Source organism: Alligator mississippiensis, chromosome 3, assembly GCF_030867095.1.
Source record: "Alligator mississippiensis isolate rAllMis1 chromosome 3, rAllMis1, whole genome shotgun sequence".
Lineage (NCBI taxonomy): Eukaryota > Metazoa > Chordata > Crocodylia > Alligatoridae > Alligator > Alligator mississippiensis.
Window position 1 is genome coordinate 275,771,436 of NC_081826.1, and position 288,358 is coordinate 276,059,793.

The following is a 288,358-nucleotide window of genomic DNA, read 5'->3' on the forward strand; positions in this document are numbered from 1 at the left end:
TAACTGGAAAGTTTTCCTATTAACATAGTTAGATGGCAAATTTCTAGTACAACTTGATTCTTTCCATACAGGTTACATGTTGATCTATAAAATTGATCATTTGGATCAGTAACTGATTAAGTTAAATGTTTGTGAAGTTCACTGAGATCCTTTGAGGTGAAAGGTGAGTTATATGTAAGTAAACAAATATAAATTTCATCGTTTCATAGGCTCATAAATAACTGAGTCTTTAGTGTTTTTAAAAAAATATTCCCCAGATCAAATCTAAGTAATTCAATGTACTGTAATTCATCTTCCTTGACTTTTAGTTAAATTCAACTGGGACAAATATTTTCTTCTTTGACCTTGTACAATGGTGTAAACATATTCAGTATTTTGCAAAATGAACCATAAATTAGTTTGAAATGTGTGAGCATCAGAACACAGCTACAACCTATATCCATGCAGCAAACATGAATTTGTGGTGGGATCAAAGGTAACCCTGAACTGTGCAAGCTAACAGCAGAAGTTGCATTGGGGAAAGTGAATGTTTTTAAGCCTTCCCAGAGGCACTGGGTGTTGGCTACAGCCAAGGTTGGGGACTTTGACGGGTGTGCCAATGCAAATAGGACCAAACCTGGAGGTTCCTAGTTAGTGCGTCTTACCTCTCCACTCACAGTCAGGCTGATCAACATATTTGGGATCAGGAAGGAATTTTACCCCATGGTCAGACTGGAATGGACTGTGGGGGGTTTTGACTTCCTCTGTAGTAGGGGGTGTGGCACTCTACCTGGGACCTCTTGAGCATATATTGACAACATTTTATAGAAACAGGACACTGGCTGCTATGGTTCCCCTGCTTTGCCTGTGGCAGGTTAGGGTGTTAGGTCTTTGTTGTGTCAGGTTTGACAGTAGTCTTATGTAGAATTCAGACAATGTATTATATGGGATGGCTTGGGTAGGAATGATCCTGCTTCAGGCAGGGGGTTGGACAAGATGACCTCTGGAGTCCTTTCCAGCCCTACTTCTCTGTGATTCTGGAACAATGTAATTAAACCATAATGATAAATTATCCCACAGGTAAATTAACAGAGTTGATTGTATTTCTAAGGCAAAGTAAAGACTACATGAAGTGAATTATATATTCCAGAGAGAGATGATGAATTAAGTATTGATCCTGCATTTATTGTAAGTTCATTGTGTATTTGTTTATGTATGAGGAAGACAATAAGACCTGAAATACCAATACATGCTTGAGTATTCTCTTGGTATGCTTATAACAGAGGCATCGCTAGAAAGTGAGGCCCTTTCTATCTGGAATATGATGCAAACCAGGACTCCAGACCTGTAGTATTATGGGATATGTAGTTCAGTTTTGTTGCAGCTATGTTTGTTTGTGTGGTTTGGCATAATGGGTCTTAAATTACGATGCATGATCCACTGGTGGTCATCCACAGAGGACGTGCTATTAGTCTGACAAGAACTAGGTGGTCACTTGATGGTGATTTCCTCATTTCCAACTGCTAAGCTTGAGAAGCTAAAAACATAAGGTCTACGTGAGTATTGCTGTAGTTGCAAGAAGGAGGTATTCTAATCACAGAGGCCAAGTGGGATTTAAGCAAGGGGTGGCCAGCCACGCCATGCCCTGGGCTGGATCTGACTGTGCACAGTGCAGGTCCTTGCAGGCCAGATCCACAGGCCAAGCAACAGCTGCAGCAAGGCAAGAAGCAGCAGTGGTGGGACCAGCAGAGGAGGCGATGTGGCAAGTAGCCACAGGGCAAATTGAGCTGTGTTCCATACCTCTCACCCTGTTGCTAACCACTATGTCTAATGGGGTCCTGGGCCCCTGGATTCTGCAGCAGGCCCTCCCCCAAGTTCTCTTGTCCATTAGCAGCCTGGAAGACCAGATGGAGTGGCTCCATAAACTATATGTTTGACACCCTTGATCTAAGCAATTGAAAATGGAAAAGGAGATGGTTAATGAGCCATTCTCTCACCTAAGATCTGCCCCATGATACAAACAACTTTGAGATTATCTTAAAATATTGTAGGTTTTAAACATTCTTTTTATGATAAGTTATGTCACCTATTTTATTGTAATACGCAAGTTCATTTTTATGACTTTGGGTGCATCTACTCGAGACACTCATTGCGCATTAACCTAATAACTCTGCACAGTAGTGTGGTGGTTAAAAACCACGCTAATAGCCTACTGCACAGTGTTATTAGGCTAATGAGCAATAAGTGTCACAAAATAACCATGCGCTCATGCTACTGCACAATAACTCTAGTTACTACACATTTAGTTATTATTTCATTAAGCAAGTACTAAACTAAGTGCACAGTAACTAAGGCACTTTATAGAATGTATAGATGCGTCCTTTGGGTAGAGGACCCTAGGAAGTTGGTTCCAGATTCTGGCCACCCTAACTGTAAAATATTGCCTCGTGATCTCTAACCTAAACCTATTCTCCATCAGCTTATTACCACTGCTCCTCGTCACTCCAGGTGGTGCTGGGGAGAAAAGGGCTCTTCCTATTTGCTGATGATCTTCCCTGATGAGTTTGTAGGCAGCCACCAGGTGCCCCCTCAGCCTCCTCTTGCTGAGGCTGAACAGGCTCAGGTCCCTCAGTCTCTCCTCATAGGGCCTGTCCTGCTGCCCTCTCACCAAACAGGTGGCCCTCCTCTGAACCCTTTCCAGGCTGGCCACATCCTTTTTAAGTGCGGTGCCCAGTACTGGACACAGTACTCCAATTGTGGCCTAACCAATGTCACATTGAGGGGGAGTGTCACCTCTCTGGTCATGGGTGACCTAAACTACCCAGACATTTGCTGGGAGGAGCAGACAGCCGGGTCTGGCCGCTCACATAGGTTGGGTGGGTACCCTGTGGAGGCATCAATGCTGCAGTCACTTAATTTATTGATGAGAATGGGGTGAGAGACAGTGTCAAAGGCCTTCTTAAATTCTAGAAAGACTACGTCCACGGTGACACCATCATCCAAGGATTTAGTTACTTGGTCATAAAAGGTAATCAGATTGGTCAGGCAGGACCTGCCTTTGATGAACCCATGCTGATTGCCCCTGAGCATGATCTCCCCTGCTGACCCCCCACAGATGTGCTCCTTGATGATTCTCTCCAAGATCTACCCGAGCACCGAGGTGAGGCTTACAGGCCTATAGTTACTTGGCTCCTCCTACCTCCCTTTCTCAAAAATTGGGACCACATTAGCTAGTTTCCAATCCTTCAGCACCTGGCCAGAAGACCACGAATGCTCATACAGCCGGGCCAAGGGCTCCATGATGACCCCTGCCAGCTCCCTCAACACCTTTGGGTGGAGGACATCTGGACCTGCAGATTTTAAAATGTCCAGCCCTTCCAGAAGATCCCTAACTACATCTGCGCTGACCAAAGGCCTGACAGAGCTATCCCTGAGATTGTCCGGTCCCTGTTCAAGAAAACAGAGACAAAGAAACTGTTAAAAATATCAGCTTTCTCGTCTGGCGTAGCCACAAGATTACCATTTGAGTCTTGCAGGGGCCCTACATTGCCTGGTGCCCTCTTCTTGCTCCCAATGTACTTGAAAAAAGACTTTTTGTTGTCCTTAATCCTGGACGCTAGCCTGAGTTCCATCTCTGCCTTGGCCTTCCTAATAGCCCTCCTACACTCCCAGGCTGAAGAGGAGTACTCCTCCTTGGTAATAGCTCCTTCCTTCCACTGGTTGTATGCCCCACTTTTAGTCCTCAGGCATTCCTGAATGCCCTTGCTGAGCCAAGGGAGTTTCTGAGCACTCTTACCCCCCTTGCTTCTCTCAGGGACTGTTACCCTTTGGGCCTGGAGGATCATCCCCTTAATGTACGACCATCCCTCATGGACTCCCATCTCCTCTACCTTCTGGGCCCTCAATGCCTCCCCCACTAATCTCCGAAGTTCATTGAAGTCAGCATTTCTGAAGTCAGAGGGCTGTAAGCCCTTGACACCCTACGCTGGATAGTGAGTTCCAGCAGGTGATGATCGCTATTGCCCAGGTGGTCAAGGACCTGCAGTCCTCTCACCAGGTCATCCCCAGTGGCCAGGACCAGGTCCAGCAAGACATTACCCCTAGTGGGGCTGTGCACCTCCTGGATAAGGTGAAGGTCCTGTAATACAGCCAGGAACCTATGCGAGCGGTCAGACCTGGCTGTCTGCTTCTCCCAGCAAATGTCTGGGTAGTTTTGGCCACCCATGACTATAACATCCCGTGATCTAAGCGCCTCCATAAGCTGACCGGAGAAGTCCCGGTCCAGCTCTTCCCCCTGGTTGGGTGGTTTGTAGTAGACACCCACTGTAAGGTCCCTTTTGCCACGCTCCCCTTGTAGTTTGACACAGTGTCTCCGCCCGACCCTCCTCTAACCCAAAGCTAATCCTTGATGTTGTGAGGTGCTCTTTGACATAGAGCACGGCCCCCCCGTCCCTTTCCTCTCTGTCCTGTCACTTCTATATGGGTTGTATCCCCAAATGCCCACCACCCAGTCGTGGGTGGGGTCCCACCAGTTTTCTATGAGCCCTGTGAGTTTCTCAATGAGAAGTTCCAGCCTCTCACATTCACAGGTGAGAGTCAAAAAGTATATGTTCATTTTATATATCTATACACACACACACACACACACACACATATATATACACACACACCAATATTTCATATTGATAGATCGATCGATCAATCTATGTACAGGGGTGCTATGCAAGATACTGCATATAGACAGGGAACAAGGGTGGGTTTTAGACAGCCTGTTATAATTCTGCATGTATCATTTAGGGTGATGTAATATGTTTACTGTGACTTGAGCATCCCCAGGTGGTGCAGGCATATTCAGCCACAGAGAAACAAAGTGCTACAGAAGTAGTACATAAGGTGGATGGATGTGTTCCCAACTTTGAATTTAATATGTGGTTTTTGTAACTAAGTGTACGGTCTAATGTTACCCCTAAGTAGAGCACATATTTCTGACGTTTGAGACTCTGGCCACTCCAGGTGACGTTCAAGTGTCATTCTGCACCCTATTTCCTCAGGTGAAAGGCACAGATTTTGGTTTTGCTAGGGTTTGGTTTGAGATAATTAGGTAGGTAGTAATCTGACATGTCGTTCAGTGCTCTCTCCTTGATCTTCTCAGTGTCCTCAAAATTCTTCTGTTGTGTGGTAATGCAGAGATGTCAGCATAGATGAAACACTGATATTGAGCTGGAGGTGGCTGAGCTGATTGTTAATGTAGATGTTGAATAAAAGTGGGGCAAGCACACTACCTAGTGGTAAGCTGTCTGTTTGGGAGCACCATCTACTTTTCTGGCCACTTAGTACTACAAAGAAGTGCTGTTCTCCAAGAGGTTATGAATGGTCTGGCTTAAATCTAAGTCATCAGGCATGAGGTAGTTTATGGATCATGATGCAGTGTTAGACATTATGATATACAGCAGATAGGTCAACAAACGCTGTGTTGGTGATCAACTTCTGTTGGAAACAATCTTCAGTATGCTGTGTGAGGTTTAGTTGTTCCTGCACAAGATCAACCTGATCTAAAACCTGCTTGGTCTTGTGTAAGTTTAGAATCTACCAAGGGTGAAATTCTGTTGCAGGATTAGACGTTTGTAGAGTTTGTAGGCAATGCTGAGGAGGGAGATCAGTTTATAACTTTTTGGTGATGAAAGGTCTTTCCCTGGTTTGGGCAGAGACTCTTGCCTTCCTCCATACCGATGATATTTGTTTACTTACCATGCATGTATTGAATAGATCAAGCAGCCATTGCTTTGCAAGAGGTCCTAGGTATTGTATCATCTCAGCGAGTACATCATCTACTCCTGCTGCCTTCCCATGTTTCAGCAGGCCTATGCTGACTGTCAATTCCTCCATAGTAAATGGACAGGTTAGGTCTTTGGGTGGTTGTTTGTCAGATGGTATAATGCAGCGATGGTATTCTCCAGTGTTTCTCTATGTGAGCGCTTCCCATTGTTCAGCAGTTGTTGCAGGAAGTAAATTAAAGAAGGTCTCATGTCTTTTTTAAATTGGGATTAAGGTCTGGGGGATGCTGGTCATGCTTCCTGGGAAGATTGTGAGGTAGAAGTAGCAAGGGAAGGTGCTTTTGGAGGAGCCTACTGCCCTTGACACAGCAAGCAAGCGTCAATCATGGGTACCCAATCTGGCCCCCTACTTTGCCCTCCCGCCCCCCCCGACCCCACTCTGTGCCCTGCAACTTGGCTAGCTGGAACATGTTCTGCAGGCTGTTTGCATGGGGTTGCACATCTGGAAGTGCAAACGTTGCATCCCCAAAGATGGGAGGGGAAGTTAGTTTGGTGCCAGAACTGCCCCCCTGAGTTCAGGGGGTGGAAAGTTAGTCCACAGAACAGGAGGGTGGGGAAGGGATGCTGGAGAACTGTAACTTGGGTGGGTCATCTGTGGGGATTGACCACACAGTAATGGAACATGAGTTGAGTAACATGGATTAGAGGTAAACCTGCCCTGGAGTGGTGTAACTTTAAGTGCCTAAAGTGTGCTTAAACCTAGTTGCAGGTATTAACATGTGGACAGTCCAGGAGTTAAGAGCTCCTAAAATTAATATGCAACTAAAATTAATGTGCAGCTAGGCCTCAGCTACCTACCTCTTTCTCAGTAAATTGCATAGGAGGATTTAGTTGAGTTACACTGTCCTCTAGTGGCGCCCAAGTTTCTGTGTACTACTTTCATACAGCATAGGGATAGATTTTCTTGTGGTTAAAACAAAGGATTTTGGATATGGTTTACAGGATTAAATGTTCAAAGGCATCTACTAATCTTTTGGGTGCTTCACCTTTTGAGAGCTGCCCTGATGCACTTCAGACTAAATTTCTAGAGGTGCTGACTGAGCACCTTCATCTCCCATTGACTTCACAGAGGTGCCTGGTTCTGAAAGTCACATTGTCATCCAAAAATCATTCAAATCAGGGGTCATTTAAAATTAATTGACACTTGTGAAAATGATGCTTTTAGGTTCTACTCCCACTTCTGTCAGAAACACTCTGTGTGACCTAGTGACCTAGGTCAAAATGTTCATTCTTCAATAGGATTTCCAGACACTTGTATAGGATTTGCAGACACTTCAATAAGATTTGCAGACATCTAGATTTAAATACTGGTAGGTATTGGCATCCACATTTGGAAATAACGGCTTAAGCCTCATTATCCCTGTTTAAAAAAAGCCCTTAGTTTATTAAAAGCTACGGTGCTTGCACCACATCTCACACTTGACTCTTCACTGCCTTACATCTTGTGTAGTTATCTTTACTTGTACAAAAGATTTTAAATTTACTTTGAAATTCACTGTGCCTAATATAAATTTATTGTGCCTAATGTACCTTACTTGAATCTGGGGTAGAATTACCTCTGGAAAAATCAGAGGTAAAACTATATCAATGTTAGTGTTGTCCATAGCTATTTGCCAAGACAAGCAGACTGTTACTTGCTCCAGACAAACAATTGCTGCAAAGACTATTGCTCAAGACAAACAATTACCTGCTCGCTCCCTGCCCTCCCCCATCCCACCCAGTCTCAGCCCAGTAGCAAGGTGCTGTAATAGTTACTCTAAGCTGCTACCTATACCTGGATATCTACTTGTCTGCTTGTTCCATATATCTGTGTACAAAATCAATGTAAGTTATACCAGTAAAAATATTTTGTGTGTGGAAAGCCCTACAGCTAGTAAATTTAGAGCTAGCTAAATTATGTCTAAACTACATCTCAGAAACATCTATAACCACAGTGCAGATACTGTCTCCAAGCAGGGCTGGGAGCAGCTGAAATGGGACTTGCTAAGTCCCTGCTTGTTCCTTACCTCCCATATTCCCACCTCCCAGAGTACTAATGATGGCTCAAAAACATACCATAATGCACACCTTTTACTAACAATTTTTAAAGCATGTAGACAGACTGATTTGACCTACAAAAAAATGCATTTATTTAGTAGTGTATGTAGGCAGGGAAACTTGAGCGGTATGTAGGCCGCTCAAGTACTCGAGCATGCATACTTGAGCGGCTCTTGCCATAGCTGTCTATCCAGCATGCTCTCTCACCAAGCTAAACAAGAGGAAACAAGAAAAGGGGTATTTATTAAAATATACACATCTGTCCTTATGTGAGGAATATTGCTCAGATCCGGCTAAAGTACCGCAGCATGTATCCATGCTATTTGAGTTCTCTAGACCCTGCCAAATGGGCACCTGTAATTGGGATGGTTTTGCTCATGGCATTGAGTACTCTGGAGTTCTGGTAATGGAGAATAAATTAAGATTGAAATGATAAAATATATTGTCAGAAATTTAGTGGGACTAAGACACCTGTGTCTTTGTTCTGACATCAGTTCAGGGCTGTGGTAAGAGCTAATCAAAGGGAAAGAACTCAGGTTCGGTTCAAAAAGGAACTCAGACATCCAAATGGGTTTAAGCATTTAGGCATCTATGTCTAAGAGAGCGACTTGCAGAAATTTCACTTAACTGCTATAGCACCCAGGACCCCCAGACATCCACATTTATCCCAGAAAACCTAGGTAGGCACCTAAAATTTGACTACTGCTTGTGCCCAGAGGCACCACTACTATAGCTTAGTAGAGCATTTTGGCTCCTGTCCCAGGCCTAAGGCTATTTGGGATTCACAAATTAGGGTCTCAGGGGCATATGTACACATGCAAGCGCCACAGTGCTCAGTGCTTTGAAAAGTGCCTGGTGCTATGTTGCTTGCAGTTGCATGAGTGGCAAAATCTATGTCAGCACTGAGAAAATGGTGGTGGCACACTTTTGAACTAAAACCCATAGAAGGTGCTTTCAAAAGTACACTGCCACCATTTTCTGTGTGCTCATGTGCATTTTGCCACTTATGCAACTGCATGTGGCACAGCGCAGTGTGTATCAGCTTGTGTGTGGAGCACACTCGATTAATTGAGTCTGCTCTGAAGCAACAGATCTCCAGCTCATCGCAGGATGAAAATGTATGTGTATGTAACCCTTCTGCTGAGCACCTGTCAGCAGCAACAAGGGCCATGTTCAATTTTGGAGATGGTAAATACATTTTACCATGGCTTGAGTCCCCACCCAGTCTACCTGGGAAACGCTAAATGGGTTATTAGGGTCGATTACTAAAACCAACAACCTTTTTCTTGCAAGCAGTGTAAACAAAAAAACCAGATTTATTACAAAGCATAAAGAAAAACAGAAGTCATTACTAACTATAGTTTTAAAACACTACAATCTACAAAACAAAGTCTATAGGTGGTACCCTCTTGGAGGGGTCTTTACCCATACCCAGGCAGTCTGGGACTTGGGGCTCCCCAATGGGTAGTTCCCAGGACCAGCACCCCTATACCTGCCCTTCAGCAATGGTCTGGAAAGGGGGGCCCACACCAGAGAGTCCAGTGAGCTGCTCCATGGGTCCACTGTGCTGCAGAGAGCTGCTGGAGAGTAGGTCCTTCTGCTGCATTGCAAAGGGCCCCTTGTTGCTCCCTGAAAAAGTGTAGCGTTGATCCTCCTTTTCGCATGGCAGATTTGAGGTGTGAACTGCAGTTTTCATTAGCATAGCTCACCCCAAAGTTTTTACTACTAGTCCCAGCTCCGCTGGGGCAGGAAACTGCAAGAGAGCTCAGAGAAAAGTCAGCCAAACAGCAAAGGAGCCTGACCAGCAACCAGCACCAACTGCATGCATTGGTCAGGAATGATACAGAGCCACAAAAGCAACATGTGCCAGGCCCAGGCATACAGCGAACAAACATACAGCAGGGCCAGCAATACAGCTATGCTGAGACACAATCCCTGTAAAACAATACAAGGGGGACTTGGGCCTGTCCTGCACCCTGGCCTGAATATACAACAAATGAGTGCCAGGCCTACTTGGCTGCAGCCTGGATGTATAGTCTCAGCTACATGCTAGGCTGAGACCTAACAGCTATGAAATAACAGAAGAGGGGGAGGACAGGGACAGGCCTATTTTGTCTTGGGCCTGAACTAGAACTAGTGCCCAACCACACCGCTTGGTTGGGGCATAAACTGCAAAAGGGACAAAAGGCCATATTTCACTGGGCCTGGACTAGGCAGCAAAAAGCCAACCAGGTCTATATACCACTGAGGTCTGAATAAGCAACAGGAAGTACCAGGGCTTTACCCTGGCCCAAATCTGCCAGCCAATGTATTGCTGGGGTTCAGCCCCACACTGGTGGGCTGAAATACAGCAGTGGTAAAATAGCAAAAAGAGTCCAGGCTTATGGCTTCAGCCTGGACGTGTAGTTTCAGCTGTAACATCACGCTGAGACTCACCTCCTGGTCAGTCTCCATTAAGAAATGATACTCTGGTGGCATCATTGCACCTGAGGCCTGCATGGCCAGTAGCTGCCAGGACCCTGTTCCTGGGCAGCCTGCACTAGGGAAGGATGTGTTCATGGCATCATCCCACTTCACGGCCAAAACAGCCAGCAGGACACGTAGCTGGGGTTTCAGCGACACAGCTATGCAGAACCCAACAAAAGTTGCAAAAGCAACTAAAACATGCCAGGCTCTCAGTCCTGGCCCAGAGCACGCCAGCAAAACTGCCAGGCTCCAACCTTGGCCAGTTTGCTGCAGGGATTGATGCCCCCCCACATGGCATCATCTCATTCAAAACCCAGAAAACAAAAAGGGGAAAGAAGAGGGAGAGAACAGACGTCTCAAGCCCTTAGACAGACTTTCTCTCCCTGCCCCTGAGGCTTTCCCTTCACATTGCTTCAGTTTGTTTCACCAGTGAAGAGAGGGGTAAGTCCCCCCCACACACATGGGAAGCAGGCTTTTCTGGCTCCCAAGTCAGTGTTCAGGCTTCAGCAGCCCCTGGAGGAAGACAAGAACTCTGACCAGGTGGTCTGACCCTTAGATACCTTTTCTGACCTTGGCAGACAAGGTTCTTTGGGTGAATCTGATATCTTTTATTAGACCAACTTAAATAGTTAGGGAAAAAATTGTAGCAAGCTTTTGGGTTTAAAAACCTTTGTCAGGCTGAGGAAGTCTCTGCACTTAGTGTGTGCTCTTCCTGGATGGAAGAAACCAGAAGCTGGGCTGGTCTGCATACAAGACAGGCAGTCAGTGAAGATGTAAACTGAGGAGGCAGAGGGTGAGAGGCAGGCTGGGTGGAGCAGGGGAGGGGAGAAAAAAGGGATGAATGTAGCGGTTAAATAGTGGAGCGGTACCTGGGGAGTCAGATGTCAGGCAGGTCATAATGTGACATTGCCATCCAATGTCTATATTTAGTCCATGACTTTTTGTATCCAGGAGATTGATAAAGTGAAGTTCAGCCCCACTTTGCCCTGCTGCTTCAGGTCTTGCCCTCTAGGCCCTAGGGGGAGGGCAGCAGGGCAGGGAGCCCCGAGCCCACAGCAGGCAGCTTGCACCCACTACTGCCACATGCACAATTCTGCAGAGCGCGCGTCTGCCATATTCCCCCAGGGAGCGTGCGCAGCGGCAGGCAGCCAGCTCCACCTCCCCAGACAAGCTGCCTGAGGCTCCATCCCACTCCCTGCCAGGGCCCTGCAGCTGCACATGGCCCCAGGCCCCATGCACTGTCTGGGCTGAACAGCAGCTCAGCCCTGCCCAACTGTCTCCATCACTATGGTGGCCCTCAGTCTCTCCCCCCCACCCACTGACCTGTGGGGACCTGCTCTCTAGGCTGCCATGTACATGCACAGGTGCACATTGTGCCCCCTACCTGACTCCCTTCCTCCTATCTCCCCCCCACCCCTCCTGCCCATTGCAGGCTGGAACTTCAACAGCCTGAAAGGGGAAATCCACCATTTCCTGCATTTTCCTCCTTAAAATTAGAAAATCGGTGTTTTACTGCTGCAAATGGAAAACCCAGATCCCTGTTCATTACATAACTTTGCTGTATAAGATGTACCTTAACTTTAGACCTCCTTTTATAGGGAACATGTTTTATACAAGAGAATATACAAGAGAATATATACTATATGCAACCTAAATCCAGGATAAACCGCACTTTGGCATACTCTTTTAACATTTCTTATTAGCTGGTTTAGGAGACCCCCGTGTTCAGCATGCTGAGTGGTGTGAGTCCCAATCCTAGATTTCAAAGTCTCTCCATTTTAAAGTGGAGGAACGTTAAGTGCCGATGTCTCTTGGTGGCTCTCGCCTCCCAGTTTGCATCTTGGAAGAAATTGTCAAACGTGCTGGAGATCTTGGTAAAGAGACGTAGTTAGCCATGTTGGTCTGAAGTCAAGTAAAGACAGGGTAAATTTGCACTTTGTAAACTGATCAAAGTGAGTGTCTGTCTGGGTCCATCCGTCCACCCTACCGTTACCATCTCAAAAGCCTGGAGAAATATCACCAATGATGCCTCTGGAAAATACTCTGTATCAAAAGGGAAGGTCGCCAGCATCCTTGTTGAACCCAGTGTTCCCAGCAGTGAGTTGCCGATCCTCAAGAACCAACTTTGCTGGACTGGATGTTGTGTCTGGTTGCCTCTCAGCTCTGAAAACAAGTGCTCTACTCCAGCTTCGTTGCAGCCTAGATCTTGTGGTGGCCAGAGGAAACAGTACAAGGACACTTTGAAGGCATATGTCAAGAAAACAGATGCCGACATCAAGAGCTTGGAGAAGCTGACTGCTAACCAACTCCAATGGTGCTGCAACCTCAACCAAGCAGCAGTCTGTTTTGAGGTAAAGCATCTTGCCCTCAAAGCGGAGAAGAGAGGAGGAAGGGAAGGGGGAAGAATGGGCCTGTGGCCTACCCTCTGTGGAAAGACCTGCAACTTCTGTGGACGGACGTGTGGCTCAAGGCTTGGCTTTTTACGTTGTCTCACGACCCATCCATTAACTGTGATCATGCTCGAACTGAGGGATTGCCAAAGGTGCATATATGTTCTGGCATATAAAACACTACTCTCAGCCCTCAGAAGGTGCTGAGGGCTATCTGCTGTTATGCCAGGTGGGAGCAGGGTGCTGTCATCTTCACTGTCACTCCACAATGCCCCAAATTTCCCAGCTTCTCCTTTTGTCCTTCTCTCAGATGGTCTCTGTCAGGGTGGACACCAGCACCTGAGAACCCCAATCTTTCCTCCTGCCCCTGGCTTTCTCGCTTTCCACACAAGCTAGCCCCTGCGCTCCTGGAGCAAAGGCCGCTCCCCAGCTTTGCAGGGCCCCGAGCCAGCCCTGGCCCCGCGGTGCCTGGCAGGGGCCACCCCATCAGCTCCAGGGCCCCAGGGCAGGCACCGGCACGGGCACAGGCACGGGCACGGGCACAGCTGCCTTCGGGGCATGGGGTTGCCAACTCCGTTTGCATCTGTTCAGGGAGGTTTCATCACGTGACATAACATTAATTACAGCACACAGGATTTCCGTCAGGAAGGCAAATGCACGTGACTGACAATTTAAAAAACCCACTGGAGTGGGTTCCACATTTAAGGCTTGTTTTAAACCGAATGCCCTATCATGATCTCAGCAGTCTAGTAATTCCTGGAGACTCCAGGTATCCAGGCTTTGGTCGGATGAGTCTAGACTCAGGAGGACAAAGCACCCAGGGCTCGTGGACAGAGGTGATACCTTTTATTAGACCAAAAAAACTTTTGCAAAAATAAATTCTTTGAAATAGCAGCACGAATGACGCCACGGCACGGCTGCGGGGCCGCCGCGCTAGGCTGATGCCTCTTAGTAGGAAGGAGGAGCCGGGGCCGCGAGGGATGACGTCACCCAGCGCCCCTAGCCCCGCCTACTCGCGGGGCCGGCGCGGTGTCACCGCGTTTCCCTTCCCCCGGCCCGGCGGAGCAGATTGGGCGGCGCGCCCGGAAGTGGCGCGCGGGATAAAGCGGAAGCGGGGGGCGGGTGCGGCCTCTTTGGCGCAGGCGGCCAGGGAAGATGGTGAGTGCGCGGCGCGGCGCTGCCAATCCGCCTCCATCCGCCGCGGCCCCTGCTCGGCACGGCGCTGCCTCCCGGTCCCGCGCACCCTGGGGACCGGCTGGCCCGGGAGCCTGAAGGCGGGAGGCCTCCCGCCTGGGCTGAGTCCGCTACCTGCCGGCAGCCCCGCGGGGAGAGCCTGGGGCCGGGAGCGCCTGCGGCTGCCTCTGCTGAGCCGCCCGACGGCCTAGGGGAGGGATCCTGGCCACGGCTTTTTCCTCGCAGCCCTAAGGAGGGTGCGCTGGAAGTGCCGAGGGGGTGGGGGGAGGGGTCCGCACTGGGTAAGCTTTTGCACCCTTCAGCACTGTGCTTCTCTCGACAGAGGTGTGCTTGGGGGCTGAGACGTCTCCGGCGTGTGAACCAGAGTATTTCTAAAGCCTTAGGAAGCAGTATAAAACGTAGGGGAACTTGAAAGGGTGTAAAGAGCCGTGGGAAGCACCTCCTGAGTTTGGAAGCAGCTGCCAAACCATGGAAAGGGTGCAGGGCCTAGAGACACTGGTCAAGTCTTTGCTTTGTGAAGCAGGAGCATTTCTGTGACTTCTTTTGGTGACCTGTGTCAGGCTGTATCTTAATACTGTGCTCTTGGTTTTTCAATGCTCTGAAACGTGCTTCAGACGAAGGGAACGTCATCCTTTGGGAAGCGCCGCAATAAGACGCACACCTTGTGCCGTCGCTGTGGATCCAAGGCGTACCATCTCCAGAAGTCTACTTGTGGGAAATGCGGGTACCCTGCCAAACGCAAGAGAAAGTGTAAGTTGCTACAGGAGTTTTTGTCTGGGGGTGGGGAGGGGGGGCGGGAATAGCAGTGTTTCATCACTTATTTGTAAACAGAGCCATCTTATATTTGGGGAGGGGTAGGAGTGTGTCTTTCTCTCGGAGAAAAGCAGAATGTATGCACAAGGATCTCCATGCTGTTTGGTAGTATATTGGAGTTGTGCCTAACAGCAGCAAAAAGCTCCATATCTGGCATGGAAGAATGAGCCCTTACTCATTGTACTTGCGTACCATGGTGCGTGAAGTATACACAGTCCTCCAAATACAGCCTGTGCACCATGTCCCCCATGGGAACAATTTTTTTTGATGTGCGTATGATATGTTTGTGTGCTAGTTATTGTTCCTTTACCTTGAGAATGGTGATCCTTCAGTATCTGCAGGGTACTGTACAGCTAAATATGTAGGTTATGCAAAATTAATTAAAGTAATAAATTATGTTGCAGATAACTGGAGTGCAAAGGCTAAAAGACGCAACACCACTGGTACTGGTCGTATGAGGCACCTGAAAAAGGTCTACCGTCGATTCAGGTACATAACTGAATATTTGCTTTCAGCAAATGACTCTGTTATGTGGCATTATGTGAACTTCAAATTCCTTTTAAAAATCCATTATCCAGCTGAGCATTTAGTACTGCTTTTAATGTATCCTTGCAGTATAATCTTAAATAGTTGGTTACTTCTATGATTTAAAGGTTATTTGAGAGTTCAGATATGTTAAGATCAACAGTTTTGTTTTTATACTGAAGTGTTGGCTGAAGCTGGAGGGTTCTTTGTTTTGATTCAGATACAGGTGATGGAAGCTACAGTGGAAATAGTATTTGCTTGGAATGTAACCCAGTTTTCATTTAGTTATGAATTTGAATTAAACAATGCAATTTTACTTTTAGGCATGCAACTATAGTTTACACTTCTGGTAACTTAAGTTTTTAACTAAAGGAACCTGCCATTATTTTCTGCCACTTCTGTGAGGAAAGCAGAGCCTGTCATGATGTGAAATTATGTCTTTACTTGTGGCAGTACGTTTCCTCTGATCAGCTTATTCTTTCATCTCATACATTGCACGTTGTCAACTTCAATTCATTTGTGGGGGTGGGGGGGGGCTAGATATTCTGTTGAAAAACCTCAAAGGAATGTGCTAATAAAAGGACACTTTCATGCAACAAATTACTTTATCATTTGCTTAGCTCATTTACAGATGTGCTTATTTTGCCAGACAGGATAATAATTGGACAACCATTAAATATAAAGTTTGTGAGTTAATGACAGCAAACATGCTAGACAATGATGTAGTCTAGTCTTGTGGTGGTCAGCCTCTTGGTCTCCAAGGGCCTAATGCTGCACCTGCCTGGCCCTGTGTACTGGGATCAGGTGCCTGAACTAGTGTGCAGGGCCTGGGGCTCCTTGCAGGTCCAGAAATTTGGCAGTGGTGCCAGTGCAATCTTGCTAAATCTCTGGGCTTGTTTGGAGCCTTGCAAGACAGAAGACATGGAGCTGCAGGTTGGACCTGGCCCACGGGCTAAGGTTGAGCACCCTGGTCTAGTTAATCTGTGTTTTAGCCAGAAGTTCCATGATTTCAAAATGCTGTACCTCAAATCAGAAGCCTTTTGAAATGGATGTAAATTTTTAGGAATATAGGATGTTATTCTTAGCAGTGCAGAAAGTGCTTGTAGTGGGGTTATTGTTTACACTGATCAAAATTCAGAATAACACTTTCTAGCAAAGCAGTCATAGCATATTGCAGCATGTGCGTTTCTGCAGCTTGGAGTGTTGCACGTAAAACATTTGTTGTGCGCCTTACTCTGATAAGGCCTTTCCCTCTCCTTCCCGCCTCTACAATAAAAGTTGCTTTGCCAAAAGTGACCTTGGAGGGGACTTCTTTAGCCTTACTGTATTTCACTTTGCTTTGTTGGTATTTGGCACTATTGTTAGGATAGGTTTCTTCTACTTCCTAAAGTGAAAACTCCTTGATTTAAATCACTTCCTGGAAAAATATATCAGGGCAGGTCTTCAGCAAGAACCTTGCCTGAGTGAGCAATGCCAGTTGGAGTCCCATTATATTGAAATACATTGAAATTGACTTACTGGGAGAGAAGTGGTCTTACTGAAATATTAATGACAGCTTGTCAATGATGTTTCTCTCAAAAAATGTCTGAACATATGAGTTCAGAAGTGATTTCAACCTGTAACTGAGATAAGCTGAACCAAAAACATTGGAGCTTGAGACTTGCCCACAAATAAATAAATCCTTTCTAAAGGGTGGTAACTACTTGTTTTTGTGCATACAGGAATGGATTCCGTGAAGGAACTACACCGAAGCCCAAGAGAGCCGCTGTTGCAGCATCTAGCTCATCTTAAGGACATGTATTTGTTAAAATAAATGTTTTAAACCAGAACAATGTCAGGATATTTTTCTATACATTGTTTTTTAACTCAGTGGAATACAAAAGATTCCCAGATATGAGATTTCTGATATTGGGATAGTTCATTAAACAATATTCCATTGGGTAACTTCTCATCTGATCGTATTTTTATATTGAAAAAGACTTTCATCTGAGTACTGTAATTTTTGGTTTCAGAAGGCAAAGTATGTAGTCATTTTTTATAATTTATTTCTACTTTTTGATTAATTTAGAAACCTGCCTACCTATCAAGTCTGTATGTTTGGATTTTTCAGAGATACTGGAGCAATTGGTGCACAAGTTGTAAGTTAATTAACAGAAGCCAGTATGCGTAGTCCTAGAGTTCAGCCTGTAAATATAGAAAACTACAGTTTATTCCAAGCAGGTGTTCACTTAGCATGGAAATTGTTTAACATTCACATCCTGGCAAATTGCTTGTAGACTTTTTTCCAGAATGTTTTGTGTCATCAGTGAAATGTGTAGCTATTATTTTATGTTTGTAATCTTTGACTTGGATTCTGAAGGCTTGTGAGACTATTTAGTTTTAATGGGTTGCTTAGAGCAGGGGTCACCAACATTTTGGGCTACAGTGCCAAAATTTCATAGATTTCATAGACATTAGGGCTGAGTCCAGCCCCCTGCCCCAAGGGCAGGAAGTCAGCAGGGGTCATAGGATCCCAGCAAGATGAACATCCAAATGTATCTTGAAGGTGTTCGAAGTAGGTACTTGACTACCTCTGGCAGCAGTCTATTCCAAACCTTGGGGGCTCAGACAGTAAAGAAGTTCTTATGTCCAACCTGAAACGGTCTTGCGGGAGTTTATAATCGTTCGACCTTTTCATCCCTCGGGGCACTCTGGTGAACAGACTTTCCCCCAGATCCTGATGAGTACCCCTGATAAACTTGTAGGTGGCCACCAGATCACCCCTGAGCCTGCGCTTTTCCAGGCTGGTGTCCCATGGCTCTCAGCCTCTCCTCATAAGGTCTGTTTTCCTGACCTGATCATGCGTATGGCTCTCCTCTGGACTCTCTCAAGCTTCTCCACATCCTTTTCGAATTGTGAAGCCCAAAACTGGACGCAGTACTCCAGCTGCGGACTCACCAGGGCAGAGTGCAATGGGAGAATGACATCCTGGGATTTGCTTGAGAAGCATCTATGGATGCAAGCCAGTGTTTTGCTCGCTTTACTAGCTGCAGCATCACATTGATGGCTCATGTTCATCTTGTGGTCAATCATGACTCCCAAGTCCCTTTTGTCCGTACTGCTAGCCAGGGTAGCACTGCCGAGCCTATAAGCATGCTGCAGGGTTTTCTTCCCAAGGTGGAGAACCTTGCATTTTTCGGTGATAAACGTGCAGGTTCTCATCCGCCCATTTCCTGAGCTTGTCAAGGTCAGCCCAGATCACCCTCCTGTCCTCAGCTGTGCATGCTTTACCCCAAAGTTTGCTGTTGGTGAACTTGGCCAGTCCGCTTCTGATACCAGTGTCCACATCATTAATGAAGATGTTGAATAGTATAGGCCCAAGGACAGAGCCTTGAGGGACCCCCCTGGTCACAGCACACCATGACTATTGACTTCCATCAACCACCACCCTCTGGGTCCGACCACGGAGCCAATTCCCCAGCCAGCAGATCGTGGTGAGGCCGAGGCTGCAGTTAGCCAGTTTTGGTAAGAGGTGATCATGGAATACCAGGTCAAAAGCTTTTTTAAAGTCAAGATATACGACATCAATCTTTTCTCAAGGAAATAAGATTGGTCAAGCAAGACCTACCTGCAACAAACCTGTGCTGGCTATCCCTCAGGATGTTGCCATCGGCCAATCTGTTAAGAATAGCCTCCTTTATAATCTTTTCTAAGACCTTCCCTGGGATAGAGGTCAGGCTGATGGGCCTGTAGTTTGCTGGATCCACTTTCCTCCCTTTGAAGATAGGCACCACGTTGACCTTCCAATCTTTAGGCATTTCACCAGAGCACCAGGAGTTCTTGAAGATCTGTGCCAGGGGCTGAGCTATAATGCTTGCCAGCTTCTTGAGTACCCTGGAGTGTAAACTGTCAGGGCTGGCTGACATGAAGGTATCCAGCCTCTCAAGGTGTTCCTTCACGAGGTCAGCATTGATGGAAGGTAAGGAATCTCTCACCTGCGTCTTCCCGTCCCATAATGGGCAGGGGTATCCCATGGGACTGGTGAAAGACAGATGCAGAGTACCCATTTAGCAGGTTGGCTTTTTCCTGGGCATCGGTTGTCAGTTATCCTATCTGGTTTAGCAGGGGTCCAATGTTGCCCTTGCTTTTCCTTCAACTCCCCACATATCTAAAATCACCCCAACGCCTGCCCATGTCTTGACTTGGCATGCCAGACGTGGGGGAGCTGCAAGGGACACAATCCTTGTTGCTGGCAGTGGCTGCATGTATGATTCTGGGTGAATGGCAGGGGAGTGGCTGGGGTTTTTGCCCCAACTCCTTCCCTGCCACAGCGCTGCCACCATGGAGCTGGTTCTGGAGCTCCAGAGCCCAGCGGAGCTGTTTACAGCCTCCTAGCTGCCTGCCGTAGTCAGTCCTGGCTCTGGGCAGCTGTAACAGGTGGCTGGGAGGCTGCAAACAGCTGTGAGAGGCTCCTCAGCCCTGGCATCAGCTCCATGGCAGCTATGCATGTGCCTCCTGGCAGATGGCAGGGAAGGAACCAGGGTTCTGCTGCCCTAAGCCCCTTGGCCATGTGCCCAAAGGTGTGTGCACAGCTGCTGCAGCCATGGGACTAGTGCCAGGGCTGCAGAACCCCAAGCAGCTGTTTGCAGCTTCCTGGCTGCAGCTGGCCTGGGTTCTGTGCAATTGCTGGCAGAAGCTGCCCAGAGCCTGGGTCAGCTGTGGAGTGCTAAAGAAAATGACCTTGTGCGCCATGTTCTGGCACGTGCTAGGGTTGCTGATCCCTGGTCTAGAGTTTTTCCACTGTATTTTAGTGCGGTAATATACTGTTCAACAGTGTGTTACCACAAAATAGATTAGCTTAATTTCTTTGTTCAGAGGGTCATCATGTGTTAGGCAGAAGACATAGAATCATAAAAAATTAGGATTGGAAGGGACCTCAGGAGGTCATCTAGCCCACCCCCCTGCTCAAAGCAGGACATGTTCACCTCTGGAGAGCATGGCTAAGTCTCGTCTTCGCTACTTAACACTTTTTTTTAATCCCAACACACAATAGTGGGGCTGGGCTACCTGGATAGATGTTCTCCATAGGCAATAAAACCAGCACTGGGTTCAGAGGTATGTGAGTATGAGCCCTTAGGAGACTGCTGTCTCATGTCATCAGGCATGGAAACCACCATGTTACATCTATGGGTTACTTTGCAAATTGAGTGGTTATTTCCTGTATTGGTCTGTAGGTTGTGGGAGGGGTAGTTGAGACAGATTTAAGAGGGCTATAGGCTCTGCATCTGGCCCTCAGAAGATTAGGTCACCTAGTTGTGCATTGTTGGCAAACTTGAGAGACATAAAAGATGTTGCTGTATGGTGAGGGTTTACAGCAGTGATTGTCAGCCAGGGTGCTGCAGGACCTTGGGGTGACATACAATATTAGTACTCAGGTGTGCAAACATGATTCACAAGATAAACATTTCAAATATAAATTATAGTGGGAAAAACATTCTGACCCATGTGGACCTGTTGAGGTCTTTGCAACAGAAGAATTGTTTTGTTATTTTTCTGTAGCCAAGGAACATGTAAATGGTAAGAGATGGCCTTTTCTGAGGAATGCCTTGAGTCTAAAAAGCTTGAGAACCATTAGTTAGAGCAGTAGTTCCCAACCTCTTTTTTTTTTTTTTTTTCTACGCCCTGTTGCTGGGAGCAGAGTGCGGTGGGGGTGGGGGAGCTCCTGGCACGCAGCACCGCTTGTCTTTTCTGTATGGTGCTGCTGGCATTGCCCCTGTGACCCTCATTTGGATTGCGACCTGGGGTTGGGAACTGCTGGGTTAGAGGATTGTAGTCTATGGCAGGGATCTGACACCCTTGGGTGAGGGAGGTGAAGGAAGTTGAAAAAAGCAACTGGCGGTGTTGAAGTGATGTAGCAGTTATTGTCCAGGAAATACGCTTGAGGCAAGGATTTTTGTGGGTGGTCATCTTCTGTTGGATCAACTGCATGGTTGATAGCAATTCGATTAGCTCTTGAACTCAATGCATTCTTCAGGTTGCATTTGAAAGCTTGGAAGTCTATTCCAAGCGTGCAGTTAGTTCAGTAAAGGTTATCACCCATGGTAGTCTTCATCTGAGGAAAATATCAGTTGTTTCCCAGTGCAGTAGACCTAAAACCAAGTGTTAGTGGTTTGTGTTGCTTTTGGCTTTGTTAGAAAACAATTTTCAAAAATGCAAGGTGTTGCTTCACTTGGTGCCGCAGTAGAAGAGGATATGTGGTGGATTGAGGAAGAAACCAAGCCCTCAGAGGGATGTCTCAAATCTTGAAGCAACTAAGGGCCTGTTGCAAGGTTTTACTAGCAAGTGGACATGCATCTGGGGTAGCAGGACTTCCCCTTTCTGCTAGCAACCTTCTCCCTGAGCAACAGAAACCTGATACCAGCTGGTATCCAGTATACATAGAAAAACGCCCATGTCACAGCATTGTTTGTTAGCTCATTTGATTGTTCTGGTCATTAGGGGTGTGCGAAATGGGCCACATTCGATTTGGATTCAGATTCTGCCTGAATTGGGGACAGTGATTCGATTAGTTGATTCAGATCACTGTCCCCATCCCCGATTTGATTCGGCCAAATCCAAATCTTGAAGATTCGATGCTGATTAAGAGAATCAGTGATTCAGCCATAGACTCGGCTTTAAATGTTTTTTCTACATACCTCGAGGTACCAGTGCTGACCTGGGGGCACACACGGGAGGGCTCCCCTGTGCTCTCCAACGGACCTGGAAGTGGACCGGAGGTGTGCTGGGGACCCCCCAGCTGTGTGTGCTGGGGACTCTGTCCCAGCGTTGCAGCGTTCACGAGCTGCCTGCTACCTAGAGGTATATAGAAAAACATTTACAGCTGTGTGTATGTCCGAATCTCCAAATCTTTCTGAATCTCTCTGAATCGATTCAGAGGGCTAAGATTTGATTCAGAGAGATTAAAGGGTCTCCTGATTCGATTCCAATTTGGAGCTTCGGGCACTGAATCGGGCTAAATTGAATTGGGGACTGAAGCTTCGCACAGCCATACTGGTCATAGCTTCATACAGTCCAATACTGAAATTGGCTGGAAGCCGAGCTCAGAGCCTGCATGTCCGCTCAAACCCCTTAAAAGCAGCCTGCCACTTCTTTAAAAGGTCTGCTCCCTGCTGGCACATCTGTGCTGGATTACTCCTAGAAATTATTCTGTAAGCACCTATCCTTTTATAAGGGAGGAGCGCTGCAAAAAATTCCATGGCCCTGCATAGGGGAGGAGGGAAGGTTCTTGGAGCTTAACCTCTGCTGTGTGAAACTTCCTTGCTGTTGTAGACCTTTGTGTTGTGTTGAGCCTACCCTTGTAGCTTGCATTCTAATAGCTTTAGATTTTAGCTGTGTCACTTTTAAGGTAAGCCATGTTAGCATAAGTGAGGCTAAGAGAAATAGTGTAAACCCCCCAAAACAACCAACCCTCCGCCCCTCCCCCCCCCAACAAAAAACCTGAATCAGAGGGAAGAAAAACTACTAGGAAGACTAGGCAGTCTTAGTACACCTAATTTTTATAAAGGGACTATAGGTCAGTGTATACCACCTTGATTGGGGCAACGATAGCATCTTCTTACCATCTCAGTCAAAGTTTCTCTCAAGTCATGTTGTAAGCCTTTGTTTGAGGAAATGGATAAAGGGCTCAATGCTCTGAGGTAGGTTCCTTTGGCATCATTTGCTCCTGTTTGTAGATGTAGGCTACTTACAGATGTTAACCGCCCCCCTCATTCCCCCCCCCCCTCCCCCCGGCCTCAAAACAGCACTTTATTTTAAACTCTGTGCGCTCCTGCTCTGAGACCAGCATGTGCCCAGAAGAGGCATTGTGTTAATTGGGCCTGGTTCATGTCTTTATAGATTGGGCACTTTAGTGGGGCTTTTTTGGCATGTATATTTAATAGCTGATTGAATCCATTTTAGATAAAAGTGCCAAAAAGCACCCTGAAGCGCCCTATCTATACAGATGCTGCAGAACTGGGTCAAACTAATGCACCGCTTCTTCCAGTAAAGAACTTTTTTTTTTAACATCTGTAAGCATCTGTAGTGAAGAACTAATGCAGAAATAGGCAACCCCTGGCAGGTCCCAGCACCGCAGCAGGCACTGGGGGTGGGATCAAGAGAACACAGGCAGGAAACCTGGTATTTACTGGTTAAAAAAAAAAAAAGCAACATTTGTGATTATAACTATATTAATAAGCAGGGCATCATGCCATGTACCCCCTGCCCTGGTTTTGTTTTTCTGCCATGCTGACACTCTGGCACCTTACAAGGTAGACATTGGGTTTTTTCAGCACTCTGGCTGAAAACGTTGCCTACCCTGATCTAATGCTTCTTAGAATGTGTAGTCCCTGAGTTTGAGTAAGAGCTCCCTAACAGGCTGCCCACCTATTAGTAATTCTTAAGATTTTAAGATGTAGAGATTCTAAATTATAAGACTGTATAGTTATGCCTAGATTATAAAGTATATCTAGCTATGTTGTGTTATTTTTTTATTTGTTAGTAATATTCATAGTTGGAAATTCCAATAAGGTTTGCTTATACACTCTTTCCATTGAAGGACTCATTTTGCATGAGAGCAGGGGCTGTCAAAAGAAACCCTCTGATTTCTTAATCTACTCTAGGGATCAACACTGTTCCCTAGCAAGGTAGATGTGATCTTTTTTCAGTTTTTTTTTTTTTTTTAATTAATGATGGTACAATAATCTCTACACAGAAGAAACCTATTTTGTCTGACTTTTTTTTCAAGGACGCTAGAGATGAAATCTTTTGGTGTAATAATGCACAATTGACATAGCAGTTCTTACTTTATGTGCATTCTGATGTGCTGACTATAACATTCAATATACTGTTACAACAAGAAATGCCTGGCGGTGCTGTTCTCACTACTTCTCAGCCTTCCTGATGTGAATTACATTGCACTGTAGTATCTGCTAGGAAGAGGTGAATTAGTGTCATGATCAAACAGAAGTGTTAGAGCAGAAAATCAATAATGGTTTTAACTTAACATTGAAAGAGTGGTGAAGGGGACTTTGTGCAGTACAGCATTACAGTGGTTGGGTACTTGAACAAAAAATGCATAAGGATATAATTTATGCTTGCATAATTTGAACACACTTGAAGAGATTTTCACAATCATGGAAGCAAGTTCTGTATATGGTCAGTTGATCAGAAGTAATAAGCACTCACCTTTAAGTACAAAAGGTAGTGATGCATATCATTATTTCTACTTTTTTGATTTGTCATCATCTGCAAACCCAGTCAGATATTTAATAAAGCTCTAGCAAATGAGGAAGTGTTAATCCACAATCACAATTGTCTTGCAGCTAGTTTTTGTAGGTAATAGTGAAATACTTGAAGAAATAATTATTTTTTGGCATAAGCAGCAAGGTTTTCTTGATTTTTGTTTAATTTTAAGACTTTAAGGGCACATCTGGCAGTTTCCAAGAGGAGACTGGACAGTCATCTTGCTGGGCTCACTTGACCCCAGTTGTCTTCATGCCTTGAGTGGGGAGGCTGGACCCAATGATCTGTGGGGTCCCTTCTAGCCTCTATCTAATCTATCTATCTACACAGTGCTGTATGGTCACATTGTTATTGCGACATGCTTCCTTTTGGTAACCACCCATACAGGCAACTCCCGTTTAACACAGTTTTGCTATAGCACTCATTTAAAATATTTTCACTTAATGTTTTCACTTAGTGCTCAGAGAGTTTCGCTATAACGCTTAGTGTGGGGCTGCGGCGAAGCAGCGATGGCAGTGGCAGCAAGTGAGGAGGTGAATGACAGCCAGTGGGAGCCCAGGGTAGGGCAGCAGAAGAGCGGGGTTTGCTCTTGCATGTGGTGCTGGAATGGGTGGGGAGGAGTGGTGGCAGTGAGAAGGGGATGGGGGGAGGAGGGATGCATGACCGCAGAGCCCAGGCTGGTGCCCAGGGCCAAGGCTGGCAAGGCCCAGGGCAGGGTGGCAGGAGCCCACGGGCAGGTGGGGAAGAATGATGGTGGCAGCAAGAAGGGACAGGTGGGCAAGGGGTGCGAGTGCTAGAATTTAAAATAATTCTCCTTCCACTGCAGTGCATCAAAAAAACCCCTGTCATTTAAGAGAATGTACTGGATGTTCTGTGGAACATATATTTTGAATGGAGAAAAATAAATACATTTTGTTTCACGGCCAATGTTCCTGCTAGCACTATAATACCTAAATATTCTTAGCTAGAGGGTCTTGTTCTTCCACTCAGGGTCACACCATTAGCCATTTTGGCCTAAGTGAGGAATTTCTTCTATAGGTCATATGGGCAAGGACTGTGGGGATTTTTGCTTTCCTCTGTAACATAGGCAATGGTCCTTTTCCTGGGATCTTGAGCATGTATAAACAAACTACTTCCCCTTTGTCGTAGTGGCAGGGCATTACAAGTGTGATTGTCACCCTGATTTTTCACTTATGGTATGTTACAGTGCAGGAGCGGCCAACCTGTGGCACCAGTGTGGAAAGTGGCACAGGCAACTTCTATGGCTAGGGACAGACATTACACACAAACTGGCTTAAACTTGTAACAGAACAGATGTTCAGTGTGCATAAACCAGTTTAAAAATGGTTGAAACTGGTTTGAGATGAGCCTGGTTGAATGTAGTGTCAGATGTAACTGATTTGGCTCAAACTGGTTTATGCAATGTCTGTCCCAAGCCCCTTGCTAGTTTAAGATAAACCAGACACCCCCAGCATGCTCTCTGGGCAGGGCTCTCTGCTCCATGGCAGGGTTGGCCCCTCCCCTCTGCTCCCTGGCTGGAGCTTGGCACAGACTTGCAGGCACAGAGCATCTGCCTGGCTTCTCCCCACTAAGCAAGGTTTATTCCCTCTCCCTTCTGCCTTATGCAGACACCTCAGCGTTAGCTTAGCATTAGCTAACAGTTGGCTACTGGCTAGAGTTGGTGCTGTGGGAGATGATAGAGGCAGGCAAGCTTTTTGGAGCTAATCAACAAGCAACTTAATGTCCTTCCTTAGAAAAGCTGTTTAAGGAAAGCTCTGTTAGTTAATGGAGAAGAGGCTTTGTTTTCTTAATGAGTTGCTAAACACTGAGTTATGGGTGATAAACATTCCCTGCTGAGCAGCTCAGCATGGGGAGAATAATAAAAGCATCCTGTGGTAGCTAGGCCACACCCCGCTCAGCTCTGCCTTGTGGAAGGGAGCGCCCCCTGGCTTCTAGCCTGAGCCACTGCAGCCATGTGCCTGAATTTCTGGGATGTCTGTCTGGGTTACAAACTGATTTAGCCTAGCTAGGTTAGACTAACCTGCAAAGATTTAATCAATTCAGGCTCAGGCTTTTTGAATGTCTGTCCCTAGCCTTTGTGTGGCATTCAGCATATCAAACTGGAGACAGGCAGCACAGGGTCAGATGGGGTAGGAAGCAGAAAGGTAAATTGGGCACGGAGCACAGAGCTAGGAGCAGAAAGAGCTGCAGATTAAGCAGTGGAAGGGGATCAGAGTGGCACTTGGGGAGGGTGCAGGGCTAATCTGTGGTACTCTTGATGAAAGGTTTAATACCCTGTTAAAGAGTGTTTTGGTGTTTCAGATTGTATTTCCCCGTAGTTGTAGCTGATAGTTTGCAGGGCACTGGACTGATGGTCCAGGAGGCCCCTTACAGCCCTGTTTTTCACTTAATTAGTTTCACTTAAAATTAAATGAATACACTTATTAATTTCTATTTATGTCTTAAAATGTATACCTGAACCAAGCAGTTTCATTTAATTCTTCAAGTGCTCTCATCTGAGAAAAGGGGTGCTCCCCCCTATATAACCACTGCAGCATTACACACTAAAGGGTTATCGCATGTTAACATAAATGTTTGTATTGGAAGACTGAGTTCTAAGCACTTGGCAGAATTGGCAGATGCCTTTTGTTTATGGCTTTTTGATTGAAATGATCTTATGGAAATGCTCGTCTGACTTAACCTTAACCCAGGGAGAGAGTGAAAACTGGGAATAATGCATGCTGTCCACCACTCCATCTGATTTGTATAGGAACATGATCTGTCCTCCTAACTAGGATTTTCCAAGCTAAGACTTTCCACTATTGACTTTCCTTTCCTCTTACGTTAGAGCTCAATGCAGCAGTGGGCTGAGGTACCTATAGATTTCAGTAATACTAAAAACAAATTCAGAACCTTGAGGGACAACAGTGTAGTTGAGTGTTAAAATACTACCAAATAGGCTATTTTCCATTTTATTTATTTATACTATAGATCAAGTATTAGAGGACAGTGAAATCAATCTATTAAGGATTTAACTAATATTTTTAAAGAAATATCTAATTATGTACTTGATATTAGCTGTCCAAAAGATATTATAGACCAGTTGTTTTCAAACCAGGGGGTTCTAAGGCACTCCCTTAGAAAATGCCAGCTCTTAGTTTTCACTCATTTTTTACTGCAAAAATAATACAGCAATTTTTCTACAAAGACCACAGCAAGTTAGAATTTTTTAACACTATAGATTTTTATTTGAAATTGTTGTTTTTATTTTGTAAATCATATTTGCACACCTAACAGTGCTAACATTGCGTGGCATTTCGTAGCACCCTTGAAAGGATCTCAAAGCATCCCAGAGTGCCATTGCCTCCTGGGTGAGAATGAGAGACATCTGTCATAATAATAGGCTTATTCTGTCTGTCCAGAGCACTCTGGTCTCAGCAGCTGATCGCAATGCTTACTGAAACAACCAGAGTGCTCTGGACAGACAGAATAAGGGTGGTGTTTGTTATAGTTCCTGGGGCATTTCAAACAGCTATGCAGGCAAGTCAGAGCTAGAATGAAGCATTGGGGCAAATATTTGTGCGGGCCGGGAGCGATCCGGGCCCTTTTTCGCGCCGCGGGCTGTGGCCAGCAGCCCGGGCTCGTCGGGTCGGAGAAAGCAGGCGACACACTAGAATTAGGCACGGACGCGTAATGGTTGATTCAAGATTGTTTACTTACACCGAAGATGGTCGCGGTGTAGGCTGGACAGTTTCCCAGGCAAAGCTCCGCTTAAATCCTCGTTTGAGGACTCAGACAGTATTCGGATCACTCCCACGGAGTTGTCGAGGCTCCGTGGATCCTTTTTGCGTGCAGGGAAGAGGGATACGTCGAGGATTGCGCTCGGCAATGGGGAGAGGCAAGAAGCTGATCAGACCCCTGTTGCCTTCTTTGAATACGCTGGGTCCAATAGGCTCCGCAGCGCTTAGAGATCTTCACAAGACGTGAAGTCTCCTCCTCCTGGTGTTCGTGGAGTCCTCCAACTTGGGCGGAAACCACTCAAGCCTCTTATACGGCTAGCAAGCCAATCGCTAGCTGCTGCGTGTGAATAATTTAACTTAAGCCAATAATGGGGCTCGAATTAGAATACAAATGGCAGGAACTCCTTGCAATGTGCATTTCTTAGCTGCAAAGAAGAAATGCACACTGCAAAGAAAGCTTCAAAACGGCGGGAAAATAATTCAGTGGTGCCGAAGTACACACAAAACAAAAATCACACCCTTGGGTTGTGACAATATTTTGTGGGCTTCAGCTAGTATTTGATTATTACTACCTTGTTCTCATTGTGTTCATTAGCTCTACTATTGGGTGTTAAAAGATACCAGTTTATTTAAAACTAGCTGAAACTTACAAAACATTTGGGATTATATTTTTATTGCAAAACTATTTCTTTAAATACAGGATTTTTGGTTCTCCTTTGACTGAATACTTCAACACAATCAAAACTTCTCACCCCCTGAAAGGCTACGTAAAGCTGCCCATGTGTAAACGCAGGCTTATGAATATAAATACATATTTTGTCAAAAGTCTGACCTTGTGACTTGTTTATAGTCATAGAATAAGAGGGCCCTTATACACATGAGGAAATTGCCCCTTTTAGTGGTTTAATGGCCCTTTTTAATTGCCTATCTGCTGGCACCCCACCCAGGCAGTCCCAGGGGCACTGCTGCTGCAGAGGGAAGTACCAAGGCCCCCTGCAGCTCAGCACCTGCCAGCAGCAAACCCTCTCTGCCATGGGAGAGGTGGGCAGGCTCCGGGGGTAGGGAGACAAAAAAAGGATTGGGTCCCTCCCTCACCACTTTTTTTTGTTTTCCTTTGGCAGAGACTGCTCGCTCCGCAGCGAGGGGACCTGGCACTTAATTCTAGCTCTGACTTGCCTGCATAGCTGTTTGAAATGCCTCAGGATCTATAATAATAACACACATTCTGTCTGTTCAGAGCACACTGCTTGTTTCAGTAAGCATTGTGATTGGTTGCTGAGACAACCAATCAGTGTTCCAGACACACAGAATAAGCCTGTTTATAGATTGTGAACTTGGGAAGTACAATTTTAAAACATCAGAATTTCCTACAGAATGGAAATTCCGTTCTCCAATCAATATTAATTATATAATATTCTCCATTTAATAATAATCTATAGAATCAATTGCATCAGCAATGATACAGTCAGCAACATAATTATAATGCATGTGCCAAGCAAGTTTTCAACTTTGACTTTTAAGCATCTATATTTATCATCTTTACATTATTTTTATATTTATCATGTGGGCGCCAATGACATGGCTCGGAGTCCTCCCAGCCGGGTCATGAGGCGCTACAGGGTTTTGGGAGTGGGGCTGAAGGGGTTGGGGGTGCAGGTGGTGTTTTCCTCAATCCTTCTGGTTTCGGGCTACGGGCTGAGGAGGGAGAGGAGGATCCCAGGTAGTGAACCAAAGACCGCGGCGCTGGTGTCATCGCGAAGGCTTTGGCTTCCATGACCACAGCCCACTCTTTGGTGAGAGAGGCAGTGAGCTCCTGGGAAGGGACGACCTCCACCTCTCCACTGGGGAGGAGGCTCTTCTCATCTATACAGGCTGACCTGCTCCACTGGGCTTTAAACTAAGCCTGCTGGGGGATGGGGGGACTACCTCCACTGCTGGCCTGCTGACCAACCCTTGCAAAGCCAGTGGGCCAAGACACTTAAGGGAGCCCACCCCTGACCCAGCCCTAGAGCAAGCTGCGGGCAAGGCAAGGGCCCCCAACGGGACACTTACATGCCTGTACACCAATGCCAGGAGCTTGGGGAATAAACAGGAGGAACTTGTCCTCCTGCTTAACGCAAATAATTATGATGTCATAGAGATAATGGAGAACTGGTGGGACTCCACCCATGACTGGACCATGGGTATAGACAGCTATACCCTGTACAGGAGGGATTGAGTGGACAAAAGGAGTGGAGGTGTTGCTCTCTATGTCAAGGAGAAGTATGCCTCCCTACAAGCTGACATCGGCACCCAGGGTGGATGACTAGAGACCCTCTGGGTTAAAATCCATGGGGAACATGGCACAGGAGATACAATAGTGGGAGTCTACTACAGACCTCCCTCCCAGAATCAAGAGACTGACCAGGAGTTTGCCAGAGAATTGCCTGAGGCTGTATGCTCTCGGTCCCTGGTTGTCATGGGGGACTTCAACTACCTGGACATCTTGTGGGAAGAGCAGTCGGCCAAATTCGAACAGTTGCAAAGCTTCCTCACGTGCATGGATGAGCTCTATCTGACTCAAGAAGTCTATGGGCCAACAAGAAGCAAAGCTCTTGCTGGCAACCGGGGACAACCTAATCAGTGACCTAATGATTGAAGGGAAGCTGGATGATAGTGACCATGAGCTGATCACCTTCACCATCCGCTGAAAAGCTGTCAAGTCAGTCAGCAGTACAGAGGTCCTTGACTTCAGGAGGGCTGACTTTGACAAGGTCAGGAGACTTGTTGGTGAGGCCCTAAGGGACCACGGCCCCAAAGGGAGGGGAGTCCAGGAAGAGTGGTCACTCTTCAAGGGAGTGATCCTAGATGCACAAGCTAAGGATATTCTGTCTCAGAGGAAAGGCAGCAAGAGGGCACAGCAGCCCCCTTGGCTCTCCAGGGAACTGGCAGTCCTCCTGCATCTAAAAAGACAGATATACAAAGGATGGAGGATGGGATCCACCTCCAAGGAGGAATACTCTGCACTGGTCTGGACCTGCAGGGAGCAAACCAGGACAGCCAAGGCTGCCATGGAACTCCAACTAGCTACAAGTATCAACGACCATAAAAAGTCCTTTTTTAGATATGTGGGGAGTCGGAGGAAAAGCAAGGACAACGGTGGACCCCTGCTAAATCAAAAGGGAGAACTGACGACTGACACCCAGGAAAAAGCCAACTTGCTAAATGGGTACTTTGCGTCAGTCTTTCACAAGCCCCTTGGGACGCCCCTGCCCATTATGGGACAAGAACGCCTAAGCGAGGGTGGTTCCTTGCCCTCCATCAATGCTGACCTTGGGAAGGAACAGCTTGAGAGGCTGGACACCTTCAAGTCAGCCGGCTTTGACAATTTACACCCCAGAGTACTCAAGGAGCTGGCTAGCATCATAGCTCAGCCCCTGGCACAGATCTTCGAGAGCTCCTGGTGCTCTGGTGAAATGCCTAAAGGTTGGAAGAAGAACAATGTGGTGCCTATCTTCAAGAAAGGGAGGAAAGTGGATCCGGGAAACTACAGGCCCATCAGCCTGACCTCTATCCTGGGGAAGGTCTAAAAAAAATCAAGGAGGCCATTCTTAATGGTCTGGCTGATGGCGACACCCTGAGGGACAGCCAGCACGGGTTTGTTGCCGGTAGGTCATGCTTGACCGATCTCATTTCCTTTTACGACCAGGTGACCTATCACCTGGGCAAGGAGGAAGAGATTGACATCCTATATCTCTACTTTAAAAAGCCTTCGATCTGGTATCCCACGATCACCTCTTGGTAAAACTGGCCAACAGTGGCCTCGGGTCCACCATGATCCGCTGGCTGGGAAATTGGCTCCGGGGTTGGACCCAGAGGATGGTGGTTGACAGAAGTCAATTGTCATGGTGCCCTGTGACCAGTGGGGTCCCTCAAGGCTCTGTCCTTGGACCTATTTTGTTCAACCTCTTCATTAATGATGTGGACATTGGAGTCAGAAGCAGACTGGCCAAGTTTGCTGATGATGCCAAACTTTGGGGTAAAGCATCCACACCTGAGGACAGGGGTTAATCCAGGCTGACCTTGACAGGCTCAGCAAATGGGCGGATGAGAACCTGATGGTGTTTAACACCAAAAATGCACGGTTCTCCACCTTAGAAAGAAGAACCTGCAGCATGTCTCTAGGCTCAGCAGTGCTACGCTGACTAGCACTATGGACGAGAGGGACTAGGGGGGTCAGGATTGACCACAAGATGAACATGAGCCTGCAATGTGATGCTACAGCCAGTAAAGTGAGCAAAATGCTGGCTTGCATCCATAGATGCTTCTCAAGCAAATCCCAGGACATCATTCTCCCATTGTATTTAGCCTTGGTGAGACCGCAGCTGGAGTACTGTGTCCAGTTTTGGACTCCACAATTCGAAAAGGATGTGGAGAAGCTTGAGAGAGTCCAGAGGAGAGCCACGCGTGTGATCAGAGGTCAGGAATACAGACCTTAAGACGAGAAGCTGAAAGCCATGGGACTCTTCAGCCTGGAAAAGCGCAGGCTCGGGGTGATCTGGTGGCCACCTATAAGTTTATATAAGGGGTGTTCACCAGGACCTGTGGGAATGTTTGTCCACCAGAGTGCCCCAAAGGATGACAAGGTCGAATGGTTATAAACTCCTGCAAGACCATTATAGGCTGGACATAAGGAAGAACTTCTTTACTGTCCGAGCCCCCAAGGTCTGGAATGGCCTGCCGCCGGAGGTGGTTCAAGCACCTACTTTGAATGTCTTCAAGAGAAACCTGGATGTTTTTCTTGTTGGGATCCTATGACCCCAGCTGACTTCCTGTCCCTGGGGCAGGGGGCTGGACTCGATGATCTTCTGAGGTCCCTTCCAGCCCTAATGTCTGTGAAGTCTATGAAATCATTTTCTAAATCTTCATTGTCTATATTCAGCACACAACTTTTATGCTGGCACAAAGGCCTTTAGCTCATATAGCATATTTATTTGGGGAACTGCATCTTCTGAGGCAGTTTCTGAGGTAGCTGGGGTTTATACCTTTTATGGCTTTGTAGATAATCATTTATGTTCCTTTGACAACTTAATATAAAATGGTCCATAGCACCCAAATTTATTTTTTCCCTTTCTTTCTCAATTTCCCTGTACTTATTCAGCCCCAGACTTGGCCATTCTTATAATGACTGGCAATTTACTCCTGAAACAGTCCAATTTAAATCATTAGAAATGGCAGAATACAGAAGGTGGGAAATTGAAGCTGGGAAAAGACTTGCATATGGCATCATATGCAAAAAAAAAAAAGAGGAAGTGATGTAATATCTGGGTTCAGAACTGTGCTTCCTCCTCTTCTGCAAGCAGTGTTGATGCAATGAGTGAGTCAGCAAGGTTAAGCTAGAAAATATTATAGGATTTGGAGGAGCAAGAGATGAAATGCAGGCAGTTATTTGCGTGTTTTTTTCTTATTCCCACAAAAGAACCTGGACTGCTTGAGTTACCCCCAAGACTCCTAAAAATTGTGTAAAATTTCCCAAATGATTTTAAATGTTGAGGGAAAGGTTTGCAAGGATAATCAGATGAAAGACTGATTTTAGAGGTCTTAGTATAAAATGCAGCTAACTTGACAGGTTTATTGTATGTCAGTTTGTTTTATGCCTTAGGCTCCTAATTTGTTTCACTTTGCATTATTGTTTTATTTTCCCTCATATAATGTGTAGATGTTTATATATCTATAATGCCTTCAGCGGTTTTGCTGCCAGTTCTTTATGTGCTGTCTCAACATTTAGTGCTGTGGATAAGACTTCTCATATTTGAACTCCGGAGGAAATGCATGATCAGGAGAACCTTAGTGACTCTCTCCTGTCCCCCTTTTGGCCTTGACAACTTGTTGGTTGACCTGAAGTTTGTTTGAAGCTCACCTCTTATCTTGGATGGCTCCTAAGAGTGTAAAACAGGGAAAAGACATTATGTGATACTTACAGCTCAAATGTGGCCGAGACACAGGCTACCACACTTAATCTCCCTGGCTGCCCTTCTGTTCAAACATGGCCCTAACACTGAAATTTGACTTTAAAAAAAAGTCACTGCATCACTGTCACAGGCCAGCTAGGCTCCTGGAAAACTGTGAGTTTGACTGGATTCAGTGGCAGTGGGAGTCCCATTGCTAGGAGTGTACAACCCAGGCTTTGTATTATGTCCAAGAAGTAGCGCGTGTCCTCCTTGCGGGTTTCTATTCTAAATTGTGAGTTCCCAAGCCTCCTTGTGCAGGTGCTACCACGGAGGTGGCAGGGTAGGTTCCTGCCTTGTAGCTTGTCCAAAATGTGTTTGGTGGGGTGTGGAGTGGAGGCTACAGATACACACGCATACTTTGGGCAGGGCACTTGCTTGGTCTAAGCTGAAGTGAGCAGCAGTCAAGGAAAGCGTGGGCGGGTCGGTGGCTTTCTAATGTAATAAAAGGCTTAGTCTATGCGTCTGTCCATAATACTTCTGGTCAACTTTGCATGCGCCCCCCCCGAAGGCAGGCGGTGATTGGCTGAGCAGCCCAGGCTGCACAGGCCCAAGTTTGCGTGGCTACCGGGGAAGCTTGCTGGTGCGGAACATGCCCTGGCTGCCGAGTAGCGGGGCTTCCCCCTCCTCCCGGACTGAGGGGGGGATCACTGTAGTGGTGTCGCCTGCCCCACCAGAACAGCTGGCAGGGAGGGAGAAGCGGCGGGCAGGGAGGCGGATGCGGGCCAGGCGGACCCGGAGCAGCAAGGGGGATGAGTGGGGTCGGACCCGAAGCGGCGGGGGGAGCAGGGCACACATTTCTGTGTCCACACCACGCCATTTCTATAAAGACGCACGGCGCGCCACGTGCACCGGGCAGACTCCGACCCTGCGCCCACCCGGGCGCTGGAGCCGACTCCTCCCCCTGCGCCCCTCCCCCTGGGGCCGAGCTCGTCCGCAGCCCCCAGCCCCAATGGTCCGTCCCTGCCCCCGCGCAGGTGGACGGTTCTACACTATCCCTCCCTCCCAGCACCAAATGGTTCCTCCCGGGGGAGCGCCCAGGGCTGGAAGCACCGCGCTCACTTCCGGGTTCCGGCTCTGGGGGGCGGGCACTGCGGCTGCTGCTCCCCGCCCCTGCCCCCGCCCGCGCCGGCGCTATGCGCAGACTCGGCTCCTGGCTCAAGATGGCGGCGGCGGATAAACAGAAGCACGAGCACGGGCGGGTGAAGATTGGCCACTACATCTTGGGCGACACGCTGGGTGTCGGCACCTTCGGCAAGGTCAAGGGTGAGGCCTGGGCCGCTCGCGGGGCGGGGCGGGGCGGGGGTCGTGCTTTCCCGCCCCCCAGGTGGGGGCTGGGCCGGGCCTGTGCGGGGGGCCCGGCTCTCACTGCGACCTGGGGTCCCGGGGAGGCTGCAAGAGTGAGGTGTGCGGTGGGGGCTGGGTCCCGGCACCAGCGCCGCACGTGGGAGCGGTGCGCAGGGGGAGCTCAGGGCAGTGGGCTGCGAGGCGCTGGGTGTCGGGGACAGCTCTTGGCGCAGGGTTGATCTTTGCCCTGGGCAGGGCGGGCGTGGGTACGGGCTTCCCGCTTCAGCGTTATAGCACACAAAAGTAATACAAGAAGAGCCGGCAGGCGTCTTTAGGCGTGATATCTTTTATTAAACCAACTAAATAGCTGGGGGAAAGCTCTCTGCAAGCTTTGGGGCACAAGCCCCTTTTTCAGGCAGTGGGAGACCAGACGAGCCAAGGTTTTCTGGAGCTGGAGCAGTAGAGCACACCGGCTGTGCAAGCGGTCCCTGGGATGTTGCAAACATTTGCAGGAACCAAATGTTGAACCTAATGGTTTGTCAGTGGGTGGTTCCTCCTGTTTTATGGCAGGAAATAACCCCTCTCCGGAGGCGAAATGGCTTGATTTCACTTTCCTGAAATCAGAAGAAAACCTACTTGCTGACGACTGGCATTGCACATGCAGTTACTAGTGACTGTGCTGCACTTGCATTAACATTTTTCTGAGTTAGGCAAGGCAAATACCACATTTAATAAACATAGTCTTTGCATGTAATATTTTGAGGTTTCTTGCCACTGAAATGAGATGCTCAAAAGGCTTTTTGCATTTCGTAGTTTTGTTTGCACCAGCACTGATACTTGGCATCCATCCAAGATGGGTAGGTTTTTTCACTCTAAGTGGGAAAAATAGGAATGGAAAAGTTTTGAAGTTCTTAAGATCATGCTGAGGGTTAGTGGCAGTCATACTCCACCTCAAATAAGGCTCTAGATTGTAAATCTGCTAGACAGGTCTGTGGCATGCTTGTTAAAATAAATATGGGCCTTTTTTAAATACTAGGGGCTTCTAAGGGAAGGTTTGCTTTTTAAATTGACCACTGGACTGTTGCAGAACTGAACCATAACCCAAGCACTATTTGCTTTTCTTCTTAAACAGTCAATGTTGACTTTGGTGTGTGTGGGGGAAAATTCCAAGCATGGCTAGGGAAACAAAAAAGACATCCAGAATGTAGTGAAGTTGTGATTTAACCTTAGTATTTTTAAGATGCTTAAAGGCAAGTATATTTGGGGAGCTTCTTGCCTTGAAATAAAAAGCACAAAAAAAGCTTAGTGTACCTGCAGACATGCCTAAGAAAGATTTCCCCCAGGGTTCAGACAGCATTGTTACGATTACACAAGCGAATGAGAGTCAGCACTTCAGGTATTGCTAGCAAACCCTGTGTCTAGCTGGCAAAAAACAAACAAACAAACTGTTGTACATATTACGGTACTCCCTTGTAATTTCTGCATTGCTAAAATTGTCGCCAGTCCTTTCTATAACGTCTGGCTGGATAAAATTAAGCTTTGAAGTTTCAAGAGACATTCAGACATCGCTTTAATTACAAGTAGTTCCTTATTGCATTGACTCTTGTTGGTGATCTTTTGTCTTGGGACATCTAGTTACCAATTCTTTGTAGTTCTGTTGAGGGCATGACATTCTGTTAGCAGGACTTCTTTTTGGTTGTTCAGCACTCTTAATTACTCTTGTTGGAGGGAGTGGTTTCCCTAAGGACAGCTTAGTTTTCTTACTTGCGGGCACCTCTAAAGGGCGTTTGACTACTTTGCTAAACTGTAAAAGGGGCATTTCCTTAAGTTTTCAAGTCAGCCTCCACAGAGAGGAATGCTTTTACTTCTGAGCTTTCTGCAGTCAAGGATGGAGAAGTATAAAAGTGAAAACCTTAAATGTTAGGCAGAAGGCAAGGTAGAGTAAGACAAAGCTTAAAATTTCCTTTGGTTGATCATTGTGGTGAGACTTCTACAGGATTCAGTATTCCCCCTCTTCCCTCCCCCCCCCCCTTCCCTTTTCCTTTTACATACGTGCTAATAGGCAGGTTTGCCTCTTCAGTTTTGGCTCTGGTTCTTTCTGCCATTTTAAAAGCTTGCATCCTAAATTGTTGATGTTTCCAATTAAAGCTTGAGAGGTAAAGCCATTCTTAAATCTCTTAATTTAATATATATTAACTATAAATAATGTGTATATGTAGTCCTAAGTAGAATTTTCATTTTTTGTACATTATCTGCTAATAATTTATATTAGTAAATAATGTAGAGAGAATTAAAAATCTACATTTTTTTTTTTCCTTTATACGTAAAACCTGGAGAGAATTATTCCCTTGGCACCCAAAGTTGCACTGGATACTTTAGTCTGTGTACAATGCACACAGGTCTCTGTCACAGTGCCCTTGACAGTAAAATATTGAGACATAGTTAGTTACTCTGCCTTCTACCTGAATTAAGATCAAAATGTTTCATGTATGTTGAAAGGAATAACAAGGTAGTGTGGAACATGAGATTACTCGGCAAAGGTGTATACTTAGAATAAAAGCATGAGGGAATATTAATATGTATGAACTCTTATTAGCTCATACTTTTTTAAGGTGTTTGTATTCTGAATTTACCTTATTGACTTGTCAAAATAAGTAGATTCAAGCTAACATGTCATGAGACAACCTTCAATCTTTTTTGTTTTTTGTTTGCCAGGTAATAGTGAGGACAGGTTTTGGCACCTGTAGGCAAAATAGTTTGATTATACAGTCTGACTCTGATTAAACCTTCTTTTTTTTTCTCTCAAGTTTGGTGTTTCTGTAAGCTTGACTTAATGGTTATGGTTACTTTGATTAAACTATTGGATCTAGATTTTTCCAGTTGAAGACTAGATTATTAAGGTTAGTCAGACAGGATACATGGGTGTGGCTGGTGCTTTTTCATTTCAAACCATTAAGTCATTACTCTAGCACTTGAAAGCTTCTTGCATATTTGAGTGTCTTTTTTACCAGTGGCTATGAATTAGCTGTCCAAAGATTGCTTGCTGTCTGCTGTGACTTGGCTTGTGATGGAAGTCCAAACTTTCGAATAGAATTTCTTTGAGGCTTGTGACCTTCTTGGGGTTGCAACACTGAGTTGGGGAACTGTCACTCTAAATGTTTCAGGAATTATAACGTTCTGGGTTTCAAGTATGTAAAGTTTATTGAGATTGGGGCATTCTGGGGGTTGCTTAAGAGATTGTCCATGCCCTGAAATTAGGAGATGTGAATTAAATAAACAATTCATCCCTAAATTTTTGGTTTGGAGATAAGGAAATTTTTGCTTTCTTAAGGTTTCATGCAGCAATATATCTGCGTTTTAACTATCAATAGCGAATACAAATCTTTACACTTTCCCTATGTAGAGTTCCTTGTATTAAAATACAGGGGTGTAGGTTGTAGCCATGTTGGTCTAAGGACATAGGCAGATAAAAGATATCAGATTCACCCAAGGAACCTTATTAGACCAACCCAAATAGTTGGAAAATTAATTATTAAGCAAGCTTTTGGGTTCAAAAACCTTTCATCAGGCTAAGGAAGTTTCAGCCCACACCAGCTGCTGAAACTTCCTTAGCCTGAGGAAGGGTTTTTGAACCCGAAAGCTTGCTTAATAATTATTTTCCAACTATTTGGATTGGTCTAATAAAAGATACCAGATTCACCCAAGGAACCTTGTCTGTCCTTGTATTAAAATAGGGGCTTGACATTTTAAATAAAATTTATAGGGAATCTGATATGGTCCTTGTCCTGGAGAATTAAGACCACTCAGTCCCAAAACCTCTATGATGAGGTGAAATTTGATTTTCTTGAAAAGTGTTTTTTATATTTAAAGGAAGAAAAATCTTCTGCTACGCTATAGCAGGGGTGGGCAATTATTTTGGACAGAGGGCCACTTACTGAGTTTTGGCAAGCCATGGAGGGCTGCATGACAGGCAGCCCAGGGCAGATTAATTTTCTAAATTTTTAGGGGCCCCGTGGGCTGGATAGAATGGCTTGGCGGGCTGCATTTTGCCCACCCCTGCACTGTAGGAAAGGTGAGCATTATCTTGTGTAGTATGTCTTCAAATAAGTTGCAGGAAGATAACAGTCCTTTTTCACTCTTTTTTTTCCCCACAGAAATATGCAGTATTATGAACTGAGATCTAGCTTTGCATTCATCACAGAAACTGAATCTGAAAGAGAGCCAACAAATCTGTTAATCATGAGTCTTGGCTATTTTGCCTCTGCCAGGTGCCTTGAACTATTACTTATTGCCAAAAGTTCTTGTAATGTTTGGATTAAGGACAGAAAATAACTTTGTTAATGAGTGTAATTGGAAACCATAGCAGTCATTTGGAGTGAACCTCAGAGAAATATTAAACTACTAAGCTTTGGTGGTGGTAGTGGTCTACTATTAATACAATGGATAGCAGTCTTTTTAGAGGTTTTATAAATGGTGAATTATGGACAAAAATATCCATTACAAAAGTGGACTCTTTGAGAGAGATCTGGGTACAGAACAAATTTCTTACTGGACTACTAAATAGTACCATCCAGTGAAAGAGTAGATTGTTAGTTGGGGAAGACTGAATGGTTTCCCTTCTTATTTAAGAAACCTGGGATATGTTTTATGCCCTGAATAAATTCAGTATTGGTAACTATACTTGGAGTACTGCAGAATGCTACTTTTCTGGGTGGGTGCCTATCTAAAATATTGAGGCAGAGTGGATAAAATCAGCTTAAAACCAATTGTCTTTTTAAATAGATGATTTGAAATCAAATGTGATTTTGGCAGTGTATAATGAGTTTATTTGCATTAAATGAAAAAAATCTAGCAGCAGTTGTCTGTTAGTGTTTATAAGAAAGATTGCTGAATTCAGGGAAGTCATTGCCTATGCACATAGAACTAGAATTTGTTAAAGTGACAAACTGTGTTTTGACAGTTGTAATTTCTGAAAACACAGGATTATTTTTTTCTGCTCCATTTTTAGTGCCGGTTTCCTTTGTATTGCTCCTCCTCCCACCTCACCCACCCCAGAGTTCCAGCCTTTTAACCTTTGGCATGTGGTTTGTCTCTTCTGGGGCACCCAATGTTTGAAACATGTAACAAGATCTTGGGAACTTTGCTATCACTCTTTACTTGGGATAGTGCAAAAATATGCTGTGCTGTACTCTACTCCACATCATGCACTTGGCATACAGTACGCATGAATGAGCAATGTTTTGGGGCTTAAGTCAGTCCTGTCTTCTGTACATGACTTTTCTGAATCACCTGAGTGAATCCATCTTTCTGTCACCCACCTGCGTTTAGTGCTTTTTTGCACTCTGCATGATTTAATGACCCTTGTTTTTATAAATTGCAGTTCCATTTGTCAGCTGTTCCCTTGCATCGGGCCATCCATTGGTTAGTTAATTCCTTGGAGGCTTTAAGACCTGAAAACCTGGTCTGTCTGCCAGAGGTGCTCCCATTTGAATGGAGGTCATTAGGTTTTAAGGAATGTCCCTAAGTCTGGCATGAGAGTTCTATATTGCCTCTGTGGCTTTTACTGTAATAGAAGGCAAAGATTGCAGATAAGGCAAACCCTACATTCAAAATGAAGCAGAAGGTTCACAGTCAGTCAGAATGCATACAATAAGGGAAGAGCCTGCCTTGCACATCAATTGTTTAGAGGAATATTTGCTAAAAACAAAATGTTTTGGTGTCTTCCTTTTGACTGTGGAGTCGACCACAAAAAGAAAAAGAGCATGTGAAAAGGGCAGCTCTGTAGAGGAAAGATCTCATTACCTGAACATTCACTGAACTGATCAAAAGTGAACCAAGTAGATGCAAAATCCTATTACAGTATCTCTAGAAGGCAGGAACTGTGGAGACTAGAATCCATGTTGGAGCTGATTTTCAGATACTGATGCATTTAAGCTGTAAAAAAGTAATCAAATTACAGCAGGCAGAAAATAACACCATCAGCAAGATTTTACTGCTCTTGTAACCAAGAGAAAAAATAGGGCAGGATGGCTTCTTAGAGATAGCATCTGGTGAAGTAAGCTGTTGCCTTTAAAAGCGTGTGCTTCTTTAAAGCAGTCTAAGGCAGTGGTTCTTAACTTTTCTGGCATTGAGACACCTCTCATTGGGCTTGAAACATCACTCCATAATGTTTGTGAATTGTGGCACCAAGTTTCAGAAACTAATTTATATATTACAGTGCTTACCTTCTTGCAGTGGGGGGGTGGGCGATCAGCTAGGCAGGGACAATGAGCCTGTGCTTATCTGCTTAGTTTATCTGCATATCTCCTCACACCATGTGGCATCCTTCCAAGGCTCTGGTGGCATCCTGGTTGAGAAGCACTGTGCTAAGGTGCCACCTTCCTCTGTTGAGATGAATATGGATAACTATATCACTGACTGGGGAAAGAGAAAACATACCCAGACCAAACTGAGATATTGGTAAGCTAGGTTGATTTAAATAAGGCCATCTAATTGAGCTGTTTACTGAGCGGGAAACCCTGCTTTAAAGTAATGTTTTCCACTTGTACCCCTGTTACCTTCTAAAGAAAGGTGCGTTCTCATTGATGCATAAACACGTTAAAGCATATAGATTTGCTGTTAACTAGAACCTTTATTCTAGGTTTGGTACATCCTAGGGGAAAATAAATAAATACTTATAATTAAGATTCGAGTAGTTACAGCTTTTCACTTTAGTATTTTTATGCATTTAGTATGTCAGAAAATGCTGAATGACTTTATTGTGTGTTGACTAGGTAACTTGCTTTTACTTTAAGATGCGCTAGGTACCTGGAATAGGATGTAAAGGGGATTGTAATTTAAATGTACAAAACAACAAATAAACAAGCTTTTAAATCTTTAAAAGACTCAAGCTTCTGTCTAATTTGGAGTGCTGAACCAATCTGAGTTCATTTTAGCTGAAACGCTAAAATATTAGAAGTGCACTGATATGTCGGTCCAATCTCAGATCGGCACCGCTATAAAGAAAAATATCTGCATTGGAAATCAGCTTGATATGGATGATAAATGGCCTGTGTGTTTGCACAGCTGCAGTGCAGCACGTGGGCAGTGAGGAGAACAGCCGAGCAGCTCACAGAGCTGCATGCAGCTTGTAAACTGTTGTGGGGGAAGAGAAGGGGCGTTGGAGAGCAGATCAGGCCCCTATGGTGAGGGAGGAAGTGGGGCAGGGGCTGGGGCAAGCACTGTTCAGCAGGGGTGGGGCAGGCGTGGGATGGAGCCGTTGCTCGTCCTGTGGCGCGGGGTGGAGGGGGAGTATCTCCCACCACTGTGCGCCGCTTATCTGGTGGCTCGTGCCACTGCTCCTGCTGATGCATGTGCCCCTGGATTGGGGTGGGCTGGGGCCAGTGCTGTGTGCGCTCTTCCCAGTGGGGGCTGGGCCACGCTGCGCTCTAGGCAGGAGGCGGCGGTGCTGGGATGGGTAGTTGAGGGGCTATGGCAAATTTTTGGGTGGCTCTAGCCCCCCCTGTAGCTCGCTTCCAGCACCATCGCTGCCTGCCCCAAGCGCAGCCTAGCCCAGCCCAACCCCTGCTGGGAAGAGCCCAGCACAGCCTAGGCCCCACCCCTCTCTGCACCAGCTGGGCAGCGCATGCCCCAGCACCACTCCCTTCCTCAGCGCAGAGGCCTTGATTTACCCTCCCTACCCTACCACTACCCTTCCGTCTCCTCTTCCACCCTAACAGATTTACCAGCTGAACACTGTTCTTCAAGCTGCCAGGCTGGTATCGGTCAATATGCCTCCTTAAAAATCAGCTATCAGTATCGGCCCTAAAAATCTCTGTCTGTGCACCCCTGTAAAATATGAGTATGAAACCACTTGGATGGATTTTACGGGTGATCCTGAGGATACAAGTGTTGGGGTTAATTGGAGGAAAGCAGGCTAGATTTGCACCTTATGCTATGTCTCTGATTTAGTCTAAGCCAGAGGCCATCAATTTGTGGCATGGATGCCACAAGTGGTGCAGGCAACCTCTGTGTGGTACATGGCAGACTGGGAAGGGGACAGGTAGCACAATGGCAGATAGGGCAGGGGACAGCAATTGAAGCATCAGATCAGGCAGGGAGCAGAAAACTGAGCAGCAGATTAGGTAAGGGAAAGCATTTGGAGTGGCACTTGGGGAGGATGCAGGGCTAATTTGTGGCATGTCTGCCAAAAAGATTGGCCTTCAATGGCATAAGCTTCCTTGAGCCTGAGCTCATTTCCGCAGATGCTGTGGAAGAAAGTGCACAGGGCAGTGTATAAAATACAAAAAGGAAGAGACGGGGAAGGGGGCAGTGCTGGGAAAATTAAGTAGGCCATAAACCCATAGGGACAAAGAATCCCAAAAACTAATCTAGGTAATAGCATAAGAATCCATAGTCCCTGTTTAGATCATGCTTAATACAGTCCAGTTTGTGAATGATTTCTTGTTCTGCAGTTTCCTGTTGAAGTTCATTTTTAAAGCTTTGCTGCCTAAGAACAGCTACCCTGTGGTCAACGATGGACTATTTGGGAGGTTCAGGTGTTCTGCCATGGGCTTGTGTCTTTCTGGAACTGACATCAGATTGGTGTGTACTCATTCTTGCATGTAGAGATCGCCCTGTCTAACACGGGCAGGAGACACCTGTTGGCAGATGATGTGATCTTTGTAGAGTTGCAGGTGAATGAACCTTGGATGTTTAGAATCAGTGTTGTTTGGTCCTGGAGTCAGAGGCTGGGGTCCCAACACTTGTGATGACTACTTGCCACTAGCACTGTGCCCCTCAAAAGGTGAAACCTTTAATGCAGCACCTGATTCACTGTGCCAGACCTATGAAGCTTTACCTCCAGTTAGTCTCCCTTTCCTTCTCCCTATTCTGTCCTTTTTAATCTAAAAAAGAATTCTATATGTCATACAAGTTTTTTGTTAGAGGTTTGTGGCTTCATCATAGTTTATTTAGATGTTTAAAGGTAGTAATAGGTTTAAGCTTTAACATATTTTGAACTATATTTAATTTTTAACATGGTTGTTTAAAAATGTAACTTAAGTGATATTAAATAGAAAACTTCTTTTTAAATGATTCCTGCCCCCCTCTTTTTTTTTTTTTGTATTAATTGATAAACTTGGTGGCTCTTGGACAGGAGGAGTGCTGCTGAGGTAGTGGGGAGACAGCCTATGGCTGCAGAGGCACTACAAAAATTCAGTAGCATGGTGCTTTCAGTTGATTGCGATATGGAATTGCTGCTTGATCTACAGGGAGAGTTGGAGCTGGGTAAAGGTATGTAGCCACTTGTAGATTGTTGGAAAGATCCACAATTGTTGGAAAGCTTTAAGTAGAAGAGATTTATTTGGCTCAGGTCTGATCAGTACAGTAAAATAAAAGGCCATTAAGAAAGGATTACAGGAGGCTTTCATTTTGATAAATGGATTAAGATGAGATGAGGCCAGAAAGATTTGGAATTGTGGTCTCTCTTATAAATTACACCCTTAATTTATTCTCTTTAATCTCTGGCAAGAGGTGCTTCTGCTCCTGTTACTTAGCAGTCTTTAGATGTGAAAGAAACTAGCAGTTCTTTGGTATGATGCTACTCATGATTGCAGGACAAACCACACAAGTAGTAGGAAGATAAATGTTTAAAGTTTTATGTGAGGGCCAATTGTTTCAAGTGCAGTTAAATCAATGTGACTTGTCAAATGTAAACAGTGATTGAAAGCTTAAGTCTAGTGGAGTGGCTGATGGAGCATTAAGTAGATAACTCCCTGTGAGGGAGTGAGTAGAGAGAAACTGAAAATTTATTGATAAAAGAATGTTTTTGAAGTATGCGGAGAGCAGGCTTCCACGATGGGCCCAGAAAAGGTTAGGTAGCTAATGAAAATATAAACTTGAGATGACTTGGAGAGCCCACTCGGATCCAAAATGCCCTTTTTTCACTTGAGTATATTCCTCCTTGTATTTTAGCAACAAAATGAGGTTGCTTGCAAGACAATTCCTGGTTAAAGAGTGTATACTAGGGATAATGATGTTTTCTTGTACTTCCAGCCTGACTTACGATGCTGCACTGGAAGTACAGGATAAGAATATATAAATAACAGGATCAAAAGTAGTTGGAAGTGGTAAAACAACTTGATTTTTGTCAGGGTGCTTTCTAAATATACTTTATTGAAAAGGGTAAAATTAGGTTTATTTTCCAAAGTGCAGTGGATGAGCCTAACTTTTTCTCCCTCTCTTGCAGTTGGCAAACATGAGTTAACAGGACACAAAGTGGCAGTGAAGATTTTAAATCGACAAAAGATTCGCAGCCTTGATGTAGTAGGAAAAATCCGCCGAGAGATTCAAAATCTCAAGCTTTTTAGGCATCCTCATATAATTAAATTGTAAGTTTTTTGTTTTCACGATTGTTTAAAGAAGCAGTAAGTCTTTTGTCTCACTTTTTAATCTGGAACAGTTATTACAGACACTACTAAGCTAAATGTAAGCTTTAAAGGTAAAATATAATATATCTTATTTGAGCTGGTGTAAAATCCAACATGCATGAATTGGACTGCTGTCAAAAAAAATATATATTTTTAATTTTTTTGACAGCAGTCCAATTCGTGTATGTTAGATTTTTTTCAGTGTGCTTTCTATAGAATATCTTCAGGCAAGTAGTTTTTTTTCTGAAGGGGAGATAAACAGAGATCTAAGAAATTGCAAAATCATCAGAGGTGCTCATGTTCAGTAGCTGAGTTATATTTGCTAATATTTTTCTCCTTAACAACCTACTTGTACTCAGCTGCTACTTCATGTTCTTAAGTGGTTATTTGAAAATTATTTTCCTGTTTGTCAACTGGCAGTGAATAATTTCAGGGTTGTGAAATGAATAACTTCTCTGAGGAGGTCCAGTGTGTGTTCCACCCCCTTTCCTAGTTTCACTTCAATCAGTGAACACTGGTGCATTCCCAAATGTGGGCTTGCTCTTTGGTAGTTGCTTTGATCCTGGGATCTGTAACTTCTTTTAATAGTTGATTTGGTGTATAGAAAAATTCCTAAAAGGGCATGTCTTCACTGCAGGGTAACTCAACCTTGATTAAATTCTAGCTGTGTCATGAGCAGTCGGAATGCAATGTCATTCTCAGTCACATCCACTTGACTGTATGCATGCGGAGTGTTGCTCTCGCTCAGTGGTGATGTCACAACTTCTCATGTTATATCCTCTGGTTCTTAGCTTTGCAGTAAGCTAAGCTGTTCCAATTCTTTCCTAGTGAATTGTGGGAAAACAAACATTGGCGAGTTCAGGTTGCTTAGTTTGCATATACATTCTCTGGAGGGAGGTTTCCCAGCCCAGGTACTAGAAAGACTTCGGATCTGGCTTATACTCTAGGTTAGGCCAGCTTATTTCGCTAGATAAAGCACCATTACATTTTTGGTAAGAGGTTTTTGGCTGACAAACTGGATTAGGGACAATGTGAGAGATCCCAGATTAACTGCAGTGAAAACGGGCAGAAAAACATTCCCTCTTCATCCTTCATTATTCCTCAGTTCAAACACTGAAAACAAAAATGAAACCTAGAATATTGGTCCTATTTACTCAATGGAAGTACACAGACTTATTAAATACTTAGTTATAAGGTATAATGATTAGATTTTGTTTTCAACACTGCTCATATTCTATATTCTGTGTTGATTGTATTAATAACATGTTGTTTTCCAGGTACCAGGTCATCAGCACACCAACCGACATCTTCATGGTGATGGAATATGTTTCAGGTGGAGAACTGTTTGATTATATTTGTAAAAATGGAAGGGTAAGAGGAACTCTCAAACTTTTATAAAATTTGTTTGTTTGTTTGTTTGTTTAGAATGCCTGTCTAGTGCTTGTCCTGTTAAATAGTGGGGGGGGGAGGGAGTGTGTGTACATGCACGCACATGTTCAGATGTAGTCCTTCAGTTTAAAATTAATAGTTGTGAAGTATTCTTCTTCCCCCCCCTCCCCCATGTAGCAGGACCAGCATAATGCTCCCTGGTAGCTGTGTGGCTTCTGCTCTGCTCCAGCTCTTAGGTTATCCTTCCTGTTCCCTTCCCTGCCACTCCTTTGTTGGAGTAGTTTGAATGTGAAAAAGGAATACTGCCTCAGCATCCCTGAGCAGGGACCCGTTCTGTTTGGCCATTGGGTCTTTCCCAAACCCCGCTGTGTCCAGCCTTGTCCCTGATGCTAAATGGGCCCTCCTGGTCTGTCTGCACTCCTAGGGCACATGATGCCACGGGGCTGTTTGTAGCCTTCTTCCCTTGCAGGCATGTCCATACTTTGCAGATGTTAGCAGGTAGCTGCTCCCATGGGCACCTTGTCCCCAGTACAATGTCTGGCCTCTGCCTCTTTCCTCTAGCTGACCCCCTTAGCCTAGGCCAGCGGTTCCCAATCTGTGGTACGGGTACCACCAGTAGTATGCAGACAGCCTGTCAGTAGTATGTGTTAACAAATTTATTATAATTACTTTATATGACAAATTTGCTGGCGGTTCTTAAAATTGTATCATTTAAAATTTGATGCTGTGCAATCTGTCAGTTTGGGAACCGCTGGCCTAGGCCCACTGTGTTGTACCTGTGTCTCGCCCCTTTTCAGGCTTTGGATTGCTGGCCTGTTTCCTGTCCCACTAGGGCTCTGTGCCCCAGGCCCTAGCTTTGCCTCTCTTGGGAGCACCTGGCCCTGGTCTTACCCCTCTTGGACGCTGGCCCTAGCCTTCCCAGCCTTAACCCATGTCTGTCACCTTTCTAGGTTCAGGTTTTAACACTTCTAAGCTTCTGCTTGTCTGTTTCTTGATCCTGGACCCTAGCAGGGTTCAAAAACTTCATGTGCCCTTCTGGCACCCAAAAGTGGCCTCCTTGTTTCCCCTTCTAGCCACATCCGGTCCACCAGTAGTCTATCACCAAATAAAAAGGGACTCAACAGGTGAACTCACTTCCCTTCTGGGGCTACTTATGGTGTAGGTTCAGTCCTTTCTCTGGCAGGGACCATCCTGCCCTATCTATGGTCAAGGCTGTACTGTTCCTCCTGCATGAGGGAAAGCCTATTTGTTCCCTGGACACTGACCTTTCCAGCCATCCTGGCCTGTTAGCTGGCCGAAACACAAGGGCTGCTTGTTAGCCCCTGCCCTGCCAGCTGCCTTTGGCTGGGCCACAAAAACCCTCCTTCTAATGGCTCTCTAGTTCTCCTCCAGTAACAGGGTAAGGGTTCCCTCTCTCACTCCACTTACAAGGTTTTTTACTACATTCCCCATTCCCCCCATTCCCGGGGGATGCTGGATAACAAAATATGCCAGTTAATTGAGCAGCCTGAACAGGCATCCTTGCCTGTTCAGACTGCCACTTCTCCTGCTGCGTCTGGGGCATCGCCGCCCCTCCTGCGGGACAGGGAGGTGTGCCCTGCACAGCCTGTTATGCTCCCGGGCTGTGGGGGCTCGGCAGCACAGGCTGCTTTGCTCGGGGCTGTGGGAGCTCAGAAAAACCGGAAGTGCCATGGTAGGCACTTCCGGTTTCACTTTACCTTACCAGCCGGCATGCCGGTTAATAGAGCATGCCGGCTTGTAAGGTGCCGGTTAACAGAACTTTTAATGTAATTAGTTCTTTGATTCAGAATTTGCATCTTACCTGAACAACATGTGACACCAATATCATTGTTATAGACAAGCCTACTGATGCACTCTAACCACTCTTGCAAAATCTTCTGAAGGTTTTGGTTCATTCAGATCTGAGTCTCCTGATGTTTAGTGAAGCTCTATATACCAAATACCCTTGCTATATGAAGCAAAATATGAAATATTTGACCCCTACAAAGGTGGTAGTTCTGTATATACTTTTGAAACTGACTTGAGACCTCAAGTTTTGACTCTGACACAATGGATCACACTTTTTATAATTGATTCAAAGGATAACATTTTAAGAGCAAGTTCTATTGAAAGCGTTGTAGCTTGGGAACATTAGTACTAGGTTCTAATATTGTCTCAACCACTGAAACTGAGACCGTGGCTAGTGTCGGAGCAAAATGGCATCCAGTCTCTAAAATATTTATGCATAACTTTGTGTTCATTAACTCCGATGTACTTGCAATTGTATGAAAATGCCTTGCTGCTTCTAGAAAAATATTGGATGTATCATTTTTTTTCATTTCTTTCCTTTTTTTAGCTTGATGAGAAGGAGAGTAGACGTCTGTTCCAGCAAATCCTTTCTGGTGTGGATTATTGCCACAGACATATGGTAGTACATAGAGATCTGAAACCTGAAAATGTACTGCTTGATGCACACATGAATGCCAAGATAGCCGATTTTGGTGAGCACTTTTATTCTAAACACAGTAATGCTTTGGAGGTTATTCAAATGCTATATGTAAATGCAGAAAACATTCAGGTACTTGTATACCATGGTGATGGACATGGCAGAACAGGGGCGGGCAAAATATGGCCCACAGGCCGGATCCAGCCTGCCAGGCCATTCTAACCGACCCATGGAGCACCTAAAAAATTTAGTAAATTAATTCTTATTTGCCCTGGCTCCCTGTCAAAGGTGGCTGGAGCCAGGGGCAGTAGGACCCAGAAGGAGCCCTTGGCAGGTTTGAGCAGCCCACCCCCAGCCAGATGCCTGCTTTCCTGACCCTGCCCTGCTCCAGCACCACATGGCTGTGGCTCTGAGCTGCATCCCTGGACTGTGGAGCATGGGACTGCGCTGGTAGGGGTGTGTATGTGTGTGCGTGTGCATGTTTGGCAGGCAGAATGTGTACGTCTGCAGGCACGGGGAAGTGTGTCTGCAGGCACGGGGGAGTGCGTGTCTGCAGGCAAAGGGGTAGTGTGCCCACACACACACACACACACACACACACCCTCTCCCCATGTATGTCTGCAGGTACGGGGGCAGTGTGTGCCTGCAGAGAGAGACGCGCGCACACAGGCAGAGAGTATGTCTGTGTCTGCAGGCACAGGGGCAGAGTGTGAGTGTGCGCACGCTAATAGGGTGAGCCACAGGCACACCCCTCCATACACATGCACCTATGCCTCCCCTCGCACTGCCATACACAAACTCCAGTCACCCTCCCCCCCAGGCCCACCCACATGCCCACAGCCCCCACAAACCTATATTCACCCCCACACAATATACATGTGTAAGACTTAATTTTAAGCTATTGTGCAATCACCCTTATGTGCACTACACAAACGCATGTAAATCAGGATAAAAACATTTTTTGAAATCAAATTAATGAATGTTGTTGATGATTGCTTTTTAGAGTATACTTTGGTATGTTTCTGGTTCTGGGATGGCAAAACCCCTTGCTGAGAGGAGTACTTCTGGGGGCAGGGGGAGGGACTTCTGGTGGCAAAGGTCAGGGGTTGGGAAGTGGGACTTCTGGTCACAAGATGGTGACCAGGGGGCAGGGCACCTGCCAAGGGGCGGAGCTATCCATGTGGCTCTTGACAGCTTGCCAAAACTTGGTAATTGGCCCTCTGCCCAAAATAATTGCCCGCCCCTGTGGTAGAAGGACCTAGTAATGTATTTGTAGGAAAAAAATGCAAACATTGCTTAGTGGAGCATTCCCTTTTCCATATAAGCCATCTTTTAAGTCAAATGTCTCTTGTGACTGAATAGAAATTGACAGTTAGCCTGGCCTTGCAGAACAGTATTTCTCTTCTAGGTAAAATGCAGTACTTTAGTTACCCACAACTCCCTTTTTTTTTCTGAAGGTTGCCTAATTTCCATGCCTGTTTGTCTGCTTGTAAAAAATGCAAATGTTCTTCCGTTTGTTGTAATAATTATGTGAGGGAAGTACAGTGCGAAGGAAATTGAACATTGAATTCACGCTTATGATTCCTGAAAAAATGAAGAACAAACTTTTTAGCAATCTTGCAATCATTGTTGAATTTATCCACGGTTAGGAAGGTCATATTAGTTTGTTTGTATTGACTTGCTGTAGAGTAGCAGGAACTATAGGTGCAGAGGGACTGGAAGTTTTTCTTGGGATTGCCAGCATTAGGAATACTTCTTGCCATATAAACATAGAAAGGTATCCAGACTGCTACATAGTCGTGATATTTCTTTTGTAGGCATAGTGGATAATACCTGCCTTTGTAAAGTGCTTTGAGATCTCTGATGAAAGGTGCTAGGTAATGTTGAGTACTCCAATTATTTCAAAGGTATGATGTTCAAGTACTTTGGGGATTGGGGATCTTATTCATTCTTTCAAAGGGATTACTATACTTTATGCAGAATGTTCTTGGATGAAATGAGACTAATTACATTACAGTAAAACCAAATGTAATATTAATTCTTAGAATAGCTTTTTTACTATACATACTTGCTAGAAAGCAAGAAGAGTTGCACAGGAACTTACTCCCTACACAATAAATGGTGCAGGCTAGATAAGGCACCCTTCTACACCACATCCAATGTGCAAGAAGTATTGAAATAATTCAGTTCAGTAAGCCATTGCGAGGACGTTCAGTTCCAAAGAATTAGTTGACACCTTGCCCAGTGGGTGTTGGGAGAGAGGGTCCATCTTAATTTGTGAGACGTAGTTTCTGTAGTGTTCTGTAAAGAGTTTCCATTGAATCTTTTATGTATTCTTGTAGAAGCTATTCCTGAACTATCCCTTTATCTATCTTTTTTTAGTAAAAGTCTTTGGTAATAATTATGCTTTTGAAATTGTTTTATCCTGTTAATAAATGAAGTAGCCTCTTGGCTCTGTGACCCCCAAAATACCAATTTTACTGCATCTTGGAATGAATGTATGCTATCCGGCATTCTTAGACCATGTACATATTCTAACTCTTTAATATCAGTCTTGCCAATGTTGGGTAAAATGCATACAAAATTTGCATACTAGTATTTTAGAAAAAAAGTATGAAGTACAGTTGCTTGTAAATACTGAAATACTTATGACGGCAAACTATGTAAAAATTGTTATTCCTGTTGGCACTAGTGGCTATTTCTAAAATGTTTGCACAAAATGTTAAATAATTTTTGCTCTCTGAATTTTATCTTCTAGTATCTGCTTTTGTACACTTTCAGGTCTATCAAATATGATGTCAGATGGAGAATTTTTACGAACAAGTTGTGGTTCTCCTAACTATGCTGCACCAGAAGTAATTTCAGGAAGGTAATATTCCTTTTATTAGATAATGTATGCATGTATTCGGATCAGCGGTGCGTGGGTGAAGAACTTGCTGTTTTAATGCTAAATTAGAAAAAAAGGAAGCTAATAAATAGTTTGACAAAGTAGCCTCTGAAGTGGCCTTTGATATTCAGAAATCAGGTTTTCATAACCCTATAGGATTCTCGCGGCTCCTGAAGTGTTTGTTTCATGAAAGCTAAATTTCGGGTTGTATGTGATAGAGGTGCACTGATACATCGGTTCAATATCAGATTGGTACCATTATAAAGAAAACTGGCTGTATGGATATCAGTCCAAAGGGGCTGATTAATTTGGCCAATAAATGCCTGCGCTGCGCACAGTTGAAGCACAGCATTCAGGCAACAAGAAGCATAGCCAGCAGCATGGAGAGTTGCCTCCAGCTGTTAAGTCCAGTGTGGTAGAAGGGGAGGAGAGAGGGAAGGGGTGTGGTGGGGGGGGGGTAGATCAATGCCCCCTGTGGTGAGGGAAGGGGCAGGTGCTGCTCAGGTTGGGGGGAGGAGTGCGGAGCCATGGCTGGGGGTGGGGGGGTGGGGAGCAGCTCCTGCTGGTGCTTGCACTGTTGCGGGGGTGGCGTGTGCCCCCTTGATCTGTGCAGGGTGCGACGGGCTGCAGCCAAGACTGTGTGGGGCTCTTCTCAGTGGGGGCTGGGCTCGGAGCAGGTGCTAGTGGCACTGGGCAGATGCTGCATCCACCCCAAATTTTTCTGCTGCTCCACTCCCAGCGCTGCCAGCTGCCTGGCGCAGCCCTGGCTCAACGCCCTGCCCAGGAAGAGCCAGAGCTGCGACTGGCAGTGGTGGTGTAATTTGGGGTGGATGCAGCATCCTCCCAGTGCCTCTGGTGCCTGCTCCGACCCCAGTCCCCACTGAAAAGAGCCTCGCCCAGCCCCAATTGCAGCCTGCCCCATGTAGATCTGGGGGGCATACGCCCCACCCCTCACAAGTCACATCTCTGGCCCCCTGCCTGGCCTGGGCAGTGCCTGCACCTGGCCCCTCCCTCACCACAGGGGGCATTGATCTGACCCCACATGCCCTTTCCTTCCCCCTCCCCTTCCACCACATCAGAATTACCAGCTGGAGGCAGCTTGTATCGGTAATCAGATCAGTATTGGCCAATATACCTCCTTAAATATCAGCTATTGGCCCCAAAAGTCTCTATTTGTATACCCATAGTTCGTGGCGTCAACACCAAATCAGTGTGGTCAAAATGTACTTTAGTAAATAAGCTTTCACTTTCCAGAATTTCCAACATGGTCTATCTGATTGTTCAGTAATGAAAATTTTGGAAGTAGAAGTTTTTTGATTAATTGAGTAATTTTGATTAACTGAGTAATTTTGATTACTAAAGAATTTCAGGCAGAAGAGTGCTGTAATGTTTAATAATGGTGTGAACTTCTGCATTCTTTTAAATCCAAATATTGGTTTACTTGCACATAGGTATCTTGATCTCAAACCTAAAGTAGCAGCTGCCCTGGGCACTCAGTAGTTTCCACTTCATAGCTTTAAGAATTCTAATGCTGACTTACATTCAACAATAAGTAAATGTGACAGAGAAGCCCGGAGACTTCTCTGTTTACCTGCATGAAACCCTTAATTTCCAGTTCTGGAGATTTATCTTTTCCTATGTATCATGATATGGTAGTAAGTTTGTGAAAAATGTGCATCACTTCATTCATCTGCCTGATTTGGCAGTATGGCTTGTCCCTTCAGGCTTGTTCTGTCTGCCTTATTATTTAGGTGGCTTATTCATGGGAACTAAGAATGAGGCTGTGGACATAAGTAACTTTGTCCACATGAAGATTGCAGGTGTTGCTGCTAGGGAGTATACATTGGCTGTTAGGATGGAACTGCATGCTCTTATAGTGACACAGCTCAGTTTTTAGTTCAGTGGTCCACAACCTCTTCAGGTTGTGGGTTGGAAGAGCCAGGGGTAGATGCAGCTAGGACCCAGCTGACACTGCTGCTTCTTCCCATGGCAGCACAGCCAGAGCTTCTGTGGCCACTACTGCTGCCCACTGCTGAACTCTGAAGCTGGTGTCTGCAAGCTGGATCAAATGACTGCATCTGGCTCGCAAGCCATGTGTTACCCACCCCTGGTTTAACTGGCTAAAGTTGCGCTGAATTCTTTTGCCTTATTTAAGCTCTGTGAATGTATTGCTGTAGAAGCATGTATGTGGTAACAATAGTCCGTTCTAGTGCAATTGTTACATCTGTCTAGAACAGTGCTTCCCAAACTTTTCCTCAACATGACCCTATTCACTGATGTTGCGACCCTGTTTGAGGTCATAACCCACAGTTTGGGAACCGCTGGTCTAGAGCAGTGGTTCTCAACCATTTTTGTACCAAGACCCATTAGTAACCTTTGGCCAGTCTTGACCCAGTGCCCCTCACTCCTGACCCAGTGCCCCCAGCCTCCCAGTGCATGGGGGACAGGGGACAGGCAGCCTCTTGCAGGCTGTGGTTCCAGCCTGCAAGAGAAAAGCCACAGCTTCCCATGTTGATCCTCTTTAAAAGAGAATCTGTTTTTAAAGCTAGTTCACAACCCTTTCATATATTCTTGTGACCCACTTCTGGGTCACAACCTGTGAGTTGAGATTTCTTCATCTAGAAGATTCTGCTATGCTGTAGCACCCTCCCTTCCCGTCCACACTGAACAGGAGGATGTTACATTTCCCAGCAAGTACGTGACTAGAACTGAGTTATAGTGCTGCGTCTCAAAATTAGTTATCCTGTACTTCCATGATATTGCTTTTTTGCAGCTTATTTACACTAACTTCATGTGTGTATGTATATATATATATACTACATTCATATAAATTACTAATAGCTGACTTTTTCCAGATTGTATGCAGGTCCAGAAGTAGATATTTGGAGCAGTGGGGTTATTCTCTATGCTCTCTTGTGTGGAACCCTTCCATTTGATGATGATCATGTGCCAACGCTTTTTAAGAAGATATGTGATGGTATCTTTTATACCCCTCAGTACCTGAATCCGTCTGTGATTAGCCTTTTGAAACACATGCTGCAAGTGGATCCCATGAAGAGAGCTACAGTGAGAGATATTAGGTAAAACACTAGCTGATGTCTTATTTCAGATGCTACAGTGATGGCTCTAGGGATGTGAAAGGTTAAACAATTAATTGTTTAACTGATGAGTGCAGTGATAACTGGCTAGCTTACTAGTTATCGTTTAGCTTGGGGCTCGGGGCTGGTGCGGTCTGGTAGGGGAGGGGAGAAAGGAAGCCTCATGGTGCCCCAGCAGGAACTAGAAGGCAGGAGGAGTAAAGGGTAGGGCTGTGCGAAGCTTCGGTTGCCAATTCAATTTGGAGATTTGGCTCAATTCGGTGGTCAAATCTCCGAATCGAATTGGGAGACCCGTTAAAAGGTCCCCATGGCTACCCTGCCTGGTCCCAGCCTCTGGGCAATTAAAAAAAATAAATAAATAAATAAAAGCCCTACACTTACCGACTGCAGCAGCAGTGATCAATCATGGCATCTGGGTGCTCATGACAGACCCCCCCCCCCCCGCCCACACACACAGTGAGGGGCAGCAGGAATTGCCCCCACAGCCTGGCACTGGCATGGCAGCTGCCCCATGGTGTGGGTGCAGTGTGGCACACTGTCTGGGAGCTGGGGCTGCTGGGACTGAGTGGTGCCAGGCTCTGGCTGACTGCTGGAGCTGCCCCAGCTCCCAGACAGCGCACGGCACACTGCATGCGCTCAGGGGAGGGGGGCTGGGCATCCCTGCTGTCCCCCAATGCCCTGCGCTGCGCCAGGGGGCTCTGCCACAAGCCCTCGGAGGCCCTGATCGCCACTGCTGCAGCAGGGCTTTCTTTTTTTCTTTAATTGCTGGGGCTGGGTGGCAAATGGGGCTGGGCAGGGCAGCCATGTGGGGCTTTTCCCATGGCTCCGCCCACCTGGAGAGAGGCAGGCACAGCTAGAGGAGCCACAGGAGAATCTGCAGCTGCCTGGCTGTGCCTGCTTTTCTCCGGCGGATCCGAATTGCCGAATCTCCAATTCTGACTTGGCCGAACCAAATGGGGACAGTGATTTGAATCACCGAATTGAATCGCTGCCCTCTGAATAGGCTGAATCTGAATCGGGTACTTCCCACAGGCCTAGGGAAGGGGGCTATTACCCATAGTCTAAGAGGAAAACAGCTGGTAGCCTAATGACTCATCATCAGTTAAGCAATTAGCTGTTTGTTCACGGGTGCTCTCTCCCAGCTTCAGCCTTTACTGGCCTGGCTGGGCATGCCACTGAGGCCTTCTCTCTTCCCTCTGTCAAAGGGTCCCCTGGGAGTGGCTCCCAGCAGCAGCTGTCTGAACTGCTGTGTTGGTTAATTGTTTACTTTAACTGCTATAATTGGAGGAGGTTAAATTTAAATATTTTTTAAAACAATATTCATATCCCTAGATGGCTCCTAATTGAAATTTATAGAACTAAAATCTCATAAAAATGCTTAAGCCTTTCAGTTTGCCTTAATATGAATCCCTGCAGTTTCTTGTTCTAAGTTGTCAGTTCTGGTTCTCAGTGGCAAAATCTCTATGGAGGCTTAATGTAAAAACATTCAAGGTAATTATGCAAGTTCTCAAGTTAATTTATGATTTAATGTTGTTGTTTTTTGGGTTTTTTTTAATGTTTTAGTTTAACTTTAAAGACACGTTACTTCACATCATTAAATGAGGATTTATTTTATAACCAAGACTGCACCATTTCTTGTTAGCATAAATATTTTGTTTTCTGGAAGATGAAAGTAAATGTATTCAGGATTTCAGAAATTTAAGGAAGTTGATGACTAACATGTAGAACTTATTGACTGTTTGGTTTAAAAGGTTGTTTTAATGTTAAAACATTTAAGCTCTGTGAATGAATTAACAATTTGATTTCCACTTTTTATTTTAATATTTAACATTGATGCCAAAAAATGTTAATTACCAGTCCTGCTTTTAGCTAAATATTTTTTAGGTAAGTGTTTAAGAAAAGTGCCCCAACTCAAGGCAGAAGGTTGTGTTGGAAGATAGTGGGGAGGAGAGAGAGAAGTACAAAATAAGGTGTATGCTGTGTAGATCTTCCGGGTTAGAACTGGATGAGCTTGGATTTTTGCAATAAATTAGTGGGGAGGCAGCTTTTCCATTCATCTTTAGAAGAAGAGTTCCAAAAAAGAAATGTATAAACTCTGCTAGCTGGCATTCCTTGAAGAGCAGATACAATTTAAAAATTCAAAATGTAGTTTTTGCTCAAACCAGACTTCTGACATTTGGAGGTGAAGATAGAGTGCCCATGATTGTTGCAGAATTTTCTGCTGTAAACTGGTGGGGTGGAATAGGAGACACAAACCTCATGTTAGTGCTTACTCTAGGATTCTTGCAGCTTCCCTCAGATTTCAAGATGGCTTTATGGACAACTAAGCCTTGTTGATGCTTGTGTAGGGCATACTTGGCTGATCTGTAAGTTAAATCGATTTAAGTGGTGTGATGAAGATGTCAGAAATCTCTAATGGTGGGAACTAGATCTTATGCCAAAGCTGATGCCTTAATCACAGGCCCAGCATCCTTTCCTTGTGTGGCACAACTGGCTAGATAAATTTTAAATTATTCAAAGGAACCTATGTTTTCTTTTCTGTCTTGCGCCTTTTCTTCACTTGAAACACTTTCCCACATCTGCCTATAACATAGTGCAGATGTAGATATCCTGAGGACTTATCAGGATTAAAGAGCCTCTGCTGTCATTACTGTGTTGGTACCCTTGAGTGGTGATTCAGCATATGCCCACAGAATAGTATTTTTTTTTCCTCTGTTAACATCATTACAGCTTTTTCCTCAATGACAGACTAAAGCAAAAGAAGCCATTTTCTTTTGACTTAACTGCATCTGTACCAAAGTTTTGCTTGCAAAGATTAGGGGTGTCATCTTTTCATGCTCCTAGCCAGCATAACTTTATGGTGTACACCTGGCCTGATAAAGCTGCACCTTGGATTGGTATAACAATACTACCTCCTGTGAGTGAAATAATAGTCTATACTAACAGAGGTGCATTTTTATTGGTGTAAATGGACTTACACTTAAGACCTACTCTTGCTCTGCCTTCTTCCTGGTATGGCTGTGTGTTAGTTGGGTATTTCACCTTTTTATGTTCCTGGAAGGTAGCTTTTCTGATGAATGTGTATTATAATCATAGTTGTACAATTAACTACAAATTGCAGTCATTTTGGGAAAATGTTTTTTGGGGTGTTTTTTCTTCCCTGTCAATGTCATGCTATATCACTTGCTAAATTGTTCTTCATCTAGCACAGGGGTGGGCAAAATAGGGCCCACGGGCCAAATCCAGCCCACAGAGGGACTTTGTCTCGCCTGCAGCAGGTCCTCCAGTCCCACCTGGCCCAGACACCATCCCACTGTGACGTGTCCTGCCACCCCTTGGACACACAGTGGGGTTGGGGCAGCTCTGCAGCTGGACTGCCTTCCTAGGCAGCCCAGCCAGCGACAGCTTCTTCCAGCTACTGCTGCCCTTGTCCCATCCTTGTGGTGCTGGTAGGGACCCGCATGCAGCCCCACCCCACTCCGTGCCTGTTGCAGACTTGGTTGCTCACGCTGAACATCTGCAGCAACAGCAGTGCTGGTGGGGCAGAAGTGTGCTTGGTGTGGGGTAAAAGCAGCCCCTCCACCTCACTGCTGCCCAGCGCTTCCTACAGCAGCTGTACAGCACGCGCTGGGCTTCCCTGTGGCTCCACTGCTGTCACTGCCGCCTCTGGACTGCCCAGCAGGACAGCACAGAGGAGCTGCAGAGTCTGCAGCTCTGGCTTTGGTGCTGGAGCTGAGCTGCTGCTTGCCTCAGCCAGTTGCTCGAATATGAGAGCGCTTTTTTTTCCCCCCTGCCTCCCACATTGTGATTGGGGGAGAAGGGGTGAAACCTTGTCTTGGATTCAGGTAAGTATAATAGCATGCCTACCATGTTATTCTGACATTTGCAACTTGTTTTTTGTTTTGCAGAAACCTAAAAATACTTAATTCCAATATATTAGTATTAGATTTCATACTAATAACAAAGCCCCCTATTTGTTTGTGGGAATTTTTTTTTAGTGAAAACATTGGTTTAAATCTGTACAGCTTTGCATATAAAAGGATATTGCATTTTTGAGGGGAAAGACTTTTTTCCCCCCAAGGATTCTATGAAGTCTGTTGCCTTGCTTTTTGTGTATGTGTCTGAAGTATGGTAGGGAGAGAATGTATAACACTTCTTATCTTCGGACAGTGTTGTGTGTGTCTAAGTTAGTCACAGCTCATTCAAGTTATCCTCAGTCATCCCAGGAACAAGACTGTCAGGCTGTGTGCCTGTCCCTGGCCACTTTCTGGCAGAGGAATAGCAGTGCAACTTAAAAGGGCTGTGTGGCTAAAGTGCTGTGCTGTGCTCTTCCTCTCTTGTCCCAGGTTTTTAGTCTGGATCAGCTGGGGACCCCTTCAAATGAGATGTCTGTTTTTATTTAAAATCTGTATATATATATTTTTTTTGTATCTAGGGAGCATGAGTGGTTTAAGCAGGAGCTTCCCAAGTACCTATTTCCTGAAGACCCATCATACAGCTCCACCATGATTGATGATGAAGCCTTAAAAGAGGTGTGTGAGAAGTTTGAATGTGCAGAAGAGGAGGTGTTAAGTTGTCTATATAGCCGAAATCACCAGGACCCTTTAGCGGTTGCTTATCACCTCATTATAGATAACAGAAGAATAATGAATGAGGCCAAAGACTTCTACTTGGCTACAAGCCCACCAGATTCTTTTCTCGATGATCATCATTTGTCTCGTCCTCATCCGGAAAGAGTGCCATTTCTAGTAGCTGAAACACCCCGTCCTCGCCATACACTTGATGAGCTAAATCCACAAAAATCAAAACACCAGGGCGTAAGAAGAGCGAAGTGGCACTTGGGAATTCGGAGCCAAAGTCGACCAAATGACATCATGGCAGAAGTTTGTCGTGCAATTAAACAGCTGGATTATGAATGGAAGGTGAGGGGTGGGAAGGGGTTTCTGATGGATCATTTTCATAAGATTCATAGATTGTTAGGGGCTGGAAGGGACCTCACAGATCATTGGGTCCAGCCCCCTTGCTCTAGGCAGAAAGAACAACTGGGGTCACTTGACCCCAGCGAGGTGACTGTGCAGTCTCCTCTTAAAAACCTCCAGGGTAGGTGACTGCACCACCTCTGGAGGGAGTTTATTCCACAGTCTGGACACCCTGACTGAAGGAGTTTTTCCTGGTATTAAGCTTGAAGCAGCCTTACAGGAGTTTATATCCAGTGGTCCTGGTCTTCCCCAAGGGTGCCCTAGTGAACAGTTGTTTAATTTCTTAAACTTATGGCTTGACATACACAAATAGCCCAGCTGACAAATGTGTATTGGCAAAATCCCCCTTGTATACGTAGTTCTTTTGGCAGTGCTTCTTGTTGCCTTAGTTCAAGGATGTCAAACATCTGGCCCTTGAACCTATTCCATCTGACCTGCTGGTGGGTCAGAGAATTTGGAGGTATGGCTGGGGGTACTGTTGGAGATGATCATTGCTGGCAAGGGGATGAGCGAAGGTTGTGCTGACAGCCCTGCTTGCCTTGTTCCTACTTGTCCCGCAACTATTTGTCCCATCTAGCCACTGCTGCTACAGCCACTGCTTTTTTGCGGTCCAGATCCAGCCCGGGGCATGGGGTGAGTTTGACGCCCCTGGTTTAACCAATGTTCAGGAAGATGATGGAAGTTTGTCAGCAAGGATTTTGTCAGCCCAGCTAAACTTGAAAGAAGGCCTAAATAACTTGGTTGATCCATTAAGACAGTAAAATGCTGCATACATTTTTATCACTTAGTCTTTAAAATTACAATGGAAATTAACTTTTATTTGCATTTTATAACTAGGTTGTAAATCCATACTACTTACGGGTTCGAAGGAAGAATCCAGTGACTAGCACGTATTCCAAAATGAGTCTACAGCTATACCAAGTGGACAGTAGGACATACTTACTGGATTTCCGTAGTATTGATGGTATGTGAGGAGAGGAGAAGTGCATAACTAAATAAGTAAATAAATGAAATTGAATGAATAAATATGAAGTACCGTAAAAGTACTGAGAAACCTAGTGCCCAATTTCTGCCTTTTTGAATATAAGCATCAATCTGAAATGTAGTTTAAATGGCAGTAGATTAGAAACTTGAGGCCATGTCTTCATATGAGTTAACATGTAGAGAGAGATTTGTGGGGGAGGGGGGCAGGGAGTCTGATTTTAACCTTTTACCTGGCAACTTGTGAAAACTGCACACTGCTTTGCCGCCTCCTAGGATTTTAACTAAAGTGTGTAACTAGGGCTAACCCTAATTGGTCTAATAAAAAAATATCACCTCCACTGTGAGTTCTGATGCTCTTTCTAGGGAAGATGCAGCCTGACAGAGTTAAGCATGTAAACTGACTCTGCAGCTCACAGATGTATGTTGTAGTTCTGTGTTCTGTTACTAAAACTCCTCAAAATACTAATAGACTATACGGGCACTTATTTAGTTACAGCTGAGTTCTTTACATTGGCTAAGCTCATACAGAGTGGTACATTCAGGTCTTCAGCTGGTATCTTAAGTTAGCTGTGTTTAGGTTAATGTTTTAGCTATACATATTCATGAGTTGAGCTCCCTGATTTGTGGTCATCAGTCTTGGAGGTAGTTTCCATTTTGCTATGCTAGTTATGAGTTTTTTGGGACCAGAGAGAGAATAAGAGTTGATTTAAATTTTAGGGGAGTGGGAATGATGCTGCAAAGGGAGACTAACTGCAATAACTTGGCTTTGGAAGAGGGGTGCTCTCTGTCTGACTAGTACAGAGTATATGTGTGTGAAGGTTGGGAATGGGGTTTGTGCAAGAAATATATAAAAATGTTTGGAGTGTAAGGTGGGGTTACACTAGAATGGCTAATCATAAGACCAGGGATAGAAGCAAGACTGCAAAACTAAGGTAGCCCCAACCTTTGAGAGAGTCTGCCTTCAAGTACCCTGTTACTCTTATACTTTCTGCTACCTTGTTGAACTAACCGTGCAGTGTTCTGACTGTGAAATAAATGTCATTTGAACATGGTTAAAGGTAATACCTTCTGTTTCTTCAGCTATCTCCGATTACCCTGGAGGATGGTTCTGCCTGGGTTAGTCAAATACCAAATTCTTAATCCTGTTAACGCATGCATATTTAGAAGTGCTAAGTATACTTAAGTATATTGTATAAATAATGGTAGAAATCAGGATTACCTTGCAGGGACTCTTGGATGGACCTTTGGGTTTCATGGGATATTTTTTAATGACCAATTCGCCATTGTAAAGTTTTTCATCTAGGTGTTTTTCTTTTTAGATGAAATTACTGAAACAAAGTCTGGGACTACAACTCCACAGAGATCAGGCTCAGTGAGCAACTATAGATCTACAGATGTTGATGCACAAGGAAAGTCTGTAGATATGTCCAGTACCTCATCAGTGACCTCTTCACTTGACTCTTCTACATCTGACTTGACTCCAAGACCAGGAAGTCATACAATAGAATTTTTTGAGATGTGTGCAAATCTTATTAAAATACTTGCACAATAATTTTAAAGATTGGCTTATTTCTTTTACAGCAATAAGCATGCCTAAATCATAGTCAAATGCTTCCAATTATAATCAAGTTAAATTAAGGCGCTGAAAAACCTAGCCACATAATGCGATTTGCACAGGAACTGAAACATGATTATGGGCGGTTAGACCTGCAACACACTAAAGCTGAAGTGAATTATGATTGTTCACTGTCCAGTAGTAAATACAGGTACAATAAATTATAGGCCCTTTTGGCAGAGTCCTTAACATTTTACATTGAGTGCACACTAGAATTCATAGAACTTTATTGAACCATGCAGATTTTTTTTTTTTTGTCTTTATGCTGGTGATACATAATTTTTTTGCAGTGTAAGTAAATGTTCACCTCTTAGCCCTATGACCTATCAAAGTGACTTGCTGGTCACAATCTATAACTGTGCCTCAATTTTTATCAGTATGAACTGTTCAGTTATTTTAAGAGCAGTAACGTTTAAACTGCTGTGGTATTCATCTAACTTATTTGGCAGTAAATAGGCCGTTCTGGGTGAACATTTTAAAGCAAATTATAACATACTACTTTTTTATAACTGTCAGTTTTTGATTAAGCGTGTTGGAGAATCCAACCATTTGGCATTTCTTAAGGATTTAAATACTATGTAAGCACTGGGTGAAGTAATATGGGCTGCATAAGGTCAGTAGAACAAAGTGCTCTCCTCATGCAGTTAGCAGGCAAGGAAGGGGGATGACTTCTCAGCTAGTTCATGCTGTAGAACAGTTCCACAGGAGATGACTTTCCAGTGAGTTTATGATCTGTGCAGATTAACTAGTACACTTAAGTGTAGCAGCGGTGCAACAGCTCCATAAGTGCTGTTACAGACAGAGGGATTTTGTTTATTAGAGCTGTGTACGCGGTGAAGATCATGCACCACGGGTTAGCATATGCTTTTTCAGAATTTTGCACTGAGTTCAAATGATCAGTGTTTAATACTTCCTAGACCTAGTTCTTTATAAAATTGGTGAGTTAGCATTATATTGTATAGCTCTCACTTTGCTGTTGAAGCTGTTTTATCTAGACCAGGATGCCCAAGTAACTTTTTATAGCACATCTTGACATTTTAATTAAGAGATCCTAAAGTTGACAGTGCAGTTAAGTCCTATTTAAACTGAAACACATCTGATTCATGCAGATAAAAGTATATAGACTTGATTGCTAATATTCAAATAAGATTCTCATGTCAAAAATATAGGCATGATTGTAGTGGGCACTAACAAACGAGCTAGTGCTTCTAAACTTGAGCAGTGTTTCAGAAAAAAATTGACTCAAGTTAGGGCAATCAACATATGCACATAATGGAAGCATTTTTTAAGCATGTCTCATCTGCAGTTGGAAGTACTTACTGCTTTTTCTCCATAATCTAGCTATGACAATTTTAAGTGTAAAACAGTATTTGTGTATTCCAGAAAATTGTTTAATCTTTCATTTCAGAATTGTAAAAATGAAATCCACAAGATCTTCAGTCCCCAAAAGATTTCTTTTTTAAATACCACTACGGTCAAAGAAAAAAATATTGACTCAACTGAAGCTTATGGTAGCTTTGTCAGTGACTTCAGTGGATCTAGGGTTTTGCCTACTGTGAACTGCTAAATAAGTATGATACAATCTTGGCCAGAAGCAGATCTCTTAAGTGTTGCTAATATATACTGACTTGGAAGAAACCATGCACCTGTTTTAAGTCTAGGATCTGCTAAATTTGCATTATGAATCTGGGAGTTCTGTGGTCTGTCCAATAAGTAGGTACAACTTCTGTTTTCCTGTCTTCAAGATAGTGTCACACAGTGTTGTAATCCTGCATTACAAGGTCTTCATCCCAAAATGGAAGATTTTACTTTAGTGTTAAAATGAAGCATTTCTACAGCTGAGATTTTTGTAACAGATGTTAGGATGGGAGGGGGGACCAATAGCTAAACCTACTTCTTAAAGGCCTTTTTGTTTTAAAAAAAAAGAAAAAAAAAAGTATTGGTTGTGATGCACTTCTTCAGTAACTTATTGTGATCCCTTTTTGTTACGCTGTTTTGTTTGTTTTTTTATTTTCAAATTGTTAAACATTGCACTTATGCAGTTACAAACGCACAGTTTCTTTTTTTATTACAGTATTTCATCTTTTGAAATCTATTTGGGATCAGTTAAAATATCTCTTGAAAATATATTAAAATTAAACTTTCTAAAAAATATAGACTCCTGATTGCAAATATTTTGTAGTGCTGAACACACATGTTAAGGGATCAGGGTGCAAATTGCCTTTACATTTTTATACTTCAGCCCTCTTAAGCTTTAAGGCAACCATGTTTTTACTTTGTCTTGGTATCTGAAGGTTAATATAAGTTCCTGGCAGAAATATACTGTATACATAGTTTTAAATAAAGTAAACTTTATTGGAACGATAAATCAGTTTTGATGGCCAAAAGTTTTCTCAAGTGCAGTTTTTATACTGGCTGGGGTGGGAGAAATGGGACTGTAACTAATTTGTTTCTAGCAAAATTTCATTCATCTGCATAACCACACACAGTTTAGATCTTAGTGATCTTGCAGTGAAGTCAAAATGAAGTTTTTGAAACGTTTGCTAGTATCTGCCAATAGGTTGTGAAAAAAAATTCACTGCAAAATGAAGAGGAGCTTTGAACGGGAGAGTACTCCAACATTTTCCATAATAGCAAAGAGAATATTAAACTGGTCAAGTGCTTATTATTTCTTTCCCAAGCTTGCTCCAGCTGGAGTCCCTTGAAGGATCCTGCATTTGTATTGTAACTGTTCATAAGACATGGCTACATCTGACTGTCCATGTGCAGTGTAACTTCATTAGTAAGGGGTATAAATCCATCTTGGTGGTGCAATATATCAAGCTAACTTTCACATGTCATGACAAGTGTTTGAATACAGACTTTGAAATTTTATTTTGTCAGTTAATTACTACTGTGTAAGAAATGGATGCTTTCTTCTCTCACAAAAAGATGTGCCTACTTCCTATTGCAATTTTTGGCAATACTGAATGGAAAAATGCTTGTTATAATTGTATGTATGACTTTTTAACTTTCAAAAGATGAAGATGTGTTACTAAATATAAAATACTCAACCTTGTTTCAAAATTGTGTGCATGCTACTTGTCTTGTGTCTGTATATAAACTTCATATGCTAACCTAAAGCGGATTACTAAATTTATTTCAAATCCAGAAATATAGCTAAAATATAGATGGAGGTAGTAGAAAAGCAGGAAGGTGGGTGACCCATAAATCCCATTGTACACTTTTTGGTAGTACATGTAGATTTCAAGTGTACCTTTTAAATGCTAAACTTGTTTTTATAAATGCCACTAACTTCAGAAGCTCAGCAGTTGGCTGACACTACCATAACTTTATACTGCTGTAAAACGTGGCTTGAGACCAAATGATTTTTAGTCCTGATTATTCAGTGCTAATGATTAATCACTGCCTCTAACTATTCCTGTGCTGTGAGTAGGGTGATCAATTTTTATTAAATAGGCCCAGTTTATAAGTGTAGTCTGTAAAAATGTGAAAGCAAAAACTTAAGATTGGAAGGGACTTTCTGGATCCAACAGTGCAGTTTTTAGTATTGCAGACAGTCATGTGTATCCCTTTTTTGGGGGGGTATAAATTGTTCAAGCCCCACTCTTCTGATTGCAAGGCAATTGCAGAACCTTGTTGCTCTATTGCTTAGAAGCAGTCTTCTGGTTTCCAGCCTAAATTTTATTGTAGTTTATAGCCAGTTTTTGCCTATTGGTTGTCCTAAGACTGTTTAAGTAGCTCTTCTTGCTTCTTGAAGTTAACTCTAGATATAAACTAATTCATGCAGAGTGCTGTACTTCTGTGGCTTGGTTCCTTCTGGTACTTAAAGTAGCTCAGTGTAGATGCAACCTTAATTTCCATATGCGATGAACATTGACAGACTGAGACAACAACATTTTCTTTAATGTCAAGAATATTGTAACAAAGCTGAGGACCTGTTCTCTGCCTTGCCATCCCTCTCCATTACCTACTGGGAGTGGTTCATTAAGGTTGCAGCCCTTAGATATTAAGGATTTGTACTGTGCTGGGTTTGAATTGCAGTATTCTACCACACATGGCACTCGAGTTGTTCTAGGTTAATAATATAAGGCCAAAGGAATAATTTGTGATACACTTAACATAGTGGCCAGCCTGTGAAGAAAATCTGCACATGGTGTGGTTAGCAACTTTAAAACTATGTTGCCCAGTTACTGTTTTTCAGATAAATTGGTACTCGACCTCTGTAGTGGGGGATGATTTGATGGGTTTAGTACTGCTTTGGGTACACTACAGTATGGAGAGAGTAGATGAAGATGGGTACAGGTAGCAGTACTATTGCTGAGAGCTTTCCACCACCCCTCCCCATACAGTTGGATAATAAATCTTTAACACTGTCTTGTTGCTTACATAATTGGCTAATGGCTTAGAGTGGGTTAATAGACTTGTAGAGAGCTGCTGTAGGGTGGTGGCAGAGGTATTTTAATGGCATCACGGATTAGGGTCGCAATTATGCTATACTACAGCAAGATACAAATTGAGCTAGTTTGGTAAAAAGAACAGTGAAGGTGAGAGATGGAGATTAATAATGTTCCTGATATTTTTTCATATGCTCTAGAGTGGGGTAGTTCTTCAAGTTTGAGGTCCTCTAACACCCCTTGTCCTTGCTTTGAAATCTGATTCCTGAAACAACTGTACTTTACATTTACTTAATTACCTATCTGCTTGTAAATTATTCTTTCCTTGGCTGCAGAACGTTAGGATGCTGCTCTGAATTTTCCATGTTGCTTTGAAGTTTAGTTCACTCCTATGCATTTACTGATGTTCTGATATCACTTCAAGTTCACTGTGTTACTTTCAAATGTTCATTTGAATTTATACAATGGAAATACGAGCCAATTATGAGACTCCCCAGCAATAATAATGCTTGGTGCTCAGAAAAGTGTCCTGTGTAGTTGGTTTCTAGAAACACCAGAAAAGAATTCTGGAATGGATTACAGCCAGGCTGTGGCAGGAGTGATTTATGGACAACCTGGGAGTACTCTGCCAGTGGCTAATGAGCAACAGCCCATAATCTGAGTGAGAATCATTAGACTTTGTAGTGTGGAGAGCTACTTTTTGATGAGCCTGTTTGCACTATATTGCTCCATCCAGCAGTACTAGGCAGTAAATGAGGTAAGTTTTCGTGAGGCCTGTGTAATGAATTCCAATTGCACTTTGTAATTGCATACATTGCAAAGGACAAATTAGAAAAGAATGTCTTAATTATCTAATCAAGAATAAGATCAACTGTATAACTTTTTTCATAAAAAGTTTTGAGGTTGAAGGTCTTGCCTTCAAACTATACTAACAGCTTGTCAGGAGAAGAATTTTTTCAAATATTACTGAGCATGTAAATGTAGAGAACGTTATATATTTTTTTACTTAAAAAAAAAAAATCTGTATTGAAATTAATTTTGCCATGTATTTGTATTTCCTAGAACAGCTCTTTTAGTTAATGTTGGGAAATGTGGTTCTTGAGGTGGAAGCTGTACTGTTTGCTCTTGAATGATAAACATTGGGGTGAATTAAAAAACTGCAAACTGATGTACTATATCATGCTGTATAATCTTAAAGCACTTTCCAAACCCTCAGAAATGTCTTACTTTCAAGAACTGCAGCATCAAGTCCAGAGGAAACAAAGCCCACATCCTCTAGCAGAGGTATTGCATGCTGATAACTGATTAACTGGTGGTTTCATAGATTTCGTAGACATTGCAGTTTTTCTAATGCATCTCTTCTGGTTCTTTTATTTCCTGGTTTAGTAATAGCTAGTTCACTTACATTTGGCTCTTATTCTAAATCAGATTAAACTACTTTCCATTACTAAAAGGACTCTTCTTTCTCTTACCATGTTCTTGGGTCCTAAATATAGGTGCATTACATTATAGGCCCTTTTGACCAGTGTCCTTACCATGTTACACTGAGTGCACAGATTTCATTGAATTTTTTGTCTTTACACTGGCGATAAATAATTTTATTGCAGCGCAAGTAAATGTTCACCTTGTAGCCCAGTGATCTCTAGAACCGTGCCTTGATTTTTATTTATTTAACAGGAGTCCCCTGTTCTAACAGCTGCAGTGCTTCTGCCCATTATTTGGTGGTTCCAAGGCTATTTTGGGTGAGTCTTTGAAAGCAAACCCTAATGCACTACTTCTTAACTCTCTGACTTTTTGATCAAGTGTGTTGGAGAAGCATCCCCATCAGCATTGCTTAAGGATTTAAACATGCTGTTACTGTGCATGCAGTAACATGGACTGGATCCAGTCCCTACAGCTGAGTGCTGCCTCGTCAGTGTTGTCAGATCTTTAAATATGAAGTTACTGTATTGGAAGTTCAAAATTATATTTGCTGAAAAAAAACTATACACTGAAAAAATATGCAGATAAGTCTTATTTACATTGATCACTATAAGTTGCCAGTGCATGAATGAGAGCTGGGTCAAAGCTGAAACATTTCTTTATTTTGAGGCAAGTAGTTGTAAGAGTGCTGACAGCAAACCTCCAAATCAGTTAGGACTCTCTGAGAGTGACTTGAGTTTTGCATATGCTGCATCAATGGGCTGTTTCAAAGATTATGGTACATTTTGGAATTGGAGCTTGTGATAGAGGTAATATCCTTTATTAGACCAACTAGATTTTTGCAAAAGATTTTATTTAATTGCAGGCTTTTGGGCACAAGCACCCTTCAGGCATAGCAGAAAAGATTGTAAAAGTTCTGGGTAGAAAAGAACTTTTACAATCATTTCTGCTATGCCTGAAAGGTGCTTGTGCCCAAGAGCTTGCAATTAAAGATTATTATTTATTTTTATTTCATTTTTTTGGCAAAAATCTAGTTGGTCTAATAAAAGATATCGCCTCTACCATGCATTCTGATTCTTTCTGCCTCTGGTTACCACCAGGATACTTGGTACATCTTGAAATGCAAAACTCTAGACCTCTTGGTTCAGAGATCTCTTACTAGATCAGCTATGCCATTCCCCCAATCTTTTCCTGCAAGCTTTCTGGCTCACATGCCCTTCATCAGGTTTAGGGAAAATTAAGGATGGTAAGAAGTCCCTATACAGAGGTAGGAAATAAACTTAATTTTTGCACAGAAGAAGCCAAAAGTGGAAGTCCGCTCCATTGCGTCCTCCAGAGTAGAGTGTCTTTGTAAGTTGCTCTTTAATAGGCAGAGAAGGCAGGATTCCTTCCCTGGTGGTGTCAAGTGCAGGCAGGTGTAGAAATCTTTGTTGTTCACCAATGAAGTTTAAAATCCAAAATGGGCTAAAATTCGGTATCTTCCACGCATCAGGGACGTCTTTGGTAGCAGTGTTGATCCGAGACTAAAAGAAATGCAAGGCTCTAGAAGTCTCGGTTCAGTTTTGTGTTTCTCTTGGTCTCAAGCCAAGACGGCTCCTACCTACATCCCTGGTGCGTCTTGAACACTTCCCCTGTTACTGACCGTACAAGGGTTGATAACTAGCGCACCCCTGGCACCACCTCATGCGACCGCGGCGGGAGGAAAAGGGCACGGCGGGCGGGGGCCCTGGGCTAGCTCCAACCAGACCAGCCCCCGCCGCGGGCCGGGCCGCAGGGGCACTGCGGGCCCAGAGGACTACACCTTCCAGGAGCCCCTGCGGCGCCATGGCGAGAGCCGCGCGGCATGCTGGGAGCTGAAGGCCGGGGCGCCCTTTCCTTCTGCTCCTCATCTGGCGGGAGGAGCTACTTCCGCTTCGTCTCGGACGAGGCTGCTTCCGCTTCTGCGTTCAAAGGTCGCATCTCCGGAGGTGGCGGAAGGAAAACAGGCGGTGAAGCGGGTCAGGTAAAGGCCTCTGCGCGTTAGCGCCGCTCTGGGCCTGGCTCTTTCCTGCGGCCGGAGCAGGCCGCACAGTTCCCGCTCCCCCGGGCCCTCTCGCCCCAGCAACCTCCGCATCGGGCCCCATCCGGCCGGCGCACCCCCGGGCCGGAGGGGTCGGGCACCTGCTTTCGAGGCAGGGAGCAGTGCTTGGAGTCGGGCCGCGCACCCATAGGGGCTCCAGGAAGCCTCCACTATGGCATGTCTGCCGTTCGCTGGGCACTTCCCACCGGCTTGTAGGTGGTCCTCGGCCCTTTAATCCGTGTCTGTTGAGCCGCTCTTCTGAACCGTTCATTTGCTTCAGACAACTGCCTCTGCCTCTTGCCCTTCCCACGGTCAGGCTGCCCCCAGTATCGTATAGTTCATCCGTCATATTTGGTAGCAGCTGGTCAGGTGATGCTGCCTGAATCCAGATGAAAGCGTTACAGAGTGTTTCTCTGCATCTTTTGAGACCAAAATATGTCATTGGTTTAAAAATGTCCCCCTTCAGTCTTCCAGCATGGCTTCCTTTGGGTGGAAAAGGAAGATTGGTGAGAAGGTTTCAAAGGCCACTTCCCAGCAGTTTGAAGCTGAAGCTGCTGATGAGGAGGAGGATCTAGCTGACAAGGAAGATGGTAACAGTGCCCATAAAGCTAAGAAGAGGAAGGATGTTCTCGTGGGGGACTGCGTGGAGAAAAGCAAGCAGCTCAAGGATGAAGGTGCAGTTTTGGCTGAGAATAGGAGGTACTGAAGTTATTTTAATCTCCATTGGTGTAAGTTAATAAATGAATTAGTAAAGGAATATTTTGGTGTTTTTCTGTTTTTAATTAGTAGGCAGTATCCAGTGGAGGCTTCTGCATTCACATCTGTTTAAAAATAAATCCCATTAAGGCTGCCTTTGTAATACTGAACAGCACTTCGTCAGTTTTCACCATTTGATGGCTTTTTGTTGGCCATTACAAAATAAATTGGTTCCTATTCCTTTTCATCTTAAGCATACATTCAGTCCACCAAACCCACCACTACACCATGTTATTAATAGGTGTCTGGTAGTTCCAGCAGATGGGAAAATAACTGATGTATTAATTGCTGAAACACCTTAGCTCTAGAGCTGAGGTCACCAGTGATTTCTCTCTGTGTGCCAGAGTAACCCAGGCCAAGTTGGAGGTGTGCCAAAGGTAGGACCTAGCTGCTGCTGCTTCTCTGCCACCCAGCCATGGTGCACTGTGTAGGCAGAACACCTGGCTGCCTAGCTGTGGGATGGAATGTGGCACAGTACGGCACAGGTAAAAGTTCTTCCACCACCAAATGCTACTGCTTTGCTCTGCAGGCTGGATCTGGCCCGCTGGCCATAAATAGCCAGCTGCTGCTCTAGAATAGTCAGTTGGGAGTTTCTGGTAACTTTGGAAGGATAGGGTAAAGGTGCTTCCATTGTTGCTATTTTGCCGCATTCAGACAAACAACTTTTAGAAGCAGACTATATTTTGGTTATTAGTGAAATAACTTAGTAGAATAATATGTAACTAGTTCTTGTTTGCCATCCACAAAAAAAGAACCATTCCCAGAACAATCATCAATCCCTTTAAAGTAAGAAACTTGTTCTTAAAATTTATATTTCTCCATTGATTTAAGTTGTGAAAATCTTCTAGCTCTTCCTACCTCTGCCCCTGGAGTCGGGGGGGGGGGCGGGGCTTGGGGGCCTCCACATGCCACCTTCTCATCCTTTTTACCATTATAATAGAAACACTTATTCTATCTACTTCCTTAGTGTAATAGCTTCAAAAGAGGCCGCTATAAACTGTAGGCTAGTTATTCTCAAGCAGGGTGTCACAGTATCTTTCTAGGTTGTGAGGAGATAAGTGTAAGCTGAGACTTGGCTCTGCCTGGCTGATCCCACACTTGCACTGCCCAGCCCCTCCACGAGGAGGTAATCACTGTAATATATAAATTAGGATTTGCAACTTTGGTGTCGCTCAATTTACAGAAGTTATGGAGAGAGAATCTTAAATTCCAGCGAGGCTTAGGTTTTTGGAATTTATTAAAAGGGTTATCGATCACAATGTGTAAAACCCAAAGGTTTAAAAATGTCATTGTGTTGCTCATGGGGTAAAATCCTTTGCGTATTAGTGAAACAGGTTTCTGAAGAAAAGTTATATTTCAGCACAGCATCTTTAGAATGATAGTATGCTTTAATGCATGTGCTGTGCAGGGTGGATGTAATTTACTTTGCTTCATGAGTTTTAAGTGCTGTTCTAGCTTTCTCACAGTTTTTTTGCGGTGACTTTAATTTGGAGAAATTCAAGAATCTTTCTTTTGCACAGTCCAGCAAATATAAAGGAAATGTCCTATTTTCTAATGTCCCACAACTGGTACACACATGGCTTGGAGAAATGTAAAAATTATATTCATCACAAGCTTAAAGGAATGAAACATATTATGCAAGACTTTAATTATTATTGAACACCAACACACTGTTAATAAAGGTAGTTTGTGCTTGTGCCCTCAAGAGCTTGCTGTCTAAAAGATACTAACTGGGTAATGAAGAGGATGGAATAACTTCAGAGGTTTTAATACGTGTTTTATTGTTACCATTTTGACACTAAATCCCTCCTAAAGGATCACTTTCAAATAAGACCTGTCTAAAAACAAACTTTCACTCTTTTGCTGAGTGTTCTAATCATGACTAGAGACCTACCTAAATCATGGTGGAAGTGTGCTGCTCTGATTGCCCCCTGGCCAATCAGCAAGGCCACCAGGGCCCCCTCAGCCAAACACCACAGTTTTTGCCTCCCTGGCCAATCAGTAGCAATCACTGGAGACCCTTGGCCAGTCAGTGGTGGGAGGCAAAAACCACAGCATATTTAAAACTGCAAGTTTTACCTCCTGGCTGATCAGCAGTGAGTGGCAGGGCTACCGGGGCCTCTTGAACAGTCAGCATTGGGTGAGGGCACATAGCAAAAAGAGTGAAATCTAAAGGAGTCACTGTGAACTTCTGCAATTTAAGTAGGTTCCTATTAATGATACTGTTGGCTAACTACACATTCTTTTTGCATATCCTTTTGTCAGCATTAGAATTACTTACTTTCTAAAAAATCCCCCCAAATCTTTAAACTAAAAATAATGAACTAAAACCAGTGTTAAGCTTGCTGTCTGTCTATATTTTGAATCAGAAGTATTAACTGATTATATTCATCTGTATATATAATTAATTACCTACCTATAAATATCCAAAAGTGCAAAATACACCAAATAACAGGCAGCACTGCTAATCCATGCCTTTACAATCCATCTGTACTCAAAGTAAATTACTGCATATAAACTCTCAGATCAATTTTACTCTTTTGATCTATAAGTTCTAAAGATACTAAGTAGTAGCTTAGTATTTTACTTAATACTGAGTGAAATTCAGTGCAAGCTGATTTTTCCCCCCTTATTTTGCTTTTGAATGTTGTACAATGAGGAGGAGTTCTTGGCTCATCATGGACTGTGGCATGTTTTCATGTGTCTTATTTTTGTGTGTTCTATAACAATACAATAAAGCTTTTAAATAACAACGAAAGAATCTGGCATATACGTGAGTGGGGTAGTATTAAGGCTTATATCAAAGGACTAGGTTTCTCTGATTTATTTTATTTTTTAAATAAATGGAATATCCTCTTAAATTTAACAGTGCAAAGCCTTTGTCTTAGCAGTTTTTTCTAGTTTTAAAAACTTTTCTCAAAGCTAATAAATGACTGAATAGTTTTTGTTTGTACCTATGGTGAGAACCCTTCTATCAGTACTGCTTCTGAGAGCTGTGAAGTCTGTTGGTTTACAGCAGAGTATCCATCTGGCGTGTGACCTGTGAGCAGTTAATTCTGCCCAGCTGCCAGTCCTTCCCATTGCTCCTGCTGTTTCTGTGGTTGGGACCACCAGGTTCCTGCTCAGTCTTCTAGCTTATTCTTCCTACCTCTGCCCCTGGGGTTAGGGCCTTGGGGGCCTCCACATGCCAGAAGTTGGACAGCCTTGGTTTAGAACAACTGTGAAGCTTCAAATATAATTTTCAGAAGGCTAATAAATCCTACCACCACAGTCGGCAGGCAATTACATAGCAGTGTGGTACTGAGGAGGCCACAGTAGGTCTGCCTGAAGAGGTCTGGCAGACCCTGAGTTTTGAAGAGGTTCAGAATATTTCACATGGGACCAAGACCCTCAGTGGGAACTTTTGAGTCTTGGCATTACTCAGTTACTTTGTATTGAATAGATGAGGCTTGGAAGAGGAGTAGACAAACCTGATATGCCATCCTGGGGAATATAGGGGGACGCTGTACAGTTTTTTCTGTTATATAGTGGTTTATCTTATACCTTCTTTTCAAAGTTTACAGTGTAAATATACAATAAAATTACATTTGTGAGAGGCAAGCTAGTTCCCAGGGTTAACATTAATGTGAACTTTTTAAAAACTTCCTGCAGGCAACAATACAGCAGTAATTTTTAGGAAAGATTTGAATAAGACAGGTTAAGAAATAGGTTGTGGAAAGCTGTTCTTGTACTGGGGATACCTGGAAGCTGACAGAGGGAGATGATGAGAACAAAGGCAATATTTGACTGGCATCATGGTGGAATGAAGACTGAGGGAGAAACTCCAGAATAATAAAGTATGACACAATTTGAAAACAAGGTCCATGATTTTTTAACTTCATATGGTGTGAATGGTTTAAAGTGTAAGAGTGAGCGAGCGAGCGAGAGTTAAAGCAGTAACAGTAATAGAGGGTGACTTTTTAGTACTGACTTTCTAATTCAGTGGGGGCCTGAAGAATGAGATGTTACTGTATTCCAAGTAGGACATATATGAAGTGTGAACAAGCAGTTTGGCTCTCAGAAGAGAGAGGCAAACCTTTGAAACATTCCTGAAGAACTTATATATTTGGTCACGGCTTGGATGGGGAAGAAGAAAGGGAGCTAGTCAAAAAAACACCTCTGGGGAAAATGGGTCGTTATTAATTATGGTACGTTGAGTGGAGATCTGACTGGAAAGATTAAATCAGTTTTGTCCATGTGGAGCTTACGTTCTGAATAGATCATTCAAGTTAAGGTATCAGTAAGGACTTGTTAACAGAACAAAAAGTTACACCTAATTGGAATAAAAGCCAGTTTATATAAACCATTGCTCCCTTCTGTGAAGATGTTCTTTCTTATTAACTTAAATTAGTTGTATATTGTGATATAAGAATCTATGCACAAAGGTTCACTAGGTTAAGTAAATGAGTTTAGAATTGCGTATTGGGTTTGACTGTTGCAACTTTGTGTGTAGAAAGTGGATTTTTAACCAGGGTGCCACTGCTCCCAATTTTTGTGCTGCTATATGTCAACATGATTCACAACCTAATTCTAAAGTTTTCAACTAGGAATCCATAATGTCAAAAATATCCTGATCCGACGTGGTCTTTCTGAGTTCTTTGCAACAGAAGAATTGCTCTGTTAGTTTTCACTCCTTTTTTGATGAAGGAAAAATAAAAACGATCTAAAAGGTATAGATCCACATCTGAATGTGGTCAGGAATAAAATAAATACTAACACTGTTTATATTTGTGAACTTTTAGTTATGATATGTTGAGAGTTAAGAACAACAGGAAGTTTAAAATCTTGAATATAAGAAAAAGAGTATTTAATTTGTCTATGGCTGTAATTGGTTTTGCCTAAATCTAGGTTTTCTTTGCAGCAAGAGTTGTGATGCTAGCTGTCCGGTAGATGGAGCCAGAGGCCTTCTGAATGTAGCCAATCTTTGAAGAATTTTTTTTTTCTTTACAGGAAGAACAGTTATGGGATTTTGAAAAGTACTAACTAACTTGCATTCTATTATGGTTACAGAGATGTTGGTATAAAGCGTTCTTTCATTTCTGCTCATATATTTACCCTTTGTTCCACTTTGTACATCATGAAAAAAGTCTTTAGAAGCCAGAAGCCCCTATTTAGCATGGTGATGCAGCATTTGGAAAACCTATTTTTTCATTTGGGAAAAATATTATGGTTGACGTATCTCCAAGGTGTTCACCTCCTATTCAAATGAGATAAAAAGACTTGTTGGTTTTCCCCGTTTAATGTAGTTCAGTGAGTTTATGTATTATTTAATGTAATAGAGTTCTACTACTCCTTTCAAGTTTTCCCCTTTCCAAGCTCAGCGAAAGATATAACAGCATTGTCAGCAGAAGTAGGTAATATGTTGATCTTCACAGATGGAAAATTGTTTATCGGTTGTACGGATCCTTTAGGAACGACTCAGTTTACCATTTCTTACTTCATTGATGTGGTTTCTGATTTTACTGATACCTCAAACATCTAGGCAGGAGTCAAACATACTGCATTTTTTAAGCTGTAGGGCTAAGTAATGGTGCCAAATTTATGCTGAGCCATTATCAAGAAAACACAAAATTAAACTTCTGACATGATTATGTAGTAATATTTCCCAGTAGTTTGAGGCATCAGTCAGAGTAGAACACGTGAAGTATAAATCATAGACTTCTGTCACTCAAGTATGCTCAGTGGGACAAGTAGCAGGCTAAGGTGCTATAAAAGAGAAACAGAAAATAATAATAATGAAGAAATTTGTGTCCCTTTTTGAGTCACCGCCCTTGCCTTTAAGCACAAATACTAGGACCACCCTTCTGTCATACAGTTTTATAATGTTTGCATTCATGCAATTTAACAAGGTGATTTTTGCTTTTAGTGCAACTTAAGCACTTGATTATTTCCATAATTCATTGGCACTAAAATAATAAACTTCCTTCCCAGCTACCTTGCTGCTATATTTAGAAGGAGTGAAAATGATATAGGGCAAGGTCATTATGTGGGAAGATCCTTTAATTTCTCTGTCAAGAAAATTGTTCTTGCTTGCATAATTATTAAATATGGTTTTCCAGGTGATCCAAAAATGATTACTGGTATTAAACAGTTACAATGTTTCATAAGGTTTAATTATATTATGTAGTAGTCTTGGATAAGAAGTGAGAAGTATTGTGTCCCAATAAAACCACATGAATTCAGGGTGCAGTTGTGATGACCTAAAGGAGTGTTTATAGCATCCGCTGAATCCACAATTCTACTGATGACCAGGGATCCTGGTTTTCTCTCATAAAATATTGCAAATTCTCTGATACCCCCAAATCCGTGATTACAATTAAAAGCCCCACCCCAGTGCTGCTTGTTCCCCTTGCCTCTCCCACAGCCCCTGTTCCCCAGCCCTGCTGAAGGAGGGCCCCTTGCTGCCAGGGCTATGGGGCCAGGAACCCCCAGCAGAAGGCAGCAGCTGCTTCGGCAGAAATAGCATGGGTTGGTTCCCCCACTGCTGCCTGCCTGCTGCGGGCCTGGGCTTGGGCAGGGCTGGCTCCCTTACCTTGGGCTCCAGGAGCGGACAGTGAACCCAAGAAGAGCATTAGCTGGTGGAGAGCCTCAGGCCTTGCCCTTCCCCCTCCCCTTCCAGGCAGGGTTGGGGGTTTTCTGCCCCTTCTGCAATCTGCTCTTGCAGGCTGGAACTCGGCCATCTGCAATGCTCTTTGCAAAAAGGGGAAATCCATGGGTTTCTCTGGTAAAATAGGGAAAATCCGTGGTTTTCTGTCTTTCCACGGGAAACGGAAAACCCAGATCCCTGGTGATTGATAGAACCCAGATACTCTTTGTCTATGCTTAGCTTGTGAGATTATGAGATCGTGCTTGGACTTCCATTTAGCTAGTCCAAACTTGGCCTTAAGTAAGAATTTCTGCTTATTAGTTCAAATGTCTTATAGCTACACAAAGTTGTTCTTATAGCCATTTGTCTTGCATGTAGGTATATTGCTTTAAAGGTAATTGTTTATAGAGAGTAAATAAGTAAAAACCTAAAGTACTGCATTTGTACGGCCATACTCTGTTACAGAAAATAATTAGTAATAAAAATGTTCACATGCTAAAATAAAATCATAATGTAGCTAATTGCTCTGGGTTTTTTTCCCTATCTTTTGCCCATTTATGTGGTTTTGGAAACTCTTGGTTCACAATGGCCAGAAGGAAATAGTGGCCTAAAATCAGCTCTGATTTTGGGGTAAATATTTAAAACAACAGTGAGACATTATATAAAAGAGATTTCTTGCTACATTGTTCACAGTGTGGATTGTTCTAATAGTTGCAATTTTATACAATGTGTAAAAAGAAGTGTAATTTTCAGTATTTCCCAATTCAGGGTTGTAAACTAAAATAACTGTGTATTCACTCTTTCCATCCCACATACAAAATGTGATCTTGTAATAGCTTTTAAACTTTTTTGTGAATATAATCTTTTCTAGAACCATATTCAGTGTGTTTAGTAAATGATGCTATGCAGGTAATTTCTAGGTACAGTTCCGGCAGAGAACATAAGCATTGCAAAAAATAACTACACATAGGGCGCATCTGTATGTGCATATTAATGTGACAGAATAAACTCCAGTGCTTATTGCACCAGAGTTGATTGTTCTCAGGCACTGTGTTTACATGTGCACCTAGGGCTGCAACACACTGAGCCAAGTCGGAACAGCTCCAGCTGGCAGCAGGCCCATAGGGCCAGCCTGCCAGCCCAGGGCTGCTCCGACCTGGCTCCACGTGGTGTGGAGGGGCTGGCTAGCTAGGGGGGGAGGGCACAAGGGTGCTCCAGTGTGGGGCTAGCCTACAGGCAGCCCCTCCGCTGAAGCACCTTCATACTCCAGCTAGCCAGGTCCCGCACCTATACGTACGGTGCTATGGATTAAAAAACTCAAAAGTTCCATCCTGCTGCAGAGTTTATTAGTTTACTCCAGCCTAATAGACCCGTGTGTGCAGATGCTGCAATGTTTACTATAGAGCTAATTAGTGTACTCCACAGTAAATGTCTCATGTAGACATGCCCATAGGCTTCATTGTGCAAACCAAAGAGTGCATGTTTTTATTTTGAAGGTTGTTAAATTTTTGGTAGGTTCCTCTGGTTTTGGAGAGACGAGGGTAAGTGGTTCTTGCTCTGTCTTTTCTGTGCGTCTCTGGAGCTGCTTGAGAGTCTCGTCAGAGTTCTAGCCAAAAACTAAGGGAGGAGATGTGCATTGAATCCGTCACTTCTCCTTTGTTTTTTCTCTCTGCGTGCTGACCCAGCTTTCAGGAGGTGAGTGCCTCCCCAACCCAGCCCATAGCTTGGTACTTAGGGCATTTTCCAGGGTGGTGAGAGGTATAGAATGAGAATGAAAGTTCATCGCAGTTCTCAGATGAATTAAAGAGAAATGGCCTCTCAATCCTAATAAGGATGCATAATACAGTGAGAAGTTATTGCCGTTGCTTGTATGTGGAAAGTTATGAGAATTTCTCAATATCAGAAAAGTAATGCAGACACTATAATGGTATATAGTAGTGCCATTTAGCATGTCAGTCTTTCGCGTTGATCAGCTATGTCCAAATAGACTGTCAGTGGTAAATAACTTTGGTTTGTTTGTGGGAGTGCTTATACAAAAACACTGAGAAATGATTAGCTGTACCACTGTTTGGAAGTATTTATTACAATTGGGGATAATAGTGGTATCAATGTGGGCAGCATAATTTTTAGGCAAAAAGCTTGCACTGTCTTGTATTTGTTATTTTTAACACAATTGCCTTGTTTTAAAACTCTTATGATAAAGCTTTGCCTTGGTGTCTGAGTACAATTTCTCTTTCAATGATAATGTATCACAGAAAATGGTCTATAACATGATTCCCATCATAAAAGGTAGAGTATGGGAATTGTAATTCGAGTAGGAATGGTTAGACTTTGGGTTGCATGCAGGAGATGAGTGGGTCTTTGGTGCTTTACATAGGTAATACACCACGAGGCCATCAGTTCTGTACACTTGGGTATTCCTAACACCAATTATATCACTGAGGGTCATGGACTATAGTTCTGAAGGAAATTCTAATGGAAGATAAGATACAGGTTGTACTATACAGAGCCTGTTAGAAAATAGGGGGCCATGATGAGAAAATGACAAAACCTTGCTTGGGGACCTGTTAACAGGGAACTAAGGATTTCAAGGAAGAGTGGGGAAAAATGAGTGGGCAGGTTTTTAATACTAAGAAGATGCTAGCTAACTTTATTTTATGCAACAAGTATGAAGAAACCCTCTTAAAAAGAGAATATAATTAAGTGAATTAGATTAGATTCATTCTATTAATAAATTTAAGGCGTCCACATAGAGATGTTGCATTGAAGTAAGTGTAGTTAGTTTACATTTAATTATTTTTTAAATCCACTTACTGAGTCAGAGTGTGCAATGGAACAGGAGTCACTTCTTTGCAGTGAGTTTGCTTGCTTTAAGGTTTGGGTGGAACTGTTTCTAATTGTTCTTCCTCTGACAGTCCTTCAACCAGTGTCCTGTGTTGCATTGCTTCACATGGGATTGACCCTTCTTTATACCTGTGTGCTCTCCACTGCTCTGAGGTCACTTTGTTCTGAAGTCCCAGTCAATCACAGCAGACTTTTTAATGTTGCATAGCATACTTGGTTTATCTACAGGTGTTATGAAAGCATGCACGTTGCAAGGCAAAGCAGCAGTCTGGTCCTTCAGTTGTTTCCCTTGCGTTCCTTCAGCAGCAAGACAAGAAGATGTCATCCTCATTAAATCTCAGTGCTGAATAGACTCCTGGTTTGACCATTGCCTTTTTGAACTCTTCCTAGTCTCCTGGAGAGTTGTTTCAGGTTGTCCTCTGTAGGTTGCTCTTATGTTAGACGTAAACAAGTACTACCCTGCCATGGAGTTAATTAGATTCCTGTGGCCTAATAGGGCTGTACCTGTAGACATGAGATTTTTACTGTGTAGCTAATTAGTCTACCCTGCGGTAAGTATCTTATGTAGATACACCCACTGTCTCCATGTGCGCTGGTATTAGGGCACAGTAAATTAGGGAAAATACTAACGGTGGAGTTATTAACTGGTGAAATGCATGTGTAAACACTGACTCGGGTGTAAATTGTGCCTAGTCAGCCCAGGCAGCAGGGGTCCAGACTCCTGCCTGCCACCTAGCCACATAGTTCTGCATGTGTGGCATTCTTGTGCCCCAGCCAGCCCCTCCTCCACCTGATGCTGCCACCCAGAGCTGACCCTCAAAGCCTGCTTCTAGCCTGTTAGGCTTTAGGAGCCTGGCTTTATTTGACCATACTTGCATTATTTTGTTCTTGGGTTTGTATGGCATTCTTCTAAATGGCTTTTATTTTTACTGCGAAGGACTGTTATCTCTGTGCTTTAATTTAGTGTGGGTCTTTAGGTGCAACTTGACCGAAGAAGGGTTCAGCCCCAACCAATCGATGCTAATAAATCCTATGTAATAGTATGTTTCTTTTCCACAACTACTCCCTGCACTTCTGGCCCTGTTTTCTGGATCACTTGAAGCATTTTTCAGAGGCACCCTCTTCAGTGTATTTGACATTAAAAAAATAACAGCACAAAAAGCTGTCTTGCTTGTGTTTTCACCGTTCATCTAGGATCATACTGTGTGAGATACAGCAAGCCCTTAGTGCACAAATCTCATATTGATGAGAAACATTTGTCCTTTTTATTAAGGTACTTATAGTGTGTTTTTTATCCTTCCAGAAACATCCTCTATGGGCATTCTGTTCAAAGTTAACTTAAATTGCTCTTGTGTGTTGTCCATGCATCCTATAAAAGGCTTCATAAGCCAGAGAAACAGAGTAAGCTGGGTTTTATGGAGTAAGAGGAGGAATCATAACTCTATGGCCATTGTGATCCTAACAGTAAACTTCACTTTGATCTTCCAAGCACACAATCCTGAGTTTAAGTATCTTGGCATTCTGGTTTCCCTCCAACTGTTCCCCATTAATACTGGTGAATTTTCTGTGATAATCAAGTTGGCTTTGTAGCACCACAGAGAGAGAGTCTGGCCTGTAGTAAAGAATAGGCATGAGTGTCCCACCAGTGGCCCCTGTGCAGTTCAGGACCCCCATCTGCACAGAGCCTTCAGTAACCACCTATTCTTTGCCTGGTTTTATGACCTAGCACAACAGTATTCTTACTGCAGCATTACACCTTTCCACGATAGCCCCAACAGTCAAGCTATCAACACTAAAATGACTAGCTATCAACTGGTAGCAACTGGAGGCACCAAGCTTCCAGCCTGTAATAACATGCTCCATCCATGTTAAGGGGAGGGCCAGGTTAGTTGTCTGCTTTTGAGGGGCTCACATTGCAGCTGCACAGGTTTTAATGTAAGCTGCCTTTTGTCATCCTGAAGTTTTGCTTGCACCAGTTTTTTAGTTTCACCCCTGCTACGGAGTTCCTGTAGTTTTGGGTAGATATTCTGCAATGCATTATGAGAAAAGCCACAATGCATGGAGCTGAATAACTGATTAATAATCTGGGCAGATATGCCATGGTGCAGCCTTATATTAGTTTGAGCAAGCATAGAGTTTTGTGTATCCAGTGGTTAAGAAAGATCCCTTAAAATAGCATAATATAGTCACAGTGTGGATGTACTTTAGGTAGTTAGAGGTAAATCACTGCATCTAGAATGAACATATTAGATTGATGTAACCTCACCGTTCAGATATGGCTAAAACAGGGGTGTCAAACATACAGCCCATGGGCCAGATGTGGCTTGTGCAGCCTCTTCATTTGTCTTTTTAGGTTACCAGCTGTGGTCACCGCTGCAGCTTCTACTGGTCCCACTGCTGTTCCTGTCAATCCTGCCATCCCTGCCCTAGGCCGCATGCTGCATCTGGCCCATAAAGGAGCCCTCTAGTCCAGATCTGGCCCTGGTTCTGTTAAATAACTGCTCTTGACAAAATAGGCTTTTTCAAAGAATGCTTCCTGTAGAAAGAAAAGGGTTTCCTTTAACATATGCAAATAAAAAGTAATACTTGTGGAGTGTGCCAAATAGTCCTGGTGGCCGACCTCTACTGTGTAGCCATTGGTGGGGGGGCAGAGGAGGGAAGGCAGGCAGCAGTAGTTCTAGCTGTCTGCCCTAGCAGTGTGCTCAACTCTGACCTGAGGAAATCGCTTTTGAGGGAGACAAAATTGTATGGTCTACATAGGCATATCAACAGATCATACCCATGTCTCTGTTGATATTGCTTACAAGCTGGCCAGTGAGTGCCAGATGGTGTTTGTGGTTGGAGGTAGACATTAGGGTCACCAATTTCTTTCACCTTGCCTACTAAACCTCCTATAATTTTCCATGTATAGCATCTAAGTCTTGGAGGGTTGTCTTAAATTCAAAGTTGTTTTGAAGTAGGGTAAAATTGGTCATCTGAATTATGCCTAACACATTTGAAAAATACAGAATATTTGTGTGCAGTACTGGATTACACAATTGAAAATGCTTACACATGGAGAAATAACATCTCAAGACATGTTTTTGAGATGAAGCTTCAGAAAGCAGAATATTTTGCTGATCATTTGTTATGCTACGAAGTGACATTTCCTTATTTTACTGGTCAGAATTTATGATTTCTAGGGAAACATAATTACCCCTCCATAGAGTTATAGTAAAGGTGGAATGTATTTTATAGTGTTTAGTATCTTCCCAGGGGTGTAGGTTGTAGCTGTGTTGGTCTAAGGACATAGGCAGACAAGGTTCCTTGGGTGAATTTGATATCTTTTATTACACCAACCCAAATAGTTGGAGAAGTTATTAAGCAAGCTTTCGAGTTCAAAAACCCTTCATCAGGCTAAGGAAGTCTCAGCAGTTGGTGTGTGCTCTTCCTGGATGGAATGAAAAGTAAAGAAGCCAGTGGCTGGGCTGGGGAGTCAGTTGCCAGGCACACACCAACGGCTGAAACTTCCTTAGCCTGACGAAGGGTTTTTGAACTTGAAAGCTTGCTTAATAACTATTCTCCAACTATTTGGGTTGGTCTAATAAAAGATATCAAATTCACCCAAGGAACCTTGTCTGCCTAGTATCTTCCCATACATTGACATTTTACCTTGTATTTTAATTTTAGTCTTCAAATCAGTTATTGCTTGTTTCTTTATCTCTCTCTCACTTGGTATGAAAGAGCTGTTGCTTCCTGTGATGTTGGAAGAGAGGAAGCTGTATAGAATCCTGGGTTCATATGGCTACTTCTGTTTTATTCTGTTTATATTAGATTTGGTTCTTGTTCTTTCCCTCTGGGAAATATTATTTACTTATAACTAATCATTGTCCTGTCAAAAGAGGAGTTAAGTTTTTTATGTTGGTTTTACTAACTTTCTGATTTCATTCTGAGTGTGTGTGTAGGAGGAATGACAGATGGTTTGTAAAGCATTTTGAATCTTTTGATAATGGTGTCCTATGTTTTAGAACTTGCTGTCGTTTACATGAGAACAGTGGAGTGTTGGATTGTAGCATCCATACCTTGTGCAATCTGATGTGCATCTGTTTGTCTGTGTTAAAGTGAATCCATAAATACTAAGGAAGATGTATTCGGGGACAGGGAACAGCTGCATTTTTTTCTGACTGAAAGCATACTACATACCATAACTAACAGATGATTCCTCATTGAAGAGGGAGTTAAGAATTCTGTGTGGTCTCTCATTGGGGCACAAGCTATGTGAGAGTTCTATTCTGCGGAGGAAGAATCATACAGATGTTTAGATAACCGTCATGAAGTTTCCTAGTGAAAAAATTCTTATGTTTCCCTATGAGGGATGCTATAACTGGGTCCTCAGTTTAATGTACAACCAAAGGATTTAAAAAAAAAATTTTTTTTAAACAGCTTCTCTTATGAAAATGCATATCACATTTATGAAAGGATGCTTTAGCATATGTTGAAAATATCACCGGAGTAGAAGAACAGGCTTTAAAAATCTCAGTTTCTGTTCACTGGGTGTGTCTACACAAGACGTTTACTGCAGAGGAGAATAATTAGCTCTGTAGTAAACATCTTGGCATCTACATGTGCAGGGCTATTAGGCTGGAATACATTAATAAACTCTGCAGCAGGTTGGTACTTGTAAATACTTACAAATAAATATTCACAAGTCCTTCCCTGCTGCAGAGTTTTTTTTATTTTGCAGCGGGTCACACTTAGATTCTGATGGCGCTGGCTGGGGCATGAGGGCGCTTCAGTGCGGGGGCTTCCTGCTGGTTAGACCCGCTGAAGCACTCTCATGCCGTATCCAGCCCCTCCATGCCACATTGAGCTGGGTTGGAGCAGCCCGAGGCTGGAAGGCTGAGCCCCCTGGGCTCGGCCAGCATGCGGCACCTGTCCTGGCTGGCCAGGACATGCCCTGAATACATGTAATCTGTGATTGAAAAACAGTACATCTTTCCTGGCAAGAAAACATTGCATCCCTTGCAAATGATGGAAAATTAGAATAAAAATATCCTCTCTGGAAGAGTTGGAACTTTCCAGAGAAGCCAGCTTCACATGTTATTCTTTTTAAGGGTGTTATTGAAAGTGCTGAGATGATGGCTGAAACCTTTGTTCTGCTCTGCTAATATTGTAATATTTTCAAGAGCATCTTCAAGCAAACATTTTATGAATCCCTGGAATAGAACAATAGCAAAATAGGGGTAGAAGTGATCTCAATCTAGTCTAACCCTTTGCTCAAGGATCATCCCTGTTTAAATCAGTCCAGTCAGGTATTTGTCTAACCTGCTCTTTATTTCCAAGGATGGAGATTTCACATCCTCTCCAGGTGATCTGTTCCAAGGCTTATCCTTCTTCATAGTCATAAAATTCTTCCTAATACCTTCCCTTGTTGCATTTTAAGACCAGTCATGTCTTGTCCTGTGTCATATGGCCATAAAGAATAGTTTATTATCTTCCTATTTAAAACTACCTTTCACTTATTTGTAGGAGTGCACTAATAAAGACTTCTTGGGCCGATACCAATGGCTGATTGACTAGCCACATCAGCCAATATGCAGCCCAGTAGCTTGGAGAGAAGCATCCAGCTAGTAAGTCTGTTGCAGGGGGGGGGGGGAGGGAAGGGGCATGGGGGCAGATTGAGACTCCCATGCTGAGGTAGGAAGTGGAGCTGGGGCTGGGACAGGTGCTGCGCAGGGCATGGGGCAGAGCTGTGGCTCATCCAGGAGGGCTGCTCCCGCCTCTGTATGCAGCCTAGGGAAGGCATGTGGAGCATGTGTCTCCCTGGATCTGTGCATAGGGTGAAGGTGGGCTGCCCACTGTGTGTTTGGAGCCAGGGCTGTGCCAGCCTCTTCCTGGCTGGGGCTGTGTTTGGGCCAGGTGGTGGCAGCACTGGGACAGGTATGGGGGAGTCTGCAGCTACTTGAAAATTTGCCATAGCCATCCCCCATCCCTGTCCTGTCTGTCCCGAGCACAGCCTGGGCCCAGGCCCTCCGCTGACAAAAGCCAACACAGCCTTTGGCCCTAAGCGCGCAACAGCAGCCCACCCTCACCCTGCACACATGCCCCCCATGCCTTCCCAGGAGTGTGCGCAGTGGCAGGGAACTGCCCCTCACCTGTGCCCCCTGGACAAGCTATGGCTCTGCCTCACGCCCTGCCCCAGCTGTGCAGCACCTGCTCCAGCCCCACTCCCTCACCATGGGAGCCTTGATCTGTCCCCCATTCCCCTTCCCTCCCCCATCTCCACAGACTTACTGGCCAGATGCTGCTTTCTAAGCTGCCTGGCTGCACTCCTGGCTGCGTGCATGCATGCAGCACTTATCAGTGACGTTACCGGCCACATCAACCAATAAAAGCCAATAATGTCAATTGTCCTTTTATCAAGCTCCTTCTCCTCTTCCCACCACCCTACTCTTTTCCAGGCTAAATACTCCCAGTTCTTCTAACCTTTTTTGCAACTGTTTCCTAAACCTCTAATCATTTTGTTCTCCCCTGGAATGTTCCTAATTTGCTCATATTTCTTAAAGTGCAGTGTCCAAAACTGAATGCAGTATTCCAGGAGAGGCCTCACCAGTGCTGAATAGAGTACATAATTGTATCTCAACTTGCAAATGAGAGTCCTGTTAATACAACCCAGTGTGCTTTTGACTGTTTTTCCAACAAGAGTAGACTACTGACTCCCATTCAGCTTACTGTCTACTACAGGGGCAGGCAATTATTTTGGGCAGAGGGCCACTTTACCCAGTTTTGGCAGGCTGTCAAGGGCCACATGGGTACCCCGCCCTTTGACAGGTGCCCCACCCCCTAGTCACCACCTTGGGACCAATGTCCCAGGGCCAGCACCAGTGGGCCTCAAAGTGGGGCACAGGCCGACAGGGGTCTGGAGCTGGGTGGGCTGCACCAGTAGAGGAAGGGGCGAACTGGCCTGGCTCCATAGAGCCCCTGCTAGCTGGGACCCCATGCTCCTGCCACCCTGCTCTGGGCCCTGCCGGCACTGGCCCTGGGACACAGGTGCAGGCCCTGTGCTCCCGCTGCCTCCCGCACCTGCTCACTCCCAGTGCCCCCCAGCCCTGTGGTACGGGCAGGGGGCAGTGCACAGCCCTGACCCCCTGCTTGCTGGCAGGGAAGAAGCTAGTGCTGAGCATGGGGAAAAGTGGCCCCTCACCCACCCCGTGGCCGGCACTCCCTGCTACAGGCACTTGCAGCCCACATGGGGCTGTCTGGAGCAGGCGCAGGCAGCCCTATGTGGGCTGCAAGTGGCTGCAGTTTGGGGCACCGGCCATGGGGCGAGCAAGGGGTCGTTTATCCCCCCCACACTCAGCATCAGCTTGTAACCCACCCCTGCTGCCAGCTTGGGCTCCATGCCGGCTCTGGGCTCACCCGTTGGGGCTGCACCACAGCAGCAGCTGTAGCCCCCCCCCCCCCCACACTTGCTGCACCAGGCAGTGTTTGCTGCTGCTGCTGCTGTCTGCTCGGAGCTCGGTCCCTTGCCCACCCTGTGCCCGACGCCCTGCACTGCAGCCGCTCGCTGCCTGCCTGGGGCTGCCTGTTCCTGCTCCGGACAGCCCCGCACGGGCTGCAGCAGGGAGCACCGGCCATGGGGTGTGGGGGAGGGGCTGCTTTCCTCTGCACCAGGAAAGAGCAGGGAAGGAGCCTGGGGAAAAGTTGAGCGGAGGGGGGGGGCAGCCCTACCCCTACCCCATGCCTGATGCTCCATGCCGGAGCTGGTCACAGCCCGCGTGGGGCTGTTCGGAGCAGGCACAGGCAGCCCCAGGCAGGCTGCGAACGACTTTAATGTGGGGTGTTGGGTACGGGGCCGCTTTTTTCCCCCACCACACTCAGCTTTTCCCTGGGCTCCTCCCCTGCCTGGGGTCCTCCCTTGCCCTTCCCTCCCTTTCCCCCTTACCTGTGGTTCCGGCACCAGGACAGCCATGTGGTTGCAGGGCGTGGCCAGGTGGGCCCTGCTGTTATGGGAGCCCGCCAGGGCTTCCCCTGGGTCCTACTGCTCTTGGTTCCTGTCATTTTTAACAGGATCCAAGGGCAGATAAATATTAATTTTCTAAATTTTTTTAGGGGCTGCGGGCCATATTTTGCCTACCCCTGGTCTACTACAATCCCTAGGTCCTTTTCTGCAGTACTGCAGCCTAAGGTAGTCATTCTCCGTCACGTGTATTGATACATATAAATTTTATGTCTTAAGTTGAATTCAATTGGGTTCATTTCAGAACGTTTTTCCTATTTATTGAGATCATTCTGAATGCTAACTTGATCCCCTAGAGCAGTGTTTCTCAACCCATGGGTCTTAACCCAAAAGTGGGTCTCAAGAATGTATGAAAGGGTAGCAAACAAACTTTAAAAATGGTTTCTCCTTTAAAGGAGAAAAACATGGGAAACTGGCTTTTCCCTTACAGGCTGGCAGAGTTCCAGCTTGCAAGGGGCTGCTTGGGATCCCCTATGCGCCCCCCCCCTCCCCCCCCCGGTGACTGGTGCCTCCTGAGTCTGGGGGGGCACAACTTGTGGGCGGGCCCAGGGGCGAGCCAAAAACCCCATATCCACTCCTTTACTTCTGTGCCACGGTTTAGTGCCCCACCCCGTTATGTGTAAAGCTTATAGCACGTGCTTGCATTTTGTATTGTGTCAACAGAATTTTTTTTTTCTCTATTTACCCCAGTTGACCCCAGTTATTTTGTTTAACTTTTTTCACACACTGATAGAGTCTCAAAGAAAAATATATCAACAAAGTCCTAAGGGAACCAGTATTTGTAGTATTCTTATTTCCAGATGTAGAGATAGGTTTACCATTCCCTTCTTATCTGTTGTTTTAGCATGCAACATTATGATTAATGCTTCCCTGAAAAAAAAATCTTAAAGCACTGTTAAGAATTAATCCTTCATTTGGACAAGAAAGCACTGTCTCTAAGTGGAACCATTTATTGGGCTTGGAAGAGGAGAAGAGTTGTTAAAGAAATGCAGCTTGTCCAACAGTAGAGAAGATAGTAGAATCCTCTTAGAACACTTAATTTACTACCCCAAGTCTGTGTAATTTACCCGTCTTGCTTATTACAGAACTAGTGCTCAAGAGAAGAATGTACTCAAAGTGAATTTAGAGTGGAAGTGTTTTATTCAGGACATCAGTGAAGGGCTCTGCAGTTCTGTCTGGCAGCAATCTCTTTCAGTATTTGTAAGAAACCTTGAAATGTTAAACAATATTTAATAGAAGGAGAGATTGTAGCCTGAGAGTTGGACTTCAGGTTAGGAACTCTCATATCACAAAGCTCTTAGGTAGTTTGATAGATGCAGGGTAATTTTCAAAAATATGCTTGAATTGTCATATTTATTCAAAACTAAGATGAGGTACCTCTCCCCACCCCACCCCCCCACCCCCGATCAACATGGGTACAAAAAACCCTTAGATTTAAGTACTGGGCTGTGACAGGTAGTGGCTTGTTTTTGGATTTGGGCTTATGGTGGGAAGGAGAGACTGCAGGGGAGATTGTATAGCTTGCTATCTGGCTGCCTTAAGTTTTGGCCCAGGCCCCAACCCTAACAGGGCCTTGAGCTTCTGCCCCTGTTTCTGGGTCAGGGCTGGCATCACTGTCTCCCCTGGAGCCAGAGCTGTGCCAAAGGTAAGCGGTTGGGAAGGCAGGGGGAGGGACAAGCAGCAGCAAGGCAGGCACATTCAGGGGACAGGGGTGAGCAGACAGCAGGAGGGCAGGCATAGGCATGGAGGAGGTGAAGAAGTTGCATATGGGACAGGCTTCTTACCTCCTACCAATGTTTTCCCTGCCCCAGATGTTGGAGGGATGAATTTAAGATGTCTCTCCAATAGTTGTATTCTGTACATAGAAAATTGTAACAATTTTATATTTTTCCATGTATAGAATCTAATTGCTGGGGATTTGTCTTAAATTCAAAGCTGTCTTGGATTCAGGTAAATATAAAGATTAGAGCAGGGGCAGGCAATTATTTTGGCTGGAGGGCTACTTAATGAGTTCTGGTGAGCTGTTGAGGGCCACAAGGTTAGCCCTGCCCCTTGACCAGTGCCCTGTGCCCTGGTTGCCATCTTGAGACCAGAAGTCCCACCTCCAACCCCTGACCTTTGCCACTGGAAGCCCCTCCCCTTGTCCCTAGAAGGGGTGGGGGAAGGGGTGTGGAGGGGCGAATTGAAGCTCCTGTGGTGAGGAGGCTGGCACAGGAGCTACACAGCCAGAGCGGAATGAGATGGAGCTGTGAGTTGCTTGTCTGGGGGCATGGGGAGGGGAGGTGGTTCCCACCACTGCACGCAGCTCAGGACAGCATGGGGGATGCGTACCCCCAGATTTGTGCATGGGGTGAGACAGACTGCTGCTGTGGGCTGGGGCTGAACCGGGCTCTTCCTGACGCGGGGGCTGGGCTGGGCTGTGCTCAGGGTGGGCAGCAATGGTGCTGGCAGGGCTCTATGGGCGGGGGCTGAGCCCCCCCCCAGATTTGCCCTAGCAGCCCTCCCAGCGCTGCCACCGCTTGCCCCTGGCTCAGCCCACCCTGCCGGGAAGAGCCCAGTACAGCCCCGCCCCAGCCCGCCCTCATCCCTCACACACATCTGGGGGCACACGCCTCCCCATGCCTTCCTGGGGGTGCACATAGCAGTGGGAGCTGCCCTCTTTCCTGCCCCCCCCCCTTCCCAGACAAGCCACTTGCAACCCTGTTCCCTGCTCCACTGTGGTTGTGCAGCCCCAGCTCCATTCCCTCCCTCACCCCTGGGACCTTGATCTGCCCTTCCCTCACAATAGACTTACCAGCTGGACCCAGCTGCTCCCCATGCTACATTCCTGGCCCACCTGCATGCTGCGCTGCAGCTGTGTACATGCTTGGGGCATTTATTAGCCACGTCAACCTAAAAGTTGATTACTGATGCAGTCAATTTTCTTTACATTGGTGCCGATCCAATATGGGACTGATGTATTGGTACACCTCTAGTTTTCAGGGAAGGGTTTGTGGGTATGGTGGGGTATACATGGGAGCCCCCTGTGCACGCCTCCATGAGCCGGTCAGCACCTGCCCCCGCCCTGCAACAGCCTGGAGCCCACAACCTGCTGCACCTCCCCTGCCTCCGAGCACACTTCTGCCCCACCAGTGCTGCTGTTACTGCAGCTGTTCAGCATGAGCAGGCAGGTCCACAGCAGGCGTTAGGTGGTTCAGGGCTGTGCATGGGTCCACACTGGTACTGTGGGGCTGGGGCCAGTGGTGGCAGTAGCCGGAAGGAGCTGCTACTGCAGAGGCAGCTTAGAAGGGCAGTCCAGCTGTAGAGCTGCCGCAGCCCTGCTGCATGCCTAGGGGGTGCTAGGATGCACTATGGTGGGGCAGTGCCTGGGCCAGGCAGGACAGAGGGACCCACCGCGGGCCGGATCTGGCCCATGGGCCGTATTTTGTTTACCCCTGCTTTGTGTTCATGTACAGACACCTGAGGTAACTAGCCGGTTGCCCTACTTTCTTAGGAAGAATGAGGAGGCCTCCACTTTTGTGCCCTCTTTGTGCTTCCTCCAGGTTTTCTGCTTCCCCACTTACCACAGGGATCTGGTCTCCATCCCCTAGTGAACCTAGTTTTAAAGCCTTTCTCGCTAGGTTAGTGAGACTGTGAAGATGCTCTTCCCTCTCCATTAGGTGGGTCCAGTCTCTTCCTAGCAGTCCTTCTTGGAACAACATTCCATGGCTGAAGAAGCTGAATCCCTGCTAGTGACACCACCTGCACACCCTGATCTGCAGGGTGCATCCACTTCTGCCCAGACCCTTCCCGTTGACTGGAGAACACCACCTGTGACCTCATCCCCTTCACTCTTGCACCCAGAGTCTCTCTTGATTTGCTCAGGGTCACCCTTGGCAGTATTATTGGTGCCCAAATAGATGAGCAGCGTGGGGTAGTTGTTAGAGGGTCAGATGAGTCTCAGTAATCCCTCTGTGACATCTCTGATTCAGGCTCCAGGCAAGCAATAGACCTCTCAGGACAGCAGGTCAGGCCAGGAGATGGATCCTTCTGTCCCCCACAGAAGGGAGCCTCCAACCAACACCAGTCATTGCTTCCTCTTTGTGGCTGTGGTCTCGATCCTCCCCACATTGGGGGTTCCTGGCCTGGCCTCTTCCACCAATGGAATGCACTCCTCCTCCTCTGTTGCTAGCAGTCCATATCTGTTTACTAGGCAAGCCGCTGCAGATAGGGATGATGTCTTCTTGCTGCCCGGACATCACAAGAATCCAACTTCCACCTTTCTAGGAGTCCATGCCCTCTTCCTTTTCTAGAACCGCCTCTGGCAGTCCTTCCTCCACAGTCCTAGAGTTTCCTCCAGCATAGAATTGATGAAGTCCTCATGGTGGAAGAGATTGTTTGAACTGCCTTAAAATGTTATCAACCATAAGAATAATTAATTTTTAAACAGTAATTCAGGATTAGTAATCCAGGACACAGTCATAAAACATGATGCAATGGCTGCTGCCCATCTGGGGCCTGTTCTGAAATTAAACATTACTAAATATGTAGTGGCTCATAGTTATCAATCAGCAGTTATGTTAAAATAATGCTCTAAATATGCAGGATGTAGAAATGAAACTATATAATCATGTTTGACATTTACCAAAAAAGCCCCGTGCCCTTTTTGTTTTGGTTTTTAGTTTAGTAAATGCTCTCTCCTACAGTTCAGTGTCTTCATACCTTGATTAGTTCTTAGAGAGCCATCTTAGTATTTCAGACTCAGACTAAAAAAATAAAAAAGTCCAGGAAAAGATTCCTTGTTTAATTTAGTCCAGCAAATTTTGCAAAGCTTCTTCAAGATCAGGAGGAAATTGGAGTTCAGTAGTTATGTTAATGGGCTTCATCATTTCTCTAATTACATACTTTTACAACATGGATCAATATGAAAGAGGAATCAGGTGGTCAGTTTTAAGAACCTAATATGCATGTGTATGTGAATATTAATGTGATAAATTGCCTTCATTATGTACCATGACTGTTTCAACTGCTTTGTACCCCATTAATGCTTTTACATTTGGACTTGCAACTTCTATACGTTTACTACATGTTTAGCACTGTCAAAGTGGGCTGATTTTACGCAGCATGTGAGACGCGGAGTGGCAGCGCACAGAGGGGTTGCACAGGGAAGCTGCCTGCTGCTGCAAGCTCCGCACTGCCTGGGTCACACTTCCCCTGTGTGCAGGGCAGCAGCGTGGGCAGCATGCAGGGTTGTGCCCCTTGCTGCTGCCCCTGCCTGCAGGGGAAGCGTGGCCAGGGCAGTGGGGAGCCTGGAGCAGTAGGCAGCTTTCTGTGCCCACCGCTATGCCCTGCCACGCTGGGTTCCAATACTGCTCTGCAGAAGTGGTGGCGAGGGCAGCACACTGGTATCTGCTGCCTTCACAGAGCTTGGGGCTGGGGCCGGGGCCAGGAGGCAGCAGCTGTTTATAGCCTCCCAGCTGCAGCCAGCTCCGGCTCTGGGGTAGCTGCTGCCAGCCATGGTGCCCCGGGCTGCTTGCAGCCTCCTGGCCACCTGCTGGGTGCAGCCCTGGCTCCCAGCTGGCAGCAGCTACCCAGAGCCAGGGCCAGCTGCAGCTTCCCTGCCCACACTCCAGCCCCAACGCATGCTGAGGAAAATGGCCTCGCATGCCATGCTCGGCACACATACTGGAGGTTGCTGACCCCTGCTTTAAAACTTTGTCAACGAGCGCACAATACCTGAATATTTTCTAATTTAAATAGTTTTAATAGATTGTTGTATGTTTAGATTTTGATAGGTGGTCTTAAATTACTTTTAAACACGCTTTTATGAAGAAAATGTCTCTAAATACAAATATATTTTAAATCCTTTAATGCTATCCACCTTGACCTATATCCAGCTGCCACTTATTATTAATGAATTGCTTTGGTTGTGGGTAGTCATCATGAAAAGTGATTCTTGAGGAAGGATTGACTAGTGATCATCCTTCCTTGAGCAGGCAGCTGGACTAAACAATCTCATGAGTCTTCTTCTGTCCTTATTTTCCTATGATCCTATCAAAAAAGAGAGATTATTTTGGCATATTTTATCAGTTCAAGAAATGTGTTCCCTCTGAAGAAGAAAAGAGGAAGAAATATTTTGGGAGTAGGCAAATAGGTGGTCATTAGCAGGCATCACTGACCTTTTTAAATAAACACATTTGTTAAGGTAAATTATTTTAAAATGTGACTACATAAACACATTTATTAAATTTGTTTTTGAAAATAACTTGTTTGAAAAATGAAGTTTCTTAAAAATGTAAGAAAAAAAAGAAAAGACACAACAGCACTTTATAGAAACTTAAATGCATTTTCTATTTATGTAGATATTTTGTCCCTAAATAATACACTGAGTATGTTGATGATACTATGCTGTGTTTAACTATGTGATCTGAAATAGGAAGTTACAGGTTTCCGAGCATACCATATTTACTTGAATCCTAGATGAGGTTTGTTGTTTTTTTTACTCATTTAACATGGGGAAGCCCTTTACCTTGGATTTGAGTACAAGGTGGCAAGAGGGAGGGGGCAGGCAGATGCAGCTCTAATTCCGGCTCTGATCTGCAGTTGGGGTCAGAGTTGTATCATCTTCCCCCTGAAGCCTCCCTCTTTCACTTTGCCTGCACCCCGCTGCTACTTATTCTATAGCTCCTTGCTCCAGCTTCAGCCTGGATACACAGCAGCTGCTGTGTGTTTGGGCTGAAGCAGCAGCAGCCATGTGTTTTATGCTCTGGGCTGGAGTGCAGCTGGAGTCATAGGGGTAAGCAACAGTGGGAGGTGCAGGCACCAGGAAGATGCAGACTAGGGGGGTTATAAGTGGTGGTGGGACTGGGAGCAAGGTTTGAGGGAGTAGGCTACTTGACTCCTCTGTCACTTACAACTGCTTTCCCTGCTGCAGTGGTGGGGAGGATGCTAATTTAAGATGACCTTCCAATAATTAGATTATATATGTGGATTCTGTACATCTTAAGTTCAGAGTTATCTTGGATTTATTTGGATCTTACATGAGCCACTCTTAAAAACTTCAGAGGAATTTTATGAGCTGAACTTCATTAGAACTTTATCAGCAAGTTTGAAAAGCAACCTGTTCAAGTTTGCTGATGATACCAAAATTTGGGGTGAGGTGGGCACACTAGTAGGGAGGGAAAGACTGCAGAAAGACCTGGATAGGTTGCATGGGTGGGCAGGCTAACAAAAACAGGATGCGTTTCAATACGGACAAGTGCAGGGTGCTGTACTTGGGCAGTAGTAACCGGCAGCACACTTATAAGATGGGAAACTCCCTTCTTGAGAGCACAGGAGCACAGAGGCAGAAAGGGATCTTGGAGTCATCATCGACTCCAAGATGAACATGGGCCAACAATGCGAGGTCACGGTCAGCAGGGCCAACCGGACTTTATCGTGCATCCACAGGTGCATCTCAAGTAGGGCCAAGAAGGTGATCCTCCCCCTGTACGCAACACTGGTCAGGCCACAGCTGGAGTACTGTGTCCAGTTCTGGGCACCCCACTTCAAGAGGGATGTGGACAACATTGAGAGGGTCCAGAGGAGGGCCACCTGCATGATCCGGGGACTGCAGGGCAGACCCTACAACGAGAGGTTGCGGGACTTGAACCTGTTCAGCCTTCAAAAGAGAAGGCTGAGGGGGGACCTGGTGACCATCTATAAACTCACTAGGGGGGACCAGAAGGGTTTGTGGGAGACCTTGTTTCCCCTAGCGCACCCCAGGATAACAAGGAATAATGGCAACAAGTTGTTGGAGAATGGGTTTAGATTAGACATCCATAGGAACTACTTCACAGTTAGGGCGGCTAGGATCTGGAACCAACTTGCAAGGGAAGTGGTGCTGGCTCCTACCCTGGGGGTCTTTAAGAAGCGGCTTGATGCCTACCTGGCTGGGGTCACTTGAGCCCAGTTTCCCTCCTGCCCAGGCAGGGGGTCGGACCTGAAGATCTACAAGGTCCCTTCCGACCCTGCTTCTATGATTCTCTGAGAATCAATGTGATTCTCTCATTCTAGTAACAGAACCTTAGTCAAATTCTCACGCTAGCCTGTGGATACCGTGATTTACTACATGACATGTAGAAGAGCAATTAATAGTGCTTTGGGTATTACTAATGATAACTTTGCTCCTGTTCTAAGACATAGTTAGTTGTATGCCTAGTAACTAAGACTAGGATCTGGAATGACCTGGATAGACTGGAAAAAATGGTCTGCAGTCAACCAGATGAAATTCAGCAAGGATAAGCACAAAGTCCTGCAGTTGATTGCATGTGCCTATTTAGTCTGACAGATTAGGTGTGGAGGGTTACAGTGGACCATAAGCTGAATATGAGCCAACACTGTCCTCTTGCAAAAAGAAAACACACCCCAAACCCCAAAAAACAGAAAAGAAAAGCCAAGAGCATATTGAGTTGTATTATCAGGAGTGTCGCTTGTAAATCAAGGGAAGTGATTTTTCTGCTCTGTTCAGCACTGGTGAGGCCTCGCTTGGAGTTTTTGGGCCCCACATTTTAAGGAGGATGTGCACCAGTTGGGAAGAGCCCAGGGGAGACCAACAAAAATGATTAGAGACCTGGGAAGCAAAATTTATGAGGAAAGGCTGGAAAAGCTAGAGTTATGTAGTCTGGAGAAGAGAAGGGGGTGGGGGGATATATTAAGTCTTTAAATATCTGAAGGGTGATTAGAGTGGATGGAGATGGACTTTGCTCTGTGGTTCTAAGGGACAGGATTAGAAGAAGGCAGTGGAGAAGATTTGCTTAGTACATTCATTCATAATTTAAGATCAAGTCTTCCCTCCAGCTGTACTCAAATATGCTTCAGCCATGTACTTTCTCCAGGGTGCTGAGCAACCGACTGTACTATAGCTGCTGCTAATCAGCTGAACCCAGTAGCATCTTCTATCCTGCCATCCCATCTAGAGATGGCTCCATGAAGCCCTCCAGAGCACGGGGCATTCTCTCTAGGCGTTCCTTTTGGCAGTGGGATTGAGTATACATAGAGAAGGGAAATGTTAGTTTTCAGAAATCATGGACACAGTGGATAAAATAGACTTAATAGTTGTATCAAGTATGACATATGTGAATGGTTGGAAATAACATGTTTGTGAGTTGAGCTTTCCTGTGAGGAACATGGAAGGCCAGAGTTTAGTTTATGATGCTGTATCTCTCATCTTTCCTGCAAATGAGCAATATCACAGTGCAAATAGCGTTTCTGTGTGACGGCCCAAGCCCCTTTTACAGCTCATTGCTTTCTTATGTGGCTGGTCATGGACATGCACTTTTACAGTAGTTTTATGTTGGATAGAAATTGTAGTACAAACTCATGCTGATCTCTCCTGCCCAGTTTTGGAACTATATTATCCTGATGAGAGCTCAGCAAATTTCATACCTTTGATATTGACAGAGAGAAGCCAACACATGCAGTCAGAAGAATGTGCATTGGTCTGGTTTAGGCAAGCTGAGATTGTCATACATCTGCCTTTTGGCTCTTGAGTGTCATGTGTAACTTCTGTTTGCATTATGTTAGTCACAGGATATAATTGGTTTAGAATCAGCTTATTCTCTGATTTTTTTTTTTTTTTTCATTCTATTTGTGCAGAGCTTTTGTTTATACAGTTCATATCAAAAGCATATAGTAGATCCTGTATGCTTGGCCATATTTGTGTGTACCTTCCTGGTTGACTGATGTTGCTCCTTCTCATATTTTTTAGCTTCTGGCCTAAACTTGTAGTTGATTGATACATCAGCAGCCACATTTCAGAAAACTATAAAAACTTAAGTATATTTTTCAAGGGAGTTTGGTAGAGAGAGTACACTATTTCCACTCAATTCATGGAATAAAATAATCTGATTTTTTTTAAAGATATTTATGGACTGATCTTGTATGTAAATTTACTCACGAATGCACAACATATATAGGATGCATGGTTTTGCATACCTACATGTGTGCATGTATTAAACACCCAAAATACATTTTTCTTCAGAATACTTAGCAGTCTCCATTTAAATTGCATGAACTGGAAATTTACGGCTATTAAACATCAAGTTTTAGTTTAGTTTAATTGGATGAATTACTGGAGTCAGCATATAGTACCTATAATTTAGTTTACTGCTTGTTTCATATGCTTAAAACAAGACTTTGGGTATCTAAATCCAAAACCACAGTCCCAAATAGCTATGTTTAACAGTTGCCTGACTCTAGAGGTCCCCAAACTCACGAGATCAGGCATGTCAAACTTCTTCAGTTCTATGAGTCAGATGAAGTTTGTGCAGCCAGACTGGACTCAAACACGCCCAATATGCACTGGGGCCAGTGCACAGAGCTCATGCAGCACGTGCCCCAGCCAAGCCCTGTGCTGTATGTGTAGCGACATACTTAATTTGCAGTGAGACACATGAATTTTTTCAACTTGGTTGCAGCACAAAGAGCTGATTTTTGCAGGTGTTTCCTGGTGGCTCCATTCCTTGCCAATGAATTAATTAGAGGAGAGGCCCCAAGGGAAGGAGGGATGAGGGGGTGGCTGCCATTTTGGCTACTGGCTGCCCTTCAGGCTGCCCCACCAGCCAGTGCCTTGCCCTTCCCTTCCTGGGCAGGCTAAGAGGCAGCCACTGAGGAGCCAGCATTTTATTTTTATTAGGTTTTTTTTTCAGTTGACATTGTGGACAGTTGTGGATTTTGTAGTTTCTGAAACATTGCAAATTAAGTATATCCTTACCTGTGTGCAAGCATATGCTGACATTTGTCTGGAGTTTGCACAGCATGAGATACCTGGGCTGCACTGAGCCTGCCTGGTGGCTCTGGTGCTTGGGCCTGGCTTGTGGGCCCCACTTGGACTGGGGCCAGGGCTAGCACGTGCTGCATGTGGTGTGCAGAGTCAGTTTGAGACCCACAGGACAGATCCAGTCTGCAGGTTGTATCTTTTAACACCTTTTCACTAGATGCCTCCTTTTTTGACTGCATAGTCCCCCAGGCACCTGTAGTTCTGCCTCTGCAAAGTCAGAAGTATTCTGGTTTGAGTGGTAGCTAAGCACCTAGTTCTTGTCTAACCACACTTGGATCCAGGAACCAGGCATAGTGCTTCCTAAGTCCCCAGTTGTGCTCAGAGCATCCCTAATGTATTGTGTAGCACAAAAATCAGTAGTGTCATGGCTTGTTTTACTAAATGACATGGCTGGAGTAAGAGGTGCTATAGGATTCCTGTTTATATATTAATTTAGTGGTTAAAGTGTGCGCTGGGAAGTGAGAGAGCTGGATTCTAGGACCCTCTCAGTCTGACGGGATTAAGAGCCAAATTAGTCTCCCAGGAGAAAGGCCTCACTGCTAAGTGAGATGTGTGCACCCTTCATACTTCCTGTTGAAGCTGTTCTCCAGTTTGCTCCATTAATTCCATTTGTTTCTATACAGTGGCTCAAAGAGGATGCTTTATTCTAGTTTAGTAGTTGGAGCACTCAGCAGGGGGTGCAGGAAGTCCTGAGTTCTGGTTCCTGCTCCTTGGACTGTTTATGCATTATGTTAATGTTTATCTGCTGTTAAACAGTCACTGTGCACAAACAGAAATAAATCTGAGAGCAGGACCAGAACCCACAACTTCATTTTCCTGCTCAAACCAGTGGGCTGTAGATCATGTCCCTTTTTTTGTTTTCTCTTCTGACTCCGGTGGCCAAGCTACAGTTTGAGGATGTCCTTGCACAGTTTTACCTTATTGCCCTGTGCTTAGGGCTAAAAGATGGGAGGTGTGGGTTTGAATTCCCTCTTTCTTGAAGAGTTCTTGTAACCCAGATCTCTCACCTCTTGGGTGAAGACTGTAAGTACTAGGCATTGTCTAAAAGGGATGAGGTGGTTCCACCCCTACAATAAGTACGACGGTGCCTTTTTGAAATGGTGAGCTTTACTGCGAGTACTTGCAGGCATCTATCTCAAGAAAAGGACTAAAGGCTCTGGAACCTGAGTGAATGGAGGTGCTATTTTTTTTTTTTTTTTCCACTCCTGAGTCAAGTACCCATTTTCTGTTGACTAGTTCAAAGTGACACACTCCAGCATGGAGATTCTTGGATCACCCTTCTAAGGGCTGGCTTCTTTGCATGTATAGAGAAGTTGGATGCCTAATTCTGGGATTTAGATTCCACTCTAGGGCTAGGCACAGAAATTACACACAAACCGGTATAAGTGATCGGAAACCAGTTAAAATCTGTAACGCAATAGAAGTTCAGTGCACATAAACCTCTTTCAAATTGGCTGAAACTGATTTAAGATAAAACCCAATGGATGTAGTATCAGACTTAATTGATTTACGTTAAATCAGTGTATTGAACTTCTGTCTCGGATCCCTTCTAGGTTCAAGTTAACTCAGTCACCCAGCTTTCCAGGATGCTTTGCATCTTCCCTGAAAATCCAATCCCCCCCTCCCCCTCCCCTCCAATCTCAGGGCTGGCATGCTAGGCTTGACCCAAGCTGTCTGCTTTAGCCAAGCAGGGAAGTGTGCTTTAGCACCTCCTGGCTTCTGGACTGGGCTACTGCAGGCATATGGTTGCATTTTTGGAATCAAAAGTGAACGTCTGTTTGCTTGCTTATTGGTTCAGTCTATGTAGTTTAGGCTAATTTGCAAAGATTGAATTAATTCAGCCTCAGGCTTTTTGACTATCTGTACTTAGCCATCAGAACAGCAATCAAAATTACGTGTTGTAGTGCTTAGTAGGAGTGTGCGAAATGGGCTGTATTTGATTCGGATTCAGCCCAGATCAGGGGACAGTGATTTAATTAGTTGATTCGGATCACTGTCCCGATTTGATTCGGCTGAAATCTGAATCTGAAGATTCTATGCTGATTCAGAGAATCAACGATTCTGCCATAGACACAGCTTGAAATGTTTTTTCTACATACTTCGAGGTATCAGGCTCGGCTCATAAATGCTGAGATGGTGGGGCAGATGGAGCATCCCACAGGAGCACAGGGGGCCCCCACACTTGCTTGGTGGCAGACCCCCCCACCCCCTGTTCCTTCCTGGCTTGGCAATCGGCCATGGACAGACCCCGGGTGCTCCCCCAGACCAAGGCGGCACCAGTCACCGAGCTTTGGGGTGGGGGGAGGCTGCCCCCTTTGTGCTCCGAGGCAGACACAGAAGTGGACTGGAAGTGTTTCTGGTTCACTTCCGGGTCCACTGCCGAGCACGCTGGGGACACCCCCTGCACTCCCATGGGACGCTCCATCCGCCTCACCAACGCAGCATTCATAAGCTTCCTGGTACTTTGAGGTATATAGAAAAAACATTTAACACTGTGTCTATGTCTGAATCATCGAATCTCTCCAAATCAATTTGGAGGGTTCTGATTTTGATTTGGAGAGTTTAAAGGGTCTTCTGATTTGATTTGGATTCAGAGATTCAGCCACCAAATCGGGTCGAATCTCCGCCAAATCAAATCAGTGACCAAAGCTTTGCATAGCCCTAGGTCCTTTGAATTTGACCTATGCCGTTATGAGCCTCAAAGTACAATACAGGAATTTAAAAATTCCTCTATTTATCTTTACAAAGGTTCTCTCATTTCTCCCCATTTCTTTATTGATTTAACTTATGTTTTTCTTTCTGTACATTGTGGAACTTGACAGCCACTCTAGAAGCCAGAAATTAATTGGGGGGAGAAAAAGAGGGAAATTAATGTAATCCAATAAAAGTAACAGTGGAATATTTTTTAGATGATCTGTAGCTATCTATAGTGGAATGTGAACAGACAGACCACCATGACAAATCTCTTTGTGTGTCATCCAAAATATGTCATTTCCAGGATCATGCCATCCCAGCAGCACAGTACATGAGATTCATACTTTGTCAGTAAATCATTATGACTCAGAAAAAAATACTGACATCTAAATCCCTGGTGTCATTTTCCAAAATTTTTTTCAGTGATTTCCCACTTTATCCATTCCATCCAGTAACATTTCTAGTTGATGTGGTATGTAGTTGGAGGTCATTGAATGACTATAATTATATAGTTTAAAGGAAAACATGTTTATTGAAGGAGAAGACATAACCAGCGATCTTAATTTCTAGCTCTATTGCTGTGCTTCTGAAGGACTATCTAAAGATATAATTTTCAGTAAAAGTGATACTGCAAAATGATTAGAACACTGGTGCCAAATTAATTTCCCACTTAGATTTTTTTACTTACTGCTATTGAAGGAAATACAAATTAAACTTATTTAAAATGCAGCTATTGCTTTTAAGATTTTTGTTTTAAAAGAACAGCAGCATACTATTTTCTTTTAGTGTTTTGTGTACATGCTATGGAAATCTAGGCATCTGTAAAACATTTTCCATTGAGACTCGAGATTTTATTGATGCAACATCTGCAAACTGCTTGTGTGTGGGTTGAAAATAATTAGCAAATTGATTTGTACCTTTAAGGCTGTAATATTATGTCCCTGATCAAGTTTGTGAAGGGTGCTGTATTATCAGTTCTGTAATACTGTTCCAGGTTCAAGAATAATACATGTTGTATTTTAGTTCTTGAATTGGATTTCCTGCTATATATTTTTTATTTTTCTTCTGCTTGTCATGGTTGCAGCTTTTTATAGCAGTATAGTCTAGGAAATGATATGCTTTGCCCATTTTTAATTGTAAAAAAAGAAGGTCTGATTTAGATATTAAATAGAACACCCATAAGTTTATAGGCCTGGACAGTTCAAAGACCCTGAATATCAGCTGTCAGTTTCCTTGGGTTACTTCAGCTTATGTAGGCTGATACTATGCACTTAAACATTTGTTAAAGGTGCTGACCCTTTTCGGTTAGGTGTATAGAATTAATGTTTTTCTGTATAATTTATAGCTAGTAAAATGTTTCTTTGTTTATATTTATACAATGTTCCAGGAGCCCGTGACAGATTTGAAAAATACACTGGTATAACGGAACCATTAATTATTCAAGTTCAATGACAATCTTGATCAGTGATCAGTTTCCTCCACACAATGACAGTATCAATGACTAAACTTTAATCATTCACTTTACACTTCTCTCGCACAGGCCTACTTGGTGCATATTTTCCATGGACACGAGGAAAAACATCTGTAGTTATTGATCACCTTTGCCTTAGTCATTTTAGCTTTACAACGGTGTCGTGGTAGAATCGATATTAAATATTTTTTAAAGTAACTTTTCATTTTGGGGAAAGGTTAGGATTAGGAGGATGAGGCTTCACCTCCTGGCTTTGCCACAGGCTTGCCAAGCAAGCTTCTATGGTGTGCTTAATTTCTCTGCTTTTCCACTGCTCATGACTATTGTGCTCCTGACACTTAAACTTCTGAATAGCAAAATGGATACTGAGGCATTGTTTTAAACGCACAAGTTTCAAATAGTTTGCAATTAAATGCAAGAATGTAAAGTTAGATAAGTTGTAGCCTAACCTTGAACACATTTCTTAAAGGTTAGCTGGCCAGGTTCTTGGGTGAATCTGATATATTTTATTAGACCAACTTAAATAGTTGGAAACATTTTTTAGCAAGCTTTCGGGTTTAAAAACCCCTCGTCAGGCTGAGGAAGTCTTTGCAGTTGGTGTGTGCTCTTACTTGATGGAATTAATGGAGTCCACCTACCTTGGCTCCAAAACTAAAATTTACTTTGGAGTAGAATTTGGTGTATAGATTTACTTTCTCTCCTCACAAGAAAGTTAATTCACTGAAAAAATACAAGAGAAAATGTGTGTTGGTTAAAAGAATTGGTTGTGAATATAAGCAATGAACCAGTTCTTCTGTAAAAGTATTTTATTGGGTGTTTCAATGGAGTAATGGTAGCACGATTAGTTTCCTTGTGTGTTGCAAAACAAATGTTAAAGGTTGTTTTACAGCTATGCCAGAGAACATTTATTTTGGTATATCACATTTAAAAACCATTAGCAAGTTTATGGAAGTTACTAGCTGAGAGAAATATCCAATTATGGCATCCAGCTTGAGCCAACTTCTCTTTAACTTTCAGTACTATATTGTTTGTTTATTTATAGTAACTCAACTTTTGTGCTTTTCAGCTGTAATAATGTCACAGCTCTCTTCCCCCCCCCCCCCCAACTTACCCCTCTATATTTTCTTTTCTTAGGCCAGCCCTTTTGTTCTCTTTCAGAAAGCATGTTTTTCCAAAGGATAGCTGTCTTGATATAAGTTCTTGGCTGAAACAAGGCACTTTAGCTTAATGTAATGTGAAGCTAGTGATCCCATTCCATTCCTTTGGTTGAACTCCGTCTCATGCCTTCTCTCTACTTTCTTACACTTAACCTTTCACTCTACTCTGGCTCTTTCCACTCAATGCACACACACTTTAGTCTCTCCCAGCTTTAGAAGAAAAAATTCAAATTCTTAACTCCATTTGCCTCTTAAGCAAACACCCTATCCCACTTGCCTTTAATCTCAGAGCTCATTGAATGCATTGTTTGATTACTCTCTGGAGTTCTTTTGCTCTGATTCCATCACAAGCTCCCAGGAATCTAACTTCCATCCTTTTCTACTCTATTGAAATTGCCTTTGCCAAAGTTTTTAATGTTTGCTCCTTTGCCAAAGCTCAGAATAATTATTCCATCTTTGTTTTCATGGGCCTCAATTGTTTGTGACTGTTCTGTTCTTCTTGAAGTGTTGTCCCTTGGCAGTTTCTGTAATTCTGTTTGATCCTGCTTCTCCTCCATCTTCTCTGATTGGTTCCACATTCTCTTGGTGGAGATTCCATAAAGCTCTGTTCTTTGACTCTTGCCTTTGACCCACAGTGTCAGCTTCCATTGAGCACTTGTTCACATTTTCAAACAAATGCCTTTATGCTTTCTCCCATAATAGCCTTTGTACTGAGAAGAACTCCTTAGAATATCCACAGTCACTTTGTTGTTCACCCTCCAAGTCCCTTCTTAAAATTCTTTGCGACCTACAAAAAGTGTGACAACAGTTTTGCTACGGATGGACTGAAACCGATGTCTTTCATATTGCCCAGTAATTGTCTCATCATTTTCTAACACCTTCTTCTATATGTACCCATCTGTTTTGTTTTCCAGGCTTTGGTTCTGTCTTTTTGTTCAGCACCTAGAATAGTGAGGTCCTGGTACTCCTGTTCACTATGGTAGTAAAAATAACAGGCAAGGTCAGTAATGATTGGAGGCGTACAGTGCCAACTATTTAAATGTAAGCTATAGCTACCTGTGTCTTCCCTTCACCAGACTTTAGAAGGAGTTGGCCAAGTTCTGTAATAATTTGTTTTAAAAACACCTTTTGTCACAGTGAAAACGTAGCCTTGGCTTCATTCAGTCTGATTACGCATGGTGTAACCTGAAATTGTAGGGTACGTTCCTTGGTTTCGAGAACTTAAAGGAATTAAGAATTCTAGAGGCAAAATATCTATATATCTTCAAAGAACCTCTACTGGTAGTGATCAGTTTTTTTTCTGCGATCATCCTTCCAGTTGCTTTTCATTGCACTTCTTTTTGGTTTGTGATTATATAAACATAACGTTTCCATGTGGAATTTATCTGAGTTTAAGAGGTTTATACATATGGACATAGCAACTCTATTGAATAAATACATGGCTGTGTGTCAGCTCTGATGGAGATTATATATCTCAATCTTTAAAAATGTAATAGCTTGTCATAGGCTCCTTGTAAAGAATAGGGAATAAGTTTTGTTTAAATGGAATAAGAGATTGTTTGGATGGAAATATTTAAAGTATATTTCTTTGATATAGTTAAGCCCACAGTTTCTTCAGTATGTCTCTTCCATCTGTGTAGTTTTGGGGGTTGCACTTGGCTACCTCTCTCCCAGCTGAAAACCATGTTCACTGCCTCCATAGCTACAGGCAGACTAGACATGCTTGTCTGCTGTAAAACTTCTCCACACTAAAACACAATTAAAAAGAATTAAATGTTGAAGATGATTGTTTTTTATGTGGTTGAGTCTGTTGGGCTTTTAATGTGGCTTTTTGCACCAAGTCACTTATGACTCTGTTTTTTTTTGAGGCTGTAGCACAGCACGTGCTCTTTCACTTCCCAGTGGCCCTATTTTATGTGTACATTGTAGATGTACAGTGTAGCAGGGTGGTTAGCAAACCTGTTACTTGGATGAACAGGGGCTGGGGAAAAGGATACGAGTTCACCCAGGGGTCAGAGCTGGCAATTTATGAAAGCTGGATGTGGGGAACACACACCTGGGCTACATGAGTTAATTAAAAAAAAAAAAAAAGCTGCAGCTGGCAGGAATAAAAGTGGCCAGTTTGGACGCTAAGTTGCCCCTGTGGGCATTTTGAAAGGAAAGAGAAACCAGAGACTGCACTGGGACAGGATAAGCTCCTGATGCTGAGGTTGCCCGACAGAGTCTTGGGTCCAGCAGCCCTGCTGAATGAGAGAGAGAAAAAAGATAAAATACTTACTGGGTCAGGGGTCGACGACAAAGATGAATCTGGAAGTAGAGGCTAAACTACTTGGAAGGAAAGAACAATAGTAATTTAGTAAACGGGGTAATTGGTCTGAGATCCCGACTCTCTAAAAGCCAGGAGAGCCACGGCTGCCACAGGTTTTGTTCATTGATCCAGAAAAAATCGGTTTGGCACTCTGGGTTCTGTATAATAAATTTCATTTAAGACTGCTTCCACAGACTTTCTAACTGGGGGGGTGCTCTGCTTGGGAATAGTTCTTTACATTTGTCCCATCTAAAGGCGTGGCAGAAGACTTACCCTGAGCAGAGCAGAGGGAGATCACAACTTTCCCTTACTTCCCCCCTCACATGCAGAAAAGAATTGAATAGAGCAGGGGTGAACAACCTGTGGCATGTGACACAAATGGAATGAGCAGCCTCTGTGTGGTACGTGGCAGCTTGGTGAGGACACAGGCAGCACAGTGGCAGCAGAGAGGGGAGGGAGCAGAGCAGCAGGTCAGGTAAGGAGCACAGAATAGAATGAACAATGGGCATATGGAGCAAATGATAGGGAGCAGAAAGAAGAGTAGCAGATTGGGCAGAGGAAGGGAATTGGACTCGGGTTAAGTACGGACAGTCAAAAAATCTGAGGCTGATTGATTCAGTCTTTGTGGGTTAGTTTAAGCTGCGGAGATTAAACTGAAAAGCAAATGGAAAGACGTTCACTTTTGATTCAGGAAATAGTCACATACCTGCAGTGGCTTAGGCCAGAAGCTGGGAGGTGCTAGAGCATGGCTGTCTGGCACATAGCCAGCATGGGCTGTGTGTTCAGTTGCTTTTCCTGGTGCCTTGAGGTTTCTGGGATTTGCAATCCAGATTTACAACACAAAACTCTGCAGGGTTGCTCATCACTTCCTCCTCCTGCTTCCAGGTGTCTCTGGGATTTGTAGTCCACTGTTGCAGCCAACAGTAAATTTGAGTAGGGGAAGAGGTCTTTAACTTCCTTCCCTGGCTCCAGATTTCAGCCGCATGCTGAGAGACTGATTTAACTTGAACCAGGAAGGGATCTGGGATGGAAGTTCCATAAACTGGTTTGACCCAAATCAGTTAAGTCTGATACTACATTCATCTAGGTTTATCTTAAACTAATTTCAGCCATTTTGAAATTAGTATATCTGCACTGAACTTCTGTTTTGTTACAGAGTTAAACTAGTTTCTAATCACTTAAACCGCTTTATGTTTAACTTCTGTCCTGACAGGTCTGGGCTTATTTATGGCATGCATGTCAGAAAGTTTGGTCCCTACTGGTATGGAAAAAAACTCCCTGTCCGGTACTGCTACCTGGAGAGTGTGCAAGGCTCTGTAGAGTGTAAAGCAGGAGCAGGCAATTATTTCGGGCAGAGGGCCACTTACCAAGTTTTGGGAAGCTGTTGAGGGCTGCATGGATAGTCCCATTCCTTGACAGCTGTCCCACCCCTGGTTGCCATATTGGGACCAGAAGTCCCACCTTCTAGCCCCTGACTTTTGCCATTGTAAGTCCCTCCCCTTGCCCTGTAAGTACTCCTTTTGGGAGGAAGGGTGCTGTGATCTGGAAACAGTGAAAAAGGTAAACACACACACATAACCTATTTTAATTTTATTTAAAAATATTTTTCTACTGATTTCTGTGTTTACAAAAAGTGTATCTAGAAGTGTCTGTATAATAGCTTAAAATACAGTCCTACTGTGTGTTTTGTGTGGGCATCAAGGGGGTATAAGTGGCAGTGTGGTCTGGGAGAGTGTGTGCGAGTTTGTGCATGCGCACGTGCGGTGGGGTGTGGGTATGGTGGCTGGGTGTGTGCCGGGGCCAGGCTGCCAGCTCCATAAAGTGCAGCTCTAACACACTGCATGTGAGCTTCACACAATGCAGCCAGGCAGTCCCCATGCCCAGGCTCTGTATTTCTACAACCCTACCCTGGGTCTCTGCCGGTCCTAGGGCACCTGTACAGGCTCCGTGTTTCTGCCCGCCACCTCCTTTCCTTGTGTTCCCTCCTACAGGCATGCCTGCTGCTCCCTGGAGCCCTGCACTTCCTGCACTGCTCCCTACAGCCCCCGCCGGGGCCACCACCTGCCGCAGTACCGCTGTGACTCTGACACCTGCCGCAACCTCGCCACTTACTGTGGCTCCACCATCTGCCAGAGCCCTCCGCGGCTATGCTACCCACTGGGACCCACTGTGCCTCCGCCGAGCGCTGGGGCTCTGCTGGCCGCCGAGTCCTGCCTCAGCCCGGCCACGGCTCTGCCACCCGGTGGGGCCCACCACCCACAGTGGCTCTGCTGCCTGCCGGGTCCCACTGGGGCCTAGCCGCAGTTCTGCCACCCACCGGGGTCTGCCTCCTGTTGTGGCTCTGCTGCCTCCTGGGGCCTGCTGCCTCCCCACTACCCAGCGGCGGCTTTGCTGCCTGTCAGGGACTGCTGTGGCCCCACTGCCCACTGGGGCTCTGCTGCCCGCTGGCTTCCGCCGCTTCCTGAGGCTGGGCTACAGCTCTGCCACCTGCCGAGACCCACCTCCCGCTACTGCTCTGCCACCCACTGCAATCCCACCAAATGCTGGGACCCGTGACAGCTCTGCTGCCCGCCGTGGCTCCTCTGCAGCCCTGCCACTTGCTGGGCCCCAGCCATAGCTCTGCCATCTGTTGGGGCCCACTGTGCTGCCTGCTGGGGCCTGCCATGGCCCCGCTAGCCTTGTTGCTTAGCCACAGGCTCCCGCTGGGTCCTGCTGCCATTGGCCACCTGTCATGTTTGCAAGGTGGCCATGGGCAGATATAAATTAATTTTCTAAAATTTTTAAAGGCCCCGTGGGCCAGATAGAATGGGCTGGTGGGCCAGATCTGCCCTGCGGGACTTATTTTGCCCACCCCTAGTTTATAGATTCATAGAAGTAGGGTTGGAAGGAACCTTGTAGATCATCAAGTCCAACCCCCCGCCTGGGCAGGAGAGAAAACCGGGCTCAAATGACCCCAGCCAGGTAGACATCAAGCCTCCTCTTAAAGACCCCCCAGGGTAGGAGCCATCATCACTTCCCTTGGAAGTTGGTTCCAGATCCTAGCCTCCCTGACTGTGAAGTAGTGCTTTTGGATGTCTAGTCTAAACCTACTCTCTAACAATTTGTGGCCGTTATTCCTTGTTACCCCGGGGGATGCTAGGGGGATCAGGGTCTCTCCCAAGCCCTGCTGGTCTCCCCTGGTGAGTTTATAGACAGCCACCAGGTCCCCCCTCAGCCTTCTCTTGCGAAGGCTGAACAGGTTCAGGTCCCGTAGCCTCTCTTCGTAGGGCTTGCCCTGCTGCCCCCTGATCATGCAAGTGGCCCTCCTCTGGACCCTCTCAGTTGCTGTCCACATCCCTCCTGAAGTGCGGTGCCCAGAACTGAACACAGTACTCCAGCTGCGGCCTGACCAGTGTCACATAGAGGGGGAGGATCACCTCCTTGGCCTTGCTTGAGATGCATCTGTGGATGCACAAGGTACGGTTAGCCCTACTAACCGTGACCTTGCATTATTAGCCCATGTTCATCTTGGAGTCAGTAATGATTCCAAGATTTCTTTCTTCTAGTGTCCTCTCAAGAAGGGAGTTTCCCAGCTTATAAGCTTGCTGCTGGTTCCCCCTGCCCAATTGTAGCACCCTGTACGTGTCAGTATTGAAACCCATCCTGTTTTCGTTAGCCCACCCCTGTAACCTGTCCAGGTCCTGCTGTAATCTGTCCTTCACTGCTAGTGTGCCCACCCCACCCCACCCCAAATCTTGGTATCATCAGCAAATTTAAACAGGGTGCTTTTTACCTCATCATCCGAGTCACTAATAAAGAAATTGAACAGTGCAGGCCCAAGGACTGAGCCCTGGGGGACTCCACTGCCCACTTCCCTCCAGGTCGAAAAAGACCCATCCACCACTACCCTCTGAGTACGACCCTTCAGCCAATTTGCAGTCCATCTGACTGTGTAGGCATCAATGCCACACTCACTTAGTTTTTTGATGAGAATGGGGTGGGAGACAGTGTCAAAGGCCTTGCTGAAGTCCAGAAAGACTACATCCACCGCAACACCTGCATCCAGTGCTTTTGTGACCTGATCGTAGAAGGCAATCAGGTTAGTCTGACAGGACCTGCCCCTAATGAAACCGTGCTGGTTGCCATTGAGCATCATCCTGCTGCTGGCCCATCACAGATGTGCTCCTTGATGATGTTCTCAAAGAGTTTCCCCAGGATTGAAGTAAGACTAATGGGCCTATAGTTGTTCGGGTCCTCCCTCTTCCGTTTTTTAAGATGGGGACCACTTTGGCTTTCTTCCAGTCATCTGGCACCTGGCCAGAGCACCACGAGTGCTTGTAAAGCCATGCCAGGGGCCCTGCAATAACCCCTGCCAGTTCCCTCAACACCCTGAGGTGGAGAGCATCAGGACCTGCTGATTTGAACATGTCCAGCCCCTCCAGAAGCTCTCTAACCCAGTCCTCCCCGACCTTAGGCCTGGTGGTGTTTCTCCTGAGTCCGTCTGGAATCCTGGTCAGCGAGTCCTGGTCCCTGAACAGGAAAATGGAGATGAACAATTTGTTAAAGAGGTCTGCTTTCTCCTCTGGTGCTGCCACCAGATTGCCAAGGATATCCTGCAGAGGCCCCACATTACCCGGTGCCTTCTTCATTCTCCCTATATATTCTCCCTGGTGTAAAGAGCTCTGTTGGGTGTGTGTTCAGGGGGAAGTTCTCCATACTGCTATGTGAAGTCCAGGAAGTGATTATTCAAGAAGAATGTGAAGAGATATGAGTTGAAAGGGGAGAGTGGTAGCTAAAGCTTATAAAGGTGAACTGATGAGCCCTCAATGATGTATAAAGAGTGTGGAGATAACCTTATAGTTCAATTATTGTGTACGATTGGTTAAGTGTTCTAGCTCTTCAGAGATTACTAGTCTTTGGTATCATAGATTCATAGATATTAGGGCCGGAAGGGACCTCAATAGATCATCAAGTCTGACCCACTGCATGGGCAGGAAAGAGTGTTGGGTTCAGATGACCCCAGCTAGATGCCTATCCAACCTCCTCTTGAAGACCCCCAGGGTAGGGAAGAGCGCCACCTCCCTTGGAGCCCATTCCAGACCTTGGCCACTCGAACTGTGAAGAAGTTCCTCCTAATGTCCAGTCTAAATCTGCTCTCTGCTAGCTTATGGCCATTATTTCTTGTGACCCTCAGGGCGCCTTGGTGAGTAAAGCCTCACCAATTCCCTTCTGTGCCCCCATGATGAATTTATAGGCGGCCACAAGGCCTCTTGCGGAGGCTGAAGAGGTTCAGGTGCCGTAGTCTCTCCTCATAGGGCTTGGCCTGCAAGCCCTTAACCATATGTGTGGCCCTTCTCTGGACCCTCTCCAGGTTATCCACATCCCTCTTGAAGTGTGGTGCCCAAAACTGAACGCAGTATTCTAAGTGCAGTCTGACCAGCGCCCGATAGAGGGGAAGTATCACCTCCTTGGTTCTGTTAGTCATGCATCTGTTGATGCACGATAAAGTGCCATTAGCTTTTCTGATGACTTCATCACACTGACGACTCATGTTCATCTTGGAGTCCACTAAGACTCCAAGATCCCTTTCTGCTTCTGTGCTACCGAGCAGGTCATTTCCTAGGCAGTAGGTATGCTGGACATTTTTCCTCCCTAGGTTCAGCACTTTGCATTTCTCCTTGTTAAATTGCATTCTGTTGTTTTCTGTCCATTTGTCCAACCTGTCCAGGTCTGCCTGTAGCTGTTCCCTGCCCTCCGGTGTGTGCACTTCTCCCCACAGTTTTGTATTATCCGCAAACTTGGACAGAGTACACTTCACTTCCTTTTCCAAGTCACTGATGAAGACATTGAAGAGTATCAGTCCAAGGACCGAGCCCTGCAGGAACCCACTGCCCACACCCTTCCATGGTCGATACTGACCCATCCACTACCACTCTCTGGGTATGGCCCTCTAGCCAATTTGCCATCCACTAGACTGTGTAATCATCCAAGTTACAGCCTCTTAACTTGTTCACCAGTATGGGGTGGGATACCGTATCGAAGGCCTTCCTGAAGTCTAAGTAAACAATGTCTACCCCTACTCCTGTGTCCAGGTGTTTTGTAACCTGGTCATAAAAAGAGACTAGATTTGTCAGGCACGATCTACCTGCTACGAACCCGTGCTGGTTTCCCCTCAGCATAATTTTTTCCTGCTGGGCTCTCGCATATATGAGCTGTAATAATCTTTTCAAAGACTTTGCCAAGGATGGAGGTGAGACTGACTGGCCTATAGTTGCCTGGGTCCTCCTTCCTCCCCTTTTTGAAAACAGGAACCACACTGGCCCTTTTCCAGTCCTCCGGGACCTGGCCCATGTGCCATGAGCACTCTAATATTCTTGCCAGTGGCTGTGCAATGACATCAGCCAGTGCCTTCAGTACCCTTGGATGGAGCTCATCCAGGGCTGCCAACTTAAACACGTCTAGTCCTTCCAAGTGACTGCAGCATCTCAGGGTCTACGCTTGGTAGTCAGGTGCCCTGCTGTTGCCTCTCTATGATCCCATTGTGAGACTTGTCTTGCCCCTCATTTAGGAACACTGAGGCAAAGAACTCATTGAGGAGTTCAGCTTTGTCCCTTCTGTCTGTCACCAATTGCTTTTGCCCATTCAGTAGTGGTCCTATTCCACCCTGGGCCTTCCTTTTACTCCCTATTTATCTAAAAAACAATTTTTTGTTATCCTTAACTTGGGTTGCCATCCTCAGCTCCATGGTAGCTTTGGCCTTTCTAACTGCCTCCCTACAACTGCGAGCTGAAGAGGTAATCCTCTTTAGTAATCTCTCCCTTTTTCCACTGCTTTTATGCTCCCCTTTTTGCCCTTAGGCTGCTCTGGATTTCTCTGGTCAGCCAAGGAAGTCTCTTGGCCCCTTTCCCCCCTTTCCTCCACATTGGGATCATCTCCCTCTGTGCCCAAAAGATTGTTTCCTCAAGGCACAGCCTCCCTTCCTGGGCTCCCATCTTGCCAAATCTCTTACTCTGCAGTGTGTCATTGACTAAATGCTTGAGTTCGCTGAAGTCAGCCTTCCTAAAGTCTAGGACTTCCACCCTACTAGTTACCTTACCCACTCTACGCCTTATGATGAATTCTATCCTTTATCAGTTTTGCACGTTAGAGGGGTCATCATTGATTTTGTATATGTAAACAAGCTAAGGCTATAATACACCTCTAGATAACTGCAATCTGTAAACTTTTCTATAATTGGATTATTGATGAAATCCAGTCGTCTTGAACGGATGATGTATTCCTGTCCTTTAGGCAGATCTCTTTTGCCATTAGCCCTGTTCTCACTTAAAGTTATTATTTTCAGTTTCTCTGTGGGGCAGATGAAAAATTCATTTAGTACAAGGTGTTGCAGGTGGACAGACATTTTTGGTAACTTGTGTACTTAAAATCATGTGTGAGAGATCTCTCTAGATATATATGGACACATTGATTGATTTAACTACTCTAGATGTCATATTTAGTAAGATTAGTCTCTCTTTCTTGTTATTTATTGTTTGTACTAAGGGGGAGGGGGTGTGCGCATGCGTGTGCAAACATGTGCATGTTGGTTTTCTATGGGTGTCCCACAGGTTTGAGAATTTGAGATCTCTGTAGAGAAGTGTTCCTTGTATTTGCCTTTTCCGTCAAAAGTGTTTCTAAGCTTTGTGGTATGCAAATGATATTATATAATTGTTACACAGTGGGTGCGTTTACATGTTCATTAGTGCACTTTTGCTATTATGCATTAAGTTTAGTGCCTCCAATATGAGGTACTAGAAAAAGGTGCAGTAGCTGTGCTAATGCACAGTATCAAAGGTGAACTTTTTTGTGATGCTTAATGCACAGTAGACTGATTGTACTGTGCATTAGTGCAGCACTGTGGTTTTGGCTGTGATGCACTAATGCAGAGCAGAACAGTCCACTGCTCATTAAGGCATCTCATGTAGATGCGCCCAGTATTGCCCTTTGTAGTTATTAATGGGGTTTTGCATGCATGTGTGATCTGCCTAAAGATTGCTGAATTGTGTCTTTCTCATAACATGCAGCTTGAGAGTACAGGCAGTCCTCGACTTACAACGTTTCTAGTTGCAACATTTTGCAATTACAACGTTTATAAATTGACACCCTGTTTGAACTTTATGATGTTTCGACTTGACAGTGCTTGATCCGATGTGACGCCACACCAGCAAACAAATTTGTTGTGTTGCTCATCTCCCTGGAGATAATCTGTCCAAACTTCCTTGGACACTTTCTTGAAGAAAGCAGACAAGACTCCAGAAAAACCTGCAGCCAAGACTCCTGAGAAGACTCCAGCCAAGAACCCTTCAAAAAGTCCAACCAAGAGCCTTTCAAAAAGTCTAGCAAAGTCCCCTCAAAGAAGTCCTTCCAAATCAATATGATTGCTATTTACAATATAAATACATTAACATAGCTATATTACTCATCTATAATTGTTCAAGTACAAAATTCTGGGGTATTTTTAGTGAAAACAGGGTATTGGGGCTTGGTTCAGGAACCAATCCCCCATTTATAACATTTTCTTATGAGAAAATTGGTTCCGAGTTGCAACTTTTCGATTTAAGACGTGGTTTTCAGAAACCAATTGTGTCGTAAGTCTGAGGACTGCCTGTATATATTATAGTATGGATGCTGAAGTATTGAATAAATAAAACCATTTTTTCTCAATTAGCATGTAAAATATTTTCATTAATGTGTTCTGTATCATCTAAAGATTAAATATGGGCTTTATATAGGCAAGCAAACTTTTTAAAAAAGTGCTGTCATGCATGTGACATGCAGGTGAACAGAATCAATATCCTAAGACTGATATTTTATACAGAAGATTTTAATTAAATACATTCTATATGGAAATCTGATTTTTGTTTAAGAGGAGAAGGGATGCTATCTTCTTAGAAGTGTTGTTGCAAAAGTGAGCGGTAGCCATGAGAGAGTTGTTTCATGGATTTAGCAAGCTGTCCTGAACTCCTGCCAAGCCTGCATAGCTCCCAGCTGGTTAGTAGTATGTCTGAAGAAAACAATTTTGCTTATTTTGAGGAGGTTTGGGATTTCACTTTGCTTAAATAAACATTTGCATGAATGATCAGATCTCATTCTCTGAAGCAATCATAACCATATTTCTTTTTCAAACACTTTGGGTTTTTTTGGAATTTCAAGGAAGGAGAGAGAAGATCATGTTTTAAAGGAAGACATCCTTTTTATTATAATGGCAAAGCCTACATTTGGTAGGTAAAATTAAGCGTGCCATGGTGTTCCAATGTTATCGGCTCAAGTAACTAAGGAATTAATTATTTAAAAAATTTGAACTATTTTTAAAACATGCTCTAGTGCTGGAGTTTGGATGTTTGAGTGTGAATTATGAATGGGTTAGGCTTTTGTTTATATGAAACTTAAGTACGAATATAGTATTGTGTACAGACTAGAACATGCATTTATTATAGGCCTTATGTGATTTGTCTCAGATTACATCAAATAAGCTTTTTAATACTTTTCATATGTTGTCCACATACTATGATAAAATAATTTCCTCTTTAAAAATAATCCTTCTAGAGCAAAGAGATTAATAAACAGAGGCTTCTGTTTTAATTTATCATATCATGGCTCTGGGGTGACTGATACAGTTCTCCTCATAATAAATGTAGATAACCTAGATCTATGAATAAGGCATGTTTCATAGAGATTTGCTTTTCTCTGGGGGAGGGGAGCCTCTTGATTTTCCTTGTCTGATGTTTTTGATGGTTCAAGTGAGAAGAGCAGTTGTCTGTCAATCACAAATGTCTACTCTTAATTACAATTGTCTACTCATCTGTCCATTAAAATATGAATGTGATAAGCAACTATGTTTGTTGGCATCAGTATGTCTCTGTTTGTTTTGCTTGAATGGCAGCTATTAATTAATAGCATAAGCCTCAGTCCGTTAATGTTTTAATTGGAATTTTAAAGATGTTATCTGTTGCTATCTCACCTTAGCCATCTACAGTGTTTTACAGATGTAAACTAAAAAGTAAAACAAGAGTTGTTTCTCACTATTCAATATGCTATTCCATTCCCTTTATCCAGAGTGCATTGGTGAATATCTTTTTATAGATGGTGCATCTGCTAGTGAATTAGTTCTTCACATATTTATAATAAACCCAGAATGAGATGGTATATTTGGACCAAGGGGCTGTGTCCAAATATGCGTGGGCATTTGGTCCCCCGGGGACAACTAGTGGCAGTGCAACTTGTACGGCTGCTAGTTGTCCCTGGGGAACACCCATGCCCCGTGTTATCCTGGGTGAGGTAGGGGAGTCTGGGGCCAGTACTGGGGTGGCCTCAGCAGCCTGTCCTGGGGGCCTTCCAGGGCTGCAGCCACGTCGCTCCTGCCACACACAGCCTGGCCAGCAGCAGAATATGTCTCTGGCCAGCCAGGCTCCGGCTTCAGGCAGCACGCACAGCTGCCACCGTGCATGCCATTCTGTTTTTTTACTCTACAGGTTTTTTTGATAACCCTCTGGATAACCAGAGAACAACAGAATGTTCGATATGTGGCGCCACAGGTGTGTCTGCGGCACTACGTACCGCACAGCTGCGCTCATCTGGATGCAGCTAGGGAGGTTACTTACTGTAATTTTCATATTTTTCCTCCCAGCCCCTCTTGCCATCTGTAGCTTGCCTCTTTAGAATTGTTATGTTTTTGATGTCCCTCATCTCTTGCTCATGTACGATTGCCATTTCCACCCCACCCAGTTAAATTAAGGTTGGTGTTGGGTGATTTAAATTGTTGACGAGTCAGGTGTCTAATCATTTCTGTGTTGCTTGCTTGGGTGGATGTACAAGTTAGTGTTGCACAGTAATTTCATGATGGAGTTTGCTGACCTAGGACAATGTCATTTTATATATATCAAAATTGAGAACCATTCAACACTAGACATATAGGGAATACAGAGTTTGGTTTGTGTTTTTTCTTACAAAAGTACCTAAACTATTTAAATTCTGCCTGTATGGAGGTACTACTTCATTATTTTTTCTATCACTGTAGAGCAGGGGTGTCAAACATAGGACCCATGGGCTGGATCCGGCCTATAAAGCTACTCTGGTCTGTTGGGCTACCACCAGGCCACCAAAAGCTGGTGAGAGTGGGGGCTGCCCTGCTGTGAAATTCAGGGTCCTCTGGCCCTGCTGGCTATGGCCATTAGCAACAAACTTGGGATGTTGCCGCTAGACCCTTCCCACTGCTAGTGGACCTTCACTGCCAGACCTCATGCCACCAGCGGGGGGCAAGGCCTCTAGACAGTCAGAGGTGTCTGTGTGGGGGGGGAGGCCCAGCCATGATAAGCCTTCAAAAATGGCATCCGGTCCCATGTTCTGCTTGCAAAATTGACCAGCTGCCTCCTCGAGTTGGGTAGATACCTATGTATGGATGACTAGTGCTTTGTTCATGTGCACCATTGTATCAGCATTACTTTTGTGTATAGGCAAGCCCTACTCTAATCTTCCTTGAATGAAGTTCAGAAAATAATTAGGAATAGCAACTGGAATATTAATTAAAACTGGAAAAGTTTGATAACCTCATTGGGAACAACACTATTTAATTAACCAAAAACAGTTCTAATGTTTTTTGGTCTGATGCTGAATTTATCCCTTTCTTAAATTTATTCTCCTCTGGGATTGCCTACACCAGACATCTATTGTGGAGTAGACTAATTCACTCCACAGTAAATTTATTGTATCTATGCATGGGGCCCTGTTAGACTGCAGGAAACTAATTAACTGCATAGCAGGGCAGTACTTATAAATATAAGTATTATCCTGTTGCATAGTGTTTTACTGTGCAGCAGTGCACATATAGATGCTGATGTGGCTGGTTGGGGCTTGAGGATGCTCCAGTACAGGGGATTTCTGCTGGCTAGCCCCACCTTGGAGCACCCTTGTGCCCTAGCCAACCCCTCTGCAATAAGTTGAGCTGGGTCTGAGTAACTCTGGGCTGTCAGGCTGACCCCTTGGGCCCCTTGCCACCTGGGGCTGCTCCACCCCAGCTCAGTGTGCTGTGGTCCCAAGCATATGAGCAAATGATGCACCCGGGAGCAATAAACTCTGGCACAATAAGCACCTGAATGTATTGCTCCACATTCATTGCACTTACAGACACATCCAGTGATAACTAAAGTTTAGCAAAATTTACTCTAAAGTAAAATGATGCTGCCTTGAGAAGGGGGCTGCACTAGATGACCAAATGAGGTCCTTTCCAGCCCTACTTTCCTATGAACTAAAGCAAAATATTAAAAGATATTGGTGGGTACAGAGGGGAAGAGAGAGATTTTAATGTGAAACTTGCTAACTGGCTGCTCCTGAGTTAGTGTGTATGTGTGTATTATTTCTTGTCTTATTACAACCAGAATATATGGGTGTTCAACAGGTATTTACTGGAATATCAAATTTACAATTATATCTTACATCCCAAATAAGGTTTTTGTGTTTTGTTTTGTTTTCAGTAGCAAGTCTACACAGCAGTGTTTTAAAAGGATGAGCCAAGAAAATTTTCAGTTGGAATAGAAACTGTAGAAAACAGTTTTTCCATTGTGCTGTGCAGTATACCAAACAGCATATTTCACTTCTGAGACAGTGGTCTTTATTTCTGTTTGTGGAACACCAGTGAAAAATGTTGTAGAATTAACACACATGCCTATTTTTTCATGTGTAAAAGAATCTAGAGTCCTCTTTTGCAAGGTTTTCTACTTATGGTAGTACTGTACTTACAATTTTCAAAATAAACTTAACTTTGGAGAGAGGTGCTACAGATCATACTGTACTCTCCCTGTGCTGCTGTAGAAATGAGTGCCAGTGGTGGCTGGTTCGTAGTGCCCATCTCTCTCTGACCCAGATTGGCTCTCTCTGCTTCGTAGCCCAACAAGATTGCTGACCGCTGCTCTACAAAATCCTAGCAGACAGCTATGGGGATTGCCACTATCCTTCAATGATCTCCTTTTTTACCTTGAATTGCTTTGTTTGTATGGAAGTGCAAATAGTGCCAGTAAAACTGATGGTCATAATTTATTTATTTATTTATTTATTTATTTATTAAATACTAGATGGGAGCATTGATACTTTACTCTGATATCCATTATTTGTATTTCTAGGAATGACTGCCTAACATAACCCCCTGCACAGAATTAAGACATCCCCCCGCACAGTGCACAACCCCTTCCCCTCTGCCCCTCTTCCCCATAACAGCAGCATCTGTAGAGTGCTTAGGGCCCACTGCTGGCAGACCTCCCCCGCAGCATGACGTGGCCCTGGCCACCTTAGGCCTAGCACCAACTATGCTACGTGGCATGGGCCCAGCTTGGGGGCATGTACCTTTGGGCAGCACCGGGCCACTCTTGCTGTCACCTGGGGTCCCAGCACTGCACACAGGGGCTGGGCTGAGTCCTGCCTCCAAAAACTGTGTTCTTCCATGATTAAAATGAAACACCACTATATATAGAGAGATCAGTTGGGCAATGTGTTGTGGGCTGTTCCTTCCTCGAAAATGGCCTAATGCCTTAATCAAACAGCTTAATGCCTTAGTCAAACAGTTTCTCAATAGCAAACCTGACTAAACCTTGAAGTTTTAAGACTTTGAATACTCTTACATTTGAAGAAGTGAAATTTGAGATATTATTAATGCAGTCATTTGTTAGTAATGATTATTATTTGCTGAAAAGTCTATATTGACTGTTTCAATTCTGATGAAAATGAAAGACTTTGTCGCCCATATTTCAATAGCTTGGTGGACTGGGCTGGAAACAAATTCAAAATAGCAAACTTGTCAACAGTTATTACATGCCTTTTGCATTCTTTTTTTTTTTAGCTTTGATTTTAAAAGAGGTCTTGTTATATTTAATCTCAAATCAAGGCACAAAGAGAGGATTGTTTTGCAGCTAAGGAAATGGATTGAGATTGTGAAGATCCTGTTTCAGTTCTCATCCCCTAGGCTTCCTGTTTTCAGCTAAATTACTAACATCCTCATTTCACAGAAGCCTCAACCTGTGTTTAAGCACCAGAACAAGTAAACTGTTTTTTCCAGAATAGCTGAGCATGTTGAATGCTGACCTGTGAAACTCTGCCCCTGTACAGTGGGAACAGTTGAGTGCTGAACCCCTTTTTTTAAAGATCTGGTTCCGAGTGTACATACTGAGCACTTGAAAGTCTGATCTTAACCTGTCTGTGCCTCTGTTTTTTCATCAGTAAAATAGTAGCATTTTCTTATCTTGTAGGGAGTTTGAGAAAAAACTCCAGTACTTTGGTGATGAGCATCATATTAATACTTCCGTCAGTACATAGTAACCTAGTCTCTACCATTCATAAACATAGTGAGACTGTAATATTGTTTTAACAACTACAGGTACTGGGAGGCTATTCACAAATGGGATGAAGCACTTCAGTTAACTCCAGAAGATGCTACACTTTATGAGATGAAATCACAGGTAATTCATGCCAATTATTTATCAATTTAGAAAATCAAAAAGAAAATATCTGTATTACGTATTGCAGATACTGCATAAAGGTCTGTCATTACTTTTGTATGCTAAAAAAAATCAGTAGTATATGTGAATCCCCTAATTTAAACCTTAAGCAATATTTCGTAGGTCTTTTCTCCTCCCTCAGCACTGTAAGATATCTTCTATAGGTAATGAGATTATTGTTGTCCTTTCCAGGCATGACACACTAACAGTGTGACCCAGGAATGAATTTAGTCAATGTTAAAATATGAGAGAGCGCAACTTAAGCATTTAACAATTATATTCATCACAATTATGTTAGCAGACACTCTGGTAATTAAGGTGTCTGAATCTAACATAAAAAATCCATTGTCACTCACTGAAGAATTAGCTTAATGTAAAAAAAAAAAAAAAAAAAAAAAAAAATGCTGATTTTTGTGTCCTCTTATTAAAAAGCTTATTTTTGGGAAAAGCACAAAGCTTCTACTCAAGGACTGTTCTGGTGGGTTAAGACTTAGTAACAGTCAACCGTACACTAAAACTTTATTATGTAACCATTTCTGTTGTAAATGGTGAGTGACTTCTTGCCACTGAATCTGGGCAAAAGCATTCTAAATATTTTGTGCCTCCTGTTTGCCAAAGTTGATAAATGAGATTTGCCATTTTAATTGTATAGAGTCAGTGATTTCTAGATTTAAAATGAGGACCAGTTAAAAGGGCTGGGGGCAGGGATGGGGTCAGGGAGAGATTTGTGTGTTCAAGCATTTTCCACCTTGTTCTGCTTTTCATTTAAGTTTTTCTTAAATCATTTTTGTTTTACATTCAGACTTCATGGTCTGTACAGACAGTCAAAAAGCCCAAGGCTGAATCAATTCAGTCTTTGCAGGTTAGTCTAAACTGTAGAGATTAAACCAAGAAGCAAGAGAACAGACACTCGTTTGTGATTCAGAAAATGCAGCCACATGCCTGCAGTGGCTCAGGCCAGAAGCTGGCAGGTGCTAGAGCATGCCTGCCAGCCACTGCCAAAGGGAAGGGACTGAAGCTCCAAGGCTCTCCCCCTTCCCTGTTCAAGCAGAGGAGGTGTTACCAGGCTCTAGCCCTGGGCTAGCATACTGGGAGGTGGCAGTTTAAATCCCTTTCTTGGCCCACAGGGGATCCCAGCCTGGGTCTGCGGGGGGGAAGAAGGGGGGCATTGCCTCCCTGGTGGGTGGAGAAAAAGGTAGTGGCATTGACTTCATAAAAGCTTGAACAAGAATAGCCCTTTCTCTGAAGCAAGCATGTGTTGAGCATAGAAATTTGCAACCTCAAGCACACAACAAAGAACAATCAAAGATCTTCACCTAAGCTAAGATGCAGCCCAGTAAAACACAGTGAGAGCAGATACAAATTAGTCTAATTTAAAATGTAAACCAAAAAGACAAGAGCGAACCTTACCATGAGTCTTACGTAATCCTTACAGCCGGGTATTCAAAAAGTCCTCCTTGGGGAATCAGTCAGTGGTCCTAGGTGTTAGAGTGGAGATATCCCATAGACCTCGTCTCTTAAGCAGGGGGCATGACCAGCACACTGAGCTGGGGAAGTGGGAATTAAAGCCCCTCTAAGACCCCAGAGTCCAAACTCCAGCAGGGGTTGCTGGGGGGAAGGGGCGTAGTCCCTCTCAGGCTGTTGCCCCCCACAAGCCCTGACCCAGGCCCCCAGCATGGAAAAGTCTGGAAGGGGCTGCCTCCACCACCCCCCCCCCTCCCCTGACCCAGCTGCAGTCCCCAGCCAGGTTTCCCACCTCCACCGTCTTCTAGTCCAACCCTCACTGCTCCAGCTGGGGAGCAGAAAGGCAGGACCAACCCTACTCTCTGGAGGAGATGGCACCTCCCAGCCCAGGGCTACAAAGCATCCTGGGATGCTGGGGAACTGTGATTTAACTTGAACTAGAAAGGGGTCTGGGACAGAAGTTCCATAAACTGGTTTGACTGAAATCCATTAAGTCTGATACTACATTCAACCAGGTTTATCTTAAACTGTTTCTGCCATTTTGAAACTGGTTTATGTGCAGTGAGCGTCTGTTCTGTTACACATATAAACCAGTTTCTGTTCACTTAAATTGGTTTACGTGAAACTTCTGGCCCTAGCCCATCTGGCTGGGTTGTTTGTTTGTTTTTGTTTTTGTTGGGATTATTTTTGCTAATATTTGTGCTTTTTCTTTTAAAAAATGTTGATTGCCAAGTAGCATTCTGTGCTGCAGTACATTCTAATTTTGCAGGTTCCAGGGAACAGCAAGAGCAAAGCAAGCAAGATGGAGGGTCAGGAACAACCATATTATATAGACTGAAAAACTTTATTTAGATGTTAAATGTTGATGGTAAAATTAGAGTCATTACATAGTTCAGTAGAGTTGCAAGACAATACAGGCCCTACTGCACATGGTGCATAGTTGTATATTAACGCAATCTAAGACCAGCAGTTAGTTATGTGTCCTACATTAGCCTGGAGTAGAGTGATTAGAAAATTTCAATGCAACATTGTGGTAAGAAGAATTTTACCATTTTAACCACATTAGTATGGAGTTGTAAGACTGTAAGGAATGCTCTGGCAAAGGTTTTAACACGCGGCGTACAATTGCTGGGGTGGGGAATATTCAGTCATATTCGCAATCTTGCATGAGTCTATAGCAGGGGTCGGCAACGTTTTTGGGCAGTGTGTCAAAAACACTTGCAACTTCAACTTGTAAGATGGTGGCACGCCAGGGATAGATAGTAGAGGAGCCATGAAGGGCCTGATCCTTGTTGTGGCTGTGTAGCCCCAGCCCCTTCCCCACTATCCACCCAGGGGCATGTGTGCCAAGCAAAATGTCTTTGAGTGCCACACTCTGGCACCCGTGCTGGGGGTTTCCGACCCCTGGTCTATAGATTGGATATAGGGAGGTTCAGTCTGTCCCCGTCCCTACTCTTTTTCCTGGCAGTGGTTTCAGCCAGCTCTCTTCATGTTTGTGATGGCCAGTAATCTGCTCCTTTAGTACACACATGGGGAAACCAGACCCTAGTGCCTGATTAATCCTCTGGACTGAGCGAGTGGTGTGACCTCCTTGCTCCTTCCCTGGCTTTTTAAAATACAGGTTTCCCTTGCTTTTATGCTATGCATGCGTTCCTGGAAAAGGGCACATAACTCAAATTCACATAAAGGGAACCCACTATACAATGTAACAACTAGGGATCTGTTCCAAGACCTCGACTATATTGACCCTCAGGCCCATTTCTATGGTTTTACAAGACAATTTTAGTACTCACCAACACACTTAATCACACAGTGATTTCTAGATTTAAAATGAGGACCAGTTAAAAATTAAAAATTTTAGTACTCACCAACACACAAGCATGGGGTGGGGGTGAATGTTACCATACTGGGGATGGCAACTACAGAAACACGTGTCACAGACAACGAGCAAGGAGCACAGATCCACACAGGAGACTATATTTTGGTGTGCGTCACTCCCACAATGCACTGTACAAATCATTTGACTCTGAGCTTCCCACACCGATCGCATAAAAGTGAATTTACCTCACATATAATGAATTTTTGGTATAAAAAGGGTCATTGCATAAGAGCAAATGCACACATACAGAACCCACATAAAGTGAGGGAAACCTGTAGATGTTTCTTTCTGCTGATTTACAGGGACAGTCCCATCACATTATCAATAGAAGGTATTTCTATGTTGCCTGAAAAACTTGATGACCAAAAGTCACTTCTCCCTCACTCTTATTTCCATAAATCTTTAACTACCATTTTAGAAACAGTGTACATCAGATTTTTGTCACATTCTTTATTGAAGGGGTGTCCAGTTTTGGGCCCCCAACTACAGAAAGGATGCAAACAAATTGGAGAGAGTCCATCAGAGAGTAACAGAAATGTTTAGGGAGCTGGGGCACACAATTCTGAGGAGAGGCTGAAGAAAATGCGCTTATTTAGTTTTACAAAGAGAAGATTGGGGGGGGGGGGGAGTTTAAGAGCAGCCTACAACTCCCTGAAGTGTGGTTTCAAAGAGGATGGAGCTAGACTGTTCTCAGCAGTGGCAGATGACAGAACAAGGAGCAATGGTCTCAAATTGCAGCAAGGGAAGTTTAGGTTAGATATTAGGAAAAACTTTCTCACAAGGAAAGGTAGTAAAACACTGGAACAGGTTACTCAGTGAGGTTGTAGCATTTCCATCCTCGATGGTTTTTAAGATCTGGCTAGACAAAGCTTTGGTTGGGATTCATCTATTTGGGGATGGTCCTGCTTTGAGCAGCAGGTTGGACTAGGTCCTTTCCAACCCTCATTTTCTATGATTTTCTATGATATGGTCAGTTGGTTAGATCCAGCCCACGAAGCCATGACATCTGGTCTGCAAGGCTGCCTAGAGGGGCTAGGAATTCAGGAGTGGAGCCACCCTGAATTAACAGAGCCCCATTGGAAAGGCATGTTGGCAGATGAGTGGTGGCTACGTTAACTTCCATGGATTTAATGACACAGCTTGCTCTGCCACATCCAGATTTGGCCTGCCATAAACCCTGCAGTTTAGATCTGGCCAAAGGGAGTGGGTCAGTTTTACACCTCCGGGTCCAGCACTGCAGGACTGCCCAATGTCTCAGTCCCTGCAGGACATATTGGGATGAGCACACCACAGGCCACTGGATTGTGCAGGCATGCCCGCCCCCCCCTGTAACGCGTGCTCTCATGGGCACCCCTCCGCCGTGCAGCCTGGACTTACCCTCACCTCCCTGAGCTGTGCTGCATTGCTTGTCTCCTGGGGCAAGGGCAGAACGTTGAAGCCAAAGGGGGTGTGGGGAACCCAGAAACTGTGGCAGCTAGAGCAGTGGGGGTTGTGGTGGCCCTGGTGAGAGCCCAGGAGTTGCAACTTAACCTCTCACAGGCTGCTGGTTGGACAGCCCTGCACCATTGGATTAGTGATAGGGCAGGGAAGGGACAAGCAAGTGGAATGAGAGAGATGAAAGAGAACACTGCATGTAAAAGGAGGAAAGGCCATGTCAGAGCAAGGTGAATATTTTAAATTAAAACTGAACAAAAATATATTCTAAGGAAAAAAATGACTGGAAAATGTTAAAAAATGAAACAAAACCCAAAGTACAGGAAAAGGGAGGGGCAAGGGGTTTAGGAAGAAAAACCATAGTGCCATAGTTACATTTTTATTCCAAGCTAGAATTTATACTTTTATAGACTCTATTCTATAGTCTATACTGCTGGTAGAAACAGGATCTAAAATCTGTGCAAGTCACAAAACTGCCTTTTGTGAAATAATGCTTGTGTGTGACAGATGAGGACCTCTTGTTCTAGAAGTATAGGCAGTGGCTCCCTTTGTGGAGCTGCACAGCGGCTTTCTTACATGTCAGGATGGAGGCAGTGGCTGCAGAGTCCCCCACCCCCACAGCATTGTGTTCTGCATGGATCTGCTTTGATAGATATGTCAGCTCAACAGCACTTTTTCCCTCAGGCCACACACAGAGTCTTGTACTGGAGTGGTGTTTTGAGACAGTGGTTTTTGGAATAAAAAGTGGTATTGAGATGCCTGGTGTATGTCAAACCTCCAAAGCTACTGTTTCAGACCGTCTGCAGACTTAGGGAGATGTCACAGACTGTTACAATTAACTCAGGTTTTCAAGCTTTTATTCACACGCATTCACATTGGAAACCTACTTTTTAAAATCAAAGCCAATCCAATGACTCAGGGCCCAGGCTCTAAAGAATATGCCTCCCCTTGAATCTGGCCCAGGCCCTGGAGGGATCTATAGATTACATTCCATTAGAAGTATGAGGCACTGAAGGCAAGTGAGTCATGCTGAAGCAGTAAAGCTGATCAAAGAGAGGGAATTTTGTGGTTGAAGATACTGATGAAAGTACAGGAATGAAACCAAATCTTGGGCAAGTGTGAGAACTGTTTTGTAAGTGAGAAGCTGACACCATTGCTAGAGTCCCAGAGACCCTGGACATTTCACCTCTTTTGTTGAAGAGGTGAAATGCTCAGGGTCAAAGTACAACCAAGACCTGGGAGGAAGGGCTGTTTATTTTATATGGATCTCTAAGCTCCTATGTGTTTTTATGTCAGTGCTCCAAACTGCTTACAGTTAGTGGTAGATATTTTTCAGCAGACACCTCTTAGCTGGAGGAAGGCACAGAAGCTAGGCAGATGGCTCCACCAATGCAATTCAAGAGCAATTTCTGCTTCACTCCCAACTGCAGAGGAGAGAGTAGTATATTGGGATTTCTACAAGCTTCTCTCCCTGAATTCTGCGTGGTTACTCTTCATGCAAGCCTCTGGCCTTCAGGAGTTTTCTGTTGCCTTTGCTAACACCCAGAACTTCACAGCTTCTGCAGGGGAGTATTTCTGCACAGCCCCATTGGTTGATCTCTCTACTTTTTTTAGGTTCCCTTCCTCTTCCAGAATCTGCCTCTGCTGCTGCTGTAGTTTTCCTAGGTACTGTAATTGCATCATTTAGGTGAAAATTGGTGTGATTTGTAACAGTTTCAGAACTTTCTGGGTAGTAATGAAAATTTAGAGATGTTGACTAAACTCTTGATACTTTTGCTCTACTGCTGTTTAGCAAAGCTATGAGCAAAAACAGGAGCCCTGGAACATTTTTCTTTCCAGAATTAGAAAGACAGCACAGCATCAGGTTACATTTGGAAGGTTAGCTTCACAACTTTTGTCCTGCAAATTTAACTAAGAAAAAAATCCATAGGAATTATTGCTTAGAATTCACCAGCGGATTTTAAAGCCTTGGATGAAAAGATCCTAATGAAACCCAAGGGGCGCGTCCACACATGCAAGCACGTGCGTTTGCAGGAGCTCAAATAGAAGTGGTGCAAATTTGAGCTGGGGCTTTTTGCCTCAGCACACGTGTTCAGACACGTACTTTGTTGTGGAGCAAACTGTGCCACTTGGGGCAAAATAACCCTGCCTGGCTTCTCCCGGATCTGCAGCCAGGGGGCGCTAGAGCCCTGGGCCAGCACCTGTGCTGTCCCCAGCAGTATAAATAGCTGTCCTGTCCTGGCTCCAGCAGTATAAAAAGCTGCCATGGCAAGTAGCTCAGGGCTACTAGCTCTCAAGATCTTCTAAGGCCCAGCCAATTGGTACCTGGGGACACTACCCCTTGTGCCAGCTGGACTGCTGAAGCAGTCCTGAGAGTTCCCTGCACCCTTTACCCACTGCAGCAGTCTGGCAGTGGGGGCTGCTGCCTGGCTGTGGCCTGGTGTGCACCTGCCAGACCGAGATGAGGCATCTGCCCCTCTGGGCCAGCTGCCAGTGGGCTGTGGCTGCAGAGTTGGCCTCTGTGCTGCACTACTGCCATGTGTGCCCCAGGCCCGGCCAGCTGGGCAGCTATCAACCGGAAGATGTTCTGGGTGTGGTGGCCTGCTTTGAACTATCAAAGCATGTCCTCCTGGCCCCAGTTGGCCAGGAGGTCAGGCACAGCCAGCTGGGTCCAAGGTGCCAGCCCTGAGCAGGCAGGGTCCTGCCACTGGCTTCCCTAGCAGGAATTCTGGTGTTCCCTATTGGAAAACTGAAAAATCCCTGATAAAAAAAATCCCAAAGTCACTCTGTAAAATACCCCCAAATCCATGTTCCTCCACAAGTAAAACAAAAGACCACTATAAAGAGAGAGAGAGAGACATGCATACAGACAGAGATAGCAATCAGTTGGACAATGTTTTATTGATATATCTAGTGTTAAAGCATGTCTCTTGTCATAATAACAAAGTGAACTCTAAATACATATTTCATGAATTCATGAATATATATTTTGCTGCACACCCACAAGTGCAGTGGCCCCCCCCCCCCACAGGGGGTTCAGCCCCCCCCCCCATATAGGCCAAGTGGCCCCTGCGGGGGCTACCAACCCCCCCCCCTGCAAGGCCCACATGCCCCACCCCAGCCCTCGATTGCTGCCCCACTTGGTCCCATCCCCCACCAGCTGCTGCAGCCCCCCCCCCCGATAGCTCCCCCACCCCCCACTTTCCCAAACCCCCAATGGCTGCCCCCACAACACCAGGCACCATCACTTTAAAAAAAAAAGCCTCTACTTACCTTAGAAGCAGGGGTGGGGGGGCTCCGGGGCCTCCTGGCAGAGCCCCCCAGGCAGCACAGGACAGTGGGGGGCAGGAGGGCCCGGGCTCGGGCTGTCACCCTGCCTGGCAGTGTGTGTGTGGGGCCCCAGTCAGCCAGACACAGTTGGAGCTGCCGGAGTGTGGCGGGATGGGGTTTGGGTTTTTTTTTAAAACTATGGGGTGGGGGGGGCAGGGATCGAGGGGGATGGGGCCGGGTAGGGCAGGGGCCGGGGGCCTCAGAGGGGCTGGGGGTGGTTGAGCCAGGCAGGGCAGGTGTTGGGGGGGCTGCAGGACCGGCAGGGGTCCCCTCGCCATGGTCCCCTTTCCTCTCCTCCAGCCCCCCCAACTCCTTACTCGCTGGCACTGGAGCTCTGGTGCTGAACACGCGGCCTGGCCAGCCACGTGTTTCATCGCCAGGGCGAGGGGCCAACCACAGAGACACTCCAGCAGCTAGAGCACCTCCGTGGAGGACGCAGCCTCCGGTTGCCTCAGGGCACAGTCGGGGACTGTGCCCTGCTCTACTTTTTTAAACTTTGATTTTTTTTTTAAGACCCCCAGCCGGGGGTCTAATTTTCTCCATTTTCTCCATTTTTTTTTTTCCCCGCACGTGCCTCTTGCCCCCTCCTTGAAGGGGTTTGAGGCAAAGCAGGAAGCACGTGCACACTCATCTGGATGTGGCCAAGCAGAGAAGAGAAGTAGAATTCCCTCCATTTTACAGATTGGGGAACAGAGATTGAGAGAGGGTAACTGGCAGGCTAGAGTTTCAAAAGTAAGATTACAATGTAGGGTTTCTTTTAAACTATCGTGCATCTAACAGGCACCTGCTACCAACAGTGTGGTTAGCTCCATTTCCAGTAGAGATTGTTTGCTGTAAATTGTAAAGACATTGGCTTCCAACAAACCAGATGACCTAAACCAGGGCCTTTTGCCAGCTCAGGCCAGAGCTTGCAAGCTGGCCATGGCTACAAGCTGGAAGTTTCTGCCCTCTGGAGCAGCCAGCTGCCTGCATTCATCTTTGCTATAGGTTCCAAACCCTTCTGTAATGAAGGAACCAGAGACGGTGAAGCAACAGGCTCTGCAGTAGAGGTGATGGGCAATACAGTGCTGTTCTGTGCCACCCATTTCCTGTGCTGGATAGTACCTCCTCATGAGCTGGATATGGTCTGCTGGCCATCGGTTGTCAACCCTTTAAACTGAATTAGTGGTTCCAAGGCTACCTTAATCCCATTTGTTTGTAGGAGGTGATTCATAGCAGCAGAGTCCACTCTTCATTTTTTTGCATCCATAAAAGCCCTTTTCCAATAGCCTACTTAAGTACTGACATCTAGGAAAGTATAGACCAAGTCTGAGAGTGTATAATTATGTAGGCTCCATAGGCTTTACAGGTAGACATCATTGAAACAGGAAGTCATTTTTGCAGAGCTGGGATCTTAAAAAAACTATCTTTTGAAAGCTATTGGAAAGATTACTATATATTGTTGTAAAAATTCCTTGATCATTGTATTAAGATCATTGTAGAGAATTGAAAATTGAAGTAATTTTCAAAGTAACAATTAGGTTCCACTGTTTTTTGTTTCTTTTTTCCTTTATAATTTTGGAAATTAATAAGTTAATTAGAAATTAATAATAGTGGAATATAACTGGACAGTATAGCACTTTCCCTTTGTCTATAGTTAGTTTTGTTTTCTGATACTTTTCCTGTGTTTCTTACACTGTGAAACTTCTTGAAGACCCCCCCCCCTTTTTTTTTTTAAATAAAAATATAGCTACTTTTGGGTCTTAACTAAATTGGCAGCATCTCTATAATGCAAGCAAATGGCTATTACAGATGTTATTTGTGGGATGGATAGTATTAACTAGCTTCCAGTAACCATAACATTGTGTAATTTGATGTCCTTTTTACTTTTAAGGACGCCAGTATGAGCTGTAAAAATCTGTTTTTTTTGGTGGGGGAGCGGGGTTTGGCCAAATCAGGACATGTAATTCATTCCAAAAAGTGTTATGGTTAGTATTTTAAATTGTGTTTTCTTACACTTGGGTTTTCGTACAAAACCCAGCATGTCAGTAAAAATAATAGAACTGTTGTTAGGTAGCTCAGTAAGTAAATTAGTTTCATTAGCTGTTGATTTGGAAGAAGAACAATGCATATTTTGTCAGAAAAATATTTTGCCTATGAGAGAAAAATCTGCCCATTTCATTGTGCAAGATGTTTCACATTAAGATTGTTTTGGGATTAAATTCAAGGCATCTTTATAATCTAGAACACAGGTGGCCAACCCATAGCACGAGTTACACAAGTGGCACTGGTAGCCTCTGTGTACGACGTGACAGATTAGGGAGGGGAGAGGCAGCACAGCATCAAGAAGCAGAAAGCAGAGCAAGAGAATGGGCAGGGATCACAGAGTAGGGAGCAGAAAGCAGAGCAGCAGATCAGGCAGAGAAAGGGGATTGGACGGCACTTGGGGAGGGTGCAAGGCTAATTTGTGGCACACCTGCCAAAAAGATTATCCCCTCCCTAGTCTAGAATTACACACACATCTTTTCCTTTTAGATACGAGAAAAACGTAACCATTTCAGATATGTTTTCAGGATGAACATTAGAGATGGAACTATTGCATAAATCTTTGCATATCTGTATACCTCTTAATTAGTTAGGTCTGTTAAGGGAATTTATGTGAATATGTAGCAACTTTCCAGTACAACAGGATATATGTTGTCAGCAGCATTTAACATATTGCAAGAATACAAATTACTTCGTTGTTTAATAAACAACTCAAATAAATATGTGGTTAAAGGACACAAAACGAATCTGTAAATATTTACAAAAAGGAGTTTAAGCAGTCAGCTATCCATATTTTCATTGAACATATGTTTCATTTTGTTGGACAGATCTTCTCAGAATTTCCAGAGAGAGCAAATGGAGTCTGAAAGGGCCTAATTTTAAATGGAGGGCATAACATTCATGTTTCTAGAAACCCCTATGGGCATGGTGTGATTGCTTATGTACAGCTTGATTCATAACCCACAAAAGTATATGAAAATATTTCCACTGCTCCTAGCTGTCATAAATTCATTCAAAATTAGAAACAGATATGGCATGGATTTTTTATGGGTGCTGATATGATGCCCTCCTTTAAAGATGCAGTGTAAAATGTACAAAGAAAATGTTTTTTAAGTGCACTCACATGACCCATTGGGGAAAACTTTCTCATTGTTATGAGAACGTTACCTAAGCAAACAGCAGTCTTCTAGATTTTTTGTAAAACTTAGTTAGCTTCTATCTACAATATTAAGTTGATTTAAAATATATTTTCAGCACTTAATGATAGCGATGATGATAATATTGTATTTCATATGTTCATAGTGGTATACAAGGAACTTCATGTAGTATGCAATTTTAGGAAGAGTCCTTTAAATTCAGTGAGGTTAGTGGAGTTTCTTAAACAGCAGCTGGATAGCTCTGTTATTGCTTTTAATAAGAAGTTAGAAAGATGAGACCTTGAACAGTTTTAGACATTTAGACACTATTAGGGCTGTGTGAAATTTCACAAAGTGTTTCATTTCAAAGCTGTTTCAGCAAGTTTCAAGCTCGAAACAGCGAAATCGAATGAAACAAAAGGCTTCAAAACAGCTTTGAAATGAAAGAAGGGCACTTAGAATATTTTGAAAGTTTTTAAACCATTTGAGTTTCGAAGCTGGGCTTACTTGGCTTCAGCGCTGGTCCCAGGCGGCAGCGGCAGCCTCCTCTCATCCGACGCACAGATTTGGGGACCTGCACCCCTGGGAGGGCTGTGGGGCTGTGCCAGACTCCTCCCAGGGGTGCAAGCCCCCGGATCTGTGTGCCGGATGAGAGGAGTCCCAGGCAGCAGCAGTGATCTTCTCTGGTGTTGGGTGCAGGCTGTGCCCAGCATGGGTCCCAAGCGGAAGCAGCAGCCTCTTCTCATCTGGCACACAGATACGGGGGCCTGCACCCCCGGGAGGAGTCCGGCACAGCCCCGCAGCCCTTCCAGGGGTGCAAACCCCCAGATCTGTGTGTCGGATGAGAGGAGGCTGCTTCTGCCAGCAAGTGTCAGGAGTTTTGCTTTGAACAGTTTGAGGTGCAGTTTCCCAGAAACCTCTGTACCTATCTCTTTGAAACTTGGCAGGCCTCGTGCCCTCAGAAGGGGCTGCCATCCATGCAATTTTCATCCAAATCAGGCAAGAAATTAAAGTTTCAGGCATTTTCATGATTCCCTATTATAACCTATTGGTGAAATGTTGAAACACATTGAAACAGCGAAACAGTTTCGACAAAACGAAATGGGACAGTGCTTCGAAACGAAACAAAACAATGAAACGAAACACTGTCCCTTGGAAACGGTGAAACGGACATCCAAACTAAATGATTATATTTCGCACAGCCCTAACTGATCCTGCATCAAGCTCTGTAGAGGAAGGCTGTGATGAGACCTCCCCCACCCCCATTGCCATTTGTGAGATTCAGTGCAGCCCCAGGAGTCTACCTGGACTGAACTTGTCCTTTCTAAAAGGCAGTCACTTTTAAACAGATAATTTCATGCAGTGGTGTGAAGTGAAGGAGAATAAGGTAATAAAAAAAATTGTTCAGCTGTGGGCCCATTTTAAGTCAGAAGTCAGAGGGATTTTCATTTATTTGTTTATTAAAACTCACTAATCCATCATCAGCCAACTTCATAGTCCTTACTAGTCCTGTAACAGTCACAGCAGAAGTAGGTCTTGGGTAAGGATGTACAGGAAAAAAGACTTATAGAGCAGTTCAGATGTTTCATTCATAATGGGTGATATGGAAAAATGTTTGGGGAGGCTTGTATGTGAATCAGACAAATGAAATATCCATGTTTGTCATGGTGGAGAGAAGGAAAGCATATCAACTGAGTAAAACACAAGATAAACAAGGAAGGGGCTGAATAGTGAAGAGCTGTTAAAGTTGAGACCGCACAGCTCAGACCTGATGCAGTGGACAAGGAAACTAATGAAGGAGTCTGTGGGACTGACATTTTGAATCAACTGGCTGGAGTGATGTGGGTGCTGTTACCTGGATTTTAGATGAACCGGTAGACAAGAGAAAATAAGAAGCAAGAGAAAGTCTACAGCCCAGCTTTTTACTGCCTACACACCAAAGCACAACAATAAACACTTATACTGGTGTTTATCTGGGTACCTGCAACAGTGCAATATAGCATTTTACCTATATCAGCTAGAAAGACTCAAGGGTGCGGCGAAGTCATCTTGAAACTACTGAGTGCGCTAATAAATTTCTCTTCAGTCTGTACCTTGTATTTGTACATGGTTTATTTTAATAAATAATCTCTAGTTGGGTTTATTCATACCTTTTGTTTTACTGAGACATTAGGAACTAGACTGAACAACTTTTTTGATGGACTTGGAAGGTATCAATTAGATGAGATTCATGTCCTTATAAACATTACAGTTCTGGATGGGGTAATTTCTTATCTGGTCCTTTCACCATTTTGGAATGTTGTATGCCACATTTCTTTTCACATTATGGGTTTCACTTTTGCAATTTATCTAAGAAACTTTACACAACTATATTTAATTACCAATCACTACTACTGACATTTTTATGCTAAGACTAGGATATCTTGGATTATTTTTCTTAAGACCACCTTTTATATGGTCTCCTTTTTGACCTTTGCTCTGTTTAATTTCATTGCTGGTTTAGTTGGACATGTTGATTTGTTTGGTTTTGTTTTTTTACTTTGCTGACCAGGGCAGCTGAACCCTGCAAAATGTTCATTCTGTGGTCACTCAGAAACAGGCCTTGGGGCATTCTGCTTTAGCCACACTTCTACAGTCTGGCCTAGGTCCCTTCATAATGGCCACAATGTCAAGGCAGCAAAGATGTGGAAGGGATTGCTATGATGCAGACAGGCTTCAAGAAGAAGTGTAGTTGTGTGGACATTATTCAAAGGTCTGGGTCTTAAAAGATGTTATGTGAGAATGATGGCAAGCTATGAATATGGATTGCATGTGGATGGGACAAGAGAAAGAAAGCATTAAAAGATGATGCCTGGTACCTGGATGATAAGGAGGTTAGTGGTGGTGCCCCCTACTGGAGAAAGGAGGAAGTAAAATTGTTGGGAAAGTAAATAAAAGTTTTAGGTTAAGTCATGTTTCATTTAATTTGGAGATGAATTGTCCAGGAGGAGGTCATGACAGGAAAATAACTCTGCTTGATCTGCTTAAAGTTTTTTTATGGGGGGATAGGCAGTTAGAAATGAAACTTTGGCTGCGAACAGATAATTTGATATGGAAATAACTTAAATACAATGAGTGCAGCATTATTATACCAACTTTCTACAAAATAATTTTATAGGGAAAAACAGTGTTTGAAAATGTTTCAAACAGCTGCTCCTATACTCAAGTCAAGACTTGGTCACTGGAGGCCAGATTCTATTCCACTTAGGTGAATAAGTGGACTTGAGTGTCTTTTCCACTCTGCAGTCAGTGGATTAGTTCCCATTCTTACTTACTACTCCTTTTCCTTACTACTTTTTTGTGACTCAATCTTAAAATAACAGCGTGTTACCAAAATGGATTTAATGGATTTTCAGAACTTGGACAGTACAACAGAATCACATTAAGATGCCTAAGTCAATCTGGAAGCTTAATGGCCACGTCTACATGTTCATTAATGTGCCGCAGTAAGTACGGTAATTAGTTCAGTAATTATGGTGCATTAAGTTCAGTACCTCTAATAACAGGTACGAACTTAATGTGCCATAATCAGCGCTACTGCACATTAGCACAGATTAATGCTTTGTATGTGGCGCTTAATGCCCATTGGATTGATCTATTGTGCATTAGCACGGTTTATGCCAGCCATGCTAATGGACAGTAGAATTAGTCCAGTGGGAATTATGCATCTTGTGTAGACATGCCCCTTAGGTAACATCTACTAGAATTTGTCTCTAGATATTAGCATGCGGTATGCTATTCAAGTATGCATAAATGCTACCAGATGTATGGGGCATGAAAGAGTACAAGTAAACTATGTCAGAATTCTGTCTTGATAGAATTAATCCAGTCTGAGCAGAACAAAGACTTAGAAAAGTAGGGCTGGAAGGGACCTCAGGGGGTCATATTACAGGTGCACTTACTACTTTTTATTCAAGTTCTGCTACCACAACTGTGAACTGCCAGTAGCAACAACATCACGGTGTCTATTTCTTTATTTAATTTTATTTTTATACCTGTTTGTTAGTGCCCTTATTAGTCACTATTACAATTTCCCTTTTCCTTGCTAATACAGTTAAATTGCACCTCAAGACTTCTAATCAATATCAAATCCAAATGTCCAAAGCAGTCTGATGTTTCTGTTTGAAGATGAGAAGGAAGGATAATAGTCTCCAATATCAAACCCTTTGATTAAAATGATGTGACATATACAGGTCTTACTGATCTGTATTGTTTTGCGTTTGTTCTCAACTCCTAGTGAGAGCAATTAAAACAAATACAACTCTTAAACTTCACCAGAAAAATAAACACATTTCTTTCCAACTGGTATCTGGTTTATTCGCATAAGTTAGGCACTGCTTTTTGAAAATCTAACTCTTAATTGAAGGGTTTGATTTTAATACCATTTGTGCTAAAGCCTAAATTAAAAAAAAGTTCTAGTATTTTCTAAAAGAACATCAGTTTAAAGAAAATATAGATCCTATTTCAGCCTGGCTTCCCTCTAGTAGCAGGGCACTTGATGACAAAATTTAAAAAAGAAAAAAAAAAGGATGCATTTATTATTATGCAAAATTATGCATTTTCTCAGAAGAGTTTCGGCCACCTATTAAACTCTTCCAAGACTCATTGGGTGGAATTAAACTGACCAATAATTATATAGAAGTCTAGTCCTACAGCAATATACCAGTATTGGAAAGCTATGCTAGTTAATGTTTCTGTTGAGCATTATTAGCTGTCTGAAATAAAGATGTCTTTAACTTTTTCTGTGTTCATTCCAGTAATATTTGAGCACCTTGCGGGGTAGGAGTGGGGAGAGATTTAAAAAACCCATAGACTTTTTCCCATCTGCCGACAGTGGGAGTATATATCATGGAACATCTACATCAGAGAAATAGGTTTTACATTTTTGTATATGAAGCCTAATCTGCCCATCAAATCATTTTCGTGATTGTGGCTCAGCTGCTGAGAGAGTGACTTCCTACATGACTCCTACTTTTGTGGTGGACTCTTCTACTGTGTCAGTGGAATGTAATTGTCATTATTTATACTCACCCATATTAGCATAAGTAGTATGGAAGCATCTGAGATAGTGATCTCCAACTGAGGCTGTCTTTCAGTAACTTGCAACAGTTGCACGAAGAGAAAGTTGAGACAGAATTGTTGAACTAGTTTTGTTCCTGGTTTTGCCACTCGCTGGTCTTTCCAAAATGACTGTACTGGTAGGCATATCCCTTCACCAGCCTGGCCCTATGAATTGGGGATATTGTAGATTCCATATTCTTTGCAGGGTTGGATTCCTTACCAGTGCTGCCTCTCACCCCAGGATGATGGTTTGCGAACTGAGGGTATACAGCATAGCAGCAAACAGCTATGTTATGACTGCTAATGTGCTCCAGCTGAGTGGGGTACAGTGCCCTTTGAACGAAAAGCTGCAGCAAACAGTAGCACATCTCATCCTTCGCTTGGCAGTCAGCTGTGAATTAACTGGGTTCTGGATCATGCAGATGTGGAAATTCTGGGACCTGCTTATTTATTTCCTTTTGTAATGTACTTTTGAGATAGGGAATGAAAAGTACCAGGTTGCTTTGAAAATGCACAATTTTTTTTTAATGAAATGTTTGTTTTAAAGGCAGTCTGAGTTTTAAATTCAAATTTAAAAGTAAATAGCTCTTATGTACCCTGTATCTCTGTCACTTTTCCCCTCCTTAAATTGATTCACAGCCAGGGTGCTATGAAATACTTTCAAGGGTGTCATGGGGTGCTGCACAATGTTAGTACTGCTAGGCCTTCAAACATAATTCACAAGATAAAGCCAGAGATTTCCAATAGAATCCATAAATCATTCTGACCTGCTGTGGCTTCTCTGAGTTCTTTGCAGTAGAATTGCTCTAATATTTTTCTCTAGTCAAACAAGCAAGTGAAAAATTAGACCTGGCACTTTCCAAAGGGTGCTTTGAGTCTAAAACAGGTTGAGAACTACTGTTCTAGCAGAAGGCTGCTGTCAACAAGCCTGTTATAATTCTTTGTGAACTGCTTGAGATTTTTCATTGTTCTTGACTAACTTGCATTTACATCTTTTTTTCTTTAGGTCCTGATGTCTCTGCATGAAATGTTTCCAGCGGTACATGCAGCAGAAATAGCTGTCCAGAGAAATCCCCGTTCTTGGGAGGCATGGCAGACGTTGGGGCGTGCTCAGCTTGGATTAGGGGAAATAGTATTGGTAAGAAAATGGCCCTTATCTGAGAACTGAAACAGCAAATCATATATTCAGAATCCTGGGTAGTAGAATGAAAGGATCAACATGTCAGAGTAATTTAATTTCCTCATAAAACCAAAATATAAATAAGGGATACAATTATTGTTCCTTCTCTCCAGTAATCTCTTTCACTTCTTTAATAAGTGATTCTTTTGTGGTTTTATTGTTGGGTTGTTGAAGACCTGGCTAGGTCAAAGCCAGCTGTGTCATGCTCTTGTTTACATAAAGGCTTTGTCCATTAGCATAATTTGTACTGATGTAAGTGTATAAATGTAGACTTGTAGCTGGTTGTGGTATAGCTGTGGAGCTTATCATGGTCTGGAACTGGAGTGAGTTGTACCTGTTCATGGTTTATTTCGGTACATTTTGTATACACTAGTTATTAGTACCCCTGCAGCTCCATCGATGGCTAATACAGCAGCATAAATGAGGCTATTTTCATCTCTGTAAGAAGTGCATGTATTCAGCAAATTTGTATAAAAGCAAGGTTGTGATGTCCTCTCCATTAGAAGGTACAATTTGGGGGAGGGAACAGGGAGCCAGGTATTGTAGCTCTCTATTATACTGACTTTGACAATGGTAAGTACATTTTATATTGAGTTTGAGATGTATGTATGTGTGCCCAGGAATAAGTATAATAGATGCTTTGTTTTATTTTATTTTATTTTAATTTTATGTGTGTGTGTGTATTAATTGTTTTATTAACTGCTAATTGTTTTATTTTATACATTTTCAAACCTGAGAAATGAGTAGAATTACACTCTGTACTTTTACTCAACTGCACCCAGACACACCTTTATTTGTTAGCAGCTCAGAAGCAGGTCTCAGGAAAGCATTTGAAGGAAAGACTGGTGATGATCTAATCTGGTTCAGGGAAGCATTCCATGCATAACAGTTTATCATGGAAATAGTAAATAAATGAGCAGACAGAGTCCATTGGAGCAAAGTGCAGAATTTCTGAGCGCTGTGTATCAGGATAAAATTATAAAGGTAAAACTATCCCAAGGAAAAATTCTTATCATTCATTAGACTTAATGAGCCAGGCAGGAGTACATGTGAAACAGTAGGAGTGATTGATAAAACCCCTCTCAAATATCATTCAAATCAGCTCTCCTACAATGAAAACGATGTGGGATACCCATTGTTTACAATATCAGTGCCATGTATATCTGTATATCTTTGTACGTGGTTTTCCAGCAGAGGACTACTAAGTAGAACTACTGGTGAAAAACAAAGGTTATGGAAACAAAAGACCGTAAGTAAAGCAATTGATAAAATAAATAAGTTAACATTATTCTGACATTTTCTAATATAAGTAGTTATACAACTGATAAATATCACAACAGAACATTTAGAGGAATTTCACCATGCTCTTGGAAAAACAAAAGCTAGAACAAGTGGGTTGATATTTCTCAAACCATTCTTGAGAAATCTTTATCAACTTCTTGAGGTTTATTGGATCATTCCAGGTTGGGTCCTTTTGCAAACTCAATAGGAATCAAAGCCTATGCTTTATTTGAAAAGAAATTGTATAAATAATAAATGGTTAAAGATCAAAAAGTTATTTTAAAGAGATTTTAAATGAAAGTTCATCTTTTGATATTAAGACAGCAGAAAACAGTACACTTCACTCCCAACTTATTTAAAAGCCATAAGGCTGATGTGGCCAGCAATAACATCTTTGAGTTTTCTAGTGCTTATAATTCTCTATTTACATTTTCTAGTTAATCAGTATGCAATTTTCAATAGACTTGAGAAGTTCTAACTTGCAGATAGAATTGGGGCTTTGTGTAAATGTCAGATAGACTCTACTTTTTATCTTTTAAATTTAGGGGTTGACTAAAGAAGGCTGAAAGGTTGATTAGTAGGGCTGTGTGAAACTTTGGTGGATGTTTAAGTTCGGAGGTGTTTTGGTGCCCAAAACACCAAATCCAAAATGAAACAGAAGGCTCCAAAATGAAATAGATTTCATAGATTTCATGAAACCATCCGAAACATTTCAGAAAATTTTGGAGTTTCGAAGCTGGGCTTGCAGGGAAATAGAAACTAAGAGGAGGAGGGGGAAAGAGGGGCAGAAGGACTGCTCTGATATTGACATCTGTAGCTGGCCAGTGTCTGCGATCCATACCTGAGGTCCCTTCCAATCCCAGTGCTCTGGGAGAGGGACAGCAGCCTGCTGTCATCCCGCTCACAGATCTGGGGGCCTGTGCCACCCAGGAGGAGTCTGGCACAGACCCGCAACCTGCCTGGGGGCGCAGGCCCCAGATCTGCATGTGGGATGACAGCATGCTGCCGCTGCTGGCTGAGGCCAGGGCAAGCACCAGCACCAATCTTCCCAGTGCTCAGTGCAGGCTGTAATGAGCACCAGTCCTGGCCGGCAGCAGCAGCCTGCTGTCATCCTGCATGCAGATCCGGGGGCTCGGATCTGGCACAGCCCTCCCGGGGAGGAGTCTGGCACAGCCCTCCCGGGGGATGCGTCCCCTGGATCTGCATGCAGGATGACAGCAGGCTGCTGCTGCTAGCAAGTGATATGAGTTTTTTGCTTTGAACAGTTTGAGGTGCAGTTTCACAGAATCCCCTGCACCTATCTCCTCGAAACTTGGCAGGCCTTATGCCCTCAGAAGGGGCTACCATCCCTACAATTTGCATCCAAATCAGGCAAGTAATGACAAAGTTATAAGCATTTTAGTGATTCCCCATTATAGCCTATGGCCAAATCATCGAAACAGCGTCGAAACTCCGAAACAGATTCGACCAAATCAAAACGGAAGAGTAGTCCAAAACACCAAAATGAATCACTGTCCCTCTGAAACAGCCGAATCCGAAACAAAGTCAAAACATAGCTGTTTCGCACAGCCCTGTTGATTAGTTTAGGGAGCCAGAGACCTGGGAGCTTTAACTATAAACACCAGATTATAACTAAACTCTATCCAATAGCCTGTTCATACTATTAATTTCTGTTCTGTCTTCTGGTTATGATTTTAAAAAATCAAGTAAAATTTTTGAATAAAACATAAAATGAGAATAGTCCCTTTTCACAAGCAGTTTCCTTTACCACATTGCTATAACTCCAGTCCTTCTTGCACCCTAGCTCTCTGTCTCATCTCATGACCTACACCTTGGCTAGAATTTTTTTTGTTGTTCTTAATGTACTGTCTCCTTCATACATTTCCATTATAAGCCCCACTTTCCTCTAAACAAGTCTATTTTGTGTGAATTGTCACAGATTTGGGTTTTTACCAAAGATGGTTTTTTCCCCCATGTAATGAAAACAATGCATTTCAGGAAAAGCAGCTGGGGGTGAGAGAAACTAGCTTTTTTACTTTTTGAAAAAACATCTGGTTCGTTGCTTTCTTTTAGGAAAGCCAGGCCAAAATATGTTTCCTTAATCTGCTAGATAACTGGCATATTTTAGGAAGATTCAGTGTTTTTTGCATGTGGTGTTTTCATTTATTTATTTATTTTTGCTAAAGACGTTAAACTTGGCAAAAGTCTGTAATCTCACTTTTGGACTATGAAATTTGTAGTTTTACAAATACTTTGTTGTTCAACACTGGTGAATTAACTACTGTGTTCCTATTGAGTTTAATTGATATTGTAAATCCATAGCAGAATTTAATCGGGCAAGACTTTCTCATTTCTTAAGCTCCTGAGCACAACTAGTAGGGTTTGCAGACTTAGAGCTTGCAGTTTTTATAGAGTCTCTGCTGGTGTTTTACATGGCTAATGTACTACTAGTTTAGAGACTCAGATATTCCTATTTTGTAAACAAAAAAGTATCAGAGTAAGTTGTATATCACAAAATAAGCTTCTGGACAGAACTTTACTACACCGTAAAGTTGTATTTGTGCAATTTAAGAAGGGGACCCTAAATTTAATTTATCTTTATATTCATAGATATTAGGGGCTAAAAGGGTCCTAACAAGAACATCAGGTCCAGCCCCCCTGAGCTTGGCCAGGAAAGATTGCTGGTCCTATGACCCCAGCAAGGTGTGTCCCCAGATGCTTTTTGAAAATTTCCAGGGTAGGCAATTGTACCACCTCTGGGAGAAGTTTGTTCCAGACCCTGGACACCTGTAACACAAAAGTTTTTTTCTTATGTCCATTCTAAAGTGATCTTCTAGGCGTTTATGACCATTATTCCTTGTCTTCCCCTGGGCAACCTTAGTAAACAGTTGCTCCTGAAGGCCCTGATGTGCGCCCCTTAGATGCTTGTAGGCTGCTACCAAGTCCCCTCTAAGTCTTCTCTTCTCCAGGTTGAACAGTCCCATGTCATTCAGCCTCTCCTTGTATTGTCTGCTCTCCAGACCTCTGATCATACGTGTACCCTTCTTTGGACTCTCTCAAGCTTCTCTGCATCCTTCTTGAAATGCGGTGCCCAGAACTGGACACAGTACTCCAGTTGTGGCCTCACCAAAGCAGAGTAGAGCGGGAGGATGACATCCTTTGTCTTGCTTAAGATGCATCAGTACATGCATGCCAGCATCTTATTTGCTTTGCTGGCTATGGCATCGCATTAGTGGCTCATGTTCATTCTGTGGTCTATTACAATCCCCATGTCCCTTTCAGTTGTGGTGCCAGCAAATGTAGCGTCACTGAGCCTGTAAGTGTTGTTGCAGAATGTTTTTCCCCAGATGGAGCACTGTACGTTTCTTGGTGTTAAACATCATCAGGTTTTGATCCACCAACTTGCAAACCTGTCCAGGTCAGCCTGTATCCCTAGCCTATTCTCCAGTTTGATCACACTCCCCCATAATTTAGTGTCATCCAAGAACTTTGCCAATACGTTTTTAACACCTGAATCCAAATAATTAATGAATAAGTTGAAAAGCAGCAGTCCAAGTACTGAACCCTGAGGGTTCACTGGTCACCATGCACCATCTTGACTCAGTTCCATCTATTAATACTCTCTGGGTTCTGCCTTGGAGCCAGTTTCCTAGCCACTGGACGGTTAAGTTGTTGAGGCCACAGTTCCCCAATTTTACCATGAGGACGTCATGGGAGACCAAGTCAAAGGCCTTTTTGAAATTCAAGCATATGACCTCATCTCCCTTATTCAGGCAGTGTGTTACCTAATCATAGAAGGGAAATGAGGTTGGTCAAGCATGACCTACCCACAATGAAGCCATGCTGGCTATCTTTTACAAAGCTATTTTTAGTTAGCCTATCACTAATGGATTCTTTGATAATTTTTTCCAGGATTTTTCCAGGGATTGAGGTCAAACTGATTGGCCTGTAATTCCCTGGGTCCTTCTTCCTTCCTTAAAGATAGGCATCACATTGGCCCTCCAGTCTTCTGGAACCTCTCCTGAACACCACAAGTTCTCAGATAGCTTTGCCATTGGTTGTGTAATGATGTCAGCCAGTTCTTTCAGCATTCTCAGGTGTAGTTCATCCGGTCCTGCTAGTTTGTAGATATCCAGCCTCTCCACATGCTTCCTCCCGATATCTTCATCAACTATGAGTGGGTGCGCACTCTTACCTTGACTGGTGGAATACCAATGCAAAGTATTTGTTTAGGAGTTCGGTTTTCTCTTGGGTGTTGGTTATCAGCTGTCCCATTTTGTTCAACAGGGGTCCTACATTTCCCTTATTTTTTCCTCCAACTTTCTACATATCTAAAGAAAGACTTTTTATTGACAAAGCCTACCACCATCTTGCTTCTTAAACTTTATCCATCAATGTTAATTATTTTGCCCTCCATTTGGGTTGAACTCTGCCATTATGAATGTCCTAAACTCTAGACATCCTTGCTGTGTACCTCAGGGAATATGTTAAAAGATGTGCATTAGTCATGAACTTTTTTAGGTCTGTAAGAAAATTATCAAAATACAGTGAGCTTTAGATGGTCCTTGTTACCAATATTTACATGCAAAACACAGAATTTAAATCTGGTCTGAACTTTTACAATGCCAAGTGGGGAAAAAAACTGTATCAAGACCAGAATCTAAAGGTTCCTTCTTACTTCTCACATCAGGTGCCAACTCTTATACTGCAGTATATTGCTCTGTTACAACATAACTAATCATGGATCCTAAAAGGATTCCAGATAGAGTAACCTAATTTGAGTAAATAGAAATGCAAAGATGTAATAATGAGAGGAAATGCCAAAATAGTAAGTGTCCAACTGTAATCTTTGTGGAACATCAAAATGTTTAATTTTTCCACTCTAAAGCACCAGAGATCAAGCAGCTACCTAGAGAAGCTGAGGATCTCTATCCCTGGATATTTTCAAGAGCTGGCTGAACAAGCACTTGGCTGGAATGGTTTAGTCAAGCATGAACCTGTCTAGAGGAGGGGGCTGGACTAGGCAACCTTGTGAGGCCCCTTCCAACACTACTGCCTTATGATCCTGTTATCTCTGTTGTTACCAGCCATGCTGCTGCAACCATGATGGAATGAAGCATATCTCAAAACTGGTTGTGATAGTGCTGTACGGAATTATAGCATTATATTTAATCACACTGTACTAAGATTCTTTCCGTCTAAGGAAAGATTATTTTATAGCCAGTAAAGTTTCTTTGAGCACAGTAGTGGAATAAGTTAGAATTAGAAGTGGCTGTGTCTTTCATATTATAGCTGTAGAGACAGTCAAAAAGTCTGAGGCTGATTCATTTCAATCTTTACAGGTTAGTCATTGATGCCTACACAGTCAGATGGGTGGCAAATTGGCTTGATGGTCGCACCCAGAGAATGGTGGTGGATGGGTTGTTTTCGACCTGGAGGGATGTGGGCAGTGGAGTTCCCCAGGGCTCGGTCCTTGGACCTGTGCTATTCAACATCTTTATCAGCGACTTGGAGGTGGGCGTGGAAAGCACACTGTCCAAATTCACTGATGACACAAAGATGTTGGGAGAAGTGGGCGCACTGGAGGGGAGGGACAGAATCCAACTAGATCTGGACAGGCTACAGAGGTGGGCGGATGAGAACAGAATGGAATTCAATGCAGACAAGTGCAAGGTGCTGCATCTAGGGAGAAGGAACCTGCAACATACCTATAGGCTGGGGAACACTCTTCTCAACAACACAGTGGCTGAAAGGGATCTTGGAGTCATTGTTGACTCCAGGATGGACATGAGCCACCAACGTGAGGAAGCGATCGGTAAAGCTAACTGCACCTTGTCGTGCATCTACAGATGCATTACAAGCAGGTCCAGGGAGGTGATCCTTCCCCTCTGTGGCACTGGTCAGGCAGCTGCATTTGGAGTACTGCGTCCAGTTCTGGGCACCGCACTTCAAGAGGGCTGTGGCTAACCTTGAGAGTGTCCAGAGGAGGGCCACTCGCATGGTCAGGGGCCAGCAGGTGTTGCCCTACAAAGTTACACTAAAGGGCCTGAATCTACTCAGCCTCCACAAGAGAAGACCAAGATGGGATCTGGTGGCTGTCTATAAACTCACCAGGGGGAACCAACAGAAAATAGATGAGGCTCTGTTCCCCTGGGCACCATCTGGGATAACAAGGAATAATGGCCACAAATTGATTGAGAGCAGGTTCAGACTTGATATCAGGAGGCATTAATTTATGGTTAAGGCTGCCAGGCTCTGGAATGGGCTCCCAAGGGAGGTGGTGCTCTCCCCTACCTTGGGGATCTATAAGAGGAGGTTGGATAGATATCTGGCTAGGGTATTATGATCCCAGCACTCGTTCCTGCCCAGGGCAGGGGGTCGGACTTGATGATCTGTTCAGGTCCCTTCCAACCCTAGAAACTATTAATTCAATCTTTACAGGTTAGTCTAAACTGCATAGATTGAACCAATAAGCAAATGAACAGACATTCACTTTTGATCTGAATCTGCAGCCCCATGCCTGCAGTGGCCCAGGCCAGAAGCTGAGAGGCGCTATAGCACGCCTCCCTACTTGGCCAGAGCAGACAGCTTGGGCCAAGGCTTATCCCACCCAACACGAGATTGTGGGGTTTGTTGGGGAGGCTCAAAGCATCCTGGGATGCTGGGGGGGCTGTGAGTTAACTGATTTTAGGTTTCAGTCAGTTTATTGAACTTGTCCCAGGTCCCCTCTAGATTCAAGTTAAGTCTGATACTACATCCATCCAGGTGTATCTTAAACTGCTTTCAAAATGGCTGAAGCCAGTTTATGTGCACTGAACTTCTGTTGTGTTGTGTCACAGCTTTGAACCGGTTTCCAATCACTTATAGCAGTTTATGTATAAGTACTGTCCCTAGCCTCTATATTCATATGCATATTAAAATACCAGTACACCAGTCTTCAAAAGTCAGAATTTGATTTATTTAGTCATTGAGCTGTTCTTTTATTCAACTTTTTATGTTTTTTGTTTGCAGCTTAGGGTGAAATCCATATATTTATTGGGTTTTTGATGTAAGTTGGAGTATGTGAAGGCCTTCAATACGGTATCCCACCCCATACTGGTGAACAAATTAAGAGGTTGTGACTTGGGTGACTACACAGTCCGGTGGGTGGCAAATTGGCTAGAGGGTTGTACCCAGAGAGTGGTGGTAGATGGGCCGGTACCGACCTAGAAGGGTGTGGGCAGTGGGGTCCCGCAAGGCTCAGTCCTTGGACCGATACTCTTCAATGTCTTCATCAGTGGCTTGGACGAGGGAGTGAAGTGTACTCTGTCTAAGTTTGCAGATGACACAAAACTGTGGGGAGAAGTGGACACACTGGAGGGCAGGGAACAGCTGCAGGCAGACCTGGACAGGTTGGACAAATGGGCAGAAAACAATAGAATGCAATTTAACAAGGAGAAATGTAAAGTGCTGCACCTAGGGAGGAAAAATGTCCAGCATACCTACTGCCTCGGAAATGACCTGCTCGGCAGCATGGAAGTAGAAAGGGATCTCGGAGTCCTAGTGGACTCCAAGATGAACATGAGTCGTCAGTGTAACGAAGTCATCAGCAAAGCTAACTGCACTTTATCGTGCATCAGCAGATGCATGACAAACGGAACCAAGGAGGTGATACTTCCCCTCTATTGGGCCCTGGTCAGACCACAGTTGGAGTACTGCGTGCAGTTTTGGGCGCCACGCTTCATGAGGGATGTGGATAACCTGGAGAGGGTCCAGAGTAGGGCCACTCATATGGTTAAGGGCTTGCAGGCCAAGCTCTACAAGGAGAGACTAAGGCACCTGGACCTCTTCAGCCTCTGCAAGAGAAGGTTGAGAGGTGATCTTGTGGCTGCCTATAAATTCATCATGGGGGCGCAGAAGGGAATTGGTGAGGCTCTTACTCACCAAGGTGCCCCTGAGGGTCACAAGAAATAATGGCCATAAGCTAGCAGAGAGCAGATTTAGACTGGATATTAGGAGGAACTTCTTCATAGTTAGAGTGGCCAAAACCTGGAATGGGCTCCCAAGGGAGGTAGTGCTCTCCCCTACCCTGGGGGTCTTCAAGAGGAGGTTAGATAGGCATCTGGCTGGAGTCATGTGAACCCAGCACTCTTTACTGCCTATGCAGGGGGTCGGACTCGATGATCTATTGAGGTCCGTTCCGGCCCTAACATCTATGAATCTGTCACGTGGCATACTGTCATTCAGTATGTTCTATCCCCAGCCACATTGCCAGTACTGCTCACTTTCTAGCAGAAAGTATTTGGGTTATTTGCCACTAAAAGTTGAAGGTAATGGAGTCTGGGGACACAGGAATGCAAAAGCCATACATTAGGGACCAGTTTATGGTACTTGTTGCAGCATTAACTTCCTTTCCATAGTCCTAGCTTCTTAGCTGGTAGTTCCCAGTGTACTAATGGCATCAATACATCTTGGTTGTTCAAGTTTCCAGTACTGATAGAAGGAGGATAATGTTGGATAACTTTCCATAATACCTCTGACTTTGCATGCATGCTTTTCTGGTTTCATGTAAGGCAGTCCAGGGCAGCTTCTCAGAAAGGAGTGAAAAAATAGCATGTAAGTGCAAATTAATATATCTAAATAAGAAGGATCTGGAGATGAGAAAAAAGAAATGATCATATGCTGGGGCACAGCATGGAGCAAGAATATAGATATATTATTTTTTTAACATTTTTTTTTTCATTTTTAAAAAAAATCTTGTAAAGATGATGCGAGTGTGAGTGGAGGCTCCAAAGAAAAGAAAATGTAAACTTTGGATTTAAAGACATTAGTTCAAGACCTAAGACCACTGTCAAGTGAGATTTTCTGAGTCAGATCTTATTTTGCTAACAGTTAAAACTTGTCTGTCAGAAAACTGTCTTTTGGTAAATTCAGTTCCCATCATTGCAGATGTAATAGCTGAAAAGTGCAACCAAGAAAAACATATCCTTGGCTGGCTTTTCTCTCTGGCAGCATTCACTATAAAATGGGCAAATAAATCCGTTAGATAATATAACACCTAGCAATCTTTATACCTAAGAGAGAATTACAATAAGCATTCAGTGAAGAAATGCTGACACTTTGGAGCAGAAATAACCAAGGAAATGTGACTCAGTCTTTAAATTCAGGAAAGTGTTCCTCCTTTGTCAATCCAATAGCTCACAAATTTGGAGCTAAATAATAAGTTGGTACAAAGTGAATACTTTTCAAACTGTTTCAGAGTATTATAGCTGCTGCTGATGCAGTCAGAAATTAAACTTCTTTTTTATAGCTTATCATGTAATTTACTTGAATGTGGTGGTTAGGGGAACTAAATGCTGGTTATTTTCATAAACTCTTGACCAAATATATAATGATAAGATTCTTTGTAAACTCAAAAAAATAAAAAAAGTTTGTATAACACATTTAAGTGAGGCATAATTCAGACTGCTTCAAAAACCTTCACCAATGCACCTCACTCCTAGACTGCTATAAAATCATAACACAGGTAGGTTTAAACTGATCTGGTACGGCTTTAGTTTTGGTGGTAATATCCTGCTGAATTTGCTTTGGGGCTGCAATCTACATTGATTAAAAATAGATGTTTGTTGAGAAAAAGAATAAAAGTTACTGTGGGCACATGTACATGTGCAATTAATGTGAAGCAATAAACTTGGAGCTTATTGCCCCCAGGCATGTCATTTGAATGTGTGCCTGGGATCACAGTTTGTTGAGCCAGGTCAGGGCAGCCCCGGTTGGCAGGGGGCCCTGGGGAGTCAGCCTACCAGTGCAGACCTGCTCTCCCCCAGCTCAGAATGTGAAGGGTGTTCCAGTTCAGGGCTAGCCAGCAGACAGCCCCTGCACGAAAGCACCCTTGTGCCCCATCCAGCTGAGGCAGCATCTACACGTACAATGCTGTGGAGTTAAAAGCAAGTACAAGAAATACAAGTACTATCCTGCTGCGGAGTTAATTAGTTTACTCCTGCCTAATAGGGGCGCACATATAGACGCACAGTGTTTACTGCAGAACTTATTAATCTACTCTGCAGTAAACGTCTTTTGTAGACACACCCTGTTTTATCTTTAGCACAGGTTGTTCCAGATTAGAGAAGGGAATCCTTGGCAGGACTAGATGATCTCTTGAGGTACCTTCCAGCCTTATTAATCTATGAATTTCTTTATGAATAACAAATATTTTGCCAGCTTTGGGTTTGTGTCATAGATTGCTTCAGTTTTTTATGTTTTTAGTCCTGCTCTTGATAGACCTTGATGTACAGTAACACATTTCTATTAGGAAAGTGAAATGTGATTGTGTATAACAGCGCTGCTTTTTTATGAGGTTCTTTGATTTTTTAGGAACAAATCTGAACAGTCCAGTTTTTTGCACTTTAAGTCACTTAAACTTTTTTATCCTAGTATAATCGTAGCATGCAAATGCTAAGTTTTAATCGCAGGTTTTCTGAGAAAAAGTGCTATATACTATGCTAAAATTAAGTTATTAAAGCTGCTTCTTGATATACTGAATGAGCCATTATTAACAATATAACTTCTATCTACCTATAAAACTTGATTTGATTATAATTGTTTTTTACAGTTCAGTAAATGTGAATAATCTTTTTTACAGACAGGTTTTTAAATGACAAGTCCCTCAGCTGAAGATTTTAAAATCAGATAGGATGCTGTTTGTTTTTATTTTGCACATCATGAGAAGTTGCAGTTGAAGACATTTCCTAGTCACAATTCAGATGACTTCTGACACACAAAGCTGGTTAAAATCAGTAAAATAACATAGTTTTGCAACAACTAAACTGTTCTTTTCCATGTGTTTGAACTTCAGGAAGTTTACATGCTTCAGAATTGGCAGAATGCCTCCCAAATAGGAAGGTTTTCCCCACATGAAAATACAATGTGCATTTGCAAGTATGTATCTGTACCTCTGACTTTTAAAAATGAGGCACAAATGTTATGTATAAAATAACAGTAGAAGTGCATGTTAGGGAAAATAGTGGAAGTGCTATCACTGACATTTTAAAGCTCAGCTGGATCAATGAGAATATACAGATATAAGCATCATTGGACTCTGACAGACATGGGGAGATAAAACCAAAACAGTGCTTTACCAGAAGAGGCATCGTGTCAATTTGACCCAGCTCGCCCAATGTCTGTATAGGTCACATATTTTGGTGTGGCTTTTTGGTGCTTTTATCTAATAGCTGATTAAATCAGCTATTAGATAAACTGCCAAAAAGCCCCAATGAAGTGTGCAAGCTATACAGATGCTGGGGAGCCAAGCCAAACTGTCATGATGCCTCTTCTGGGCATGTGCTGTGCATGGTGTGAGAGCCTGCTGAGCTGAAAGTAAGGTACTGTTTTGGTTGGGGGGGGGGTTGTTTTGTTTTGTTTTTTCCCCCATGTCTGTAAGCAGGCGTTGTCTCAGGCTGGCCTGAAGGTTTGGTTTCTCTTCTAATTTCTTTTATTAGAATTTTTTGACCCTTTTATTTAATGACAATTTCTCTGGTCATTTTTAGGCAATCAGAAGTTTTCAGGTGGCCTTGCACATCTATCCAATGAATCCTGAAGTGTGGAAAGAAGACCTTTCCTGGGCCAGAAAGCTCCGTGAGCAACAGAAGAAAGCAGCAAACCCTGAAGCAACACAAGCAATGGCAAAAGAAAAGTCTGCTACACAAGAATCTATCCCAGACTATGACTTTGAAAGTGATGAGATTGTGGCGGTTTGTGCTGCCATAGCTGAGAAGGAAAAACCCATGTCCGAAACTAAAACAGTGGTCATCGTGTCTGCTTCAGGCACAGTGGAGACTGTAACTGAAGAAGAGAAATGCGCTACAACTCTTGATGATAGCACTTTTATCAAAGCCCGATAGTGTAGCATAACCTTTTGCCAGTATTGCTTTTAAGTGTAATGTTATTTATCAAGCGTTTGAATGTCTTTTTAGCAGCAGAGCAAACTGGCAAAAGAGAAAAGACAGGAGGTGCTAAAGCAGTTTTTTCAGAGAAAAAGTGTTTTTATGTAGATATGAAAAAAGCAACAGATAAGCAAAGATCCAATTTCTCATTCCCTCCATACTTCTGGAGAAGGAAGCTAGTTGTTGATATTAAAACTCTTTTTTTTGGTAAAGATTACATGAAAATAATTTGAAACTACTAACTACATTATATCAACTCTGAGTTTATCCAACTTTGTTGCATAATTGTTCTGTATAAATGATGTCTGTTTTTTTTTACCTGTGCTTATTTATCTGTTACTTAAAAAGAAACCACAAAGGGAAATTTAATGAAAATGTTACTTCTCAATCCTTAATTATTGACATTAATTAGCAGCCAGTTCAGTGATGAATTTTATTTGGCGAAGTTTTTATTTTCATTAGTGTAGGGATTTCATTAAAAAGCTACGGATGATTGTGGATAGTCTTTGTTAACCCTGAGACTTCATTTCAAGTCCTTTGGGGTCAAGGGAATGTTTCATATTGTGTTTCAAGGGGCTTGAAGCCAGTGTATCATATGAGTTGTGCTAAACCACACTATGTTCAGACACTTTTAAACGTTAATCTAAATCTACTGAAGAAAGGATGCACAAATAGAAATGAAATTCACCTTCTGTTGACTCGTCCATTAGTACTGATACTTGACTTTTGCGTTATATACAGCACAGTAAAATATTGGGAGCACAATGAGGAAAGTATTAGGAATGCGACACTGAGATAAATTCTGAGATTCTTTACTTTTAATTTTTCTTAATGCAAGACTAAGACTTTTTCCGTTGAGTTTTTGATGCTATTAGGGGTGCACCGATAAAGGTTTTCACTGATAAAGGTTTTTTTGGCTGATACCGATGGCCAGTTATTAGCCAGCCATATCAGTCAATTACCACTCTGGTTGCCAATATGCAGCCCGGCAGCTTGGAAAGTATCATCCAGCCAGTAAATGTGTGTAGGGAAAGGGGTATGGGGGAGGGAAGAGACATGGGGTGGCGAGGGGGAGCATATTGAGGCCCCCGTGGTGAAGTAGAGAGCGGGCCAGGGGCAGGCAGGGGTGGGGTGGGACACAGGGTAGAGCTGTGGGCGATTCGTCTGGGGACAGCTCCTGGCTGCTGTGCACATCCCTATGGGAGGCATGTGCCCCCTGGACTTGTGCATGGGCTTCCTGTTGCAGGCTTGGGGCCAGGGGCTACACCAGCCTCTTCCCAGTGGGGTGCTGAGCTGCATCTGTACTCGGGGCAGACAGGGGACAGAGTGGGCAGCACTGGGAGGGTAGCTATGAGGTGGACTATGGCCACCCCAAAATTTGCCATAGGGCCCCCATAGCACACTTCCTAGTGCTGTCGCTGGCCACCTCACCACCGCCTGCCCCGAGTGCAGCCCTGGTTCAGCCCTCCCACTGGGAAGAGGCCAGCACGGCCTCTGGCCCCACGCCCACAGCTAGGAGCCCACACTCGCCCCATGCACAAATCGAAGTGGCACATGCCCCCCATGCTTCTCCTAGGAATGTGCACAGGAGTGGAGGATGCACCCTCCCCCAGACAAGCCACCCATAGTTCATTCCTGCCTCAGCCTGCCCCAACTGGGCAAAACCTGCCCCCGCCCCAGCCCCGCTTCCTCCTGCACTGCAGGGGCTCTTATCTCCAACCCCTCCCCTCTCCCCCCCCCACAGACTTACTGGATGGATGCTGCTCGCCAAACTGCCAGGCTGCATTTCTGCCTGTCCACGTGCATCGGTGACATTATTGGCCAAAAAAAGCTGATTGCTGATAATGTCAATTTTCCTTTTATCAGTCCCAATATGATGTGGACCAATAAACAGATGCACCTCTAAATCAAGGGTGGACAAAATATGGCCTGCGGGCCGGATTCGGTCCGCAAGGCCATTCTATCCGGCCTCCGGGGCCCCTAAAAAATATAGAAAATTAATATTTATCAGCCATTGGTTCCTGTCAAAAATTACAGGAATCAAGGACAGTAGGACCCATGGGAAGCCCTGGCGGGCTCCCACGACAGCAAGGCCTGCCCGGCCCCGCCCCCCCAACCCCAGCCAGGGCTTCTGGCCTGCAACCGCATGGCTGCTGTGGTGCCGGAACCGCAGGTAAGGGGGAAAGGGGGGGAAGGGAAGGTGAGGACCCTGGGCACGGAAGGAGCCCAGATAAAAGCGGCCCCGTGCCCGCTCCCTGCCCAACGCCCCGCGTTGCAGCCACTCGCAGCCTGCCTGGGGCTGCCTGTGCCTGCTCTGGACAGCCCTGCGCAGGCTGTGAGCGGCTTCAGCGTGGGGTGTTGGGCCGCTTCCACCCCCCCCATTCTCAGCTTTTCGCTGGGCTCCTTCCTTGCTCCTCCTTGGTGCAGAGTTAAGCAGCCCCTCCCCACCCCGGTGGTCAGTGCTCCCTGCTGCAGCCCATGCAGGGCTGTCTGGAGCAGGTACAGGCAGCCCCAGGCAGGCTGCAAGCGGCTGCAGTGTGGGGCATTGAGCATGGGGTGGGCGAGGGGCCGCTTCCCTCCCCCCAGCACCAGCTTGTAACCCAGGCCCACTGCCAGCCTGGGCCCCATGCCGGCACCAGGCAGTGTTTGCCACCACCGCCTCTGGGCTGCCCAACGCACAAGCTCTGGGCAGACAGCAGCAGCAAACACTGCTTGGCACGGCAAGCAGTGGGGCCGCCGGCACAGCCCCAACAGGTGAGTCCAGAGCCGGCGTGGAGCCCAGGCTGGCAGCGGGGGCAGGTTACAAGCTACTGCTGAGCGTGGGGGGGGGAAAAAGTGGCCCCTCACCCTGTGGCCGGTGACCCACGCTGCAGTCACTTGCAGCCTGCATGGGGCTGCCTGTGCCTGCTCCAGACAGCTGCACCTGCAGCAGGGAGCGCCAGCCATGGGGTGGGCAAGGGGCTGCTTTTCCCCACGCTCAGCACCAGCTGCAGCCCAGCCCAGCTCCACAGACCCCTGCCAGCCTGTGCCCCACTTTGGGCCACACTGGTTTTGACCCTGGGACATTGGTCCCAAGACATTTGGACATTGGTCCCAAGATGGTGACCAGGGGGCAGGGCACCTGTCAAGGGGCGGGTCTACCCATGCAGCCCTTGACAGCTTGCCAAGCCTGGGTAAGCAGCCCTCTGCCTGAAATAATTGCCTGCTCCTGCTCTAAATAATATGCCCTTGGACCCAAAAAAGATGATTGTTTTGTAGTTAGTAGGGTGTTATTCAGGATAGAATTGAGTGGACCCATCTCTTGATTTCTAGTTGAGATTGTTGTCCGTCGTCCCCCCCCCCCCCCCCCCCCCCCCCCCCCTTTAGGCACTGCTCAAAATTCTGGCCCTACTGAAGTTGGTGACAAAGCTTCCATTCACTTCAATGTAACCGAAGCTGACTTGGATATCTGTATTGTATACAGTTGCAGTCAGGTGGCTAATTGTCCAACTAAAGGCTACTTTTAGGAACTTGGTCTACCACACAGTTCCCAAAGAATCCAGTATAGTTATCATACTGACCTTGTATTAAAATACAGCTTTGTAGAGCAAACTTAAAAAAAAAATTAATCTGATTTAGAGCCAGATAAAGTTTTTCAAAGCTCACTGTCATATTTGTCATTTTATATTTTCGTTTGTATTTTTAAATGTGTACTTTTAAAAGCATTTTGCGGTAGCTAACATACGATGGAAAGATTCATTGACTCAGTTTATGGGTGAGCCCCATTACTGCGTCAGAGGATATTTTATAATCTGTACAAAAACTAGTAGTCTCTCCACTTTTCAAAGATAATAGCAAATGCTGTTATTGGGTGTCTGTCTTTACTAAATTTTCATTATTTTTTAGATGATAAACTGCTTCATATTTTTTATTGTCTTTTAAATATTGGAAGTAATTATAATGAAACTGAGTTCCTACGATAAATTTTAAAAATACATCTCATCCTGCAAAAATCAAAAGGCTTCATTTTCATTCACTCAATTCAGAATTGTTATTAATTCACAATGTACCTCCTGCTTATTGGGAAGGTTCTAATGTATAGAGTAGTCCAGGAGTGGGGAGTATAATATTTCCCTTCTCTAATTGGAAACTGGATAAATCTATTTATTTGTAATTTGAAAAATAAATCTTCTCCAGGCCTCATCTTTCATAGCACATGTTTCTGCCCAGGCAGCATTTTGGTAGCCACCTTCTGAACCTCTCAGATTTTATAATAGAACTACTAGCATATCTGCTTTAACTGAAAGCTTGTTCTGGGAGTAAGCTTTTAAAATCTTACTGATAAATCAATGATAGACATTTTGGTGTGGCAGAGCCCTAAAATGTTCCAGTTTACCAAAAAGAAAACTATTTTTATTTAAAATGATGATAAAGCAACGTATAGACAGTCATGGTGCATGAAAAGAATTTTCCTGTTATCTCTGAGCCCTAAGAAGATCACTTTACACAAGGGTAAATTTAGGCAGGTCTCTTCCAGCAACAGGGAAGTGCTCCGACTTGAAGATATATCCAAGAAGCTGTCATACTGCATTGGGGAAGTATGTTTGCTATGTCTCATTTAGATGGAGTTAGACTAATGACTTTGTACCTCTTTCCCTATTTTCTGCATTTTCTGCTTGAGTCATTGTGTAATCTCTTTATTCAAGGATGGAGAGGCTTGGCCTCCTACTCCAGACTTGTTCCCATTGAAATCAGTTATAAATTTCCCATTGATTAGAGTAGTGCAGGGTGTGACTCATAAGAGGGTGAACCAGTGTTGGACAGATTACTGAGCCTGGTTTGAGAAATCATCATTTTCATGCCAGTGGTCTTTCCCTTTGATGAAAATAGATTATTACTTCTAGGTGAGCAATATGGTTTTATGAGAGAACATCTAATACCATTTTTTTTTGTCATCAGTGTTTATTCCCAACTTTCTTAGTGTGCCAACTGGCAATATCCACCTTATTCTAATTTTGTATAGTGTGCTATTATTGCATATGTAGGTCTCACTTGTTTAATTATCTCCATCTTGTAAATAAAGTGTTGGCTTCCTTACCAGTCACTAGTGGCTCTTTCTTGTGCTGAGTTAGAAAGGTATACCATTGATTTTTTTTTTTTTAGTGTGTTATTTACTGTTACTTTGTTTCTGAATATATTTATACTACATTGTTGTAAACTTTTTTAAAATGCAGTCATCATAAGGAAAATAGTTACTGAAAAAATATTGCCAATGCTTTAAAAAGGTCGAACTTCTGGCCAAAGCAAGACCTTTAGCACCCAAAAGGGGGAAAGCATTTGAATTAGAAAGTAGGGGTCCATATTCGATTCAGATTCGGCCTGAATTGGGGACAGTGATTCAATTAGTTGATTTGGATCACTGTCCCTGATTTGATTCGGCCGAATCTGAAGATTCGATGCTGACTTGGAGAACCAGTGATTCAGCCATAGACGCAGCTTTAAATGTTTTTTCTACAGACTTCAAGGTACCAGGTGCAGCTTATGAATGCTGCAATGCTGGGGTGGATGGAGGGTCCCATAGCAGCGTGGGGGGGGGGGGGGCACATGCTCCCTGGCGGACCTGGAAGTGGACTGGAAGTGCTTCTGGTCCACTTCCAGGTCTGCTGCCAAGCATGCCGGGGAGCCCCCTGCGCTCCGGTGGGATGCGCCATCCACCCCAGCATCACAGCATTGATGAGCTGCCTGGTACCTTGAGGTATGTAGAAAAAACATTTAAAGCTGTGTCTATGTCTGAATTTTTCTGAAACTGTCCAAATTGATTCAGAGGGTTCCGATTCGATTCAGAGAGATTAGAGGGTCTCCTGATTTGATTTGGAGATTTGGCCACTGAATCGGGCCAAATCTCCGCCGAATCGAATCGGGGACCGAAGCTTCGCACAGCCCTACAAGAGGAATATCTGTGAAACCCACTTACACTTGAACATTTGGAAAGTATTTCCTCAAGGTTGTACAAGTAGCAATGGGAACAAACTTCAAGAGTTTCCAGCTGTGAAGGTTCTAAAATTATTTTGTAATTACTATTTGATTGCTTCAAGTCCAGTTAAAAAGCTCTAAAAAGTGTCCTTTAGCTTTATGGGTGCCATTGTGGCAAGATCAAGCATTAAAAGACTATTAGGAGATAGATTTTTGATTTGCATGTAGATTGCATGCTGAAAACTTTTAAGAAGCCCTACAATCCATTCAGAGGTGAAAATGAGAGAAATTTGAAGTAGTTAAGAGTAACCACACTTGCCACCAAGATAAATACCTTAAAAAGTGTTTAAATAGATTAAATTGGGAGAGAAGTGATGCTTTCCAATGACATTAGAAATTAAGTATGGATGGAGCACGCAATGTAGATAGTTATTTATTAAACCGTGTCACATTTGGAGCACATTACATAGGGAGCTGGCTGTCTATACCTGTCTGGTAACTTCCAGGTGAAGTTTTAAGATGCTGATTTGGCTTATGTGGAGCTCATAAGTACCCATATCCATTGAGTTATTGCAGGGGTAAAAGAAAAAAATATAACAAGCAAAGCAGGAGTGTGTGAGAGGACAGTAGAGAAGGAACAGCCTTCTCCTTTCTTTCTGCTGCTGTTATATCTTCCCTACCTCATCCAGGTCTTTTTACCCACATGACGCACAGCTTTTCAGACCTCCTCAGATGATATACTTGAAGACCCCCTTTGAATTAGTCACCCTGAAGCAGTGCAAGTTGTTTTCAATCCTATAAATTACTCCTTAAAGCTCCTTACTTTCATGTGCTTAGGGAGAGCAGGGTCTGTGACAGTAAGGAGATGGGGAAGGAGCTGCTGCAGGAAAAAGCTGGGGGGGGAGCAGAGATCAAAGGGCCTATCTGACCTTCCCCTCCCCCACCCCCGATGTATTTTCCCTGCTGTGGCAGTGGGAGGACAACAAATTCAAGGCAAATTTCTAATAATTAGATTCAATACTTATAACCAATGCATCTGTTTTCCATATACAGAATCTAATTATTGGAGGGGTTGTCTTATAATCAGGTTCATCTTCTACTTGAGAAATACAGTATTCTGTCATTGTCACAGTAAAGTAGCAGGGTGTTTGTGGAGGCCTTAGATGTATAGGGTTCAGTCGGATCTTCATTAGGTAGGGCTTTTGGTAAGTGTCTTCTGGTCCTCTTATGTGAAGTAATGTTATGTACTCTTAGCCTGCTTCTTCAACCTGTTACTTTGACAGGTGTATGCATGGACATAGTTCTCAATTCCAGCATCTCTTCATGCAAATCAACTCTGTTGTCCCAGTATTAGCGGAAAGCAAGCACAGCCAAAGCCATATTGTGCTAGGTCTGAGTGAATGCTTAAGTGTGTGGGCCTTATGCTGAAGAATTCACTCCGTTCTGCTTCAGCCTCCCCAGCATTGCAGTGAAACTCTACAGGGAGGTGATGGCAGAAGATGCATAGCTAAACCATCTGGAAAGCTTTGGAAACTTAAGGAATGAAATATGTTCTGTGTCTTATTAAAACAAAGGGCTGACACTGAGTTGTTTGGTGTAAAATTACACACACATTTAAAGACTTTCATAGACTTCTGAAAGGAAGCGGAATGTCTCCATTTAATTGCAATCTCCCAACAATTTTTGGTCAGTACAACTGCTTCTAAAACATATCATCAATCTTAGGCTCAGGATTTTAATTACAATAAAGCATTTCACATGAAAACACTTTAAGCAACATAACATGCTTAGTATGTCTTTGACAAAAATATCCTCCAAATACCTGTACAGAATTAATGTTTGATACAACAAAGCTTCTGGAACAAGATCTAACTTTTAAAAAATAAATACACACGAATTTCTTTTCAGCTCTGGCTAATGGTTAATTTTAGTAACGTGTTTGTCCCTTAAATTTTAGGGGTAAATAATGCTCAGGGGGCATCTGACTATGGGGCAGGGGTGGGCAATTATTTTGGGTGGAGGGTTGCTTACTGAGTTTCGGCAAGCAATCGAGGGCCACGTGACGGGCAGTCAGGGCAAGATAAATATTAATTTTCTAAATTGTTTAGGGGCCCTGCGGGTTGGATAGAATGGCCTGGCGGGCTGCATCCACCCCACAGGCCACATTTTGCCCACCCCTGCTATAGGGCATGGGTATGTATGACCTTTATTTTTTGTAAGGAAGATTCTCTTTCATTTGTTTTGTGTGTCTGACAGAAGATCAGATTATAGTTGTAAGCTTCTATTTACTCATTTGAAGTAAAATGATAAAATGTTACACGACAATACCTGTTGTATATCAGTGATGTTTTAACTAAAATGGTTATTAAGAAAATTAACCAGGATTTGAAAGTCATAGGCCCTGATCCCAAAAAACACAAATGCAAGTGCTTATTTTTTACTCCTATGAGAAGTCCCATTGACTTTTACTGGACTACTCAAGTGAGTAATATTAAGTACGTGTGTAAAAGTGCACAGGAATTGGGCCTTAGCACTTAGATTGGAACAACTGTGTTCTACAGATAAACTTTCACAGCACATAAATAAAATCTGGCTTTTCAGTATGTACATACATAGGAAAAGAATATTTTAAACTAAAAAGTGTGCTCTCTTTTCTCCCCTAATAGCACAAATGTTTCCATTTTTAACTCAAAGTTTTTATTTTCTCCCATCTGGAAAAGTTGTTCTCCAACAGCCTGTGAATTTGTATATAAAACAAACCTAATGCAAAGCCTTTTCATTAGCAGGCAATATTGGGAGGAAAAGAAGTCTAGCAACTTTATATATACCTTGTATTAATAATAAACCTTCTCACAGAGAAGAATAGACTTTTAAATATTCTCGATCATGATATATACAGCAATAAAAATTCACATTTTCACACTTTAGTGAGACGCTTTAAAATCCTCAGCAAGGCAGCTGTCATAGTTTCTCTTCCCAGTTCCCAGTAATTGCCCCATCTTTAGTTCTAGTACCAGAACTGTAAACCCTTAAAGAGTTGAGTGGAAGAGAAAATACATTTCCAACAGATTTGGATTAAAACAGCGATGGTTCTTTCTAGCTCTAGAGTCCCAGCAGCAATCCTGTGTCAGAGCAAGGCAAGACAAGGCAATTTATATTTCCAAACCCATTATGTTTTATAATACCACGGTCCGATTGCAACAACTGTTCCTATGTGTAATCCTCAGTAGTCTGGAAGAATTGTACCCATCACATGGCAAGAGAAAAATAGCCCTTCAGAGCATAGCTGAACCCCTCATGCCTTCAGTAGGTAGCATGCCTATGTATTGCACCAGTTTTTTCCAAAGTACCTGGAAGGATCTTTCTCCATTTCCATTCATTACTATATACACTTCTCTGATAAGTTCAACGTTTCAGTGGGGAACGTGACCTGGAGAGAGCTGCCCTTGGATGCAGCGCTGGCCCCTGCACCAGACTTGACTAAAAAGACACTCTCGGAGTCCTGCCCCTGAGAAGAATCTGAGGTCTCTGAGCTACGCAATGTCCTCACTGATGTAGTGTCACGCTGAGCCAGACTAGTGTTTGCCCCTGGCAGCAGCACACGTCCTGCAACATTGCTTTCATTTAGCTCTGGAGGATAGAGTAGCGTCTGTGAGGTGCTACTGATCTCTCTCAGCTCTCGGGAGATGAAGGAGGGTGAGTGGGTGGACACGGCAGAGGAAGCTCTGCGGCCATCTACGCAGTTGAAATTGCTCCCAGAGTGCTGCCTCCGAGCCCCTCCAATACGACAGAAGAGGCATTTGATCTTCTCTATGGCTTTGCTGAGCACCGTCTTGCGCAGGAGGATGTAGACCCAAGGATCCAGGATGGGGTTCACTGCGGCAATACGGATGGCCTGCAGGTCAGGATTTTGCTTGACATCCTTCACCAGCAGAGGCTGGTACAGCTGGTTCACAAAGATGCGTACCTACCAAGCAGGAGGGGGGAAAAAATAAGTCAGAGTTGATATTTCCAAGCAGAGCTTCATAGCTACATGTTACAGCAAGAGCTGGCAAAGCCCAGCTTCTCATTATCAGCAACAAGTTTATTTTTGAAAAGGGGGGGAAAAAAGACAAAACAAGGAACAAACTCTGTAAATCACTTTGTCTTCTTGCAAGGAGGAAGAAAGAACCTTTCTCCATTTCTCTCATGGTTTTACCTGGACTCCTAAAATAGTCTGATATTCACGAGCCTTTCTGGTTGATTCCTGCAGGGTTTTAAACTTCCAGTCCTGGGTGGTGGCTTTTCTTTCTCTCTAGTTTGTAGGAGTTAGACTTCAACATTTGTTCACCCAAATCTTCCCACTGCCTGCCAGGGATGTGGAAGGAGCCTGAATCAATTGAGGAGACCTGTCCAACCTTTGCAGTTTTCCTCCAGCAAACCTCTAATAATTGTATGTTTAAAAAAAACTAAAGCAAGATGACAAGCTAACAAGCAAACTGGTCTCTAGAAACAAGCCCAGAGCTGTCTGTTCCTTAGTTTAGAAATAAATGTGTTGGCACCTTCTATTGTTGGAGTTTCAAGGTAACATGTTAATATTCTCGTCATTGTGCTTGTTGAAGCTTGTTTAAAAGAAAAAGACCAGCTGCCTCTTAACTACGAGATTTTTTTATATTGATTAGCCTGATGCCAGCACTGGACTAGGCTGCCTGCAACTTCTTCCCACCTGTGTCTGTTTATAGGGCATAAAAACTATTATTGATGTTTGTTTAAATAGTATTTCTAAATTAATTACAAGTGTATTGAGCATTTACTAACCTGGTTGGGATCTCATTTATCCAAGGTATTTAATTGTTCAGGGTCCTTTCCTTTACAACCAGAAAAACACCATCACAGCTCCATCTACTTAGAGCCAAATTCTGTAAACACTGCTGTCAAGTCCAATTACCATTGATGTCTCTCCATGGACTTTAATAAGCACAGCATCTGATAAAGGGTCTGTTACATTACACAGTTCTAAACAGTATCTTTAATTTAGGATCAGGATTTGAAATGGCATAAAATGTATCCCAGGATTAAGAAAGTCACTGGACAGCTTTCCTCATGGAAAACACTACCTGCTTCTGTGAGGTAAGTTTAGACAAATCATTAACCTCTTCTTTATACAATATGCTAAATATCTAGTACCAAGAATTGTTAAAATCTCTTCTTTGCCTTGGCTCCTAAAGTCTTTTGTCTATTGAGGTTTTGCTCAACTGGTAAATGGCTTCAGACAAGTGGGAAGACTAAGGTTTAATCTAACTGAAGCTGAATAAGCAAACCTCTTAAGGCATTTTTACTGAGAGAGAGAGTTTGAGCCAGTCCAAGTCTGGTGAAAAATGTCACAATACTTTTTCAAAAAAAAAAAAAAAAAGAAGAAAAAAAAGAGAGAGATTTCTGCAGTATGGTAATGGGGAATCTGAATCTATTCTTCCTGCATAAGCATTCAGGGCTTTAATCTACTCCCAGGTAACTTTAAACAGAGCATTTTTTTTAAATGAGGCAGGTATCTCAGTTCAATGTTTTTGTCAGTGACAGTTGGGGAGTATGTAACCGGTTCCTTGCTGTCCCAGTCATGCTGCACAAGTCATTCTTCCATGCTCCCTCTGAGCAGTAATGCACCTTCCAGTAGAATAGTTTTTCATGTAATCTGTGTTGGAGAGCATGTCCTTTCACATGCTTAAGACTGGATAATTAATAGCTTAGGGGTATTAGTATCATCAAACTGACTAAAACTTGAAAGAATATCTTTATAAATGGTACTTCAGATCTGTTTGCTAACATGACAACTTACAGTGGTTTCTACATTTACTACAGAAGTAGTGGAAAGTGTTTCGCTACAGCACTAAAAGCACGTAGGGTTCAAACTGTAGTAAGTTTTTTACAATTACTCCATTAAGACAAACTGTACGTTTGCTTACAGTGAAATCTAAATAACCTCAAGTCAATTTTTGGAGGCCCAAAAAAGTAGTCTCAACCTGTGGCTGCCCTCAGTGCAGTTGTAGCTGGTTGCTCAGGCAGAGGTAAAGGTAGCTAGCCGTGATGCCACTTGCATCATTCCTTTGCGTGACCTTAGTGACAGAAACCGCCATGCTAAGGCACACTAGTCCTATGGCTTGCTCGGATCAGCAAGGCCTCTCACTTTTCTGAGATTAGGACCTAAATTAATGTTTTTGTCATTTGAAGGGTCCCCTTATGTTACCGATTGGAACTTTCATCAAACCTGGCACTTACAATCAGACATTTTATGCATTTTAATACTTTAAAATGTATTTGCTCTATAGTAGTACTGCACTGAACTTGTATCAAACCATTAGAAGTGATCCCACTATATAACCTGTCTGTCAATTCTGGTTCTTTGGGTGAATCTGATATCTTTTATTAGACCAACTAAATAGTTGGAGAACAATTTTTAAGCAAGCTTTCGAATTCAAAAATCCTTCATCAGGCTAAGGAAGTTTCAGCAGTTGATGCGTGCTCTTCCTGGATGGACAGCCTACACCCCTGTAATTTTGGTGGAGAAAACTTTTACCACTAGATGGCAAAGTTGTCACACATGTACAGTCTGTTCTCCCTGTTTATAATTGGAGGCAACCTGGACATCTGTTAGCCACTATAGGATTTGCTTTTATAGGCCAAGATACCAGGAAAAAAAGATCTTAGCCAATTTAAAAGTTCTTAAACAATGCCAGGAGCAAACCATGCAGGCAGCAAAGAACTGTTATGTGTAACTCACGCACCTCTGCAAATGAACCTTAGCGCACTGACAAAGGAGGAGTGTCTGAGAAGTGGCAGTCCGGGCTCCAAAAAACAACAGGTTGAAAGGCCAGTGTTTTAAAATAAAAACTGAAATCTCACAAACAAACTTCAAATCACTAGAGTGAATTTAATCTGGGCCTTAGTTTTTAGTGTTTAAAGTTTTCCTCCTCCCAGGAAATTTTCTATACGCTAAAGGATTATCTTCCACTGGAAACACATTCCAAATAGTCTATAAATGTTTAAATATCTTTCTGGACACATACCATTTAATCCTTTCTAAGGGACAGATATCTGCACTGACAGCTAGGAATCTACACGCTAGTTTATTGTAGGCAGAAGCAAAGGTTTATTTCCCAGTTAACCCACCCAACAGTATTAAGTTTAAACATGGCCATGACTATTTCAGATGGGCAAGAATAGTATTACTGATAAATTCAACTGGCTCTGTGATCACCTACAAACTTTTAGAATGTATTTGCCAACCCAGGCAGAAGAAATCCATCCATCTCCAATTTTTAAAGGTTGACTTTTTTTTTTTTTTTTAAATATCCCTGTATTTTTGTATTGAAGGCTTAGCAATGGAACTGGTTAAAAGGTAAAGTTTTATTATTGACTATCAGCCCCTGCAATACATGCACTTCACAAGCATGCGCCTTTGTTGGCCTGGGAGAGTTTATTGTAATGTGAGCATGTATTACATGACTGATTAAAACCCATGACTAGATTTTAAGCATGGACAGTTGCACTGCACCCAATTACCTTACGTTGTATATTCCATTGAGAGTTGTATGGTAGGTATGTTTCAGCCTATTTAATGAAAGCTTTAGACTGGACACAGCTGTTAACACATACCCAGGAAGGCTACACTTTATATTCTCTTACAAAATAACTCAGTATCAAAAGTAATTTATGTGCCAAAGCCTACTTCATGCATCATTTATTAATCACAAGTCTGATTAAAAAGAAATCTGCATGGGGCCACCAGTTCAGTCAGTTCTTATGCAGCTGAAATAACATTTGTTTACAGCATCATTTATAGGGCAATAGCTAAATACTCAGGATGATTAAAGGAGTGATGAAGGAAAACCTGTCTTGCCTCTAAGTGAATGACCAGTCAATGGCAAATGGCTGAAAGTTTTGAGACTTTAAGTTTTCCACTCTGAAGTTCTCATTAAAGCAAGAAGCAAACTGGGACTATCAAACTTGACAGAATGGGTTTGTACTTGTGCCTACAGTAGGAAGGTGGGACTGTAAGGTTGTAAGATCAAGCAAATGCATGATCATCACAGCTTCTGTTGGCTGCTTTTCCTTCTGACTAAATGTAAATATAAATGGCAATTTCTTCCCATCTGAAATATTGAGTATCTTTATAATAGTTATCACACAGAATTATCAAAGGAGTAGCCTTTTACATAGTTTTCACTTGTCCCCATAAAATCTTCCCCTTATTACATATCCATATGCTACATACAGGCAACTATTCTAGTGTAAGCAGGAAATAAATTCTTTAGCTGGATAAGCCAAATAGCTTTTCAGTTCCCTCTCCCCCAGGGACTAAATGTTTGCCAGCGCAAATCACATTATTGCTCAAAAATCTCACCTGCCATCTTGCTTCTGATGGCAGATAGTTTCCAGTTCCTCAGAGAGAAAAAGCCCCAAACAGTCTAAATTTGCAGGGACAATTTTAATTAAAGTGTAAAACCCCTGAAGATGATCAAATGTCACATAAGAGTTTCTTTTCCTTATTTAGAATGCTAGGATAATTGTTAGACATCATAAAATGATGCTGCCAAACTTTTAAAAGGGCATTGGTATTTAATTACCTGAAGCAGTGAAATGTGGTGAAAACTATCAAATATCTGGGAGGGGGGGGGGGGGAGGAGTATAATTATCACAATGTTCTTGCAATCTCTAACATGCCTTTTTTCCAGACCTTTTCACAGATACTACTTTCAGGGTCCTTGCAGTCTTTCTTAAGGTATGGCATCCAGGGAAATGTTACATCTTACTTCCTAGCCTTTCTTTTTAAACCTCCTTGATCAGACTTTTTCGCACACTACCTACAATGACTTCCTTTCGCCAGTAGTGTATAACGAAACACAAAGCGCTTTATTAATCTGTTGTTGAAATGCACAGTAAATTGTCTGGCAGTATCTTGAGGAAACACAAAGTTTCTGTGTAATAGCTAAACTATCCCACAAGTTCAGAGCACATCGGTTTAGATTATTTTCTCTAATGTGCATATCCTATATTGTTATTCAGATTTTACCTGCATTTGTGCTCTTCAATTTCTTTGAGTCCAATCTAGAGTTTAGTGTCATCTTAAATGTCCATTTATCGCTATAGTTGCCTGAATCATTATAAATATCTATCTCTGTACTGAGTTCTGGAGCACTCCATTATTAACTTGTATTATCTTTTTTTTAAAATGAAGATCAGACTTTGCTATGTTTATATAACGACTTTAAAATTAAAAAAAAAAAAAAAAAACTTTTGTAAGGCCAGATAAATACAGTCTTCTGGCTCAACTCTGTCTAGTCTGTGAAAAAACTTACTAAGAAAATGTTAAAAGGGACGCCTTCTTTCAGAAGCTCCATTACTTGTACTTTTAATAAACTAGAGTTTATTCAGCTGATGTCACTAGTAGGAAATAGTGTCATCAGAAAACTTTCTGTCCACAAAGCAGCTTCTGTGTATTCTTTGCACAAATGTCACTATGACTTTTTTATTATTTTTGGTGTCACTCTTATCAGGACAGACTAAATGCTATTTATTACAGAAATTTCCTTTTGTAGTGTGGACTCCCTCATATAATCACCAGGATATCTTTTGGTTCGTGAAGTGTGTAGGCAGGTTGATGAACTTCCAGTTTGTGTGTCCACTGACTGTTTTTATGGGTAGACTGCATATACACTTCTCTGCCTAACTTTTTAATACTATATTTCTTTTCGGAGCTCTCAGGGCTAGTCTACTGGAAGAAACCACCTTTGTACCAGTAGAACTGTGTATACTCTAGCATTTGTACTAATATATCAGTAAATAAATAACTAATATCATGCAGTTTACATTGGTACAAAAACTGTGTTTAGACCAGGCTAATAGCCTGGTCCTCCTTGCCAAAAAGGGCATGTAGTTGTTACCTGAGGTTAAGTAACACTCAGGCAGAAGCATAGCAGTGAAGACAAAGCAGGGCAGCTTTATCCTGAGATAACAGAGGTGTGACCAGGCAGGGCAGTGTGTGATACTAACGTGCCTTGTCTACACTCCTGCCTTGGTACAACTTATGCAAGTTCAAGCAAACAAACAAAAATAACTCCTCCCCTCCCACCCGAAACAAAAACCAAACAGAGCTTTGCTGCAACACTTCCTCAGACCCTTGATATTTTGCCCCCTCAACTTTTGCAATGACCAGCACTCTATATAGTAGGTTTCCCACTAAGCTATTTTGAATGTGTGCCTTTTATCCCAACAAAAAAAACTTGTATCAATTGATAATAACCCAGTTGCCTGTCTAGTTGGACATTCCCTTTTATTTTGGTTATTTCTTTTTTCTGTGAAAGATTCTCTGGCTCCTAATGTAAATAGAAGTTGTTCAGAAGTACTAAACTTCAGGCTTCCTAGTTCACTCTCCTTCTAGACCTGCATGCGCCACAGGTAATATTTCTGAAAAACCTGCCTGCATCTTTAAATATCAATCGTCCACTAAGTTAAGATTTCACTTGCAGAACACATTTTTCCTACCTTTACCTTTATCCCTTCCTGTAACATAGTCTTAATCTTTTGGAGAGTTGTTATTAAAATATCATACCAAGCCAATTAAGCGCCATAAAACCAGTGCAGGAAATCAGCTAACCATGACATTTCTAGTATTGATCATGTTATGCCTGTGTGTACCATGAAACATGAAGCCAAAAGCAAGTGGCTCCAGGGACAGTCAAAATTGCAGGGATTCCAACGGTTGTACTTTAGCAAGTTTTATTTATGTTAGTAATGTAGCAAAACTGGCTTGACCCCTGCAATTACACTATTATACTCTGGCATTTACCAGACTAGTTCTTACTCCTAGTTTGCAATTATATTTCACCCTCATTATGAATTCCCCTGTTGTAATGCATCTATCTTGATACAGGTCCATTCCAGGACAGATCCCTCCTGTAATAAACAGCATTACAATTATCTGTGTGGTAAATGCACTCCCTTTCTACCTGCTACTTCTTAGCTCCCAGGATCCTGTTTAGGGAGGGCGGCAAGTAAGCATAGCCAGTTGTTTGTTTAATGAATCTGAGCCAAAAGATGTAGTATGCCAAGTTTTATTATGCTGCGGGTGGCAAGCACTGACTGAGCCCAGACCTGGTATTTTTGTCTTCCCCTGGAGTTAAGGTGGAGGAGAGGGAAAAAAAGTGTAGTTTCCTAATTAAGAAGTTGGGGTTTCCTCCTATTTAAATCGGAGGTAATAATTGTAATAGCAGCTAGATTGAGCCCCAAGTGATCTGTATTAGGAAGTCATCAAGTGATTTATGATAAAGTTATCCAGTATCAGTATGTAATCTTTACACCACTCAGACCTGGAGTCTACCACCTTTAAGAGTAGTATGCTACTGAAATCAGGGGTCCTCCCAGGCTGAAGTACGGCTCCAGGAAAGCAAAGGTAGTAGAATTTATCCCTAAGATGGTAAACTCTTCAGGACACGGAGCCTGTTTTTGTACTTTGACATGAAGCACCCCAGCATGTGCTCCGTGCGATATAAATAAAATATCTCCTTCTCTTTTACGTAGTAGGAAACTCCGTGCCCTTGTGCAACTCTACAAAGAGTGTATAAATGTAGTAACTAATCTTGAAGTTCAGGCCTATACAAGTTAATTTTAAAAAGCAGATCTCAAGGTACCAGGATTTTGCTGGGAACATTTCAGTGAAGTACAGAAGATACCAGGTTTTCTGGTCATTGTGTCTTTTACAGCAAAACTTCTGAGTGCCCAGAGGCCAGTAGAAGCCCCCCTCCCCTCCCCTCCCTTTTGAACTAGTTTTAAATCAATGCAGTTTTAGATCCCTCTGTATTTGTGAATGTTTCTGAGTTACCTTATAGCTTTTGAAAACCCACAAAGTAGAAGCGTTGTCCTATAGCCACCGAGGTGGATAGGTTTTGCTTTTTACCTCGGAGGGGGTGGTGGAGTGAATGATGGAAGGAGGAAAAGGTTTTTACAGGGTACTCACCACCAAAGGAATGGAGCAGATGAGCACTACCAGAGAGGTTGCAATGAGCAAAATGACCATCTGGATCTCAGCTCCAGCCATGCGACGAAAACTCCTGTGCCGGCGAACGTCGGACAAGCGGCTGGCCGTGTTGTCTGTCCCCAGGGAGGTGCGGCGCATGAACTGGCGGTGCATTCGAATCAGGGCCACGCACACCAGGATGTTGCAGACCACAGTGACCATGATGAGAAAAGAGCTAAAGCCAGCGTACATGTAGGAGAAGGCGGCGTGGGTGGCCACCTTGGTCCGCCAGTCTATGAAACACCAAGTGCAGGGGTACTGCAGGGTGGATTTGCCCAGCCCCATGCTGGGCAGGGCACAGAACAGCACGTTGGAAACATAGATGGCGAAGAGCGTGAGCCCCGCCAGCTTCTTATCCACATAGTGGTTGTAGAAATAGGCATGGTTGATGGCCAGGTACCTCTCGATGGACATGGCGCAGATGATGCTGAGGCCCGACAGGCCGAAGAAGAGGAGGATGAAGGAGCTGTACTCGCACAGGGCCGCCCCCCCGGGCCACTGGTTCTGCAGGTAGGTGGCGATGGTGACGGGGCTGACGAGGCAGGTGCCCAGCAGGTCGGTGATGGCCAGCCCGCACACCAGCGTGTAGAAGGTGGTCTCCTTCTGCTCCTTGCGGGACTTGCGCAGCACCACGATGGCGATGAGGTTGCCCACCACGCCAAAGATGAACATGACGGTGGGGATGGTGGGAGGCTTCCCGCCCTCGGGGCTGCCGCCCGTGCCGTTGCCCGAGCAGTTGCCCGTCGCGAAGGACATGGCGAGCACCGGCGGGAAACCTGCGGCGAGCCCCGCACTCCTCGCCACGGCCACGGCCATGTGCCGCCGCTCTGCTGCCTCCCGCTCCGCGCCTGCTTCAAGTTGTCAGGCGGCCGGGAGGAGGTGGCGGGCCGCTCCCGGCGCCCCGCCCGCGCGCCCGCCCCATTGGTCCGCGGCGCCGGGGGCCGGGCCGCTCGGGCAGCCCTGCGGGGAGGAGCGGGGTCGGGGGCGCCCTCCCGCCCGGGACGGAGGCGGGTGGAGGCTGCCGCGGGGTGCGGGCAGGGCAGGGGCTGCGGGGCATACAGTCATCTGCAAGCTGAAGGGTATTTGTACCCGAGCTCGCGTCGCTGATGAGGAGGGGTCGGTGCTGGGGCTGGCCCGTGGTCCCCATCCAGCCCAGCCGGCCCCAGCTCTGCCCCCGGGTGAGGAGGGGGCGCGGCGCGGCCCGGCCCTCTCCCGCCACGCAGGGCTCGGGGATCTGGCAGTCGGGCTGCCAGCCCTTGAGGCGTGCCCTGGGGTGTCCAGGGGTCGGCTGTAAAGCTCCCCCGGCCGGCAAGGACGGGCCTTGCTGGTAGAAAGTCTTTTAACACTGGAGACTCTGAAGGAGCCAGCGCTGTGCCCGGGATCGCCCCAGCGTTCTGCCCCACAACGCCCCAGCGTTCTGCCCAGGAACGCCCCAATGTTCTGCCCAGGAACGCCCCAATGTTCTGCCCCAACGTTCTGCCCCACAATGCCCCAGCGTTCTGCCCCGGAACGCCCCAACGTTCTGCCCCACAACGCCCTAGCGTTCTGCCCAGGAATGCCCCGACGTTCTGCCCCACAACGCCCCAGCGTTCTGCCCCGGAACGCCCCAACGTTCTGCCCCACAACGCCCTAGCGTTCTGCCCAGGAATGCCCCGACGTTCTGCCCCACAACGCCCCAGCGTTCTGCCCGGGAACGCCCCAACGTTCTGCCCCGGAACGCCCCAGCGTTCTGCCCGGGAACGCCCCAACGTTCTGCCCCGGAACGCCCCAACGTTCTGCCCCACAACGCCCCAGCGTTCTGCCCGGGAATGCCCCAACGTTCTGCCCCGGAACGCCCCAACGTTCTGCCCCGGAACGCCCCAACGTTCTGCCCCACAACGCCCCAGCGTTCTGCCCCGGAACGCCCCAACGTTCTGCCCCGGAACGCCCCAACGTTCTGCCCCGGAACGCCCCAGCGTTCTGCCCCGGAACGCCCCAACGTTCTGCCCCGGAACGCCCCAACGTTCTGCCCCACAACGCCCCGACGTTCTGCCCAGGAACGCCCCAACGTTCTGCCCCGGAACGCCCCAACGTTCTGCCCCACAACGCCCCAGCGTTCTGCCCGGGAACGCCCCAGCGTTCTGCCCCACAACACCCCAACGTTCTGCCCCACAACGCCCCAGTGTTCTGCCCCACAACACCCCAGCGTTCTGCCCCACAACACCCCAACGTTCTGCCCCACAACGCCCCAGTGTTCTGCCCCACAACACCCCAGCGTTCTGCCCCACAACACCCCAACGTTCTGCCCCACAACGCCCCAGCGTTCTGCCCCACAACGCCCCAGCGTTCTGCCCCACAATGCCCCAACATTCTGCACGGTGCAACCCCCTTCTACAGGAGTCCAGCGGGGCTTTAACACATAGTAGTCACAGGCATTGGCCTTCCTGATGTAGTCTATGCACTGCGATCCTCCGTAACCAATGCACGTAAGCACGCGGGCGTGTTCACACCGTGCTTTGCAGGCACGCTGGCATTCCAGAAACCTGGAATAAATTCAAACACAGTAGGCAACCCTGTTTAGCAGGCAGCGTGTGACCGTCTCCATTGCCACCGCTCCCTGCCTCGCCAGCGGTCCTGAGGACGTGATGGCTCCACTGGCTGCGTTTGGCCTCTGGGCCAGAGGTTGAGCACCCCGGCTCTAGAGAGGCCCACTTCAACTGTAGCTCCCCCTTGTGCCGTTGTCAGAACCAGGCCTCTTTGTGGTGAACGGTCACCTAGGCCCCCTGTCAGAAATGGGATGCTAAGCTACATGAACCGTTGGTCTGACCCAATGTGGCACTTATGTTCTCAATTTCTGTCATTGCGCCGCAATTTGGAGACTTCTTTCTGTATTCTGTCCCCCTCCCCCTCCAATTTCTAGGAAATTCATAAACCCCACCTCAGGACTTCAAAGGGAGAAAACCTCACTAGCAGGTCTGGGAGCTGGTTCTGCACCTTGCTGGGTGCCCTCCAATCCTCCAGCAACTAATGGGAATGGAAGGCCTTCTGCACCTTCCAGGATCAGGTTGTGAAGGGCTTTCATGTTTGGACAGGACCTCATAGTGTTCCTGTTGCTTTTTACTGAGCACTGGCAATTTGCTGGGCCCTGTTTAAACACAGAAGCCTCAGTAATTTCTGGAATGGAACTTTGGAAGAGGTCCCATCCTGCTCCAGGGCAACGCGTAAACTGAAGGTGTGTACAGTGGCTGATGATGATATACCTTGCAATGAGGTGATGTGAAGTCACAGCTGTTTGCCATAAAAGGAAGAGCCAGCATCTGAAATTAATAAACAACTGGTGTTAATGATGCCTAGTAAGTGGGAAGGAAGTCAGCCGGAGGAATTACACTTATCAAATTATCAAATAGATAAGTGCAAGGTAAGTATGATTTCCCAGAGTACAAAAAGGAAAAAAACTCCATGGGCCATCTCTTGTGGCATACAGGAATTTATATTTGTTACTGCCACACTATGCTTTCCCTAGAGCATAGCAGCTGTTTATTACCTATATTTGGCATGCATGCTACATTCAAATATATTACAAAACACAGGAAGAACACAGGAAGGGTGTGTATCTGTGAATAGGGGAAGGGCTTACACATTTAGTTTGAAGAACTTGTTTTATCTTGACTTCAGAATTAAATGGCAGGAGATTTTAACAGGATTAGAAATAATGGTAAAGAGTAATGAATAGCAAATTTGGATTGGATTGGCAGTGGACAAAACAGGAGCTGCAATCCTTATAACAGGAGCTCATGTTAGTACTGAAAAGCATCATTGGTAATAATTAGAATCTGCAGATCAAGTATTCAAAGCATAGAAATTACCAAAATACAACAGGCTAAAAAAATACAACAGGCTAGCCACAGTAAACTATTCCAAGTCCAGAGGAAGGTATATAAATCTATTCCCTGAAGCATGAGTTTATATCCCAGATATAAAAAAATCACATCTAGCATAACAGTAGATGTTCAAATTCTTCATAAAAATGCTTAATCCTCTTTTTTTTTTGAATGTGGCTTTGCTCTTGGCCTCTCCCACTTCATAATCACAGCCTTCACATTTTCATAATGATTTGTATAAAAGAGTATTTCATTTTACTGTCAGTTTAGGTTGAAGTATATTAACACAGTGAAGTGTGTGTTTATGTTAGGATAGGAGAATAAACTATTAATTTTTCAGTACTGTGTGCACACATCTGCGATGTAAGAAAAAAGGCTGTTGTAGTTAAATCTCTGCTTTATGGGCTATCAGTCTCGTACTTTGGCTTCCTAAATCACATTTTAGAAAAAAGAAGTGTTTTCAAAACTGTACTTGGTAGACCTAAACAGTTGAAACTTAACCTGAGGTTCTGTCAGGACTTCTTCAACAAGAGGTAGAAGATTGTTTTGAAGGATGTGGGCAAGGATTTTCCCTCCTGTGGAAAGGAGGGTGTTAACTTGGTAGTTCCTGCACAGACTTATCTCCTTTCTTGAAGATGGCCATGGCATTGTCATTCCTCAGGTCCCTCTTGGTTGTTCCAAATTTGAAGAATAAATTTGTAGAGTATCAGGACCAGTTGCTTGCCACCAGCCTTGGAGATTTCAGCAGGTATGCCATCCGGTCTGGTATTCTTGTTCTTTTTGGTTTCTTTGATGGCATGTCAGACTTCTAGGATAGAAGAGTTGGCGAGGGCTCCTTTTCCAGGGTATTGGAAGGATGGACTTGATGGTGGTATCCTCCACATTTGACTCACGGTTTAGGAGTGCCTCGAAGTGTTCTTTCCATCTAGCTTGGATAGATTCATTCTCTTTGAGGACTGCCAAGTCATCCTGTGATCACAGGAAAGTAGGACCATGGGAAGTTGGGCCATAGATGGCTTTTGCTGCCTGGAAAAAAGCTATGCATGTCATGTTTATCAGCTTAGAACTGGACTTCCTTGGCTTTATCTTGCCACCACTGATTTTTTATTTCCCAAATCCTTCTTTGGGCTTTGGCTTTGAGGAGCTGGTACATTTTTTTCTTTTGCTGATATAAGTGTCATTTTCCCAAGCAGAATGAGCCCTTCCCTTCTGGTCAAGGAGGGCTTGGATCTTGGCATTGCTCTCATAAAACCAGTGTTAGAGTCAATGGGCAGTATAGTCAATGGATTCAGCACAGATCATATGGATAGTGATTTTAAACCTTTCCACAGTTCGTCAATGTTGCCTTCATTTGTGGACAGGTCAGAGAACTTTTTGTGGAGGCACCATTGGAGATCCTTACAGACCTTTGGATCTTGAAGAGATTTCACATTGCTGAAGAGTCCTTCACATTGCTTTTGGCTGTTTTTAGTGTTTTGGAGCAAATTGGACATTCATAATGGATCTGACAAGACAGTTATTTGTACAGCAGTCACTGGTTTCTGACATAGCTCACATGATACAGACAACCATACGATCACAGGCTCTAACAATAACATAGTTGAAGAGGTGCCAGTACTTGGAGCATGGAGGTCTTCAGGTGGTCTTGTGTTCGTCACTCTGTCTGAAGATGCTGTTTGTGATGACAAGACTGTGCTCTACACAAAGCGGATGCTGTTGGAGTTGGTTTTCCCTACTCCTTCCTTTCCAGTGGTGTGACTCCAGAGTTCCAGGTTATGTCCAACTGTGGTGTTGTAGTCACCAAGGTTAATGATCTTGATCTCCTTGACCACGTTATTAGTCATAACGGGTGTGTGTAGACAAAATGGGGGCCCTAAATTGAAGCTGTGTGTTTAAAAAAACACAGCTTCAATTTAGGGCTGATTAAACCCGTGTCGTGCACACACCCAGCGGACTTACCTGCCTCTCCAGTGGTGGGGAGAGAAGGGTGAGCTGCTGGCGGGCAGAGCGGCTCCTGGGGGGGAGGGGCGGAGCTAGTGCTTCCCTTCGCGGCAGCCCACCTGTAGGCACCCAGCTTAAGCAGTCCCAGGGGGCACCACAGCTGTGGAGGGAAGCACCGGGCCCCCACGCAGCTCAGGCAGGCTCGGGGGGTGGGGGAGGAGATCAAACTTGTCGCTTTTCTTGGGTGGAGCCTGCTTTCCTGGGCTTCTGCCAGGCTGCCTGCAGGGCTTCTTGCAGAGCCGTGGAGCTGCATGCAGCCCGGTGCTTCACTCTGTGACTGTAGGTGCAGCAAACTAAAACTCCACAAAGGAGTTTTAGTTTGCTGTGCCCCAAGTCATTTAAGGTGCATTATGCCACCAAATTTCCTACAGCAACTGGAATTAATGTGCAGTACACCACCGAGGCATGCAAACACCAACACCAGTAAAGCGGTGCAAAAGCATTTAGCCCACTTTAAAGTGTCATGCACACATGCCTCTCATTTCGTCTACGCATGGCCAACGTGGTCAAGGTTGGAGTAGAACTGTCCTTTGACATCATCAGCAGCATGTTGAGATAAATGCGTTGATGTTGGTGGCATACTGGTTGTTGTTGAGCTTAAGATGGAAGGTCAGATGATGTTCATCAGTGCCCACAGGGGGTTCTGTAAGTTGACAGACAAGCTGATTCTTGATGGCACAGCTGACACCATGAACATATCTGTCCTGGGCTGGTTTCCCTTTTCAGAAGAAGGTGTAGCCTCCACCTTCTTCCCTCAGCTGGCCCTCATCCGAGCATCTTGTCTCACTCAGAGCTGCAATGATGATGTTGTATCTCCCTAGTTCCCTGGAGACGATGACAGTTTTTCTTTCTGATTGTCCGTTGTCTTGGTTATCCATCAGGGTACAAACATTCCATGTTACAGTTTAGCTGGGACAGTCCCAGATTTCAGAGGCAGGTCCCAGCTGGCTGTTGAGAATTATAATGGGTGTCCTGGAGATGCAGGGGTGCAAGGCAGTCTGGCCCGGATTTGGAGTGCCACGGAGCACCTTGCAGGCAGCAGGCAGGTACTGCTACCTGCTCAGCATGCAGCCTCACCCCTGCCAACGTGTGAGAGTGTGGGTGGGGGGAATGGGAGGGAGGAAGGATTTCCAGGATTTCCATATCCCTTTTACACTGCTGTAGCAGTAGAAAGAGACCTTAAGGTGGATAATAGCCCCTGCTAGCACAGGAAAAGGAGTCGTCCAGTTTCACCAGTACAAAGACTGCTTGACTGTTTTGCTTCACTTCTTACTGTTGATCCAATGTGGTGAGCTGCTGAGCCCTTCCTGTAATATGCTGTTTGTCCTTGATAGCAATTGATTCATAGGAGTAGAAGGTGTTCACATCACCTGTGCAAGCATGTATGTCAGTTCTCTTCTATAATGCTCATAAAGAGCTTGTAATATACAAGCAAGTAAAAAAGCACAGCAAAACTATCAGAAATATATTTTGAATGCTAGGATATATATATAAATTGTATGAATTGTGGGGTGAAGTACACACTCTGGAGAGTAGGGAGTGATTGCAGGCAGACCTGGACAGGTTAGAAAAGTGGGCAGTACACAACAGGATGCAGTACAACAAGGACAAAACAGAGTGCTGCACCTAGGATGCAAAAATATCCAGCATTCCTACTGCCTGGGAAGTGACCCTCTTAGCAGTACAGAAGCAGAAAGGGATCTCGGAGTCATAATGGACTACAAGATGAACACAAGTCATCAGTGTAATGAAATCATCAGCAAAGCTAACCACACTTTATCATGCATCAGGAGATGCATGACAAATAGATCCAAGGAGGTGATACTTTCCTTCTATGCGGCATTGGTCAGACCGCAGTTGGAGTACTGAATCCAGTTTTGGATGCCATACTTCAAGAATAATGTTGATAGACTCGAGAGGGTCCAGAGGAGGGCCACTTGTATGGTTAGGGGCTTACAGGACAAGCCCTATGAGGAGAGACTGAGGAACCTGGACCTCCTCAGCCTCTGCAAGAGAACGCTGAGAGGTGATCTTGTGGCCACCTACAAATTCATTAGGAGGATATGGCAAGGGATCGGAGATGCTCTGTTCACCAGGGCTCCTCTTGGGGTAACAAGGAACAATGGTCACAAACTGACATATCATATTTAGGCTGGACATCAGGAGGAACTTCTTCACAGTAAGGGTGGCCAAAATTTGGAATGGGCTTCCAAAGGAGGTGGTGCTCTCCCCTACCTTGGGGGTCTTTAAGGAAAGGCTGGATAGGCATCTGGCTGGGGTCATCTGACCCCAGTACTCTTTCCTGAGTTGGAATCGATGATCTGTTGAGGTCCCTTCTGACCCTAGCAGACCTTTTGAAAAACATGATCAGAATTTCTAACACAAGTTGTAATCTTGGGGAACGCTCTGTATTCTCAACTCCCACTTGACACTCCAGACTTGAGAGTGATCAGTACTTGTGATCAGTTGTTCAGCATTTGCAGAATCCAGCCTTCAGTGTGTGAAATTTGATTTATGGAATGTTTATTTTCATATTTTTCTTCTTATTTGTAATTTTTATAAGCCTTATCCCAGAGAAGATGAAGATGGGCTTTTCTCTGTGTCTGTAAGGGACAGGACTAGGAGCAGTGAGCTCAAGGAAATTTAGGTTGGAAATTAGGAGGAGCATTCTGATTATGAGGGTGGTTAAGCATTGGAAAAGGATACCCAGAGAAACTGGAATTTCCATCCATGGACATTTTCAAGACCAAGTTGGACAGACACTTGGCTGGGATGGTTTAGTAAGGGGTGATCCTGCGCTGAGCAGGGGACTGGACTATGTAACCTCGTAAGGTCCCTTCCAGCCCTACTTGCCTATTATCCTAATGTAGCAAACCTTTTCTTTTTGACATATAAATAAAAGTTACTTATTTTTAGACAAATAGAAACATGTAAAATATTGACACAGAATGTTACCAATGTTGCATATCAGTGCCAAAATAAATAGACACTATAAAAGCAATTAAATATTGAGATGCTACCCCAAATCAGATGTTATCTTTCTTAATAAAAATCAGGAAAATGCATTTAAGGAATAACATGAAAATATAGCTAAAAGAAGCTGAGAAATCTCATAATTCCTTCTGGAAGGAGACAGCCCTGCAAGTAAGTAGGTAAAACTTGTAATGTAGAAACCTACAGGTATGTTCACTATTCATCATTGCAAAATCATCATATTCTAAATATTTTGGCACCACAGTCTGTATTTGAGCACCTAAGCAGATGGCCTGATTTCCAGCTTCTAAATTGGAGTTGCCAGAGCTGAGCACCCTTGAAATTCAAGACACACTTTCTATTATGAACTATTCTCTTTTAGAACATCTTAGATGTCTGTCTGCCTGTCTGTCCATCTGTGAACTGTTGATGATAATTTTTAGTGAAGATCCTTTGCACCTGATCCATTTCTGTTGTGACCCAGAGTGGCCAGTCCTCTCCTTTGCTAGTGTAGGAAGGTTGGCCAGTGCATGGCCAAAGTAGATATGCCTGTAGGACTATTGTCTTTCAGCAATATTTTCTGGTATAAGTTACCTGGAGGTAGCCAGTATTCCCAAAACACTCTGGCCTTATTCTCAAGAGTACCAAGCAGTTGAAGATGTCATCCTATATCTTTAAATATGGAAAGCATAAATTAGCAGACATTAGGCTCTGTGTAATTACCATTTGAATGAAATGCACCTCCCTAAGACAATTTGTTATATTACTGTGGCAGTGCATCTTTGATTCATAGATGCTAGGGTCGTAAGGGATCTCAACAGATCATCGAGTCCAACCCCCTGCCTAGGCAGGAAAGAGTGCTGGGGTCAGCTGACCCCAGCCAGATGCCTATCCAGCCTTCTCTTAAAGACCCCCAAGGTAGGGGAGAGCACCACTTCCCTTGGAAGCCCATTCCAAATTTTGGCCACCCTTACCATGAAGAAGTTTTTCCTGATATCTAGCCTAAATCTGCTCTCTGCCAGTTTGTGACCATTGTTCCTTGTTACCCCAAGAGGGGCCCTGGTGAACAGAGCATCTCCAATCCCTTGCTGCATCCCCCTAATGAATTTGTAGGTAGCCACAAGATCACTTCTCAGCGTTCTCTTGTGGAGGCTGAAGAGGTCCAGGTCCCTCAGTCTCTCCTCATAGGGCTTGTCGTGTAAGCCCCTAACCATACAAGTGGCCCTTCTCTGGACCCTCTCGAGTCTACCAACATCCTTTGTTGCCTGCCACTTCAAGAGCAGAAATCAGGTAGCAGCCAGGTGCCTGATGAGGGCAGCCATTTTGGCCCAGGGATATAAGCTGGGCTTCAGTTTGCTGCTAGAAGGAAGGGGGTAACACCAGGCTGAGGAGCTGCTCTGGCCATAGTCAGGAGGTCAGGGGATATGGGATGGAGGTGACCCCTTTGTCCTGGTTAAGAGATAAAACTGCACTCTGCCGGGGAAGGGTGATCTGGTGGGGCTTCTAGTGGCATGGGAGCTCCCAGGAAATGTCAGGCCAGTTACCTCCACAGTGAAAACTGGGTTGGGGTGCCTTAATAACCCCAGCCCCACATCCCTGGTGGTGTTCTAACAAGCAGGGGGAGCCCAGGCTCACTAAGGAGTCCTGAGGCAGAGATCAGGCTGGAGGAGGGACCTGGGGCTACACCCAGGTGGCAGGGGAAAGCCTGGGGGCATGAGTGAGACACTGAGTGAGAGGGGCAACTATTAGAGCAGCCCCATGAGTGTGGGTGAGTGAGGAGGCCCAGTGGAGGTATGGTGCCAGGACTGAAATAGGCCTATAGTTGTAGAATCATTCAGTCAATGCTCAGGTGAGGGTAGCGGGAGATACCCAACAGACTGCACCCGGGCTGACTGAAGTGAGGAGAGCTAAGTCTGAAGCTGGGTGAGGCCGGGCAGGATGAGTGTGGCCCTGAGAGAGGTCAGTATGAAAGAGCCAGCAGAGTAAATGGGACCCTGGTAAGAGAGGGGTGGCATGTGAGTGGCAATCCGGGGCTGTAGAGAGGAGCAACAACTGTGTACCCAGTTTGCTCTGGCCATAGGCTGGAGAAGTAACGTACACAGAGTAACATCTGTGAGGCATGGGACTCATGCAGGGAAGGTTGGAGCATGTATTAGGCCCTTGTCAGCAGGGTGAGTAATGGGTAGCCTCCTGCCTTAGTAACAACTCTCATATTTTTCCATCAAGGCATGGCAGGAGAGCAAAGTGGGCAGTTACCCCAGGAGCAGGGCAGCCAGCGAAGACCTGACAAGGAGGCCACCCTGTTACAATTACTTTTTTTTTTCTTTCAACCTTAGATATCTTGTTTGTTATTTTTAACCTTTTGGGGCCTTTTTCACCATTCTGTTTCACTTTAAATAGTTCTGAATGTGTTTAAACACTGAAATATCTAAAACATGCCTATTCATTCATTTAGTGCTCATGAATACATACAATCAATGAAGTGCCACATAACACTTGTCAGCTGCACTAACAGCATTTCTTTAGTTTGCTTATTTATACGATATTCTTCATCTGTGCAGTGTAACTAAAATTAGTTTCATTTTTGTTTGAGATTACTATTGTTACTGCAGCTGTATTTGTTTTCACTTCTTATATGTAAGGTTTAAAAAAATGACACTGGATGAAACTGAAAAGTACTTTTTATATTAGAAATTAAAGTAACTTTTTAATAATGGTTCTCTACAAGCTTGTTTGGACCATATATATTTGATTATCTCTTTTGCACACAATTCTGTTTATAAACCAAGACAAACATATTTCCTATAAGAGTTCTTATTTTGTCATTGTGCTAGCAGCAGAAATGTTATTATTATAAAATAACACTAATAACTATTACACTTCATGCAATTGCATATTATTTCAAGTGCTGTACAAATTATCACTAATTATTTATGTAAGGCAGCTAGATTTTGTTATGTGAAAAGCATTAAGAGCAAATTATCTTCTACCATAAATTGGCTCAACTCCACTGAATTAAATGGCTAAATATTTTTATTTTTAAGGCACTTTTCATGATGGATTTTATTATAAAATGTGTATATATGATATGATATTGTGTTACTTTTCTTCAGGATTTTCTTTAATGCTGCAGTTGTATTTATTTATTTTTTTATTTAAAAATCTGCTTGTGAAGAGCTACAAGAATTCAGTGTTGGCCTGGGGGAAGACCTAGTGGTAGTTTGGCTTTGGAAGCAGCTATGTGAGTCAGTCATTTGCCTTATTAGAGATCTGCTGTACTAAGGACTGGTTCTCCTGGAATTTCCTAGGATTGCCAGCCTATCTGCTCTGGAAAGTTGCTTTCAGTTCCCTGACTTCAGGTCAATAACTTTAGCTCAAATTGTGCCTGTTTTTTCTCAGACCTGAAAAGAATGCCTTTAAGCTTTTCTCAATCTATCCCAACAATGCACTTAGTTCAGTAAAAGATACCACTTACAAAAATCCTTGCCTCTCACAGATTTCCTGGATTATCATGGCTACAACATCACTCCACTATAGGAAAGTGTATAATTTTTAAGCAAATGTGTAATTTTTCCCTCCTTCTGTGTGCCCTTCCCCCCATGAGAGTTGGACCCTGAGAGCCTCTTAAATGGCTAGATATTGCTGTTTTGAAGGAATTCCAATGATCTCACTCCATGTGAAAGGGCCAAGCTGAAACTACACATAGTATTAAATGTTTTGGACTAAATTCAATGCAGTGTTATGCATAGTGGATCCCCGGTGAAGTGAATTGTTCTACATGGAGTATCTGAGTATGCACAGTACAGCGTGACTTAGGAGTGACTGTGCCAACTTTGAGAGGATGTCAAAATAGCTGCTGCCACCAGCATGGTGGCCACCACTGCCCAGGCTTGCAGAGCTGCTATATTGCATTTTTTACTGGTGTCTTTGGCACCAGGAGAACATTTATGAAGATGACTGGAAATTTCCAACCGAGATGTGTCCTCTAGGAAAGGAGGGAAGGAAGCTTGGAACATATGTCATATATGTCATCTCCACAGCATAAGGATCTGCCTGGGCCAGGTATGCTTGAGGCTTGGAAGGTGACAAGTTCTATACAGGGATTTTTTGTTTGCTCCTCCCTGCCCTTTTTAGGATTGGGGATAAGTTGGCTGTGGAGGCGACTCTAGCAAGTAAGCTGGAGTAACAGCTAGAGTGCACTACTGTGCTGGCTTCATGAGTTGGTGGAAAGATTGTTCTCCGTGTTAAAGAATTCTGCAGCACCCAGCCAAATAATGAAGCTAGGCCTCATGAGAAAGCTTTTGGCTTTTCAGTAAATGCTTAATGTCACAAATGTTCAGCAGATCCATCGTACAGGAATTTCAGGGTTCACTGTAATTTATCAAGTCCTGCATGATTCACCCTCAGCATTGCACTCTGCAAGTCTCTGGGGCTGGGAAACTGAACATCTTCCTCAAATCAACGTATTACAGAACATTATCACTAAGTCGGCAGGCCTCCTTTGTTCTTAGAAAAGCCATTTGTATTAATTTCATTTTGTGGGAGTGTGAGTCATGCATTAGGTGACTCAGCCACCTTTCACCAAGGTGATACTGGCCCAGATTTATTAGGAGGCAAACTATATCTGGACTTCTGGTTTTACTTCAGGTATGTTACAGTGCTGCTCTCCACCATAAGGAAATCATTCCCTGCATGTAGACTCTCTGTTGCTCCAGCAGAGGGTAGTTTATCCTCTAGGAAGTTAGGTGTATTGAAGGAACAATTTGGAAAGGTAACCTTACTTATTCGCCTGTCCCCCCTCCCCCCCCCCCCAATACTTGGACATGAAGGCAATAAAAACAAACTTCAGCAGACTGAGCTCACCAAATTAATAAACAGAAATATATTGCTAGGCTACCGTATGTTCCCAAGCTAGCATTGGAACAGGCAGCCAAGTTCAACATTAATGCCATTTCTGTTTTGTTACCAAACATTTCATTTGACCTGTAAGAGAAATCACTCCATTTTGCTACCCAGGCTTCAGGTATTTCCAATTTCAGCCTGGTACTTATAAAGTAAGCATATTTCCTGACCTTCATTTGGGAGCTGGTGAAACACATGGAACTGAAACAATGTATACATCTGATGTCATCATTTAAACACATGTATTCATTTTATTTATAGATATTTTAAAAATCTTTTGTGCCACAGGAGTAATAGGTGTCTGCTCCCACTGGCCCCTTGCTCTAGTGAATAGTTGCTCTCAACAGCCCCCTACAATCAGATGACCATCAGTATATCATGTGACCCAAACTGTCTATGAGTTCTTCCCTGCCTCAAAGACTAAGCAGCAAATAAGGATGTATCCTGCCCACCAGCTTCTGTGGGCATGCAGTGCCTAAAATGAATCTGCCCGCCAGCATATATAGAGTAAGGTTATACAGGTCACAGAGACTATTACTTCCCTAAGACTAGAACGCAAGTGGAGGAGTGGACCTAATGGCATGTTGTAGCTTTGCTGGGGCAGGGGAGTGAGGGGATGATAAGTATGCCCACTGCTGCCTTGATCTCCTGTTATGTATAAGTGAATTGAAGAACAGGGTTTACCTTAAAGTTCAGGTCCCCTGCTTCAAAGGGGCGAGGAGTAGAGGAGAGGACACACAGCTGGAACGCTTGCAGGTAGTCTCTAAACAGTTGAGCTACCCTGGGCTCTACCCTCTGGTTATGGATTGTCTGCCTCTTTTGCTCCACTGGCCTTTGAAAGATGGGGCAATTAGCTGTTGCTTATCAGTCCTTAGCTGATTAATTCAATTTCACTAAATAATAATAACTGATATGCTTCTAAGTGCTTCAGAGGTATGCACTAGTCAGTGCTATATAACATATTTAATTTTGAACTGCATCTTAATTTGCTTCAAAAAATAAAAATCAAATATCTGTTTAAACATCCTGTAACTATGGATGCAATAAGTCACATCCATGGAAATAATTTCACATCCAATTTGTGCACACGGTTAATGTCACTCAGACAGAGTTTTCACTGTGGTGATTGTGACTTTATGTTTGTTCTCTTTTTTAAATATTATATCTGAGTCAGCCATGCTTGTAAAGTAAAGTCTGGTTGTATCCTTTTGCACCCTAGACTAATGTTAATATTCTTTTCCAGTTTTGGCTTTGAATCTAAATTCAGAGTTGGCACTTTAAATTATTGTTTGTCTTCATTTAAAAGTCAAAATTCAGAGCTGACAATTAAAATTATTGTTTGTCTTGATTTAAGAATATTTTATTCACAAAATATATCAGACGGTAGATAATGGATATGTCTTAATTTTGCAGGGCTGCTGATTTAAAAAAATGCTACTTTGATTACATTTAGAGCCTTGCTTTCTATGGTCACAGTAAAGTAAAAGGACTCTACAAATTGTCAGACCCACACTAACGTAATGACTAAACAAATGCCTAGATACTGTTTTTATTAGCAAAACAGTTTTGCCTGGAGGCTCCAACAAAATTTAATTGGCTAGGCACTGTGTAAATGTAAAGTAAAAAACAGTCCCTCTTCTGGAATTATTTCAGCCTAAATAAATGAAACATAAAAGATGGAAGGGGAATAAGAGGAAATTTGGCAGCGTCACACAGCAGATAAGTGGCAGAGAGAATTTCTAGTTCAAGTTTCTTTTCTAGAAAAGAAATATTCTAGTTCTCCTGAGTCCCTATCTAGTGCTCCTTCCACTGTCCAGACTGCCTTTCTGGATCTATCTAGCTATATAACTACTTTAAAATTTTAAGGTTGTATTTCATAGTAAGATTTTAATTTAAAATGGTTTATAAAAGGCTAATAAAGGTTTAATGGATACTATAAGCAAGTTACAAAGTAAGAAGTATATTAGCAATGGTTACAAGTGTATCAGATAAAACTGTTACAGATAGTCAAAAGGAACCTTTGACTTGCTGCTCTCTCTAGTAATTTATTAACCATTTGGTAAAAGCACTTATTAACCATTTATGAGCTGTTAATAAATGGGACCTTAAAATATGAATGGTAATTTATGTATAGTACCAATCACTGTAGCATGTGGATGCTGGAATATAGTAAAATAAGAGTTCTGAACCAAAAGGGAGTTCCATTCCCTGTTTAGAAAGGTAAGTAGCTTGATAATCAATCAAAATGATATATAAATCTAATTTCTGATGTCTTCACCAGTCCTAAAGTTTCTCAGTGAAGGAACAGGTTGTAGGTTGTAGCCGTGTTGGTCTAAGGACATAGGCAGACAAGATTCTTTGGGTAGATCTGATATCTTTTATTAGACCAACTCAAGTAGTTGGAAAAATTCTTCTTTGCAAGCTTAAGGGTATTTAGTTAGATTTGTCCCCCTTCTTGTAGATGGTCATGAGGGCAGATCATCTTGGATAAGGTGGATGATGATAGCCAGGTAGATGGTGAACAAGGTGGGGGCGATTATGCAACCTTGTTTGGCCCCAGTCTAGATGTGGAAGGCATCGGTTTCAGATCTTCCACTCAGGACAATGGCGGTCATATCATCATGCAGGAGTCTCAGCATGGTGACAAACTTCAATGGACAGCCAAGGCATTGGAGGATGGTTCACAGAGTTTCATGGTTTAAGGAATCGAATGCCTTGGTCAGGTCAATGAAGTTGAGGAACAGTTCTTGATTTTGCTCCCAACATTTTTCTTGAATCTGCCTGATGACAAAAAACATGTCCATAGTGCCCTGGGATAATCAGAAGCCACACTGGGTTTCTGGAAGGATCTCCTTGGCGATGGGACAAAGGTGGTTCAGGAGGATACAGCCTAGGATCCTACCCACAATGGACAGGAGGAAAATCCTGCCGTTCCCACAGTCAGATTTGTCCCCCTTCTTGTATCTACGTGGTCAAGATGGTCATGTTCTTGAGATCCCTGGGGATATCCTCTTCATCCCAAAGGTGGAGGATAAGCTGGTGGAGTTGTGATGTGAATCGGAATGGAAAAAACTTTCTCATAAACTGACTACCTTATATCATGAAGTCCTGGTACTTCTCCCCCAATAGTATCTCCAAATGGCATCCTGTCTCATATCATAGAATCATAGAATCATAGAAGCAGGGTCGGAAGGGACCTTGTAGATCTTCAAGTCCGACCCCCTGCCTGGGCAGGAGGTAAACTGGGCTCAAATGACCCCAGCCAGGTAGGCATCAAGCCGCTTCTTAAAGACCCCCATGGTAGGAGCAAACACCATTTCCCTTGGAAGTTGGTTCCAGATCCTAGCTGCCCTAACTGTGAAGTAGTTCCTACGGATGTCTAATCTAAACCTACTCTCCAACAACTTGTGGTCGTTATTCCTTGTTATCCCGGGGGGCGCTAGGGGAAACAAGGTCTCCCCCAAACCCTTCTGGTCCCCCCTAGTGAGTTTATAGACGGTCACCAGGTCCCCCCTCAGCCTTCTGTTCAGCCTTCACAAGAGGTTCAGGTCCCACTGACTCTCATTGTAGGGTCTGCCCTGCTGTCCCCGGATCATGCGGGTGGCCCTCCTCTGGACCCTCTCAATGTTGTCCACATCCCTTTTGAAGTGGGGTGCCCAGAACTGGACACAGTACTCGAGCTGTGGCCTGACCAGTGTCACGTAGAGGGGAAGGATCACCTCCTTGGCCCTACTTGAGGTGCACCTGTGGATGCTCGATAGGGTCTGGTTAGCCCTGCCAACTATGACCTCACATTGTCGGCCCACGTTCATCTTGGAGTCAATGATGACTCCAAGATCCCTTTCTGCCTCTGTGCTCTCAAGAAGGGAGTTTCCCATCTTATAAGTGTGCTGCCGGTTACTACTGCCCAAGTGCAGCACCCTGCACTTCTCTGTATTGAAATGCATCATGTTTTTGTTAGCCTACCCTTGCAACCTATCCAGGTGTTTTTGCAGTCTTTCCCTCCCTACTAGCATGCCCACCTCACCCCAGATTTTGGTATCATCAGCAAATTTGAACAGGTTGCTTTTCACCGCGTCGTCCAAATCACTGATAAAGAAATTGAACAGTGCGGGCCCAAGGACCGAGCCCTGGGGGACTCCGCTGCCCACTTCCCCCAGGTCGAAAAAGACCCATCCACCACCACCCTCTGAGTACGACCCTTCAGCCAATTCGCAATTCATCTGACTGTGTAGGCATCGATGTCACAGTCGCCTAGTTTTTTAATGAGGATGGGGTGGGAGACAGTGGCAAAGGCCTTGCTGAAGTCCAGAAAGACTACATCCACAGCAACACCTGCATCCAATGCTTTTGTGACCTGATTGTAAAAGGCAATTAGGTTGGTCTGACATGACCTGCCCCTAATGAAACCGTGCTGGTTACCCCTGAGCATCATCCCTGATGCCGACCCATCACAGATGTGCTCCTGGATGATCTTCTCAAAGGGTTTCCCTAGGATTGAGGTAAGACTGATGGGCCTATAGTTGCCCGGGTCCTCCCTCCTCCCTTTCTTAAAGATGGGGACCACATTGGCTATCTTCCAATCATCTGGCACCTGGCCTGAACACCACGAGCACTCGTAAAGCCGTGCCAAGGGCCCAGCAATAACCCCTGCTAGCTCTCTCAACACCGTGGGGTGGAGAGCATCTGGACCTGCTGACTTGAACACATCCAGCCCCTCCAGAAGCACTCTAACCCGTCCTCCTCAACCTTAGGTCTTGAGGCATTCCTCTTGAGTCCATCTTGAAACACGGTGGGGGAGTCCCGGTCCCTGCACAAGAAAACGGAGGTGAAGAATTTGTTAAAGATGTCTGCCTTCTCTTCTGGCGTGACCACCAGATTGCCCAGCGCATCTTGCAGGGGCCTCACATTTCCCGGTGCCTTCTTCATCCTCTCTATATATTTGAAAAAGTACTTTTTCTTATCTTTGATCTTGGACGCTAGTCCTAGCTCTATGTCCGCCTTAGCTTTCCTAACAGCCCCTCTACAGGCCCGAGCAGTGGAGGTATACTCTTCTTTGGAGATATCCCTCCCCTTCCACCAGGTGTACGCTGCCTTTTTGGCAACCAGGCATTCCTGGACTTCCTTGGTGAGCCAGGGAGGCTTTCGGGCACTCTTGCCCCGCTTGCTTCTTGTTGGGATCGTCACCCCTTGGGCCCTGAGTATCGTGTCCTTAAGGAACAACCACTCATCTTGGGCACTAAGTTCCCCTGCCCTTGAGAACCCCAGCGCCTCTCCCACCAATCTCCTCAACTCGTTGAAGTTGGCCCTCTTGAAGTCTAGGGCTACCACCTTGCTGCAGGCCCTTGACACCCTGCGCTGGATGATGAATGCCAGCAAATGATGTTCGCTGTCACTCAGGTGGTCAAGGACCTGGGGCCCCCTTACCAGATCATCACCTGTGACCAGGACCAGGTCCAACAGGGCATTTCCTCTGGTGGGACTGTGCACCTCCTGGGTTAAGTGGAGGTCCTGTATCTCGGCCAGGAACCTCCTGGAACAGTCCAACCTGGCTGACTGCTCCTCCCAGCAGATGTTCGGGTCATTTAGATCACCCATGACAACTACATCCCTTGCCTCCCTTATCCTCACTGAGAAATTCAGGAATCTCTCTCCTTGATCGCAGTAATCTCCCCCAAACTCATTTTTCAATTCCATAGCCAACAGCCTATCCAAAATGCTGCTGTTAAAGGTATCACCTTTAATCACTGTTCTGACAACTATAGAATCATAGAGGGACCTGCAGAGGTCATCTAATCCAACTCATTGACTGAGGAAGGATCATCCCTATCTAAACTATCCTATTCAAATCCTATACAATGACACCTCAACTTTGACTCCATTCTCTATTTGACACTGGGTCACATCCAGTGGCTCAAGAAGAATCTAGGTGAAACCACACTAATCTTTATAGTGTCTAATTTTCAGGCTATCAGGCACCTAGTAGAAATCTTAACATCCAAGTATACCTCACTGGAAAAGTTGGATACCTTTGGAGTAAACAAGCTACTTAAGGTAGCCAATAGGAAATACTGAGAAAATGGATGTGCCTAAAATTCTGCCACTCTCTGGGGTTTAGGAAGCTAACTCTGAGCTTCAGGGAAATACTCAGGAACCACAGCCCTTATTAGTAGGGTAAAAAAGAAGGGTAAAGGTGTCAACCCAAGGGGAACACATTGCCTCAAGTAGCAGCAGTATGTTTCAGGTAGAGGTGGTCTACCCATGTCAGAAAAGTCATATTGCCAATCTGGCAAGTAGTGTGTGTAGATGCTATATTAGAATCTGAGATGGCTACCGTTAATTTACATTTTAGTCAATATTTCAGCCCCCACTAGGGTTAGAAAATTAATTCCAGTGATGAAACTAACATTGTATAAACCAAGGAGATCAATTGTAACATTTCTGTTGTGGTACCCATATTAAATTCCAAGATAGCTGCCATGAATTTACAGTTTTGTTCATTATCACATATCCAAAAAGTTTACAAAATTGCTACATCAACTCTGTTCTGTTTCAAATGACCTTCGCATGAAAGTCTCCAATGGAGACTGTTGACATGAGACTTGCCCTCAAGCAAAAATTACAATGGAGCCGAGAGCATCACTGAGGCCAGCAAAATGTGGGAGATAGGACTCAGAATCTACAAGATGCATCATCTAAATGAGGCACTCACTCAACATAGGAGAATTACTAAATTTGACACTTGTTATGACAACATTCTTGACAGACTATCACATTGTACTGAACCTGTGCTGCAACATTCCAAAAGCCTCCGTTGGCACTGGTCTTGCTGCAGTTCTTTTACCATCCAAGGACATAGTGAGAGACTTAAGAAAGTCACTCAAGGTAGAAGATGAAAGGGAAACTCTACCAAAAACATCAAGTGAAGAACGAGGACAGGAAACAGATAATTTATTCCAGCAGTTCACTAGAGGATGTGCATATTCTGCCAGAAACGTTCTAATAAGAACAGACTGAGTCTGTTGTCGTTTTAATCAGCCAATACAATACACAAACTGGCAGAAGAATGAAGTGTTGCATTGCCAAATTGATGTTGAAGACCTAATAGCTGCTGAGGCATGTTACCATCCTGAATGCAGGTGGGAAGAACAATGGAAGCAACAAGTCTCTTGTTCCCATTCACTTGTGGAGATGCACAAGAAGATATTCATCTTTCTCCTGAAGCAAGAGCGTGGCATCAAGTGATTGATAAAGCAGATGCCAGTTTTGCACAGAAAAATGGGTATAGTCTGAAAACTACTTGAAAGATATTGTGATTTAGTAGAAGATGAAAGTGGTGAATGTCCTCTAACCAAACTGTAACAAATGGAGCAAGAACTTCAGACTTACTTAGACATCCTGAATGCATGTGACAAAGACAAATTGTGAACACCATTATCCAGAAACATCATGCTGCAGATGCCCCCGAGAGCTTCTAAGTAAACATACTTAAATCAAAATTTAAAACTGTAAGGATGTAAAGTCAACTATGGGACAATGCAGCAGAACAACATAGATGCAGAATGAAAAGGAGATCCAGCTATTTGCAGAAGTTACAGCACGTAGAAGGTTCAATGTGCACATTCTGCTACAGCACAGAATGTCTGGATACCCTCCATCACTTTTTAAACCCAGCAAATTGCTCAATGTGGCCCACAAAGAAGCCTTATCATGGATCTTGACTGGAGATAAAGCAGTAACTGTTCTGCCAGATGCTACTTTTGAAAAATCAGCTGTTATTATTAATGGCATGGTTCCCATACACAGAATAGGAAAACCAAAACTGCATGAACATTTGGAGATTTGGCTGATTCATTTGTGCAACAAGTGTTTGCAACTATTCCAACATATGTGATTGAGTCAACATAGTCTTTGATCAATACATATCACCATTAATATAGACAGGCAGAAGAATATTAAGGAATCAAACTACTAGGGTGATTCTCAGAAGCAATAGCAGCAGATCTCTTCCATTACCAGCATTGTGGAGTAATTTCATATCCTTATCAGGAAAAAAAAACCTAGTTAATTTTCTAAGTGAGGGGCTTCTTAAGGAATCGTGCCGATGCTTCTGAAGTGAATGAGTGCTATTTGTTGGTGGTTTCACTGATGGAAAAGCAGAACACTCCAGCTCATGTGATGTTTTGTAACTGCATTTGTGGCAAGAAGAGGTAGGCAGAAGAATGCTCTTACATGGCAAACAAGCAATTGGTCAGGGATACTCCTCTCTAGTATTCTTCTGCAATGATTCAGATGCACTGGTTCTTCTTCTGTAGCATAATCTTGTGTCTAGGGTTTAGATGAAGAGAAGCAACCCAGTAAGATTAATTCCAGTTCATGATATTGTATCAAAATTGCCTGAGCAATTCCACAGTGTCATTGGTTCTGACACCATCAGCCAGTTCAGTGGTTATGCTAAGAAAACTGCTTGGGAAGTGTTCATTCAACATCCACATCTATTGGCAGGTCTAGGAAGTAGGCCTCATGTTGATAAAGATTTGTACAGTTAGGTAGAAAAGTTGTTGTATTGCTGTATCAGCCATCATTTTTGATGACCCTTCTGGATATTAAGGTGAAATTATTCCATCAAGGAAAAGCTCTGGATAAACTTCCACCTACATACAACTCCCTTGTATACTATGTACGTTTAAGCTAATTATCAAAGTCTTGTTTGGCAAAGTTCATTTGAACCTAATCCATCATTGCCATCACCTGATCAGTCTGGTTGGCAAGCTGAAAATTATGGTTATGTTCCTATCATAAACACGCTTGAACCACTACCAGCAGAATACCTTTGGATAACAGATTGCAAGTGCAAGACAGAATGCCAGGGACCAACCAGCATGCTCATGCAAGGAGGTTAATGTGATATGCACTACCAAATGCAAGTGCTATGGGACAGTATGTTGCAATCCATATAATAATTACTGGGAATCAGAAATGGATCCAAGTGATAAAGAGATCTGAAAAAATGCAATTACCTGTTGTATTAATGTTATATATACTGTTGTATTATCGGTATATTACCATTGGATTAGACTATAGCATTTTCCTATTGCCTCAAGCCAAATATACATCTGCATATTTCATTGCCATTGAGTAATAGATTATTAATATCTGATTTATCTGCATTCTAAAATAAAAACAATATTGTATTGTCTTATTCACTGTAACTTGAAGAAGTAGATTAACTTGTGTTGTAATGTTTTCAGTATTGTAGGTCTGCTATGAAATTTTTAGTGATAGAATTTGTGAGCTTTTAGTATTATTGTTTACTAGGTTTTTTAATTACATTGAGTTGATATATGCATGCTAATTAGGGCTGTGTGAAGCTTCAGTAGCCAATTCGATCGGAGGAGAATTGGCGCAGTTTGGGGACTGAATCTCCGAATCTGAATTGAATCGGGAGACCAATTAAAAAAGCTCTGAATCAATTCAAAGCATCTAAATCAATTCAGAAAAGCTTTGGAAAAGATTAGGTCACTTTGGAGATTTGGCTATAGACTAAACAGATAGCTGACACAGCTGCCTTCAGCTGGTAAATCTGTTGTGGTTAGGGGAGGGAATACGCATGGGAGAGGAAGGGATTAGGGCTGGGCTGGGACAAGCTGCCCAGCCAGGGCGGGCGGAGGGGGGGGGCACGTTACTTGGGGAGGGAGGGTGTGGGATGCAGGCACGGCAGCACTGGGAGCTGGGGCTCTGCCCTGCTGCCACTTGCCCAGACAGGTGGGGGGAGGGCGGGGGGAGTATAGTAGGGTATAAACTGACCACTAAAATCTATGTAATTTTTGTTGTTGTAAGCAACTCATTGCCACAAGTGGCAGCAGTGTGTTTCAGGTTGAAGTGGTCCGCCTGTGTCAGAACTGTCATGTTGCCAATCTGGCAAGTAGTGCGTATAGCTGCTACATTGGAATCCAAGATGACTGACTTTAATTCACATTTTGGTCAATATTTCAGTCCCTACAAGGGCTAGTAAATTAATTCCAATGACAAAGCCAACATTGGATGAGCCAAGGAGATCAATCTTAACATTTCCACCATGGCAGTCATATTAGAATCCAAGATGGCTGACATATTAGCATTAGGCCTGATCGAAAAGGGAAGTATTCAATTTGGATTTGGCTGATTTGGAGGACAGTGATTCAATTTGGTGATTCAAATCACTGTCCACATTCAATTCAGCCGAATCAGAATCAGAGATTCGGTGCTGATTCAGAGCTGATTCAGAGATTTGGATCAGTGGGGAAAGGCAGGCACACCCTGGCAGCTACAGGTTCTCCCACAACTCCTCCAGCTGTGCCTGCCTCTCCCTTGGTGGGGGCAGCTGTGGGAGAAGCCCCCATGGCTGCCCTGCCCGGCCCCATCCCCTGTCTGGCCCCAGCCTTCTGGCACTTAAAAAAAAAAAAAAAAAAGCCCTGCACTCAGCAACTGCAGCATGGGAGATCAGGGCTTCTGACAGCTTATGGCAGAGCCCCCCCATGCAGCACGGAGCAGTGGGAGGCAGCAGGGATTGTCCCCCCCCACCTGGCACCCATCTGGCAGCTGCCCTATGGCACGGGTGCAAGTTAGCTTGGCAGGGCACTGCACGCTGTCTGGGAGCTGGGGCCACTGGGGCTGAATGGTGCTGGACTCTGGCTGACACGTGGAGTTGCCCCAGCTCCCAGACAGCACGCAGCAACTTGCTGAGCCATGGGGCAGCTGCTGCACAGGTGCCAGGTGGGGGGAGTGATCCCTGCTGCCCCCCACTGCCCCACGCTGTGTAAGGAGGTTCTGCCATGTGCCCTTAGAGGCCCTGATCATCACTGCCACAGCTGGTGAGTGCAGGGCTTTTTTTTTTTTAAAGTGCCAGGAGGCTGGGGCTGGACAGGACAGCTATGGTGGCTTCTCCCACGGCTCCTCTGGCTGTGCCTGCTTCTGCCCCCATGGGAGGAGCCACAGGAGAAGCCCCCATGGCTGCCCTGCCCAGCCCCATTTCCTGTCTGGCCCAGGCAGCTCGGCAGGGGGCAGGGTGCAATACAGGCACGGCTCACTCCAAGCGGCAACAGGGTATAGCCCCTGCTCCCAGCACTGCTGCACCTGCATCAGCACTGGGAGCAAGGACTCTGCCCTGCCGCTGCTTGCCAGCTGGCATTGGAAGAGCGGGTACTGTTGCTGCTTGCCAGCTGGCAAAGCAGGGTATGAGATGTGGGCTCAGTAGCACTTGGAGCGGGGGCTATGCTCTGCTGCTGCTTGCCCAGCCAGCACAAGGTGGGGGTGGGGGTTGTCATGCAGGTGCGGCTCACTCTGGCCAGTAGTAGGGCATAGCCCCCACCCCAGCGCTACTGCACCCGCATCAGCATTGGGAGTGGGAGCTCTGCCCTGCTGCTGTTTGCTAGCTGGCACGCAGGGGGTGGAGGGCAGGATGCGGGCTCAGCAGAGCTAGGAGCAGAGGCTATGGCCTTCTGCCATTTGCCCCCTTCCACCTGAAGTGAGACATGCCCTCATTTACAAACCACTTTTCAGAGCTGGGCCTATGAAGTACACTTCATCAGCCTCCTACGTAGTAGGTACAGAAACTTACGGACTCAATATAGAGAGTAGAATTCTGACACACTACAACCTGCCAGACATCTGGCTCCCCAGGTACCTCTCCACTTTTACCTGCGCTGCTACATCCCCATTCCCCCCACACCCCAGCCTGTCCCTCACCTCCTGATGCCTCCATTTCCATTTCCACTGACTGGCTTTCTTGCCTGCATTGTATGCCATCCTCTGACTTTTTTACTATTCCTTCCATCCAGGAACAGCACACACTCACACACCAAGTGCAGGTGCTTCCTCAGCCTGACAAAGGGTTTTTCAACCTGAAAGCTGGCAACCCAGGCACAAGTCACACATCATTTATATATCCAAAACAACATCTCTATTTCTTCCATTCAATTCTTTTATAAAAATTCTCATTTCATTAACCATAAGCTGCATAGGCCCATCTCACAATCAAGGAAAACCCCTCTCCATAAAATCAAAACACAACCCCTCGCTGTCCCAGCTTTCTCTAACTATTCAGTTGGTCTACTAAGATACCAGATTGACCCAAAGGACCTTGTCTGCCAGTGCCATGTCCTTAGCCCTAGCACCTGTCCCCAGTCAGCTGACTGGAAGGATGCAAGGCCCTGGGCATTGGGCACATACAAGCCCCAGGGATGGGGCTGGCAGGGAGAGTTCTCTGGCAGCTGCTGGAGAAGAAGCTCCTGCAGGAGAGCAAAAAACATCTCTGGTCTGCGACAGTTTGTCTGCCTGAGATGCTGCTGGTACTATTGTGCTGCAGTGCACTGCAGTGCTTACCTCTTGCTATTTAAAGTGGTGTACCGGACTGAGTCTGTAGGGGAGTAGGAGACCTCATTGGGGCACACTACCGTGTCGTGTAGAGGCCCCAGCACCAGTGAGGGTACACCTTAACACACACATACACACATATACACACACATATGTCACAACCCAAAGTTGTGATTTTTGTTAGTGCGTGCGCTTCGGCACTGCTAAATTATTTCCCGCCAATTTGTCGCTTTCTTTGCACGGTAGAGTTCTCTGTTGCAAGAGAGAACTCTGGTGCAACGAGGGATTTCCCGCCAAATTGTAGCTTCTTTGCAGGGTGCATCTCTTTTGCATCGTAGTGATACACGTTGTAAAGAAGTTCCCACCATTTGTATTAGGATTCACGCCACATTATTGGCCCATTCCTAATGTAGGCACACGTGGTGGCTAGCGATTGGCTTGCTAGCCGTACATAAGGCTTGGGTAGCTTCCGCCCAAGTCGGAGGGAGAGAGAGAGACTTCGTACTGTGTGAAGATCTCCAAGCGCTGTGGACCCTCGCGGACCCGACGCACCTCTCCTAAGCAGACAGTAGAGGCTTAATAACCAAACCCACGGAGCTTTAACTACTCCGGAGGGAAGAACGAACAGCGCTTCTAGCCTCTCCCTGTCGCCGAGCGCAATCCTAGACGTATCCCTTTCCTGTAACCAGACCCGTGGAGCCTAGCAAACTCTGGGGAAAAATTATCGGACCCGCGGAGCCTGAATAACTCCGGGGAAACTTTTTGAACCCAACTTAAGTGGACCGGCGGAGCCTAGCAAACTCCGTGGGAGCAATCGATTTGTCGTGTTCCTCTAGTGAGGATCCAAGTGGGAGCTGTGCCTGGAAACCTGTCCAGCCTACACCATACCATCTTCAGTGTAAGTAAATAATCTTTTCAATCAACCATTACGCCTCTGTAACTCATTTTAACTCGTGTGCGCTAAACAGCTCCACGGTTCTCTCCAGCCCTGCGTGCCCGGGCTGCTGGCTACAGCCCGTGTGCACAGAAGATGGGTCCAGTACGACCCCGGTTCACCACCGGTTCGCCCATGGCGACGCACAGGGAATCGGAATCGTCACTGCACATGGCGAGGAGGGTGGGATCGGGGCCCCGCCCGCACAACATACACACATGCACAGTCCACACAGTGAGGGCACGCCTTAACACACATGCTAGAAAAGAAGCAGGAGAGGAAAGAAGGGGTCTGTCACAGTTTGGCTGCTTGAGATGTTGCTAGTGTTACTGTGCTGCTGCTCACTAAGTTATAACTGTTGTCATTTAAAGTTGTGGACCAGACTGAGGCTGTAGGGGAGGAGGTGACCTCATTGGGGCACACTACTGTGTCGTGTAGATGTCCCAGTACCAGTGAGGGTGTGCCTTAACACAGACACAGTCACCCATGTCACGAGTTTTGCTTATCAGCAGCCTGAGGTGCAGTTTCCCAGGACTCCCTGCACCTATCTCCTTGAAAGTTGGCAGGTTTCATGGCTGCAGCAGGGCTTAGCATGCTTGCAGTTTTCACCCCCCCTGTGCTCTAACACACACACAGTCATACATGTCACAAGTTTTGCCTGTCAGCAGCCCGAGGTGCAGTTTCCCAGAACCCCCTGCCCCTATATCCTTGAAAGCTGGCAGGCTTCTTGGCTTCAGCAGTGGCTAGCATCCTGCAGTTTTCACCCTGCTGCATCTTAACACACACACAGTCACCCATGTCACAAGTTTTGCTTGTCAGCAGCTTGGGGTGCAGTTTCCCAGAAACCTCTACACCTATCTCCTTGAAACTTGGCAGGCTTTGTGGCCTCAGCAGGGGCTACTACCCCTGTAGTTTTTACCTGCTTGTGCCTTCACATGTACAAGTGACATGAGTTTTGCTTCAAGACTTTGAGGTGCAGTTTCCCAGAAACCCCTGCACTTATCTCCTTCATGGCCTCTGAACAGGCTACCATCCCTGCAAGTTTTATCTGAATCAGGCAAGAAATGACAAAGTTCTAGGCAGTTTCATGCTTCCCCATTATAGCCTATGGGCAAAACATCAAAACAGCATTGAAACAATGAAACAGTTTTGACAAAACAAAATGGAACACTGCTTTCAAAATGAAATGAAACTTGAAACAAAACACTGTCCTGTCGAAATGGTGAAATGGAAGTAAAAAAGGAATGGTGCCGTTTTGCACAGCCCTATGCTGCATCACTGAAGTTGAGAGTCGTTGGACTAGAAGAATAGATTGATCTTTTACCGAACACTTCACATTTTGTTGCATCTGCTGTGTAATGGCCTTTCCTTAAGAGATTAGTCATTTATTCAGTGTTTCATCTTGTTCTAAATATAGCGGAGTCAGTAAAAATGATTACAACAATTGAATTGCGTCAGAAATCTGCAACATCATGTGGGTTATATTGTATTCTGTGTTGTCATGTGATTTCATTTCTAAAAATTGCCTGTGAGTGTTACTATTAGCACCTCTTTACAAGCAGACTGAAAAGGGCTAAATCAATTGTGGTCATTTGCTTTCACTACCTCACAGATTTGATGGTTTCATTTTGCTAAGCAGATCATCTGTTTATTAAATACATCTCTTCAGGAAATATCCTCAGTATCTGTTTCATAATACATGTTCCTTTCATAAAGTGGCCATTAAGCCTAAGTATCATATAATTGCAGGATCTCAATAATGTTCAAGGGCATGGTATTATAGCTACATATAGAAAACATTCCACAGAGAGAAGTTGTAGGCAAAAATTTCTGGAGAAGTTCCTACTAAGAGAATTTCAAAGGTTGCATGCATTATAATGATCTTGAAAAAGTATATATGTTATCACAGTAGGATCTTGATACAAGTGCTGAGCACCCTGCTTTGCAGTAGGAGACAAGAGGAAGAAGTATATAGTTCCACTTCTCTGATGCTACTCCTAGCACCTAAATCCTAAAATTATCTACAATCGAAAAAAGCACCTAAAATCTTCTGCTGTTGAGGGAGAAGCTCAATTAAATGGCTGAAATCTCTCCAGGTAGCAAATAGTGGATATTTTTAGTAGTGCACATGGAAAAATGCAGGGACTGTTAATACAGGGGTGTAGGTTGTAGCCGTGTTGGTCTAAGGACATAGGCAGACAAGGTTCCTTGGGTGAATCTGATATCTTTTATTAGAATAACTCAAATAATTGGAAAAATTCTGCTTTGCAAGCTTTCGGGTATACATACCCTTTGTCAGGCTGAGGCAGCATCTGCAGTTGGTGTGTGCTCTTCCTGGATGGAATGAAAAGTAAAGAAGCCAGAGGCTGGTTTGGTCTGCATACAAGACAGGCAGTCAGTGAAGGTGCAAATTGAGGATTCAGTGGGTGAGACAGGCTGGGGGTCGGGGATGGAGAAGGTTAATATACACACATGACTCTTTCACAGTAGTGGTTGTTGTGTCTAAAGAAAATTGAGATATTTATAAATTTATATCCCACATTTCATTCTTAAGAAAATAGTTCATTGTGACATTTCAAATGAGTCACTGAGGGAGATTTGACTAGCAACTTTTTTTTCTGATTTAACACTTAAGTTTTCAGATTCATTCTTTTAACATTGCATTTGCCTAATTTGTTTTCTTTTATGTCACAGTATATCTAAATAATCCTATTATGACTGTATGTGACTTCTGTTCATGTCAGGGGATATTTTTGGATCTGATCAGTATGCTATTTCAGTGCCTCAGCCCAATCAAGTATTTTCTGAACTATTTCTGATCTACTTGGGGATGGTCCTGTTTTGAGCAGGGGGTTGGACTAGATGACCTCCTGAGGTCCCTTCCAACCCTATTTTCTATGATTCTATGATTTGAAACAAAGGATTTGGGATTCCTGATCTTATCCATTTCTGGATATTCTGCAAGTGTGTTACTATTTTAATTCGGGTTGGAGTGTTGTTGCCATGGGAAGGGCACCTGATGCCTAAAAACTTGTCTAACAGTTCTCTCAACTGTACACCTGGTCCAGTAATAGGTAGCACAAAAATGCTTGCCTTTAGTTCAGTTAGTTCACTTTCCTAGTTCACAGACTTTCCTTCTGAGATCTTCAATTATTGTACTACTGTTTGCCATTAATTTTTCATTGTATTATTGTTCTCTGGAGATTAGACTCTATTTTCATCTGCTGTTGTTCTAAGTATTAAGTTTTGTAAGGTATTTTTGCTTCCATAATTTAATGCACTTAACATAGATGGTGGTAGTTTGCTGACTTGCAAAAAAGCAGTGCTTATGAGGTCAGTGTGTTGGCATTTATTCTTATTCATAATACACTTTCTGAGAATTAAAAATGAGGTTTTTAACAGTATGAAATTGACAGGATATGAAATAATTTAAAAATTCTTAAGATGAACTGAGAAAACCAGGCATTTAAATATGTTTGATTATAGTTCCCAGAAAGAAGAAATAGGCAAGGATTACTAAGCCATATCTTGAATAGTTCTTAAGCTCTTTTGGACTGATCATTTACTCTAGTTATTTGGGCAACAGCAAAGAATCACACACTTCAATGGTTATAATTCTTTTGTTAAATCCCTCTGGTGTAATATTTTACTCTTTTCCATGTATATGACTAGATCAGCTTATAGAAAGTATAGTGAGCTAGTCTCTACCCATTCCGTATCTGTACTTGGTAAGTTTAATGTTACATTAGTTTCTTGCATGTTTATTAGCCACTTACTGGTGTAAAGGAGACCTGCCTCATGATGATATAAAAAAACCCAGGCATCATAACTAGATGTGCCTGGAGTTGCCCAGTTAGTAATTTCTCTCTCTCTTTTCCTATTAAAAAGGAAGAGGTTAGAGAATAGTTACCCAAGACAGTCAAATCATAAGATACTTCTTAAAGCAGCAGATTAAGTTCCATGCCCAGTAAGCATGCCTTTCTTTCTGTGATTTTATGCTGACTTTAATTCAGATACAACATACTAAGTCCACCTGAGTTTGTGCCTGATTGGTGTTTTCCCTATATTTCCTGTTATGAAAATTAGTACATTATAGAGGGGTTGTACTGAGGAAGATTCTTCAAATAAGTGCTCAAGCATTATCATGGATAAAGCCAGAAAAGTACCGAGATAGTTAAATCTGTTATAGATGCCCTTATCTTTGTCACTCCTTCTGAATTGTGTATCTTTTTGTTTGGAAGTCTCATCACTTCTTTCACTGATGCAATAGAGTATGAAATGTAGGTATACATCTTGTGTCTTCGAGACTGCTTTTTTGGGGGGTGCAATCTTCCTGTCCTTCTCTGGCTTTCATATTTTTTGTTTGCATTTTTATCTTTAATCTGTGATTTTTCAAACACTTTTCCATAATCTCATGTTTTATAAATCACAGATTTTCATTTCACAGCCTGCCATTTTGGAATATGGCTGCTTTCAGAGGTGGGGAGAAAAATGGCACTTCAAACTTGCTGTGCTCTTGTGCCGTGCCCAACACATGCTCAGAAGTGGCAGCGCTGTAGTTTCACTTGGCTTTCCCAACATCTGAAGAGATTGGACACTTTAGCAGGGGGTTTTGGCGCTTTTATATAATAGATTGAATCAGCGTTAGCTAAAAGTACCAAAAAGTCCCACTAAGGCACCCAATCTATACAGATGCTCCAGAGCCGGGTCAAAGTCATGTGCTGCTGTTTCCAGTAGGTATGTTTGTTTTTTTTCCATGACTGTCACCGCATATCTGAATTTATACCACTTCCTTTATTGAGAGAGCTCCTTTTAGAACTATGATCCTCACAATAGTTCCACCTATGTGTACACTAAAAAGAAACAGACAAAAAATGTGTGCCCTTAGCCTGGAAGTGCGTATGTCTGTGTGTGTGGGCGTGGGTTACTCTTCAGAGCTACCTTCACAGATTTTTTTTTGGCAGGAGCATGATGTGTCTGTGGATGTGTATAGGAAACTGGGAACTTGAACACCAAATACACAGATCCCATCTCCTAGCCCTAGGTCCCAGACCATAATCCCTTTTATCCAACTCCAGTAAATTATAAATCCTCAGGTTTCTGGGGGAGGTGTAAAAGTAGAGACACCTCTTAAATCTATGCTGTGCTTCCTGCATACACCTATGGGACAGTTTGAATTGGACCCCCAGAAGTTTGTGTAGCAACATGCTTAATAGAAGCAATAGAACTTTTGAGTATTAATGAGGTACAGAGAAATAAATTAGCTTCATAATAAATTTATGCTACTTTCTACTCAGAAGTAATTTTTAAAGAGGGAACTGCAAATTAAATATTTATAAATGAACTAAATTGCAGAACAAAGTTCAGTACTTAAGAGGAAGGGAAAGCCTTTTGAAAGCTAAAATTGCTGTTACAGTAACTGGAAGGGTCAGGTATTGTGTAAGATACTCAGACAGAGCAGATGAGCAGTTTAGGGAAAACAACTGAGCAGATTCACTTTCAGAACTCATGTTACAACTATTAGACAATATTAGACCCCAGCCCTGCAGACACTAATGCATGTGAGTAATCATATTAAGCTCCATGGTACTGTTCACATCTGTTAGTGTTTTTTCTGGTTTCAACCTCAGTGAATTAGTTTTTAAAATCACACCAGATGCACGTACACAAGACGCTTACTGAGAAGTAGCCTAATTATCTCTGCTGTAAAATGTCACCATCTATACAAGTGGTACTATTAGGTCAGAGTAAGCTAATTATCTCTGCTGTAGGATAGTACTTCCCAACACAAGCAATGCACATGTAAACAGTGACTTGGGCTGGCGGGGGCACCAAGGTGTTACAATGCAGGGCTGCCTACCAGCTAGCCCTGTACTGTAGCACCCTCATGCCCAACCAGCCCCTCCACAGCATGTTGGGCTGGGGCAGAGCAGCTCTGAGCTGAGAGTCTGGTTCCCTGACACCCTGCCAGCCAGCGCTGTGCTGCCCCAGCTCAACATGCTGCAGTCCTGGGCGCATGTGTAAACATTGTACCCAGGAGCAATAAACTTTGGCGTGAACCACATGAGAGTTTATTGCATCAAATAAATTCCACGTGTAGACACGTCCACCAAGTAGCAAGAGAGTCAACTCCTGTAAGGTTTTATCCTGAGGTTCCTTGCTGTATCAGGCCCCAGCACATATGATGGGAAGTGTAAACGGCAGGAGACATGATTTTGGGCTTAGGGATCAGATCCCAATCACACCCTATTTTCCAGTACAGGGGGATTCCAGGATCATGTTCCCAGGTTCCTCCTGCACCAGCAAGTGGAAAACTAGGTAGTTGCAGCCATGAGTAGATCTAGGATTTTGAAAAGGGAGGTACAGATGGAGTGGCACATCATCACATGTAACATAGCACATTTTCTCCAGTTAAAAAAAAGCTAGAGGCTTTACTAGTATGCTAGGGGGCCTAGCATTATGTTATTCCGTTTAAGATCAAAACAAAAACAAATGTAACTATTGGAATATGCACTGATTTTCTAAATTATATATAAAGTTAAAAAAACACAACAAAGTAGGCCAAAATAGTCAAATATATTGTATCATTAGTCCTATAGTCATAGTTAAATATGTCTCATCCACATGCATAAAACAAAACCTAGCCTTCTTGAGTGTCTTGATAGTGCTTCCAATACTTCATTGCCAGTCTGTCTATATCAGAGTTCCTATTATTAGACCTGGCTTTAGGTTCTTAGCTAGACCTAAAAACAATCTGTAGGGCTATGAAATAGAAGACAGACATTACCAGTATATCTAACAGAAAGCATTATTGCAGAAGAAAGGATAGTTTGCATACCAGAACACCAAGACTATTAAAAAGGAGAGTGAGTTGCTAACACCTGTGGAGGAGGTGATAATTAGCCCTGAAGACTCTCAGCAGTGACTTAATAGAAATGCCACTGCCCCTCCCAGGCACTTTGTTTTAAACTTTAGGTAGACTAGGAATTAAAATGGGGGTGCGACTGCACCACTAGACCCCTTCTCTCCACCCCTGTCTGCAGCCCCAGACATGTCACATGGTCAGTTTAAGGTGCCATACAAACCAGCCATTAAAATGTTCTGTATTATATGTTGAACATATTTATTGCTGGCTTGTCATTTAATGGTGCCTTAAACTGGAATGCAAATTCAGCATCTTTGCCATTTATGCTGTGAGTAACATGCTAATTATGGTATAAATGCAACATGTAGAGGGGCTTTTAGAGACCTTCCTAGCAAGGGACATTTTTCCAATGAGAAGCTGTATCTTGACATCTTCCACTTCTTAGGCAGCCCACTTTTTTGTGCTTTAGGCCCCCCTCTGAGACTTTACAGTACTAGCTTTATTGGTATATATTTCTTTTGATGTGTAACTTCCTTTTCTTAAATTTTTACAACCAGAAGTTATTTTAAGGATACCTTTGTTGTGTTCATCCCTCCACTACAAAAAACTCAGCCTACCTGCTGTATATTAACAGTAAAAATTCTGCAATACAAGTCAGCTCTACAAAGGCAGACTTATATCCTCGCATTGCTTTGATTAAAATATGGAGACCTGTATGGAGATGTTCATGGTATCCATCAGCACCCTGATTTTCAGATGCACTGAGCAGCTTTTGCTCATTTGAATTTACACAATCAAATAGTAATTAAATGTGCCAATTTTCCAACAAGAATTGTTAACATATTTTATAACTAACATTGCAGTCATGGAAATAAAGAAACACAAAAGAAATAAATGAGTGGTCCCCAACTTTTTAAAGTAGAAGATCACCGCTGGCATTTAAAAGCAAACAAAGAGCTACCATGTGCTGCCATGCCCCCTCTTCCCCTCCACCCATCAGGTAAGTCTGTGGGGAGGGAAGGGAAAGGAGCAGATCAAGGAAGAGGGAGCAAAAATTATTTGGGGGTGCACCTCCCCAGCAGGTAAGTCCCACCTGGCCAGGGCTCCACTCAACTTACCCCTGCTCCTGCCTCTGCAGCACTGTACCTCACCGTGGGGGTCTTGACCTAGCCCCTGCCCATTCCCTCCCCCACACATGGACCTGCTGGGCTGGGCTGCGCACCTGCATGCACACGGGCACTCAGCGCCTCACCCCAGCCTTGGATCGACTCCAAGGGGCTCCGAGATCTACCGTAAGATACTCCAAGATTTATTGGTGGATCAAGATCCACTGGCTGGTGACCACTGAAATAAATGAATTGAATTATAATTAAAAAGTACATGAGGAAAATGCCAAATTATAGCAAAGAAACCAATTCGACTTCTATTAGTTATCCACATCATATGGTCCTATGAAGAATCAGTACGGTCACAAGCTGTCAATGAGTGTTTGCATGAGGGCAAAAACTGTATTCTAAAAATAAGTGCCTAAATGACTGCTGTTGTAGGTTTAGTATCATTAAAACAGTTTGGCTTGGAAAAAGTCATGATGCTAGAATTTTCAGAAACTCTTACCTGCTCTCTCTAATGAAAAATAAGTGATTTGCTGGTGCTACTAGTACTCTGAACATTACTGGTGTCTATTACTCTTGTTCTGGGAGACCCTGCTTACCTTGTACAGCTGAGGGTTTTTACTGGACAGTGAGACTGTAGGGATAAACTACTTAAGTACACCCTAAGTAGCTGCAGGATGACAGTGTGCTGTGTTGTTGGAAAACTGAAATGTAGATGGTAGTAAGCAGGCTTGAGTTAGCCAGCAATACTTTCCTCAAATTTTAACCCATGTTGTGTTCTGTACAAAATCTGTGAGAGCAAGAGAGTCTCGTCAAGGGGCTTGGAAGCATATGTTCAGAGACTTTCTTGGAACAGCCTATGAGATGGAAATCCCCGGGGACACTTTATAAACCTACTTCAAAGAAAGGGCATGCTGTGTGGGATATGTGATTTGCATAACACTTTTTTGTTGCTTGATCTGACTGCTGGTTCATGGCAGTGCTAGCACAGAGTCATAGCCTGCTGGACTATGTAGAGTATATTTTGCTACAAGCAGTTGGTTTCACATGCTCTGCCAGCCTTTACTTGTTCTAAATACAGTGGTGAATGTCAATTAACTGGGGGGGGAGTTGTGTATTATCCTTTTGTGCAATTCACTGTGCACGCTTTGTGTGCTTTTGTGGGTTTGTAAGTTTGTGTTGATAATTTTTGCTTTGCCAGACTGAGTGCATAGGCCTTGGTTGTTATCTATATTCAGGGTTTGTTACATGTGCTTTATCAATATTTATTGATGACTATGAGTTTTAAATGCTGGTGACTCAGAGCTGAAAATAAAATTAATAAAACCCTTCAAAATTAAAAATTAATTCCCAAAGGGAAGACCCTGTTAATAGTAGGGAAATTAAAGGATAATGGGTGCTCCTTGGACCTTTGGGTTTCCAACAGAAGGGCTCATGGTTGCTATCACTACATTTTTTTTATTGGAAGTAGTTTGAATTTGTGAGCTTGGCTAATGTAGCACCATCTCCACACTTTGGCTAGAGGGAATCAAAGGAGCTTGGTTCCCACAGGCTGCTGTGAAAGGGGCTTTTATTGATGAACTGCTGCTCCCAACTGGAGGTCTAGAGAACTTGTAGAAATGGGGCTAATGAACCTGGTAGCTCTTGTGTATACTATGAGGTGCCATAGTGAGAAGAGGAAGGAAGTGAGCAGCAGCTTTGATGAAACTTCCTCTGTTGCTATCTTATTTGCTTATTCACTGTGTCCATTTGTTGCTGATTCACCTGCCTGTCCACATGTCTTTGGTGTTCTGGGTCACAGTAAAGTTCTGCCAGGCCCTTCACGAGTCCATTTTCAGCCAGCCTGGTCTCACCAAGCCTTTTCTCTGCCATTTCCTTAGTAACTACAGGTTCTCCCTCTTGACCTCTGTGCCCTTTTGTTTCTCATCCCTGGAAAACACCCTCCCTCATTACTCAGCAGCTTTCATGAGTTCTGTGAGTGCATCCTCCTTTTTTTTTTTTTAGTCTCCAGATTGCTCAATGCAGAGGGAGGGGCTGCTGACAGTGCCAAGTGCGAAAATTAAAAAGAAATTGTTTTGGTTTCCATGGTTGCATATACATATTTTCATATTACAATCTTAGGAGGCCTTCTTCAGAGCCCCTTCCATGTGTGGAAGGGGGGTGGCTGCTGTGTTGAATTATATTTCAGATTAGGAGGCTAGAGACCATGGAGCTAGCGTTCTAATCAACAGCACATTCGGGATGCTGCATGGGTGAAGGTGTGTTTTGCAGGATCTTGCTGAGGCCAGACTGGTGATTGTATTTCTGTGGGCACTCCTACTACTGGAGGATGGTACCTCCTCTCATGTGATGAAGCAGAGGAATCCTCCAAAGTATGCATTGCTGTGCTGTATTAGAATGGTGCCTCCTGATTCTGTGTGTGGCTGGAAGGATATCCTGCAGCGTTAGAGCCCTATTAGAGTATTCTCTGTCATACTCCATTTGATATCCCCTGTGCATGTATTCAAAGTTTTCTGCACCATCACTGTTGTTTTGCAATGAGTTTTAGTCACTTTGGGAGTGAATAGTTTTGGGGTCTTGTGAATAGCACTGTGCAGCATGCAGTACCTTCCTCAGTGTGGCAACGTAACTTCTACTTGATCAAAAAACTTGATTGCTAGGGTTTACCCTGACAAATAGCTTTCTGGCTTTTTGCATTGGTAAAAACCCTTTGCTAAGGTTTTTACTGGGGGTGGGAAGCCTGGTGAGATTAGCACAAGTGGGAATCAGTTGGTGGGGTGTGCTTGGGAGTATCTGCCTTTGATAGTAGCAGGCACATGGCACAGACATACCCAGTGAAATTTAGTGCATAGTACTGTATCTTTTTAAACACAGAGTTGTTTACTAGGAATATTTCAAGGAATTTTTGAACTATTGCAGGGAAATGTTCCTAGATTGAACCCAACTCTTTTTAAAGAAGTCAGTGCTTTTAGTTCCTGGACTTCTAAAGTTTAACCAGGCTGACTGCCTGTGGTATCAAAACAATCAGAAATAAGAGGAGCTTCTATCCAGGGTCTTTCACTGTAACAAGTGTATGAATGCAAGTATAAAGCCTTACTTCCAAGAAGAAAAACAGTAACCCTGAGTGACTACAGGGCTCTGGGGGCTGGGCACAAGGGACTAGGGGCTCAAGTAGTTTTTTCTTTTGCGTTCCCTGTTTCAGGCCACAATCCTAAGAGGAAAAGCTGTGTGGAAGAAGTAAACAGACACCTCCAATAGTGGCACTACTATGAGGGCTTCGGTTTCTTTAACCACAGAACGCACTTCAGGGACAGAGGACTCCTGGGATGAGATGGCATCCACTTCACATGGGGAGGTAAGTCCCTGTTCTCAGCCAGGATGGCTGATGTACTAGACAGGGCTTTGAAATTACTTCGCTGGGGGACGGGGAAACTCCAAGTGGAGCATGCCTGGGGGCTGGCACACAGGATAGCTCCCACATAGAGGACACTAAAATAACTGTTTTTGAAAATGCTAACAGAATGGTTCTTGCACAGTGTCTCAGGAAATTGAGGGTGTCAGTCGGGGGCCTCAGCTGCCCGTACACCAATGCCAGGTGCATGGGGAACAAGCAGGAGGAGCTAGCCCTCCTACTCTCTAGTGGGCAATATGACCTGGTAGGGATCACAGAGACCTGGTGAGACTCCTCGCATGATTGGAGTATAGCTATAGAGGGCTACACCCTGCACAGAAGGGACTGAGCAGGAAGAAAATGTAGAGGGTTAGCTCTCTATGTGAGAGAGCAGTACACCTCTCTGGAGGCTGACATTGGCTCCAAAGATGAGTAGCTTGAAACCCTCTGAGTCAAGCTTCATGGGGATGGGGAGCAAGGTGAGAGCGACCTAACTGTGGGTGTTTACTACAGGCCACCAAACCAAGGGGAGAAGCTTGATCTGGAGTTCTCTCAAGAACTGACAGAGGCTGCGTGTACAAGGGACTTGGTTGTCATGGGCAACTTCAATTACCTGGACATAGATTGGGAGGAACACTTGGCTAGGTCGGATTGGTCATGTAGCTTCTTAATTGTAATTGAGGAGCTCATCCTAACCCAGGAAGTGCAAAGGCCAACCAGAGGTACTGCTCTCCTAGACTTGGTCTTAGCCAAAGGACATGATCTAGTGTGTGGCTTGAACATTGAGGGTAGCCTAGGCGACAGTGACTATGAGCTCATTAGGTTCATTGTCCGCTGCAAGATTAACAAGCCAAATAGCAGAATTGAAGTCCTGGACTTCAAAAATGCTGACTTCAATAGGCTCAGGGCATTAGTAGGGGAGGCGATGTGGGTTCCAGGGACAGAAGGCGAATGGGTCATTCCTCAAGGAGTGGTCATTCCTTAAGGACATGATCCTTGAAGCACAAAAGAGAACCGTTCCCATGAAGAGCAAAGGTAGCAGAAGGGCTGGCAAGCCCTCCTGGCTCAGTACAGACATTACGATCTTGAAAAAGAAAAAGGAGGTGTACACACAGTGGAAGCTAGGGACAGTCCTCAAGGAGGACTATACAACAGTGGTCCACACTTGTAGGGAAATTATTAGGAAAGCTAAGCCAGCGACTGAGTTTAAGTTAGCCAAGGGAGTCAAGGACAGTAAGAAGTCTTTTTTTAGGTATGTAGGGAGCAGAAGGAAAACAGATGAAATCGTGGGGCCCATACTTAACACCTTGGGACAGCTAATAATGTACAGTCAGGAAAAAACTGAACTCCTAAATGCCCACTTTGCTTCAGTATTTCAGTGGACCAAGGGGAAAGACAAGCGAGATAAGGATCACAGGAGGCATGGTGGGAATGATAGCCTTCCCACTGTGAATGCTGAGCTGGTGGAAAACCAACTAGAAAAGTTAGATATTTATAAGTCAGCCAGACCAGATGAACTTTACCCAAGAGTGCTGATGGAGCTGGCTGAGGTCATTGCAGAACCCCTGGCAAAATTCTTTTAGAAATCGTGGCATACAGGAGGGATCCCTGAGGATTGGAAGAGGGCCAGCATTGTGCCCATGTTCAAGCAGGGGAAGAGGGAAGACCCAGGCAACTATAGGTCAATCAACATAACCTCCATCCCAGGGAAAATCCTGGAAAAACTCATTAAAGAATCTGTGTGTGATACTGTCATTGAGAGTAAGATTCTGAATGACAGCCAGCATGGCTTCATTGTCGGTAGGTCTTGTCTTACCAATCTCTTGTGGGCTTAACTGCTGAACAGTTCAGTGGGTAGAAAATTGACTGAATGGTAGGACCCAGAGAGTTCTTATGAATGGATCTGTGCCGTCCTGGTGAGAAGTGGCCAGTGGTGTCCCTCAGGGGTCCGTGCTTGGACTGGTGGTTTTCAACATCTTTTTCAATGATTTAGATGTGGGTGGTGAAAAACTTACTGGCCAAGTTTGTGGTCAACACCAAGTTATGGGGGAACATGGTCATGCCAGAAGATAGGTTGCAGATACAGGCGGACCTGGACAGGCTGGAGAGTTGGGCAGACTGGAACCAGATGAAGTTCAACACTCAGAAGTGTAAGGTACTCTATCTGGGGGCAAACAATCCCCAACATACCTACAGGCTCGGTGGTGATAATTTGACTTACACCACAGCCGAAAGGGACTTAGGGGTATTGATCAACCATTGCATGAATGTGAGCCGGCAGTGCAATGCTGTGACCAGCAGAGCAAACAACACGCTGGCATGCATTAACTGTTGCATCTCATGCAAAACTAAGGAAGTGATACTCCCACTGTACTCCGCACTGGTGAGACTGCAGCTGGAGTACTGTGTCCAGTTCTGGGAGCCACACTTCAACAAAGACATGAAAAAACTTGAGAGGGTCCAGAGAAGAACCACCTGTATGATCAGTGACTTGCAAGACAACCCATATGAGGAGAAGCTGAGGGACTTGGGCCTCTTCAGCCTACAGAAGAGAAGGTTGAGAGGGGACTTGATATTGGCTTACTGCTACATCAGGGAAGTACATCAAGAACTCGGTGAACAGCTGTTCACCAGGGCACCCCTGGGAAAGACCAGGAGCAATGGATACAAACTCTTGGAAGGCCTCTTTAGGCTCAATTCCAGGAAAAACTCCTTCACAGTCAGGGTGTCCAGGCTGTGGAATAAACTCCCTCCAGTGGTGTTGCAGTCACCTACCCCGGAAATCTTCAAAAGGAGACTGGACAGTCACCTCGCTGGGGTCACCTGACTCCAGTTGTCTTTTCCTGCCTAGTGTAGGGGGACTGAACCCGATGATCTACCAGGTCCCTTCCAGCCCCTAACAATCTATGAATCTATGAAACCCTCCCTATGCATCACCCATGTGGTAAATCAACATCTCTAACTTTATATCAGGTTCTTTTCTTTATATCACCACCTTTTCTTACACTATGATTTAACACAACATGGGGTTGATAACAGAGATTTAGGACTGTGACTCAAAGGGTGTTTATACACATGCTCCAGGAGTTGGGAGGGGGGTGGGAGTGGCACTTTAATTAGAGCAGCTCCGAGAACCACTCCAATTAAAGTGCCTTGAGTGTCACGTAGATTAGCATCTCCACACTGAAAAATGGCAGTGGGGGCACTTTAACTAAACCTTGTTCAATGAACTTTGCAGTGCCTCTGGTGCCATTTTTCAGTGTGGGGACGCCGATACACATGATTTTGGAATCTGCTGGAGTGTGGTAATTAAGTAATCAAGTCTGCTCTGATGCTCTGTAATTACAGTGAGTTGGATCAGCCTCACTGCACATGTATTGGTGCTCAAAGTTCATAAATATTATGTAGAGGAGAAGCAGCAATGTCAGGCACCCTTCAGGAAATAACATAATTTTAATAATCAATTTAATATTTTAACCCACGGTTGTCAAATCTGATAATGAACATTATCAGAATTGAAAAAGATTCCTAGAAGGGAAAGTGATGAAAGGAAGACATTATTGTTCTCTGTCATTTTTTGCAGGTTTATTTTGTGCAAATGGTTGCTCTCTCTGTAGTGTTCACAGTTTCTCTTAACAGCTAATCATTTTGCAATTCTACCACCCTTTCTTTGGGTGAAATTTCTCCTGTCTATAGGACTAGCACAAAGGCCATATATCACTCAAGTTCATAGGACTTGAAATAGTACATAAATCTTGTGCTGCTTCCTATTTCTGAGTAAATTTAATCCGTTTATTAGCACTTGACTTCTGATTTCTATTGGTCTAACTGATTTCATTTAGTCATGTGACTAATCCCCTTGAAATTGATTAAAATGAATGAATTTATTCAAGTCTGCTGAACCCAGTTAAGTATTTAGTTCATGTAATGTGAATCTACTGGAAAAAAATGTCTCTAGCACTGAAATACAGACTTTTAGATTTGTGTCAGAAAGAAGGCATAAAGAGTAATTTGATTGTGAAAACTGTTTGTCATACAAATCGCTCCATAAAAAAGGTACTCTGTTACTCTATGTATGTCACAGTGGGGTTCTGTCAGATTGGGCCCATAATCTAAGTCTCTAAAATATAATAATGCACAAGTTTGGTTGACCAAAATCTATTATTTGGCACAATGGACAGTTTTAGAAAAGCAGATCTACACCAAATTAGCTCATTATCTTTGTCACTTAATTGGCTCTGTGTCTTAAGTACCTCTCTCTATTAAGTTTTCTTCTGTTTCATTTCTATCTCGCCTATATTTCAGTATGTCTTTTCAGTCTTATTGTCATGTTTCTCCTGACCTCTCCTTAGTTTCCCAGCTGGTTATTTTTTCATTTATTTTTTGTCTTTATAGATGTGTAGGATGAAAGGAAATAGGATTAAAATGAGGTGGTGCTTTAAAAACTCTTTGACATGATAGAAAGATAAAGGGTTTTTTGAGAATAGATTATAAACCTAAACCTTATATTAAAAAAATCAAATTGAACCCCTGAACTGCTTTTTTCTAACCTAATTTACAGGATCATGCTATCCCAGTTGCTGTAACCATTTACTGAAAAGTTATTAGCTTCCTAGGGCAAGCTGAAGGCAGCATAAGAAGATTTGTTGTGAGTCAACCAAATGGGATAGAGTTTCAGCTTTAACTATTAGGCATATTCAGAATAATAAAAAGTAACCAGAATGGGAAATTTTTCTGATGGACATATTTTCCAGCCATATAGATTTCACCACTGAGGTCAAATGTATGTGTTCTTTGGCTTTTTGTTCCTCAATATCTGTTTCCTCATTCAGAGAAACCACTAAGAGAAGGGGCCCAAAAAGGTGTTATTATGAACCTTGGAAAGCTACTGTAGAAGTTCCAACTTTCATCATTCTAAAGAACAAAGAGACTTCATTGAAACACTGTATAATAAAGTGAAATAATGGAAACTGAGTCTATGAGGTCAGTGTAATTGTTACTGAAACAATAAGGGTTAAGTAGGCTTTGCCAAGACAAGGCGAGACAGTTTGTTCTTAGTTTGTTTCCAGTGTCCTCTGCTACTAAACACATCTCACCAAAATATTCTTTTAATATCACAAGACAACATTCTTACTGTCTGTACAGAGGGTAGAAATGCTGAGTCAAATCTTTCTTGTCCAAGATCTTTACAAAGAATAATGGTTCTGCAAGAATAGGTCATGACCAAATTATTCACAAAGTCCTAGGTCTTGTTTATGGCATTTGACTGATTAATGGAACTGCATGAATTGAGGAGGTTAAATTGTTGCTGTTGCTTCTGCTAAATTGCTTAAGCCATGTGTACTCTTGATTCAGATGGGGCTAATATAAATGGGCTGCTCTATAAGAGTGGCAAAATATGACCTGCTCTCATTTTCCTAGTGTCTCTTTATTGTGGTGTTGTTTTCCTCCACTTTCTTTTATGTCTTTTGAAAATCCTGCCTCATTCAGTGGGCTGTATGTTTGTGCTTTGTGAATGTTTGCATATGAATTGCTTAACACAAGATACTTGTCCCAAACAGGCTAGAAAGTGTTAGAGAGCCTCATCTTATTTCCAATAAACTTAAATCTAAGAGGATCTTCTTGCTGTATTACAACTTTTAAACTACAAACAGTTTCTTAAAACGAAGGCTGGTAAAATCCTCTTCTTCGCTTAAGATAGTAAGAAGGTAAGTCAGCGTGGCACTTTATAAACTAACTTTTCCAGAGAGGCATAAGCTTTCATAGGCTACAGCTAGCTGGCTTTGTCAGATACTATGAATGGACTTGCAGTGAGTGAGGAAAGGAATAAAGTAATTTAAATACAAGGATAGGATAATAGAATGGAAAGGAAGGGGCACTGCTGAGATAGCCAAAAGTGGGTTGAAGAGATCAAAAGGGATAAACAAAAAGTTATAGAAGCTAGTTTAGGTAATGGGATATTAGGAAAGTAGGGCTGAAAGGTAGGGCTGTCTGAAATTTTGCTGGCTGTTTCGTTTCAATGCTGTTTCGACTCATTTTGAGCTCGAAACAGCAAAATCAAAACAATACAAAGGGCTTTGAAACAGCTTCAAAATGAACCAAGGGTGGTTGAAACATTTTGAAAGTTTTGAAACGTTTCGAGTTTCAAAGCTGAAGCTGGGCTTGCCTGCAGGCAAGCAGAACTTAAGGAGAGGGAGGGGGAAAAAGGGAAAAGGATTGCTGTCATATTGACTGTGACTGTTTGGCTACCTGAGATGCTGCTGGTGCTACTCTGCTGCTTATTAAGTTATTATCTGTTGTCATTTAAAGTGGTGAACTGGTCTGAGGCTGTAGGGGAGGAGGAGCCCTCACTGTGGCACACTACTGTGTCACCTATCTCCTACACCTATCTCCTTGAAACTTGGGAAGATTCATGCCCTCAGAAGGGGCTATCATCCCTGATGTTTTCATCCAAATCTGCCAAAAAATGACAAAGTTATAGCAGTTTTGTGCTTCTCCATTATAGCCTATGGGCAAAATGTCGAAACAGCAAAACAGTTTCAACAAAATGAAACAGAACACTGCTTCGAAATAAAATGAAACTGAAAATGAAACACTGTCCCAGCAAAATGGAAGTCAAAATGAAATGGTGCTGTTTCACACAGCCCTACTGAAAGGGACCTTATGGGGTTATCTAGTCCAGCCCCCTGCTCAAGTCAGGGTCTTCCCTAACTAAATCATCCAAGTCAACCATCTTTTAACCTTCTCTAGAAAATGTCCAGGGATGGAGATTCCACAGCTTCTCTGTGTAGCCTGTTGCAATGCTTGACCAGCCTTATAATCAGAACTTTCTTCCTAATCTCCAACCTAAATTTCATCTGCTGCTGTATGAGGCTATTGCTACTAGTCCTGTCCCCTAGAGCCACAGAGAAAGGCCTATTTCCATCCTCATTATAATTACCCTGAATAAGAATCCAGAGTTTCAGTTGAGACCATACTTAAGGCAAACCAGTCTGTGGATGATTTTTTGTTCCACAATTTTGAGTTAAATTTTGAGTTGGTTTGTAAAGTTTTGTTGTTTAAGAACAGCTACTCTGAGGTCAGTGATAAGGTAGTAAGTGATAGTAAGTGCTGGTATCTTGTGCCTGAACTGAAAGATAGGTTTGAAAAAGATTTGCTGTGAAATCCCAGCTCCACTGAGGTCAGTAGGGCCAGGAATTCAACCTTGGTGTCCTAGACAACATTTACTTTTCATGAGTGGATTTTACAAATTTCAAGTGGGCATAAAAGCTGCCGTTGAGCCTTGTGCCAGCCCTCTTCACATAGGGGTATTTCGCTCTCAGGAAAGTCCTTTCCTCACTGCCTTAATCTATCTCACTATTATATAATGTTCTCTAGGATGTAATGCATTTGGAATATTTGCTTTTTATTTTAGGAGTATTTTAGAAACAAACAATGATTAAATTATTTGCTTGACAATTAAAATATAAACATGTAATTTAAAGTACAGCTGCAGTGTATTGACCATATATCTGTTATGTAAGCCAAGTGACTCCTGCAGATGGTGACATAATCAGTGATCACACTGGCAATGTAAATTATTTTGCAAATCATTTAAGGAGTTTATAAATAGAAGGAATGGAAAATAGATCCCCACCCCCCATGTGCTATTTCTGGGCAGATGTTGGTACTGGAAAATTACAATTTCTTTTTACCCATACTCACTTCAGATAGCAGTTCTAAAATTTGTTTCTTTTAGTTGTTTGGATTGAGGATAGGCTATTTTCATTTGAGTCTGTTTATTCCATAAGAGTTCATTCCAAAAAGGGAGGAAGGAGGACCCAGGAAATTATAGGCCTGTTAGTCTTACCTTGGTCCTGGGTAAGCGCCTTGAGAAAATTATCCAAGTGCACATCTGCGAGGGGCAAACAGGGGAGTGTATGCTTAGGGGCAACAAACATGGGTTCATTAGAGGTAGGTCCTGTCAGACCAACCTGGTGGCCTTCTATGACCAGGTCACAAAATCCTTGGACGCAGGTGTCATTTTGGACGTAGTCTTTCTGGACTTCAGGAGGGCCTTCGACACTGTCTCTGACCCCATTCTCATTAAAAAATTAGGAGATTGTGGTGTCAATGCCTACACAGTCAGATGGGTTGCCAGTTGGCTGGAGGACCACACCCAGAGAGTGGTGGTGGATGGGTCATTTTTGACCTGGAGGGATGTGGGCAGTGGGGTCCCCCAGGGCTCGGTCCTTGGGCCTACACTGTTCAACATCTTCATCAGCAACTTGGATGAGGGGGTGAAAAGCACCTTGTTCAAATTCGCAGATGATACTAAGATGTGGGGAGAAATGGGCACGCTAGAAGGGAGGGACAGGCTGCAATTGAATCTGGACAGGTTACAGGGGTGAATAGATAAGAATGAGATGGGATTCAATACTGCCAAGTGCAGGGTACTGCACCTAGGGAGGAAGAACCAGCAGCATACCTACAGGCTGGGGAACTCCCCTCTCATCAGCACAGAGGCAGAAAAGGATCTTGGAGTCATTATAGAGCCAATGCGGGGATGAAGTCAGGAAGGCTAATTACACCTTGTCATGCATCCACAGATGCATCACGAACAGGTCCAAGGAGGTGATTCTCCCCCTCTATGCAACACTGGCCAGGCCACAGTTGGAGTACTGCATCCAGTTCTGGGTGCCACACTTCAGGAGGGATGTAGACAGCATTGAGAGGGTTCAGAGGAGTGTCACTCACATGATCAGGGGGCAGCAGGACAGGCCTACGAGGAGAGGCTATGAGACTTGAACCTGTTCAGCCTCCACAAGAGAAGACTGAGAGGGGATCTGGTGGCTGTCTATAAACTGGCCAAGGGAGACGAGCAGGCATGGGAGAGTCCCTGTTCCCCCAAGCACTACTGGGACTAACAAGGAATAACGGCCATAAGTTGACGGAGAGTAGATTCAGCCTAGACATCAGGAGGCACTACTTCACAGTCAGGGCGGCTAGGATCTGGAACCAACTTCCAAGGGAAGTGGTGCTCGCTTCTACCCTGGGGGTCTTCAAAAGGAGGCTAGATAGACACTTTGCCAGGGTCATTTGACCCCAGCATCCCTTCCTGCCTATGGCAGGGGTTCATACTTGATCTGCTCAGGTCCCTTCTGACCCTACTAACTATGAAACAATAAACTAAGAGTCATTTGATTGCAATAAGAAAGCAATAAATCTGATTTAATACTTACTGACCTATTTAGTGGTTTTCCATTTGTTCCATTTTTCTAAATAATTGGTCTTTGGTAGCCTAATTTCATTAGCTTTTCATTTTGAAGACCTCTTAAGGAATGAGACCTGTCAGAGAAAGCCTGTACCAGTATGAGACATGCAAGTTTGTGCTTCAATCAGACAATCACTCTCCAGCATCTTCTAATAGAAAATTACACATTCCATTTGTCAGCCTTGATTTGGTAAGTATAGCAGTTACTTACCTTTGTTAAATCAAAGGTATTCTCTAGTTCTGGGGTGCTAGATGTACAACTGATGGGCCAGATCTGTGAGGCTCTCAAGAATTCAGGAGCTGCTACTGGGCAGGGCCTGCTGCCAAAATCCAGTGTACAAAGGCCTGTTAGGGATGCATGTTGTATGCATGGTGTGTGTGTGGAGGGGGGGGGCAGTCACTGCTCACCCCATCACCTCTGCTATATTTGGATCCAGCTTTCCAGGAGCAATGTGGTCTGGATTTAGCCCAAGGGGCTGGGTGGTTTGGATACCCATGCTCTAGCTTAATATGTAGTATCCTCCTACATGGTATGCAAGATTGGAGCCATGGTGCTATGTTTGAATTTCTCCTATGTCCCTCCTCCAAGTTATCTTTGTTCCTTTAATCCTTTATTACCTACATTCTACAATCTGCATTTTAGCCTTGTAGGAGCACCTATATCAGTGAAAAATCAGTACTTGCACCAAAATTTCCTGCTGTTCCTCCTTCCATTATGGTATTTGAATTTTGGTGAAAAGGGACTGCAATCAGCTGGAAATGGGAACTGCATTTTTGAAGTACGATTAGAAGTCATCACACTGGTAAATTAATTAGTACAAGATGTTCCCAACTTCAGAACTTCCAGTGAACTAAATAAAATCAAAACATTTCAATCCATACCTAGTTTTAGCTGTAAGCATGAGGGCACATGGTGAACTGGGAATCTTTTTTGACTACACAAGTCTCCATGATTATACAAGTGAAGTGAAATTCATTGCTGTGCAGAGGATGTGCAGGTGACCTATGCACCACTTAAGCCCAGTAGTACCAGAAGTACCTAACTTGACTGTATACAGCTTTCTAAGTAAGAGAATCTCACATTTGCAGTGAACTAGAGAATCCTTCATGACACAAAGAGCCAGATCCAATGAGGAACTGACATGACTACAAACTAGGTGTTGCAGTGCCTAATCCAGAACCCAGAGGTAGGTGCACAGTCAATGGGGAAGAGTCAGGTGCCTCAGAAGGGTGATCCAAGATTCCTGTAAGTTGGTTAGGGAGCTGCATATAGCAGCCAACAGGAAATACTAAGCACAGAAATGTGTCTGAAGTGCTGCCCCCTCTCCTGAGATTTACTACATGAGTTAGGGCTGGAAGGGAGATGCCTATCTCCACTTGGGATTCAAAACTGGATGTCTTTCCCTAAGGGTAGTAACCTGTAACTTTTCTTCCAGAAGCAGTAAGCAGGGTTCACTGTTTTCCCTTTAAAACATGCCTACCAAATGAGATTAGTTGTCCTGCTTACTTTCTTATAATAGTTTGTTGTTCAGAGCATTCCCTAGGGAAGTTGGAGATCTGAATATTAGAGCCTACTCAGCCAAATCCAAATCTCCCACCTCCTCATGGTTATCCTTACCATCAATGTATTAGGTAGATTGGGTAGCAATACCCTACACCTTTCTTGTAGAATCTAGGCCCCTGCACAAAAAGAAATGTATGATTCATGGAGCCAAAGGAAAGCAAGCAAAAAGAAACCTGCCTCTGTAGTCTAGTTTTTAGGGCAATCAGCTGGGTGGGTCACAGTGCCATAGCAAGGGTGGGGGTGAGCGGGGTGACTGCCCTGGGTGCTGAAGTGAAGGGGTGCCAACAACAGGCACTGCCCAGCCGGGTTGGGGTGTGGGACAGAGCCAAGAGTGGCTCGTTTTGGGGGGCACAGGGATGGGGGAAGGGTGGCTCCCACTGCTGCATGCACTCCCGGACAAGCATGGGGGGGAGTTCCCCCAGATCTGTGCGTGGGAAGAGGGACGGCTGCTGCTGCAGGGTTTGCCCCAGGTGACAAATGTTGCTACGGCACTGGTGGGCCAGTTGTGGATTTTGGTTCCTGCCTCAGGGACTATTTTTGTTTTTTTATTTGATGAGTGTTTAGTATAAGATGTATAATTAATTAACTTCTTGGGCATGTCCTGGCCAAGTGCTCAAACCAATAAACCATTATTTAAAAGGCAGGCAATGGCATGGACCCCGTTCTCTGACCATGTTATTGGATGAAAGTGACTTGTCCCTGCACTTTGTGCTGAGCTCAGTGTTGCTAGCAACATTTGTTAAGCAACAAGCCTATCAGTTTTGGTCCCTTCAGGGTTGTTAAGCAAGGAAGGAAGGCTGCTAAGCAAGAGGTTAAGGGATTTCAGCTTTGGACTTAAGCAGCTAGGGCCAGATTCTGTTTCACTCATTGGGCATCGAAGTGGACTTTGGTGCTTAACTATGATTGTATTCCACCCTGTTCAAGTCTTGAAAGTCCAGTAATATATCTAGGAACACAGTGCCCTCTTACCCTAAAGACTGAGTGAAAAAAAAGCAGTGAGGAGAAGGAGGATTCAGTAACCTTTTTTATATCAACAGTTTTTCAGGTACTCAAGTGGTGTGGAGCAGGATCACACTTAGAAGACTAAATCCTAGTAAGTGGAATGGAATCTGGCTCCAAAAGCTCTTCTAAGTTCTGTTGTAGGTGCCTAACTCATTCTTGGGATTTGGCCCAAAGATTCTTCTGTAATGACTACAGTGCTAGTTAGGGTGACCTGATGGCTGATGAATCCCAAACCAACTGAGCATCTACGATGAAAACCTTTGATTCTGACCCCTTGAAGCAGTTTAGCCTCTCTCCAGAAACTCTGCTGCACTTCAGTTATGATATCAAGTATGCTAACTTCTTCCTCTTTATATTGTATCTAGAACTTACTCATGGGCTGAACAGAGGGACATGGCATGAATCCAACAATTGGTACAGACATACAAAAAACTAGAATTCTTGGTTCCAAAATGATACCTTTTATTAGACCAACTGGAAAATGGCAAGAAAACTGTCTTTTTCTGCAAGCTTTCAGGATCAAAGTCCCTTCATCAGGCTCTGGGAAAAGTGTAGATGGTACACGATGTTAAAAAGTCTCCATAGGTAGGAAATAAACTTCACTTTTGCATTTTCATTTTGGAACCAAGAGTTCTAGTTTTTTGTATGTCATTTTGTCTCAGACCAACACGGCTACCAAGTACACCCCTGGAACAATTGGTACAGAACTTTCTTTCATCAGCCAAATTAAATCAACCAGCCAAAAATTCAACCATCAGCCAAATTAAATCAACCAGGCTAAGAAGTATGTTATGTAAGTTAAAGGTTATCCCGTGTAACACTATTTAGTGTGATACTAACCTATGTGAGCTAGAAATTCATAATTTGTAGAGAATCAGCAAGGGATTCCTTCAGAATGTGTTCAAAAGTCATTCAAAGTCTTACAAAACACTTTCACACATACCACAATATTCATTCATGCACCCTCAAAAACAAAACAAGTTTCTTCATGATCTCACCCACCTTTTGTCGGTGTAAGCTCCTACCTTCTGGTGTCATGGACCAAAGTGTTCTATTATGCCATTGGAATACTAGACATTTTTTTTGCAAATAGCTTTAAAGCATTAATGATAATAAATCATTAACAGGATAGCTTCTTGCATGAAAGAACAAATTGTAAGTTCGTTGAAATACAGGGGAGAATCATTTTTATGTTGCTTCTCAGACAGACTGGTGTAGATCCCTACACAATGTCCACTATCTTTCTTAGAGAAGGGGAGGGAGGACCACTCAGCCATGGGCTAGATCTTGTACCATTGAAGCTAACAGCAAAGTCTGCATCAATGGCAGTGGTGCAGGATGAGCCCCTGAACAACCCACATGTATATGTTGTGTGAATTAAACTGAATAACTACATTATTGTACTGTTGCCTCTCTTGTCCTTTCATGGTCAGTCCTTGCACACTGATGGTCATCAGTCCTTCTAGTAAAGCTGTGTTGGTGAACTCCTCTATCTACCCAATGTTTCTTGACTTAGTGGAGGTCTATCTATGTGGAGCCTTTTAGAAAAGTAGGGCCACATACTGGGTATTCTTCTGGTCAGGAGCTATATTTTTATATTGTGGGAATCCCAGGCACACACTTAAATTGTATTGAACTCAGTGAGAAGAATCTAAAGAAATGCATAGTAATAGGACCCTGGAGGCAGAGGCAAAAACAGGTTTTGTGCCCTGGGCAGAGATGCCAGAGAACAAGGGGAGTTGGTGGTGGTGTTTGTCTTACTTGTTTTGGAGTCTCAAGGTCTTTAGTTTCTGCTGCCATGGCATTGGTTCTCTGGGGTCATTTGTTGCTCCCTCTCAATTGGTACTTTGAGTATGGTGCCCCACTCAACCACTCCTAGTTATGCTACTGTCTGAAAGATTGAGGATCCAGTAATTGCTTGCAAAATTCCCAGTGAATTCAGTAGTTATGGTTTACATATGAAAAAAAGAAGTGGAATGGAAAGAGGCTAATCTTTTTATCAGTAGAAGTGTAAATGTGTTTTCTATTGCACATTATTATCTGGAATATATTGAAGGCCGTGGTAAGACAATACAGGCCATTTGCCTCACCTCCTCATTTTTAAATGAATAGTTCAGGATACTTAGTTGTTGAAATTATTCCAACAGCAAAATTAGAACATTCCCTGACAGAGAATTGACAGGCCTCTGGCCACTGTCTGTAGGCTGTAGACTGTCTTGTCTTTCTTTCAGTGGGAAATTTTTTTTGCCTAATTGTTGTTATGCAGATCCTAAAATTGCCAGTCTACTTTTTTGTCAAAATATGGCCTCCATATCAATCTTCTGTGCAATATCTCTAAGGCTGCCTGAATGTAACAAAGTTAACCAGGATGATGTTAAGTGAGGAGTTACTGTATATTTCCCTGTGTGTTAGTCTACTCAAGTGTACTAGAATGGAAGAAAGAAGTTCTTTGCAAGAGAGAAAAATGATCATTTCTTTAGCATTCTTAAATGCTAATGTAATGAAAGTAATAGAAAATACAAACATTACTCATAGTTCACTACTAAGAGTAGGGAACTGGAAGGTAGGACTCCAGGATTTTGTTTTTTGGCTTTGCCTCTGATTCACTATGACTTTATGCAACTCAACCTAAGCGGGAGATTTCAAAGACATAAAAGGGATTTCCATTTCCAACCTGCACTGAAATCAGTAGGAACTGGTAGACTAACTTCATTTGGGTACTTTTAAAAAAATCCCTCTGACCTTTACTACCTTGTGAAAGTCCAAAGAAGACTTTCCTTCTTCACAGGGGTGTGCATTTTGAATCATAGAATCATAGAAAAAAAGGGTTGGAAGGAACCTCAGGTGGTCATCTAGTCCAACCCCCTCCTCAAAGCAGGGCCATCCCCAACTAGATCACCCCAGCCATGGCTTTGTCTAGCTGGTTCTTAAAAACCTCCAAGGATGGAGATTCTACCACCTCTCTGGGTAAACTGTTCCAGTGTTTTACTACCCTCCTAGTGAAAACATTTTTCCTAATATGGAACCTAAACTTCCCTTGCTGCAACTTGAGCCCATTACTCTTTGTTCTGTCATATGCCACCACTGATAACAGTTTAGCTTAGGGGTGGGTGAGCAATTCAGCTGGAGGGCCACTTAACGAGTTTTGGTGAGCTGTTGAGGGCTGCAAGGGTAGTCCCATCCCTTGACAGGTACCCTACCCCCTGGTTGCCATTTTGGGACTGTAAATCCTGCCCCTAACCTCTGACCTTTGCCACCAAGGGTCCCTCCCTTGCCCCTGGAAGTACTCCAGGGTGATAGGGGGGAGGGTTCTCACCTTGGAACTGGAAAAAAACCAAATCATATACTAAAAATTAGAGGTGCATCAATACATCGATCCAATATCAGTTTGGCGCCAATATAAAGAAAATTGACTATACCAGAAGTTGGTCTGAAGTGGCCGATAATTTGGCTGATAAATGCCTGTGTGTGTGTGCAGCCACAGTTCAGCATGTAGGCAGTGAGAAGCACAGCCCAGCAGCTTGGAGAGCTGCATGCAGCTAGTAAGTCTGTTGTGGTAGAAGGGGAGGGTGGAGGAAATCCATGCCTCCTGTGGTGAGGGAGGGAGTGGGGCTGGTGCTGGGGTAGGTGCTCCCCAGGTGGGGAGGGAGGAGGACAGAGCCACGGCTCATCTGGGGCGTGTGGGGGAGGGTGGCTCTCGCTGCTGTGTGCAGCTCATCTGGTGACTCATTGGCTCATCTGGCAGCTCCTGCCGCTGCTCCTGCTGCTCATCCAGGAGGGCATGGGGGGGGTGCCCCTGATCTGCGTGGGGCAGGCTGGGCAGGCTAAAGCTGCAGGCTGGGAGCCAGGGGCTGTACTGTGCTGTGCTTGGGGAAGGCAGCAGTGGAACTGGGAGGGGGCTACAGTGAAATTTGGGGTGGCTGCAGCCCCTCCTGTAGCCTCCCTCCCAGCACCACCGCTGCCCACCCTCAGCACAGTACAGTGTGGCCTCCAGCCCCAGCCTGCAGCTGCAGCGCTCTCTGCCTCACCCCGCACAAATCTGGGGCATTTGCTCCCCCATGCCCTCCCGGGCAAGCAGTGGGAGCAGCAATGGGAGCCACCCTCCCTCCTTGTGCCCCCCCAGATGAGCTGCGGCTCTGTCCTGTGCCCCACCCCAGCTGGGCAGCGTCCACCCCAGCTGGGCAGCGCCTACCCCAGCCCCAGCCCCACTCCCTCCCTCACCACGGGGGGCATTGATTTGCCCCTCCCATGCTCCTTCCCTCCCCCCTCCCCTTTTGCTACAACAGACTTACCAGCTGCATGCAGCAATATTGGAAATTGGATCAGTATTGGCTGATATGCCTCCTTAAAAATCAGCTATGGGTATCAGCCCCCAAAATCTCTATCAGTGCACCCCTACTAAATATCAAACATCTACTATAACATAATTTTATTTCAAAAAATATTTTTGTCCTGATTTATGTGTGTTTGTGTAATGTATACAGAGGCAATTGCCTAATAGCTCAAAATAAAGTCTTACTCTTGTATATTCTGTGTGGTGGGGTGTGGAGTGTGCGGGGTGTGATTGGGAGTGTGAATATGTGGTGAGTTGTGAGGGGTATGGTTGTGTGTATTGGTGGGTGTGACGTTTGTGTCGGTGGAATGTATGTGGGAAGGGTGTGATTGTGTGTGGGGGTGTGGGCTGTGGCGGCTGTGTGTTTGTATGTGAGTATGATGGGGTGGGGTGTGTATGTAGGGCTTCTCCCACATCCTCTTATGGTGCACAGTCCCTGCTACCAGTGGTAACAGCAGCAGCGTGCCCTTGGGGTGCTCATGGCCCATGCAGACAGAGCCCCCTGGTGGTGCACAGCTCCAGCCAGTTGTGGGAGTGGCACAAGGTGGCAGGGAGCGGGGCCAGGCTGGCCCTACTTTATCGCATGGGGCTCCCATGCAGCTCCCGGGATTCAGCCAGAGCCATGCACCACAGTGGGGAAGTCCTGTGCAATGGATCTGGTGGCCTGAGCCCCCTCCTTGCTGCCATGTGCAGCTCCTGGGACTCCACTAGGAGCAGGGCTGAGCTGACCTGTCTCCATCTCATGGAGGTCCCTGCTTCTTCCAGGGGGTCCCAGAAGCTGCATTTGGTAGCAATGAGCAGGGAAGTCTGCTGGCTCCATTGCACAGGGCTTCCCCCTGATGGTGCACAAGTCCTAGGAGTTGCATGTGAGCTGTGGTTAACCCTGCATGATGAAACTGGGCTGCCAGGCTCCACAGGCCCACTGCCCCACTGGGTGTGGACCCTGCACTCTGGGCTCTGCACTCCTGCTGGACCCAGCCCTATGCTCTGTGCTCCTACCCAGCTGCAGCTCCCCCCGCCTGCTCCTGCTTCCCTACGTGCTGCCCACAGTACTGCAGCAGGGACAGGAGGAGGAACAGCTGGAGGCTAAGGGAGCTGAGCAGTTCCCCAAGCAGCACCAGAAGTCCCACCTGTGTGCTGTGTGCTGGCTGGGGCCAGTGCCTTTCTATGCATGGGGGTGGGCGTGTAGTGCATTGTCCCACCAGGAGTGGGCAGGGCTCAGCCCCATGAGGAGTGCAGCAGGAGCAGCCGTGGGCTGGATACAATTAACTGTGGTCTGGATGAAATCACCTTGAGAGCCAGGTGCAGTTGTCAGGCTGTACTTTGCCCACCCCTGGTCTAGCTCCATCCTTTTTGTAACCACCTTGTAAGTAGTTGAAGGCTTTTATTAAATCACCTCCCAGTCTTCTCTTCTCCAGACTAAATAAGCCCAGTTCCCTTAATCTCTCCTCATAAATCATGTCCCTCAGCCCCCTCACCATTTTCATAGCCCTTTGCTCGACTCTGTCCAATTTGTCCACATCCTTTCTGTAGCAGGGGGCCCAAAACTGGACACAATACTTCAGATGTAGCCTCCCCAGTGCTGAATAATCACTTCCCTTGATCTGCTGGCAGTGGTTCTATTAGTGTAGCCCATTTTGCTCTTAGCCTTCTTTTCAACAAGGGCACACTATTGGCTCATATTCAGTATATTCACTGTAACCCCCAGGTCCTTTTCTACAGAGCTGCTGCCCAGCCAGTCATCTCCCATCCTGTACCGGTGCGTGGGATTGTTCCATCTTAAGTGCAGGACTTTGCACTTGTCCTTGTTGAACATCATGAGATTTCTTTTGGTTCAGTCCTCCAATTTGTCGAGGTCTCTCTGAATCCTAGTCCTACCCTCCAGTGTATCTACTCTACTCCCCTACTACAGTGCATCTGTTACATTTGTTGCATACCATCAGAACTTCTGGGGAAACTACCTTAAATCTCTTCTAGTCCTTTTCAAGGCATACCATTTCGGGTGCCAACCTCATCCTATATCTCTTCTGTTGGTCAGTCACTCAGACCTGTGTTTCCCCTGGTTTCCTGTTAATGACATAGGCCCCACTCAGTTTTGATGCCTCTGTGAGCATCTCTGAAGGAGCCGGTAACCCATGGAATTTTTATTTGCATAGAAACAAAATCTGAGAGACATGATATTATTATTCATTCCTCAAAGGTGCAAAATATTTAGGAGAATTGGTTAACATAATGAAAAGTGTAGATGCAAGCTTTTAAATCTAAATTTCATCTTTCTGCCCAGAGCTCAGGGACCTCCTATTTATTCCCATCTCTGAGTTGAGAGAATCATTCTGCATTTTTTTAATGCCTGTTCTCTCTAACTCCTGGGAGTCAGTTTGCATCTGCTGTAGGCCACAGCATCCTCCTTTGTCTTGTGTGTTTAGGGATTGCTATTATCCCAGGGTCAACCTTCAGAAGACTAAACCGGGCTCGTGATTATCATCATTGGCAGCCCCTTGACATAAGGCTAGCAGTCTTCCAATAAATAGGGAAGTAATCTGTGAGTCCATAGATGACTGAGGAGGCTGATCCAAGACCTGCATGTTTGACTGCAAGAGTGGCAAATAGTTCTGGAGGAAAGAGTAGATCCTGGTGATGTCAGGTATTCTAGCCTGAATAGTCAGACGGTCCCTAATACACATCTTTTCCATTATTTCCTCTAATGTTCTTATATCTGCACTGTTTCATTTCCTCTTTGTTTCCCTCTCTACTTCCATTGATATAAGTTCTAACAGTCTTGCAAGCTAATATCAGTGAAATAACCTATGGGCTGGGGGTATGATATTTATAAAAATAGTAGGCATGACTCCCTCTTTCCTCTCATGTAGGATTGCAGAAATTGCCAAACTGGATTAGACTTGTGTTCAGTCTAGTCCAGTAATTCATCTTTGATGATGACCAGCACTAGATGCTTCAGAAGAAAATGTAAGAAATCTCATGTAAGGCAGTTGTTGAATAATTTGCCTTTTACATTAGATCTTCTCCAAATACCACTATTTAAAGATTGATTTAGAACCATGTGGTTTAGTATCTTTTCCAGATGTTTTTCAATTTTCCTTTTCAGAATATTCTTACATTTTTAACCTCAATGACATTTGTAGTTCAATTATGCATTGCATAAATCAGTGCTTCCCTATTTATTAGTTTTGAACTTGCTATCTTTTAATGTCACTGAATTTCTCCTTGTTTGTGAGCTGTGAGTCAGTAAGAACAAGAACAGAAGTTTCAATCTGCCTTCTCTAGATTGTTCAATATTTTATACAAGATTGTTACCTACATTCTTATTTCTGTGGGAAGTATACAATCTCAGTCTTTTCAAACTCAATGCATTAGTAGTTTGCATTTATCAGCATTGAACGTCATTTGCCATCTAGCGCCCATTCACATAGGTTTCTGCCTTCATCTAGAATTTCTCAAGTCCTATCAAGAGATGGCTATTTTAACAACTCAGAATCATCTCCACATTTTTCTGCCTCACTACTTAGCTCCACTTCGCTTGCAGCGGTATTAAAAAAATAATCTAGTATGGGACCTTGAGGCCCATTGTTGCCATGATGAAAATGATCATTTACCCTACACTTTGAACCCTGCCTCTTTGCCAGCTTTTGATCGATGACAATACTTCTAGGTCTCCTCTTTATGACTTAAGGTTTTTGGTAGCCTTTAATGAGAAACCTTGTCCAAGGCATTTGAAAAGCGAAACTTTACCAGCCACATCTCATTTATCTTCTACTGACATGCTCAAATAAATCTGATAAGTTAATGAGACATAATTTTGCAGAAACCTTGCTGGTTAGACCCTATCATATTATGATCTTATAGATGTATTATTATCATTCTTTATGTTTAATTATTGATTTAATACCTGATATATGTATAGATGTAAGATTTACTGGTCTGTAATGTGATTCACTTCCTAAGACTTTTTAAGATGTAGGGACATCATTTGCTACCCTCTGTTTCATTGGTGAAGTAGTTGTTTTTATAATAAGCAGTAGCTTATTTTGGCTATCAGATCAGATGCTGCATCCTAAGGTTCCAACAGAACTGATGGATGCATACCATCTGAGCCTATCCACTTATCGTTTATTTAAGTTAAGCTTAAATTACATTTTTTACGTTAAATTTAAACTAAATTTAAATTTATTATGATTCTTTGATTAAACATTTATAAACAAGTTTAGATGAAATAGAAGTGGAAATAGTACTGAGAAAGCTTCATATTAGATATTTCAGCCAGACTCTCAACCACCAGGTCCACTGCATGTAGTGCAGGTATAGTAATTTACACCAGCTGATTTGGCCCTTAAATGAGTTGTTGGCTGAATCTCTTTCTTTATCCAGCACCCTCTTCCACACAAGCTCCAATATTACAAAAGGACTTAAATTTACAATTCAGTAGCAGATTACAGAGTCATGTAAAGCTTATCCTATTAGTTAAGAGACAGCTATATAGAGGTTTGCTAGAATTTTTTCCTTTCTAATAAACCATGCAACTTGTTAATGTCAGGTTGAAAACATGTCTTGTTCTGCTGACTCCAGTCCTTCTGCCCCTCCCCTCTTCAACATTCCTAAGATGTTTCATGGGGTTGTGACAATATCTACACAATTTCAATCTTGGACACCATAGCAGTGAAAACATTGAGTGACACGCACTGCAAAATCCTAGACTACATTCGAATGTTGATTTTGCCACAGGAATTTCCAGAATCAGTGTCCCCAGTTTTCTTTCTTTGATGTCATGGCACTCCTGTAATTGCATTTCTTCTCCCCACCCCTTTTGTCCTGGGAACTTTGCTGCTCAAGAATTAAGTGTGCCCTCTGGCTGGAAGTAGGAAGGGAGAGGCTTAGCAAGTCTGAATGTGTTTACCTTTACTTGGCATTTTATCTCATTTTATTAAACCATGCAGCTGCTGCTCTCATTGCAAAATGATTACTATAGAACCACTTCTCCTCAGTGAAAAGCTCTGTTAGAAGCCTTTGTTAAATTACTGGGTTTATAGATAACCTCTCTTTCCAACACAAAGAATTGTTAGCTTCTAGGGATAGTGTTATACATCTGGTGGAATTGGTCTTTATTCTCTCAGTAGGACAACATTCCTGTTTGTTTTTTTTTTAACTTTGTTTTTAGGAGGAGAAGTTAGAGAAGAAAAGTCTTGGGCCAGGTTCTCAGCTAATGTAAACTGGCACAGCATTAGAGCTTCAGCAGAGTAAAACTGATTTATCGGAACTGAGAATGTGACCATTAATATACTGATGCTACTGTAACAGGTACCGTTCCAGAGCTTAGTCAAACTGTGACTCGCTCCCCTGTTCCTGCAGCAACCACCCACCTTCCCGCCTGCCATGCCTTGATGTTAATTAATTAGTTGATATTAATTAGCGGGAGGCTGCCGTTCTCCAGCCCCTTTGCCAGGGGGCGCTATCTGCGGCTCCTTTCCTCCCCAATACCGCAGCCCAAGCCTCGCAGGTGTAATCCTTTGCTGTCCCCTCCTGGGCGTTCTGGGTCCAACTTGGGCCTCCCTGCAACGCGGCCCCTTATCAGGGGCTCCCAGTGTCCAAACTGGGGTTTCAATCACGCGCCCCACCTCTCTGGGGCTTGCCGTGCCCCTACCTGGGCCTCTCAAAATGCTGCCCCCTGTCTGAGGCTCACCGTGTCCAACTTGGACCCCTTAAAAGCGCTGCCATTCTCCCCCCCTTTCTCTGGGGCTTGCTTTGCCCACGCTGGGCTTCCTAATAATACTGCCCCCTCTCTGGGGCTCGCTGTGCCCACCCTGGGCTTCCTAACAATACTGCCCCCTCTCTGGGGCTTGCTGTGCCCACGCTGGGCTTCCTAACAGTACTGCCCCCTCTCTGGGGCTCGCTATGCCCACACTGGGCTGCCTAATAATACTGCCCCCTCTCTGAAGCTAGGGTCTATCCCCCCCGTATGCTGTGCCCCTACTGGCGCCTGGATCCCCACGGTACTGTGGGTCTCCTATGAGGATACTGCACCCTCACTGATGCTAGGGCCCACACCCCTGTGGGTCCCTATGAGGCCTCCTCCAACCCCCAATAGCCTCACCCAAACCACTGGTTTAAACAACATCAAAACACAAGCCCCTGGGCTGTAACATAAATGGAAGCTGCCTGGCTAAAACAACATTGCTCAAGCCTCTGAGCTGCTATAAGCTGTCGCTGCGGTCAGGCTTTTCCTCACCTCCTGCCTTCGGAAGCTCCTGCCGCTCTGGCTGCGAGAGCGAACTGCCCCTGGGCTCAGCTCCTTGGGCTTTATAAGGGCCAGGCCCTGCCCCCTCTGGTCAGCTGACCTTCCCTGGTTGCCCCGGGAACCCGCAGCTGTGCTCCTTAGCCACTGTTAGGGCTCCTTCTCTAACAGTTTTCCCCTCTTCAGGCACAGAGCCCCTGAGTGCTCTGTGACAGCTACCCTAGAGACTTTCTTATTCTGCTTAAATTATTCAACCACTAAAGATGTCTGAAGCACTAAAGATGTCTGAAGCACTTATTACACTTTCTTAAATGAATGTAGAGAATATATGGGAAGTATACATAACTCATATGATTCACCAGGGCTTTGAAAAGAAAGAGGTGGATCTGAGATAAGAGGCAGGAGTTAAAGGGTTGTAGTGATTAGTTGCATGCTACAGCCTGGAAGGAAGACTTGGCTTCGGCCAATTTTAAATAATTGGCAAGATACAGAGTTTGTGGAGTACTTTCTAGTTACTTTAAATCCAATGAAATTACATTAGCATTATAAGCCAATGGAATAGACCAGCAGTTCCCAATCTGTGGTATGGGTACTACCAGTGGTACACAGTAGAGCTGTGCAAAGCTTTGGGTGCTAATTTGATACAGAGGAGATTTGGCCTGATTTGGTGGCTGAATCTCCGAATCGAATCAGGAGACAAATAAAAAGGTCTGAATCAAATCACTGTCCCCGGCTGAATCTGAATCCAAAGTGAATACTAGCCACTTCACACAGGCCTAGTACACAGACAACTTGTCAGTGGTATGTGGTCACAGATTTATTATAATTACTTATAATGACAAAAATTTGTTGGTGGTACTTAAGGTTGTATCATTTTAAATTGGTGGTGAGCAATCTGTCAGAGTTTGGGAACTTCTGGAATAGACTGTGTTGCTTTCTGAATGGAGACAGGATAACAAAAGGGATGAGGAGAAGGCAGAGAATGAAGGAACCAAACATTGATGTATGGAGATAACTTAAGAACTTACAAACTGTGGGACCTGTAATATTGGGCTAAAGCACAAAATGTAGGAAGAAGAATTAATTGTGGTCCTCAGAAATCTTACTGAGGGTGCAGGAACAAACCATTCCAATGCACAGGAAGACTAGGAAGTATGGCAGAAGACCAGCTTGACTTACTAGGGAATTCTTCAGTATGTTAAAACACAAAAAGAAGTGGGAACTTGGACAAATGACTAGGGAGGACTATAAAAGTATTGCTTGGCATTCAGGGATGAAATAGGGAAGGCCAAAGTGCACTTGGAGTTGCAGCTAGCAAGGGACATGAAGGGTAGCAAGATAGGTTGCAACAAGTATGTCAGCAATCAGGGAAAGTATGGGTCCTTACTGAATGTGGGAGGCAACCTAGTGTCAAATGATGTGGAAAAGGCTGAAGTACTCAATGCATTTTTACTTCAGTCTTCATAGGCAAGGTCAGCTCCCAGACTACTGCACTTGGCATCACAGTTTGTGGAGGAGGTAACTAACCAAAAGTGGTGAAAGAACAGGTTAGGGACCATTTTGAAAAGTTGGATGTGTCCATAGGGCCGGATGCCATATACCTGAGGGTGCTGAGGGATTTGGCTAATGTAATTGCAGAACCACTGACCATTATTTTTGAAAATTCATGGTCACTGGGAGAGGTCTTGGACAATTGGAAAAGGGCAAATATAGTGCCTGTTTTTAGGAAAGGGAAGAAGGAGGATCCAGGGAACTACAGACCGGTCAGCCTCAGCCTCAACCTCAGGCTCGTCTCAGTCCATGGAGCGGGTCCTCAAGGAATCCATTTCTATGCACTTGAAGGAGAAGAAGGTGATTAGGAACAGTCAGCATGAATTCACCAAGGGCAAGTCAAACCTGACCAACCTGACTGCCTTCTGTGATGAGATGACTGGCTCTGTGGATGTGGGGAGAGCAGAGGATGTGATATATCTTGACTTTAGCAAGGCTTTTGGTATAGTCGCTTACAACATTCTTGCTGGGGGCTATAAAGTGAATAAAAACCTTGCAGGATCGTTGGGCTCAAAAGGTAGCAATCAGTAGCTCAATATCTAGTTGGCAGCTGGTATCAAGTGGAATACCTCAGGGGTTGGTTCCGACACCAGTTTTGTCCATTAACTTCATCAATGACCTGGAAGATGGGATGATGTGCACCATAAGCAAGTTTGCAGATGACACCAAGCTGGGGGGTGTAGTAGATACAGTGGAGGGTAGGGCTAGGATTTAAATAGACATAGACAAATTGAAGGATTGGACCAAAAGACATTGCATGAGGTCCAGTAAGGACAAATGCAAAATCCTGCTTTAGGACAGAACAATCCCATGCACCAGTACAGGCTGGGAACTGACTGGCTGGGCAGCAGCTCTGCAGAAGAGAACCTGGGTGTTACGATGGACAAGAAACTGAACATGAGCCAACAGTGTTTCCTTTATGCCAAGAAGGCTAAAAGCATACTGGGCTGCATTAGTAGGACTGTTGCCAGCAGATCAAAGTAAGTGATTTCCCGCCTCTATTCTGCACTGGTGAGGCCACATCTGGAGTACTGTGTTCAGTTCTGGACTCCTCACTATAGAAAGGATGTAGACAAATTGGAGGGAGTTTAGGAAAGTGCAATAAAAATGGTTAGGGAGCTGGGGCACAGGACTTATCAGGAAAGACTGAGGGAACTGAGCTTATTTAGTCTGCAGAAGAGAAGATTGAGGGGGGATTTACTAGCAGCCTTCAGTTACCTGAAGGGTGGTTCTAAAGAGGATGGAGCTAGACTGTTCTCAGTGGTGGCAGATGACAGAACAAGGAGCAATGTTCTCAAGCTGCAGCAAGGAAAATTTAGGTTAGATATTAGAAAAAAGCTTTTTCACTAGGAGGGTAGTAAAGCACTGCAACAGGTTACCCAGAGAGATTATGGAATCCTTGGAGTTTTGTAAGACCTGGCTAGACATAGGCCAGGATGGCCTTTGTCTAGGGATGATCCAGTTGGGGATGGTCCTGTTTTGAGGGGGTTGGAGTAGATGACTTCCTGAGGTCCCTTTCAACCTTAATTTTCTATGATTGTAGGACACAGGGGATAGTGCAGTGTGTTCTGCTCCAGAGGACAGGGATGCACCTCCATAAAAAGTTGTTCTTATTTTTGAATGAGACTAACCAACCAACCAATCAATGAGAAGCGAGGGTGGTCCTATCAAAGGTGCCATTATATGGCTCACATACTGGGGCAGTGCCTATTTTCACCACCCATCTCAGGCCCTCCTCTAGTTCAGCTATATCTTCTTTGAGATAGGGTAGCCAGAACTGGATACAGGATTTGAAGTGAGCATGCATCATTGCCTTTTATTTATACCTTTCACAACTGGCTTCTATTCTGTTCTTTTTAGACCTTCATATTTTGTCTACTTTTTTGGACTGTTGCACACCATGCAAAATTCTTAATTGAATTGCCTACAAAGAGTTACAACTATCATGGAACCCAGCAATGTATAGAGGCAAGTCAAATCATGCCATCCCGTGGCCCTCACTTAGCATTTATCAGCCCTCAATTGCATTTGCTGTTGTGCTACCTATTTGTTTTGCATTGCTCTGCTATTCTCTGATATTCCTCACAGTCTTCTCTTTAACAGGATTGTTTTATTTGCAAATGTTGCAGTCTTATTACTTGCTATTTTTCCCAGACCATTAATAAAAGTAGTCATAGCATGGAACCATGGGGCACTGTTAACTTTTACTAAACTGAACACAGATTATTTATTTTGATTTGCCTTCTGACTTTTAGAAACTTTCTAATCTATAGCAGTCTCATCTTTCACTCCAACTATCCAGTATCTTTAATAACCTCCCCTAGGGCACATCATCATAGGTTTTACAAAATGTTTGCTTACTGGATTACTATTTTGCTGTCGTTCAAGTCCTGGCAACTCTATTTTAGCTATGTAGAATTGTTTGCTTTGGGCCTGGGCTCTATGAAATCTTTTCCTCTGATTCTAACATTCTTATGGAGGGTACGTCTCTACTGGAGTCAAAGAAGAGATGGCAGTTTATGCAGACATACCTGAGCTGATGTTAAACTACCTGGTTTGGGTACCAATGACAGTGCAGCCATAGCACAGCTTGCAAAATCTTCCTGGGAACCTGACCTGCATTGAACTCTGTGCTCTATGCTCACTATTTGAGCTAGCTAGTTTAAAACAAGTTCAGGTATATGTATATACATTACAATTACAACTTTGACTGTTGCAGAGATATAGCTTAGACTTTTACTCTTATCTTTGGATATCCTAATCAGAAGATTTTCAAGGGTTCGAGTTTCTTTAGTTATTTTCAGGGAAGAAACCTGGGCCTGTGGAATCTACATAAGCCAGGCTAAACAGTTGCTGGTTTCCTTCATGTCACCCCTTTGACATCTTTGTCCACACCGCTTTCAAAACTTGGAAGTGAAAACAGACATATTATATATAAAGTAGCCACACAATATGGTGTTTATGTCAGCTAAGTGTCTTTTTTTTATTTCCCTAGTGTGAATCTATTCATTATGTCAGTGATTCTTAACCAGGGTGCTGTGGCACCCTGGGGTGCCTTGGGCTCTTTTCAAGGGTGCTGTGGGGTGCCATACAATGTGAGCATTCTTAGGTGTGCAAATGTGATTTACAAGATACAACCAGCCATTTCAAATAGGAATACTTAGTGTTAAAAACATTCTGATCTATTGTGGTGTTTCTGAGTTCTTTGCAACAGAAAAATTACTCCATTATTTTTTTCTGTGGTCAAGAAATGAATGAAAATTAAGAGCTGGCACTTTCCAAGGGATGCTTTGAGTGCAAAAAGGGGTGCCTTGAGTCTGATGAGGTTGAGAGCCACCTCATTAAGGAGATATCCAATTTACATAAAACAGTATCTAATTAGCATTGAGCCTGACTATTTTTGTTTCTTGTCCAGTTAGGCTGTGTAGCTGGTTGTGAGCCAGACACATTTTCCTGGCTGTACAATTAACCTGGACTTCTGTTCATGTCTTGCTGCCTCCCTTTATGTATATTTTAAAAATACATTTTCTCACTTTTGTGTATTACTTGTTTAGTGCAGGCTTGTATGTACAGGTCTCTTCCCAAAGTTAAAATTTTTCCACATTTCATGTCTGACCATCTGTGAAATCTAGCTGTCACCATATTTATGTTTTGTCCTTAAGAAAATACTATCTTATGGGTGGAAAATGCTCAAACAAACATGGGAGGCAAGGGTTTTTTTGGTAATATCTTTTATTGGATCAACTGTATCATTGGGAGTGATGCTAGATATGTTTTTGGGCACTTTCCTCAGGTCTGGAAAAGAAGCAGGTACAATTTGAGCCTAATACCAGGTAGAACTATTACTTTTGTTTAACTCCATTATATCAGTGAAAATACTCATGTTTGTATAACACAGTTCAGCAGGTAAGTTGGTAACTATTTCAGTGAGAGTGGTAAGATCTGGCATAAGCACACATTTATTAATACATTCATGGATACCTCCTGCAATTTAAACTTGGGTTTTGTGGTTCGGTCCACACCTGTGGTAAATTTGCTTAGCTCCATGTCTTCCTTGGAGCTATGTCAATTTATACTAGCTGAGAGCCTGACCCAGGAAATTCAACAGACTAGATCCCAAATAACATGAAGCGGTGGTTTTGCAAGAGTCTACTTCTTTGACTTGGAAGTCTTTCTCTCTCTTCCATGTAGCCAGCTTCCGTATATGAAGCTGGTCATATAGTAAAAAAACAACCCTTCCTCTGCCTCTTTGTTTCTCTCCCTTGGCCCAAGATTTCTTTCTGTCCCTGACCCATTCAGTTTCTGTGGTTTTAAAGGTCTATGTCAATACCTCATGTCTTTGTTTAATCTCATGAGGAAATTCTCTCTTTAGAACTCTTTTGAAAAGAAATTGGAGAAACCAGTTCTGTCTAGAATTCAATTACTTTTCTCTCTTGTGTATGCAAAATTGACTCAGATGCTGATACTCTTTGATTCCAACCTATTTATAGACTGGTAGTTCTTAGCGCAGGGAGTATGAGGTGATGATATCACAAAAAATAGCCATGAGATGTAATATCAAACTGGAATTTGTAAACTGTGCATAGACAGATTCCCCAATTATCACACAAGTACTCAAAAATTAGGAACGTTTGTTCATATAATTTTACCTGCATGGTTTTCACTAGCCTTATGTTTTATGGTATAAAGCTATAATGTAGGCATAACTACTTTAGACACTATAGGGCATGTATAGATGAAATGGGGACCCTAAATTGAAGTGGTGGGTTTTAAAAAATACCGCTTCAATTTAGGGCTGATTAAACCTCTGTGTCATGCGTACACCTCACTGACTTACCTGCCTCTGCAGCAGGGAGGGGAGGGCAAGCTGCCAGGGGGCAGAGCAGTCCCTGGGCTGCAGGGTGGGCTAGGGCTTCCCTCTGTGGCAGTGGCAGTCCCCACCAGGTGGCACCTGCCTGCAGGCACCCAGCTCGGGCAGTCCCAGGGTGCACCATGGTCACAGAGGGAAGCACCAGGCCCCCACACAGTTCAGGCAGAAAGGCAGGTAGGCTCGGGGGGGGGGGGGGGGGAAGGGATGGGAAGGAGGAAGGGGAAGATCAGGCTTGCCATTTTTCTTCGGCAGAGCCTGCTTTCCCAGGCTGCTGCCAGGCTGCCTGCATGGGCTTCCTGCAGAGCCTCTGAGTTGTACAGAGCCCGGTGCTTTGCTCTGCAGCTGTAGGGGCAGGAAACTAAGACTCTTTGGAGGAGTTTCGGTTTGCTGCACCTCAAGTCATTTAAGGCACATTATGCTGCTGAATTTCCTACAGCAGCTGGAATTCATGCACAGTATGCCACCAAGGCATGCAAACACTGACACCATTAAAGTGGTGCAAAAGCATTTAGCCCGCTTTAAAGTGTCATGCACACACGCCTCTTGTTTCATCTATGCACAGCCATAGGCATGCTGCAAGAGTCTTAGACTAGTTCATGCTTTATGAGCTAGTCCAGAAGTCCTCACTAATACTCACTAATCCAGAAATCCATATTGCCGAAATCAATTTTGAAACACTACACTTACATCTTCTCTTGAACAGACGCAGAAATCTGTTTAGCACTGTGGCTATAAATGAGCTAATAGCAGAGAAAAGTTCCTTTTTATGTGGAAAACAGGATCCTTCATCTCTTTGAAAAACCTATCTCAGATCTATCCAGTTGTACCTGGGCTGTCATGTTTTTATAGGCGCAAGAGATGCAGGCAAAGGTAATTCAAGGCCTACGCTGAGGACAAGCTGGAGAGGAATCCAAGGATGAAGCAGTTGTCACAATGGATGGAAGTGGAGTGGCTGAAGAAGCAGCAGCCTTGGTGGATGCTTTCAGATATGTGAAAGACCAGAGAAAGTTTATTTTAAAGTGTTTGCTGCATTTATATATCCAAATAAATTGTGCAGCACCAGCATTTTTTTTTATCAGATGCCAGTGAAATTACACTGTTGCATTCCTATTGACATGGGCATGAGCTTAGGGAATTACAGGGGACTCCATCATCCAGAACGGGCGGTAGGTAGGTTTTTCACAAATGTATAGAGTGGGAGACACTAACCACATTTCCTGGGGAATTCATAATTTACTCTTAAGATAAAACTGTTGCCCTGATTGTGTCTCAGTCTTCACCCCTGAGAAGACAGACAAAGACCCACTAGTGTAAGCTGAATATTCAGTAGAAAGTTAACATAAACAGGTTTAAGATAAATGGGAGAGAGATGGTTGGAAGCGTGCTGTTACATGCTATCAGCAAAGGGTCAATCTTAAATCTCCCAGTGGGTAGATGTGTTTTCTGATATATCCACTGTGCTCTTCTTGAACACAGGAGTTCATATCTTGAACTCCACAATTTTTTTTTCATATGACAAATAATAATAACTCTGTGGAGGAATTTGACTTCTCAGCTCATTCCTTAAATAGATGTTGCTCATTTTTGAGTTCCTATGTAATGAGTATCTGGTTTGGATTCTAGTTAGGTTTTGTCTTGAAAGAATGCTTTCTGTTTAATTCTGGCTGCATCAAGACAAGGAAAATCTGAGATTACATGACATCTCTATGGGTCAGGATTGATATAGAGATTAATGAATGAAGTAGGTCACCTTTGAAGGAAGGAGTATGGAAGGAAGGAGTAGTGTCAACACATAAACAAAAGGCATAGGGGGGCTCTTCGGTGTATTTGTTCTTACTAGAGGGGTAGAGGTTTATTCCATTAAGGAGAGTAAACTATCAACTCCCTATTTAGTACTTAAGTACTAGGGGTCCAAACCTGGTCCAACCTGATTGCCCATCTGGGCCAGGCGCTTAAGTTTGAGGCATTCCAATGCCTAAGTGTTGGTGCCTACAGAACCAGTATGAATCTGTCCCTAATTGACTGGTTGTAGAAACTAGTTCAATTATGGTTTCCAATGGAAAAAAAGAGTAAAAATGAGTTTCCTGTAGTCATTAGGATTGTTCCCATGTATAACTATATATTGTAACACTACAGTATTGGAAAGGCCCATCATTCAGTTCAGTCTACTTTCAAACAAGAAGTTGAATATGCACTTAAACTTTACTCCTATTGTGTAAACATGAGTCACTAAAATGTAATTTATTTGTAAAGTCTTAATATAGTGGCCAACATTTTAATACTTGGATTTCTAATTTAGGAATTCTGCAGAAACTCTCTGCTTAGGAAACAAAATAAATGGCTGTAGTTCTAGAGACAGTACTTCACCTTTTGCTAACTGTTCCAGTTGTGGATGAGACATCTCTCAAAATCAGGTAACTTATTTAGGGACTTAAATATGTATTTAGGTGCTGTATGCCAGGCAAATGAGCTTGAAAATCTCTTTGCATTTCTTATTAGCTTTATGGGCTTGTTCCATGCTAATTAAGAGAAGACATCCCTTTGACTTTAATAGAAGCAAAGTCAGGCCCTTTATTTGGGAAATGTCTGCATTTTTAAGTTTGGACCAATTTTGTAGTTTATATGAAGTTTCTGGAAAGCCAAGATCATAAAGAGACATCTAATGTTGCTTAGAATAATTGAGCAAAGTCCAGGGTTTTTAAATGTACAGTAATAGGAATGAGCAATAGCTCCAAGAATACACCTGCTTTCTGTAAAATATAATCATGACTATTCTAGTTTTACCAAACAGCGTCTACAGATATAGTAAACTGATTGTAAACAATGGGCATTTTTACATGTGCTCAAGGAGGCATGGGGGGGGCGTGCTATAACTAGTGAGCCATGCTAATTAAAAGCTCCCGAGTGTCATGTGTATCAGCGTCCCCACACTGGAAAATGGTGGCAGGGCACTTTGAAATAAAGCTCAATGAATGAACTTTAGTTTAAAGTGCCCCACCACCATTTTTCAGTGTGGGGATGCGGATACACGTGACACTAGATTCTGCTGGAGCACGTTCATTTCTGCGATCCATCAGACTCAATTAATCAAATCTGCTCTGACGCGTTGGATTACCAGCACGTTGGAGCAGGCTCCCTGCATGTGTATAGGAGCCCAAAAGTTCTTTGTATATCAGATAGGCCTTGTTTAGAAAAACATTTTGGCAGTAAGGATGAGGGTGGAGTGAAATGTTTCCTTGGAGATGATGGAAAAAACATTTTTTAAATGTGACACACACAAAACATGACTAGGTTCTTTTATTGCTTTTATGAGTTTTTGAAACTGTGTCAGTTTTTAGAGTCCAATAGGGCATTTTTGTGGTGTGCCACAAGAGGCACTTGTAATTATGAGTATTGATACATTAAACAAAAAAATCTGTATTTGTATTGTGTTATGGTACAAAATTCTAAGTTACGGTTCCTGTAGTAACCATAATTTGTCTATGGAATCTGTTATTTTACCGTATATGGTAACAACCTGAATGTCTTTATGTACACTGCTCATCATTAAAAATTACATTTAGCAACAGGTATCACACAGTGTTCTCAGACCCACCACATTTATTTCCTATTCTAAGTTTATGGAGATCTCTACAATATCAGGTATATTTGTGGTAACACATCAGAGAATTTTACGCACAAAGATGCCATCCACCAAGGCCCTGAGCACTCTTATCATGATCAATCAAGTCATTTTAGCCATGAATGTATGTATTTATTTATGCTTATTTCAATATCTATGTACATCGTAGTTCTGCTGAAGCTCTTTACTGAAGTGGCACTGATTTTTCCCCAGTCCTATCATGCTTTAGTAGCATAAATGGGCAGGTTTTGCTCTAACTTAAAAAAAAAGTTACTTGGAAACCCCCCCCACTAGATATGTTTTCTGACAAGGGAACAATTTTAGCTGGTTTTGTTGCTTTCTGGTATGCTGCAAACATGCAACTCTCAATTAAAATGCGAGTCTGTCTTGCCTGTCACTTTAAGCAACTCCTTCATTAATCTTTCTCCAGGTTTTAGTGAATGTTCTCTTGCTGCATGAAGATTTATGTGTATAACTCTCATCAGTCCTAATGGGTGGTATGTACGTAAATCCCTTTAATCAAAATGAGTCTATCTATATACTTTCTTATTTAGAAGCAGTAAATGTTCTTGTTTATATCACTGTTGTCCTAAATATCTGTCTCATATGATTTACCTCTTACAGGGTAATATAAACTTTTATCCTGGAGAAGATAAATGTAAAAATAAAACCTAGGAATAATATCTTTTTGGTTCCTCTTTATAGTAATAGATATAGTATAGCTATTGATAAGATTCCTGATTTGAAACAAGTAAACATGTTAATCTACTCTTCTGATATACTATTCTATTTCTTTTTGACAGGGTCCTGGAAAATGTATTGTGTAATTTTTCTGCTCCTGACAAATAGATCACTGATTACATTCACACACTAGTGTCTATTCTTCTGAAACAACCAGTGACAAACTGCAGGCTGGAAAATTCAAGGCAGTTTTCTGCTAATGCCATGTTTAAATCACTGGCTATGAGCAATGTGATGTTTAGAGACTCCTACAACTTAAATGGTTTCCCTTAACAAACAGTGCATCAGTGAACCTGCTTTGCATGGTGTGCAAATATAACACAAGCAGAAAATCCCTAGGATAAACTTGGCAAGACCTGTTATGCCATAAACCAATTTAAAATACATGTAAGGTGAATAATCTTGAATGATTTTGAAAGCTGGTAAAAAAACACAGGAGGTCTGTTGATACAACATTGGGCATGCTCAGTGTCAGCCTTTTATAGGGAGGGATCTGTTATCAGGGTACTTATATCTGTGTGTCATGGGGGTACGAGCATGAGGGAGCAAGGAGCCCCACCCGCTGGGGAACCTGGGACAAGGGGAGCACAACCCCAAAAGAAAAACCCTGTAAAAGAAGAAAACTTACCCCTTTTAGGACGGTGACGACTGGGGAGACAAAAGAAAGACCCATGCGGTTCATTAGCAGTGCTTATCTACAGCTGGAGCCGGGTGACGTAAGCAGGAGACGTTGCCCAGCAGATTCAAAAGCTGGCTTTAAGAGGGAGCAAGCGGGGATGCTGGGAGTGAGAGGAGTGGCAGGGATCCCCCACGCTGAGTGCATCCAGCACCGGCAGAAGCAGGAAGACCCGACGTGGAGGCTGGCATTGGCACCAACAGAATCAGAAGAAATGTCCCGCACTGGTGGTGAATGGCACGGGAGCGCGGGACCTGAGGCGGCTCAGCAAAGAGCCGTGGAAGACCCCAGCTGGGGCAAGGCAGGACATCCAGAAGCCCTGGGTTAAGATGATAAGAAGGTTGGACTAACAAAAGCGTAAGGAGCATGAAGATCTGGAATTAACATCACCAGAGGGCAAGCTGCACAAAGATCTTGAGGCTCATCTCAAAGGCTGGCATATGGACAGGGTATAGGGGAGGTGGAGCCCCATATACATCTGCCAGCAGACGCGACAACTGTGGAAGTCCCCTAAACGGGAGTCCCCACCACTGAAGATCCGTCCAAAGTCCTGGCAGGCTAGTTTTGGGGGTTTTCTCTGAAGTGACCAAGGGTCTCTTCCAGGATTGTATGAGGTCCCATCATGCCCAAAACCAGGCGCACATGCTAAAGCTGCACGGGAGTGGATAATCAAACTGAGACGGGCACACTGTGCTTAACCTTAAGTGTGTGTGTGGTGTGGCAGACGTGACTGCCGCGCCTCAGAACTTACAGGAGATGTAGACACGATCACAGACACAGCCGGCGCTGACACAAATGCCCAAAACTCAGGAGTGACATGGGCACCCTTTGTGCATGCATGCCGGCACTGATTCACTGGTCAGAATTTTCCAGGAGATTTAAAGCAGCCGTGAGCTGCCTCTGGGCCAGAACCAGAAGTGGTTTTCTGGCAGTGGCCAGAATGATGCAGAGAGGCTACTTGCCCTGGGAGGGGTGATTGGTGGCAGCCTCAGGCAGTCAGTCGATACTAATATCTGGCTCTGAGAAGTCAAGCTACTTACCTGAAGAAGGTCGGTGGGAGCCGAGCATCAGGGATCTGGAGTACCGACGAACCTGAAAAGCAAGAAGAGAGAAGTGATTGGTAGAAAAACTGTGAGTGAAGACCAGGAGTTGCGGCAGATGCATCTCCTGCTTTCCTTTATTAGTGAATTAATTTCATTTGGACCGCGTTATGCGGTAAGCTTGGAGACTGAAGATGGATAAACCTCTGACTGAGACTGAGAGGGACTGAGAAGGCCGAAGCAGCCACCTTCTGTGCTTAACATCTGTGCAGCAATGGGTTGGTGCTACGTGGGGTGTAGGGGAGGTGGAGCCCCATATTCTCATGCTAAAAGCCGCGGCTGTCAAATACCACTGAATCTGGAATATGACAACATCCTTTAAAATCTTCATCAAATCGTGGCAGGAGAGAAGTTTTGGTAGTCCTGGTAGTTCTGTCACTGGACAAACTGTTGGCCCGTAAGGCAGAAGGCAGCTCTGGCTGTGTGGGGAAACCTAAGCAAGAAGCTAAAGATAGGTACGGAAAGTTACAGTGTGGATAGTACCATTGGCTTCAGTGGCACTGCATGGCAGCTTATGGTTAGACATGTATTTATGGAGAACTCCTTGATAAAATTGTAAACCTTAAGTGAGATGAAAAGCTCATGGTATTCAATGAGAGTCTTCTATTAACTTTACTGGGATTTGAATTATGGTCTAGTTACCTATGTGCCAAATATTGTACATCACCCACACAATTACATCTTTACTCTGGGAGACTAATGTTGAAGTCCACATCCTTAAAAGCATAACTCCTTTAGGAGAATTACTGAGAACTATGAGACAAAACTAAGTTGGGAGTTGCAGATACTCTGGAGGATAGGGCTAGGATCCAGAATAATCTCATTAGACAGGACAAATGGTTCAAAGTTGAAGTCCTGCACTTGGAACAGAATAATTGCATGCACAAATACAGACTGGGGAATAATTGACTAGGCTGCAGTATTACAAAGAAGGACCTAAGGGTTGCAGTGTGTGCCCGCTGCTGCTCCAAAAGGCGTTCCCGGGCTGCTTTTGCTCGGGTGGCTGACCGGGTCTGCCCCGGTCCTGCGGGCGGCCCCCAGAGGGTGCCCCAGGTGACAGTGGCAGACCCCCGAAACTCACCAGCCACGTCCTTATCTGGACCCTCAGTGGTGGGGGTCCCCCTCGCCGCAGCCTCCAGTGCTGTCACGCCTTCGGCGGGCACTCACGGGGCTCCAACCTCCCCTACACCCCGGCCAACACCACCTTCGGTCGTGGTCTCTCAGTTTCTTCTAACCAACCCCGCCTTGTCTCTTCCCTCGTCCCCGACCAGCTTGACTCGATGTCTTAAGCTGGACTCCGGTCCGAGGACTACGAGACCCGAGGCCCTGTTGCCCCTGCGGGCTTCCTCCCCGGCTTCCCTGCTGGCTCTCTCTCTGGTTCCTTCACCGGCGTCCCTGCTGGCTCTCCCACCGGTTCCTTGACCGGCGTCCCTGCCGGCTCTCCCATTGGTTCCTTCACCGGTGTCCCAGCCAGCTTTTCCACCGGCTCCGCAGCTGGTTCCCTCCCCAGCTCTCCTACCGGCTCTCTCGTCGGCTCCGCAGCTGACGTTGCCGTAGATGCGGCTCTTGCCGCTTTCGCCGCTCCCAGCACTGCTGCAGCTTTCCCTGCCCGAGGCAGAGAAACCCCGTGCGTGCCCACTTATGACCTCGGGCTTCTCCGAGGGCTCCGTGGTCTCCTGCAGCTTTCTTCCTGTGCTCCCGGGGCCGCACTTTATTCCCGCCGGGTGGCGTCTCTCGCTGACGTCACCCGCTCTCAGCTGGATGTGAGCACGGCTAACAAAATGCACGGGTGATTTCCCGGTTTGCGCTCCTCTGCTGTCCTCGGCTCCTGCAAGGGGTAAGTAAGTGCTTCCTTTTTCTTTGGTTTTGGGCCGGGGTTTCCCTATAGCCCCGGTGTCCCTGGGACACAGTGAACCATAAGTTAAGTATGAGCTGACAGTGTACTCTTGTTGTAAAAAATGTCAACAGCATACTGGGTTGTATTGACAGGAATGTCCCTTGCAAATTAATGGAAGCAATCCTTCTTCTCTATTCAGTATTAGTGAGGCCTCACTTGGAGTACTATGTCCAGTTTTTGGGCCCTACCCTTCAAAAAAGATGTGGACACATTAGAAAGAGTGCATTAGAGGGTGCCATCTACATGTTCATTAATGAACCATGGTTACTGCACATTAAGTTTAGTACTTGGATAACCATGTATTAAATCAATGCACAGTAACTAGTACTACTGCTATGCAGCGCATAGCTTTTTAGTGATGCTAACTGCGCGGTAGCCTAATACTACTATGCAATAGCATATTAACATGGACTTTTCCCTACATGCTATTGTGCAGTAAAATTAGGGTAGCATCTCATGTAGATGTATGCAGAGTGTATCAAAAATGATTAGAGGCCTGGGAAACATGAGTTATAAGGAAAGGCTGAAAGAACTAGGATTGTTTTGTTTGGAGAAGATAAGACTGAGGGAGATTTGATAACAATCATCAAATATCTGAAAGATGATTATAAAGAAGATGGAGATGGACTTTTTCTGTGGCTGTAGCGGACAGGACAAGGAGCAACGGCCTCAAACTGCAGCAGGAGAAATTTAGGTTGGAGATTAGTCTAAAAAAGTCCTTTTTTAGATATGTGGGGAGCTGGAGGAAAAGCAAGGGCAACATTGGACCCCTGCTGAACCAGATGGGACAACTGACAACTGATGCCTATGAAAAAGCAAACTTGCTAAATGGGTACTTTGCATCAGTTTTTCACCAGTCCCATGGGATGCCCTTGCCTGCTGTGGGTCAGGGAGGCCTGGGTGAGGGAGATTCCTTACCCTCCATCAAAGCTAACCTCATGAAGGAACACCTTGACAGGCTGGACACCTTCAAGTCAGTCAGCCCTGATGGTTTACACCCCAGGGTACTGAAGGAGCTGGCAAGCATCATAGCTCAGTCCCTGGCATGGATCTTTGAGAACTCCTAGTGCTCTGATGAAGTGCCCAAACATTGGAAGAAGGCCAATGTGGTGCCTATCTTGAAGAAAGGGAGGGAAGTAGATCCGGCAAACTACAGGCCCATCAGCCTGACCTCTATCCTGGGGAAGGTCTGGGAAAAGATTATGAAAGAGGCCATCCTTAGCAGAGTAGCTGATGGCAATATCCTGAGGGATAGCCAGCATGGGTTTGTTGCGGGTAAGTCTTGCTTGACCAATCTCATTTCCTTTTACGACCAGGTGACCTATCACCTGGACAAGGGGGAAGAGATTGATGTCATATATCTTGACTTCAAAAAAGCCTTTGATCTGGTATCCCATGATCACCTCTTGGCAAAACTGGCTAACTGTGGCCTCAACCTCACCACGATCCACTGGTTGGGGAATTGGCTCTGAGGTAGGACACAGAGGGTGGTGGCTGATGGAAGTCAATTGTTGTGGTGCGCGGTGACCGGTGGGGTCCCTCAAGGCTCTGTCCTAGGGCCTATTCTTTTTAACATCTTCATCAGTGATGGAGACATTGGTGTTAGCAGTGGGCTGGCCATGTTTGCCAATGACACCAAACTCTGGGGTAAAGCATCCACACCAGAGGACAGGAGGGTGATCCAAGCAGATCTTGACAGGTTCATAAAATGGGCGGATGAAAACCTGATGGTGTTTAACACCAAAAAATGCAAGGTACTCCGGCTTGGGAGGAAAAACCTGCAGCATGCTTATAGGCTTGGCAGTGCTACGCTGGTTAGCACTACAGATGAAGGGGACTTGGGGGTCATGATTGACCATAAGATGAACATGAGCCTTCAATGTGATGCTGCTGCTAGTAAAGCAAGCAAAATGCTGGCTTGCATCCATAGATGCTTCTCAAGCAAATCCCAGGACATCATTATCGCATTGTACTCAGCCTCAGTGAGGCTGCAGCTGGAGTACTGCATCCAGTTTTGGGCTCCACAATTCAAAAAAGGATGTGGAGAAGCTTGAGAGAGTGCAGAGGAGTGCCACACACATGATCAGAGGTCAGGAAAACAGACCTTATGATGAGAGGCTGAGAGCCATGGGACTCTTCAACCTGGAAAAGCGCAGGCTCAGGGGTGATCTGGTGGCCCTCTATAAATTTATCAGGGGTGTTCACCAGGATCTGGGGGAATGTCTATTTACCAGGGTGCCCCAAGGGATGACAAGATCGAACAGTCACAAACTTCACCGCGACTAATTCAGGCTGGATGTAAGGAAGAACTTCTTTATTGTCCGAGCCCGCAAGGTTTGGAATAGACTGCCGGCAGAGGTGGTTCAAGCACCCACTTTGAATGTCTTCAAGACACATTTGGATGCTTGTCTTGCTGGGATCCTATGATCCCTGCTGACTTCCTGCCTCTGGGGCAGGGGCCTGGACTTGATGATCCTCCGGGGTCCCTTCCAGCCTGAATGTCTATGAAATCTATGAAAGCTATGAAATTAGGAAGAACTTTCTGAGTATGACAGCAGTCAAGTGTTGAAACAAGTTGCCTAGAGAGATTCTGAAATCTGTATCCCTAGAACTAGATGCTTGCCTGGGGTGGCTAGTCAGAGGGTTGAACTAGATGACCTTGTGAGAACCCTTCCAGCTCCACTTTCTCATGATCCTTACACATTACTCTTTTCTAGCCCTTCAGAGGGTATGGGGGAAAGTTCCTGCAGTCTGTAGAAATCTTAATTTCATGCAGTGTCTCCTGAACGTGTTTCCTTTCCTGGAGGTGCTCAGCATTATGAAAATCTAAATCATAAGCAACTGGTAGTGGGGACATGGGGGGGGGGGGCATGTGCTTCCCCCCCCCCCCCGACAGGGCTGTTCCTGCCACCGCCACCACCAGAATCTTCTGCGGGAGCTCACCAGCCCTGTTTCCACTGCTGCCGGATTCTGTGGGTGCTCACCAACCCCATCTCTGCCACCACTGCTGGCTTCTGCGGGTGCCCCCCAGACTCAGGAGACACCAGTTGGCCATGGTCTAGATTGTTAGGCACTATGAGTAGGAAAAGATTTTGGTGCTATAGTCCATTCTGTGAGAACATGAGGCTTCTGAAAATGCAGACAATCATGTCAATACCTATCAGGTTTATAGTGATACAATAAATACTCATTTGATATTGCATACATTTCATATGTAAAGTTTGACTGGTCCAGCCCTGAAAATGTAGCACAAATCTTTAAACTGAGGAACTGATAATAGACTGTGGTACAACCTGGCAAGTAGAAAACTTGCTGACTAATGCGGTTGCAGTATTTATTCCAGCTGGAAATTCCATCAAATTAATAGAAGTCTTTCAAGCTCCATTTAATTATCCATGATTTCCATGAGATACTCTCCAGCTGTCATTTCTTAAATGATTTGAACTGAAGAAATATTTCAAAGGTGGAAAAAAAGTGGGGAGAGTTGGGTGGGAGACAAAAGCACTCATTCATCTTATTTTGCCAGCATGGGAAGCTCAAAATAATAGAAGCAATATAACATTCTGTTTCTAGGGCCCCCTCTACATGTGCAGGTAAAGGTGCAATTGGATCTAATGCATAATCCACACAATTGTGCATGGTAGGAGGTGTGACTGTGGGATCCCGCATTAGATCCAATTGTGCCTTATTGCTGGTGTAGAGGAAGCCTGATGCTGGGCTTGCCCTGCATCAGCAAGAAGTAGGCTCCCATGGATGGGAACCTACTTTACTGACGGGGCTCCCAGCCACAGGGACCACACATTTTTGAGCAATAACTTTATAGCTGATTGGACCTTTTAAGGCACAATTGTTAATTTTCACATGTAGGTAGTCTAAATTTTTTGTGCAATTAACAAGGTAATTGAATAATAGATATAATGTGTAGATTCTTAAAACACAGAATTTCCCCCATGTTTTAATATTTACCACTTATTGAAAGAATCTTGTAGGTGGTGAGTCAATAGTTCCATCCTGCAAAATTATTTATTCTGGAGAATAAAGGACCTCCTTCCAGTTCAGACATTCACAGACAGGAAGTTTTAAATTGTGTATATTTAATCTTCTTCTATAGAATAACTTTCCTGTAACTAGAGGTTCATTGGAGTTTTCATACTGAAATACAATGAAAGAACTTGGGACTTTACTTTTGGCAACCTCTGGTGCATCAGAGAGAAAAATGGGTAAAAAATGTTTGAAAGAGATACACAAGCACTATGAAAAAGACCAAAAGCCAGAGGAATAGAGATGTGGCTGACAAAATAATTACTAAATTCATATGCAGCTTTGGAACAGCAATTCAAGATGGCAACCATACTGCTGAGTATCTTTTATTTTTTAAAAGAAGGAACAATGACTTGCAGTACTACAGTAAGTTTTGTGCTTTCTATTCCGTGAAGCCAGCAATGCCTTTTTTGCTGATTACACTGTCAGATGTATGATGCCATCTTTGCTCCACTAGTTGTTGGATCTAAATGTAGGAATGAATTCTTATACAACAAGTTTAATTGGGGACCTGATCCAACTCTATTGAAGCCAATGAGAGAAAGGTAACTGTTGTCATGAGGGCACCCCATGCGAGTCAACTCTCATATGTGTTTGCAGAATCAAGGCCTAGATTCAGAGCACGTTATGAAGAACGTTATTTAAACTCATCAGTGTTACGTCTAACCAGTGAAAGTCCTTATAAACATTGGTGACACGTAGGGGGTGCACACGGGTGCACCCCCTGGAAATGCCAGCCACGAAACTAGAAGTGGCAGTGGAAGTGCACTTCTGGTTTTGCTGCTGGTAATTTCAGGTTCAGTGATTGGCTGCTGGGGACCCCCCCCCCCCCCCAGTCAGCTATTGTCCACTAGGGCACTCCCCACCCCAGTCAGTGATTGGCTGCTGGGGGACTCCCCCTCTCACTTGGTGGTCTGGTGCCCCCTCAGACTCGGGAGGCACCAGTCGCTCATGCCGATAAACTCTACAGCTGCTTTGTCTTTCTGTAACAAGAAGTGGAAGTGAATACATTCTAACACTGCATTACTATAGTGAGAATTCCTTCATCATCTTACATTGTTAAAATATAAAACAGATGCTGTATCATGTTAACTGATGAAGGATGTACAAAAGTATTAAGAACCTAGGAGAGCTTATAGGTAGTTTACAGGCTGGCAATATTTAATCTTTCAATATGCTTAAAAAACATGTCATAGTCATTTATTTACCATCAGACTGAAAAAAGTTTGACATTTGCAATGTATTACAGAACAAAATGTTTGTATAGACCTGACACATTCATTTAGTGCTTGTTCTTAGGTAAGTATCTTTAGTCCTACAGAAATATTGTTGCTAAAACATTGAAGGGAAAAAATAAATAGATACATTGATTCTAAACAAGCATTACTTTTGTGGGGATCATAGGTGCCAACTTCAATTTTTGCTGGGGGGTGGGGAGGAGGGGCTAAGATGACGGAAAGTTGTAAGCATTTTAGGTGACAGCCCTCTTCCTGAGGGGGCCAAGGGCACCATGTACTTGGCACCTCTGGCAGGGATAGATCAGGTGTGTTCCTCAATATGTGTACATGTGTGTAAAAACTAGTTTTTCTAAAGCTTTATGTTGTATTTTTATACTAAAATATACATGGACAGCACATAAGGGCTAACTGTTAGCTAAAATAAAGATGTGTATTAAAAGGTTTTCCCCCAGTCTGTCAAATATGCTGCTCTTAGATACTAAAAGCTAGTTCTTCCAAAGCTTGACATTAAATTTTTATGATAAAATACACATGGACATCATACAGAGCCTAGCGGTTAGCCAAGGTGAAGACATGCATGAAAGATTTTTCCTCATTCTTTTAAATATGCTGCTTTTGGATACTGCCTAAAATAAAAAAAGCGCAGGCATTTCTAGCTTGTGAATTTTCTAAAGAAGAGACAGTGATAGTTTTGCTAATTTATTGATTAGCTTTGCTAATAGCCTACTAGCATGATGACTAGTTGATCAGAACCTCTTGGAGAACCAAAATAACAACAGTGATAATGACAGCAATAGTAGTAATGATGATGATGTCAAAACATTATGGAAAATTTAAATACAATTTAAATAACTGATGTAAAGGTATTTTAATTCTGTCTGAAATCTATATATGTTTTTAAAAGTCAATACAAGCAACATAGGATCAAATTTAGTCCTGCCAGAAAGAAGTACAATTTATTTGAATTCATTGAATTAACAACAACCAAGTGTGTGTCCAGTTTTGGAAGGTCAACACAAGGCTGGAGCAGGCCCAAGGATTACAAAAAGAGACTGTATGCCTTTAATTTTCCTGTTTACAACTTGGAGAAGCAATTCATATAGAACTGCATCTCTAGGTCTTTCAGGCACAACTACAGCACCTAACAAATGGTCACTTTTAGTAATGATAAAAAGTAAGACACTAAATCAAAGGAGCTGATTTTGCCTTTTCCCCCCTTCTCATTATGATAAAATATGGTACCTAGAGAAAGAGAGTTAACTATCTTAAAAGTTTGAACTGGTGGGAGAACAGTATTGTAAGATGAGAGAGAAAGCCAAGCCACAAATAACTGCAACATTGAGATTCCTTAAATCCAGCAGTTAATAAAGAAAAGAATATCCCCAGTGAGAAGTTCGAGACAGAGAAAGCAAAGGAAATAAGATGGGTGAACCGCAAATGGAAAAATGGTTCCAGTGACGCAGGCTGAAAAAGGTGCTCTAGCATGAATACACTGTCCTGAGACCCAGCAATACCTACTGAGAAAACCATTCTTATGGGACAAATACCACATGAAAGCAGTGAGTAAGAGAAACTTGAATTCTGTAATGGACCGAGAGATGCTATAAACGTAAACTGTTTTCAGAAAGTAATTCTGTGTCTGAACATAAAACAATGAGGCCTTATCCAGAAACTAAAATAATGGTGGAACACATACTATGAACCCAGAGAGACACAGCCATGCGACTGGAAAAGCATTCAAGTGGGACTAAGGAAAAATGTGATGAGCAGTCTGGATTATGCAGGTGAAGAAAGCAGGGAAGTATGAGTGAAAGAGGAATGGCACTGGCAGACATCCTAGAAATGCATCAGGAATGGACAAGGAGACCAGGATGGTTATATTCTAAGGCAGCTACAGTAACACCAGGGGTCAGATCCACTGTTGGGTGTAAATCTGTAAAGGTCCCGGGAAGTTTTAACATCATTTAAGGATCTGGCCCATTACATTTTAACTTTGTGCTCCATCCTTTCTGCTGAACTTATGAACAAGAGAAGAAGCAGGAAAGACATTTTGCATTAGGTAGGTTTAATCTGAAACAGGAAGTTAGGGAAAAATGAGTATTGGAGACATCTCTTTTACAAATGTGTAGAATGTCTTCTTGTGTTTGGATTTACAATACATTTTCATTAACATTGTAACCTGGTTATTGGGAAGATGTTTTCTGATTGTCTGTGGATAAGTGCACATTTCTGTATGTCAAGAAGGAAGTTCTCCTTTTATTATATTGGGGATTATATTATATTATTTTATACTTGTCTTGATGGAGAACATGTTTTCCTAAGAAGACTAGATTCTGAGGGACAGATTCTCAGATACGTCAATTTAAATTGATGTTCTATCTCAGCATCTGGAAAAGGTAGCTCAATTTCTAGGCTGATTTTGTACTTTCTGTTGAAAGCTGTTTTTCCTCTATGTATATTTCCTTCTTAGTTACCCTAGATATACCATTCAGTTATGAAGACTGTAAATTCTAGGCTAAAATTAGTTTGGTATAATGCTTCCCACAAAGTAACTGTTGTACTAGAAACCTAGAGATGAAGTAATAAGATTTTTTTTTTTCATTTATGTGTTCCATAATACTTTGCTTAATGCACTGAACTGTGTGAATTCTCAACATATCCCATGGGAAGTAGGGTGATAAAAATACAGACAGATTGACAGATACAAAGAACATATTTTTATGTTTCTTGCAAATATTTATATTTTGAAAAAGTTACTGGAATCAGCTAAGATATGTACATAGGAAATAACCTGTATTCAAAAGTGAAACAAAGCATCAAATCATTGGGAACAAAATTACTTTTAAAGAGAGATGAATTTACATGCCATTTTATTAGTGAAATGCAGGACCTTAGTACAGCAATTTGAAACCAATAATATAATATTTAAAGACTTTAATTTAGTAAAAGAGTCTATATGAATCTTGATTCTGCAGACCCAGATAAAATTGAGAGACACTTAGGCTTGGTATAGATGTTACACTGTGTGCTCGCCTAGCCTTGAATGCCCATTCACGCGCTGCCTTGGCCCAAGCAGCCGTTGACGGATGTACCGGTGTTTCATGCGGCCCCTGAAGTAGGTCTATATCACCTTGGTGGTCACCCCCAAACTCATCTGCCATGACTTTGAATGTACTACCAGTCGGGGGGAGAGCTGCTGGAGACTCCTCTGGGGTGGGTACTCAGCTTGACAGCCGTTCGTGGGGCTCCACCTCTCCTACACCCCAACCTCACGCCAACCTCCGGCAGGACACCAGGTCTTGAGGCGGCTATCCCTCCAGTGTAGATGTTTCCTTGACCTTGATGCCTCCCTCAGGTTTTGTGTCCTGTGCGTATTTCACCAGCGGTGGCCCACAGGCCTACTAGTTACGTAGACTGGGTCTCTACCCCATCTGGAATAAGCACAGAGAGGGGGAAACAACAAAAAAACAGGAATGTGAAACAAAAACAAACAAAAAAAGAGGGAAGGAAACCACAGCGCCGGCCTCCCTCAGCCACACTCCCTTCCCTGAGCTGGGGCCCTTCTCGATTAAGAGACTCAATTCAATGCCTCGTCAGTGTCCCACAAAAAGGGGGAAAAGAAAATTGAACAAAAACCAAAATAAGGGTCTGGGTGGCCTATTGGGCTGTTCCAATGTAAAAATTCAATGAGGGCCCCCCGACACCCTTCCTGGGGATTTTCTTTGGCTCTGCTACTGCCAACCCATCTCCTGTACCCGGTACTTGGGAGTATTTGGGAGGATGACCCGTCGTCTCCCCTGGGTCTGCTATGGTCCCTTCCTTTGTATTGTTGTTCCCTTCACGCTGCTGAGTGCACCCTGCAGTGCTGTCCTCTTTTGGCGTTGCCTGCAGTGCCCTGTCCCCGGCATTCTTTAGCCCTTGGGGCTCGGATTCTCCTTCGCTCAAGCAGGGAGACCCTGTCGTCTTTGCTGCTGCTCCTTGCCCGGATCTTCCCACACTATACAAGCACCGGCTACTGCCGGTGTGGAGAACCTCCACTGCCTCTCCTGCTCCGGCCGCTTTTCCTATGGTGATTCTTCTTATTTCCACTGGCCAGTGATTGCCTGTGACATCACTGGCCAACTTCAGCTGAATAAAGGCACGACTTGTAACCCTCATGGGCTCTACTCCTCGTTCCTGCCATATCGCGCCTCCTGCTGCAGGTAAGTAAATTTTTGTTTTTTTGTTTTTGTCCATGGCTCCCATCCCTGGAGCCCCCAGGATGTGGCTTGGGGCTTTTTCATCTGAATGCCCCCGGGACACACTAATTGCATGATAAGCACACAGAAAGCACTCTGTATCCATAACCGAACAGAAGTTAACAACACATAGAGTGCTTTAAAAATGGAAGATCTGTCTCTAAGTTAACCCTGGATGGATGCGGTATCAGACTACAGCACTTTAGCTTACAGCATTTTATGTGTACTGTCTGTACCATGTCCCATCACATGTCAAGGTAGGTTGCATTCCACTGGCATCCCAGAGGCCCCTTGCAAGGTGGTGTGCTAGCCTCAGCCAGTGCTTATTGGCTCCAGGTGAGCACCTGCTCAGCCCCACTCCCGGGCTGTCACAGAGAAGATACAGTAAAGTCTCTGTCTCCTCCCTGCGCAGCCAGGCAGGGGGTGGGGGACCAAAGCCCCTCCCACCACATGGGCCACCCCTCCAGCTTGCTGGCTTATGTCTTGGGAGGGCGGGGGAGCAGACCAGGTCAACATGGCAGAGGGGGTCTGTTCTCCTCAACCCCCTCCCTGACCCTTGTTCCTGGATCAGCATAAAACAGTGTGTGGCTCCAAGATGAATTCGTCAGGAGGTTGGGGCAGGGGGCGTGGAATCCCCCTGCCATGCAGACCTAGCTCAGCAACTCCCCCCACAAGACCTGAGCCAACAAGCTGGGGGGGGGAGGGGGCTACATGTCAGGGAGGTTCCATTCCCCCTCTCTTTTCTTCCAGCCACAGCTGCCAGCTGGTGGTGGGGTGAGGCTGGGGAGAGGGGCCATGGTGGCAGTCTCCTGGAAGGTATACAGGAGTGTCCACAGCCTGCTGGCCTTGGACAGTGCAGACCACTTCTGTGCTCCCCATCCCAAGGGCAAATGTCAATTATGCTTGCTCCTGCACTAAATAGAAGTGCAGACAAAATTGACAATTTTCACCTGATCTGGTCACAGAAAGCAGTTTATAGCTGTGACCAAACACAAGTACATTGCTGCAAACAGCTTGAAAAATGGCCAGTTAGTGAAATTCTGACCCCTCATTGCATGAGGTATCAGATAAAGACATTTAAAAATGTAGCATCTTCTGTAACTTCTGTCTGGGGTTTTCAGAATGGGAGAGGGAGAAGGGAGCAGAGGGAGTTTAGTCTGGTTATTTTTTTAGCTCCTTCCCCCTCCCCCCCGAGGGTGGGGTGGGTGTATTGGAGGTCCCCCTGAGGTAAGGGAGCTCCAATTCACCCACCCAACCCTTCAGCACTGTCTGGGGAGCCCCAATAATGAGATCCCTCCCCTGCCTTTTCCCTTCCCATTCTGAAAACATTGAGCACTGGCAGAGAGCAGTTGCCATTGTTATGGGAACCTGACTGCAGGCTCTCACCAGCATTTAGATTCTCCTTCCTCCTGGAACCAACAGTGAACTTCTGTTTGGTCTGGTGTAACACTGTAACTCAGAACACTTTGCAGAAATCATTCTGAGTTACAGCTGGGAGCTGCACTTCTTTCTGCACCTTAGTAGGCACTTTGAATAAAATGCAGTGCTTAAAGCACTTCCACCTTGGGCTTCTTGAACATCTGTGTTTCAATGTTCCCTCTAAGGAGTAGTGGTCCATGAGCATGCTACTTTGGTCCATGAGCACGGCGCTTTGGTCTCGCCTTCCGCTTTCGGCACTATCTGCCAGTAAGTGTCCCACAGTAAGTGTCCAAGTGGGAGGGGGCAGGGTTTGGCCTCTACCCTTCTCTGGTAAAATTGATGCTGTGGCCCAGCCATGGGCTGGACACAATAAATTGATAGAACTGAAAGGGAGGCACTGGGGTCAGCGTGGGACACTTACCGAAGGTAAGCTCCTCACTCCTTATGCGGGGCAGGCAGTGGCTCCTCCCCGAGGTGAGGCAAGGCAAGGCAGGACTGGGGGCTGGGCTGGGGCTGGGGGCTGGTGCAGGCTCTGCCAGCTCTGGGAAACTGCTCCATGGGCTCTGCCAGCTCTGGGAAACTGCTCCATGGGCTCTGCTAGCTCCAGGGAATTGCTCCACTCCCCAGCCCTGATACCATGTGCCTCCTCACTCCCCAAGGTAATGCGAGGGTGTGGAGCAGTTTCCCAGAGCTGGCAGAGCCTGCAGAGCAGTACCCCAGACCCAGTGGAACCAACACCAGCCCCCTGTCCCAGCCCTGCCCCCGCCCCCACCTCGCTTTGGGGAGGAGCCGCTGCCTGCGCTGCCTCTTCAGCACTCCACACCCAGCTTTTCTCTAGGTGGGTGCACAGCCTTAAAAAGTTCATACATGACACGATTTTTACTTGTGCATGGCCACGCACGTGTGCATTTTAGAGGGAACCTTGCACTGCTTAACCTTAGATTAGGAGTGGGCAATTATTTCAACTGGAGGGACAATTAATAAGGTGATCTGTTGAGGGCTGCAAGGGTAGTCCCACCCCTTGACATGTGCCCTGCCCCCAGGTCACCATCTTGTCCCACTTCTAACCCCTGAACTTTGGCCCCAGAAGTCCCTCTACCTGCCCTTGGAAGTACTCCTTTTGAGGGAACTTTGCCATCTTGGAACCAGAAACCCCCCCCCCCCCCAATCATATACTAAAAATCAAACATCTACTATAATATATTTTAATTTTATTTCAAAAAACATTTTTGTTCTGATTTATGTGTATTTGGATAGTGTATTTAGAGGAGATTGCATAATAGCTCAAAGTACTACTCTTGTATATGGTGTGTAGGCTGTGTATTAGGCCTATGAGAGTAGGCAGCTATTCAATCTGGCTTCAGATCCGGCCACTTCAGATGCCAACAATCTAATCTGGACCTCTGGATCGGGTTTCTGCTTCAATCTGGCTGAAGCGTCTCCAAAACTTTGGAGCCACCTCAGAGATCCGGCCATAGGGTATAATGGGGAATCAATGAAATATCTATAACTTTGTTGTTTTTTGTCTGATTTGGACAAACATTTCAGGCATGGTAGCTGCTGCTGATAGCATGAAATCTACCACGTTTCAAGAAGATCAGTGCAGGGGTTCAGGGGGAACTGCACCCCAAATTCCTGAAAGCAAAACTCTTGTCACGTCTATGTGTTACACCACAGGGGGTTGAAAACTGCAGAGATGGTGGCCCCTTGTGAGGCCACAAAGCCTGACAAGTTTCAAGAAGATCCAGGCAGGGGTTTAGGGGGAACTGCACCTCAAGCTGCTGACAGGCAACACTCATGATATAGATGACCCTGTGTGTGCTAAGACGCAGTGGGCTGAAAACTACAGGGGTGGTGGCCCCTGCTCAGGTCATGAAGCCTACCAAGTTTCAAGGAGATAGGTGCAGAGGTTTGGGGGGAACTGCACCTTAAGCTGTGGACAAGCAAAACTTGTGACATGGGTGACACTGTGTGTTAAGGCACAGCAGGGTGAAAACTGCAGGGATGGTAGCCCCTGCTGCGGCCACGAAGCCTGACAGCTGTCAAGGAGATAGATGTGGGGGAGTTCTGGGTTTTGGGACCTTGCACCTCTGGCTGCTGACAGGCAAAACTCGTGACATAGGTGCTTGTGCAACTGAGTCTGTCTTATGAGGGGCAGTGGGGAGACACTACTGCAGGCCTGGCTGCTAAGCTACTGTGTTACCAATCAATCATGATTCTCTCAGGGACCAGCTCAATACATAGTTGCTAGCTAATGTAGCCAGTTATTTAGCAACAATTAACATTTACAAAAACACAGGCTAAAGAGAGTAAATAATCAATACAGACAATCAACTGCCCCAAGACAGAGACAGTCAGTTGCACAAGCACCCATGTCATAAGTTTTGTCTGTCAGCAGCCATCCTGGCCCAGCCTGATCATGCACAACTCCCTGCTGGAGTGCTAGGAGCTGCATGCCATCAGGCCAGGCCAGCTCTGTACCTCCACATGGGGCTGCCTGCACTCCAGCGGGAAGTCACACATTAGGGCACATTGCTGACCCAGCCTAGCCTTATGCTACATAGATCCTGGCTGCTGGGAGCCCCATGTTCTAGCACGGAGCCATCCTGGCACAGCCTGATGGCACGTGGCTCCCAGCACTCTAGCCAGGAGCTGCGGGGAGCCGCACGCGATTGGGCTGGGCTGGTTCCATGCTGCCACGTGCGGTTCCCAGCATTCTAGGCAGGAGCCACAGGTGGAGGCACAGTGCTGACCTGGCCTGATGGCATGCCGCTTCCCACAGAAACTTCCTATCTGCAGCGCCCCCTACCTTGGGGCTGGGGCAGGACAGGTCAGGCCAGGCTGGGGTGAGGGTTGGTTGTTTATTATCCCCTCTGCAGTTGGAGCCTCATGCCAGCTTTCAGAGGTGCAGCTGTGGACAGGTAATAATTGTCTTTTGGAGGGGCCCCATGGGTTGGATAGAATGGCTTGGCAGGCCAGATTCAGTCCATGGGCCATATTTTACTCACCCCTGCCTTAGATGAAACACTTCTTTTACTTAATGGAGAAATTCCTTAAGGGTAAAATTTTTTAAATCTCCATAATGATTTAGGACTTTCAGTTTGAGTAAGGCTCAGAAGTCATTAAGTTCTAATGTACTTGAATGTACTGTAATTGAATTGTAAGTTCAAATTTTTATTTAAAGTACTACAGGATTTTAAAGATATTAAGCCCTTAGCCAACATGTGCTGGAATTGATTGACAGAATCTTATAGCAGTGAATATACCTCCACAATATTGCTTAGTATATTTACTTTTGCATTCATAGCATATTCAGTAAGTAAGTATAACTGAGTGATAAAAAATTACTAATACCAGTAGAGTTTCTTTGGAGGATGGCTTTGCAAATCTTGGTAAGATGGTATTCAGAGTTAATTTTAAAATGCAAATGCCTTTTTGGTGGAAATCTTCATGTTGCTGAGTGTTATTCTACTTGAGTAAGGGCACAAGAATCATGATCAAATAATTTACATCAAGATTAATTGTTTGCATTGCACATAACTAGAAAAAAAGCCAGAAGGCACAGCAGGGTATGATAGCATCTGACAAAGAAAGCTATATAAGCTGTCACCTACAACAATTTATGCATGTCTGAACTAGTTAGTCTTTAAGGTGCCTCCCTGCCATATCTGCTTGATTTCAGTCTAACATGTCTAACTACCTCTCTGTATTTATTTAAGTCATTGTTTATTATCTGGAATATTTTTATTAGACATAGAGGTGATATAACAACATGCATTGAAAATCAGAAACTGAAATATGTGGTTAATCTGTACCTTTTGACAGAGGGGACAATGCTGAACTCCTCAATGAGTTCTTTGCCTCAGTGTTCCTAAGCGAGGGGCACGACAAGTCTCCCACTGGGGTTGTAGAGAGGCAGCAGCAAGACGCCAGACTACCATGCGTAGAGCCTGAGATGGTGCAGAGTCACCTGGAAGAACTGGATGCCTTTAAGTCGGCAGGCCCGGATGAGCTCCATCCGAGGGTGCTGAAGGCACTGGCTGACATCATTGCAGAGCCACTGGCGGGAATATTTGAACGCTCGTGGCGCACGGGCCAAGTCCCGGAGGACTGGAAAAGGGCCAATGTGGTCCCCATTTTCAAGAAGGGGAGGAAGGAGGACCCGGGCAACTATAGGCCAGTCAGTCTCACCTCCATCCTTGGCAAAGTCTTTGAAAAAATTATCAAGGCTCACATTTGTGAGAGCCCAGCAGGACAAATTATGCTGAAGGGAAACCAGCACGGGTTCGTGGCAGGCAGATCGTGCCTGACCAATCTAGTCTCTTTTTAGGACCAGGTTATGAAATGCCTGGACACAGGAGGAGGGGTGGATGTTGTATACTTAGACTTCAGGAAGGCCTTCGATATGGTATCCCACCCCATACTGGTGAACAAGTTAAGAGGCTGTGACTTGGATGACTACACAGTCCGGTGGGTGGTGAATTGGCTGGAGGGTCGCACCCAGAGAGTCGTGGTAGATGGGTCGGTTTTGACCTGGAAGGGTGTGAGTATTGGGGTCCCGCAGGGCTCGGTCCTTGGACCGATACTCTTTAATGTCTTCATCAGTGACTTGGACGAGGGAGTGAAATGTACTCTGTCCAAGCTTGCAGATGACACAAAGCTATGGGGAGAAGTGGACACGCCGGAGGGCAAGGAACAGCTGCAAGCAGACCTGGACAGGTTGGACAAGTGGGCAGAAAACAACAGGATGCAGTTCAACAAGGAGAAATGCAAAGTGCTGCACCTAGGGAGGAAAAATGTCCAGCACACCTACAGCCTAGGAAATTACCTGCTGGGTGGCATGGAAGTGGAAAGGGATCTTGGAGTCCTAGTGGACTCCAAGATGAACATGAGTCGGCAGTGTGACGAAGCCATCAGAAAAGCCAATGGCACTTTATCGTGCATCAGCAGATGCATGACAAATAGGTCCAAGGAGGTGATACTTACCCTCTATCGGGCACTGGTCAGACCACAGTTGGAGTACTGCGTGCAATTCTGGGCACTGCACTTCAAGAAGGATGTGGATAACCTGGAGAGGATCCAGAGAAGGGCCACTCGTATGGTTAAGGGCCTGAAGACCAAGCCCTACGAGGAGAGACTAGAGAAACTGGACCTTTTCAGCCTCCGCAAGAGAAGGTTGAGAGGTGACCTTGTGGCTGCCTATAAGTTCATCACAGAAGGGAATAGGTGAGCATTTATTCACCAAGGCACCCCCGGGGGTTACAAGAAATAATGGCCACAAGCTAGCAGAGAGCAGATTTAGATTGGACATTAGGAAGAACTTCTTCACAGTTAGAGTGGCCAAGGTCTGGAACAGGCTCCCAAGGGAGGTGGTGCTCTCCCCTACCCTGGGGGTCTTCAAGAGGAGGTTAGATGAGTATCTAGCTGGGGTCATCTAGACCCAGCACTCTTTCCTGCTTATGCAGGGGGTCGGACTCGATGATCTATTGAGGTCCCTTCCAACCCTAGCATCTATGATTCTATGAATCTATTTGCTCTAAAAAATATGATTGTGTTGTGATGTTGTGGTCAGGTGCCTGAGGTAAAATGGTGTTTTTTGATATGACAGAAAGGGATAGTTAATGACCAGTTTGAGGCACTAGAGTGACATTGGTAAAGTTAACTCAGGCATAATTTTTTTTTGTAGTGGAATAGAGAGTGACACACTGGGCCCAGTGAAGTCAGTGGCAAAACTTCAGTGACCCGTTCTGTGGGCCAGAATTCTTCTCATGGTACCTGATTATCAGAAGAAGTGAATGCCAGTTGCAGCTACTGAGAGCTATACATTCACAGTGAGTGCATCTACATGTGTGCCAGACTGCACAGTTGTTACTTAACCAAGTACTAAATGACTGCTCAATAACTACTGTTACTGCACAGTCCCATTGCGCATGGTTATTTTTAGATTGTACTGTGCAATAGCAATGAGCTACTGCACAGTAGCTCATTACTACTGCACACTAGCTCATTACTACTGTGCAGTAGTGTCACTGTCATGATTTATGTCTGGTGACAGTACAGTGCTGTATCTATGAAAATAAGGTTCTTCAGCATAAAGTGTTCCAAAAAATATTTAAATATGCTGTTGCCCCTTCGCTCACCCTATCTGTCAATGAAGTAAATTGTTGCTTACAAAAGCTTGTGCATCTCTGATTTAGTTAGTCTATAAGGTGCAAATCTACCCTGCCCTTTTTTCATAGATAGATTTATATAGGTTTCTAGGGTTGGAAGGGACCTAGTAGACCATCGAGTCCAACCCTCTGCCCCAGGCAGGAAAGAGTGCTGGGGTTAAGTAACCCCAACCAGGTGCTTGTACAATCGCTTTTTGAACACCTCCAAGGTAAAGGAAAGCACCACCTCCCTTGGAAGCTCATTCCATATTTTGGCAACCCTCATCATAAAGAATTTATTCCTGATGTCTAACCTAAATCTACTCTTCTTCAGTTTTTGGCTGTTATTTCTAGTAACCCCAAGGGACACCCTGGTAAACAGAGTATCCTCTAGTCCCTGTTGACCCCCCCTCCCCCAATGAGCTTGTAGACAGCCACAAGATCACCTCTCAGCCTTCTCTTGTGAAGGCTGAAGAGATTCAGGTCCCTCAGTCTGTCTTCATAGGATCTTACCTGCAGGCCCTCAACCATATGAGTAGTCCTGCTTTGAACCCTCTCAAGGTTATCCACATTCCTCTTGAAGTGCGGTGTCCAAAACTGGACTCAGTACTCCAGCTGCGGTCTCACCAGTGCCATATAGAGGGGAAGTATCACCTCCCTAGACCTGCTCATGATGCACCTACTAATGCAAGATGGACCAGTTATGGACCATTACCATAATAATTGAGTTTATAATAATTGAATTACCATAGTAATTGAGTATGCCATATCTGAAGCTTTCTTTACAAATCATAGCCATTGCATATACATTATTGGTAGATACAAAGAAAGGGAATCAATAATCTTTTCATTACTGTTTGTATTGACTATTTTAGTTTTGATGTTACTGATTCTCTCTGGTCTATTTAAACTTAGGTAAAAATTAAAATAATCTATTTTTAAGCCATTCATTTCAATGGAGCACAGTAGTTGTGTCAGCTGAAATGAATGGTAAAACAAATATTTAGTAGACATCAATTTGGGACAAATCAGGGCAAAAGTAAAGCACTTGGAATTATATTCATATAAAATTATCTACCCTAACAGTCAAAGACTGTATAATTATGAGAAACTTAAAGAAATAATTGTTTGTACGATTGTGTAGAAGTATAATAAATTGGATGCATTCCCACCAGGGCAGATGGGACAGCTGGTAAGAAAAAGAGCAACTATTATTAATTAATTTAAAGACCAAAACAGAGCAAGCATGCCTATGCACTAAATAGAAGAAGGAGCAATTAAAATGGTCTTTGGGAAGTAGTGGAAGGAAATCCTTTCCTGCATACTGCATAAGATACCTTAATTATTTTGGACTGCAAATAAAGTATGCAGCCAAAGAGACAAAAAACTACATTTTCCTCTTATCCTAGGGCCTGATCTCACAAGCCCTGGAAAGATGTTACACAAGCTATGCGTGGAACAGGGCTTACTTTTCAGCAGCAGTTTTGGAGGCACTGCAGAGGGAACATAGATATATCCCAGGGGCACAGCTGGTTACTGAAACCAGTTCTTTTACCTCTGGGACCTGATTGAAAACCACTATGTAATTGGCTTACATGGTAGACCATGTCAATGTATGTACAAGCAGAAATGCAGCAAAAATCCATAAAAGTACACTGGGTGCATCTACACATGCAATTAGCATGGAGCAGTAAACTCCAGCACAGTTTGCGCTGCAGTCAGTGACTCTTAGGCACAGTTTATACACATGCACCTGGGACCACAGCAGTTAAAGTGAAGATGGAGCAGCTGCAGGCTGGCAGTAGGCTTGTGGGGGAGGGGAGGGCCAGCCCTGGGTTCCAGTTCATGGTGTTGGGCAACAGAGTCTGGCTGGGACACGAGGGTGCTACAGTGTGGGGCTAGTTGGCAGGAAGCCCCTGCACTGGAGCACCCTAATGCCCCTGGCCAGTCCGGTCATTGTCTACATGTGCTTTGAGGTGGCATAAATTACTCTGCTGTAAGATAGTAATTGTCCCAGGCAGTATTGTTTTATGGCAGAGTTAATTAATGTATTGAGTCCTAATACAGGTGCGCATGTAAATGGTGATGCTTTTCTGCTGATCTAAGTACTCAAGTCTGCAGTAAAGCATACATGTAGATGCATCTACCGATACACACTCGCTTTGAAAAATGTAGTAGACAGTATTCAGAGCTCTGTATATGTGCATGCAGAGTTGCTACAGTATCACTCCTAATCTTACCCAATTTAAGGTAAAGCTATATACCTGGTTGTTTCAGTGTGAATTAACTAGGAAACAGGAGAGAATAATAGAAATGTATAGAAAAGCGGCTGATTTTCACAATCAGGGTGCTTGTACACGTGACAGGATTTTAGTCTTTAGGGTTGCAGTCTATGCCCCTTAAATTGAAATGGTGAGTTTTTAACTGAAATGGTGTGTCATATCTTGCCATCACTGTATATGTATCTTATTGTCCTGGCAGTTGCAGATGCCTGCTGAAGGCAGAAGTGGCACAATTTGTTTTGTTTTGTTTTTTTTTTTGGCGGATCCTGCCTGCCTCTCCTGCAGCTGTGGGGCCATTAATCTGTGCCATTAATCTGTCAGCTTGTCCTCTGGCCCCAGGGAAGGTGGGTACACTCCACAGAAAAAAAATTATCAGGCCCCTCACTGTTTCTGCCTTCAGCAGGCTTCTGTGGCCAGCAGAATGCTTGGGACCAGTGACGATGTGTAGGGGGTGCATATGTACCCCCTGAGAGCACTGGTGCACCCCCTGATAGCCAGTGCTCCCCATTTAGGTGATGGGCAGAGGGAGCAGGCAGGAATACTGGCACTTCGCAGTTGGCGCAATCTGCCACAGGCCTCCCCCCCAGTTAGCAAGATCGGCCACGGGGGGACTCCCCCCCTGGTTGCTGACTGGCTGCTGGGGGGGCATGTGCCCCTCCCGACACAGGAGGCACTAGTTGCCCATGCCTGGGGCTACCTGAAAATGGGCTGGCTTGCCCATGGGCCAGTACGGTGAGGTAGCAGGAGAGTGGCTGGGCCTGCTGGCAGCTAGAGAAGGTGGCAGGGGTGGCACATGGGGTGCTGGAAGTTGGGGCATGCTCAGGGAAGCTAGCAGCTCACCCAGGTGGCCCTGCACCCCATGCACTGTTACAGGAGCCTGATGAAGGCCGAAGCGGCATGGGGCTTGATTCTTTTTTTCTGCGTAGCCTGCCCACCTCTCCCATGGCCAGGGGGCAAGCTGAGTAATGGCTGCAATGTTCCAAGTTTTAATGTTGCAAACTAAACTACATCGGAATGTAGTTTAATTTGCAGTGATGAAAACTCATTTTAAAGCCCCCAAACTCGCATATGTGTAATATGTGACTCCATTAAGCCATACAATGGTAACTTTTTGTCATGTGTACATTGTAACATCGCTACATGTACAAATGCCCTTAATGGATAAGTGAGTGAATAATAGACAGCTGGGTCCATTGGCAATGCATAGGGGGTGCACGCAGGTGCATGTACACCCCTTGAGATTGGTCGTTCACCCCTTGGAAGTGCCAGCCACAAAACCAGAACTGCTGGCAGAAATGCACTTCAGGTTTTGTGCTGGTGGTTTCGTGCTTGCCTGGCCACTGGGGGACCCTCGTCCCCCTCATCTGCAACTGGCTGCAGCCCCTCCGCCCCATCAGCAATCTGGTGCCCCCGCAGACTCGGGAGGCACCAGGTGCCTATGGCTGGGTCTGCCCTTTCCTGATGACAATTATTAGTTTGATACATTCCTGTTCATTGCTCTCACAAGATAAGGAAACATGGGGTCCTTTTTTGGCTGCCTTTGTTTCATTAGAGGGAATTTTTATCACCAAGGAAGAGTTAGACTTACAAATTCTGAAGTCAATAGAAAAACTCTGATTGGCCTTAACATACTTTGAATTTGGCATAATTTGCTTGAATAATCTGAAGAAACATTTCTATAAGACTGTATTCACTCTTTTTATTCATAGTACTAGATGTCATGACTCATAATTTTCCTGATATAATGTACATAATAAATGGGCAGCAGGGGTTTTTGACCTGCTCAACTATAAAATTAATTTAATGAGTCTCTCAGTTAAACAATGTTTCATTTTGCTAGTTAAAAATCTAATGAGTATGTTAATGATGGTTAGTCATTTACCATTGTGAGTAACGCAAATATTTTAATGGCATATGCAACTTGTCAGCACATGTTTTATAGCCTAGACAACGTTTTAAATATATATTTCACTTTATCTTAGAGGGTGAAGCTATATATGTATATGAGCATGTATAACTATATATAACGAACAAACGCCACATGCAGAGGGAATGGCTTGTATATTTAAGTTACCAGTAGTTTCATCTAAAAACTACTCTATTACATATGCCTTCATTCTTTGCACCAGACCTTTGACATTCAGCAAAGGAATCTCCTCAGGTTGCAGAAGTGTGAAGTTATGTGAAAGTAAGAAGGAATTTTAAAGGCAGTTTAAAATTAGTGAGGGATTCAGAACATTACAGAAGGGCTGGGGAGAGGCGGTATATTTAACAGACCCTTCCGTATCAGATGGCTGACATCTCCACACTTGTAAATACCTATATATATTTATTTATCCATCTCTTCAAATATTTATCTTTACATATTTTTACACAGATATCTATCTAGGAAACCTTGAGAATTAAAACATTTCAGTTTCAAAATACTGGTAAAAAATGGTAGTCTTAGAATGACATAGCTGTGATGGTCCTGGAATTATGTGAGAGGCAAGGCTTTTTTGTGGGGAGGGGATGCTATCTTTGATTAAACCAACTGCAGGGTTGGAATAAAATTAGACAAGCTTTCAAATCCAAGACTTCCTTCATCAGGTAATAAAAATTGTCCTTCCCACAGAAAAAAATATTAAATGGTGTGGAAAAGATATTTGAAGTAAAAGCAGTGAGCTAAGGATGAGTGACTTTTTGGAGAGACCCATACAAATTAATAAAATCATCCAGCTGTGTTTGACTGTTTAGTTGTTCACAGATGCAGCCTCTGGCACTGAATACCTGACCCAATACTTTACTTTGCAGGACAGTCTTTGCTTCACCAAACAAGGCTACACAAGGTTTAATGGAAAAGTACAAAGAACTGCACTCTTCCAGAATATATTCCTGTATCATACAGCTTTCATTCCTTATATTATCTTTACCCTTACCTTTCATTATGCCTGAGCCAAAGGATGGCAATGACAATTAAAGCCTCTTACCAATAGAGGAATTCCCCCAATAGAGAAGCCTGATGATATATTATGTTTCTTCTGTATTTTATTTTGCATCCTCTTATTTTTTCACATTTTATTAATGTCAAAGAGAAACAGTTGGGTCAACCCTTTCCAGTTGATATTTATGTCACCAAGTTCCTGAGTGATACCTATATAAGTTCAAAACATCAAACCATAATGCCTGTTTTGTCATGCCAGAAAGTTATTCATTCAGTTAGTGAACTTCATTACAGTAGTACGTACAAGCTTTTAATAACCAGTATTCTTAAGAAGCTCCACACATTTCTCAGGCTTACACGATCAAACATGATACTTGATATGTATATAATTTTCTATTATTTATAATTACCCAAAAGAACTGAATACACTCTCTTTTTTCATATTTTCAATATATCCCTGACAACAACTGCTTTTGGAAGTCAAAGACTTTTATGATTTAGGTTCTTGGATTTTTCTTAAGTCATTTGACTTGCAAATCTTTTAGTCTTTTTTGACTGTTTTTTTCAAAGGAGTGCAGAACTGTGGTTTTGGCTGAGCTCACTACTGAGCTGGCTGCAGTGTCATTGCAGAACAGCCTGACTGTTGCTTTTTCCTTGGGCATATCTTTATTGCACATCTTTATTGGCAGAATTAAACCTGAACTTTAACTGAAGATTTGGATTGTGTTTAATTTTTTCTTTAATTTTTTTCCAAAAAGAGTCAAACAGAAACAAATAAGACCTTGAGTTAAATCACCTTAGTTCTGGTCTTTAACTGGACCATGATCCACTATTTGTTGACATTAACAGAATGATTCAGATCAGCTTCAAGGATTTTTAAGTTAGGTACCTATATTAGATATGCATGGCAGATAATAAACCTACAAAGACTTATACTAATACGGGTTATGGTTCCATGATTACAAAAGCATTCAATTCAGAGCAGGATTTATACTAAGTTCTCTAAATCAAAGTCTGGTGTTAGCATTTCTGTATTGTATATTACCATCATTTCCCCATTCCATGTCAGGTACTTGGATCTTTCTTTACTGTGGTTAATACACGGCTAGGTAAATGCTATCTAATTTTGTTCTCATGTTAAACTTACGTGCTTTATGTATTGACATATGCATATTTTAATTACCAGATTGATGGTGTAAGAGTCAAAGATTAAATGACCATATTTTCAAAAACAGAAACAACTGAAAAGACCTTTTATTGTTTAATTACCGCATGAGAAACTTTCATGTCCTATATAGCTTGGTACTTAATTTCCCTCTGTCAGTTATCTGATAGTAAAAATGAAGTTTAGTAATCCTGCTGCCAGCTTGATAGAGTTAAAAAACTTCAACAAAATTCATAGTCAATAAATCAGGAAGAACTGGACCTTGGAAACATGTTGCTATTGAGATAAAATATTAATCTCTTTATAGCCATCTGTCATATCAGTAAAAAGAACTTGTAATTACCATACCTACGTATTATATGATTCTTGTATAACTGTAGATGCTGATGAATCACATAGTCCGTGTGATTTGTCCAGATCCATGCAAATAGTCTTAAAGACTCCAGTGGATCTATTGAAGGGGAACAGACAACTAATGTGTATAAGAGTCTGCATGATCAGACCAGCATTGAAGACTAATGCAGAGCCAGGGTTTGAATTTGGGGGCAGCTGAGCCCCTCTCCCCCCCTCCCCATAAGAGACAAGAGCCCTCCTATAAGATTTGAAAATCATAACCTGGGGGGTCTCCAATTTTATTAGGGCATCATGATAGGCGGCCCAATTTTTTTGCACATGCCCCCAAGAGTCAAAGTGTAATTTGAACCCTGTGCAGAGCTATTGAAATGGTTTCCATGTAGAATCAGACTCTACCATTTAACTTGACTAGATCAAAACTAGATTCTTACTACAGAAATAATCACTAAGTTACATTAAACTAATTCAAGTTCAGTCTCCTTTCACAGGAAAATAGATTAAAACTATTATAGTTTCATAGTTTCATAGTTGGTAGGGTTGGAAGGGACCTGAGCAGATCATCAAGTCCGATCCCCTGCCATGGCAGAAAAAAGGACTGGGGTTAAACGACCCCAGCGAGGTGTTCGTCTAACCTCCTCTTAAAGACCCCCAGGGTAGAAGCCAGCACCACTTCACTTGGAAGTTGGCTCCAGGTCCTAGCCGCCCTGACTGTGAAGTTGCGCCTCCTGATGTCTAGTCTGAATCTACCCTCTGCCAGCTTGTGACCGTTATTTCTAGTCACTCCTGGTAGTGCTCGGGGGAACAGGGACTCCCTCAATGCCTGCTGGTCCCCTCTGACTAGTTTGGAAACAGCCACTAGATCCCCCTCAGCCTTCTCTTGTGGAGGCTGAACAGATTCAAGTCCCTTAGCCTCTCCTTGTAGGGCCTGCCCTGCTGCCCCCTGATCATGCAGATCATTATTATTTAAAAAAGATTGTAAGATGAAAGAAATCTAACTTAAATATCAGTCTAGGCAGAATATTAACATAAGATAATATTTTTAAAAATATTTTTAAGTTGATTATACAAAATCCAGTCACCAGTGCCTGCCACATTTTTAAATGATCAGCTTAGTAGAGACAGCAAATAATTATATTTAAAAATCAAGGAATAAATGGAGGGTTCTGAACAGTTTCCTAACTGTGGCTTTGTAGGCATGGGCTTCATTTTATTAAAAACAATAGTAAAAACTACAAAATGTTGTTTATGGTTTTAAGCTTAGACTAAAAGGGCAAAAAGTAGGGAATCTGTCCCTATTAGGAAAACTTTTGAAGAAAACAGTATTAAATAAGTAATATTTTCCCAGCCAAATTCTTGGTCAGACACTCAGCAGAGAGAGTGAATCAATCCATCAACTTCTGGACAGCTTAAGTAAAGGAGTTCTTACAAATGACGTCAATCAGGATTTAGACATTAGTGAGTTTTAAGTCCAATTTGGTACATGCCTAACATTAAGCCTGTGAGTCAATTAAGTCAATGAGAATATTTACAAGTTTTAAATTAGGCATGTGTATAGATATGTGCATGGACTGGGGTCCTTCACAGCTGCTTTGACTCCTAGCAAAACATTTTTTTAAACAGCAAAGAGGTCTAGGTTCTTGTTGCTACTACATATGCATTGGATTAATACAAGATGTTTATTTTCTTACAGTCACTAGTCCAGACTCCACTCCGGTGTAATTAATGTGCTTTGAAATTGGTACTATTTCTCAGAAAGAGGAGTAGGGCGTCTGTTGTATTTAAGTAGTGTTATAGGAATTGGCCATCTCTACTACATTATTTCTATTATCATATAAACTAGGATTTGCTGAGCTTTTATGTCTTTGCTAGGAAGCAACTCACTTGTTTTGAAGAGTAACTTCTTGCTTGTACCAGACAGTCACATGGGGAAATCACAGAAGATACACTTCATGGAGAAGGCAGCATGGAGAAGACATGTGCCCCGTAGAAATACTTTGTGCCAAATATGTGGGATGCTAGCCTTCCTCCTTTTTCCCACACAAATGCTCATCGGTTTGGAGTTTGTTTCATAGGGCAAGAGGCAGAAGTGATAGCACAAGGGATTTACTGTCCTCTGCCTCATAGTCCACTATAGATAATAGAATTTGGGGGGGGGGGAGAATCCATCTGGCTAGCAGCATAGTTCAAAGCAGAGCTCTCCCTCTTGACTCCCACTAATAGGGTAGTTAAGGGGAGGGCAATTATTTCAGGCGGAAGGCTGCTTCCCAAGTTTTGGCAAGGTATTGAGAGCTTATAGATTCATAGATTCATAGATGTTACGGTCAGAAGGGACCTCAATAGATCATCGAGTCCGACCCCCTGCATAAGCATGGGTAGCACCACCCCTTGCCAGGTGCCCTGCCCCCTGGTCACCATCCTGGGATCAGAAGTCCTGTCCCCTAACCCCTGACCTTTGCCACCAGAAGTCCCTCCCCTTGCCCCCAGAAATACTCCTTTCAGCAAGGGGTTTTGCCATCTCATAACCGGAAAAATACCAAATTATAGTCTAAAAATTCAACATCTACATTAATTAATTTGACATTAAAAATGTTTGTCCCCATTTACCTGTGTTTGTATACATAGAGTTTGTGTACATGTGTTTGTGTACATAGAGGTGACTGCACAATAGCTTAAAATTAAATCTTACTCTTGTAAGCTGTGGGAGGTGGGGTGGGTATAGGTAGGAGGTGGGGTGGGCACAGGGGTGGGTATAGGTTTGTGGGGGACTAGAGGTGTATGGGTATGTGGGGCTGGGTGTGGGTGTAACTGGGGGATGGATGGGGGTTAGGGTGTGATTGTGGGGTGAGGGAGCATGTAGGTGTGTGTGGATATGTGGGATGTGGGTGGGTATGGGGTTTGTGGGGATGTGTGTGGGGCAGAGAGTGGCTGGGGTGTGTGGGTATGGGGGCCTGTATGTATGGCAGTGTGGGGGGGGTGCATGTGTATGGTGGGGTGTGCATGTGGGACTCACCCTACGAACACACACACACACACACACACACACACACACACACACACACACACACACACACACACAGTCTCTCCCTCCCTCATTGTTTTGTCTCTCTCTTCCCCACCCCCTTCTTTCTCTCAGCCCTGGGGTAGCAGCGCAGGCTGTGTGCTCTTGCGGTCTGGTAATGCAGACAGGGGCCATGTGATACTGGAGCGGCTGGCTGCCATGCGAAGAAGCAAAGAAAGCTGCAGCAGGTAGAGGCTTCCAGTTGGGAGGGTGGAGTTGGGAGGTGGATGGAGGTGGGGCTGGGACAGGCAGCCAGGAGCAGATAAATATCAATTTTCTAAATTTTTAGGGGCCCTGCAGGCTGGCTAGAATGGCCTGGTGGGCCAGATCTGGCCCATGGGCTGTATTTTGCCCACCCCTGGGGTAGATCCTATCTTTGGCAGCCCATTTCTAGCTGAAGCCATGCTGCCAAGGCAGAGGGGCCTTCTGGCATAGCAGCTTTCCAGGTTGGCTTCATGTTGTGGGGTTTATCATTGAAGGGAATGATCTGTCTGTTTATCCAGCCACTCTGTCAGATTGGAATTTCGATGTGGTGTTTGAAGAATCAGTACTGCACTGCTTGCCTCAGCTGGAAGGTGTTCTCTTTGTATTTTCTACTGAGCTGCTCTAGTGATTCACTTATTTCAGTCATTTAAAAAGGAGGTTTTCCCCCCCCGCCCCCCCCCAAATTTCCTTCTAGTAATTCAGATGCTAAAGACTGTACCTGCTGTCTTCATGGACCAAACTGTCCAGCTGTCTAATTTTTGTCAGTTTTTGAAACTATGCATATATGTCTAGGTGTGTGATGCAACAATGTGGGGAGTCACAGCAAATTATTGGCCTCTGAGTGTTGCATGCAAATAATCCAGCAAAACTCTGTCCAAAACAGTGCTTTCATCACACTGGACCACAGCCTGAGAAATGGAGCACAGCCGAAACAAAGTGGCTTTGCTCCCAGGACAATGTTTCAAAATACAGCAGAGCTTTGGAAAGGAATCCTCAATTACAACTTGGAGCTTATTAAATGATCAAGGATAACCACTGTCAAAGGTGAGGGGAGTAGAGAATGCTGCTGCTGCTTTCCCCCCTGTGAGGTTTGACCTTCATGGATTTTCATTTTAAAAGTTCAGTGGTTCTGCTCTACACCTCCCACCAATGTGTAAGTGGAGGTAGGCACCAGAGAAGCCAGTGATACATTGGAATAGGGAGCCCCCTTGTGTGAGCTTGTCAGTTCATAGCAGAAAGACATTTCCCATTGGATATGGACTGGGTGGGGTGTGTGTGTGTGGCCTTTTACTTTTCATGTGATTTTCTTTTTGTGTAGCTGGTAGAAGAGTTGTAATGTTAACCACAACTCAAGGCTACTATTTAATAATTTGGGGCTACTGGGAAGGACTTTTGGTTCTGCTGTTATCCCTGGGGTTGTCATTAGTCCCAAAATAAAAAAAAAAGAAGCAGCATTCTGGAATGCAGCCATTTAGCCTTTTTATATTTATTTATTTATTTATTGCTTGTTGGCAATTTAGCACTGTTGAAACCCTTTCTTTATGCCATTTGGACAACCCATGGAGATACAGCTGAAGTACACACAATTGAGGGAGGCAGTTCACTTAATGTTTTATCCAGCAGCTTATATGATTTGTGCAATCCAGTACTGTGAGAAATAACATGACACACAGAAGAAAACTTGAGCTCAACTTTAGTTAATAGAAGTCTTTTAGATTAAATAAAAAACATCTGCAAATCTCTTTTTTTTTTTCTTGCCTCTCATTACACGTGACACAGATTAAAGGCAAGATGCTCTGTGAGATCCAGAGTGAGGTTATCACATAGATGTGCTGTATGTGTGGCAGGCCAAAGGAGCTCTTCTCCACCTCTCACTTTGCCTTGATAAGGGCCAGGCTAGTGGCTGTACATGGGAAATTATATTTCTCTGTGGTTAAGAGTTCCTCAAAGCAGCAGGATAAGGAAGGGGCACAGCTCTATTTTCCTCACAGATGTCTGGCTATGTGCTCCTCATAAAGGGAGCACATGCCCTTTATACACCTGAGAGCTCAAAGAGGCACCTGCCTAAGGTACTACAGTGTGGTACAGATATTTATGGGGTGTGCTTAAATGACACAATTAAACTTTATGGGTCAAATTTTGTCACTCATCATCTTACTGAATTCAGCAGTGGACTGCAGAGTGCTGGAATCAGACTCTAAGGGCTCCTATACACAAGCAGGGAGCCTGCTCTGATGCACTGTAATTCCGGTGCATTGGAGCAGACTCGATTAATCGAGTCTACTGGAGCATGGAAATTAATATGGTCCAGCAGCTTCCAGCATCGTATGTACCAGCATGCCCACATTGAAAAATGGTGGCGGAGCACTTTAAACTAAAGATCCTTTGATGAGCTTTGGTTCAAAGTACCTTGCCCCCATTTTTCAGCATGGGGCCACTGATACACATGATGCTCTGGGCGCTTTTAATTAGCATCGCTCTCAGAGCGATGCTATTTAAAGCACCCTGGCACACCTCCAGAGCACATGTATAAACACCCTAAGGGATTGTGTGAGCCTCTGTCCTCCAGAGACACCATGTCAGAAGACATAGGAAGTGGGGTGTCTATGAGCTATGCACCACTTGTACACAGCAGAGTAAATTCTATGCAGATCCAGAATGAGTTGACAAGGTGTAGGCACTTAGAGGAGGGTGCAGAAGGGCAACTGGGTGGAACAACAGATGCAAGAAAGGTATCTCAGGCTAGTGTGTGTGTGTGTGTGTGTGTATTATCTGTACTCACAACCCTTGTTTAGGCCCTTCAAAAAGCAAAAAGGCCAAGTTCTCGGGCAGAAATTAGTGAATTTCACCCTTTCAACATACAGTGAGCATACTTAAAAAGTTAATTCTGTTTCTAGCAATATTAACAGCCATAGATACATTGATGTCCATTTTCAGTAGAAAATGTAGTAGTGGAATGGGCTCCCAAGGGAGGTGGTGCTCTCAGGAATGGCTGAGAGAGTCTCACCCCAGAATGTCCTGTATTATGTCCCTGTGAGGTAGGACATGTGGATTCAAATCCCTTCAGGCAGAAGGGGGAAGTGGAGCTGTGTATCCTATAAACTTTAATAGTAAAAGGTTGGCGTATTCCCTTCTTCTTCTTGCAGTGCTTTGTACAAGTGCTGACCTAGGAGGCATTTGTTGATATGCCTATTAGGTCAAACCCCACAGGTGGGATAGACAGGAGAAAGTTAGGTAGAGCGAGCCCTGATGGAGACTAGTTTGGTGATAAACTGCTCAACTTTTTCAGAGGTCAGGGAAGTCAGGGCATGCCTAGCAGCAGAAATGGGAAATTTTGCTTCTAGGAATTACGGTGCCAAGGACTTCAGGTACGTCTGAGCTTTAAGGCCTTTGGCATCTAGAAAGCTACTTCAGTGGTACCTAGGAACTAGTTCATAATAAACAAATGGAAATTAATGGAGCGATTTCCAGGTTATAATGCTAATCAATACATGAGTTGCACAATCTGGTTGCGAATAAGTACAAGGGTTTGCTCCTTTGCTATGTCAACAGGACAATGTGGCCTATAACCACTAACAAATTAATGTAAATATAGAGCAACTGTAGCAGGTTTTCAGTAGTACTCAGTACCCACAATCAAGATTTCAAAAGAGCTTCAATCCCACTGAGATCCCTAAATAAGTGGCCACATTCTCAACAGCATTCAGCACCTGGAATCCTCAGACCTTTGTAAAACTGAGCCACACACGAAACAGCAGAAGCTGATGAGTGCTGAGCAGTTCTTGTGCCTAAACAGGACCTGAGCCTTTTCATCTTTCTGGTCCTGTTTACAGGTACTGAGAGCTAGCTTGGAAAATCCAGCCATGAGCTCCTTTGAAAATGTGACTCCTCAGTTGCTATGGAGTAAAGAGCTTCAGAAGAAAACAGCCTAGCAGTAAAAAGGCCCTCTCTTGTTTCTTTTTGCTTCTCCCCTTTTCCCTGGCAAATCATTGTTTTATCATCTTGATGTAAGTCCCACTTTCCTACTGGATCCAGGTTGGACACTGGGAACTATGTTCTGGGAAAAAATCCTCTTAGTACTGTTATCATAAAAATTGATTTCATTTTTAAGCTGTTTCATAAAGATAAAGTAGGCCACTAGGCCAAACCATGGGATCTTACTTGGTTGCATAACTCACGGTAGTTTAGTTGTGAAGTTGTATTAGGTGTCCAAGGTTGGACCAGATTACTAGTTCGCCACTTCAAAGGCCCATCCAGAATCACATGAGTTTCAGGGTATTAAAATGAGCTGCTTTTGGAATCATATCCAAAGACATGACTTTAAAGGTTGAACAAGTATGAAGCAGATAGCACCAGAGTGAGAAAAAGGTTTTGTTTTATGGTATTCAATCTAATGCTAACATTTATTCATACAGATAAGGTAGTTATGGGCAGCCCCCAAACTGTATAACAGGAAGATCCTTGTGTCATATTTACCCAGTCATAAATTATGCAGCCACTCTTGGCATTGGAAGACAATTTCCAATTAAGCTTGTCACATATAAGTAGGTTTTCACTGCTGATGAATCATTTTACCCTTGAGCAATACCAGTACTAGTTTACATTTACACAGTAACTTTCCTTTGGAAGTGTTGAAGCCTCTGTGTGGTGAGTGTTACTCTACAAATGTTACAGGTGGATAAGCTAAAAGGTGGATTAGTTTAGATTGGAAGTTGGGTGCCTGAAATTCGCTGTGCAAATCCATATTTAAGTACCTGAATTTAATCAGTCCAAATATGTAAACTTTGGCTTACGAGACTTACCCAAGACAAAGCTATGAGTAGAAATCAGAACCCCAGGGTTCCGAATTTACAAGCAAATATCAAGCATTTTAATAAGTACGGTCAATATTGACTAAATATCTAAGCCTGGTCCAAAGTTTTTGTTCTACTTACTTGTTCAGTCTCTCTCCTTTGAAGTCTCTGAATTCTATGTTAAGGTGTATTGATTATTTATTTGGATTTATGTGCATTAGAATATGTAAGGTATCCAGGTTGTAGCCGTATTGGTCTAGAGGAAAAAGCAATCAGGACTCGTGGCAGAGGTGATATTTTTTATTAGATGCTCAAAAGCTTGTAATTAATTTTTTTTTTTTGCAAAAATCTAGTTGGTCTGTGTGACAATAGGGACTGTACACAGTCCCTAAGTACTCCGGGAGTCCTGGCCAACCCAAAGCAGGTCAGGCAGGGAACCCTGGGAGAAAAGGGGAACTTACCTGCAGGGAGAGCTGAAGGCAAGGCAGTGCACAGCACCACTGTTGTGGTTTATAAGCTCCCTGTCAATCAAACTAGGTAGCGCCCGGCTGATGACATCAGCAGCCAGCACCACCATGAAAAGTTTAAAAGGCACTCCTCTTCCCAGTGAGGAGAAGGGAACTGCCTCCTGGCCCGCAGAGGCCAGGGCAGAAGATGCCTCAGGACACTGAGGCAGGGAGGTGATTGGGCCACAAAAGCCCTGGTAGCATGAGGCAGGGAAGCTCTGACATGCTGAGGGGTAGACAACAACTCCAGCCCTGTTCAGGGGCCATCTCCCGGAGGGAGCAAACAGATGACATAAATTCAAAGGGGTGTATTGAGCCTGGTATAGATAGTCCCCCCAGAGGAGAGGCTTTCTCTCTCTCTCTTTTTTTTTTTTTGAACCAAAATTTCATATTGGAAAGACAAAATGAAACTCAGCTGCTTTTTAGTGGGTAGAGAATGAAGAAGTACATTTCTCTCAAGAGACAGTTTTTCCTGAATATCATGTACAAGAGGGAAAAAATACCTGCCAGAATATTTGTGTGTGATTTCTCATGGGTTTTTCAGAAAAGAACTTGAACTTGGAAACAGAAACAACTGTTGACAATATGCTGGCAAAAATGTTCTCCAGCAAATGTATAATTAAAATTAGATATGGATTTTGTAGAAAAATCATGTTAAACTGAGTCTCCAACATAAGCCTTCTGCAGCTCAAGAAGATGTGTTATATAAATCCCCTGAAAAATCAGGACTTAGTTAATTTGGGACACAAGGATTCCTGGCAGCCTATTGTACATCTTTTCAGATCAGTACATCATAAAAGCAGCTCAACCCATTTCCCCTAATTATTATTATTTTTCTTTTAAGCCATACCCAGGAAATAGAATATTTAGATCTCAGCAAGTCAAATATATAAAAAGCATCTAGGAAGCAAAAATGCAAGATTAATAAGACATGCTGTGCCAACTCTGTGCTGTTATATATGGATAATAATTAAATTTTGATTGAAGATGTGAAACTAGTATTTGTCCCATTGATTTTTTTTCAGGCTTTAAGTCATGACTTTATGTTTACTTCTTGTTTTACTCCTGTTATGAGGTTATCTCCGAAAATATGAATACACACAGAGTCCAAACAAATTTAAAGCAATACCTATTCATAAAATAAAATAGTTCGGTTAATGAAACATATATTAAATGAACACTTACATTCATAATATATCCAGTTTGTTGACTTATTTCATATTTTTCCATTCACTAAAACAATCTCTTTCTTTCAGTTTCAGATACTCTTAGTTGTACCACTCATCATACAGATTGGCAGCATGTCCTGAGTCCAGGTAACTGAACTGTCTGGCTAACAGGGCTAGGGACAGACATTAAAAAAGCCCAAGCCTAAATTGATTCAATCTTTGCAGGTTAGTCTAACCCGCAGAGATTGAACTGATTTGCAAGTAGATAGACATTCACTTTTGGATCAAGAAATGCAGGCACATCCTGCAGTGGCTTCGGCTAGAAGCTGAGGGGTGTTACAGTGAGCTCTCCCTTCTCTTCTACACTGCTGAGCTGAGATGGGAGGAAGGGGAGAGGGGGGGAGTATGGCCAGGCCTGAGCTAGATGCTATGATTAGGGAGGGGTTTAAACCCCCATCCTCACTTGCACAGTCCCCAGCTAGGGTGTGCCCTCCCACTCCTCAGGTTCAAGGAGTGGGGAGTGTTGCCAGATCCTGGCCCCTGGCTAACACTCTGAGGCAAAGCAGGGGTAGGGGGAAGCGAGGACTGCTTGTGTGGTGTGCATACATCTGTTGATGATACTGAGCTTTTAAACATCTCTCTCTCTGCTTCTTCATACTGTCTGCAGCAAACTGACAGGCACTGCATTCATTGCAAACCAGGTCATTTCTCACACCTCTCTTGGTCTCCTGTTGAACACTGACAGATTACAGCCTTTGAAGCAAGCCAGCAAGCAGCATATCAAAATACAAAGCTTATCAGCCCATCAAGAAAACAAATGCTCCTCTCATTAGTTCAAGCTCTTCTTAAACAGCTTTTTCCAAGGCTGAGAAGAAGACATTACCAGCTGACTTGCTGATGAATTCCAAGAAGCCCTAAGCAGATACCATAGATTCATAGATTCATAGATGTTAGGGTCGGAAGGGACCTCAATAGATCATCGAGTGCGACCCCCTGCATAAGCAGGAAAGAGTGCTGGGTCTAGATGACCCCAGCTAGATACTCATCTAACCTCCTCTTGAAGACCCCCAGGGTAGGGGAGAGCACCACCTCCCTTGGGAGCCCGTTCCAGACCTTGGCCACTCGAACTGTGAAGAAGTTCTTCCTAATGTCCAATCTAAATCTGCTTTCTGCTAGCTTGTGGCCGTTATTTCTTGTAACCCGCAGGGGTGCCTTGGTGAATAAATACTCACCAATTCCCTTCTGTGCCCCGTGATGAACTTATAGGCAGCCACAAGGTCGCCTCTCAACCTTCTCTTGCGGAGGCTGAAAAGGTACATTTTCTCTAGTCTCTCCTCGTAGGGCTTGGTCTTCAGGCCCTTAACCATACAAGTGGCCCTTCTCTGGACTCTCTCCAGGTTATCCGCATCCTTCTTGAAGTGTGGCGCCCAGAATTGCACGCAGTACTCCAACTGCGGTCTGACCAGCGCCTGATAGATTGCAGCAACTGAGGTTGAAAAGTAAACCATGTGACCTACTTAAAAATCAGGATATTATGGAGAAGGAGAGCAATTTTACAAGGATGAAATTGTTTAGATGTAGCAATAAATTAGAAACAGTTTGCCACTTCAGTTCAGATTAAAAAGCTTTTGCAAGCTCTGTTATAAGAACTGTTATGATGCAGGGCCGTGGTGTTTTCTACCCATTTTGGAAACAGTCTGCATGCCCTCCAGAGCATTTATAGAGCTGAGCAAACAATCTGTGTTGAACTAACTATCTCCTGGCTTTAGCTCCCTCTCCTCTTGTTGAATGGTCAGAACCCATTGCCATTGCACTTGCCATTATACTTGCCATTACATTTGCTATTCTCTTTTCACTGAAGTTTCAACAAGTTACTTTGTTAATATCAATAAGAAGAAAAGAATCAGGTCCCACTTACATTGACACTTGGCACATCTGCATGAGATGCTATTGTGCAGTAGTTAGTGTGCATTTATTTAGTACTGGGGTGTAGGTTGTAGCCACGTTGATCTAAGGATATAGACAGACAAGGTTCTTTGGTGAATCTGATACCTTTTATTAGACTAACTTAAATAGTTGGCAAATAGTTTTCTAACTATTTAAGTTGGTCTAATAAAAGATATCAGATTCACCAAAGAACCTTGTCTGTCTTTATTTAGTACTTGTATAACCAAGTACTAAATAAATAAATGCACAGTTACTGGAGTTAATGCACAGAAGTGCTGGGGAACGTTTTTGAAGTGATGCTACTGCACAGTAGTGTAATTCAACTGTGCAGTTGTGTATTATCACTCAATGTAGTATTTGGCTACTGTGCAGTCAGCATCTCGTGTAGACATGCTCTCTGGTTCCCAATTATACCTTGGCCCTTGCACGCTTGATCTTGGTTAGTAATATTATTTTTACACCCATTTTAAGGCCTCCTTATACTACTAGAATGGCCCTAAGAGATTTTAGTGTATTTTTAGAATAACTAAGAATTAAGTTTCTTAGTTATTTTGTTTTAAGAAATGTATTTACAGGGTTTAATCTTCTAAGGAATAGTTATACATTATTGAACTAAAATAATTCTTCATGTTATGGCAGTGACTTCAATATAGTTTCACTGGGAATAGATCTAACTCATTTATCAGCTTAAACCTCCAGTCTTTACACACACGACCCTGTATAAGTATTACTACTACTGCTACTGCTTCAACTATTGAATTAAGCTGTTGATGGAAGTATTTATTTAAAATTCTTTAATCCGTTTAAAGTATTATTTAATGTGTAATAAGGGTTACAATACTTACACTATGACACATCATCTTCTAGACACAGTGTACCTAGTTATCAACAGGTATTTAGAATGAATCCAATGATGATGCATGGCAATTGTAATCAAGTGGTTCATTAATTTTTTTAAGTTTGTATCAGTTAATAAACTTGACTATCTGTTTCTACTAATGTCAGTGGCAAAAATCCTTTGAAAAGGTTTGGGCTACTATTAAGATTCTTACAAAACTTGGTACGTGTCCACATGGCCACAGTATGTACTGCATGGACTCTGTACAAAGAGACTGTTCAAAGTGGATTTTGCCTGTTTCTCCTCATTTTGTTTCCTTCTTTAGGTCATGGGGATAATTTCTATGCTAGCTCCCCCAAGCTTCTTGCAAACCTTATAATGATTGGGCCATATTTGAGGTTACACTTTTATGTAGACTGTAGCTGTTATTTACTGGGGCATTGCAAGGAAACCAGCTATAACTTATAATTATCACACCAGTTGCAAAAGTGCAAGTATTTCATTGTGTGTCGCGCCAAGAGTTTGACCACTTGTGGGCCCCATGGTATGTCCTCAAGACTGTGCAGACAGGGACACTTCTCTGCATGTCTCTCTTCACCTTGAGTGCAAATACAATCTTCAGAGGAGCCATGGGGTGGGGCCTTGCAACCTGCTGTCATGGGGTGGGGCCAGAACAACTTCCGGGGTCAATAGGTTGTGGGTCTTCCAGGGTCACTAGGTTTGTGGGGGAACTCTGGCATATTCCAAGTGCTGGGGAAACACACTTCCTCAATGGGACCATAAGGAGAGATTGCTGAGGTTTCCTTTTTCCCGTTATAACTCTCCAATAGGGTTTCCCTCAGAAAGTAATACCATTTCTGTACAACGTTGCAAAAAGGTTATTTTATGCAATAATAAATAACATCAGAAAGATGGACATCTGGTTGTATTATAACAAACACAAATGGATGCATGTTGAGTAACAACATCACTACAACTATAACCATCAGCCTATAACACTATATTAGAAAATAAGATGCATACGGTAAACAGCGGTCAAAGAATTAAAACAATATTTCACAACCCACCCTCCCCCATTTTGTAAAACATATGGTAATAATTAACCATTTCTCTCTACAGCGGAGCTTATCTGGATTCTATCTTTTGCTAACAAATCTAAAATCAGGCATTCTGGATTTTTTCCCCATTTGTAATCCATGTGCATTTAAATATTTGGCTGTTGATAACTATGTTATCAAAACATCCTAGTGTTTATCCGAGCCATCTTCTATTCAGTTTCTTTAATCTTTTTGTTTTTGCTTTTAAGGACTGATCTTGCTCCCACTGAAGTCAGAGACATTGGGCTATAAAGGACATTTCACAACAATATTTATTTTATATTTGAGGTTTCAGGGAGGGTAACTAATGGTAGTTTTGGGCCCCAATCCTGAAAATCTTCACTCATGTGAATGGTTTTACTGACGTCAGTGGGTCTGCTCATGGGAGTGAGGATTGCTCTTAACAGTACTAGTTAGCAGGTTCAGGATCAAAATGGCTAATCTTATCAAGTGCTGGGAAGCTTGCACTTCCAGGAGAAAGAGTTTGCAAGAAGATCCTATTGCTATTTACTGAGTTCAGCTCCTTGCAGCTTCTCCACAGACATGCTGTGTTGATTTTATTCCACTGAAATTCTGAAATATATTTTTAAGTTATAATGTATCATTTTATTTCATTTGGATTTTTTTTATGAAAATGTTTTTTGTTGTTAAACTTTTCTGAGAAAAAAACCTGCCTTTTTCAGTCCGATTTTATACACATTTCTTCACTTCACTGGCCAAATTTGTATGTCCAATGGAAATACATCTATATTTGGTGTCGGTGGCAGCAATCGCTCTATTCAAGGATGATCTTTACCACACCTCACTGATAGGTCTTGCGGTGACTTAAGAGTCCACTCCTTGAGCCACAGCGTGCGGTTTTAAAGAATTCAGTACTGACCTAATTCTTCTTTTGCTGAATGGCAGAGCAGACCTAGACTAACACAGGCCATTTTTAAAAAAATGCTTATAGTATTCTCCACTGGACATCAGTATCTTATCTGGAGACAATTATATTATTAGGGTACAATACAACCGTAGACAAAAAATATACTCCTGACAAGAGTTTACAACACAAGAACTGGGGTTTAAAACAGAAAAAACTAACTTTAAGGGGGCCTGGATTTGGCAATATAATTAATTCAGAGTTTGCTGTTGAGAATCATGACCTGGATGTAAAGTAAAATTAGCCATACAAAATTCCTCCACTCTGGTATTGTGGGCTTGACAGAAATTATACTGTATTTATTCACATTGTTTACAATTAGCAACCATTTCTTTAGTTCTCATCAAAATAAAACATCCTGTTCTTTCACATCCTTTCTTAAGTGGAGTTTTACTTAATCTTTTCCAGAAGGCACTTTTCAACTGTCATGTTTTGGATGTATAATTTTTTTTCAGGGGCAAGACAGTTTCATTTTTCTTTGGAATAATTTGAACAACTCAAATCCCAAATCTGCCTAGCTTTTAATTATAAATGCTTTAATAATTGCTCTCAGAACCATAATAATTTAAATAGCATTTTAAATAGCTGATGGTGGCACTTACAAGGAGACTTCTCCAGCTTCAAGAAATGCAGCTTCCGGTATGTATAGGTCCTTGCAACACTGATAGTTGACAGGAAGCTTTCACCACTGCAGTCTTTGATTCTGTTTTGAAACTTCTTTGCCAGCCTTTCTAGCACGGTCAAACAAAACCAAAGTCATACCATATCTGTTAGCTTAGGACTTTTATGAATGCTGTAGTAAACTTTTTCTCACAGAAGGAATGCTAGTAATTAGAAACATAAGGCATGAACAATCCATACCAGTAAAGTGGTTAGGTAGAACCGCATTGCGGTACATGTTCTTGTCCAAAAAGAAAAGAATGAAGAAAATCCTTGCTCTGTTTTCATTTTTCTGCTGCCAGCACCATTTCAAATGGGGGCAAAATGCCAGTGAAAATAAAAGCTTTTGAAAATCCTTCAGTTGTAGGGCAGATTGCAGAGAGATGAAATTACATTATTTCATAATAGTGGATCTCCAGATCCATTCAGAGCATTGTTTAAAACCTTTGACACAGGTGAACAGTAAACATAAAGTAGAAAGAAAAGAAGAGGAAATACAACAAGGAGGGAAATATTCAGACTGAAGATGAGGACAAACGGGGAATTTCCCTGTTGTGGGCACAGTTCACCTTTTCTCTGGCTACTGCTAGGCCAACCTTGCTGTCAGCTCCTGGCTCAGAAATATTGAACTCATGTACACCTTTTTACTTTGGCTTGCTTCAAGTTATACCAAATTATTTTGTACAATTTCCTAGAAGGAAGATGCTGCTGAGCCTTCTTATGAGGCTATTGTTTTTTTTTCCACTCTGCAAATAACTCACTTCACAATCCATACTTTTTTTTTTACAAATGTTGATAAGAATGGGATACAGAAATGTAATGCATTATGATGCAAAAACAGCATATTACATGAAGCCGGTAATTCTCCAGTGGGGAAAACCCCGAACTGGTTGTCAAGAGATGTGGGTTCTGCTATCACCTCTGCTATGGATATGTGTGGCAAAGTCCCTTCAGATCTCCCCACCTTTGTCCTTTCTGTCAACATTTGTTCACCATGTCTTTCTAGATGGTAAGCTTTTGAGGACAGAGGGTTCCTCTGAGTATGCATTTATATAGCTTGGGTACATCTACATGAGACACTATTGTGCAGTAGCAACAAGCTACTGCACAGTATGTCATTGCTACTGCACAGTAGCAACAGGTATTAAGCATGATGCAATGCTACTGCATAGTAGTAATGAGCTGTACTGCAATAGCTTGCTGCTACTGCGCAGTAGCATCTGAAAAAAATATGTAGCGATGGTACTGTGCAGTAATAATTGCACAGTCCACTGCTTGTGTAGATGCAGCCTGTGTAGCTAAACATACCCACAACTTCATTTGGGGGCTTCTAGGCACTACTGTAATAAATAAACATTGTACATCATAGCTGCATAGTATCACTTCATCTTTCTAACATGACATGTACAGGTTCTGAAATACAAAATTTAACCATCCACACATTTACAACACACAGCTGTATACCAAGTGTGGGTGTAGTAGTTACATATTATGCTTAGATCATACTAAGGGCACTTAAACTGTGAGCACCTACATGTTAAAGTTTGTTAACTTGTGCTAAGTGCCCTCTGAGCATCTCAAAGTTATGCCACTTCAGGCAAGGATTAACTCTGGGATGTGCTATCTATCTCATGTTATGGTAACTTAAATCTGTTCCACAGACATAAAATGAGCAATTTGCAGTCCTCCAGCATCCCAGGATGCACAGCTCCTTCCTCCCCGTAGCAGTGATAGACTCCAGATGCTCTCTATTGGCAAGTCAGAGCTGTGCATGCAAGTAACAGTATTAACCCTTCACATGCAACATTCTAACTTTCACACCACTTAACGTTCCACAGATTTAGTACAGTTGAAGTGTAACAAGTAACTTTGCCCTTTTGTTGATACATCCCTTAGGCCTAGCAGGCCTATGCGCTATCAAGGAATTATTTAGCCATGATTCTGATGACACTTTCAGATCCTGTTTCTATCCTGCATTCAGGGCTTTATGAATTCAGGACTTTCTCCTTGTTTCAACATCAAACATATCCTATGGTAAACTGGGATGACTCCTGTGGTAGCATATTGGTAAGCTATAGCCAGGTTGCATCCCACATGAACAAAATCCACCATAGGCTTTATAGTTTCCGGATTTCTGATATCTAGAACTTCTTAGTTATCATACTCGAGTTACTTGTTAGTCTTGGAGCATTTACTACATGAGATGTTTACTGTGCAGTTACTGTGATAGCTGCTCAGTAAGCATTTTGGCATTTACACATTCACCCCCCTTAGGCTGGAGTAAATTAATTTATTCTGCAGCAGGAAAGTACATTTAAATACATGTAAATACATGTACTTTCCTGCTGCAGAGTAAAAATTGGCAGGAACACACTTGTAGATGCTGAAGGAACTGGCTTGGGTACAAGGGTGCTTCAGTGAGGGGGCTGTCTGCCAGCTAGCCCTGCACTGAAGCACCCTTGTGCCCCAGCCAGTCCCTCTGCAACACAGTGAGCTGGGAAGAGCAGCCATGGGCTGACAGGCTGACCCCTCAGGCCTACTGCCAGCTGGGGCTGCTCTGACCTGGCTCAATGTGCTGTGTTTCTGGGCACACATGCAGATGTGTGCCCACAATAATTGTGGAGCTCATTGCTGTACATTAATAGGCATGTGTAGACACACCCTTGGAGTTTATTAAACCTATTCAGTGTACTCAGCTTTAAAGTTGCTGCCTATGGAAATGGCTGTATATACATGTGGTAATCAACCAGGATAGTGCCAGTACAATCCTTGCACAGGTATGTAGCATTTGCAAAAATGAATTTCATTCCTTTTTTTTCAGAAGTTCTGAGCTAGCTCCAGCCACGTAGAAGGTGGCAGAGCTCCACTGTGTTTACACTAGTTGACTGGCTGGCCTGATGACTTAATACCTTTTGGAATGGTTATGCCACCTCTGCACAGCTGTATTTTGTGGATGGCTATAAAACTATGACATCAGCTTCTTCCACTCGTCCAAAGTTCATCAGATAACAAGGCCCTTTGGGGACACATGTGACTGTTTTCCTATTCCATTTTTATTATCTCTTGTGATGTCATTTAGCAAATAAAAGGGCTAGCACATCACCACTCACTCAGATCAGTGTCACAGAAAACAAGATTACAAGTCAGAAGGGTGTAATATAGGAGGTAGGAAGGAACAGTTGCATTACTTGAGACCTGAGGGTCTTTCTGCCTTGGCTGAC

General features: G+C 43.9%; 4 protein-coding genes and 1 non-coding gene across 8 annotated transcripts; 4 read left to right on the top strand and 1 right to left on the bottom strand.

The window, feature by feature from the left end:
- The first annotated feature begins 13,778 nt into the window (after positions 1-13,778).
- RPL37 (ribosomal protein L37) lies at positions 13,779-17,070 on the top strand. The gene is made up of 4 exons (XM_006277875.4): positions 13,779-13,864; positions 14,515-14,650; positions 15,118-15,202; positions 16,960-17,070. Exons 1-4 carry the CDS (start codon positions 13,862-13,864, stop codon positions 17,027-17,029), a joined length of 294 nt encoding a protein of 97 aa, XP_006277937.1. The 5' UTR covers positions 13,779-13,861; the 3' UTR covers positions 17,030-17,070.
- Positions 16,792-16,872, top strand: LOC132249701 (small nucleolar RNA SNORD72). Its single transcript, XR_009461267.1, has one exon. It is a non-coding gene; the product is annotated as a small nucleolar RNA SNORD72 (small nucleolar RNA).
- Positions 17,071-35,317: 18,247 nt separating the features above from the next.
- On the top strand, positions 35,318-66,442 carry PRKAA1 (protein kinase AMP-activated catalytic subunit alpha 1). 4 transcript variants are annotated; one of them, XM_019496022.2, is made up of 10 exons: positions 35,324-35,492; positions 39,668-39,781; positions 45,742-45,883; positions 47,200-47,293; positions 49,668-49,812; positions 52,539-52,626; positions 55,500-55,724; positions 60,178-60,664; positions 61,559-61,685; positions 63,025-66,442. In XM_019496022.2, the coding sequence occupies exons 4-10, from the start codon at positions 47,234-47,236 to the stop codon at positions 63,255-63,257; spliced, it is 1,365 nt and encodes a 454-aa protein (XP_019351567.1). In that variant the 5' UTR covers positions 35,324-35,492; positions 39,668-39,781; positions 45,742-45,883; positions 47,200-47,233; the 3' UTR covers positions 63,258-66,442. The 4 variants fall into 4 exon arrangements, with proteins under 4 accessions (XP_006277936.1, XP_019351567.1, XP_019351568.1 ...); XM_006277874.4 differs by lacking the exon at positions 39,668-39,781 and having other exon boundaries at positions 35,318-35,492; XM_019496023.2 differs by lacking the exon at positions 39,668-39,781 and having other exon boundaries at positions 35,324-35,485.
- Positions 66,443-71,025: 4,583 nt separating this feature from the next.
- On the top strand, positions 71,026-158,184 carry TTC33 (tetratricopeptide repeat domain 33). The gene is made up of 5 exons (XM_006277873.4): positions 71,026-71,141; positions 71,665-71,897; positions 122,231-122,312; positions 139,726-139,857; positions 152,706-158,184. Exons 2-5 carry the CDS (start codon positions 71,674-71,676, stop codon positions 153,057-153,059), a joined length of 792 nt encoding a protein of 263 aa, XP_006277935.1. The 5' UTR covers positions 71,026-71,141; positions 71,665-71,673; the 3' UTR covers positions 153,060-158,184.
- Positions 158,185-160,685: 2,501 nt separating this feature from the next.
- PTGER4 (prostaglandin E receptor 4) lies at positions 160,686-171,932 on the bottom strand. Its single transcript, XM_006277872.4, has 2 exons — positions 171,043-171,932; positions 160,686-163,020 (listed from the first exon to the last, which is right to left on the bottom strand). Exons 1-2 carry the CDS (start codon positions 171,916-171,918, stop codon positions 162,436-162,438), a joined length of 1,461 nt encoding a protein of 486 aa, XP_006277934.3. The 5' UTR covers positions 171,919-171,932; the 3' UTR covers positions 160,686-162,435.
- Positions 171,933-288,358: the final 116,426 nt, after the last annotated feature.

Coding starts and splice junctions, on each gene's coding strand:
- RPL37 (XM_006277875.4), top strand. Junction 14,651..15,117: donor TGCCAAACGCAAGAGAAAGT/GTAAGTTGCTAC, acceptor ATTATGTTGCAG/ATAACTGGAGTGCAAAGGCT. Junction 15,203..16,959: donor AAGGTCTACCGTCGATTCAG/GTACATAACTGA, acceptor TTGTGCATACAG/GAATGGATTCCGTGAAGGAA.
- PRKAA1 (XM_006277874.4), top strand. CDS start 35,363: ATGCGCAGACTCGGCTCCTGGCTCAAGATGGCGGCGGCGGATAAACAG. Junction 45,884..47,199: donor CATCCTCATATAATTAAATT/GTAAGTTTTTTG, acceptor GTTGTTTTCCAG/GTACCAGGTCATCAGCACAC. Junction 55,725..60,177: donor GCTACAGTGAGAGATATTAG/GTAAAACACTAG, acceptor TTTTGTATCTAG/GGAGCATGAGTGGTTTAAGC.
- TTC33 (XM_006277873.4), top strand. CDS start 71,674: ATGGCTTCCTTTGGGTGGAAAAGGAAGATTGGTGAGAAGGTTTCAAAG. Junction 71,898..122,230: donor GTTTTGGCTGAGAATAGGAG/GTACTGAAGTTA, acceptor TAACAACTACAG/GTACTGGGAGGCTATTCACA. Junction 139,858..152,705: donor GATTAGGGGAAATAGTATTG/GTAAGAAAATGG, acceptor GGTCATTTTTAG/GCAATCAGAAGTTTTCAGGT.
- PTGER4 (XM_006277872.4), bottom strand. CDS start 171,918: ATGGCCGTGGCCGTGGCGAGGAGTGCGGGGCTCGCCGCAGGTTTCCCG. Junction 163,021..171,042: donor TCTGCTCCATTCCTTTGGTG/GTGAGTACCCTG, acceptor CCTGCTTGGTAG/GTACGCATCTTTGTGAACCA.